Source organism: Lemur catta, chromosome 14 (assembly GCF_020740605.2).
Source record: "Lemur catta isolate mLemCat1 chromosome 14, mLemCat1.pri, whole genome shotgun sequence".
Classification (NCBI taxonomy): domain Eukaryota; kingdom Metazoa; phylum Chordata; class Mammalia; order Primates; family Lemuridae; genus Lemur; species Lemur catta.
Genome location: NC_059141.1, coordinates 23,969,191 through 24,257,548, shown reverse-complemented (window position 1 = coordinate 24,257,548; position 288,358 = coordinate 23,969,191). Strand labels below are relative to the sequence as shown.

The 288,358-nt window shown below is 41.7% G+C and overlaps 5 protein-coding genes and 2 pseudogenes across 18 annotated transcripts; 2 read left to right on the top strand and 5 right to left on the bottom strand.

Annotated features, from left to right (window-relative positions):
* The first annotated feature begins 4,964 nt into the window (after positions 1 to 4,964).
* On the top strand, positions 4,965 to 60,200 carry ABCC2 (ATP binding cassette subfamily C member 2). 2 transcript variants are annotated; one of them, XM_045568657.1, is made up of 32 exons: positions 4,965 to 5,137; positions 6,889 to 7,062; positions 15,448 to 15,573; positions 17,016 to 17,150; positions 17,355 to 17,462; positions 17,866 to 17,921; positions 19,573 to 19,807; positions 21,704 to 21,864; positions 22,622 to 22,799; positions 26,428 to 26,682; positions 27,788 to 27,853; positions 29,412 to 29,549; positions 30,113 to 30,259; positions 31,877 to 31,961; positions 32,681 to 32,747; positions 34,275 to 34,401; positions 36,301 to 36,477; positions 37,566 to 37,733; positions 40,288 to 40,468; positions 43,445 to 43,571; positions 43,860 to 43,995; positions 44,804 to 45,023; positions 45,174 to 45,328; positions 47,727 to 47,882; positions 49,422 to 49,621; positions 51,758 to 51,884; positions 53,516 to 53,617; positions 54,058 to 54,201; positions 55,047 to 55,205; positions 56,240 to 56,406; positions 58,881 to 59,075; positions 59,767 to 60,200. In XM_045568657.1, the coding sequence occupies exons 1-32, from the start codon at positions 5,105 to 5,107 to the stop codon at positions 59,894 to 59,896; spliced, it is 4,635 nt and encodes a 1,544-aa protein (XP_045424613.1). In that variant the 5' UTR covers positions 4,965 to 5,104; the 3' UTR covers positions 59,897 to 60,200. The 2 variants fall into 2 exon arrangements, with proteins under 2 accessions (XP_045424613.1, XP_045424614.1); XM_045568658.1 differs by lacking the exon at positions 17,355 to 17,462.
* A 16,663-nt stretch (positions 60,201 to 76,863) lies between these two features.
* LOC123650139 (dynamin binding protein) lies at positions 76,864 to 181,840 on the bottom strand. 7 transcript variants are annotated; one of them, XM_045568648.1, is made up of 17 exons: positions 181,806 to 181,840; positions 143,576 to 143,730; positions 140,313 to 140,435; positions 131,011 to 133,023; positions 100,764 to 100,957; positions 99,890 to 99,989; positions 95,058 to 95,205; positions 94,466 to 94,483; positions 93,890 to 94,089; positions 91,994 to 92,124; positions 90,907 to 91,011; positions 86,119 to 86,247; positions 84,484 to 84,816; positions 83,906 to 84,085; positions 82,209 to 82,407; positions 79,778 to 80,328; positions 76,864 to 78,427 (listed from the first exon to the last, which is right to left on the bottom strand). In XM_045568648.1, exons 2-17 carry the CDS (start codon positions 143,718 to 143,720, stop codon positions 78,242 to 78,244), a joined length of 4,755 nt encoding a protein of 1,584 aa, XP_045424604.1. In that variant the 5' UTR covers positions 143,721 to 143,730; positions 181,806 to 181,840; the 3' UTR covers positions 76,864 to 78,241. The 7 variants fall into 7 exon arrangements, with proteins under 7 accessions (XP_045424604.1, XP_045424607.1, XP_045424602.1 ...); XM_045568651.1 differs by having other exon boundaries at positions 100,785 to 100,957; XM_045568646.1 differs by lacking the exon at positions 181,806 to 181,840 and adding an exon at positions 172,390 to 172,504.
* Positions 88,242 to 89,416, bottom strand: LOC123650142 (annotated as a pseudogene).
* LOC123650143 lies at positions 129,429 to 129,972 on the top strand (annotated as a pseudogene).
* CPN1 (carboxypeptidase N subunit 1) lies at positions 181,824 to 221,092 on the bottom strand. Of its 4 annotated transcripts, none has more exons than XM_045568656.1 (10): positions 214,716 to 215,463; positions 210,732 to 210,928; positions 206,435 to 206,590; positions 203,423 to 203,605; positions 202,115 to 202,226; positions 196,916 to 197,055; positions 195,198 to 195,297; positions 192,454 to 192,572; positions 189,396 to 189,578; positions 181,824 to 182,584 (listed from the first exon to the last, which is right to left on the bottom strand). In XM_045568656.1, exons 1-9 carry the CDS (start codon positions 214,933 to 214,935, stop codon positions 189,429 to 189,431), a joined length of 1,377 nt encoding a protein of 458 aa, XP_045424612.1. In that variant the 5' UTR covers positions 214,936 to 215,463; the 3' UTR covers positions 181,824 to 182,584; positions 189,396 to 189,428. The 4 variants fall into 4 exon arrangements, with proteins under 4 accessions (XP_045424612.1, XP_045424611.1, XP_045424609.1 ...); XM_045568653.1 differs by lacking the exons at positions 181,824 to 182,584; positions 189,396 to 189,578 and adding exons at positions 189,585 to 190,212; positions 219,472 to 221,092 and having other exon boundaries at positions 214,716 to 215,077; XM_045568654.1 differs by lacking the exons at positions 181,824 to 182,584; positions 189,396 to 189,578 and adding exons at positions 189,585 to 190,212; positions 217,051 to 217,856 and having other exon boundaries at positions 214,716 to 215,077.
* A 4,194-nt stretch (positions 221,093 to 225,286) lies between these two features.
* Positions 225,287 to 245,751, bottom strand: LOC123650138 (cytochrome P450 2C23-like). Its single transcript, XM_045568645.1, has 9 exons — positions 244,996 to 245,751; positions 242,532 to 242,694; positions 238,327 to 238,476; positions 237,481 to 237,641; positions 236,803 to 236,979; positions 232,249 to 232,390; positions 231,105 to 231,292; positions 227,078 to 227,219; positions 225,287 to 225,841 (listed from the first exon to the last, which is right to left on the bottom strand). The coding sequence occupies exons 1-9, from the start codon at positions 245,173 to 245,175 to the stop codon at positions 225,660 to 225,662; spliced, it is 1,485 nt and encodes a 494-aa protein (XP_045424601.1). The 5' UTR covers positions 245,176 to 245,751; the 3' UTR covers positions 225,287 to 225,659.
* A 6,255-nt stretch (positions 245,752 to 252,006) lies between these two features.
* On the bottom strand, positions 252,007 to 286,322 carry ERLIN1 (ER lipid raft associated 1). 4 transcript variants are annotated; one of them, XM_045568641.1, is made up of 12 exons: positions 286,234 to 286,322; positions 285,782 to 285,905; positions 284,240 to 284,321; positions 280,325 to 280,371; positions 279,254 to 279,315; positions 277,330 to 277,455; positions 275,495 to 275,568; positions 268,745 to 268,803; positions 266,082 to 266,173; positions 257,527 to 257,616; positions 256,542 to 256,621; positions 252,007 to 254,296 (listed from the first exon to the last, which is right to left on the bottom strand). In XM_045568641.1, exons 2-12 carry the CDS (start codon positions 285,892 to 285,894, stop codon positions 254,075 to 254,077), a joined length of 1,047 nt encoding a protein of 348 aa, XP_045424597.1. In that variant the 5' UTR covers positions 285,895 to 285,905; positions 286,234 to 286,322; the 3' UTR covers positions 252,007 to 254,074. The 4 variants fall into 4 exon arrangements, with proteins under 4 accessions (XP_045424597.1, XP_045424596.1, XP_045424599.1 ...); XM_045568640.1 differs by having other exon boundaries at positions 286,176 to 286,294; XM_045568643.1 differs by lacking the exon at positions 286,234 to 286,322 and adding an exon at positions 286,079 to 286,098.
* Positions 286,323 to 288,358: the final 2,036 nt, after the last annotated feature.

Here is a 288,358-nt window from a genome sequence, read left to right as displayed (position 1 = left end):
TGCAACCTCAAACTCCTGGGCTAAAGTGATCCTCCTGCCTCAGCCTCCCATGTGGCTGGAACTACAGGCACATGCCACCACACCCAGCTGAGAAATTTTTAAATTTCCTTCTTTATCCCTTCATTGACCCACTGGTCATTCAGGAGCATACTGTTTAATTTCAATATGTTTGTATATTTTCCAGTGTTCCTCTTGTTACTGATGTCAAGTTTTATTCCATTGTGGTCAGAGAAAATATTAATACTTGATATTATTTCAATTTGGGTTTTTTTCTGAGACTTGCTTTGTGGCCTAACATATGGTCTATCCTTGAGAATGATTGATCCATGAGCTAAGGAGAATAATGTGAAATCTGCAGCTGTTGGATGAAATGTTCTGTAAATATCTATTAGGTCCATTTGGTCCATAGTGAAGACTAAGTCCAATGTTTCATCGTTGATTTTCTGTCTGGATGATCTGTCCAATGCTTAAAGTGGAGCGTTGAGGTCTCCAACAATTATTGTATTGGGGTCTATCTCTTTCTTTAGCTCTGATAATATTTGCTTTATATATCTGGGTGTTCCAGTGTTGGGTGAATATATATTTAGAATTGTTATATCCTTTTGCTGAACTGACCCCTTCATCATTATATCATGACCTTCTTTGTCTCTTTTTACGGTTTTTGTCTTGAAATCTATTTTATCTGATACAAGTATAGTCATTCTTGTTGTCTTGAAGTTCATTGAGCTTCTTTAGGACAGCTATTTTGAATTCTTTGTCTGAAATGTCACCTATCTCCATCACTCTGGGATTAGTCACTGGTACCTTATTTAGTTTGTTTAGTGAGGTCACATCTTCCTGGATGTTCTTGATGCTTGTGGACATTCATCAATGTCTGGACATTGAAGAGTTAGGTATTTATTTTACTCTTCATAGTCCAGGTTTGTTTGAACCCATCTTTCTTGAGAAGGCTTAACAGATAATCAAACAGAATTGAATGTTGTGGTCTAAGTCTCTGGTTGCAACAGCCATATCAGCACTGCGGGTGCCCCAAGCTCAGTAATGCTGTGACTCTTGTAGACTCCTGGTGGTACCGCCTTGATGAGCTTGGATTACCAGGCAAAGTCTCCCTTCCCTCAGTCTCTGTGCTGGGCTGCTGGAATTGGGGGAGGAGTGACATGGGTACTCCTTATGTCCACCAGCACCAGGCCACACCTGAAACCAGCCCATTCTCATCCAAAGTCAGTGGTGACTGTTGCCTGGCTACCTCTGATGTTTATTCAAAGCCCAAGGGCTCTTTAGTCAGCAATTGGTGAATCCTGCCAGGACTAGATCCTTTCCTTTAGGGCAGTGTGTTTCCTTCTGGCCCAGGGTGGGTCCAGAAATGCCAGGACAGAGAGCACCCTAAAGCTTTTATTGAGAGGTTTATACAAATTTTTCAGAGGCTTACTGCATTAGATCCTGCAGCACCAGAGCACAGAGATCTTTTAACTTCTGCCCTAGTTGGAAATCTACTTCCAAATATTAAAAAAAAAAAAATTCAAAACAGTATAGTTGGCTGGGCTGGTTAGCCTCTAAGTGTTATAATGGAAGCAGCTACACAGTTTTTTGAAAATGGCTTTCAGGAGAAAAAAAAAGAAAGAAAAGAAAGAAAGACTTGAAATTTGCAGTCCTTTGCAGGTTGAATCTCTGCAGAAGCAAAAACAAACCTCTGAAAATAGATTAAAATCCTCTTGTTTTTCTGATCAGTCACAGTCTATTCCTCTGAGATGTCTACAGATACTGCAAAAACCTGGACATTGGAAAAATGCTTGTCTGGCCCTTAAAAGAAAGGGAAACTCAAAAAAAAAAGCCCCCCCCAAACCCAGCAGGTTCATTTTTCTCCTCTTATGGGACAAGATGCTGTTGATTGATGGGGTCAGCTGATCCTCAGTTGCACCCCAGACTCCACCATTCATCTTAACATAGAGGATCGGAACTAGGTTTTCTAATTGATACTGATTCTACTGATACTTCTGTCAGAGGAATTATCTCTACCTTTCACCCTCTAATTCTGTTCAAGCTATTGGAGTCTCTGGGCAACCTATTTCATTATCTGTCTGTCAGGTCACCCCATATCCCGAGGCCCCCTGGACACCCACCTTGCCTTTCTAATGTCTGACTGCTCACCTGTAAACCTTTTCAGTAGAGACCTGTTATGTAAATTTAATGCCACCATACAATGTAATGAAAAAAGTGTTTTTATTTCTCTGCCCTCAGACCCAACACCAAACTTCTTGCTCTCCTTAGTGGAGACCTAGTCTGATTTAAATTCCTCTAAAGATACAGTCTTATAGGACAGATATCCTTTGGGCAAATCATGCAAAGGAGGTCAGACTGCTGCTGAGTGTACAACACATATGCCTTTCCTGGAAAAGAAATAAACCCTTCCTTTAGGTAGCCCAATACCCCCTCTCATGAGATGCGGAACAGGGAATTGAACCTGTAATAGACTCTCTCTTACAACAAGGAGTACTTGTCTTTATCACCTCTATAATATCCAACCTATAATATCCCAATTCTAGCAGTAAAAAAAAGAAGGAAAATTTGATTCAGATGGGAATAAAATCTATCAATTTGTACAGGATCTGAGAGTCATAAACTCCTTTGTAATCCCTCAACGCCCCGTGTGCCTAATCCTGCTGCTATCCTTACCTCAATTCCTACTGACGCAGGCTGGTTCACAGTAACTGATCTCTGCTCAGCTTTCTTTTCAGTTCCCTTGCACCCTTTCTCACATTGCTCTTTGCATTTACCTTCAGAGGGAGACAATTAACATGGACCCGAATACAAGGATACTATGGTATTCTTTGATATTCTCTCAAATCATCAAAGCTGAGTTAGACTGTATAACCTTTACCCAGGGATTCAGTCTTGTTCAATATACTGATGATCTTTCGCTCTGTCACCAGACTAAGCAGGGCGCCCTCTTAGACTCTTTCATTCTTTTAAAGGCTGTAGCTGAGAGAGGCCATAAGGCCTCCAAGTCTAAACTCCAGTGGGCACGGACAACTGTTACTTACTTAGGACATGAAATATCTCAGGCCACTCAAAAGCTCACCCGAAAATGCTTTTGAGTCAATCCTGTCCATCCCTCTTCCTCAAACTAAGAAGCAACTACGTAAATTTCTAGGAGCCCCTGGCTACTGCTGCCAATGGATGCCTAATTCAGCTGGTCTCACGAATTCATTATATTCCCTCCTCCTGGACAGTATTCAAGAGCCTATTCTCTGGCTCTCACAGGCATTAAACTCCTTTAAAGCCCTAAAATTAGCATTATCCACACCTCCTGCTCTGGGCTTACCTAATTTTGATAAACCTTTCTGGCTATATTGCCATGAAAATAGGGGGATTGCTGCTGGTACTGTAAGATAGCCCTTTTCCTCTCAGATCCGTCCTATAGCATATTTTTCATGCCAGTTGGATCCTGTGTCAGCCCACGCAGCAGCTGCCATCCTGATTGACAAAGCCAGCACCTTACATTAGGCTCCCCTGTTCACCTCCCTGTTCCCCAGGCTGTGTCTGCTCTCCTAAAGTTCATAAAACATAGCACCTCTCTACCGGATGACAGACCACCAATGAGCAAGCCTCCTTAACCAATCCCTCCATTATTATACATCATTGCAACACTTTGAACCCAGCTACCCTCCTACCTCTCCCCTGATGATGGAGACCCCCACTCCATTTCACATGATTGCCTTACAGCTATTGATATGGTTTCAAAGCCAAGAGAGGATCCCTCGCACATTCCTTTAGACAACCCGGACTTACTCCTCTTTTGTGACAGCTCTTGTAAACGGGATTTCAGAGGAAGTATAATAACTGGCTACGCTATAGTTTCCCCACTTGAAGCATATTCTCTGCCTGCTATAAAGTCAGCATAAGCTGCTGAACTTTATAGTTCTCACTAGAGCTTGCACACTGGCAAAAGGAAAAACTGCCAGAATTCACAGACTCCACATGTGCTTTTGGAGTCGGTCATGCAGTCAGCACAATTTGGAAATCCCATGATTTCTTAACTTCTGCTGGCACTTCTATTGCCAGTGGGCCTACAAGTGCTGCCCTATTACAAGCTATTCACCTTCCTTCTAAGATTGCTATTATTCATTGCCCAGCCCACACTAAGGAAATGGATACTGTATCCCTAGAAGAAGATAGAACAGACAGTGCTGCTAAATATGCAGCCAAAATGGCCCTCCCTATCCTTTTCTACTCAATTTATTACTCTGCTCTTATCCCTGTCTGATATTATTGATTATTAGGCTAATGCCCTCCAATCTGAAAAGGAAAGGTGGATACAAAATGGTGCTAAACAATTATCAAATGGATAATTCCATATGTATGTGGGCCAAATGGGATTGCCCGTGGCCCCTTTTCTTTTAACTTTTTGGTTTGCACTTAACTCCCATCAGATGGGACATATGTGCAAGGAATTAAAAAATAGTTGGTACCACCCTGGGGTCTACTAAATTTCTAACCAAATTATTTCCCAGTACACTATTTGAAAATCTCACCCAATCTCTAGAGGAAACCAGCACTCTCCAGGAAGCCCTCAAAGGCCCAGACTGTCCCTTGTGGCATTCCACATTGATTTTATAGATTTACCTCCAGCTTTAGGCTTTTCTCACTGTTTGGTTATTGTTTGCATGTTTAGTGGATGGACTGAATGCTGTCCAACTAGGTGTGCTGACACTGCCACAGTGGTAATGAAATTAGTAACTGAGATTATTCCTCATTTTGGTATTCCTTTATGGATTGCTCTCCTGATTTGTCAGCCAGCTCTGATGACATCTTTCATGCTTCCTGATAAAGGCTTGTGATATTTGGCAACTGGTGAGTCTACCTGGCCTTGGGGCTCTTTAGTCACGTGTATATCCACTGGGATGATATCAGATGTAACTAGGCAAAGTTAACTATTAAATTGTTGAGATGAAAGGTCAGGCGATCTGCTTTTAGTTGGAACATCAGGACGTCAGAATGGGAGATAACACATTGCTACTCATCTTCCACCTTCTTCACGGAAAAGAGTAGAGAAGAAACAACACAGTCATAGAAGAGTCTTCATTCCAGAAGTGCTCCAGGAATCATGCTGGAGAAGTTCTGCAACTCTACTTTTTGGGTGAGACATTATATTTATCTTAACTGTTGACTCTTCTCAGACTCAGAACAAGTGGTAGATTAGTAGAGAGGCCACCAACAAGAACCAGAAAAGTTAGATGTGCAGTTGGTCTAAGGCTCAGGCTTTTTCAGAAAGGGTAATTCATAGTATCTCCAGGGGATATAGTATCTGGGAAAGGTAATATAATTTATTCTCTAATACATATTTATTGTATCCCAAACGCTTTTCTTTGACTAGCTAGCTGCAAAATTGCCTTCTCTAAAGAGAAATAGGGGAAAAGCTTCTAATCTCATCAGTGTTAAGAAGGGAAATTGTTGTTGTATAGTTTATGGGGTAGGAGGAAGAGAAGGTCCATTACTGAGTCCTGTCGAGATATGTTGATGTTGAAATGATAGTGATGTGTTCTAGAAGAACTGGCAGCTAATGACATGGACTAGAAGTTGAGGCCAGGATGTAAATTTGGGCACCATGAGTATTGAGATAATTTTTGAACCACTAGCACTAGGCAATACTGTTTTTAGAGGAAAATGAATGGAAGAGGCACTACTTAGAGGGTGAACATGCATAGTATAGCATCATGGAGTCACAGACAGCAGAGAATTTCAAGAAAGAGGGCAATCAACAGTATCAAATGGTTGAGTGGAATAGAAAATGAGAAAGGACTTTGGATTTAGTGATTTTTAATGAGATGTTAGTGCAAAAGTGTCCTCTGCAAACTCCTAGCATCAGCATCAGAATCACATGGGATAATTAACATGTTTAAATATCTTAGGTAATTCTTCTGAATTCTGAAGTTTGATAATTTTATGTAGAGATAAAAGGAGCAGGAATGAGATAGCATAGCACGTGGGTAGCACATCATACGTGAGAAAGAACCTGGGCCCCCTGGCACATAAGGCCAGGGCATGTGTTCCACAGGAAGGTGAGGCTTGCCTGGCCCCAGTATCTTGACAGGCCATCTCTTGGGAATTCTTTCCAAGAATTATCTGACAAATTATCTTGGGCAGTGTATCGCAACCATTTCTTTAAAGAGTCTGTACAAATAGCCATACAAAATAGTTTAAAAATATTTATAGGAAGAGAGAAATCTACCCTCACGTGAAACTAAGATGTAAGAACTGGTATCCCGCCTCCCAGCAAGATACTTCCACTTACTGCAGAATGCAATGACTGGGGCAAAACTTGCTGGCAGTAAAGCCTTCTGTCTGACAGTGCCATTGTTACTGCTGTGCCGAAACTGCCCAGGCCGCTTTGGTTCTGATGTAAGCCCTCTGGGCCATAGGAAGCTAAAAGTCTAAGCATGACTAAGCATTTCTACCTGTCTGGTGCCTGCACATTTAAACATCTGCCAGGGAGTCCAATTGGTGATAGAAACTGGAACAAAAACAAATTTTTATATCCCAGGAAACTATTCTCCCCTTTGGATTAAAGAATAGTTCCTCTTCTTCCTACAATTTGGCAAATGCAGTGATGAGGTTTACTCAGAACAACTGGTACAGAAATTCACTTAGAACACAGGAAGACAAGTTTTCAGAAGTTGAGTTGGCCAGAAAAGTCACTAAATGCCATTAAATGATGAATCTGTATCAATGGGGTTGTATAGGAAAATACAGATAGTTAAAAGGGTAAGTAAGGCTGGGTATGGGTATGCAGCTAAGTTAAAATTGTTGGGAGCAGTGGGGTGTGCTGGGGGATGGTCTTCTGTCTTCAAAACTGCATGTATCCAACAATCTTTCCCTTTTGGTCCCCAGAATTCCTCATTCCTGGACAGCCAGGAGGCAGACCTGCCGCTTTGTTTTGAGCAAACCGTTCTGGTGTGGATCCCCTTGGGCTTCCTTTGGCTCCTGGCCCCTTGGCAGCTCCTCCATGTGTACAGATCCAGGACAAAGAGATCGGCTATAACCAAATTCTACCTTGCCAAACAGGTATTCCTTGGTGCACAACGGAGACATTTTCTTGGTGGTTAGTGTCCTCTTCCCTGTCTTTAACCAGCTTTCCCAAGGCCACTACGTCAGGCAGAGCCACGCGCTAGGTGTCCCTCTCTCCACCTACCCCGAGCTCAATGGCTCTTTGCCATATTTCTCAGTCAAAGTAGCTTTGATTTTTGCATAAGAATAGTGACTCTTAATTCTTGTGGATATTGGGCTCCCTGAACACAAATGATAAGTAATTGATCAGTCAAATTGTTATCTTTTCAGTATTTGAGAATTGAACACTGGATCGCCTGTCTTTAGGCTATTCTAATAAATCAGGAGACTAATTCAGTTGGCACCTACTCTGGGGTGAAAATGGACTATATAATGTATCTTCTGCACCCCTGAGGCAATCTAGCCATCACTTATCTTCTAAAACTTTGATCTGAAATAGGGTTGTCCAGAGAATTCCATGAGTCAGAAAGATAACCCACAGTGGAAGGAGGAAGGATGAGTGTGCACAGTGACAAGCCTGAGTCAGGAGATAATGAAAATGACATGGGGGGTGCGGAGTACAGGAGCGGCCCGGGAGGGGTGAGGAGGGGAGGAGCCCTCGGCCAGCTGTACTAACCCACTCAGAGAGGGGGCTTGTGGGAGCCCAAGACCCTCAGTCAAAGTTGTAAAGTTACCTCATAAAATCTATCATCTGCTTGTCTGTTCTGATCTTTAAATAGGTTTTTAGAAAGGTAGTAACAATGACCTCAGAGTGCCTAGAACCAAAGAGGGGAGGAAAGAGCTTGGCCAAAGGAAGTAGAATTCACTTTAACATTCTGAAGTGGGAGCTGGTGGTGGGTTTTGTCAGACTCTGGATAGGAAAAAGAACAGTCTCTGAGAGCTCAGGGCAGGATCACTGTCCCCCTTGTTGACCTGAGTCCCCACCACAGGACCTAGCATGCATGGATCAAGCGCTCAGGTTGAATTCAACATTTGTTGAATGTTGGTGTTAAATGCATTCCAGGAATATGGGCTGAATCAAGAGTCTGTTAGAGAGTTCAAGGGAGTTCAAGACCAGCCTGGGCAACATAGCAGAGACTCACCTTGTGTCTCTCTGTATAAAAAACAAAGTGTGTTGGACTCTGCACGTTGAACAACATGCTCAGTGCCCTTGGAAATGAGTCAGAGCTCGAGGTTAAAGTCAATCAAGGCAGGGCTGGAGCTTTCAAAAAGAGGCTGGGTGATGAGCAAACCCATATCCTGTCCTAACACAAGCTACTGGGTAATTTTTAAAAAATACTTTATTGAGATATAATTCACATACCATACAATTCTCCCATTTAAATACAATTCAGGGTTTTTTTTTAGTATATTCATAGATAGGTACAACCATCATCACAGTCAATTATAGAACATTTTCCTTCCCTCTAAAAGAAACTTTAACATCCCTATCTCCTCAACTCCTCTCGCCCTAAGCAACCACTAATCTCTGTCCTGTCTCTATTCTACACATTTCATATGAATGGACTCATACAATATGTGGTCTTTTTTGGTTGGTTTCTTTCACTTAGCATATTTTCAGGGTTTATCCACGGTATAGCATGTATCAGTACTTCATTCCTTTTTATGGCTAAATATTATTAATATTATTCCATTGTGGCTGAATATGCCACATTCTATTTAACTTTTATAAACACCGATCTCATTGAGGAAAATAAAAGCAACGTATCAGCTTCTTCTTCTTTTTTTCTGTAGTTAATAATTTACCCACCTTTACTCACATTCTCAGGAGTTCTATTCATATATTTCATTTTTTTGCCCAGGGCCAATAAGACCCTCTGACTCCTTTATTATTACTATTATTATCATTATCATTAGTAGTAGTAGTAGCAGCAGTAGCAAAATACATGGAGAAGAAGCCTGACGACTCACACAGAAATGTTAGCAATTTGTGGAAAAGGTGGTTGGAAGCTGTAGTTCTGAATACTTTTCCTTTATTCAGTAGTGCTTTGACACTTAGTGTAAAGAATTGCTCCAGTAAGCTCTTTATATTTGTTAGAAATAGAAAAAGACAGGATGCTGGGCACAGTGGTATGTGCCTGTAGTCCCAGCTACTTTGGAGGCTGAGGCAGGAGGATCATTTGAGGCCAGGAGTTCAAGACCTGGGCAACATAGTGAGACCATGTCTCTTCAAAACAAAACAAAACAAATTTAGCTAAAATTGAAACCTGGGAATCTATTTAAGAATTCCATTCCTTTCAAGGATGTGACTAGATTCTTTGTTGGTTTTGCAAATTTCTGGAGTTCTGATTCTTAGAGGCTTGCAGAAGTTGTTCCCAAGTGCCAGCAGTGACATACCTCCACCCCAGGATAGTGAAAGAGACACAAAGAGAACAATGTAGGAAAAGCAACTGGGCTGACTTGAAGGGTCCTTCCCACAAAGTCTTTCCTGCAGTCTAGGTTTCCAACTTCTTTAAAAACCTATACTCCTAATGCTGGGGCTCAGAAAATGATACACCAATATATGGTGCTTTGGCTCACTGAGTGCTCTGAACTAAAAGAGATTAAAAGGCCTCAGAAAATAGCCTTAAAACCAAGGTCTTGGCCAGGTGCAGTGGCTCACGCCTGTAATCCTAGCACTCTGGATGGCCGTGGCGGGAGCATGGCTTGAGGTCAGGAGTTCGAGACCACCCTGAGCAAGAGCAAGACCCCATCTCTACTAATAATAGAAAAATTAGCCGGGCATCATGGTGCACACCTGTAGTCCCAGCTACTCGGGAGGCTGAGGCAGGAGGATCACTTGAGCCCAGGAGTCTGAGGTTGCTGTGAGCTATGATGACACCACTGTACTCTACCTGGGGAGACAGAGTAAGACTCTGTCTCAAAAAAAAAAAAAAACAAGGTCTCTCTGACCTTCTCCTGTACATTTTCCCTCCCTCCCAAAGTGCTCCATTTACCATTTATAATTTATATGTTACTTTTTTGGCTCTCTTCTCTGAGAGTGACAGGCATGGATTAATTTCTTCTTAGAAATTTCAAAATAGTTGGTTTCTCTCTGCACTATTCATAAGCATTCAGGACATTTCATATGCATAGAATTGTACAATATGTGGCTTTAGTGTCTGACTTATTTCACTTAGCATAATGTTTTCAAGGTTTATCCGTCTTGCAGCATGAATCAGTACTTATTCCTTTTTTAAAAAATTATATTGTGGTAAAATACACATAACATGAAATTCACCATTTTAACCATTTTACAGGGTACAATTCAGTGGCATTAAGTACATTCATAATGTTGTACAATCATCGCCACTACCTAGTTCCAGCACTTTTTTGTTACCCTAAGAGGTTGTATTTACAAAGGATAAAGGGACCTGAGGCTTAGTAGCAATAAGCTGTTACCACTCTAGGCTTAAAGAAACAAGGATGGAGAGTGAATCTGGTGGGGCAGAGAGAAGATAACCGCACAGTGACCAGGGATGGCTACTGCAGGCTCCCCTTTCTCTGCTGCTTTTTTCCTTCCCTCCCTTCCTTCCTTCCTTCCTTCCTTCCCTCTCCCTCCTTCTCTCTTTCTCTCTTTCTCTCTTTCTTTTTTCTTTTCTTTACTTTTTTATTTTTTTTTTTGAGACAAGGTCTCACTCTGTCTGTCACCCAGGCTGGAGTGCAGTGGCATGATCATAGCTCATTGCAACCTCAAACTCTTGGGCTCAAGGGATCCTCCTGCCTCAGCCTTCTGAGTAGTTGGGACCACAGGTGTACATCATCACTGCCTGCAAATTTAAAATTTTTTTTTAGAGAGACAAGGCCTTGCTATGTTGCCCAGTCTGGTCTCAAACAATCCTCCTGCCTCAGCCTCCCAAAGTGCTGGGATGACAGGCATGAGCCACTGCACCCAGTGGACCACTGCATTTTCTCGTGTGTGTTTTGAGCCATGGTTTTCTCTGTTTTATCTGATAAGTTTGCTTTTTGTCATCTAAATTTTTATTCATCTGTCTACTGAGCTCACCTTTCTTCATGCATATTCTCAAGTGCCATTATGGATTTCTTTCTTTTTTTTTCTCAGAATATTATGGGGGTACAAATGTTTTGGTTACACAGATTGCTTTTGTACTGCTTGAGTCAGAGTTATAAGTGTGCCCATCACCCAGATAGCATCATTGTACCCATTAGGTTTGATTTCACCCATCCCCTCCTCCCTGTCCCCTGCTTGATTTCCATTGAGTTTTACTTCCATTTGTGCACAGGAATGGAAGTGCACATGGAGTGCTGATTTATTAGTTCTAATTTAATAGTGAGTACATGTAGTGTTTGTTTTTCCATTCCTGTGATACTTCACTTTGAAGAATGGACTCCAGTTCCATCCAGATTGTGACAAAAGATATTAGTTCATTTTTTTCTTATGGCTGGGTAGTATTCCATGATACACATATACCACATTTTATTATTCACTCATGAATTTATGGGCACTCGGGTTGATTCCACATCTTTGCAATTGTGAATTGTGCTGCAATAAACATTCGAGTGCGGGTGTCTTTTTGATAAAATGACTTATTTTCCTCTGGGTAAATACCCAGTGGCGGGATTGTTGGATCAAATGGTAGATCTACTTTTAGTTTTTTGAGGAATCTCCATATTGTTTTCCATAGAGGTTGTACTAATTTACAGTCTCATCAACAGTGTATAAGCATTTCTTTTTCTCTGCAACCATGCCAGAATCTGTTGTTTTTGGACTTTTTAATAAAGGCCATTCTGACTGGGGTAAGGTGATATCTCACTGTGGTTGTAATTTGCATTTCCCTGATGATTAGTAATACCAGGCATTTTTTCATATGTTTATTGGCCATTAGTCTATCTTCTTTTGAAAAGCTTCTGTTCATGTCTTTTGCCCACTTTTTAATGGGGTTGTTTGATTTTTTTTCTTGCAGATTTGCTTGAGTTCTTTGTGGATTCTGGTTATTAGCCCTTTATCAGATGTATAGCATGCAAATATTTTCTCCCATTCTAAAGGTTGTCTATTTTCTCTGTTGATTATTTCCTTGACTGTGCAGAAGCTTTTTAATTAACCAAGTCCCATTTATTTATTTTTGTTGTTACTGTGATTGCCATTGGGGTCCTCTTCATAAATTCTTTGCCTAGGCTGATATCTAGAAGAGCTTTTTAAACATTTTCTTCTAGAATTCTTATGGTTCCGTGTCTTAGATTTAAGTGTGTGATCCATCTTGAATTAATTTTTGTAAATGGTGAGAGATATAGATCCTGTTTCAATCTTCTACATATGGCTATCCAATTTTCCCAGCAATATTTATTAAATAGAGACTCTTTTCCCCAGTGTATATTACTGTCTGCTTTGTCAAAGATCAGACGGCAATGTGTGGATGGTTTTATATCTGGGTTCTCTGTTCTGTTCCATTGGTCCATGTCTCTGTTTTTGTGCTAACACCATGCTGTTTTATTTACAATAGCCTTGTAGTACAACTTGAAGTCTGGTAATGTGATGCCTCCAGATTTGTTCCTTTTGCTTAAGGCTGCTATGGCTATTCGGGCTCTTTTCTGGTTCCAAATGAAGCATAAAATTATTTTTTCTAAATCTGCCAAAAATGACATTGGTATTTTAATGGGGATTGCATTGAATCTGTAAATCACTTTGGGTAGTGTGGACATTTTAACAGTGTTGATTCTGCTGATCCATGAGTATGATATGTTTTTCCACTTGTTTATGTCATCTGCAATTTCCTTCCTCAGTTATTCATAGTTCTCTTTGCATAGATATTTCACCTCGTTGGTTAAATATATTCCTAGGTATTTTATTTTCTTTGTAGCTATTGTGAAAGATACTGTATCTTTGATTTGATTCTCAGCTTGACTGTTGTTGGTGTATAGGAATGCTACTGATTTGTGTCTATTAATTTTGTAACCTGAGACTTTGCTGAATTTATTTATCAATTCCAGGAGTCTTTTGGCAGACTCTTTGGGGTTTTCTAGATATAAGATCATATCATCAGCAAAGAGTGATAGTTTGACCTGCTCCTTCCCCATTTGGATATCCTTAATTTCCTTCTTTTGCCTGATTGCTCTGGCTAGGACTTCCGGCACTACGTTGAATAGAAGTGGTGACAGTGGACATCCTTGTCTTGTTCCAGTTCTGTGTGGGAATGCTTTCAATTTTTTCCCGTTCAGTAAGATGTTGGCTGTGGGTTTGTTATATATGGCTTTTATAATTTTGAGATATGGTCCATCTATGTCTACTTTGTTAAAGAGTTTTTTTAATCATAAAAGTGTACTGAATTTTATCTAATGCTTTTTCTGCACCTATTAAGATGATCATATGATCTTTGTTTTTGCTTCTGTTTATGTGGTGAATCCCATTTATGGAATTTTAAAATTGACAAGGAGGGGAAAAAATGACAGAGTTAAACTGTAAAAAAGGCTAAGGCTTTAAGACTTATGTATCTAGGTGGAAGATCTTAGAGAAAAATGATTTCCAGATGTAAAAGTATCAAAAAAGTGGGGATGAAGTGAGTCCCCTCCACAATAACAGGAGGCAACCAGCTCAATCCAGCAAAAGGTCTGCTTCTTTTTTTAAAATGATGCCATTGTTTGGGTATACCATAATTTATGTGCCTTATATGATAGGAATCTAGGTAGTTTCTAATCTTCTGCCACCATAAGTAATGCTGCAATAAGTAGCTTTGTACATATGAGTGTGCCTGTAGGACAAATTCCCAGAAATGAAATTACTGAGTTAAGGGTAAGTGAACTAAAAAAAAAATTTTTTTTTCTTTTTTTTTGGAGACGGAGTCTCACTCTGTTGCCCTGGCTGCTAGAGTGCCATGGCATCATCATAGATCACTGCAACCTCAAACTCCTGGGCTCAAGCAATCTTTCTGCCTCAGCCTCCCAAAGAGCTGGGGCTATAGGTATGAGCCACCACACCCAACCAGAGGTTTTTTAAAAAATTACTTTGCAGAAGTTCCTTATAAAGTTAACTGGTCCTTTTTGATATGATATGCTCAGTATACTTCTAATCAATTATATGAGTTTAATATACGTAAGCTTGTGGCAAGATCCCCTCCTTTTCTTTGGCTTGGGGAGTGCTCTGCTGGTTAATATTCCCTAGTCATACTCCAGGGTGGGTGCTTTAGCTCCAACTTACACTGTTTTACCTCCTAATTTACCTAAAGTTGAATGTACCTTACCACTTCTAAAGCTATTATGTTTTTTTCCAAAACCTGTAGTCTCTTGTGAGGAAAGCACCATGTAGTATATTATATACTTGAGAAAACTGCATTCCTGTCTTTGACTCTACTCCTTTATAAATAATAGCATTGTTCCTATAGTTAAAGGTGCATTCATCTCCTTCCTTGGCTGGTTTTCATTACAAAGGGCTCAATATCTCTGCATGAACCATTCTGGATCAATGAAACTTAAGAGAATGAGTAGGGGTAGATGGATGGGAACAAAAATGGATGAGGGGATGGGAGATGGTACTAGATAAAGACCTTCATTTTGGAGGCTAAGACACTGGTGTACCTCCTCAGTGACGGCAGTAATTTTCCCTCCTGATGGGTAGCGGGGTGGGCCTTTAGAAGAGTACAGTCTGTATCATGTCTTATGAGCTCATAGGACAAATATTGATTGGTTTTCTATGGGATAAAGACTGGGACAAATGGCCAAAGAAAGGGAGATTTAGGGACATATTAACTTTCTATTGCTGTGTAACAAATTACCCCCAAAATTAGCAGCTTAAAAAAAGAAACTTTTTTTTTTTTTTTTAATCTTACAGTTTCTGTGGATCAGGCATTCGGGAACAGCTTACCTGGGTTCTGTTTTAGGGTCTCTCATGAGGTTGCAGTTAATACATGCTGGCTGGGGCTACATCTGAGGATTTGACTGGGGCTAAAGGATCTGCTTCTGAGATGACTCTCTCACATGGCTGTTGCAGAAGGTCTCAGTACCTTACCAAGTGGACCTCTCCCTAAAGCTGGTAGCTTTCCCCAGAGTGAGTGATCTGAGAGAGAGAACAAAGAGAAATAACCTAGTTTTGGAAGTCACACACTGTCATTTCCACCATTTTCTATCCATTAGAAATGAGTCACTAAGTCCAGTCCACATTCAAGGGATGGGGAACTAAGCTCTACTTTTTGAAGGGAGGATTATCAAAAAATTTGTGAGTATATCTTAAAACATCACACTAAGCATTCCTCAAAAACCATTATTATGGCATACTTTTAACATTATTCCATTACTTGAACTATATGTATCCATTCACTCCAGAAATATTTATTAAGTGTGTTATCTGAATCACCAGATACCAGTTTTCTTACCCATCATTGGAAATCATTTTGTTCTAAGAGCCTTATAAAGAAAGATATCCTCCTAACAATGGTCTTTTTCCTTTCTCAGGTGTTCGTTGGGTTTCTTCTTATTCTAGCTGCCATAGAGCTAGCCCTTGTACTCATAGAAGACTCTGGACAAGGCACAGTCCCTGCTATTAGATATACCAACCCAAGCCTCTACCTAGGCACATGGGTAAGGCCTGCCACCACCTCCGCGCTATTTATCTTCTCTCTACCCATAGACATCTAGCTGAAATTTACTCTTGGGGATGAAATTAAGTACAATTTCACCTATCTTTTTTCACGGGACCTACAGTAAGGCAAAGCTGGGTTGTAATGGGGTGAAACAAAGTTTAGCTTTTCATTTTCTTTTGAACATTAATTTATAGTGTTTTCTCCCTAGGTTAAGTATTAGCTTTAATAAATAAGATATATGTCTTATGCTCTCATATCTTGTCATCAAAGGATCACAGGTGAGATCTAGATTTCTTGATGTAAACAGCTTTAAAATGCTATAAATACTATTTTTAAATTGATTGGTGACTCTAATCAATGGATCACTGAGTCTAGAGTTGTTTGTTTAAACTTGATATCAAAAACTGGTATCTCTCCTGCAGGCATGTTTTTTTTTTTTGTTGGGGGTGGGGTGCTGTATAGTGTTTAAAGAACAATTGAATTAGTTGCCATCGTTTTAAAAGAGGAATATGACACACAATTATTTGGATTTCCAAACTTTATTGAAAAATTAAAATGTCTGGCAACCATAAACCTACAATCCTGTGGGGCAATGTCACCTGGGCCTGCGTAGCAGTTGCCCTCTTTAGACCAAGTGCTCAGCACAGTCCCCTTGGCTCCCTTGCCCTGCCTTCACTCAATAACATGATCTGCCTGGCCTCTGTAGGCATTTTTATTTGCTACCACTGTTATAGAACAAAGAAAGGTCTAGAACCTAGACTCTAGGCAATGCCAAGCTGGATCTGGCTCACACAGAGCAATTGTGTATAAATCTTCCCAACCCTGCATTCCATGACATCATGTTGGTGTTTGAAACCTGTAGCAGTGGGAGTATTTACACCATGAAAATTGGTAAATGCTACAGATCAGAAAATGTGTTTCCCCCCCAGAATGTGTATTTACTAGCACAGAACTAGGTCTATGAAATCAACATTTAATTTATTATATCCAAGTGAGATGATACAAGGCAAGATTTGTTTGTATTTTAATTAATTGCTTGGTCTGATATTAGAAAATCAAGATACAGACACCTTTTACCTAATTTATCAGAACCTGCCTTCCCAACCTTACTACTGTAGTGCCTGAAATTAATTTCCTTGGATCTTGAAAAGGTTTTTCTAGTTCCCAAAGTAATTCCACTAAAATGCAGTTAGTCACCTTCTGCTTTCTGGCCTAACTTCCCACTCAAGTGTGGTGAACAGAGATAAGGCACTGAAAGAGGGAGCTGGATGGCACAGGGAGGGAATGTACAGTTAGCATTTGTGTGCTCCCTGCCTGGCCAGATTACTTACCATCTCCTCCTTCAGCCCTCCTTTCTTCCCATGTGCCCTGATATCCTTCTCCCCTCTGTCCTTAGTTAGTGACAATGTTCTTCAGGACTTCATGTGCATTTCTCTTTAGCTCCTGGTTTTGGTGATCCAACATAGCAGGCAATGGTGTGTACAGAAAAACGCTTGGTTCCTGTCCATATTCTGGATTCTCTCAATTCTCTGCAACACTTTCCAGTTTCAGACTCTGATCCGGACACTCTTACAGGTAAGGAGAAAGGAGTGGTGACATGAGGAGGTACCGCTGGGCAACTCTGAGTCAGAGTAAGTGGCATCAAGTACGCTAAGCTTCAGGATAGAGTTTGATCAGGGGGATTTGATGATAGGCTTTAAGCATAAGCATTGATATATATGAGCCATTTAAACTTAATTTGGACAAAAGTCTCATTTTCTCTGTTTTTTCCCCCCATAGGGTGACAATTCTAATCTGGCCTACTCCTGCCTGTTCTTTATCTCCTATGGATTCCAGATCCTGATCCTGATCTTTTCAGCATTTTCAGAAAAAAATGACTCATCAAATGTGAGATTCTAAATATGCCTGTCTCATATGTTACTTGGATGATATCTTAACAAATATAACTTTGAGATGTCTAGATTTCCTGGGAGGCTCCACAAGCCCAGAATAAGATAGTAGAGGCTGTTTTATGACATAAGGAAACAATGAGGAGATTATTAAATATTGACTTTTACTTTCACCTGCCAATCTTCAGCACAGGCAGTTAACTCATACATCTATGCCAGAAAATCTGGTTGTCATTCTACCAGTGACCTTAGGGTCTCCAAATAACCGTACATTGACCAACGGACTTAAGCCTCATATCTAGTTTCTAACGCATCATATCTTTAAAAATCAGTTTCTGATTTTAGAGCCCTGTAGAGTTCCTGTCTCCAACTGATGTACTTTAAATTTTTGTGTCTTTCAGAATCCATTGACCACGGCTTCATTTCTGAGTAGCATTACCTTCAGTTGGTATGACAGGTAGGAAATACCTAGGGTATGGGTTGTCGTGTCCCTATGCCTTCATTCTTCTGAAAGTGACAGAAATCTTAATTTTTAAAAATGCCTCCTGTGGCCTCCCTTTTCCTTCTACTTAGAGTCAGAGAGTATTAAAACTTACAGGTGAGGCCGGGTGCGGTAGCTCACGCCTGTAATCCTAGCACTCTGGGAGGCCGAGGCGGGAGGATTGCTCGAGGTCAGGAGTTCGAGACCAGCCTAAGCAAGAGCGAGACCCCGTCTCTACTAAAAATAGAAAGAAATTATCTGGCCAACTAAAAATATATAGAAAAAATTAGCCGGGCATGGTGGCGCATACCTGTAGTCCCAGCTACTCGGGAGGCTGAGGCAGTAGGATCGCTTGAGCCCAGTAGTTTAAGGTTGCTGTGAGCTAGGCTGATGCCACGGCACTCACTCTAGCCCGGGCAACGAAGTGAAACTCTGTCTCAAAAAAAAATAATAATAAAATAAAAATAAATAAAAAACAAAAAACTTACAGGTGAATTTAATTCAGCCCCTCCACTGGGCATATTGGGACGCTGAGGAGAGGATGGAGGGGGATTTGTTTTTGGCAGCCTGGGGGTTGCCCAGGGGAAGAGCAAGGAGGTGGCAGGACAGGAAAGGGGGAATTTGGAGGCAGGCAGTCAGGCACAGATTTGGAGGGTAAAGGATGAATAACTGGCCTGAGCTACCTGAGGATCTGGAGCAAGCATCCTTGGCCTTCATAGTGAAGGCCATGAACCCATTTAGCAGGCTGGGGAAGCCCATAAATCCCTTCTCGGAGGGATTAATTAAACACATGAAATAAAAGACATAGAGTTATAAAGAAAACCAAATACAAGAAAATATATTTATCAAAATATTTTAAAAACATTAGTCGGGCATGGTGGTGGCAGGTGCCTATAGTCCCAGCTGCTGGGGAGGCTGAGGCAGGAGGATCACCTGAGCCCAGTTTGAGGCTGCTGTGAGCTATGATGATATCACTGCACCCTAGCCTGGGCAACAGAATGAGACCCTGTCTAAAAAAAAAACTTTTTTAAACAAATTTGTGGTCTAGTAATACATGTACTTCTTTATTAATGCATTAAATAACAAAATGTGGTGATGACTCTAATTATGACCATAATTTCAAAGTAGTGATGAGCATAAGTGAGCCATGAAAACCTCTGGGATTTCTAAAGGCTAGATTAGAATAGAATAGAAGCTATTACAAATAAAGATATAACTTATTTTCCATCCACATTCTCAAACCCCAGTTTGAGGAGCCCTGATCTAGACAGTCTGGAGGCAGCCACAGGGTCTGCTCCATTTCCTAAGGGCATTAGGGAGATGCCAGAGTGGCAGAGGCAGCCAGTATTTGAGGAGGAGGGAGCAGGGCAGGGAGATGCTCTTTTGGCTCTTCCTTCAGCAGTGCCCCTCCCCTTCCCCTTCTCTTGTCTTTGAACACATTCTGTGACCCCCACCTCTTCCTTTTTCTTCTCTCCCCACTCCTCTGTCAAGTTCAAAGGGCCAGGGGATGAGGATAGTGGGGCAAGAGAGAAGTCCCATCCTTCTGTCCCTCCATCCCAGAACCAGGAGGCAGGTTCTGATACAGGCGGCCTGGAGGGTCTCAGCCTGTGGGTCTCTCTCGTTCCAGCATTGTTCTGAAGGGTTACAGGCAACCTCTGACACTCAACGATGTCTGGGAAGTTGATGAAGAGATCAAAACCAAGTCATTATTGAGCAAGTTTGAACCGCACATGGCGAGAGAGCTGCAGAAAGCCAAGCGGGCATTCCAGAGACGGCAGCAGAAGAACTCCCAGCAGAACTCAGGAGCCAGGCTGCATGGCTTGAACAAGAACCAGAGTCAAAGCCAAGACGTCCTTGTCCTGGTAACTATTCCCTGAGTGTCTGAGTGAGCGTGCTGTGTATCTCAGGCAAGAGGACATCAGTGTTGTGGCGATTCTGTTCTTACATTTTCATAGCACTTCATATTTTTGGGTACATTTTATACTATTAGTGGTATTTACAATACTAAGAATACTCAGTGATGGATACATGAGGGTATGATGTACTATTCTTTCTCCTTTGGGGTATATTTGAAATTTTCCATAATAAAATGGTTTTTTAAAAAATAATAGCACTATTAGAATTTGCAACTTGGTGGGGGTTGGCATTAGCAGCCAGTTTCTCAATTTGTTCACTTGAAAATATTTACTGAGCACAAATGTGTGTTAGTGACCACTCTGGGCACTGAAAGGGTGCCCATCTTTAGAGCACTAGGAAATATACAATAAGCCCATACATATGTCACTCTTTGAGAGCAATAAGCACCATTGGGAAAATAAGACACATCAGTGTATTTGGAGTGAAGCGCTACTCTAGGCAGGGTAAAGGGAGGCTCCTCAGAGGAGGTGACGTTTGAACAGACACCAAGTGATGAGAACCGTCCATCTGCGGGACAATCACAAGGAAGCATACTCCAGCCAGAGGGGGTGGGAGTGCGAGGCTGAGGCAGGAGCACGTTTGGCTCATTCAGGGAACAGGAGGAAGATCCAGGAGCATCTAGAGAAAAGCTGGGCAGGGGGTGAGATAAGCCCAGGAAGGGGGACAGGGACTGAGCTGTGTAGACCCTTGTGGGCCATAATAAGGAATCTGGACTTTGAAGTCTGATGGAAAGCCGGTGGAAGGTTTTAAACAGAGGAGTAATGTGATTGGATTTATGTTTTTAAAGCTTACGTGGGCCACTGTGTGGAAATGGATCTCTGTGGGGCAGGGGTGGGACCTGGAAGAAAGGCCGGGGGATCGTCCAGGCCAGAGAGGCTGAGTGGATGGGACCTCGGTGAAAGAGACTCTGAGAGGTTATCCCTGGTAGAAAACCCTGGAAACCAAGGCTGAGGAGCAGGGCATGGTGAGAATGCAGGGCATGGTGAGACGCCGAGGGTTTATCACAGAGGCCCAAACAGAACAAAGAGGCTGGTGACTGAGTCGCCCTGGTGTGAGTTCCCTATTGCGCATAACAAAGTGCCGCAGACTGGATAGCTTAAAACACAGAACTGCACTGTCTCACAGCTCAGGAGGCCAAAGTCTGAAATCAAGATGTCAGCAGGGCCTCGCTCCCTATGAAACCTGCAGGGGAGACTCCTTCTTTGCCTCTCTTCCACCTTTGGGTTTTGCCAGCCGTCCTCGGTGGTCCTTAACTTGTAGCTGCATCACTCTGATCTCTGTCTCTGTCATCACTTGGCCGTCTTCCCACTGTGTCTGCCTCTTCTCTTCTCAGAAGGCCACTAGTCATATTGGATTAGGGTCCACCCCGATGGCCTCATCCTAACGTGATTACATCTGCAAAGACCCTATTTCCAAATAAGGGTTCATGTTAAGGTACTGGGGGTTAGGACTTCAACATATCTTTTGGGGGGACACAATTCAACCCATAACGTGTCACAACAACCACAGACAAGAAAAGAACAGAAAGAGCCTCTCGCCCTCAGGATCACCCACAGGCCCCCACTTGGAGTTCCTTCTCTGTTTCCACGTGGGATTTTTACCAGGGCAGTTGCCTGGTTTTCTAAACCAAAATAGGTTAAGGTATCCAATTAGGAGGGGGAGAGAGGAACAGTGAAGCCTGGTAGAAAGAGTGGAAACAACTGGGCAATGAGGAGAAGATAAAAACCGGTATAAGGAAGCCAACAGAGCTCACAGACTGAACACACTGGAGCTGTTGGGGCCAGAACAAAGTCTCACACTGCATGACTCTGTGGACAACTGTTGTTTGGTTTTGAATGTAGGAAGAAGCTAAAAAGAAAAAGAAGTCTGGGACCACAACAGATGGTCCGAAGTCCTGGTTGGTCAAGGCCCTCTTCAGAACTTTCTACATCGTGCTCCTGAAGTCAATCCTACTGAAGCTAGTGCATGACATCATACTATTTCTGAATCCTCAGCTGCTGAAGTGAGTCCCCAGGGCCTTCGGTTGTCCTTTCAGGGCTGCCTCTGCCACCTTCCTTTTTGCTCCTCATGTATGCAGGCAGGAGCTTTTATTAAATTCCCATTTTAAAAAATGCTCGTAATTTTCTTTCACCTCATGGCATTGAATTCATGAAGAGCACAGGCAGTTTTCAAGATCTAAGATAATATATCCTTTAGCCGCTCTCTTTCCCACGTCCCTCTCTTCAAGGGACCAGGTACTTGTTAAACAGAACTGCTCTGGGTGGAGCCATGTCCAAGAAGTGAGCACACACCCCAGGAGAGTGACTAATGTCCCCTCTCCACAGTCACAGCCTTCTGTGGAAGGGTCATGTTAATCATGACGTGATCTGCTGTGGTCTGTGGAATGATCCACCTGCTCACTTATGCTTTTCAGGCTGGTTTTGTCCAGAAATGAATCAGTTTGTCCCACACAGCCTCTTTTACCAGGGAGTAGGGGAAGACAGGGCCAAAGCATTGCAGTGGCAGCCAAGTGGAGCATTTGTTTCATTATCCAATTCTCACAGCCGTTGGTTAGCAACCCTAAGCTGTTGCTGCATGTCTCCAAGTGAAAGCAAGACCACTGGCAAGACTGTGGAGCTTAGGTCTTCCAACAGTGTTGGACAATTCTGGCCACTTTTGTTCACCTCCACTGTTAGGGTAGAGTAGCCAGCTGTGCACAAGGAGAGGGAGGAGTCCTTGGAGGCTTCCTGGGTATAACTTACTTGGTTTTGCTCTGGCAGATTGGTCATCTCCTTCGCAAGTGACCGTGACGCATATGTGTGGACTGGATATGTCTATGCAATCCTCTTATTTGTTGTGGCTCTCCTTCAGTCTCTCTGCCTTCAGAATTATTTTCATTTCTGCTTTGAGCTGGGTGTTAACATACGGACAACCATCATAGCATCTGTATATAAGAAGGTAAGTAGAATATGTCAGGTATCACCAACAAAATCTCCTTAGTCAACATGAACATTTATTTCAAGATTGAGAAAAATTTGATGAAAATTACAACTAGTCTCAACACTTAATTTTCGCTAGCCTTACAGCCTCCTCTAAGTGTTTCTTTGGAAATTAAAATGTGAAAAGTGTCTTTACAGACATACAGTATGAGAGGCTGAGGAGGGAGAAGTACACCCCAGGGAGAAGCTGGCAAGCTCCTCTGATGCTCAGGGTCTGCCTTTCAGCCTTGACAACTTGGATATCCATTCATCTCTTCCTGCCTCTGTTGACCAGGTGAAAATGCCTTGAGAAAGAATGTAAAGTCAGAAAAAAAAAACCACCAACATTTAGCCCAAATACTTTATGAAACCCAGCTCAGAGAGCTGGTGTATACATCTCAAATTACAATTTTGCCAGGGCTCCATCTCCTCAGACCAGCTTTTTCCTAGCAACTTATTTTTCTAATCTTTAACAGCTACCCAAACCCTCCTCTGCCTGACTTCTTTTTTTGATTTATAAATACATTCATTCTGATTACTGAGTTCTGCTGATGTGGGAGATTTTCCATTTCCTTAAGATGATTTTGCTCATCTTCCCTCTGATATATTGTGTTCTTGTTTTTGTTTGAGACAGGCTCTGTCACCCCAGCTAGAGTGCAGTTCATAGCTCACTGCAACCTCAAATTCCTGGGCTCAAGCTATACTCCTGCAACAGCCTCCCAAGTAGCTGGAACTACAGGCATGCATCACCATGCCTAGCTAATTTTTCTATTTTTGTAGAGATGGGGTCTCACTATGTTGCCCAGACTACTCTCAAGCTCCTGGGCTCAAGTGATCCTCCTGCCTCAGCCCCCAAAGTGCTGGGATTATAGGTGTGAACCACCGCACCTGGACTTGTTATATTGTTTTTAAGGTTTAACTTTCTCAGGGCAACTCTATTTTCCTTGTGTCCCTAATGCCGAAATAAAGTCTCATTGTGTCCTTTAAGAAATGAAAATACAGTAGTTATAATCGGTGACTACAAGCTTGAGAGGAAGCTTCATACATGAGGAGATAGGACTTTTCATGGGTCAGAACATCAGTTGCCTTTCTTCCTCTTTTTCTTCCATTCACTGGAAAGTTCTATCATAGTGCCTTCCCTATTATAGTTCCTACTTTTCTCCTTTGCTTTCCACTCTTGAAATACTAATGTATCTTTGTATTCCTTGAGTAGATGTTGACTTATCAAGAGACACTGGCAGGTAATCCAAGTGTCTTTAGATTAGAAGTCTGGTGAAGTCTTTTGAAGTCTCAGATATACCCACACTGGAATTTGTCTTCCTCAAAATTGATTATTTTGATCTCCTTATTCCTTCTGGAGATATCGGATTTCTGCTAGTTACAGTTACAATCAATAAGGAGATTTGTAAAATAAAGCCCTTAATGATACTTTTATTCAAATATATATTGCTATTAAGAGTGAAAGAGGCCATGCGACGTGGCTCACGCCTGTAATCCTAGCCCTCTGGGAGGCCGAGGCGGGTGGATCACTTGAGGTCAGGAGTTCGAGACCAGCCTGAGTGAGACCCCGTCTCTACTAAAAATAGAAATAAATTATCTGGACAACTAAAAATATATATAGAAAAAATTAGCCGGGCATAGTGGCGCATGCCTGTAGTCCCAGCTACTCGGGAGGCTGAGGCAGTAGGATCGCTTAAGCCCAGGAGTTTGAGGTTGCTGTGAGCTGGGCTGACGCCACAGCACTCACTCTAGCCTGGGCAACAAAGTGAGACTCTGTCTCAAAAAAAAAAAAAAAAAAAAGAGTGAAAGAAAATTACAAATGTCATATGTTTAAACAATGCTTCACTGTTTATGAAACATTTTTTACATTCATTATCAATTCATAGCCCTGTGAAATAAATACATTATCCCTTTTTTATAACGAAAAAGAAGTCTTAGATAATTCCAATGCCTACAATCACATAGCCAGGACTTGCCCCCAGACAAGAGGTATTGGGACTAAATCAATGACCTTTCTACATAATTGAAATTTATTGAAAAAAGAAATGCATAGTAATTACCTTGAAGGGTAATTAGATATTGTTGGGGTGGTTTTTTTGTTTGTTTCTTTGTTTGTTTTTCTGTACCAAAGGGGAGGCATAGCAGTAGGTTGATTCCTCTAGAACCTTGGTGGCCAAACATTTCAGAAAATTTTCTTCTTTTTACTGTATAACCAAGAATCGTGGTATGTTCCAAAGAATGTATTGATGGATTAAGATGACAGTAGAACTTCTAGGAGGAGGATTAAGTTAGGTATCTAGGCCACTTGTAGTCCATACACTGTCTTTGTGGAAATTAGAAGGCAGATCCCCTTGTCTGGGAAGATGTAGGCCACACCAGATGGTGCCTTGGTGAGCATAATATAAGCTGGTTTCAGTCTTCTAGAGCATTTGTGCAAGGCATTGTTGTAAGTGACCGATCTGTGGGTATCAGCCTTCTGATCTCCCTAACATGAGAACAGGAAGCCCATACTACAAGACCAGGCGTCTGCAAAATCCTGACAACAGATAAATCATTTTGCTCAAATGTATGAACTGTGAAGTTTTCCTCTCCATTCTAAAATCTCTGTGCTTCTTGGGAATGTTTGGTACCTCCTCATAAGAGTATGATTCCAAATAACATTGCCACATCAAAAGTCTCCAAGGTCAAAATCAATACATTTTCCCTCTCTCCCTCCATCCCTCCTTTTCTTCCATTCTTCAGTATTTGATTCTCTGTGTGCCCACATAATACAATAGTGAAACTGGCTGAGTGTGGTGGTTCACACCTATGATCCTAGCACTTTGGGAGGCCAAGGTGGGAGGATTGTTTGAGGTCAGGAATTTGAGACCAGCCTGAGCAACAGTGAGACCCCATCCCTACAAAAAATAGAAAAATTAGCTGGGCATGATGGTGCATGCCTGTAGTCTCAGCTGTTTGGGAGACTGAGGCAGGAGGATTGCTTGAGCCCAGGAGTTGGAGATTGCAGTGAGCTATGATGATGCCACTGCACTCTAGCCCAGGCAACATAGCAAGACTCTGTCTCAGAAAAAAGAAACAACAAAAAACAAACAAACAAAAAAAAAAACCCTGAAAAAAACAAAGATAAAAGAAAAAACATATAGTAGTGAAGTAGGCAGATGTAGCACTTGTCCTCAGAGTTCACATCAGGTGCAGAAATAGACAGACAAAATAATTATGGTTTATTTTGGTGAATGTAATGACAGAGGTAAGCACGGGATATTACGAGAGTGCACAGGAGGAGCATCTAACCCCAACTTGGGAGTCAGTGTAGTTTTCTCAGAAGAAGTTCCATCTCAGCTGACACCAAAGGAAAAACAGGAGTCTTCTGGGCAAAGAAGTGTGTGGATGGGTAGGGTTGGAGGACGGTGGGAATAGGAGGAAAGAGTGGTCAAGAATAAGAGAACACTGTGTGTAAGATTTGGAGGCAGGAAGTCACAGTCCTGTGGAGAAGTTGTGTCCGGATGGAGCCCATCCTTCCCTTATGTTCTCATCTCTTGAGTTTCCCCTTCTGCTCCTTAGTGTCCTTGGCACTGTCTGTGAGTCCTAATTCCAATCTTTACCTTTAGGCGCTGACCCTATCCAACTTGGCCAGGAAGCAGTATACCATTGGAGAGACAGTGAACCTGATGTCTGTGGATGCCCAGAAGCTCATGGACGTGACAAATTTCATCCACATGGTGTGGTCAAGTCTTCTACAGATTGTCTTATCCATCTACTTCCTATGGGCAGAGTTGGGACCCTCAGTTTTAGCAGGTGTTGCAGTGATGGTGCTCCTAATCCCAGTTAATGGGATACTGACTACCAAGAACAGGAATATTCAGGTAAAGAAACAGAGTCACCTGGGGAATATATGCCCTCTTTAAAATCTAAACTCTTTTGCTTACTCTGCTGTAATTCTTGGTGGGAGTTTGGGCAGGGCAAAGCTGGTGGAAGACTTTCCACCATCTCAGATGTACTTGCCTTTCCCTACCCCTTTTTATCTTCTGACCACTTTTAGAGTTTATATACCCTCCTCTGCATCCATGTTAGAGGAAAGAGACTGGAGAGGGAAGGGATACCCTGGAGACCCTGCACATCTTTCTTCCATCCTGCTCGGCCAGGCTGCCCGGAGAACAGTGAATTTTGACCCTGCTTCTCCATCATAGCAATGCAAACCAACCACACAGAGCAGTCACATGAGTGACCCAGACTTTAAGCCCGAGTCCTGGCAATCACCCTGCCACCACCAGCTGGGAGAGCTCCACGTGGACGGGCCTCAGGCCTGCCAGAGTCATAGGTTGTGTGGGTGAAGTTGCTGGTGTGTGTAACCTATTCATTCATTTGTTTTGTATTCATTTAGTTACAAAGAATTGTTTTAAAAATATCCATTGCATGTCTTACTTGTATGACAACATAGCAGTAAATTGGCCAATGTTCCTGCTCTCATGGATCTTACATTCTACTTAGGGGAGGGGTGGAGAGACAGGCAATAAACAAAGAAGAAAAACAGAGCATAATAAGTACTACTCTGAGAATTAAATGGGGCGATGTGATAGCAAGGAGTGGGTGGTTATTGTCGACAAGGAGGTCAAGGAAGGGCTCTGTGCAGAGGGGATGTTTAAGCTGAGCGCGGGATGACACAAGCCTGACTATGAAGGAGAAATCCTTGGGAAGAGCAGGGGAAGGACAGCCTGGGAAGAGAGTAGGTCAGGCAAAGGCCTTGGGGCAGAAGCAAGGTTGGCGTGTTCAAGGATGGGACAGAAGACAGGTGTGGCAGGAGCAGAGTGGGCAACGAGGAGGGTGGAGAGAGATGAAAGCCAGCACCGGGCACCTCAAGTTCTTACTAAGTGTCAGCCACAAGTACCACCGAGGCCTGGCGTCTGCTGCAAACCTGGACCCTCTCTTGTGGAAGTGTGTCTTGATTTTGTTTTGCTCTTTTCCTGGCAGGTAAAAAATATGAAGAATAAAGACAAACGTTTAAAGATCATGAATGAGATTCTCAGTGGAATCAAGGTGAGAAGCTGAGCGTAGGTGGCCCCTGTGTGCAATGACAGAAGTGGCAGATTTCTCGGCCTTAGCGAGCGCTGGACGAAGTCATGAATTCCTGCTTCTGGGCCTCTTGTGTCTCACAGGACTCCTGCTTCATCTTCTACTCCCCCTCCCAGGCCCTCTTTTGAACCTTGATTTCTATTTATTTACCCTAAGTGCAGGGTTTTTGGGGTTTTTTACATTTTACAGTAGAAATTTTTAACCATACACAAAAGTAGAGAGAATGATAGAACGAACCCCTGTGGACTTATCACCCAGCTCCAGCAATTATCAGCATGACCTAACTAGTTTCATCTATAAACCCTCTTCCCACTTCACACTTGGTAGAGTATTTTAAAGCAAATTGCAGATATCCTGTCATTTCATTCATAAATACTTTGTATGTATCTCTAAAAGAAGAACTTCTTTTATTAATATAACCACAATATCATTATCACACCTAAAAACAATTAACAATCATTCTTTGATAACATCAAATTTCCCCAGTTGCCTTATACGTGCCTTTTTTGTTTTTACCATTGGTTAGTTTAAATAAGGACCCCCAAAACTGTCCATGCATGGCATTTAGTTGATAGTGTTTTTAATCTATCCCTACATCTCTCTCTCAGTCATATCGAAGAAACCAGGTTTTCTTGTTTCCTGTATTTTCTTGTAAGTTGATAGTTAGATCTAAAGGCTTGATTATATTTACATTTGGGTTTTTTAGGTGGGGGAGGGGCACAAGGTAACTTTCAGATGGTGCTGTGTGCTTCCAGTCAGCAGCGATGATGACTATTCAGTGGGTCTGGGTGTTCTCAGCCTCATTTTCCCTTGTAAAGTTTCCTGCCATTCTTTCACCTATGCTTTAACTGTGGACATGAGACTAGCAACAAAGAGATGATGGAGGGTGGTAGGCTAGCGAGCGAAGCTTCATCTGTGTTTACAGCCTTACAGCCACTCCCCATCTAATGCATCACCAGCTGAGCTCTGCCTCCTCCACATCCCCACCCTCCCACTCCCCACCATCCCTGGAAAAATTATCTTCCATGAAACTGGTCCCTGATGCCAAAAAGATTGGAGACCACTGACCTAGAGCAGTGGTTTGTGACCCTAGCACAACAGGTTCACCTGAGAAGCTTGTAAAGCCCACTGGGGCTGAGGCCCTAGTCCAGACCATTTAAACTGGACTTTCAGGGGGCAAGGCCCGGACATCTGTATTTTTGAAAATCTTCCTCGGTGATTCTAAGATGCGCTAAGGTTGAAAACCACTGTCATATAATCATGCCACTGCACTCTAGCCTGGGCAACAAGAGGAAAATCCTGTTTGGAAAAAAAAAAGTAAAAAAGTGAGATAATGTATCTAAAATGCTTTGTACTTAGAAGATTGTCAACAAATGTAAGCTACCTTTCTGTAATCATACTTTACAATCTGGATTTCCCACCCCACACTTTGGGGAGCATATCCTGAAACACAGGTGGATCAGATGCACCTGGAACCCTTCTGGGGCACCAATGTGAGCTGTGTTCTTTTCTGACTTATTAGATTCTGAAGTATTTTGCCTGGGAACCTTCATTCAAAGACCAAGTCCACAAACTTCGGAAGAAGGAGCTCAAGAACTTGCTGGTCTTTGGTCGAATACAGGCTGTGATAACATTCCTCTTATACTTAGCTCCGGTCCTGGTGAGTAGCCAAGGAGTCAGCGGGCTGCATATCCTTTTGGACAGGAGTCAGCCTCCTGAAGAGGAAGTTCTATTTTTGATAGACTACGTAGCACCTCTAGGCCTGACCCCCAAATGCAGGGAACTTAGTCTCCCTCCTCAACTCCCTGTGCTGCTATTCCTACTTAGTACCCACTAACTGTAGTCTCACCCTTGCTTACTGTTTGGTGGTCTAGCAGCCCAGAGCAAGTTTTAGGATGTACAGCATGAATGTAGCATCCAGGAATGATTTGCATAGGGGGGCTTCTTGTCTTACTGTGGGAGATGGTATGGATCCATAGTGGAAAGAACACTGATATAGGAGCCAGGATACCCAAGCTGTGGTCCTAATAATTCATTAATTGACTTTGTGACCTTGGGTAAGATATTTCTTCCTCTTCTGGGCTCAGTTTTCTCATCTGTAACATGAGGAGATTGGGATAATCCTCAAGCTCCTGCAACTCTGATAGATTGTGTTCCTAAAACTTAGCACAGGCTGCTTGGTCCCTTTTAGGCATACATTACTCACGACCTTGCTCTTTCCAGGTGTCTGTGATCACGTTTTCCGTTTACGTCCTGGTGGATAGCAACAATGTGTTGGATGCAGAGAAGGCTTTCACCTCCATCACCCTCTTCAACATCCTGCGCTTTCCCCTGACCGCCCTTCCCATGGTGATCTCCTCTATGCTCCAGGTAGGTTAGGACTCTTACTGCCAACTGTCTCTCTCTGGTCAAAAGCCTTACAGTCCAGAATGACTGGCCTATCACATCCCGTGTCTAGCTTCTGCTGGTGAACTTTCAATTAGAGAGCTCCATTTGGTCTCTGGAGACCAGTGGTTTGATTTTAGTAAAATCATGAGCTCTCTGAGCCCCAGCTTATCTGACCATAAAATGAGGATAATCACACCAACCAATCTCATCTACTTCACAGGGAGACAGTCTTGTAAATGCATTTAGTGAGATGATTATGATTGGCCTTGGTGCTGGGAACATTTCTAAGCCCTTTTCCCAGCTCAGTTTCTCCTATATTTTTCCAAAGTTCTTGAAGTGTTGATATAACATCAGGCAAATATGGCACAAAGGGAAAGAAAGAGCTTTCATTTGCATGAACCCATGTGGTGGTCAAACCAAACACAAACTGGGGGGCTTAAGCTGTCAGAAAATGAGTTTGGAGTTTAGGGCACCTTGGATTGGCCAGAGGGAACGTCTGGGTTCTGAACACTGTCACTGAGATGGGCCAAGTACCAGATCTCAGGAGGGAGTTCACAGGGCAGGTGGCAGACTGATGACAGGGCCAGAATGACAGGGGTGGAGTGTAGTGACCTGCATTCATCCCAGAGATGTCTGGCTTTAGACAGCTCAGGCCACAGGAAGGACTAGAGTTGAGGAGAAGGCCCTCCTGTCCTGGAGGGTTTGAAGAAAAACTGACATATTTGGTGGCAAGTAAGGAAAAAAACATGCTCTTTTTAGGCACAGCTTATTATATAGATAGCAAAAGCAAGACTGGCAAAGGTGTCAGCTCCCAGAATTCCTTGCAACTCAGGATGACACTGAACCAAAAGGGGTCAGATAATGCAGAATGGGCAGTGGGGCCCTCTGTTTCTGAGGAGCTTATCCATGTAGCAGCTAAGCAGCGTCATAGCCTGCAGTTATACCCTAAGGAGGGAACAGGCAGAAACCCTAACACTTCGTCAGAGCATGGGTGGCAATGAGAAATCGTCTCATGACAGCCTTCCTAGCATATAGAGAGGCAGGTGAGAAGCACCCCTTGTAGAAGCTCCTCAAAATCCTCCCAAGTTCTCATGTTCCAGGGGCACCATGGAACATGAGAACATTTAGGCCAGCTGCAATTTAAGCTATGTAGCCTTGGTGGAAATGTGCAAGGTCACCATGATGCCATGGTTAATTCCTGTCCAGAGGGTCCTAGTGAGATATTGGATGTGTCATCAAGGCATAGACTCTGTCAAATAAGAACAAGCCAGGGGCCCACTTACCAGAACCAAACAGAAGTTGGGGGGATTTTTGGTCTTAGAAGGCAGGAGACAGTTTCTGGAACTGGGGCCAAAGCTTGGAGAGAGATAGAAGCATAATAGAATTGAAGGCCGTGAGTCTCCTGAAGGGCTGAAATGGAGCATCTGTTTCCATCTGTTCATGGTGGGACGGCTCCCAGGGCTGAGTCTGTGGTGGGGGTTAGGAGGTTGCAACTGTGGCCAATGGCAAATTGTGGGCTAATGACAAAGCCAAACTCTTCTCCTTACTTGTGGTTGTTACTGAGTTTTTAAACTTGAGATCCTTTGTGTCCTTCTCTAGGCCGTTGTTTCCATAGATCGGCTAGAGAAGTACTTGGGAGGGGATGACTTGGACACATCTGCCATTCGACATGACTGCAATTTCGGTAAATGAATTTGGATGTTCCTTCCCAAGCTTATTAACAGTGTCAGCATGAGAATCTTGACATATAAGGGCATAGTGGCAGCAAACTGATTGAAAGGGAGAGCTGGGGGATTTGTCTTCAGCCTGTGCTTGCATAATAAGCATACTGTTTGTACTTATGTTTATGCTTAGAGAAGATTGCTCAACTAGATTGCTAAGCAAAGCTGGGCCGGCTATTCTGAGGATAAGCAGGGAATCCTGCAAAGGATCCAGAAAAAACAAGTCAGGAGGGAGCCAAGTGTGTGGGATTGGGAAGGCAGCCGGAGTGAAAGAATACACAGGTTCTGAAGGTTTAAGGATTGGGGCCATCCATGGCCAAATTGAGCAGTGAGTCTGGAATCCATGGTGGGAGGATTTATAAGGATACATAAGGAGGTGGAATTCCTACAAGCGACTAGGTAACAGAGGTCCTAAGAATGTACCCAGAGTTTCTGTAGGTCAGGAAGCTGGGCCACCAACAGGCTTGGGACTCCTGAATCAAAAAGGACTTTGTATGAAGGCCGCTTCTGGTCTCATCCGGGGAGCTTTCGTTTGCCTCCTGTTAGTGTAGGAGCCAGCGCCTGACAGAGGCAATCCCAGGAGCTGATGGTGGAAACAGAGAGGCACGCGAGGGCTGAGAAAGGGCAGACAGACACGCGGAGACCTTCACCTGATTAAAAGAGGGGGCCTTTTTCTCAACAGACAAAGCTATACAGTTTTCTGAGGCCACCTTTACCTGGGAACATGATTTGGAAGCCACAGTCCGAGAGTGAGTTGCCTTCCCTTCACCCTGCTGTTCTTTATCCTCCTTGTCCTGTTCTCAGAAAATTCCACATAATGGAATACGTGGGGAAATGAGCTATGTACACGTGTTCAGTTAGGTACAAGTACAGGCTGAACCTCTGGAGAGATGGGCTGAGAACCAAGATCCTGAACTTCTTTCCACATAACTGCATATGTCTCCCTGCTTTCCTACTGTGGGACTATGAATGTCCAGCTGGGGACCCACAAAGACATTTGTTCTCCAGAGTGTGGATGGAGGCAGTGCAGGGTTGGCAGGTGGCCAAGGTCTCTGGGTATGGTAAAGGATACACACACAAGAACCTGAACTCAATGTTAAGTTCATTGATTCATTTAAGAATAGTAAGCAGGGACATTGCACTCTGATTTCTTTCCCCAGACTGGACAATGGGAGCTGCCATTATAAGATTCAACTTCAGATCTGGAATTTCACATCAAAATACCCATGCCCACAGCCCATCCTGAGGGCCCACCCACCTCCTCTGCCACGCAGGTGTGCTGCCCTAAGCCAGCCCCTCTTGCCATGCAGCTGCATGTAGTGTGTCTCTTAAGCCTTATGTGTAACACTACACCCAGCTCATCCACTGAGCACAGCACGGAGGGCACCAGGAGCCCCAGCAGGCCATTATCTTTCTTTCTTCACAACTGAGCACACCTTATTGTCTCCCTGCTATACCCATGACTTCTCACCCTTCTCTCCTGTTTTCACAGCCTTTAACATGGACTCTGGAGCTAGCCTTGGGATGAGCCAGGGCAGGAGCCCCTGCTCTGAGCACTCCTAACCCAAAAGCTTCCCTTTTCAGAGAAGGAACTGGACAGAGCTTCCGCTTTACTTCTATACGTCTGCAAGAAGTTCAGCTCAATGGGCAGGGTCAGAAAGGCTACAAACAAGTTCCTGATGTTCCTAATGTTCTGTGGACTCAAAAAACAGGGCTGGCACACAGAGCTCTCAGGAATCTAGCCCACTGTGGGCCCCTCCCCAGCCAGACACAGTCAAATCTTCAGGGGAGGGGCAGGGAACCTGCTTTCAGCAAGTGTTACAGTTGACCCATTAAGTAGCTAAATTTGGAAATCATTGATCTAGTCTAACCTCATTAGTTTAGAAACAAGAGTCCTTAGTCCAAATGAAATGACATTCTAAGATCACATAGCCCAGCAGTGGCAGAGTGGGGCCTTGAACCAAGTCAGATCTCCAGGCTCGCACTAGGGTCTTGTTCAATGGTACCACATTGATTCTAGGAGAATTTCACCATTGGAAACCCACATTTGGCACAACAGCCTGTAGAAGAGTTGGATAAATTAGGGCTCTCTCTCTTAGCCTCTTTTTAAAAAAATCATAAGAGAAGCACATTTGGGTCTTGTATATCTGAGGCAAATCTTCTAATCTTGAAGGAAAATCTAATACCAGGCTTCATGGAGAGTCAAAGAAGAGCCTTAAACTACTCTTGAATACCCACCCGCTGCCATCACCTTCAAATACATTTCTCTCTTTCAGTGTGAACCTGGACGTGATGCCAGGCCAACTGGTGGCTGTGGTGGGCACTGTGGGCTCTGGGAAATCCTCCTTGATGTCAGCCATGCTGGGAGAAATGGAAAATGTCCACGGGAACATTACCATCAAGGTGAGAGGAAATGCCGGTGGAGAAGGCTTCTGACCCTCCAATGTGGGCCACTTAGTGCTTTTTCCTCATTTGGGAGTAGGCACTGAGGACAAGTAAATGAGGCCTTGGAAACATCTGGTAGATTTGTGAACTGTAGATTCTCTGCCCCTTCCCAGGCTTAAATAGTGAGACCCTGGGGTTAGGGTCTGGGAATCTGCATTTTTCATGATCTCTCCAGGTGGTTCTCATATAAAGTGTGAAAACTGTTGACTGCAGATACCTTCCTGCAAAGTATAGGCATTTCTGCCACATCTATGCATGTGTTTCTGAAAACCTCACATTCTGCAAAACTGTGCAATAAAAATAACAGGATCTAGGGAAGAAGAGTTGTGACAGATCGCTAAAAGCTTATATAACTTGTAACCAAAGTACCAACAAAAGCAATACTAACAGTAACAACATCAAGAACAATAAAAACAGTAGCAATGTAAAATCAACCCTGTCCTTTGCACCCAACCATCACAGTTAGTCTTGGACCTCTCACTTTTTCCTTCCAGAGCTAGATCTTTGATAGCATTTGCTTCCAATATAAAAATCTGATGTAGTATTGATTTTATCAATAATGATTTTTTTTTAACACAGAGGAAAATATTTTCATGACATCTTCATCAGCACTCTGAACTTTTCCAGAGAGCCAAATTTAGGGAAAATTATAGTTATTTTTGAATCGTTGAACCAGCTACTACTTGTATCAAAAAGAAGCATGTCTATAGATCTTCAGCTTTTTTTCTTAAGATCTTCATATATTACTAAAGGTTTCTTTTTAATTATGAGGAAGCTTCCCCTGATTGCTATATATTGACCCACTTGGAAAATTTTTTTTTTTTTTTTTTTTTTTGAGACAGAGTCTCACTTTGTTGCCCGGGCTAGAGTGAGTGCCGTGGCATCAGCCTAGCTCACAGCAACCTCAGACTCCCGGGCTTAAGCGATCCTACTGCCTCAGCCTCCCGAGTAGCTGGGACTACAGGCATGAGCCACCATGCCCAGCTAATTTTTTTGTATATATATTTTTAGTTGGCCAGATAATTTATTTCTATTTTTGGTAGAGACGGGGGTCTCACTCTTGCTCAGGCTGGTCTCGAACTCCTGACCTCGAGCGATCCACCCGCCTCGGCCTCCCAGAGCTAGGATTACAGGCGTGAGCCACCGCACCCGGCCTCCACTTGGAAAATTTTTAAGAACCGTCTTCTCTCCCACAATATATTGACTTCATTCCCTGATTTACCATCACTAATGGGCTAAGTTGCATTTTAAAAAAACATGCATATAGCAAAACAGAGCTATAAATTTATCTCTGTCTCTTAATTCCTCTGGGGAAGGTTTTTCTGGCTACTTATAACTGAGTTCTTCCTCAAGCACAGGCATTTGTCAGTCTCCATCTTTCTTTGGCTATGATCTGCTTCATGCATTACCCTGGAATTCTAATTTTAACCTCTTAATTCTTGCTTCCTAGTATGTCATCTACACCATTCCCCTTGTCAGTGTTAGCGCTCTGTTGTTCCTAGTAAACTCATTGGGTGTGACTGAAACCTTGTTCTAGAGGCAGCACATGCATTCATCTTCTGATTTTTAGGATCATGGCTAGAAAGCGATAGTCAAAAAAAAAAAAAAAGAGGACTTTAAATGGTGAAGAGGACATTAGCTCTTTTTCCCTGGTCAATGCAACATTTTAATGTGCTTGTAAAGTGCTTATAATGTACAAATACAAGCACATTAATAAATATCAGATCCTCAGTTATCCTGACATACAGTTCTTCAAATCTAAGATCCATTTGTTCCTCCTCCCTCCAGCCACCCCACCCTTCAATCCTGCATTTCTGGAGATACAGCTGTAACGTGGTCTGATCCTTTTCCTTCCAGGGTTCTATTGCCTATGTCCCACAGCAGGCTTGGATTCAGAATGGCACCATAAAGGACAACATCCTTTTTGGATCAGAGTTGAATGAAAAGAGGTACCAGCAAGTTCTGGAGGCCTGTGCTCTCCTCCCAGACTTGGAAATGTTGCCTGGAGGAGACCTGGCTGAGATTGGAGAGAAGGTACTTGGGATAACAAGAGATCTTGAAGGGTAAAGAAATAGTGAAGAGAAAAAGTGAGGACGATGGTGCACAAGTACAAGGGAGTGAAATAGATGACCAATTTAGGTAGTCATATTTGGAACAAACACCAGAAAATCTGTGTTTGCACTAACTGGCCACAGTGTTCTGTGCAAATAACTCAGAATTTTATTTATTTATTTTTTTTGAGACAGAGTCTCACTTTGTTGCCTGGGCTAGAGTGAGTGCCGTGGCATCAGCCTAGCTCAGAGTAACCTCAAACTCCTGGGCTCAGGCGATCCTTCTGCCTCAGCCTCCCGAGTAGCTGGGACTACAGGCATGCGCCACCATGCCCAGCTAATTTTTTCTGTATATTCTTCTCCCTGGGCAGAAGTGGGACCAAAGCCTAGGTGTCCTGATACAACTTCTGTAGGTCAGTGCGGCCAGAGGAGGATTCTACTACTCTGCTTCAAACACTCATAAATTTATTGTGAATTGTTTTCTCATGTTTTTAAATGCCTTTCTTAAAAAAGACTTCTAATGACTATATTGTATTTATTATATAGATATAATATAACTTATTTAGAGATCTCTAAATAAAGATCCTACATATTTAGACTGCTTTCATCCTTCCTCCCCATTACTAAAAATGAATATAACAATCTTTTGGGGACAAGGATCTTGACATGTTAGAAGATTAGTGTAGATACAGCCCCTGAGTGATTTTGTCCATTAATTCAGCATGTATTTATTGAGTACCTATTACGTGTCAGACACTATTTTAAGTGCTGAGGTTATAACCATAAACAAAAGAGAGAAAACCTCTGCCCTGGTACAGCTTTACATTCTTATGGAGTAAGAAACAACAAACATATTAAATAAGTAAACTATATGATAAGAAATGGTAAGTTGGTCATATCTTTAATTATGGAGCCTTAAGTTATTTATTTGAATGTAAGTTATTTATTTGTAAGAGTTTTAAGCCTTTGACAACTTATCGAGGCAAATTTCTTCCTTTTACCCCTCTTTATTAGAGTCTGTAAAGGTGGGACTAGGTAGCAGTGCCTAATAGAAATTATTTTCTTCTTCAGGGTATAAATCTCAGTGGGGGCCAGAAGCAGCGGATCAGCCTGGCCAGAGCTACCTATCAAAATTCAGACATCTATCTTCTAGATGATCCCCTGTCTGCTGTGGATGCTCATGTGGGAAAACATATTTTTAACAAGGTCTTGGGCCCCAATGGCCTGTTGAAAGGCAAGGTGAGAGATCATTTAAAGTGATGAAGATATGACAGTGGAGGTGGGAGGGAGGGGTGGGGACCACACACATCACTCAGGACAACTGTTGTGCTGAAGCAGAGCCCCTTATTTACATGCCCCCTGGGCTCCTAGGAGATTCCACGTCAGACTAGTCTCCCAGGAGACCACCCCACGGAGGCTCCCATCATGAGGGCGTGGCTCATGCAGGAACTGGCCAATTTGACACCTATTCTCTAGCTCTGACATTGAGCTTCTTAGGATGATGGCTTATGATAAAAAGTACTTTGGGACCTGTGGTTATAATAAGAAATATACTTGGTTTTTGTCTCCGGTTCCTGGCGCAGGCTCCTAAAACTCTTGGAATTTTCTGAGTGATAGGAGTGTCTTTTGTTCTCCATAATGAGCCCCTTTGGATCATAACTGAGTTTATGCTAATGAGATGACTTATGGTAGGGCCCCTAGACAGTCTCAGTCTGGGGCTGAAAGACTAATTGATTACAGGGTTGGAGCCTTCAGCCCTATCTAACCTATCTCCAGGTAAGGAAGGGGACTGGAGGCTGAGTTATAAAAGCTCTTGAACGATGAGATTTGGCAAGCTTCCAGGTTGGTGAAAACATCAAGGTACTGGGAGGTGGTGCAAGTGGAGAGGGCATGAAACCTCCCTACTTCCCCCCACTTACCCTGTGCATCTCTTCCACTTGGCTATTCCTGAGCCGTGTCCTTTACAGTAACCTGTAGACACAAGTAAAGTGTTTTCCTGAGATCTGTGAGCCATTCTAGCAAATTATGGAACCTGGCAGGGGGTCATGGAAACCCCCAATTTGTAGCCAGCTGGTCAGAAGTATGGGTGGCCCAAGACTTGCTACTGGCATCTCAAGTGGGGGCAGTCTGATGGGACTGAGCCCTTAAGGTGTGGGGTCTGTGGTAACTTGTGGTAGTTAGTTTCAGAATTAAATTGAATTGTTGGACACCTAAGTGGTGTCACAGAATTGGTTGGTGTCAGAAAACACTCCAGAGGACCCAACAATTCACCTTGCTGGTGGGACACAGGTCATCTTGCAGATATTAGAGCTATGCTCTAAGAAGATGCTTTCCTTGGAACCCTTGCAGGATATGAGAAAACTAGGCCTGGAAAGGGTGATTCAATCTGAACATAGAGATAATAGCTAATACTTACTGAGTATTCAGTATGTCCCAGGCCTGTGCTAAGCACTTTAACTGCATGGTCCCATTTGATTCTCACAGTGCCTCTGTCAGATGGTATAGGTAAAGTGGCCAGAGCAAGTCACTAGAACTGGTTGTAGGTGGAGAATAAGCTTTCCTTACCGTGGGCAACTTGTCATGTTTGTCCTGATACAGCGGGCTGAGTCAGAGAGGGGCTGATAGAGCCCCCCGTCAATAACAGCATCTCTCTTGGCACTGGGCAGTGAGACTCCAACTGAATTTGGCCTGTTCCCTTCAATATTTCTTGAATGCTGGTAATCAGGGGATGGCACAGTGGATGAGACCTGGGCTGCTGTTCCCCTGAAGCCGTTTGCCTGATCAGTGAGTCAGCAGGAACTCACTCTCCCTCCTGTTCCTGGTCCTGGCTTTGGTCCTTAAGGCCTTTTTAGTTTCACTTGTTCATGAACTGAATACCCACCCTGTTCCGGGTTCATTGCAAAAAATGGGCATGCATAGGTAGAAAAGTCTAGTTCTTGCTGTCAAGTAACTTAAAGTCTAATAGGAAGACATACAGAAAAGCAAATAATAACATTAGAATACAGGAGCTGTTTTAATAGTAGTCTATACACACTATGGTGGAAACATTGGAGGAATGCCCAAGTCTTGCCTGGGCCTGAGGAAAGACACCAGGAGAGTTGGCTTTGAGCTGACACTTAAGAGATGAACATCTCCTAGATATTCCAGATGAGAGGGGCCTAGTCTCTCTGGGGCTGTGAGCAGTGGGCTTAGATTCTCTCTCCAGAAGCCCATCTCAAACCCGTAGTCCCTAATTGAACCTCATTACTGACCCCAGGTGTTTGTCTTTCTTTGAGTGGAGCTCCCGTCTCAGGAGTCAGTAGACAAGAATACAGGGGATGACAAGTTTCTGACACCAGGGAGAAACATTCTCATCCCACAATGTTTCTAACATGAGGAAAGAATCTGGATGGGTCATGTTCGTTCAATTAAGTGAAAGGAGCAGTTAGTTAGCTATTTAGTTAGTTTTGTATACATTCTTCATATTTATAGGCTTTGATCTCAGATAATATTCCTAAGCCCAATCATTGGCTACCCAGGAATGTGGAGGAGAATGTGTGTAGGGCAAACCTCGTTGTCACTATAGGAAAATAACTGAGTGGATCTGCAATGATGAGAGTCTCATCTCACACATAGAGTTGGGTTTTAAGATGAGGTTCTGGGAAGGAAAGGAAGTAAAATAGACCAAGTGCTCAGGGCCACATTTTGAAGCAAAGCCCCAGAGTGAATTGACATGCCTGTTCTTCCCTTTTGAGTAAGCCAGGGAAGAGGGTGGACATAGGGCAGTTAACACAACTTAATGTTATTTTTACAGACTCGACTCTTGGTTACACATAGCATTCACTTTCTTCCCCAAGTGGATGAGATTGTGGTTCTGGGGAATGGCACCATGTTGGAGAAAGGATCCTACAGTGCTCTGTTGGCAAAGAAAGGAGTGTTTGCTAAGAATCTAAAGACATTCCTAAAACTTGGGAGTCCTGAAGGGGAAGCCACAGGTATGTAAGGAGGATTGGAACAGGATAGAACTTGGGGCATGGGTGGAAATGGTAAACCCACATCTGCCTCCTGAACTGTTCAGTATCCAATGAACTTGACTCGGAAGTGAATAACTCAGAGATTCAAACTCTGCCTTCTGTGTTCTGTGTCTCTGTAAAGAAACAAAAATAGAAACTCTCTGCCTGGGCCAACCTGGTGGCTCATCCTGTTCATCTGGTGTCTGACATGCAATCAAAGAACACTTTTTAGAGGGGTGCACCTGAAGGTTTGGGCTAGGAACCCTGTGGGAGGAGCACCAGAGACACTGGTCCCTCTTTTAGGAATGCCATGCTTCTGTTGACTCTAATCACCCATGACACCCCAACTACTTCAAATCCATTAAAACCAGTTCCTGGAAAGTTGGCACTAATAGTGTACTTCTAAATTCTTGATAAGTCCTAACAAAGGGATCTTGATGAATACACCAAAAACCACTGGGTGTTTGAACCAGAAAAAAATCATATCAGTTGCATAGTCTCACAGTATACCATAGGAATAGATCTTAATGTCACCACCTTGGATTCACCAATTAGCTCCAGCCAGCCATGGAGCCCTGTTTACTGTGACCCTTCCCAAGGACCTGCCAGTAGGAGTCCTGTGCATAGGTGTGGTTAGCAGCTTCAGGTGGTGGTCACCAGCAGGAGGTCAGGACATTCAGGAGAGTGCAGGGATATTCCAGAAATAGAGTGGAAGCATACTTAAAAGCACACTGGGGAGCACAAGAGTGTGAACGAAAAGTCTGCACCAGGAAGTCTGCAAGCTTTGGCAGGACAGGGCAGGAATGAAAAACAGGACGATGTGAGTGATAGAGGCCAGGAGTCAGGCCCAGGAGGGTGGGGCAGGGGGATCAGGGACTGGCAGAAGGAAAGGAGTCAAAGCTTTTTACCAGCCTTTATTTGCTCTAGGTACTGACCTGGAAAAAACAATAAGCACCTTCCTGGAGTGGGACATGAAGTTCCCAAGCAAGGGGCAATGTCTAATGCTAGATTTCCTGAGTCATTGCTCAGCCAAATACGTCACCATACCTGGGCAGTTTTCTTATGTTAATTCTAAAACACTTTTTCTCTGATTTGCCTGGATCTGAGTTTCAGGATTCTGTTATAAAACCCCATGGGTTGATGGCCCCTTTCAAAGAATCCTATCTTTTGTGTACAAAGGATAGTTTGCAACCCAGCCCAGTAAGCCCTTGTTCTGGTGAACATCGAGAGGACATTTCTGAGAAGTTTTGTAAGTCCCAGAGCCGAGCTCTGTGTTGTGTTGTGTTGTGGGACTTGGACCTTGGTAGAATGAAGAGAAGGGCAGGAGGGCGAGGTGAGCTGCCTTGACATTGGTTCCGTGTATTAGCTGCTGTAACAGCACCCAAACTGGATGGCTTCAACAACAGAAATTTATTGTCTCACACTTCTGGAGGCCAGAAGGGCAAGACGAAGGTGTCAGAAGGATTGGTTCCTTTCTAAGGTGGTAGGCCAGAATCTGTTCAAGGCCTCTCTGCTAGTTGCTGGTGTTTTCTGGCAGTCTTTGTTGCTGCTATTTGTGGTTGTTCCTCCTGTTTGTTTAGTTTTTTGAACTAATTCTGTGAAGTCTCTATTCTTTGTCACGTATGGCTACTGCAGTCTCTGCTTGGTTGGCTTAGTGGTCGGCTAATGATTGGATAGACATGTCCTTAAGTGCTTGGAACCAGTAAGTCTCTCTGTCTTTGCTGAGAGGCTCTGTGGCAGGGATGAGGGGATGAGGGGGTAAGGGGGTGAAGGGGGGCAGATTATGTCTTCAACAATCCAGAAATTTACGTCCCTGCCTTTGCTTTTGCTTCTGGCTTACACAGAGCCACATGGTCCGCCAGAAGTGAGGGATTAGGGCTTTCTCTGGTCTTTTCTGGACTCGTGCCTAGCCCTACCCATGTGTGTGGCATTCTAGATTTCCAGGAATGTATCAGAGTTATTGAAGCCTCCTGTGGACATCTTATTTCCCAGCTTGTCCTTTGAAGTGTCTGGTCGTCTTATGATTTGCCCCAAGTGTCATCACCACCTCAGGCAGCTGTGATGTTACATAATGGCTGCCGATGGTTGGCGCTAGTCCAGGTTAGGTCAAATAAAGACAGGCCCTGTGGATGGGGGTTTTCCAGGGAATTCCAGACAGCTGAGGTTATAGCAATTCTCTAGGAATGGTGCTTTTGGGGGAATTGCAAACCCACTCTCCCTACTCCAGTGGCTTCTAGGCTGCTGGTTTTCCTGGCTACAGCCGCTAAGGAGAAGGGGAGGAAAACAGTGTAAGTTAAACCACCACCAGCCTTGCTGTTCTTACCAAATTTCAGCAATTTTTTAAAAAATAAATGCTCCTGGGATTGTTACAAGCCTTTGGTTCATTTCATCATTCTAAAAAAGCTGGTTTTGGCAATTTTTTGCCAGTATTCTCATTACTGTTATGGAGAAGTGGATCTCTGGGGGTCCCTATTCTGCCATTCCCACTGATGCCCCACCTCGTTTTGCATTTTATTATTTTATTTTCAAGAGATGTCTTACAAATGCTTTTAATTAATATAAATTCATTAAATTATTTGAATTTTATGATGAGCATTTTCTATTTACAATCACCCCTTTAGTCAATTCTGGGAATGGTGACCCTTCTGTTTATCTACCGTAATCCTTAACAGTTCTTTCATGTTCCAAAGGAACTTAGAAGTTTCCAGGAGTTTTCTTCTCCTTTTTGACCATTTTATCTTCCCATGGACTAGTAACCCGTCTCTTCTTTCTCCTGGTATTTCTCAATAAGAAGATGTACTCATAGCTAGTATTTATGGAGCAAAATAGCCCAGCCTGTGTGTACATCCGGCGTCCCTTGCCGAAGCTAGTGAGATCAGAGAAGGCTTCTCTCTCCTTGTTCTTGGGCCGTACATGCCCCATGCAGCTGTTTCCCTGACCTCTCCTGTGCCCCCCTAGTTAATGATGGCAGCGAAGAAGAAGATGATGACTGTGGGCTAATCTCCAGTGTGGAAGAAATCCCTGAAGATGCGGCCTCCTTGACCATGAAAAGAGAGAACAGCTTTCGTCGAACCCTTAGCCGCAGGTTGGTCATCTGTGCAGCTGGTTGCCCTCATCACCTCCACATTTCCACTTGATCTTTATCTGTTTCACCGTAGGCTCTTCCTGAGAGAGTGGACATCTTGGACACTCCCAGCTGCTCCTTTGGTTCCTTGTATGGATGGGGGGAAGGTTGGGGTTGTGTCAGTTTCCCAGGGCCATCGGCCCCAAAATGTGCTTTGATGCCAGCTGAGTGATTGTGACATGTGCTTATAAGAAGACCCTCCACCGGTATCTACATGCTCAGGGAAGCTTCCCTCTCTCCATCTCTCAGTTCTAGGTCCAGTGGCAGGCATCTGAAGTCCCTGAGAAACTCCTTGAAAATTCAGAATGGTAACGTCCCGAAGGAGGAAGAAGAACTAGTGAAAGGACAAAAACTGATTAAGAAGGAATTCATGGAAACTGGAAAGGTGAATGCCACCAAGAAAAGTAGCATTTGAGGTGCTATAAGACTTGGAATCCAAAAATTTTTAAATTAGATGAAACTTGAATGCATATCTATAGGAGCACTATGTCCTATAACCTTTGCAAATCTTCAAATTCATTATTAAAATGTTAGCAGAAGCTGTGAGCTTTCTATCAAATCATATTTCCCTGAAGTATGACATGTTTCCTGTGAATACCATCCCACACTCCATGAGTGTTTGACTCCATTCCGATGTGTGGAGAACAACAAAACTGCTTTGAGGTGCAATTCTGGGCACCAGGGAGCATTATTATATCAGACCCAGAGCTCATGATTCAAATTAACTAAACTTAAAACCACAAATTCCAAGGTCTCCAATATAACCTCATCATCTATCCCATGCTGGTTTTTTGTTTGTTTGTTTGTTTGTTTTGTTTTAGAGACAGGGTCTCACTATGTTGCCCAGACTGATCTTGAACTCCTGGGCTCAAACGATCCTCTCACCTTGGTCTCCCAAGTAGCTAATTACAGGCACCCACCACTGCACCCGGCTTGCCCCACTCTGTTTTTATACATTCCCCTCTTAATTGCCTCCAGAAGCTCATTAATAACCTCACTAATTACCCTGCATTGTATTTCAGCATTAATCTATTATCTATCCTGGCCCAAGGCAGACTACCACAGACTATCAAATTCTGCTATAGGAAACCCACATGTCCAGGGCACTCCACTCCTCCTTGTGATTGGCATTCTAGGTAATTCCTCATCAAAAGCCATTAGGGAGTGCTAATATTGAGGTGGGGGCTTTGCAGGTGAAGTTGTCTGTCTACCTGAAGTACCTACGAGCAATGGGATGGTGTTCAATATTCTTCATCATCTTGGCCTTTGTGATGAATTCTGTGGCTTTTATTGGATCCAACCTCTGGCTCAGTGCTTGGACTAGTGACTCTCAAATCTTCAACAGTACCAACTACCCAGCCTCTCAGAGAGACATGAGAATTGGAGTCTATGGAGCTCTAGGAGCAATGCAAGGTATGCCTGATAGCCATGGCAGGCATCTCATAGAATCTTTCTAGACCCTGTACTTTTCCGGGACTCAGGAAAACATTTGCCATAATATCCTGGACACAAGCCTTCAGGTATCTCTATGCGTGGTGCTGACAAAACTGGTTTCATTTCTAGGGATATGTGTGTTCCTAGCAACTCTCTGGAGTGTCCATAGTTGCACCCATGCATCAAACATCTTGCACAAGCAACTGCTAAACAATATCCTTCGAGCACCCATGAGATTTTTTGACACGACACCCACAGGCCGGATTGTGAACAGGTTTGCTGGCGTAAGTATCTCAAGGGCTGTAAGGTGGTGTATTCATACACTGAGGATATTTCTATTTCTGACATGGGAGGGATTCTCATGTCTCCTTGGACAACACTGTTCAATTCTAGTTCTTTTGTCTGGTCAGCATGCAAATGTCTCGAGTACCTCCTGTGGGGTCCCAACGATTCTGGGGATACAGGGATGAACAGCTCTGGCCCTTCGAGTAGCTTGCCATCTAGTGAAGAAGACACCCAAAGAAATGAAGGATTATAATAGAACATGGTAAAATCAATAACAGCAGTGTGTTCAGAGGTGTTCTGGGAGTACAAAGGAATGATAGAAAAGAGGTACTAGCTCAGCCTGGGTGCCTGAGGGTAGGAATTGTCAGAAAAGGTGGGACTTGAACTAAGTCATAGAAGTAAGCCAGGTTGATGGTAAGGGGTGGGGGTGGGGGCAGTAGAGCAGGGTGCGAAGGATTATTCTGCAGAGGGAAGAACATAGATAAAAGCACTGTCACTGTCCGTGACAGGGAATACAAACAACAGTAGGATAACCCTTTGCTTGGTCTCTGCCTCCATTCCTGAAACTTCCAGCTTTGATGCTTTAAGAATCAGTGAATTAGGTCTGGATTACAGAAGAGAGCCATCTGTGATTTTAACCAGGTTCTCAAACATTGTTTCCATCCTGGAACTGTTGGCATTCATTCAACATTTATTGAGTACTTTCCATGAGCCAAGAACTATACTAGGCACTGGGGCACTCAATGAATGCAAAAATCATAGATGGTTCTTTTCCATGGGCCAGACCAAAGTTTCAGGCACAGAAGCAGAGACCAGGCAATTCTGAATGATATTCAACTATTATCAGCACAGTGTATAGTCCTTTGCTTGTGGAGAGCACATCTTTAAAAAAAAAAAGGTTTGAGCAGCTGTGGACCCTTACTTGTTTGGTCTCAGGGCAAACACAGAAAGTGTAGCTTACAGCCCACAGCCAGGTTCCAGGGCCACAGTAACTGCTTCAAAAGTAGGCAGGTTACGGGTCCCTATTTGTCACCTTCCTCTGGGGCAGAAATGGTGGGCACAATGTCACTGAGGATGACTTCACTGGGTTCTTGACTCTTTAGTGGAACCTAAGAGAGCACACAATTTTGGATGGGGAAATTTCCCACAGGAATTTTGCAAAGATTGCACAGTCTTTCCCCATGTTATAATATATATAATCTTCTGGAAAAGAGAACACAGAGGTTCTCCTGTGAGTTAGTTAGGCAATAGTCATACTTTACTGACTATTTTGCATGAAAAAAGGAACTGCCATTAATTATATATAATCAGTTTCATGTGAGAGGTGGCTCAGACCTATCAAGGGGAGTTAGATCTAAGGGGTCAATGGCTGAGTCCTTAAGAGGAGGCGGAGGGGAGGAAAGGAAGATGGAGAATCTGTGCCAGATAAGGGTTACAAGTAACCTGTAGAGAACTGATAACTGGTAAGGATTTCTTTTCTCTGCCAATTCTGGACATAGTTATTTGCATTCTGATGTAACTTTGGGAAAGGTAGATTAGAGTCAGGAGTCCTGTATGATTTGGAGCTCTCTCTTGGAAGACTATGATCCCTGACCTAGTTTGGGAAACTCCAAAGATAATTTGGACTCACATATTGCTAACCCTAGAAGAGGCAAAGGTGACCCAAAATATAAGCCAGACTTCCTGAGTGTGCCCCAAACCATCCATTCCTTCATTCATTTTCTCATTTATTCCACATTATGTGAAGACAATATGGCAGGAAGACCTGTCTGGCACCTCTGGATTCCTTGGTTGAAACACTGCCCAGGCATGGCTCACATTCATTACCACCCCCCTTCCCCTTGAAGCTCTGTGCTTGGCAGAGGAAACAACTTCCTGGGTATAGGATGGCGCTTCAGTCAAGGTTGGGTGACAGGGCTTGTTGACTAGAGCCTTCAAACAAATGTTTCTTGAATGCCTTTATATGCCAGGTTCCGTCCAGGTATTCGATGGAATTTAGGACCAGTGTTAAGTTAAAATAACTGGCCTAGCTTGGTTATGAGAGAAGGGTTTACCTGTAAGGCTCTATTAGCTTACAGTGATTATGAATGATTTAGTAAATTTGACAAATGGGACTTTCACAGAGAGGAGTGACAACCTTTACCAAATCTATTGAAAATGGTGAAAGATGACTGCCATATCTGTTTGGAGGGATTTTAAAAAAATGAAGAAATTACGGAAATGCGATTGGTTATTGGAGTGAGCAGCACAGTCTGTTGCAAATGAATGTCATGAAATAATGAAATGCAGGAGTTACTGGGAACACACAGAATAGAACAGCTTCCCTGCTGGAACCAGAAAGAGGTAAAGTATCTTAGGAAGACCCCGGCTCATCATCTCTCCTGCTTGTATTCCCAGGATATTTCCACAGTGGATGACAGCCTCCCTATGTCCTTTCGCAGCTGGATGTTATCCTTCCTGGGGATAATTGGCACCCTTGTCATGATCTGCTTGGCCACCCCTATCTTCGCTGTTGTCATCATTCCTCTTGGTATTATTTATGTGGGTGTCCAGGTAGGTTTGGAAATGGCTAGGTCTTCCTTCCTCTCTGCTTATAAAAGCCTAGGCTCCTTCCTGAGAATCTTCCCTTTTGTTTACTGCAAGTCACTCCCTCCTCTCCAGCGTCTTTGCCATGTAGTCATGTGTTGATATACCAAGGAGCCCACGGGCCACTGTCTGAAGCTGAAGTGTCAGCACCAATTGGTGTAATGTTCACAGCAAACCTCACCTTAACCACTGCCCACCCAGAAGGTTAAGTGGGACAGATTTATGTTTAGATCTAAGACTGCTTTGAGATTGGCTCTGAACAAAGTCTGGCAGCTCCATGGGAACCCCCACAATGGTTAGGTCCATTCTAGAAGAGGGTTGCTATGGCTTCTTCCTCAGTTGACCTTGACTCAGCATATCTACCTGGGGAGGTCTCTCAGCGGGAAAGACACTTCACTTTCTTTTCATGTCAGGGCAGTTCTAGTTTCACTGGGGTGTCTGTGGGTGGTTTAGGCTCAATTCCAATGTATTTTCTGAGGGAACATGTGGGTTGAGAGCCATGCCTCACAGAGAAACTGAACTAGTGGAAGGAACCCCATGCCCATAATCAAAATCATGAGGGAGGAGAAGCTGTGGAGAGAACCCTTGTCCCACAAGTTGCTTTCATGAGGAACTGCTCACGTAAGGGGAACAATCTCAAAGACCCCACGGTCAGGGCCTCGTGGCCTTCGTGGCCTGTGGTAAAGTGGCTCCCCTGGTGTGCATGTGGAGTTTCTCAGGTCCCATGGGCTCTCCCTAAAAGCCTTTTGGCTGTTACTAACAAACCAACAAATAAGAAGCAGGATTATTTGAGGAAACTTCTGTGTATAACATTTTGCATTCTGACTCTCAAGTGCCCAGCTCATCCGCGGTTCCAGCAAGCCCTACAGAATCTATTAGCACTCCTAACCTGCTCCTAAGCCTTGCCCTAGACCGCAGGGGTTCTGCCTGGCCTCTGCTCCAGCCAGTTCCCATTATCACACCCTCCAGAAGCATCTTTACCTTCACACACCACTGAGGCACAGTTCTGGTCACTTAACTGACTACTCTGTTCTCCAGTTTTTACCCACCCCTCAGCATGCTGGCTCTTGCCATTTCCTCCCCACTCTACTTCACACCTCACCCCTGCAGGCCCAGCTGTCTTTACAAGATCCCTTTGGAGACCATTTCCCTAGCCAGCACAGAAACTGTCCTATGGGAATCATGCAGATTTGGGGGATGGGGATGGGTTAGGCTGACAAAACTCCTCACGTGGTTTGGAAATTCAAATCTCTAAGTGGTTTGTGCTATAGTGTCCTCACTTTCATCCTCTTCTGTTCCCCACCAACCCCAGTCTTCCCATTGGTCTCTTCCTCTGGCCTTGCCCATCATTCTTCTAGCCAGATGTGACACTGCAGGCTTTTGTCCTGTTCAGACGTGGGCTGTGGCCATCAAGGTGAAGAACGTTGGGTCACGGCCAGGAAGGAGGAGATACGGCGTATGCAGGGTGATTGTGTGACTAACTGGCTTGTTACTTTTTGTGTCCAGATGTTTTATGTGGCCACTTCCCGCCAGCTGAGACGTCTGGACTCTGTCACCAGGTCCCCAATCTACTCTCACTTCAGTGAGACCGTGTCAGGTTTGCCGGTTATCCGCGCCTTTGAGCACCAGCAGCGATTTCTAGATCACAATCAGGCAGGAACTGACACCAACCAGAAATGTGTCTTTTCCTGGATTGTCTCCAACAGGTGAGACTTCTGCATGTTTGACATTAGCCATGGAGGGCAGGCATGGCCAGTGGTATGGAATTCACTCTGGCCACATACGCTTGTCATGCTGTGTAAGTAGAGAGAAGAGAGCATGAGCTGTGGAGTCAGAGACTGGCTCCCTGGGCCAGCTCTGCCATTGACCAGGCTGGGTGATTTGGCTTGACCTCTGTTTCTTTGTTTCTACAATGGCCACAACACAGCCTATCTCACAGGGCTGTGGTGGAAGTTGGACGACACTTGGGAGCATTTTTGTGACCCACACAAATGCAGAGTGAAATGAACAGTCTGTGTGCTTCCCTGGGAACGGACGTGAGATTCTCCACAGACATGATACTCTTTTTAGGGTGGTGAAAGAAGTGGAGGCTGGGGAGAGAGGAGAGTTGGGAATTTTTAGGTAAAACCACTGATGACAGAAATGGAAGCTCACATCCTGTGAGGTGAATCCCTGAATAGGGTGAGTGTTATTCTCCAGCCTCATCAGACCCTGGCAAGCAGTGCTATGTCCTGGAGAAGGAAGATCTTTTCTAGGAAAGGAAAATGCTTGAGTGGTTTCCAAAGTGTCTTGAGGTGTTAAGGCAAGCTAAAGATTCTCAGAGTTACTTAGAATGTGGAGAGATCAGGAATTTGTCTGTAAAGATATTTTGTTTCTTAGAGACTTTCTAGGAAGGAAAATGCATATAAGTAAATCTTATTAGACCCCCATTATAAAGTATGTACCATATTTATTTGTACACATGCTAGACTTATTGATGCAAACTTATTTAAATACATTTTCTTTGGAAAAGTCCATTTTTATAAATTTTATCTAGGTACATGTACTGTTCAGTTCTCTATAAAACCCCAATATAATTCCCTGTGATCAATATATACCTAACTTCCCTGCACCCCCAGCTTCTTCTCCACCTTTTAAAAATACTGAAATCACACAGGGTCCGTTGCACCTTGCTGTAGTGTTTACTTTTTAACACTACATATGGATTTGCTACGGCATTGCTTCCCCAGCCTGATCAAAAGAAATCACTTGGACCATTCATTAGAAATTCAGATTCTTGGCCAGGCACTGTGGCTCACACCTGTAATCTCAGCACTTTGGGAGGCCAAGGTGGGAGGATCACTTGAGGCCAGGAGTTTGAGACCAACCTGGGCAATATAGGAAGAACTCATCTGTAAAAAAAAAATACAAAAATTATCTCAGTGTTGTGGGGCACACCTGTAGTCCCAGCTATTTGAGAGGCTGAGGCAGGAGAATCGCTTGAGTCCAGGAGTTCCAGGCTGCAGTGAGCTATGATCGCACAACTGCATTCCAGTCTGGGTGTCAGAGTGCCTGTCTCTAATAAATAAATAAAAATAAAAACACAGATTCTTGAACCCCATTCTAGGCCCCCTGAGTCAGAATCTCCTGGGGAAGGGTCCAGGAATTTTTCGCATGAATTCGTAACATTGTATTTTTCACAATTGCCCTAGATGATCTTTATGACGTGGCAAGTTTGGGAGACACTGCATCGTAAAATTCCCTTAGTTTAGTAAACTCCTTTAGGATCTTTAAAATACAGATTGTTTTCTTTTTTCTTTTTTTTTTGTTTTTTTTTTGAGACAGAGTCTCACTTTGTTGCCTGGGCTAGAGTGAGTGCCATGGCATCAGCCTAGCTCACAGCAACCTCAAACTCCTGGGCTTAAGCGATCCTACTGCCTCAGCCTCCCCAGTAGCTGCGACTACAGGCATGCGCCACCATGCCCGGCTAATTTTTCCTATATTTGTTTTTAGATGTCCATATAATTTCTTTCTATTTTTAGTAGAGACAGCGTCTCGCTCTTGCTCAGGCTGGTCTCGAACTCCTGAGCTCAAACAATCCTCCCTCCTCGGCTTCCCAGAGTGTTAGGATTACAGGTGTGAGCCACCGTGCCTGGCCAAAATACAGATTATTTTCAACAAAAACCAATTTAATAGACTTTTAGGAATACATGGTATTCCTAAATCAAATTGAGGTTCCTCCTAAGAGCACAGTTCTACCAACTCAAACCCTCTGAGATGTTCTAGGAGTGCCAAGGTTACTGGTTAAGGTGAAGAAGGGACCGGTGACATCTCTCTCCCTCTCTGCTTCTGTTGCCCCACAGGTGGCTTGCAATTCGCCTAGAGCTGATTGGGAACCTGATTGTCTTCTTTTCAGCCTTGATGATGGTTATTTACAGAGATACCCTAAGTGGGGACACCGTGGGCTTTGTTCTGTCCAATGCACTCAATGTGAGTCTGAAGGTTGGGGGTTTGGCTACATTAATGCATTTATTTTTAAATTGAGTCTGGAGTATACTGTGCAGTCTGTGCTCTTGATTCCTTTTTAAATCCAGAGGGACTAGAGGAGACTGAGATTCAAACCTTGGCTCCATCTTTCATTCACGGACACACTTCCTTACTCTAAGTGGGCACCAGAAATAAAAGAAAAAGAAAGAAGAAAAAATAAGTGGGCACCAGTGCCATCTAGAAAAATGGACATAGATGTTGACCTTAGAGCTTAAGATGACAATTTCATATGTTTTGATCTAATAGTTCCCTGTCTCTTTGCTTGGTTCTAGTCAAAAGAGAGAATAAGCAAGTTTCTTCTCCAGAATATAGCACTAATCAGAAAGCCTTTTGAACAAATAACTCCTCCTGTTTATTTTTCTCAGGTCACAGAATAATTGATAAGTCTATAGAATGTATCTCACTGCGGCACTGCGGCCTGACTAGGGCATAAATGATTATTTCCTAGCACCTAAGAAAGTGCCTGCCACTATAGTGACTGTTCAATAAATATTTGTTCAGTAAATGAGTCATTTGACCATCTTTCATGGTATCTTTTTGAACTAATTTTTTGGAGGTTTGCATAGCCACAGGTGGGCTTTATACAGTGCTGTCTTCATTAGAAGTTAATAAGGCCCAATAAGATCCTGCCAGGGCACCTAAAAGGACTCTGTTAATCACCAGAGTCACATGGTTTCTTGTGTTCCTGCCTCTTACTTCCCACCATTTCTAGGCTTTTTAACCTGGGGCAGGCAAGCAAAAGAAATCAGGAAACTATTAGATTGAACCAAAACAAAACCACTCAAACATCAGCAATTACATCTGGTTCAGCCTACATATGTGGTTACTCTAAGTCCCCGTTATCCTGTTCTCTGCAGTCTGTGGCTCCCTTTCTCTAACCACCGTTTGCTCAACAAAAACTCCCCGTGCATATGTACAAACTCTCAAGTCTTTGCCTGAAAGAAGCTTGCATCTGAGTAATCCACAGATTCCCTATCCTCTAGACTGGCCTAGACCATGACAATCCCTTTACTGGTGGTTGGATGTATCTTGCAAAGGCAGGGAGGCACCTGGAGTTTATTGGTCTAAAGGAGGACAAGGGTCCACGTGGATGCCCCCACCTTATTGCTATGGGGGCTGATGTTGAGTGAGAGCAGAGAGGAAGCAGCTTTTGGGAAGGCCTTTTCCTATCCTGTGTTATTTCTTGTGCTTTTCCCTGTTTGCAGAATGTCATTCACAATCCCCTCCCCAAAGGGCTCTAGGCTTTCAGGTAGGGAGACCTGAGTTTTGGTCCCATTCCACCAATCGCCAGTCTCTCCAATCCCAGTTTTAGCTCTAAACACTCCAAGCTCACATGGCCTTTCATGTGAGCACCATGCTGCCAAGCACCTAATTGCTTTCCAGCCATTCAGCACACGGGTCTTATTTCTTTCCCAAGAGAGGCAAAGATTGTCTTTCTTCCACTTTTCCTTACTCTCCCATAGAGCCCAGCACTGTGCTAGGTACAAAGTAGGCACTGGATTGCCCTTGTGTTTTGACTAATTGAGTTGGTTTCTGAGCCTGAGATGATTTTCAGTCTTCTGGTTTTTCTGCAGATCACACAAACCCTGAACTGGCTGGTGAGGATGACATCAGAAATAGAGACCAACATTGTGGCTGTTGAGCGAATAAATGAGTACATAAAAGTGGAAAATGAGGTAAGGAGGAATTAGAGAAACCCAGGGACAAGGAAAAAAAAAAGTAACTCCTTCAAGAGTTCATCTGCATAATTTCTCAATGTTTCACATGGGTTCATAGTGGTTCTCCTAAAGTTTTCTTTGCTCTAACTCAAAGGACCTAATTTCTTCAAACTTGGAATAGGAAATGGTTTGGAGGAAGTCAGGTCTTGGAATACACCAAGTTAAATGGTGGCTTCATTCTGGAGATCTACAGAGCAACCTCCTGGGATGGGGTTTCTCTAACTGAATGGGATAGGAACCTTCCAGAAGTATAAGTCCGGTTCAGTCTATGAAATGCAGATGCCATTAGGTAGCCGGGACACTACTACCTTTCTCCTGTTCTGTGACGTGAGTCCTGTGAGGACTGTTTGGCTGAGTTGCCACTGTATAAAGGACTTCTCATCCTGTGTCCTTGCCAGGCACCCTGGGTGACCGAGAAGAGGCCCCCACCAGATTGGCCCAGCAAAGGCCACATCCAGTTTAGCAACTACCAAGTGCGGTACCGGCCTGAGCTGGATCTGGTACTGAAAGGGATCACTTGTGACATCAGGAGCACGGAGAAGGTAGGTGGAGTGAAGGAAGGCCTGAGGCCTTGTGATCAGAGAAGAGCTGGGCACAGTGGAGAGCAGCGGGACCCTCAGCCTTCAGCACTGGGATGGAGGGAGAGGGTCAGGGTACCTCCTCTGCCCTGGGGAGGTGTAGGCACACAGCACCACCACCAGAGGGCAGGATACCCACCAGGGATCAAACAGACTGCAGCTGTCAGGGCTTCCTGCTTGCTCCTCCCTGCGTCCCTGCCCGCTGACCAGGGCTCATTTCCTGTAAGGTCCACAGCATTCAGAGAGGAAGGAAATGAGGGAGCACCAGGCCTGGGGAAGGAACTGTTGAGAATAGCAGTGTGGAGGGTTGTCCCTGAAGAAAGAATGCCCTAGTTCTCCTGGTCTGCAAAGTCAGGCACCCTCCTATGGTGCTTTTGTTCTCCGAAGACTTGCGGTAGGGTAGGATCGAAAAATCAGGATCGAAAAATCAGGGACCTGAGGTCCAGCTCAGGGTCTGGCTCTCAGCTGGTGGCAAGCCAGATCCTTCCCTTCTCCTCATTTCTAAACAAGGATTAAAAACACAACACAACACAACACAACACTGTAACTCCCAATAATATCTTGCAACAACAGCTGCTGAGAGGGTCCATGTAGTTCTCAGCAAGCAACGATTTAGGAGGTAGGATGGGAAAGCCATCTTTTTCTGACATCTGGACACTTTTTTCCCCCACCAAAACCAAAATCAGTTTAATATCTTGGAGATGAAGCAGCCAATCACTGCCTCTTACCACCTGTGATTATCAATGCTCAGGCTAAATAATTTTTTCCCCTAGAATTATGTTGAATTAATGTGCAACCTACATTCACAGATTGGCGTGGTTGGCAGGACGGGAGCTGGAAAGTCATCCCTCACAAACTGCCTCTTCAGAATCTTGGAGGCTGCAGGTGGCCAGATCACCATCGATGGAGTAGATATCGCTTCCATTGGGCTCCACGACCTTCGAGGGAAACTGACCATCATCCCCCAGGTGAACTCTAGAACTTGCCTGGGCACCTGCAGTGGGGGCCAGCTTGTTCTGCAGGAAACATGCGTCTTCTTCTTGATGTCTGTTCAGTTAGCACTGCCACTTTTGCAGTCTACTCAGGATACCTGAGCTAGTTCCCTAAGACACATTGTTTCCAGAACTTAAGTTTTGAAATTTTTTGTAGTATGCACGTGTGACTGCCAGTATCTGACCAGTAGGTGGCAGCAACACAACAGAAGTCAAACAGACCAGATGATTATTTAGCATTTCTATAGCCCATCCTGGTTTGCAAGACTTTTGCAATCAGCATTAGTTGTTTTGCTGCTGAAGCTTGAAGCCATTAAGCTTTATACTCCCCATTTGATATGGTTAAAAGATAGAGGAGGGAATTTGCTGCAGGTTTCTGCCAACATGTGGAACGCTTAGTGCATCAGCAAGAAAGATTTCCCTTGGGCTTCCTCCCTGGACCCTTCCAAATAAGGACTGCCATGGGCTCCTGTCTGCTCCCTGGCAGCACGTGGCTCCTCACTGGAACCATTCCTCCTCCACTCACTGCGGCCATGTCTCTCTCAGGGGAGTTTTGGTTTGTCTGATGTTTGCTCAGTTTGATACACTCTTTTCTCCAGCCTTCTCAAAGGCATAAATAAATTCTTCTCTTGAGGCTGTAATGTCCCTTCCTCTACTCTCCTCTGATCCCTTGAGCTCTAACCCATGAGTTTTCATTTGGGGGTGTGGGACATTCCTCTCACCTTCTTAGGAGACGCTGTGGCAATTTGGAAATCCATAAATGAATCTAGAATGAAAAAAAAACAAACCAAAAGACAAACCAAGGATTCCTGTTGCTCTTATGCTTAGTCCCTGGCTGGTGGCCACTCTGAGCCTTCAGAGGGCAAACCTTGCAGCCTCTACCACCAGCCAGCTTCCTGCCTAAGGAGTCCATCTCAGGCCGGTCCCATCCGCTTTCTCCTGGCCACAAGGAACTACTAGGTCCTTTTCTGACATTTACCCTAACAGTCCCCTCATCTCTTGACTTGCAGGACCCCATCCTGTTCTCTGGAAGCCTGAGGATGAACCTAGACCCTTTCAACACCTACTCAGACGAGGAGATTTGGAAGGCCCTGGAGCTGGCTCACCTCAAATCGTTTGTGGCCGGCCTGCAGCTTGGATTGTCCCATGAAGTGACAGAGGCTGGTGGCAATCTCAGGTAATGTTTCATAACCTACTTTCCCCACAGGCAGTGAGAAGATGTGAGGGGACCACTCTTCGTGTCCCTTATGTTAAGTGATGCCTGGCATTGTGGAATTGTCACTACCCAGCTCTAGTTGCTAATGTGTAAAATGAACCTGTTGTGAAGGTCTCATGATAAAACAGATGCGGAAACGCTTTGACACTCTTGAGAACCTTTGCCATTAAATGCACCCCTCATGTGACATTACACAATGTGAGCTTACAGATCCCACTATTATGGAGAAGCTCAGCAAGCACAGGCTCTCAGCTGTGCACAATCAGGATTAAAACAGTCCCAGTGCTTGGTCCAATCCTAGAGTCTGATTTAATTGATATGAGGCTCCGCTGGACATGGGGAGTTTTAAAGGAGCCCGACCGGGCTGCTCAGGAATCCAATTTGAGAACCAGTGATCTAAAGGGCAGGCAGCTGAGGGGGATGCGGTGTCTGCAAAGTCCTTGGGCACTTTTGAAACACCTTAAATCAATATAAAGACTCCCTGGGCTTTCACAGTTCTTTTTACCTCTTCAACTTACTTTTACATGTGTTGACACTTCACTTCTGGTCTTCACTATGTGTTTACCTGTCCATTAAGCATTTTTCCTGTACTAATTTGGTTTTCCCATCCACACACTGAAATTCAGCCTTCAGCCAAAGCCTGCTGCTCGTGGACAGGTCTTGCTCCTGCCTCAGGTGCCTCAGTAATGGCAGGGAAGGGACCATTAGCAAACTGAATCTCAGGGAGGAAGGGAGAGTTCAGTAGCTAATTCATGGACCAGAAGCTCTGGCTTCACCTGCGAGCTTGTCATAAATGCAAAAATCTCAGGCTCTAGACCTATTAGAATCTGTAGCTTAGCAAGATTCCCAGGTGATTTTTGTGCATGTCACACTTGAGAAGCACTACCTAGAGCACCAGGATTCGTAACTAGGCTGCAACCGAAAATCACCCAGGAAGCTTTAAAATTCTCAATGCCCGGACTACAGTCCAGACCGATTGAATCAGGGACCCAGGGAACACTTGCAAGCCCTGGTAGAGAACACCACCAGCTTTGCTTTCCCTCCACAACAAATGTAGGAACTAGCAGGGTTTCTACATCTTCAGGCCGATGTAGAAGAACTTTCCAACATTAAGTCAACAAATGTGTAGTAGCACCTGCTGTGTGCCAGGCACTGGAGACACAGGCAAACAACGTGGACACAGCCCCTGACTTCCTGGCTCTTACAGCATAATGGAGAAGGCGGACCTGTGGGAGTAGGTGCAGTGCAGTCCGTGCTGTATGCGACGTATGGGACATTATGGTGGGATCTGATGGGGGCCTGACACTTCTGGTTTGTAAGAACAAAAATCATCCTTCTCTTGTCCATGCTGGAGACACTTAATGGTATTACCGATGCCTTGATTTCAGACCTGAGTTTCAGACCTGGGGTGAGGGATTAAAACTTAAATTTCTCTGGTGAACGATGGATAAATCAGCTTGCTAAAAGCCTGTTACTATAAAGTCCACCTGAACCAGGCAGGAGCTTGGTACAAGCTAAGTAGTTTTGCAGTGTCTCTGATCTTACATTACAGAGAAAAACTGGAAGCTCATCTTGGGTGACTTCTCATCTCCTGCAGAAATTTTCTTACAGAGAATTACAGAACTTTAGTCTAGCCACCTCCTGTTTAATATGTTCCCTAATGGCCACAGCAGGAAAGAGCAATTAGCAAATTCCTGAATATTTCCTTCACATCATTTCCCCAAGCTTCTTTATGTAAGTAAGTAAGAGGTCCAGCCTTCATTACAGGCTTTTAGCAAATTAAAGCTATTTGCATTTTACAAGCATATTCGAATGCCACATACATTGCATCTCACACCAAGACATCATGTTCATTAGATAGCTTCCCCTCTAATCAAAGCAGAAGGCCTTGAACAAATAATTAGCGTTGAGACTAGAATTACACATTAAAATAATAAATGGATTTGCTAAGTCCACAAAGAAATGCCACTGGGGTGTTCTAGTGCAGTGTCACCCAGTACTAATGGTGTCAGGTCAAATACTGCTGAAGTGAACTTAGTGGCATTCATGTTGGTTTGAAATTGTAGATGTCACTGTAGCCAAATGCAAAGCACTGTTCCTGTGCCAGTGTCTCCCAAACTTTTATAAACATGAAAATTGTCTATGGTGCTTATTAAAAATGCACATTCCTACGCTCCTCCTCATTCTGACTGAGTAGAGTGGGGCACAGAAATACGTACTTTTGATTAAGTACCTGGGGTGGGTCTTCCACTTGGGAAAGTTGGAAAAACGTCACCCACAACAACAATGAACACCTGGTTGAAGAGGCGAAGCCTTTTCGGGGAATTTTGGAGTGGGAGTTTTGAAAGTCTGATCTGGAGCATTGAAACTGTCCCCCTGCCCCAGTTTTCCTCGGTCCTTGGGAGGTAATGCGCAGTCTCTGCTATCGCCCGCAGCATAGGGCAGAGGCAGCTGCTGTGCCTGGGCAGGGCTCTGCTTCGGAAATCCAAGATTCTGGTCCTGGACGAGGCCACCGCTGCCGTGGACCTCGAGACAGACCGGCTCATTCAGACGACCATCCAGAGCTCGTTCTCCCACTGCACGGTCATCACCATCGCCCACAGGCTGCACACCATCATGGACAGCGACAAGTGAGTGGAGCTTGATAGACGTGGCTTAGCCCTGGGGCAGCGGTGACAGCGTCAGGGGTGAGATGCCACCTTCATTTTACTGATAAAGAAGCCGAGACTTAGAGGTTTCAAGTAATTTGGCCAATGTTTTACATCAAGCTAATGAAAGCTAACAGGGTTAAGGTAACTATCTTGAGAGTAAAATAGGAAATTGTGTGTTGTAACTATTAACTGGGTATGGGGAGATGGTGGCCCAAGCTGTTAGCCGTAGACCTTCCCAGCTATGCTGGGCCCCAGCTGCTGCCCCGGTGGCGTGACGAGAAGCTTCCTGTTCCTTCCAACTCTGGCATATTTAGCATCCAAAGGTCAGTAATCTTAGAAAGCCGTTTGGAGAGGATAGGCCTCCTTTTTTTTTTTTTTTTTTTTACCAAGGGAAGGCTCCCATTTTAAACCAATCTATCCTCAAACAATGTGTACTTAAAAAAATTTATATAAATGCACTCATACTGCCTGTGTTCTATTGCTTGATTTTTTTGGTTCAGTATTACATGTGGAATTCATCCATGTTGGTGCATATGGCTGTGGTTCATTCATTTTCACTGCTTTGTAGCCTTGTATGACGATACACCCACTTAGTCCTGGTTATTCTTACAAGTGCCCAGATGTGAGATGTTACTTTCTAAGATTTTTATCTCTCTATTCCTTGTTTCAGGATAATGGTTCTAGACAATGGGAAGATTGTAGAGTATGGCAGCCCTGAAGAACTGCTGAAAAACCCTGGACCCTTTTATTCTATGGCCAAGGAAGCTGGCATTGAGAATGTGAATGACACAACATTCTAGCAGCAGGTCCCACGGGTTAGAGAAGGACTATGAGCATCATTCCTTATTTAATTTTATTTCTTGTGAAATATACAATCAAAAGTGTATATAAAATGTATACTTTAAAGAAGGCTAAGTGAACACTCACTGCCCAGATTTAAAAAGTGTATTAGAAACCCCGTGATCAACCCACCTTGATCACACCTCCCTGCTCCCCACCCCTCCCAGAGACAACCACTGTCCTGAATTTCATAATTATTCCCTTGCCTTTCATTTTAGTTTTACTACCTTTGTATGTATCATTAAACAAAGTTTACATTTTTAACTTGTATAAATACACTGACTCATACTTTATATATTCTTCTATGACTCGATTCTTTGTTGAATATTTGAGATTCATCCATGTTGATGCAAATAGTTCATTAATTTTCACTGCTGTGTAGTCTGGCATTGTATAAATACATTACAATTTATCCATTTTAATATTGGTGAGCATTAGGGTTATTTCTAGGCTTTTTTTTTATGAACAATACTGCTATGAACATTCTGGTACACATCTTGTGGGCTACGCGTGTCAGAGCTTCTCTAGAGTACAATCTAGGAATGGGGGGTGTGCACATGTTTACATGCACGTACCAGCTGATGCCAAACTGGTAACCCCAATTTAAAACACTTTTATCAATCTGATGAGCATGAGTTGGTATCATATTGAGGGTTTCATTTCATTTCTCTGGTTATTATTGAGGTTGAATATCCTTTCATATGTTTCCGGGGCATTTGAATTTTTAATAGTTTTAAAAAATATTGTGTCTGATAATTCCAACACCTGGATTCTTTGCCACTGTCATTTCTGTTGGTTTTCATCCATGGTGTCTTATTTCCTTGTATGTCTTGCAAATTTTTACTATAAGCTCATTCTGCTCAGAATTTTGTCTGTGGACATTCTTTCAGGCCTGAGTTGAAAGTGAGTTCTTCCCAAGAGGAATTGTGAAAACTTCTGCCCATTGTTTGGGGGGATTACCCAGAACCTCTTCAAATTAAATTCTCCACTAAAGGGTTTCCAACCAAACAGTGCAACTTCAGACCACAGTCCTGTACAAGAGCCAGCCTGTGACTGACATTTCTCCAGGAGCGTCTTCCTCTTGACACAGCGACAGGTTGAAGACAAGTGTGGGGTTTTTTTGTTGTTGTTGACTCCTTCTCTATTCTGCACCATGGGATTTAGCACCCATTTGCCTGTACACTGCAGGTGTAGCTCTTTCAGGACACAGGTTTATCAAGGGGTCTTCTGTTGTAGACTCCATCTTGGCAGATCTTGGGCTCTACCTCTTGCCCTGACACCCTGTGTTGTCCACAAAACCAGAATTCAAGATCTCCAGGTTTCAGAAGCCAGCCGAAGCTTTGGACCTTCCTTACCTCCCAGAACTTTTTGTGTCATGTTATTTCAGGTTTATCATATTCCTTACTTCAATTTCAGTGATATAATTATAAAGATTTTGATTTATCCAGCATTTCACTGTTTGTTTAGTCAGGTGCTCAGAGCATTAAATTTCCTAAAGGAAGCGTATATAGTGAGAGTAACCATATATCTGGTTTGTCCTGAACAGTTACAGATTACATCTGTTGTCCCAGCATAAGAATAGTTCCCCCTTTCACTCTAAAAATTGTCTAGTTTTTTTTGTGGTTTTTTGTTTGTTTGTTTGTTTGTTTTGAGACAGAGTCTTGCTCTGTTGCCCGGGCTAAAGTGAGTGCCGTGGCATCAGCCTAGCTCACAGCAACTTCAAACTCCTGGGCTTAAGCGATTCTACTGCCTCAGCCTCCCCAGTAGCTGGGACTACAGGCATGCGCCACCATGCCCGGCTAATTTTTTCTATATATATTTTTAGTTGGCCAGATAATTTCTTTCTATTTTTTAGTAGAGACGGGGTCTCACTCTTGCTCAGGCTGGTCTCGAACTCCTGACCTGGAGCGATCCACCCACCTCGGCCTCCCAGAGTGCTAGGATTACAGGCATGAGCCACCGCGCCCAGCCTAAAAATTGTCTAGTTTTGAGGATAAAATTGTGTGGTTCTCTTTCATGTAGCCCCATGAGTTAGATTTTCAATCAGCGTGGATGGGGATCAACAAAGTTGTATACATATTGACGTGTTGGCTAGGGAAGCTCTTCATGGAGAATCTCCTCCCTAATTCTGCAAAGTGCATCTGGCACATTGTGAGTATTCTATAAGTGCTGGCTACTTTTCAAAGCTAACTTTTAAAATCTGTACCTGCATATCTACGTGAATGTGGTTCCTGTAAGCTGCAGATGAGTGTATATTGATCAAAGATGCCATCAAGTGTAAAATACCCATTATTTTATATGCCACTAAGGAAGAACACTGCCAATTGAACTCTGGCACGCCCTGTTGGTAAGATGCATCCTATGTGTGCAAACAAAAATAGCATTTTAGAATTGAAACAATTTAGTACCTCTAAAGCTCTGTAAGAACTAAGTTATGTCCTTTATGTCTATTGATCTTTATTCTTTTTTCCTGATTTTTCCAGTCTATAGCTCTTTTCGTCTAATGTCATCAGTATCTCCCTTATCTCCCTTTCTCAACTCTATTTCTATTTCTTTTTTGCTACCAGATAACTATTGTTTTCACCATCTATTCTTTCTGATCATTAGAATTTTAAATAATGCTTCTTTCTTTCTTTTTTTTTTTCAGTGTTTCTTTTTTAGGCACATTCCATACACAAAACTTTCCAATTTTCTTCTTAAAACAAGTCTCTAGACTTACAGCATTTGGAGAGGGAAGAGGAACTCTGGAAAACAGGAATAGTTGACACCTGTTGAGAGCTAACTGCAAAAGCCAGAAATGCAACATAGATAAAGAACCAGGGTTACAAGTGGAACTCAAAAAGAAGTGGCCTGATGCTTTCTCAACTTGTTTACCAAACTAAGTGGTTCAGGCTGGTATCTGTGTATTTGTCACCAGAGAATTTTGAAAATTAAGAACAGGCTGGGTGCAGTGGTTTGTGCCTGTAATACCAGTACTTTGGGAGACCAAGGTAGGAGGATCGCTTGAGGCCAGGAATTTGAGACCAGCCTGAGCAATATAGCGAGACCCTGTCTCTACAAAAAGAAAAAGAAAAATTATCTGGGTGTGGTGGTGCATGCCTGTAGTCCCAGCTACTCAGGAGGCTGAGACAGGAGGTTCACTTGAGCCCAGAAGTTTGAGGTCACAGTGAGCTATGATGACACCACTGCACTCTAGCTGGAGGAACAGAGTGAGACCCTGTCTCCAAAAAAAAAAAAAAAAAAACAAGGAACCATCACTATTTATTTAGCATGTTCTACATGTCTGACACTGTGCCAAAATTTTTTAAAAAGCTATTTAATATAAACTCAATAAAAATCACATTCCATTGTGGCCTAAGTTAATATTCCTTTCACAGTGATTTAATTTCAGGGACAATTTTAGATAACTACCTAGAACTGTACATTCCCCCCACATTCCACCATATCTTCCCTGTTGTTCACTGATCTTTTGGGCAATTTCTGTGTCCCTTCTGATTCTTCTGGGTGCATGTGTATTTTAGAAGTGAAGGAGCCTATGTCCATTATTAAGCTACTATCAGTTTCAAGCTGGTAGATTCTGCATTGTGGTGCTGGCGCTTGGATTTACAAATCCCATTTCTGCTTTTCCAGCTACTCCTGTGAGGTTCTGGCAGTAGCAGGTGCTGGAGGGAGGCTGGATTCAAAGCTGGATGAGGAAGGGACTTGTTCCTTCCTGCTGGGTCTCTCCCCATCAACATCACTCGAACAGTGTTCTCTGCACAGCAGTCCCCACAAGCAGCAACACTGATTTTAGTTTGCAGTTTTTCTAACACTCACAAAACCAGTGTCATCGGGCCCCTCAGAGACACCAACACCAGCTGAACCGCAGCCCCCTTTTTGGAAGCAATAGAGTTGAAGGAAACAAAATAATTCTAACATCGATACACTGGCACAAACAGGAAGAATAAATGTACCCACTGTACCTAAATTTTTTGCAGGCTAATTTTGTATAAGCCCTTTTTGAAACATCCTCTGAAGAAATCTGTTCCATTTAGGTAATAGAATGAGAACACATTCAATCACAAATGCATACTGATCATAAATTTATTTTAAAGTTAGCAAACATTGTGCAAACATTGTTCTTTAAATCTCTAAACTGCTACAACTTAGATTTAGTTAGCAAAGACAATATTCTATAAGCACAAGTTTAGTCTTCCACATAGACACTAAATTGTTTTTTTGAAAGGTTTCATATTGTTTGAAAATACCATAGGTAAAAGACTATAAAAATGCATAAAATAATTTGCTATAAAAAGCACTTCATTTTCATACCCTTCCTTTTTACTTTGAATGTAAGTAATTAGCTATGCTATAGAATTTAGCTCTTATGTATAAAAAGTAACTAGGGATGAAGCAGAATAAAAGGGGAAAAAGGAGTGTATGTAAGGTAGTATTTCTTTTAGGTAAAAGGAACATTAAATAAAGTCTTAGGAAAAAAAAATTAGGCTAGTGTGGTTCATACTGAATTAGAAAGTGGACTGGTATAGAGCTCCTTCTGCAATTTTAACAGTCAAGGTCTTAGCCACCATATTGGTAATCCTTTGGCTATCCTCTTGGTCCTCACTATGATGTCCATCTGGCTATTACAGCTGATAAACACCATTGGTGACTTCAGATCCATCTGCCCTGTTCCTTGGCTTTCATTGTGAATGACAGGCTCTGTTGAAACAGCTGCTCAAGCCTACATACATTTGTTCTTTGGGAAACAACTTGGTTGGTTGGTATCTACGTGTAAAGAGATTGGTGACTTGTCCACTGGTTTTACGATTAGCTCTGGTCACAGGTGTCTCTCCTGATACCTGGTGCTAAATAACATCCATACCTGGGGGCATCTTTGTTAGTGCCCATCCATAGGTGAACTGTGGTCTGGTTTGTTAGTGCTTGGATTTCAGTATCATAAAGACACCTCCTGGCCCCTCAAATACCTTGGCACGCTTCTTAGTTCAAATCTGTAAGCTAATGCCTCCCTGGGTAGCTTTTCATTTTCCTTCATCAGACAATCTAATCTCTCTGCATACTTGACTCTAGTGTTAATGGTTGACTAGAATCCCTTTGTTTTAGGTGGACCTCGAGTAAGGGGTGTGGCTCAAGGGCCAAATTTGGCCTGCTACCTGTTTTTATAAATAAAGTTTATTTATTTACAAACTCCTTTGTGTCTGTGTTAGCTATGCCTGCTTTCACATTGCAATACAGAGTTGAGGCGTTATAACAGACTGCATGGCCCACAAAGCCTAAAATATTTACTATCAGGCCCTTTACAGAAAAGTTTTGCTGACCATTGCTCTAGAGCCACCAATGTAGTCTGGACTAGGTCACATTCCATTCTCAAAAAGATCCTGTGCCTCTAAAGTGTCATGTGGCTTCACATCTGTGACAGAGAGAACAATGGTCCTCAAAGATGTCCATGTCCTAATGCTGAGAACCTGTGAATGCGTTACCTTCCGTGGCAAAAAGGACTTTGCAGATGTAGTTAATTTAAGGATCTTGAGATGAGGAGAGCAGCGTGGATTATCCAGGTGGGCCCAATGTCATCACAGAGCTTTTATAAGAGAGAGAGGCAAGTGTCAGAGCTAGAGAGAGGGTGATGTGATGGTTGACGTAGAGGGACAGACGAGGATACTACGCTGCTGGCTGTGAAGACGGAGGGAGTGGATCCGAGCCAGGCATGCAGGCAGCAGTTGGAAGAGGTAAGGAAACAGGTTCTCCCCTGGAGCCTCTACAAGGAGCCAGCCCTGCCAACACCTTGACTGTAGCCCCGTGAGGTTGATCTAGAACTTCTGATCTCCAGAACTGTAAGATAGTAAATTTTAAGCCACTGAATTTGTGGTAATTTGTTATATCAGCAATAGGAAACTAATAATAATTATTAGTAGTTATAATATTATTTCTAAGTAGCTCTGATAAAATTGACAATGTTCTTCAACTAAAGTTAGTTTAATGACAATGCACTGACCTTCTTTAAATTCCTCTGTAGTTTGAATTTGTAGAGAATTATGCCTTTTAAGCCCAGGTAAAAGTTGGTTATGATACTCAAGCCTGGCACCCCTTGTATGAAATTGCAAAGATCTTATTCAGCTTGATCATATTTGGAGGTAATCTTCTCTTGATCTCAGCTGAAAGCCTATAGTAAGGGTCTTGTCAAATTGAGCTGGGTTGATTTCAATGGCAGCAGAGTGAGAGTCTCTCACTCTCTGCTTCCCTAATCCTGGGCCTTAGGGCTGGGTGCCATGGGACATGGTTGGAGTGTGACTCCTCTTGGGTGTCCCAGAGATACGTAGGCATAGTGGTGCCCAGGCATTGCTTTGTGACATGGTCCTGCTCAGTCTGCAGACGTGCCTGGGCTCAGCGGGGTCCCGTGTATCTGCCTGTTCCCAATAAATGTTTCCTGAACGAACATGTTGCTGCTACTCTAACCAGAGGCTCTGCGCCTTCCCACCACCACCCCACAACTGACCTCTGGGAAAACACTAAATCTGCTTGCCTCCTTGAGGGCCATCTCTTGAATGGCATTAAGGCACAGATACCCAGATGTATCATGCAAAATCTACAATCTACTGTGGAAGACCCCCTTTTGAAATATGTAAAACACTTGATCTTCACCAACAATCACAGAAAACTTCCAGCGGGCAGTGTGAAATAAGCCAGGGGCTCAGACAGATTGGAGACTACTAGCTCTGCTCTGCGGCACACCTAGCAAAAGCAAGACAACAGAACTTTCATCAATATGATATATTAGTAGGTGGGAGAGTTTAAAATCCTGTGGGTTTTGTGGTGACTAGATAGCATTTAGGATGAAGTACTTAAAGCTCGAGGTTTCTTGGTCCGCAGGTGTAAGGTTCTGCAAGTGAAACACAATTCAGAGCACAACTGTTTTCTTCTAGGGCCTGTTCATGTCCCTGACTCTGAAATAAAACCCTCATAAACAGAATCCCAGCTTCACAATTAATTAAAATAGAATGCAACAAAATCCAATCCTTATTGAAACTATGTGCTCCTAGAGCTCACGTTTCACAAAAGTTTGCAGACCATCTCATCTGATTCTCAGTCTTGAGGGGAAGGGAGGCCAGGTGTCTACATTTTACCCGTGAGAGATTTCCACCGTCAGTCGCTGTTCTAGGACTGGTGAATGACAGCACAAATGAAGAGCTGCTTCCAGACAGAAGCGGAGAAAAGTAGTGAGAGCAAGTAAGTGGGCAAACTGGACTTGGAAATTTTCTTCAATGATGTTTCCTTTTATTGTGTCTGAAATGTCTGACAGGCTATCCTTCCTTGGTTTTTGTAAATTCTGTTTTTCTCATAATAAAAAATTCCACTTAAAAAAAATTGCCTAGGCCAGGCGCAGTGGTTCACGCCTGTAATCCTAACACTGTGGGAGGCCGAGGAGGGTTGCTTGAGCTCAGGAATTTGAGACAAGTCTGAGCAAAAGTGAGACCCTGTTTCTACAAAAAAAAAAAAAAATTATGTGGGCATGGTGGCACATGCCTATAGTCCCAGCTACTAGGGAGGCTGAGGCAGGAGGATTACTTGAGCCCAGGAATTTGAGGCTGCAGTGAGCTATGATCATGCCACTGCACTCCAGCCTGGGTGACAGAGGGAGATAGTGTCTCTTAAAAAAAAAAAAAAAAAAATGGGCCAGGCACGGTGGCTCACGCCTGTAGTCCTAGCACTCTGGGAGGCCGAGGCGGGCAGATTGTTTGAGCTCAGGAGTTTGACACCAGCCTGAGCAAGAGCGAGACCCCATCTCTACTTAAAATAGAAAGATTTATATGGACAGCTAAAATATATATAGAAAAATTAGCTGAGCATGGTGGCGCATGCCTGTAATCCCAGCTACTCGGGAGGCTGAGGCAGAAGGATTGCTTGAGCTCAGGAGTTTGAGGTTGCTGTGAGCTAAGCTGATGCCACGGCACTCTAGCCTGGGCAACAGAATGAGACTCTGTCTCAAAAAAAAAAAAAAAAAAAAAGGCAAGAGCCTAGAAGTTGTCTAGTATTTAAAACAAAATCCAAAACTCATCTTTTCAGAACTTGCTCCCATCCCAACTATCTTGTTTGCCATCATTCCATTATTTCTTCAATGTCATGTTCTTTGTAAGATGCTTTTTTCCATTCTCAAGCAATCTTAGGCCCAAATCAGCTGATCTTATTTTTCCCAGTAATTGGCTTTTCTTGCCTTTGTCTGTTCTCCCTCCAAACCACCCTGTTGCCATTTAGCTTTCCCAACACAGGTGGTTCTCATCACCTGACTCATCAAATCTAAATCCCTTGATTTGGATTTCAAGTCTTTCCAATTTGTTTGCGTCAGGCAATGCTCTGGCATTCTACTTTTTAATTGACAAAAAAGTATATGTTGTGTACACGTCTTAAAAATATATATAAATTGTGGAGTGGCTAAATTGAGCTAATTAACATGTGTTACCTCATACTTGGATAATTGAGTCCATTTATATTCAGTGTTATTGATAAGTAAGGACTTACTATTGCCATTTTGTGGCTTGTCTGGTTCTGTAACTCTTTTCTACTGTCTTTGTGGTGAAATGATTTTCTCTGGTGGTATGTTTTAATTCATTGCTTCTTATTTTTAGTGAATCTATTATAGGTTTTTACATTGTGGTTACCATGAGGCTTATAAATAATGTCATATAGATCTGACAAGTTACTTTAAGGAAATGACAACTTACCTTATATCATAAACAATAGAAACCAAAAAAAAATGAAAAGACTCCATACTTTAACTCCACTCCCTCCCATTTTCACTTTGTGTCTCAATTTACATATTTTTATATGACCTATCTCTTAACAGGTTGTTGTAGCTAATATTGTTTTGGATTTGTCTTTTGGCCTTCGTACTATAGTTATGAGTGTATTACACATCACAATTACAGAATTAGAACATGCTGGGTTTATGTATTTAATTTCACCAGTGAGTTTTATACCTTCAAATGTTTTCTTCTTACATGTTAGTGTTCTTTATTTTCTTTGAGATCGAAGAACTCCCTTCAGCATATCTTATAAAATGAATCTGGTGGTGAATTCTCTCATCTTTTGCTTGTCTGGGAAAGACTTTCTCTCTCCTTTTTATTTAAGAATAGCTTTGCTGGATAAAGTTTCTTGGATGGCAGTATTTTTACATATAGCACTTTGAAAATGTCCCACTCCCTCTTGACCTGTATGGTTTCCATTGAGAAGTCTGTTGCCAGATGAATAAAGCCCCTTTATATGTTCACTTCTTTTCTCTTGCTGCTTTAGTATCCTCTTTGTCCTTGACCTTTGAGAGTTTTATTATATGCCTTGTGGTAGTCTTATTTGGATCGACTCTGTTTGGCATTCTTGGTCCTTGGTGTAGCAGGATATTTATCTATTTTTCAAATTTTAGAAAGTTCTCTGTTATTTCTCTGAATAAGCTTTCTACCCCTTGCTCTTATTCAACTCCCTCTTAAACACCAATAATTCTCAAATTTGGTCTTTTGAGGTAACGATATTTATTCTTTTCCATTCTTGTCTTTTTTTCTCCTCTGTGTTTTCCAAGGGCCTGTATCTGAGCTCATTGTTTCCTCTGCTTGAACCATTCTGTTGTTGAGACCCTCTAATGACCTTTTCAATTCATCAAATGTATTTCTCAGTTTCAAGATTTCTAGATTTTTATTATTTTAATCTCTTTGTTAAATTTTAACTTTGTTAAATTTCTCTGATAAACTTCTGAATTGCTTTTTGGTGTTTTCTTGGAGATGACTGAGTTTCCTTAAAACTGCTCTTTTGAATCTTGCCATCTTGTTAGCGACTGGTTTCTTGCTGTGTCTTTTTGGGGAGGTCATGGTTCCCTGTTTGCTGCTGTTTCTTGTGGATGTACATATGTCTATATCTTTTCATTGAAGGGTTAGTTATTTATTCCAGTCTTCTCTGTCTGGCTTGTTTTTGCTTCCATTGGAAATGTTTGCTATGAGAGTCTGTAATTGACCTGTTTTTCTTTCTCTGCCTGGTCACTGGCTCCTTTTTGGCACTAGATGGCACCTTAAGCCCAGATTTGCCTTGGTTCTAGTAAACAAGAGTTCCACCCATTCCAAATAGGGGAGGTCCCAAAGAGGATATCCCAGTACTGTGGGAAGGCTGACTAAGGGGGTTGTGCCCAGGGAACCCGTGGAACGAGCCTCTTACGGTGTGGTGCTGTTGAACAGCCACGCTGATTTAGTGTCTCCTTTGGTTGAGTTATATATCAGAGTTTTTAGGACTGAGGATGGTAGTTCCCCCACCTGCCGCCTTTGGCTCTGGCTGTCCTCAGTGTTATTTCTCCCTTTGGGCACTCCTGATGCTTCCCGTGCATTGAGGCAGGGACAGGTCTCCTGCCAGGGAACCCTTGATGGTGGCGAAGCTGATTTTCCACTTTGATATTACTTTTTTCCAGTGTAGAGACCATGAGTTGGGGGAAATTTTCTGCATACTTGGTGCCAGGCAGATTGGGAGAAGTGGCATTGTAGTTGTGGAAGTCAGATTCTCTTACCATCTGTTCAGAGTTTTTTCACTTTAGAAAGCTTTCTGCTATTTCTTTTAAGAAGCTTTCTATCCCTTTGTTTCTCTTTTTGAACTATGTCTCAAATATTTGCTCTTTGGATGATGTCCCATAAAATCTCATAAGCTTTCTTCATTCCTTTTTATTCTTTTCTCTTTTTTTCCCTCTGACTGTATATTTCCAATCGACCTGTCTTCAAGTTCAGATTCTTTCTTCTGCCTAATCAATTCCGCTATTGATGTTCTCTATTGCATTTTTATCTCAGCCATTGTATTGTTTAGCTCCAGAATAAATAAATATATACATACACATACATATATATATATATATAAAATATTTTAATCTGTTAAATTTATCATTTTGGTCACTTACTGTTTTCCTCATTTAATTGAATTCTCTATATTCTTGAATTTCACTGAACTTTCCTAAAGGTCCACTACAACAGGCCTGGAAGCTGGCACTAGGACATGCCTAGAGCCTGTGGTGGGGGGCAGTCCTGGGCACACAGATATGGGCTCTAGACCTGTGGTGGTGGGCTTGGGCCCCACTGGGTCCATTGGGGTTGGTGCTGGGTTCTGAAAAAAGTCTGGTGCTCACTTCTCTCTCCTTCCCCTACAAAGAGGGTATCTCTCTCCATACTGTGCTGCCTGGGGTTGGTGGAGGCGGTGATCCAGGTAATGCAAAACTGACCTTCCTGCCTTCTTCAGTGTGTCTTATTTCTGTGCTATACCCAAATGCTATAATCTCTCACCTGGTTTCTTTAGCTCTTATGAAGGTATCTTTGCATATAGATAGTTGTTCAAATTGATGTTTCTATTGTGGGGGGATGAGTGCTGGAAAATCCTATCTCACCATCTTAGACATCATCTTTTTCTAAATTTCAAAATTTTAAGGAGGGTACAAATGTTTTTGTTACATAGATACCTTTTATAATGCTTAAGTCAGGGCTGTTAGTGGTGCCCATCATATTAAGTAGTGTTCATTATACCCGATAAGTAGGTTTTTGCCCCCTCCTCCTCTTCCCCTTCTTGATTTCCAATGACCTTTACATCTCTCTGTGCCCATGTGTGCCCATCTATTAGTTGCCAATTATTAGAGAGTACATGTAATGTTTGTTTTTCCATTCCTGAGATACTTCACTTAGGATAATAGTCTCCAGTTCCATCCAAGTTGCTGCAAAAGGCATTATTTAGTTCCTTTTTATGGCTGAGAAGTACTCCATAGGGGGTGTGTGTGTGCGTGTGTGTGTGTGTGTGTGTGTGTGTAATTATGTATAATCACATTTTGTGAGCTTGTTTGGAGGTTGTAGGAGGGAACACAGCTACTCGTATACCCTTGACCAAAGAACAGTTCTCTATCGGGGAAGGGCGTCCTCAACCGAGTGTACAGCTTTGGGAGGGATGCACATGGAACAGTGAAGGAGGAGGGGGACACCCACCTAGCCAGCCAGATCAGTTGAATCAACCCTAGCGATCAAGGAGGTGACAGTTATCGCAGCCAGATCGCCCCCACATCCTGTGATCACGTTTTGTTAATCCACTCATAAATTGATGGGCACTTAGGTTGATTCCACATTGTTGTGATTTTGAATTGTGCTGCAATAAACATTTGAGTGCAGGTGTCTTTTTGATAAAACGACTTCTCTTCCTTTGCATAGATACCATTTAACCTAGCAATCCCACTACTGGGTAGGTCTATCTTTATTTCTTTGAGGACTCTCTATATTATTTTCCATAGAGATTGTACTAATTTCCAGTCCCACCAACAGGGGGACTGCAATAGTGGCCGTTCTGAACAGGGGTAAAGTGGTGGTATCTTATTGTGGTTTTCATTTGCATTTCCCTGATCTTAGTGATGTTGAGCATTTCTTAATTTATTGGCCACTTGTCTTCTTTTGATAAACTTCTGTTCATGTCTTTTGCCCACTTTTCAATGTTTTTTTTCTTGCTGTTTTGAGTATTTTGTAAATTCTGGATATTAGCCCTTTATCAGATGGCTAGTTTGTGAATATATTTACTCCTATTCTGTAGGTTGTCTATTCTGTTGATTATTCTTCTGCTGTACAGAAGCTTTTTAATTTAATCAGGTCCCATTTGTTGTTTTTGTTGCTGTATTTGCCTTTGGGATCTTAGTCATAAATTCTTTGTGTAGGCCTATGCCTAAAAGAGTTTTTCCTACATTTTCATCTAGAATTTTTATGGTTTCTGTGCCTTACATTTAAAAGTCTTTTATCCATCTTGAATTAATTTTTGTAAGTGGTGAGAGTCAGGGGTCCTGTTTCATTCTGCATCTAGCTACCCATTTAGTGAATAGGGCTTCCCTTCCCCAGTGTATGTTGTTGTCTGCTCTGTTGAATACAAGGCCACAGTAACCAAAACAATGTGATACTGATATAAAAGTAGAGACGTACACCAATGGAGCCAAATAGGGAACCCTGATAAAAAACCATCTATCTACAATATGCAACTTCTTAAAAATTTTATCTTAACCATACTAGTGGATGTGAATTCATATCATTGTGGTTTTGATTTGCATTTCCCTGATGACTAGATGATCTTGAGAATCTTTTCATGTGTTTATTGGCCATTTGTCTATCTTTTTTGGGAAATTTGTTTAAATCTTTTATGCATTTTTAAATTTTTTTGTCTTTTTTTATTGCTGAGTTATAAGATTATATATTCTGGATACAAGTCCCTTATTAGATTTATGACTTGCAATTTTTTTGTTTTTTTTTTTTTTGAGACAGGGTCTCACTCTGCTTCCCGGGCTAGAGTATAGTGGCATTGTTATAGCTTACCACAACCTCGAACTCCTGGGCTCAAGCAATCCTCCAGCCTCAGCTGCCAAAATACCTGTGACTATAAGCCCATGCCACCATGCCCCAATAATTTTTCTATTTTTTTATAGAGATGAGGTCTCACTGTGTTGCTCAGGCTGGTCTTGAATTCCTGGCCTCAAGTGATCCTCCCACCTTGGCCTTCTAAAGTGCTGGGATTATAGGCTTGAGCCCCTGTGCCTGGCTGTTTTACTTTGGTGTTCTTTTAAGCACAAAACTTTTCAATTTTGATCAAGTCCAATTTATCCAGTTTTTTTCCAATTACTGTAGTTTTATAGTTTTTTTAAGATTGTTTTGGCTATTCTGGGTACCTTGCATTGCCATATACATTTTAGGATCAGGGCCAGGTGCGGTGGCTCACGCCTGTAATCCTATCACTTTGGGAGGCAGAGGTGGGAGGATTGCTCGAGGTCAGGAGTTCAAGATCAGCCTAAGCAAGAATGAGACCCTGTCTCTATTAAAAAATAGAAAGAAATTATCTGGACAACTAAAACTATATAGAAAAAATTAGCCAGGCATGGTGGTGCATGCCTGTAGTCCCAGCTACTCAGGAGGTTGAGGCAGGAGGATCACTTGAGCCCAGGAGTTTGATGCGTTGCTGTGAGCTAGGCTGATGCCAGGGCAAAAGATCGAGACTCTGTCTCCAAAAAAAAAAAGAAAGGAAAAAAAAAAAGGATCATCTTCTTAACTTGGAGTAGATGCTACAGAAGACTCCCAGGAGTGAACTGAAGGCTAACTAGGTAGCCTTTACATGGTTGAGAGACAGATTAGGGAACCAGGCAGGTCGTTTATTGGTAGTAGGCACATTTTGGAAATTTCCTAAAAAAGTTACTACCTCCTGCGGGGCTGGGAGGGAGAGAACTCCCTACTGGCATGCAGGCCTCAGTCAGTCAAAAGACTGGATTTAGGGGATTAAAGTTCCAAGAAAACCAAAGGTTCAGGAACAGCCAGCAGGGTCAGGTCTCCACCCAGCTCTATGTAGACCAGGGCCTGAAGGAGAGCTGGAGGTTGCATGTTGCTTCCACGTGACCTAAGGCAATGGAGACTGGCTTAGTCTCTTATTTCTATTCAATCCTTCAAGATTCAAAGGACCAGTGTCTTCTGCTTTAGATGAGGGCTCCCATGGAACCAAGCTAGGGAGGATCATTCAGTGGCTTAGGGCCAGAGTCCTTTTGGTTGTACACACGAACTGGTGTGTTCCACTGGGTCGTACAGCAGACGGGTTAAATGCGTGGGTTTGCTGTTGGACACTAGGATTTAAATCTGAACTGTACTATTTCTATCTGGGCAAATTTGGTGATGTTTTCAGCCTCTGTGTTGTTTGGGGGATGGAAATAAGATAATACAATGTAACACTCAGCATAGTACCTAGCTAAGTGAGTGGAAAACGATATTTTTGACAGACCCTGAGCTTCCCTGACATAGAAACCTTTCTGAATCTCCTGAAGACTTGACATTGTGTACCATGGCACAGTCCTTGGAACCAAGGCACTCATATTAGCATCATAAAATACACAAAACCCAGTAAAAATAAATGAGCATCCCCTCTCATATCCTGAGGGTCTTCTGTTTGCACTGCTTGGCCATTAGGCCTCTGTTCTGCTGTGATGTTGTTAGTAGGCAATTGGGGTAGATGCCAATGCAAGAAACTCAATTGTTTGACCTAAAGTGAGAGGGAGACAAGGGAGGAGGAGAAGGAAAGCTTGGCAGCAGGGAGGTGGTGAGAGGGAATTTGAGTCAGAGAAAGGAGTGGGACTGGAACTGATGCTGGAGGAAGTTGAAGTTTTGGGTCAAGAAAGGAAGTTTTGCTTTGTGATATGTAGAGTTATCTTCTCCTTCTATATACTTAAGACATCTTCAGGAAAGTTCTCTACTACTCTTGAATGCTTTGAAGTAGGTTTTGTCCTCTGTTTTGGATGCATGGAGGTGTTGAGATAGGACAAAAGGCAAGAGGAGGGTGGCTTGCTAAGGCCTTGATCTCTTTTGCTTACCTGTGCCTAATTGGATTCCTTTACACTAATCTCCTGCCAGATCTGCAGGGCTGGACAAGGAATCTGATGGTGGCTGCTTTGGGTGCAGAGGCCGCTGTGGGAGCAGCAGCGACTGGCTAGAAATAACCAGCTCCTGGGTGGTGCATTCTCCACCCACGACTCCATTTCGGGGTTTCTCTTCCCTGTGGTTTGAATTAAGAGTAGAACATAAGAAGGATCAAAGAGTTGACTCACATAACACAGTACTAAGCACAAGGCCATGTTTAGGCCCTTTTCATACTTAATTTCTTTCTACTTTCCAATAAGCTGGTCTGTTGGCACGTATCATTTTCCTGTTCTCTTCTATGCTTTTCCCAAGCTAGAAACCCGAGAACTATATATGCCAGAACTTCTGGCCAGCAGGACCAAAAGGGATGCAGAAGCCATTGTATTCATCTAGCAAGGGTGGGCAGGTGTGTGGTCTTGAGCAAAGCAAGTGCTTGCGGTGGTCTCTAGACATTACCCCATGAGCCACTCGTGTATGCTGCATAGGCCTGGAGTGTGGGGCTCACGTCTCTCCCTGTGTTGTGCTGCTTAAGGCTGGGGCCGGGGTGATGCATGCAATGTCAAACTGTCTTTCCTGTCCTTTTCAATGTGTCATTTCTGATTTGTGCTATACCAGGTTCTGTACTCTCTCACCTGGTTTCCTTAGCTCTTATGAAGTTATTTTCATGTGTGGATAGTTGTTCAAAATGTTTCTGTGGGAGGATGAGTGCTAGAAAGTCCTACTCCACCACCTTGCTGACACACTGTCTTGCACTCTGCACGTACTAACTCACTGAATCCTTACAACTCCTCTGCGGTGGACAGTATTACCATCTCTGCTGCAGATGAGGAAAACTGCAGTGTAGGTTAGGCAAGTTGCCACGGTCACAAAGTTAAGTATTGGAAACAGCCAGTCTGGCTTCAGAGCAAGGGGTACAGGCTCAGACAGCCTGCAGGCCCGAGTTTAAATTCACAATCCATCAGAAACTTGATGTACAACTTGGGCAAGTCAGAATGTCTTTGGATCTCACTTTCCTAGTCCATAAAATGGAAGAGTTGGCCTGGATGACCTATAAGCTTCTTCCCCACAGCCCACCTACTCAACTGTTTTCCATTGCTCAATAATGCTGGGCAATGGCTTCACTGCCATGTACTGTCCTCAATCCCACCTCTGCCACTAGTCCTGCCATTCCCTGCCCTCAACCTGCCTGAACTGCAGCCAAGTGACCCTTTTAGTTAATCTCTAGTGTTTCCACGTCTGCAATATTGGGAAAATTCTTGTCCCTTAGAGATTCCAGCTTTTCTGTTCTGCTAGAATTTTATAGTGCGAGATGGCTTAAAATAGTGCTATTTTTATAGTACAAGAGACAACCACCTGCAGCATGGACATGTTTTGAGAATACAGAAATTATGTCAATATATTTGACAAGATGAATTCTGACTTGTGTCTCTTCAGTTGGCTTCTCCCATTTCCCCAGAATCTGGGTGTCACAATGGTCTGGGCAGACATGGAGGGAAATCAAGACACTCTTGGCCATTAGAAATGCTTTTATTTATAAAATAACTACTTAAATATAAACATCTCTAAATATAAACACTCTCACAAGACTCTTGCACTGCTGCCTTCTGACCACGATCAGCAGACACTGGATGAGGAGCCCTCGGGCGTCTCCCCAACTTGCCAGGAATTTAAGGCCAAACGCGCACTTGGAGGAGCAGGGCCTGTATCTTAAAGACAACATTCATAGTTTCCTGTTCCCAGGTGGGCTTCGTATCTGGGGAAGGTCTTAAAAATAAGAACCCCGCTAAAACAGAACTTCCAGGGGGAGAGTCTCAGTGTAAGGGGTTAGCAACTACCTTCCTGAGACTGGCAGGAGCTGTGACGAGGCACTTTGGAATCTATTTGGCCTTGAATGTGGTCTCTGAAGTGTGGAGGTTGTGGTAAAATAGAAAAATTTTTTTCCAAGTCTAGGATAAACTATAATACTTCTGGAACGGCTTATCCAAATTCAAATAAGTCACGTGTTGTATCTTCTGCATCTGTGGCTGTGACTGAGACCTCCATCTGCTCGCTGCAGAGCGGATACTTTTCGTGGACCGGCTGGAGCACAGTCAGTTACTGAGTCCAGGGGGCGAGGGCTACGCGACATCACCCACAGACTATAGAGAGGAGAGATGATTGTCAGAAAAGTGTATGATGACCGTGCCTAACTAAGGAAGAGAGCCGAGCCTTTAAAGACCCTAACCACTTCTGAAAAGAAGAAAGCGGCTGAATTTTGTATAACCAATCTGGGAATGCAGTGAAAGAAACAAAGATTACAGAAGGTAGGATTTTAGGGACCCTAGAAACCGGGGAGCATGTGTGTGACTGTGCTGGACACCGGAGGTGGCCCAGAAGCTCTGCTGCACTGGGTTTGGCACAGCCCTGGCAGACTCCTTGCCACGTGCAGAAGCACAGCCCAGAGGGCTCCCAGAGCCGTAACTCTTCTCTTCATCCAAGTCGGTGTCCGGTCAGCTGATCGTGGAGCACGGGGCCACCCCGAACTCAGTGTGGTGTAACCAATACCCACGTGTTCTAATGCTATAGCACGGCTTCCTGCAAACATAGGACACTGGGCTCCTGACTGGAAAGTTCTCACTTCCAAAGGCTGACCGCAGGGCTTGCCTCTCTTCTCATGGTCACTACGTCATGTGCAAAGCCCCAGGGCCCATTTCAGATTCTAGGAATTCTAGTGAACATCAAGGTTGACAACCCGATCGGGGAGAGAAGGCTCGTCCTGTGCCCCGCCATGCCGTGGTAAGCGATGCGGACAGGGCCTCTGTCTCGGGAGCAGGCGCCCTCTCAGGGGACCGTTGGGCCCCTTCAGACCGAAAGCAAAGGCAGCGAGGTCGGGTGGAAGGCAGAACTGGCTCAGGTGTACTCAGTTTTGCAGATATAACTGGAGGGAACATAGCCCTTCTTCCCGTTCACTTCGGCCAGCCACCACTCTGTATTTCCTGTAACGTCTTTGAACTCGAGGATCTTGAGTTTCTGATTGGCTGCCACACTCAGCTCGTTGGGGTTTCGTGCCTTGAAGGTATAGACGGCAAAATAGACCTGTACGAGGGACAGAAAGTGAGTTAGGAACCAGGAAGCCATTGCGAGCGACGCTGTCCAACAGAACTTCTGCATCTGCCCACGCATGGCTATGGAGCCCCTGAAATTCAGCTAGCGAGACGGAGGAACTGAGTTTTTAATCTTAGTTAATTTTAACTAACTTAATTTTAAATAGCTACCTATAGATGGTGGCTACCACAACGGACAGGGCAGATTCAAAGAAAGAAAATTCACCCCTTTTCAGTCTTTCAGATTTGTCTAAAGGGTGGAAGAAAGACTCTTCAGTTAACACACAGAAGTTATGAATTTAAAAAAACTAAAAAACAAACAAACAAACCCACAACTAACTTCAAAGCAAGAAGGGAGGCGCTGCTGGTGCCACAAAGATATGACGGCAAGCGAGGGGTGCCCAGTGATGGAGAAGCCAGGAGGCCCCTGGGGGCAGGAGAAGGGACACGTACTCGAGGACTGGGGCTTTCGGACCCGGGCAGGGACAGGAGGTGATGAGGCTAAGCTGCATTCCCTGCTCAAAGTCAGAATCTAAGAAAGGTCCATTTTTCTCCCTCAACATGTCTATACACTTGCTGGCTGGCAGGTGCAGAACGGGGAAGCCTGCCCTGGGCGGTAAGAGAAGCAAGTGTGCGCCAAGCTCCGCTGTGGCGCTGAGCTGAGGAACGTCGTGTGGGAAGTCAGAGCTGAGAAACTGGGGGAAAACCGGCTTCTGGAATCCAGACCTCAGCTGAGGCGACACCTCCACAACCCAAGATGTGACTGAGTCTTTCAACGAAGGTAACTCCTCTGGAGAGGAGCTCGGACAAATCTGATAACAAAACACACAAGGAAACTCACTGCTGTAAGAGCAACAAGTGGGTGAAGCAGAGATGCCTCAGCTGTGAATCTGAAAGTGGCTTTAAAATACGTAGGTTTCCAATGTTCAAGATAGAAAGGCATCTCCAAATTCACAAGACAGGAATAGGCCATTACAAAAAGAATGGGCAAAACTGAAACAGGCAGAATTTCATTTCTAAATTCTAGAAATAAAAATATGATTATGTGAATAAAACTAGGTTAAATAGCAGACTGAAGAATCAGTGAATTGGAAGAACGGGAAAAGTTTTCATCATGACACTTTAAATGTCCAATGACAAAACAGAAAGGGTCCAGGAATAGCTGTGCAGTGTCAGTCGTAGAAGGTGCTCACTCGTACAGCAGGAGTTTCCTTGTGTGCTTGATGACATCTGTCTGTGTTCTCATCTCCAGATCACCCCCAGGTCCCGGGCAAGCCTCTGCCCCGCCCACAGCATGCCTCCAGCCACCTGTGCCAGGGTGGCAAGTCAGGGATGCACTCACCTGGTTGCCTTCTGCCTCACTGCTTTGAGGCTCTTCATTTTTGTCTTCCAGAGGCTGGGGTGCTCTTGCACAGCCTTTTACGAGGTCTTTACCTTGCCCGTTTCGCCCCAGTATGGGGTAACCAACCGTTTCTGGATGCCTGGAGTTTCGGTAGCTCCTCAGGGTGGCAGCGGGTTGGTTTAGTTGGTTTGCATCTCTGGCTGGATCGGCAGAGTCCCCTGGCACAGGCTGAGAGGCGGAGTCTGGCTCTGAAGGGCATCTGGAAGGACCACTCTCTGAATTACTCAGGTTCAAGGATGCGCTGAGAGTTCCTTGGTCGCATTCCTTCAGTGAGGATGCATCTTGAGGCTGCTTCTGACAAGGCCCCGAGGTAAAGGACACGGCCATGCTGCCGGGGTTGAAGGTCAAGGTGCTGTTGCTGTTCTGCCGCAGGAACCTGGGGGATGAGCCGCTGTGCTCTGACTCGGTAGAGGAGTGGCTGCCCACGGAGGCGTCCGAGCGGCGAGGGTTGTAGGGCTTTAGGAAGGAGCTGTACACGAAGCCTTTGGTGACTACAGGAAGGAAAAGCAAACATCAAGAACTCTTAGCAGAAGGATGGGGCGAGTAAAGAATCAAAGCTCAGTCACTAGTGAAACACAGTATGAGATGCCTTGTGATGAAATGGCTTTAAACATCCAATCTCTGTCTCCCTTGATCTCTGATATATCTCCTCCCTCCCCCTCCCCCGCCCCACCAAAAAAGCCAGCACACAGTAGCCCCTGCACAAATATCTGCTGAATGAATGGGGGGAACCCCATGGGCACGTGGGGAGGGGAGATGGTCTAACTGCTGATCCTAACACTACGGGCTTCTTGCTACCACTTTACTTCTCAGGATCGAGCAGATAAAAACCCCAAGGACAAAGCAGCTTCTTGAACAGCTTGGAACTTTACAGAGGATGTGTCTGACCCCATCGGTGGCCGTCACCTGCTATCACCCTGGGAAGCTCCATCCCTTGCCCTTCCCATTTCCAACCTGTATTATTCTGTGTAAGCAGAAGTGGGGAGAGGAGGAAAAAAATCCACAAGATGCTTTTAAAAGAAACCAAGAAATGCTAAAATCTTTAGTACCGAGTGGTGTGTACGAAGTTATCTGTTGTACAGACCCACAATTCTTATCTAAACTCTTGGGGTCAGATGTGTTTTGGAATTCAGATTTTTTTGGATTTGGGGAGGGTAGTGAAGTACATATATACGCCCCATAGGGTCAGCACCCTATAAACAAATGTTTCTGTAGCAAAACAGATGACTATTCAGAAAGAAATCCTGTGATCTGCCCCAACCTGGATGAACCCGGAGGACATTATGTTAAGTGAAATAAGCCCGGCACAGGGAAACAAATACTGCATGACCTCACTCATGTGGAATCTGAAAAGGGTGATCTCATACAAGTACAGCAGAATAGCAGTTAGCAGAGGCTGAGGGAGGGGGAGAGGTTAGTCAACGGGTACAAAGTTACAGTTGGCTAGGAGGAACAAGTTCTAGTGTTCTATTACACAATAGCATGACTATAGCTAGTGATAAAGTATTATGTATTTCAAGATAGCTAGAAGAGATGATTCTGAATGTTAGCACCACAAAGAAATGATAAATATTTAAAGGAAGGATGATTATCATACAACATATGCATATATTGGGCCATCCTACTATACATGCCCCACAAATATGTATAATTATGTGTCAATTACAAATATTTCACATCACTGACAAACTAGGAAAGTTCTGATATCTTTGTATCATTCCTGCTTCTTTGACTCAGATTATAATCAAGCACTTAAAATATATGACTATTAACACCAGAAAGGAGAAGCTACAATTATAGTCTTAATGCATTTTCATCCAGGTTTTGACAAACAGGTTCTAAATTTTTGGAGCTGTGGAAAAAAGGATTATACTGGGTCTTTTAAAACACATCTCAGTTTTTTTTTTTTTAAGTGATTCCATAAATAGTCATGAGATATACTATTGTGGGGAGAAAACTCAAAAAGCAAACAAAGACCTATAGGTTTTTAATTCTCTCACACATGAATAATTTATAGAGGCTGGGAGAAGGCAGCTTATTCTATGGTTTACTCAGAACAGGCTGAGAAGGACCAGGGTCCCAGCAGGCAGGATTTACTGCCTGTAAGAGCTATAAAACACAGCAAGATCCATAATGAAAGCTCCTCTGGAATTTGTCAAAACAAAAACATAACCCCAAACAGGTTTTGTTTCAGTAATGACCTGGGCATTACATTCACCAGAGACAGATAAACTGTTAAGGTTACCTTTCCCTTTAATCAAAGACTCTTATGTTTTTTTCTGGCCTGGACAGGATTCCAGTATGGCCTGGACAGGATTCCAGTATAGCCAAAACCATTTAGTTACATTCACCTGACAATTAAAATTCTTACCTCCATTGTCAATCAGCCAGCGGTTCTGACTGCCCATGGGGTCCTTCTTTTTGATGACACCCACCAGGTCACCTTCCAACAGTGACACATCCAGGTCTTGAGCAGCATTGAAGTTCCGCTCTGCCTGGAAGAGCTTCTCAGGGGGATACCTTGCCAGGAGGGAGGCCCGGAGTTCTTCTGACTGTAGCATGTAACTCGGCTGAAAGGAAACCAGAGAGGTGCCACCAACAAAAAGCCTGCCCTGGCCATTACCCCAGTGGCTGTATCTAAACCCAACATGCACTCAGAGCCTCAGAAACAAGGCAATGACAATTAGCCACTTGCTACCCCCATTAGATGTTTCGTGACTGAGTCAGCCCACGGGGCTAGGTAAAAATCATCGTCTCTTAGGCAATGTTTTAGTGCCTTTGCAGCTATGAGAAAATTTAACAGTCTTATATCTGTTATCTTGTGACAAAAAATATAACTAAAATGTTATATAAATAATCAAAACATCTAAGTAATATTATTAGGTTAGTCTTATATTTTGCTACACGAATCTAAACAATTGAGATGTTCCCTATCTTGACCCATCTACAAAAACAATCAAAAAAAAAAAAAATAAAGGTGGTAACATAAATGTCTATGTGATTATATGGGGCAAAAATATAAACAAAGACATCAGCGGTCTTATAGATTATGAGCCCATGTAATCTGGTGCATCTTACCCTAATTTTTAAAATATAAGAAGAATTGAGCTCAAAAAATATAACTTCAGGTAAAAAAGCAGTCAGCCATTAACTGTTTGGCTGTATTACTTTTTTTAATACATGATCAAAAATAGAGGCCTGGCAAAACCAATATACCCTTAAATCAGTTCCCTTCACTAACTGATCACTGTATTAATATTAACTGTGTGGGACTAAGATCCAAGAATACTTTTCAGAGGGCAGCTTGGAGTACGTACGTATCAAGTGTGAGAAAAACTACAGGTGGTCGCCATCACAGGCTAGTAGGCACGTCAGTGATACTCAGTAAATGAGCATCTCCTTTTATTATGAAACACTTAAACTCCTGTGAAATCGTTAATCTGTAGAGACAGAGCCAGGTCTATCAATGTTGATGATGCTAGGTTACTTGTATAGTGCCTCCTACATGCCAGGTAATTTTTAAGTGCCTTTTATATATTACCTCATTTAAACCTCATAATAACCCTATGATATAGGTACAATTACCATCTGTGTCTTAGAGATGGAGGAACCAAGGCACAGATATAAGGAAGTTGTTCAAGGATATGCAATAAGTGTCAGATGCCGGGTGCAGTGGCTCATGCCTGTAATCCTAGCACTCAGAGGCCGAGGCAGGAGGATCACTTGAGCTCAGGAGTTCAAGACCAGCCTGAGCAAGAATGAGACCCCGTCTCTACTAAAAAAAAACAGAAAAAAATTAGCTGGGTGTGGTGGCACATGCCTGTAGTCCCAGCTACTCAGGAGGCCAGAGGATCGCTTGAGCCCAGGAGTTTGAGGTTACAGTGAGCTAGGCTGACACCACAGCACTCTAGCCCAGGTGACAGAGCAAGACTCTGTCTCAAAAAAAAAAAAAAAAAAACAAAAACAACCCAGTAAGTGTCAGTACCAGACTCTGAAGCCAGGGTTCTGGCTCCAGGGTGCCCACTCATAGCCACTAGGCTGTACTGCCCCCTCTAATTCCCTACTCACCAGGCCCAGGAGCGGCTTTCGAGCAGACTGGCGGTCAACGGTTTTCCTCTCAAATGGCTTCTTGGTAGCTGGAAGGGACTCTGGGAAGAAGGTGAAAACCTGGAGCTGCTGCAGCACTCTGCTGTGCTCCTCGTGGAAGATGGCAATGAGGTTCCCCTCCCTGCCGGCCTCTTTAAGTAACTGGAGTCCGTGGGAAGAGCAGAGATAGAGGAAAGAAGAGAACACAGGTGAGCGATGCCCAGGACTGACAAAGTCTCTTAGAACTACTGGAAGTTACAGCTCAGCTGCAGTTCGCTGTGAGCTACCCACACTGCAGCAAAGGACAAAGCTCCCTGGGGCGCTGCCAGGGCCAAGTTGGCTGGCTCTTCTTGGATTTGCTCCAGAGGGAAAGAGATGTTTAAAAGCCACAGATTTCATGGCACCATCAAGGGACCAAGAATTCCTGATGGACTTGTCCTAAGGACACATTTAATCTATCTAGTTTGGATAATTTCTCAAACAGCACTACTCTGCATTCCCAGAGAAATGGCAGGAGAGCTTCAGCGATGGCTTTCCCCCAGGAGGAGTAAGGAACTCACTGAAAGCAGGGGCTTCAACTGCTCCAGAGCCTGGTGCACGAAGTCGCAGTGGGCCTCGGCGTAGCCGTGGACGCAGCTGGTGAAGAGGCCCTGGGCGTACTGGTGGAACTTGGGCAGCTCGTCCAGCAGCTGCGCGTTCAGGGCCTCGTAGTTGTTCCGGGCAGACTGCAGCTCCTCCAGGGTCTTCTTGTCCTTCAACTTCTCTGCCCGCTCTGTGCAGTTGTAGAAGTCCAGGAGCTTGTCAAAGCGCTTCTGAACCAGCTTGTGGGGCCCTGTAAACATGCTCAGTAACTGATTTAAGGGAGAGATGACAAGCCGCTCTGTCCTCTCCTTCTGTAGGGACGAGAAAGGCATGTTGCTCAGTGTCCCGTATTTGTGATTCTCCAAAACACTCCTAAGGCTGACTTTATTGTGCCCGGTATAGCTGCTTTGCTCCTAGTGTACAAGCTAAGCCCATGCCTTTCCACGATGGTGTTCTACTGACTCAGCACTAGACTCGATGCTACTTACGTATTCCACAAAACTTTCCGACTGATACTTCATCCAACAATTCCCACACACCAAAGAGTTTACAAAATATGCTAACCCCAGTTTAACTCCTTAATTAGTAAATGCTAAACTGCACATTGATATGATGTGTGCATAACATACCAGATATGACAATTTATCTGGTAATATTTGTTATATGTAATAGCTGTCTATATTGGGTGAATTTAACATAAACCTGGGGTACAGTAACTTTCACACACCCATAAAACATTTTCTAATCATAACTACTTGGTAATACCTGTTTTCACTTTTCAAAAATCTTTTTTTTTTTTTAAGAGACAGAGTCTTGCTCTGTCACCCAGGCCGGAGTGCAGTGGCACGATCATAGTTCACTGCAACCTCAAACTTCTGGGCTCAAGTGATCCTCCTGCCTCAGCCTCCCAAAGTGCTGGGATTACAGGCATGAGCCACCATGCCTGGCTGAATTTTTCTCTTTAATTCTTTCTATAGGAACAGATATTGAGGGTACGGTATTGAATATATAAAGAACATAAATAGGTACCTAGTAGCATCTCATTAAAAATAATTTACTGTTAGAACACCCGTGAGCTCCCCAAGTATGCAAGTCTTCAGCCTCAAGCCATTCAGAGATCTCTAAAACTGTCAAACCCTACCCATTTTTTTCAACTAGCAATTAAACAATCCCATATGTATTTATCTAGAATTTCCCAAGCAATGTGGCCCTTAATACTTTCTTTGCAGTTCGTACCATCTCAAAGATTTGGTAACATCTTAACTGCATTCCCAAATATTCCTTTTCAAGTTCTTATTCCTATGTTTGCTTTCTTTTGATCAGAGTTATCAATACTGATGCTGGATTGAACTTGCTCGTTTTCCTGTATCCTCTGAATACAAAAAAATGCATCTGAATAATACAGGTCCTACCTGTCCCTTTAATTGAAAGTGTAGATGAAAGTTTAATTGAAAGGTTTGATATGTTCTGAATATGAAACCTGGATACGAATATAGCTAAAACACAACTATACGGGTACACAGGGCATGTGTCTGTGGAACTGACTTTTGCAGGAGCTGGTATCTAAGATGACCTCAGGAAGGGGGGCCAACCTTTGAGGAAAAGTCACTTACAAAATTTGTGAAGAGCTGGTCGCTGATGTAGCGATGCACCTTCTCAAACTGCTCCAGGTCTCGGTGGCCCCTCTCCATGCACACGTCCCACATGCTCACGGCAGCCACCACTTTGACACACGCCGACTCCTGAAGCCAGTTAGAACAGACACGAGTAAGAACAAAGAGAACATTCCAGCCTCTAACGTTTACCCTGTATAGCAGTCTGGGTCCCATAACTCAACATTTTCTCTCCAGTACAGTATTTTCATTTTGAAACAAGCACACTCTTGTAAACTATGATTTATGGGGGCACAGAAAAGTCCAGGACTTTAAATCACAGAAAAACTGGTGAGAACTTTTACCATCTCTTTAGCATTTCCCTATGTGTCTAATGTGAGGGTTTCTTAATTCACCAAAAAGTAAATGATCAAATTAGAACCAAGATGAATCCTACAGGATTATGACCGATCACCTCTCCTCGCTCAAGTCTTGGCTCATGCCGTCACATCACCTTCTCAAAGACAATGGCCCCAGCACCCTCTGAGAATCACACCCTTGATGGGTCCCCTGACGCTGGGACTCCCGAGGGCTCTTTCCTCTCTGCTTTTGCTGAATACGTGAGTGGCTACACAGTCAGCCCCTTCTGACCGATCACGACAGTTTGAATCCCAACCTGGGCTTCTTTTTTTTTTTTTTTTGAGACAGTCTCTCTCTGTTGCCCAGGCTAGAGTGAGTGCCGTGGCGTCAGCCTAGCTCACAGCAACCTCAAACTCCTGGGCTTAAGCGATCCTACTGCCTCAGCCTCCCCAGTAGCTGGGACTACAGGCATGCGCCACCATGCCCGGCTAATTTTTTCTATATATATTTTAGTTGCCCAGATAATTTCTTTCTATTTTTAGTAGAGATGGGGTCTCACTCTTGCTCAGGCTGGTCTCGAACTCCTGACCTTGAGGGATCCACCCGCCTCAGCCTCCCAGAGTGCTAGGATTACAGGCATGAGCCACCGCGCCCGGCTCAACCTGGGCTTCTTGGGATTTTCTTTGGCTACCTCACACAATGCTGGGCTTTTGCCATTTTTAGTTTAAATTTAGGGAATGTCCATTATTTTGATATTAACACAAATAAAATCTAAATAGACTAAATAGTACATTAGTATATCTCAAGGGTAAACAAAGTCCCTGAGCTAAAACTATCAGTGTCTCATACATTGGTGTGATGTTTTATTTTCATAACATTTTTAGACTTTTGTCCTTAAGTCTTGTATCTGTACATTTAAAGCCAGTGCTTTGTCAGAAAGGTAAACTGGGGAATGTTCCTAGTTCCTCTCAAGAGGGTGACCTAACGTGAAACATGATGTCCTCTTAATTTCTTTTACAGGAATGTTGTAAAGTCCCAAAACAGCCCCTATGCCAATGTAGATACCAGATTATGTAGTCAATGTTCCTCAACTTATGGTCTTGCTGGTACTGTATTAGTCAATCTATCTAACTATTATTTGGCAGGGCTTTCCATTTTATGTCAGTGACAAAACTGTTCAACATACTCTCTTAATTTTTAACGTCAGCAGTCAGAACCAAACTGACCCATCCATCAGATGGCTGTCAATGTTACGTAAGTCCTACCTCAAAATGCTATCCGCCATTGCTACAGAGATGAGCCTTTTAAGGGCTGGAAGCTCAGGTACAAACTTGCTATGCATTGAGAAACACACAGAGAAAATAGCCAACAGAGGTTATCAGAATTAGAGGGCTTGTAGGAGAAAGTCTTAAGTGGCAAGACAAAGGCATATACTTGATAGTTGCCCCAATATTGGATTTTTTGTTTGTTTTTAGAGATGCGGTCTTGCTACATTGCCCAGGCTGACCTTAAACTCCTGGGCTCAGACAATCCTCCTGCGTCTGCCTCCTATGTAGCTGGGACTACAGGTGCATGTCACCACACCTGGCTCATGCCCCAATTTTTTTTTTTAATTATTAAAAACCTTTATTAACAGGTGCTTATAGTCAGTAGACTTTCTTTTAGAAAAATCAAGTTGTAAACTTTTATTACCAATTACAAATGAAGTTCTTAAAAATCTCAATTTGACTAGATAGGAAACAATTTAAAAACCCTTAAAGGCGTATTGAGAAAAACTGGGCTTTTTAAAAAACACATTAGTTATTACCGAAAAAGATGTATTTAGGTAAAAATAATAAAAACTCCATGCTGCACAGATAATGCAGATAGTTCTAGTTATGCGGTCAACGCGCAAACAGCAAGCACTTAAGGTCTTCAGCTCCAATCTTCTGTCCATTTCTTATTGCTGGAATTTCATATTCATTTCTTCTTGTTGGATGACTAAACCAGATGGCATAGGGATGGCAAGCTGGCATTTGCTCAGCCCCGCCTGCTCAGCCTTGGGAGCAGACAAATTCTTAACTAGTGGGTCGGCTGCTTTTGTCTCTGCCATCTTGTGCTTTAGGGTTTTCTGGGCATCTGCATTGGTAACTGAAGTTGTGGCGGTACCACACTGAGGCAGCTGCTGACCTTGGGTCTCGTCTCCTTGATTCTCTTTATCCTCTTCATTGCCGTGCTCTCTGCATTGTCTTTGGCGAGGGCCCCTGCGGAATCGTGGTCTGTAACCCGATACATGTTCTGTCTTACTGGTCTACCTTGTTCTCCTGCACCCTGGTTGTCAGGACTCTACATCACTTCTCCCTGCACAGGAGGGCTGGAAGACTGTGGTCAATGCCCACAGAGTCTCCGCACTTAGTAAGGTGGGAACCTTCGCCTGCAGTAGGGCCAGCGTTGTTGGGTCTGGCCTTCAGCATTCTCTGATCCCTCATTCTTTTCCCCACTCTCACTATTCTGGTAATTCTTCTGGCAATCGCATGGAGGATCCCTGCAACATGGATAGCATCCAAAATGGTTATGGTCTACCACATATTTACTGCCCTGAACTTGAACTCCACCAGTGCCTGTGATATTTCCTGTCTACACACCGTTTTCTCCTTCAACAACATCAAACTCCACAGTCTGTCCATCTCCTACCCTGAGAAGGTACTTCCTGGGGTTATTCTTCTTGTGTGACATGTGGTTGAATGTTGCCTTGCAAGAGGAGTGGCCTGTCTCTAGTGACCAATCTCAGCTGCTTAATCACAAGCATCCTCATCATTTCATCCAATTGCTTGCAGTAGACATCCACTGTAATCCATTGACCAGGTTTCATGAAGCTGTAAGGGATAATACTGGTGCTGGATCACCAGACACCACTAGCTTTTTTTTTGATGAATATCTGGTTTTAGACTGTGTTTTGGCACTTCATCTTTATCCAACCCCTGTGCCAAATGCTTGTGATTGCAAAAAGAATCCATTTTTCATCACATAACAATACACTGTAGAAATGGTTTGCCTTTATGTCATGACAGCAAAGAAAGGCAAGCTTCAAGACAATTTCTCTCTTCTGATGCTCATTTAATTCAAGCGGTACCCATCTGTCCAGCTTTTTTTTTTTTTTTGGAGACAGAGTCTTGCTCCGTACCCTGGGCCAGAGTGCTGTGGCGTTAGCCTAGCTCACAGCAACCTCAAACTCCTAGGCTTAAGCAATCCTACTGCCTCAGCCTCACAAGTAGCTGGGACTACAGGCATGCGCCATCATTCCTGGCTAATTTTTTCTATACATTTTTAATCGTCCAGCTAATTTCTTTCTATTTTTAGTAGAGATGGGGTCTCGCTCTTGCTAAGGCTGTTCTCGAACTCCTGACCTCGAGTGATCCTCCTGCTTTGGCCTCCCAGAATGCTAGGATTATAGGCATGAGCCACTGCACCCAGCCCAAAGGATCTTTTTTAAAGGAAGTTATTTATTTTGTAAGATCATATTTTCATGTGTAAGGGACAGGGGAATAGCATATACTTAAATCCATAGAGAAATCAGAGATAAGAACGGAAACGATTCTAGTCCTGGTTCTGACTTCATGAAGACAGCACTGCCTGAGGCCAGGAAAGACCCTGGCCTGCCTCATCTTGGCTTCTCAAGTTCTCCAAAGCTACCTACAGTTCTAACAACTTTAGAGGCCTCCTGTAGCAACTTAATAAATTAGGAGCTAAGACGATCAGAAAGCACACTTCCACTGGAATATTCTCTTACTCTTACCATTTCATCTACTGCTTCTTACTCTTTTGTCTTTCCTGCTGTATTCAATATTCAATCTTCAAACTGGTTTTGACAAAACAAACTGTAACAAGTGGTTCTTACATCATTGGGTAGAGTAGACTTAAGAAAAGGTGTGTAGGGAGAAGAGTGATGAAGACTGAAAGGAGGGAGGAAAGAGCTGCGCCACTGTAAAATTAACACCACGGCGTTGATCTTCTAAATGTTGTTTAACACACTGACTGTCATGTGAGTTGTATTTAACTCAGGTTAGTTTTGAGCCCAGGGCCTCATGAAGAAAAACCCTGCAGTTGGTTCATGAAATCTTACTTGCTGATGTTCTTATTGTTACAATTAATAATGACAATTTAATTCTAAAAATGTAGATTGCCTTACATATAACTCATGCACAGAAAACAATACAAAATAACAAATTAGAAAGGATCATTTTGTTTTAATAAAACACCATGACCCCAGGGACAAATTATTTTTCTAGCGTGGCAGTCAATGTGTTAACTTTTATATAACCTAATATAAATCCCAATAAAAAGTATGTGGTGGCATGATGGTTCTGAGTCAGGATTACTCAGCACTAATTAAACAACATGATAGATGAACAGGACAGGGGACAGAATTACACCATATGTGATTCTAACGAGGGTGACGTCGACTCTCACCCGGATATGCTGGAGGTAGAGAGACAGGTCTCGGATAAAAGACTTAATCAATCTTTCTTGCATTCGGAAGTTCTTTTCTGTTTCTTCGAACGCTTCATCTTTTATCTGTTCAAAATAAACAAATGCTGTTAGCAAATTTGGACTCTCCCTCAATCTATCTTATTGGCAAAAGTAGCTCTCTTAAAAGCATCTTCAATTTCAATTTTAAACTTCTGATGTTTCCCTGGATCATACTGAATTGAATTGAGTTCAAACACCGCTAGGTGGCTTTGAAACACCTCCAAAATACACACAGGCCTTCCTACCTTCAAACCTTCTTTCCCTCTGCTCCTGATGCAGACCTCTGCTCTGGCCGCACTGCCCTCCTTCACCATTCCTGGCACCGCCACGTCTGTTGACCTCAGGAACATCCCTTGAGAGGTTCCCCTGCCTGGCAGGCCCTCCCCTCTCCCTGTGCCAAACCTGTCCTCTTCCTGGAAGGCTCCGATTAAATCTCAGGCCAACATGAGCTCACTCTCATGGAGCTCTTGTTTTTCTAAATACAACAGCATTTAGAGAACAAAGTGCAAAACTTAGCAACTAACTATTTTGTGGCTCATATTTTCCATCAGTTGTATCATGTAGGCATGGTATAGTAGAATGATGTCTAGAGACTTCAGGTCAACTCTCAGCATTGTTGATAAACTATCTGTTTTTTAAATCAATCTCTTACACTTATTTGTAACAGAAGGTATCCAACTAGGTGATCTCTTAAATCCCTTCTAGCTTACTATGTCTACAATTTTAGTTCTGTCTTCCCAAATAGATTTTAAGCTCCTCAGGTGTGTTGGAAACCACAATATTATATGTTGACTAACATGGCCTCCTAATTTGCCTTTGTACACATTATAAGCAGCTCACCAAGGCCCAAACGCAGGGCTGGGGGTGGAGTCACACTGTCAGTAGCTGCAGGCCCCAAGTCTACCGGCTGAGCAAAACCAGAGGAGGCCTACAAGGGAACCACACCCATGGACGCCAGGCGGGCTGCCCCGTGGAGCCCCAAGAAGCTGTCAAACACGTGCTGAGCCTTCCAGCGCGGGGATCTCACCTGGGGTGCAAAGCCAGTGAGGTGCTTCAGGTGACTGCTAACTCGGTTGGATTTCTTGATGATGGAGTGGATGTTCAGTTTGGAAATCTTCTCCATAAGGCTATCTTCATCACCCTTCCGGTACTTGAGGACTAGGGAGTGAATGGAAAAAGCACTTTCCTGAGCATGGATCTATTATAAAGTGAGCATGAAATGAGACTAACAACCCACACTGGGGCTGGTGCTCATCGTCAATGAGCTTACGATTGAGCAGACAAAACATTAATCCAAATAATAATATGGTATGATATCTGAGGCACAGCGGAGAGACACCGTGAGCAGTTGGGAGGAGGGCTAAGGTCGAGGAGGGAAGGTGGCAGAGGTGCGAGGGAAAGAACATAAGATCTGGAGTCAAGGACCTCTCAGTCCAGAGCCTGGGTCTGCTGCTTCTTCAAGGTCTGGCCTTAAATAAGCCATTTTACTTCTTTGAGCCTCATTTTCCTCTTCAGTAAAAAGCAGAAAGTAATACTTGCCTCATAAGACCATCTTAAAAGGTTTCATATAGAAATAAGATACTCATATCCAATGGTCTCTGTCACACAGTAAAGTGCTGTACAGCAGTATTTGATTAACTTCCATGCCACCCATTAGACACCCCCTGCAGAACAGTCCAGAGAGCAAAGTAGAAGGGCACCAAGCGGAAGACCGGGTGGCAGCAAAAAGGCCCTGCTGCAGAAGAGCCAACGGAAGGGGCTGGATGGCCAGAGAGCTTTAGGAGCCACAGGCAACATCCCATACTGATGTGGGTATGTGGCTGAAGTAAAAGACAAAGATAACGGTTTTAGATAACGGTTTTAGATAACTGTAGATGAAAAGTGTGGAAAGGAGCAGAACGACAAAGAGGTTATACTATACTACAGATTCTTGAGGATATGAATAAGTCAGTTGAGCACAGTCTCCATGCTGTAACTCACTGAGTGCTCAAATTAGGGCCTCGGAGAGATTTGATGAAAGAGAAAAAAGGGTCAGTTTATTCTGTGTTGTAAAGAAGGAGGGGTGGATGGACCGTACGGCGTTGGGAGGGCACATGAGGAAGCAGTCGTGCCAGGGAGGCAGGTCACTGGGGTAGGCAGGAATGGTGGGACCCACAGAGATGGGCAAACTGGGGTTTTCTAAAAAAAAAAAAAAAAACACACAAAAAGTCCTAACTCTAGTGGAGGCAGTAAGACACATGGAGAAAACAAATCTGAGCATGGATTGGAAAGAAGTGCCCTAAATAACTTGACAAGGGAATCTCCCAAGCTTGAACTCTTCTGAGCGATCAACCATTCTCAAATCTGGCTTCGTATGTGTTGGGCAAGGCTCTGATTGCTACAAGCTTTATTACAGATGCCTATTTCCAATAGTGCACAGTTGTGCTTTTGTTATTATTTCTGCCCTTTTTTTCATATCACATTTCCCCCAAATTCTACTACCATTTCTTCATCTCAGCCCTAGTCTACCTACCATCTTGTCTAAATCTTGAGAATTCTTTTATTTATTTATATATTTTTTTGAGACAGGGTCTCACTGTCACCCTGGGTAGAGTGCAGTGGTGTGATCACAGCTTACTGCAACCTCAAATTCCTGGGTTCAAGTGATCCTCCTGCCTCAGCCTCCCAAGAAGGTAGGACTACAGGAGTGTGCTACCACACCCAGCTTATTTTTTGATTATGTTTTTGTAGAGACGGGGTCTTGCTGTGTTGCCCAGGTTAGTCTTGAACTCCTGGGCTCAAGTGACCATTCTGCCTTGGCCTCCCAAAGTGCTGGGATTACAGGTGTGAGCCACTATGCCCAGCCTAATTATTAATAATTCTTTTGAGAAGGAAACCAATCTCAAAGGGCATACCATCTTTTCTGCAGTTATGCTTTTCTTACCCAGATCCTTTCGACGTTTATATTCGTTAATGTTAACATTGATTTCCTTGACTGCTAGGACTGCATTGGTTAAAGGCACTTTATCTGGGTGGGATTCTGGGGTGGAATTCAGCAGCTCCATCAGCAACAGTGGGTAACGCATTACCCTCTGCACTGGTTTGATGAGGAAGGAGCCCAGGTTAATATAATTTGTGCATCCCCTATAAAAGAAGGAAAAAAAGACTCCAGTCAGCTCTCAATAATACAGTGCCTATGTGTTTGTTCTTCTTAGGTATAGCTCTGTTCTTTTACCCTACTTTCTAATTTCATTCATTCAACAAATATTTACTAAGCATTTAGTAAACATGAGGTACTATTCTAGGTGCTGGGGCTCTAACAGTGACCACAAAGGCCCTGCTGTGGTGGAAGAAGACAGGCAACAAACAAACACGGTGGTAAGTGCTATGAAAAAAACACAGCAAAGTGAGCCTACTTCTAGGTTTATCTACAAAGGAAGAAGATATAGTCAGTCTTTTAAAGGTCAGGAAAAATCCACTGAAGAAACAAGTTGCTACATCAAGTAGCAACGGAACTTACCATTCGTTGTACAGGCTCCTACAGCGCAGTGGGCAGGGAAAGAAAAGAGACAGCTTATTAGAGACATGCTGATTTTCACATTCTTCTCAGAACATACCTGTTAGTTAAGCAAACAAAAATCACATGCAATAAAAAGGAAATTATATCAATGGTGGCATATCTAAAAAAAGTTAGTAAGCCCCAAACTTTACTTTGATCTACTTATCCATACATTATACCTTTAGAACTTGCCTCCCTGAGACCAGGAGAATCACACCCCATGTCAAGAATGGTTTGTACTTGGTCTTCTCACCTGTGCTCTTATTCATTTGGCCTAGACTATCTTCCTGGCTGCTGCTTACCTGAAAATGCTAACCTAATCCTTTGTATATATACATAAAAGTGATTTAAATAGACAAAAATATAAGCAGGAAGCACTTAAGATTTCCATGATACATAATGGGAAAAGGACAAGTTACAGAACAGGACATATATCATTTATGTTTAAAATAAGGCAGATAGATGTCATAGAAGGTCCACATGTACACACAGGGTAACTTCTAAAAGGCAGAACTAAAGAGCTACGGTGGAAATGAAGTGTTGGAACGCCTACTTAAGATCTGCCAAGGAGTCCTGAAGATGCTTCTGGATCTTCTCATCCTTCTCATAGATCTCCAGCAGTGAAATGGCCTCGTCGTGATTCTGGCAATAAACCTTGTACGTGCCCTCAAGCTCATCCCGGTGATCAAGAAACACAGGTCCTTTGGAATGTATACAGACATACAGTGTTCTGAGTAACTTTCTTCTCAGTAGCCTAAATACAAGGTACGTAGCCAAAATTTAGTAGCAACTAAATCCTATTTATTATAAGAAATAAGGGTATCCATCAAATTAATAAGAAACTTCCAGGTAATAGCTTAAAGTTGTAATCATATAAAGCAAAATTTAGGGAACCATGTCATCCATGTGTTTATTTTTTAGAACACAAACACACACACACAGCTGGCCCCTGAAACAGAGCCTCCTGTCCCTTTCTAGTTAGGCAGAGCAAGGCATCTGCAAGCGCTGTCCCTGTAGGCATGTGGTCAGGAGCCCACAGGGATCACCTCACTTTCTCATCTCCAGGGAAAATTAAAGAAGGCTCCTTCTACAGCAGCGGTTTCTAACTTTTTCTTTATGCATAAATGAAATACATATGTCTACAAATAACATGTATTATATTCAAATATCTATAATATAAAAAAATCCCAAATCTGTGATTTAATAACATGTACTTCCTTATAAGTCACTAAGTCACCAAATGCAGCAATGAATCCAATACTCCCCACACTTTCACAGTATGATGAGTGACATACACTGGTAACACTGTTTGCTTCTGGTTGGGTATTATTGAAATTTCATGATATCTGCAACAGCCTAACGTGATAGGAACATGTGACTTCAGCTGGTGACGGTCACAGGTACTGCTAATACTATGTGGTTTAGTCCCGATAATAAATGTTAAGTTTTAGTTAGAAATAGTAAAAATAGGCCAGGTGTGGTGGCTCATTCCTGTAAACCCAGCACTTTGGGAAGCCAAGGCAGGAGAATCACTTGAGGCCAGGAGTTCAAGACCAGCCTGAGTAACCTAGAAAGACCCCATCTCTACCAAAAATAAATTAGCTGGGCATGGTAGCACATGCCTGTAGTCCCAGTTACTGGGGAGACTGTGGCGGAAGCATTGCTTGAGCCCAGCCTAGGCAACAGAGTGAGACCCTATCTCACACAAACAATTGGTTCTTCCTCTTGCCCTTCCTTCCTTCTCTCAGTAAACTCAATCCTTCCTTCTTCATCTTGTGGTGCTCCACAGAAAAGTCCTCTCATCCTGGTTCTCCCTCAAATACGATCCTGCTCACGGCTTCCTCTCCAACTGCTCCCACCAGCTGCGCAGCTCATAGCCCCGCACATAGCCCCGCACGGAACCCCACCCCTTTCTCTATGGTGTCGCCTGTTCTCTCTGCTGTGTCCTACAGAGACCCCTATTCTTGCGCAAATCTGTTTCTACTTAATTTCCTTAATTACGGTTTCTTTCTGTAAGAAAAACTTCATTTTTTCCATAAACATCACCTCACGCCACCTTGTCTGCTCCTGCAGCCTGACAGCACGGTGGCAGGAGTGGGGCTGCCTCCTTTTTGATCTTCACAGCCACTCTGGAATCCCTGAGCCACCAATGTCTTTGGTTTTTTTTTTGAAGACAGAGTCTCACTGTTGCCCAGGCTAGAGTGCTATGGCATCAGCCTAGCTCACGGCAACCTCAAACTCCTGGGCTCAAGTGATCCTCCCGCCTCGGCCTCCCAGAGTGCTAGGATTACAGGCGTGAGCCACCACACCTGGCCTCACCGATGTCTTCTTTACCTCGTCTCACCATCCTACATTTGCCTGCCTTGTTCTCTTGCGTTTTCCTGTTCCTTACCTGCATTCTTAGAACGTTCTCTATCAGACAGATGATTATTCACGCTCCTCAATTCGCTGCTCTTCACCCACCCTGATGGTGACTAGTCCATGTCAACTACAAGCTAGCCAAGCTACACCTTAATCTCCAGTGTTTTCAAACTGTAGGTCATGAAATTTACTTAATGGGCCATGATCTGAATTTTTTGATGAAATAAAATGGAATAGAAAACAAAATATCAGAAAACACTGGACACAATAAAACTAAGCACAGACATACATACAAAAACATGTATCCTGGGTCATTATGTACAACACTTCTTTCTGTGGGACGTGCTTATAATAACGTAAAAGCCAGCCCTTTCCACCTTACTACTGCATACCCGGAGCCCCTGGTGCTTCCTGCTCATCCTCTAACTCAGTGGTTCCACAAAGCTTTAACTTGCCTTTCTCTAACTTCTCAGAACCTTATCAGATGTCCAAAATTTTGTCCTTTATTAATTCCCCACTGAACGCACTGCCTGGCCTTCTGGGGGAGACTGGGCCATCCCACACCGTGTGCTCGAGTGGCCTCGGCTTCCCCCACGCACTCACTGCACCGCCCGCCTCCCTCCTCTGCCGCGCTAGTCCTCTGCCTCAGTTCTGGGCCTTTCCGTTCTTAGAACTCTCCACCACTTTCCCATAAGTGTTTTCAACATGCCTAAGTCTGCTGCCCAATTCCTTGTTTCATGTAGGACAAGAAGAGAAGAAAAAAATATAAACACAGATCTTACGGGGGTGGGATTACGGATATAAGATTAATGGCAGCCAGGAGGCCCACTGCAAGGCCTTGCAAGGCCAATGCTATGTGTCGCTTAGCAGTGTGTAACCCGGCTGGGGCTTTCCAGGAGACAAGACCACCTCAGCACTGATGCAACTCTCACAAACCTTAACACAAAGCTGACTTTCACAAGACTAGCTCGAACTCCCTTTGTGAAACAGGTACTTGATAGCTGACCCAGACTGAATGCTGGTATAAAAAAGGGGGAAGGATCTCCCCAAACTCTGAGGATGGTCTCTGGACGGACAGGCAGGTGGTCATCTGACCCCTGACAGTATCCGGCCCATGCCGCCAGCCTGTTCCTGCCATCCGCCTTCTAAGAGTACTACGAGAATAAACCGCTTGAACATCAGATGGCGTCTAAGACTCATCTCTGACAGGAACTTGACTGAAGAGACATCACCCCTGGGGAAACTGAGGGCCCTGAACATAATAATAGGTAATAAAATAAATTGGAAGAAAAATGAGTAATTGCTTATAATTAACCCCTTTTAGATGCCAGCCAAATTCCTACCATTTCTTTCATAATTCAAAGACCTACACATACTTATCTCAAATGGCTTATAAAATCTTATAAATTGGCTTTTATGCTTTATCATTACATTAAAACTGGGTCATCATGACTTCCTTCAGCTCAACTCAATGTGTGCTTCTCCTTCCTCAACCTCCCTGACCCCTCTAGTTAGGCCGAGAGCAAGGACTCCAGGCTTCGCTTTCTCTAGCCATCCCAGAAAGTGCGAGACACACAGCTCTACTCTGTATAGAGGCTCATAACATGAGCCTGGATGACAGAAAGACCTGAGTTTGAATGCAGTCCCGTTGATTACTAGCCACAAGACCTTGGGCAAATTACCTTCTAAGTCTCAGCTACCTCATCTGCAAAATAAGACTAAGGGCAGCTAGACCTCAGAGGGCTGTTGTAGGGAACAACTGAGACCCAGCTTGGCGTATCTCGAGAGGGTGTGTAGAAACATTGCCGTGTTGCACTCCTATAGAGTGCAGAGGGCAGTGCCCTGGTTTTGTTGCTCTGTCTACTCTTCTCCCAGATGAGCCAGGTAAACACTGCCTAGTCTAAACCAACATCTCAACCCCATTCCCTCTTCTAGCCATCCATGTAGGCTATGTGACCTACAGAATCTATGTGACCAGTTCTGGCCAATGAGACATAAGGAGAAATCTGATGGAGGAGCTCTGGAAAAGGTTTGCAAACTCTTAAAATGACACTGCGGTCACTTTTTCCTTTGGCTGCACGTGTAGTGGGATGGCTGGAACTGTGGCAGCATCTTGTAACTATGATTCCAATAAAATAGCAAAATAATGGGCTGCCCCCTCCCATGCTGTACCAGGGCTGGGTCTCTATGACAGCAGAATATGGCAGAAGTGACGCTCTGTCATTTCTGACATCAGATTGTAGAAGATGTTGCAGCTCCTGTCTCAGGCAGCTCACTCTGGGTGTCTCAGGACTCATGTCATGTTCTGAGGAGAGTCCACAGAGAGGCTCACATGATAAGGTGCTGAGGCCTGAAGAGCTGAGTGAGCTTTCTTGGAAGCGGATCCCTGAGCCCAGGCCAACAGCCTGACTCCAGCCTCATGAGAGCCCTGGAGCCAGAACCACCCAGCTAAGGCGCTTCCAGATTCCTGACCAAAAGAATCCGTGACGTAATGCGTGTTTAACATTTTAAGCTGCTAAGTTTCAGTGTAATTCATTACTCAGCAATAGACAGCTAATAAGTTTCCTTGTGTATAAGAACTAGATGAATGTTTTAAAAATATTTTTGACAATGACCCACATAAATACATTTTAAATCATGACTTGGCATATATATATATATATATATGTGTATGTGTGTGTGTGTGTGCATATATATATATATATGTGGAATGGAAATAAACGTTTCAAAAAACTTATTGCTTACAATGCATTCTGATATTTTCTATTTTATTTTATTGAAAAATATGTAGTGGGTGCAAACCACTGAAATGATCTCATGACTTAGGAACAGATTGCAACCATCAATCTGAAAAACATCATACTATTGCTAACATACTATATCATCTCAAAGCAATGCAAGATACAAGAAGCAGGGGGTCAAATAACCTCTGAACTAAGTAAAACTGCATTTTCCTAGCATAACTACTCAGTATCAGGAAGGCCCCTTCCCCCTACCCTTCTGAAACAATAGCAGGGCTCATACCTACAGCATCGCTGACTTCCAGAGCAGCCAATAATTGCTTTGAGACTTTAATCACCATCTGCATATTTCCAAAAAGTCCTTCAAAGTCAATATTTGGTAGCTGAGAGAGGGAAATAAAACATAAAAATGCATGGAAATGAAATCAATGGCATATTATTCATATTAGGAATATCTCAAGGATTGTATAAAAATTGCTCAAGGTCATTTTCTTCACTCACTTTCTCAAAGTTTCTAGAATAGAAACATCCAACATTATCTTTAGTGTCACCCTTTCATCTTAGTAAAGTGACTATGGAACCAGTTTGGTTTATAAATACACTGGGAGACAAACTGCCACCAGCACCCGTCTGATGGCACTGGCCACTGGCTACAGAAGTACTTGGGCGTGAGGGCTCCAAGAGCATAACTGAAGTCAAGCCCAGGTGGTCAAGTAACAAGCAATAAAGGCTATAAATCCCTGGGATACTGTTACCCTCTTTACTATCCAGCACCTAGAAAAGCCCATGCACATGTTAGTAAGGGTTTCCCAAATAAACTCTGTATGATCAGATACCAGAGCCAGGGAACCCTTACCCCAAGACTTTGTTGTATTATCACACAACCTCCCCAGTAGAGCCACAGAGATAGGAAATGTCTTGAGAATTACTGCAGTAAGTCTGGTAGTTAAAAGAAGACTCAACAAGTGACAGGATGCTGAAGGCTTAAGCTGATGACACACATATGCTGGGGCCCTTGATTAAGAGCAGCAGCCGCCACAGTCACAGCCTTTATTTCAAACCCCATAAATCTCGGTGGTGAAAGCTCCCACATCCTAGTGCTTCTGGCTTGGAGGACCACATTCCAAGTCAAGCTAACTGTCTCCCATAGCTCCTACTTGTGCCTGCTGCAGGGGTACCATGATCCGCTCAATACACATTTCCAGATCCCGAATGTAGTCTCTTTCCGTCTGAAGAAGTTCTTCTGCCACCTTGGCTCTCTTCTCCAGCATCCTCTGCTCTGGGTTTTCAGTGGACACAGACCCGGGAGGGGTCACCAGTGATGAAGACTGGGAGGAGAGGAGCGTCATTTCTAGAAGGGAAGCGAGAACTGGTCAGCAGCTCTGGGTGTGAAAGCAGGAGTTTCCAACAGTTTGAGTCAAAAGAACACATTCCTTGAGAACCAAAGATCTCACTATTGCTGACCACCAGGAAATCTGATCGCATGTGTCAGTTCTAAACAGGGACAGCGCTTAGGAAACTATCCCTACAGAGAGAACTTTCCCCACCTGTGCAATACCATTTCGAGAGTTTGTCCTAAAAAGGAGTAGCTGGCCCGTTTTAAGAGGACAAATCAGTGTTTACAAGCTCCTTACAAGAGAGGTTGAAAGGGGTCTGGCCTTACCAAGACTTGCTTTCACATCATACAGATATAAAGCCTGTTCCATGATCTCAAATAGCAGAAATACCAAGCTGAAAACTAAAAATATAGATATAGCACTTAAACAAAATATTATGGACAACACAAAATAATGCCAACTAAGGGTAAAGCAAGACTTAGGAATTATCTGAGAACTAGGTAACTGTAGGGCCTATCATTTTCCAGTCACTCTGATGGTGGATTAACATTAGTATATAAAGAAACAGGTAATCGTTTACATTCTCCCTATGAAAACCTTAATCAAGGCCAGGTGCGGTGGCGCATGCCTGCAATTCTAGAGGAGCTCAGGAGTTCGAGACCAGCCTGAGCAAGAGAGAGACCCCATCTCTACTAAAAATAGGAAAATTAGCCAGGCAGTCCCAGCTACTTTGGAGACTGAGGCAGGAAGATAGTTTGAGCCCAGGAGTTTGAGGTTGCAATGAGCTATGATGATGCCACTGCACTCTACCCAGAGTGACCGAGTGAGACTCTGTTTAAAAAAAAAAAAAAATCCTTAAGACTCACATACAGGTTTTGCTACTTAAAATGTCCTAGAAGATAGATACAAACTTACTATACACATGACATTTTTAATGGTATTTTCAATTAAAAGTACCTCTAAGAACTAGACTGCATGATTCTAAAAATGAAAACAAATATGTATCTTGTCATTAGCTTTTCCAATTACTTAGATACATAGGATGAGAGTTATTTATAAACATGGGACAGATTTTGTTCATTTAACATGAACATTAAACACTAAAAAAATCAGAAAAAAATCAACACTGAAGCAATCTCTGCTTAGTTTCTATCAAATTCCTTAAGATCCACTTAAACAATTACAAATTTGGTAAGTAAATACACTAGTAAGTCTGAGTACAATTACAAGAACATTTTTCCCCAGATTCAAGCAAAAATACAAATGTCTAAACTACTTATGGAAAGTTACACTTTCACAGATTTTATTCTCCAAAAATCTTTTCCACTGCCCCTTCCCTCAGAATGTGGGAATTCCAGTGAAACCCAAATTCTGATTTCTAAAAACCATTCTCCACCAAAAGGAAGCAGGGTTCTTTGCAGCAATGGCTAATTCCATGGCTGGGGGAGGGAACGGCTGGGGCACGGAACGTATAGATGGGCTTGGAGGGGCAGAAAGTAAAGAAGTGCTCAACAACATGATGGGGACATGTCAAAAAGACAAGGGAGGCAGCCTGAAGGCTCCCACTGGCCAAATCTGAGTATTGAAATTAAAAATTGTTATTTTTATTCAATGGAAATATTTGATTCTACTGAATAAAATAAGAATCTGTAAGTACATAAATAAATGTAGTGAAGAGAAACCTCTTTCTTATGGAAGAATGTCAACTCACAAATAATAGAAGAAATGATAGAGTTAGAACATCACTATTTTGCAACCATCAGAATAGAATTTGGTTCAGGCATGAATCATCAATGGATGATTCCGGTGCTGGTGGGGGTCTGATAATGATGAGAATATCTGCATAGTTTTGAATTACATATTACAAATTACTTATTAATTACAAAAATAAAAAAATAGTGACTATGTATCAGAGAAGTGGACAACACTATAACTGAGTAATTGAAATTAACCACAACAGTAAGGGACAAACAGACTTTTAACCACAACAATAAGGGGCAAACAGACGTCATGTGTTTCCAAATGTCATGTCTGGAAACAACATAATATCCCTTATGTAGTATCGCAGTCAAAAATGTATAATCTGAAACGAATCTTGAGGCAACATCAGACAGACTCAGGATTTGTGCTCTTCAAAATGTCAATGTCACGAAAGACAAAGAAGGCCTGAGGAACAGTTCCCAATTAAAGATAACTAAAGAGATGACAACTAAATGCAATGTGTGATTCGGAACTGGATCCTGATTTGGGGAGGGGGGAATGACACAAAGGACATTACTAGGTCAATTGATAAAACTGGAATATAGACTATAAGTTAGATAAATGAGTAAATCAATTTTAAATTTCTCAAAATGGCAAATCTATTGTGGTCATGTAAGAGAATACCCATGGTCATACAAAATACACACCAAAGCTTACTAAGGGGCATGATATGTACAATATACTCTTAGATAGTTCAGGAAAAAAAAACAAAAAAGAAAAACTATACATGGGGAGGTTTGGGGGAGAAAAAAGAGAATGAAATTAAAAACATGGCAAAATGTTAAATACTGGTGCATATGAGTAAAATGTATATAGGAGGTTCTTTGTCCTACTGCAATTTTCTGTGTATTCGACATTATTCAAAATAAAGGTTTTTTGTTTTTCGATTTTTTTTAAGACAAGGTCTCTCACTCTGTTGTCCAGGCTGGAGTGCAGTGGCATCATCATAGCTCACTGCAGCCTCCAACTCCTGGGCTCAAGCAATCCTCCAGCCTCAGCCTCCCAAAGTGCTAGGATTACAGGCATGAGCCACTGTACCCGGCCCAAAATAAAGTTTAAAAAGATATAATGGGAAAAATATCTTGAGTTTTTTGGTAGAATGAATGGCAAAATTTCAAGCATAACCCTCATTTCACCACAGTGTTAAATTATAATTCTAATTGTAATATATGTAAAATTTATTTTTAATGGCCTTGTTTTAAATTTTCTTTGTGATTTCAAAATAGACTTTCAGCCCTAAATATGGTCTCATTAGTGGCAAGTTGAGAAAAGAAACTCATTTTAAATACAAGATTAAAAAGCTCTGGAAAGGGAAAACATTTATTGAATTCCAATCGCTTGCCAGATGCTTTACAGATTATATCCCTGAACTTATTTAATACTCACATCAAAATTTTAAAGCAGGTATTACTGTCATTTAATAGATAAGAAAACAGCCCTTGAGGTTGACCAACTTGTCTCAGGTTCTGTAGGAGTAAATGGCAGTTCTGGAATTAGAACCTAAATATATTTAAATCCAAATCCTATGTACTTAATCCTGCACCATTTTGTTACCCTAGCCTGGAATCTCAACTAGAAAAGGTCAGGGGCTTGTTTGCTTCAAATCTTAAAAACTCCCTGGAAATGACTGCATTCTCTCCTGGGAATGCAAGTTCTATTAATTATAGCAGCTGAAAGCATAAAGTACCAGCAAGCACTTACTCATCAATTGGAAGCCAGATTGAGAGACTGAAAAATAAATGGTAACAATTATTTTAAACTATCAGCGTGTCTTTTTTTTTTTTTTTTTTGCAGATGGGGTTTAGAAGCCCTTGAACAGCCTTTAAAAAACAAAATCCAAAACACTTTAGTGTGATTAAAAACCCCTGTGGGATGTTTTTCACTAAATTCCAGTTTCCAGGGCACCAATCCTGAGATTCTGATTCAGCGAACCTGGGTGGGACCTGGGTATCTGCAATTTTAACAAAACCTGAGATGTTTCTGAAGATACCAGGTGAACTTCAGGTTTTACAAACATATTAATACTCAAAAAGAGTTTTCAAAGATTAAGTCAACAAAAAATATCTGGCTTGAAATTACTCCAAGTGTAAAACTGTTTTTCCCTTATTCCACATATATTCTAAGAAAAAAGTTTGCTCTAAAATTTTAGGCAGCCTTCAGCCTCAGCCAGCTGTAGTGGAAGCATGTTTTGAATCTTGCACTTCCCCGCCACGTAGCTGAGGAGCCCTGGAAAAGTCCATTTTTACCTCTGGGCCTCAATTTCCTCATCTGTGAAATAAGGATAATAATACCTGCTTTGCAGAGGAGTTGAGTGAATTAAACAAGGTTAACGACCCAACAGAAGTTAGTTCTTTTCCCACCTTGGGCCAGAAAATGCCGGCTGCACCAGATTGAGGTAAAATGCACCAAGTAGAAAATGCCCTTTGGAGACTCTAAAATTCTACTTTTCTCTAAGAACAATAAAACCTGGGGATGAGCAAGCACATGGAGGAAACTGAGGCCCGGTATTGACCAATCAATAGACAAGCTCTCACTTTCAGCCTAAGAAGGCCCTGCAGGTGTTAAGCGCTGGGGCTATTGCACAAATTTACTTTCCGTGCAAAACACAATTAGCTGTGGACTTTTTTTTTTTTGCGGTGGTTGCTCCTCTTCCCCACCTCCCCCTCCCCCAGTCCCGATTGCATCCTTCTCCAGACTCCCCCGCCCCTTTCTGGTTAGTGCATCATCGCCGGGCCCACTCCCCGAAGTTCTAAGACGGGAGGCACCAAGCCACGGCTTCCCACAACTCCAAAGCCACCCACGCTTCCCTTGCCCCGGAGAGCTGGCTCTGTCGCCGGCGGGGAAAATCCCTGAGCTCGCACCTAGTCGCAAGCGCCTCGGAGCGGGGACAAGGGGGCCGCGTGTTCCGCCCCCGGGACGTACCTGCAGCGCGCGGGGTGCCGGCGTGCGGGTCCGGGTGTGAGCAGAAGGCGTGGAACCTTCCCAGGGCTCTGGAATGCTTCTCAACCCCCTAAATCCTTTGTAAGGGGCGAGCATTTCCCCCGGCTTCCCATATTTACATATGAATCGCCCGAGTCCCCCGGGCTATCTCCGCAGGGCGCGTCCTAAAGGACGGAGCTGGAGCCCTCGGCTCGCGGACCGCGGTGCGCTCTACTCGGCCCCACACCTTCCCTGCCGTTTACGTCCCTCTCCTCGTCCTGCACCCCGAAATTCCACCTCAGGAGCTTTAATCCAAGATCACTATCTTTTCCCTCTTCTACCCCCTGCTAAACCTTGTGTGGGTTTTTGTTTGGGGACGAGGGGGGGGAAGCCCTTTTCAGGGATGAATTCCAAAGGCCCATCCCTGTCTACTGATGAAAGCCAACTGTAAGGTGGCAGCAGTTGCCCACCTTGTCCGCCCCAGGGCCCCTCTTTCCGCAGTCCCTCTCCCTGGGGCTTTGCCGAGGGCCCCCAGACCTCCTCCTCTGGGCACCGGAGCGGATCTCAGCCGGGCGGGTCGCAGGCCAGCTGGCACAAGGACGGCAAGAGTGACTCACACGGGCCGGGAGCCCCGCTCACGTCTTGCACACATCTACGCTTTTAAGGGACTCGAGGAGAAGAAAGTTGCACAATATGCCATTTTTGTAAGAAAATGAAGAGAAGGAAAGAGAAAAGAGAGGAAAAAAGTAAGGAAAACCTACAAAACCCTATACATATTTCTATATAAATGTGTAATAGGTAAGTGCACAGAAAGAGGTCCGGAAGGAGAACACACCAAATTGGTCACAAAGTTTGCTTCAGGGGAGGACCTGGGATTTGGGGTAAAAGTGCCCATCAATGGGGACTTGAGCCTAACCAGTACTTTTTAATCTCACAAGAGCATATTAATTTTTTTTAAAAAACCTGTCCGGCTAACTCAGATACCTCTCTACTGGCGGAACATTAAGCAACCTGAGAGTAATAAGCCCTTCCCACTGCTTCTAAAATCCCACCACTAAATGGTGAGGCTTTATTGGATGGCAGCCTCCAGGGTTATGGCCTCCCTCCATGACCTAATGGCGATACTTTTAAATTTATTTTAACAAGTGTTTATATGGCACTTACTGTGTATGTCATGCATTTTTCTAAGCACCTTATGAATCCTCAAAATATCCCCATTTTACTGATGAGAAAGAGTAACTGGCCCAGTTAAGCAGAAGAGCTGCGATTTGAGCCTCCCCTGGCTCCAGAGTCTATGCTCTTGACCAATGGCTATTCTGCCTCCAGTTCTTTTCCCAGGCAGCAAATCATGAGAGTTATGATTCCACCTAGAATTCCACTTCTGGGTTTCTGTAGCTATCTGGTAGCTAATGACAAATTGGTGCAATTTTAAAGCACAATTTAAGCTAATCTTCAGAGCCACAGTTCACACACAAGAAGACTGAACAATGACGCACATGAGCACATGTGCACATATATTCATATGATTCTGTCTATAAAACCCCACTCAGTATAACATAAATTATAAATCCTTGGACAGAATAGAATCTAGTCATGTCACACATAGTCAATATTCAGCAGTATTCCAAATAATTCATGGCAGAAATTATGTGAAATGAAGGGAAAGGGCTATTTTATCATGTCCTTTGAATTTAAAAATTCAAATAGAGGGACAAGAGGCATAAGGGAGTAGATAAAAACTTTAATACTTCCTCTACTTCCCCCCAAAATCAAAACTTTTAATCCAGAATCCCAATTTTAGGAATTTATTCTAAGTAAATAATTGGACAAGTGCACAAATATGTTCATATATGTTCACTAATGGTTTTAAAAGTGAAAAACAGAAACAACCAAAATTTCCTCAAAAGGGCCTGGGTAAATAAATTATGGCATGTCTATAGAATAAAATACTATTATAACCATTAAGCTGGAGATTTATGTTTATTAATGGAAAGAGATCTAATAGGTGTGTTGCTGAAAAAAACCAGGTTACAAAACAATTTATCAAAGAATTGTAGTTCTGTTAAAAAGGGAAAAATATTTTAAATGCAAATTTTTGAAAAGGAAAAAGTGTTGAGGGGATAGAAACTCTGATATTTTTTCCTTTTCTTTTCACTTATTTTCTTTTCTAGTATTTCTATGGTGAACATGTAACATTAATATGACAAAATAGTAAGGTCGAAAAAATAACATTTGCTATAAAATGATGTTCTGATACTAACAGTCAGCTCCCAATTACCCTGTTAATCCATTTCAAACTCTTTCTTCACTTTTTAATAACCTGAGGTTTCTTTCCTGACCTATCAATCCCTTTAAATGGGTGAAGAAAATAGGTAATAAAATACTGTTGAAATACAAATTTGTGAAAGAAAGACCACAATCACTGGCTAGCAGTCTCTCTAATAGCAGCCCTTTTGTAGCAAACCCTGGGAGGAAGCAATCTTCCTGTAAATTTGCTCATCCTCCCTCTCCCCCAGCCCTGCCTGGAGGAATCCTAAGCCTGGTTTTCCGTGTCACCACATCAGCCAGCCCACCCAGCCCCCTTTGCTTTTCCCTTTATCACCTACTTCAAGTCTTATTTAGAGAAATTTCATCCTGCTCTGTGTAAAACTTCCAGTGCTGTGGCCACTCTCTTTTCTGCAGGCTCATAGGAGACTCTTCCTGGACCCCCAAACTTCAGAGGTGAATGTATTTAGGTCCTAAATCTCAACAGCAACCAAAAAAACTTTCCTGGCAGCTTTTGCTCAGTAATGCCTGTCTATTTTGGCAAGCAGCCTCCAGTAAAATCCCTGCTGGAAGGGATGCCACCTCCGGAGACCTAGCTCAAAGCCTCCCATTTTCCGTCTCTTTTCCAGGTCCCCGTCTAGGCAGTCAGAACCACAAACAGGAGTCAAGGGCCCACATTACCAGAGCCCACAACTTATCCTCCAGGATAGTGAGTTTAATCCCAGGAGCAACTGAAACACCATTTTTGAACACTCTCCAAATATGTAAAACTCCTGGAGAGGTATGCTTAAAACTGTGAGATTATTTTTTTATCTTCAGGTAGCACAAGTAAATTAATCAACAGGGCAAAGATAGTTTTTGTAAAACAGTAAGAAATGAATTATTACTGTTTAACAAGCAAATTTTGAGTATAATGTCAGCCAACAAAACTTTACATGAAAAGTGTTTTCTTTTCTCCTTTTATTTATTTTTCTATTGATTGATTGAAACAGGGTCTCACTCTGTCACCCAGGCTGGAGTGCAGTGCAAGTGGAATGATCATAGCTCACTGCAGCTTCCAACTCCTGGGCTCAAGCAATCCTCCTGCCTCAGCCTCCTGAGTAGCTAGGACTACAGGCGCATGCCAACAGCACCCAGCTAATTTTTAAATGTTTTGGTAGAGATGGGGTCTCACTATCTTGCCCAGGCTGGTTTTGAACTCCTGGACTCAAGCAATCCTTCCGCCTTAGCCTCCCAAAGTGACTTCCATTCAGTATCAAGGCCAGTTCTAGGTTGTATGTCTTCTCCAGATGAGTGTGGCCGTTTCCATTCTTAATAATAACATGACAGTGATGTTTCAAAATTCACTCATCTACACGACACTGGCTATTTTTCTATCCTACTCTAAAATCAGACTTTCTTCAGTTTATATGAGGCGGTTTACTTTTTATTCTGTCCACTTGCTCTCATAACATTTTATGTATCCTTTATAACTGTTCACCCTCCCCCCAAAAATTGGTTGATCTAAGTTATAATCATTTAAAGTTTTAATTACAAAAATGTAAGAATATTTAATAGAAAGCTACCAACCAAAGGGCTGGGAGATGGGGCAAGGGTACAGAAAGGTGAAATGCCCTGCAAAGCTTTCTTTAGTTTCAGGCAAGTCACTTCATCTGTCTAAACTTCAGGGAACAGCAAGACAAGTGGAGTTAAACCAGATGGTTTTTAAAGTTATTTCCATTTGAATGAATGAATCTAGTGGAACAGGCAAGACATAAATTCATGAAACAAAAGAATAATATGAAATAGAATAAACTTAAGTGTTTAGGTTATATTTATTTAAAAGGGTGAATTCAATCTCTCAACATAAAGATTACCAATATTTTGATGGTAAAATCTAATTAAACCTAAGAGAGGGGTGAAGTCACTTCATTGCCCTCTCTCCCCCCTGGTTTTGATTTCTGGGAAATAACTGCAGCTGCTACTAGATCTGGAGAGGGCAGCAGGTGCAGTGGACAAAGCACTCAGATGTAAGTCAGAAGACTCAGCTCTGGCCCTGCCTTCCCCTCCCACCTGCGTGAACTTGGATGTGTCACATCACAACCTCGCGAGGCTGTTGTTTTCGCGTGTGGATGACTTCCCACTCCTTACATTTTACTCCTTTCAGCTTGGTATCAGCACAGTAGCCTCTAACTAGTTCCACAAGGAACATCACTTGCTATATGAGGCCTCTTTGGACTCCCCCAGTTAGTCATTTCCTCTCAGAGAGCCGAGAACTGGCCACTTGCTGCTATTATGAAACCTATAACAAGGTTTAATTATTTGTTTCCTTATCATTCCTTGAACGTGACAAGCCCAGCTTGCCTCTGAGCCTTTTCCATCCTTCCTTTCTACCCACTGTCTTCTAAGGCTCAAGTCCCAGCTTCTCCATGAAGGCTTCTCTACTCCTTGGATTACTCTCTGCTCTAAACTTCACCTCTCAGTGGCAATACAAAATAACCCTTGCTAGTTATCTTTTGGTATACGAGTTCTGGTACCCCAAGTAGAATATCTCACTTGACAACAAATATTTACTGAGCACCTATTAGATGCCAAGTACTATGTTAGATTCTGGAAACACCATCTTCATTCACTGCCATGATGGAGCTTAGACTCTACTGGACTGTCCCACAGACCTAAGATATACCTAATCTACAGCACATAGCACAGTGACTGGCACTTAATACATGGCAGCAATTAGTATTACTTAGCAGAGTGCCCCAAGCATTGCTTTGCTATGATTGTGATGTTTCAGATTCAATGAAATGCAACATATTTCATCTGTTAGTCTCCGCTCAGCTTACAATGACAAGAAAATGGTTTCTTGATACTGTGGAACAAGGTCTGCTGTAGAGCCATACCACAAACATATATCCTCCTACTAGAGATGACTACAGCACTGTCACACCCCTGTGGCTTGGCAGCCTGATGTTTATGCACAGCTGTGGGCACTTCCTGGTGTCCCAAGAAACAGCAAATTGGAAAACAGGTATCAGGATGGAGGTGTCAGGGTTCTGAGCTGCTCTGATTCACCTCCTCTCCCCCTGCACCTCTCAAAATCCTGAGGTCCATATGAAAGAAGATAAATTGCATCTTCTTATCCTACCTCAATTTATTGCCTTTCCTTGATATCTCTTGCTTTTACAGAGACCTGGGATCTCCCCAGACCAATACTCCTTCATTGTTGATGGAACATTATACAAAAATAATATAGGTAATGGCTTTGGAAGAAAACAGACAGCCTAGCTTCTTGAGAATACAATTCATGCTCCAAAGAAGCAAGATCTTTGAGTTGGATGGGAGTCAGCCAGACTGGAGCATTCTAATCTCAGGAGAGGAGTAACTTATTTTCTCTAAAGCTTCAACTCTTTCCCAACTCTTGAAGAAATATGGCCCTACATTTATTTCCTCTTGACTCCACATACTTACTCTTTCCCTCTCCTTTGCCTCCTACCCACTTGTTATCTTCGAACAGACATTCATACCCTGATTTTTTAAAAGTAAATAAACACATGGAAACTTTGTTCAACTCTGTGCCCCTGCAGTTACAATCACATTTTTTTCATACCTTCTGCAAAAGGTCTTCAAAGAGTGGTCTATATGCCCTCCCTCTGCGACTCACTCCCCGTGTTTCCTCCTCAATCCTTTGAATCAATTCTGTATTTTCACTCTTCTAGTGAAATTGTCTTCTCGGTCAACCAATAACCTCCTCAACAAATCCAATGGAATTCTCCTTGATTTCCCAGAGGGCAACTGAAAGTGTTGGCCACTGTCTCTTTAAATTCTCTGATTTTCTCCGGACCTCCTCAAATGCTCTTGCCCCATTCTTCTTACTGGCCTCCCCTCTCCTCCTGCCCGGGCATCTCCTAGGCTCAGTTCTCAGATGCCTGCTCCTTTGCCCAGGTGTTCTTTTCCTCTGAGAACACATCTACTCAGTTTCACTGATACATCTACAGAGGTGACTCACCATGTACAGGTCCAGCTCTGACTTCTTCCTCAAGCTCCCATCCAAACTCCCATATGGCTTTTAAGATTTCAATACTCTAGTTCTTTCCCCCACTGTGTTCCTCACCACCTTCCACAGACATGTTTGTGGCACAACTCTGTATCCTTTATTTTTTGAGACAGGCTCTCGCTTTGTCACCCAGACTGGAGTGAAGTGGTGTGATCATAGCTCACTACAGCCTCAAACTCCTGGCTTCAAGCCATCCTCCCACCTTAGCCTCCCAATTACCTGGGACTACAAATGCACATCACCACGCCCAGCTAATTTTTTACATTTTTTGTAGATACGGGGTATCGCTATGTTGCTCAGGCTGGTCTCAAACTCCTGGTCTCAAGCAATCCTTCTGCCTCAGACTCCCAAAGTGCTGGGATTACAGGCATGAGCCACCACGCCCAGCACATAACTGTATCTTTGCTCATAAAGTTTCCCCAACCAGGAAAGTTCTCCCTACTTCTCTCTGCCTATCTCAACTCTGTTATTCCTTTAAGTTTTAGCCAAGTTCAGACATTTCCCAAAAGTCTTTTCCAATAACTCAAGCAAAAACTGGTCTTTCTCCCTTCTGATTGTCCATAGCATTACTGTCTATACTATACACTTCTGTATTGTATTTAATTGTTCATGTTTTTATCTTTTGTCTCTTAAAATGATCTGCAAACACCTGCATGGTAGAGATGCCTTCTCTGGATATCCCCAATTCGTGGATCACTGCAAATTACAGACACTAGTTAATAAATACCTGTTGAACTGCATTCAAAGGGGGTGTGGATCTATGTGCTGGTATGGTAATAATAGGCCTGAATATAGACTATTGCTGCAGAGACATCATGTTCACATATTTGCAATGAAAAGAAACCTTGAATATCAGAGTTCTAAAAACTGAACTGTCTGTATAATACTAGCAAAAGTGCCTTCAAATCTATGCAGGTTTTTCTTATCTCAGGAGAAAAACAGAGGATTTTCTCACTCCACTGTAATTACTATCCAAACTTTTAAGAAATTGCTTCTATTTCCTTATCATTTCCCTACTAAACTCCCTGTGATATGCTCTGCCTGTGCCTCTATTCCCCACCCATCTGCCACAGGCAAAAGTCTTTCCCCCACCCGTATCTTCTCTTGTATCTCTGCAGTGTATAACACAGTTGCACCCTCCTTTCCCAGTGCCTCTCCTCCATTGAGTGGACTCCGCTAACACAACACTTTTCTGCTCTTCTAAGTTCATTTATGCAGAACGAATCTGTGGCTGTGCTTCTGGCTTCAACTGTGACGATGTAGGAAAACGCTGGCCTGGGCATCAAGAGACCCAGAGTCTGTCCCTGATCTAAGGCCTGGCTGAGTTACCTTGGACACACATTTCAATTCTCTGAGCTCTGTCTCATTTCAAACATTGTTTACTGTGACCCACACTTTACATTGTGACTCGGTATATACACACATACACTTACACAATACATGTATATATGTCTATACACATGTGTAAGTATTAAAGTATTACATGCTTACTTTTACTACATAAGATGTACTATGAAAGTTTTTTTTCTTTTTTTTTTTTGAGACAGGGTCTCACTCTGTTGCCCAGGCTGGACCACGATGGCACAATCACAGCTCATTGCAGCCTCTAACTCCTGGGCTCAAGGGATCCTCCTGCCTTCGCCTACTGAGCAGCTGGGACTACAGGTGCATGTCACGACGTCTGGCTAGTTTTTAAAAATTGTTTTAGAGATGGGGGTCTCACTATGTTGCCCAGGCTAGTCTAGAACTCCTGGCCTCAAGCGATCCTCTGGCCTTGGACTCCTGAGTAGCTGGGATTACAGGTGTGTGCCACTGTGCCTGGCTCTGGAGCTGAGTTTTGAACTCAAGGCAGACCAACTCCCATGCCTGTTCCCTTTCTGTAATTTCTGTCCTTACTGTGTAATGTTCAGGAGGGGTGACGGTGTGTGCTGTGAGACAGCCAGCAAATAATGTTAGAAAGCAGAAAGAGTTCTAACAAAGACTAAGCTTTTGTTATAGGTTGAGGATGATACTAGGGGTATAAAATGGGGTGCCAATTAAGCTAAATATGAATATACTTTCAAAAGTTAAGTCCTCAAATAAAAATAAAGAGCTGTAAAAGTGGAGATGATAAGAGGTGGAACTGAGCTGGTTTCAGAGAGATCAGAGGGCACATTACAACACTGCAGAGACAAGGGTTTGACTCCTATTAAGTGAAACAGAATAAGCTGTGATGACAGTTTGGAGGCTTGCTACAATAAGGAACTAAAGACAGGAAACAAAGTTCATAAAAGGAATAGATGTGGGGGAAGGGAATAGGAGCAATACAAAAAGCAATATAAGGAACTTATTATTTATTTTTTTTTAGCTGGAAGGAATTTAGAAGTCATCCAATCCCTATCATTTCAGAGAGAAAAAGCACCTAGAAAAAAAATGACTAGCTGCTAAATACCTTAGCAACTAAAGCCGGGTTTGGTTTCACTTTTATCTTTATAAATGCAGGTTGAGAGCCTGCTTTGTCCCTGGAAATTCAAGTTAAATCAAGCCTCCGCTGGAAGACCACCAGATGAACTGCTGGCAGTTCCAGGATCACAGAAGGGCTTATCTTTTCAGTCTTTGAGGGCCTCCCAAGTACAAACCTAACCAGCCAGCCTGTTCTGAAGGAGACCTACACCAGAAACTTTCCACTTAGGTGGAGGGTATGAGGTGGAATTTCCTGATTGTTCACATTCTCTGACTCTAACCCTTATCCTCTGATCACAACCTGGACTCCCCCAAATTGGGCAGAACCAGAAAGGCTGCTTGGTATGAGGACGACACACAACATGAAAAAAAGAAAAGGTTTACCAGGGAGTCCAGTAATTATAAAAACCACACAGCAAAAATAAAGTTCATTTCAGAGAACTGAAGAAGAAAAGATACAATGGCAAGAAAGAAATAATCTCTATGTGATGAAAGACTCCTACTTTTCCCATTTTACAGATGGCTTAGTTAAGGTCTGGTGAGATGAAGTGATTTGAATTCCTAACATGTACACAGCACATTGTGCTTTGAAGCATTTTCCGAATTCCACAAGAGCTTTAGTGCTCATCATTCACTTAGGATTCCTGGAAATCAAGGAATGAATAATCTATAAAATGAGACAAGTCTTCTTTTCCACTAAAGTAGTTTGGGGATTAAGAGAAAAAAAAAATATGCCAGGAAAATAAATTTTAGCTTGGTGCCCCCACAAGAGGAACACAAACATTAAAGAATGGAGAGATACTAGAGAGAGATTAAGGCACCTGACAAAACCAAGAATGAATGAAATTTCCATGGGAATGACGTGTGCCATGTTACATATTCACAACACTGTATTTCATCTTGCTCTGTACAAGGCCTTCCAAAGGAACTGAATCTCTAAGGTTGCCCTCACTCAAGATACATGTGATAAGAACTCCAGGGCACAGGTTCTCCTGGTACCTGCTCTGACCACCCTTTTAATCTATTTTCATGCTTTAACCTTCTAAGAAGGGTGAGTTCATACCTTGGGTTTTCTTCCTGTTCTGTACAAACTCTGAGCGCCTCAGGGTGCTGGGTGCTGTGCGGCGGAAATAACTATTCCTTCTCCAAGTCTCTGGGCCGTTTAATTCTCTCTCTTCCTCTAAATGCCAGGTGTTCGTCTCCAATAAAGGGCTTTCAGGAGTCCTAAAATGACTTCTTCCTTGCCCTCCCCTAGTGCACTGATCCTGCAGACCATCTGGGATGATGCCGCCACCCCCCAGTGCCATCCGTCCTGGTTTGTCGATGCCATTATACTCCACATTCCCCATGTGACGGAAAAAATCTGTTCCTCTGTAATTATGGGATTCATACTCAATGTCTGCAAATAAAGTATCATAGCCTTTATTTTCTGTATCAAAATCACCCTGATCCATGGTATGAGTCTTTGCTTTGGGATAAATTTTATCACTGCAATAAACATTCCTGTCCCTTTTATAATATCTGACAAATTCTTTACCTTCATTGATACCATTCAGATCTAAAAAGTCTACAGACTGACCATTAGTATAATTCTCAGGAACATGATATAAATTGTCGAGGTCTCTATAATAAAAATTAGTTTCTGGACAATCCTCAAGATTATAATTAAAATTCCTGTGGTCCATATAACACATTTGAGGTTGACCTAAATTCCCCAAAGAATCATCCAAACTCCTAGAGCTCATCCATTGTTCAGCTTTTGTAGATTCCTTAGGATACTTATGATCTGCAAAGCCATTTGTCCTTCTGAATCCTCCAGCTTTCCGAGTCACATCTGGGCTTCCCATAAGCCAATTATCCTTCGTCCCAAGGCTGAGAGTCCCATAAGCTACATTTTCTGGTCTCCTGTAACCATCACAGCCTCCGTGGTACAGACGGTCCTTTCCACTTCCATTTGCTTCCCTGTAGTTCATGTAGCTTGGTTTACTCTGCTCAAAATCCCAGTATCCACAATCCCTTTTTCTGTAGGGCCGATTCTGCCCCTTGGCCCGGTACCTAGGATCCAAGTCATTTTCTCTGTGAAGTTCATCCAGCTCCACGGTATAGTTCCTTTCCTGTGGACGCCTGCAGGCTTTGTACTCCCAGCCGGAGCCCCAGTGCCTTTTCTTCTCCACTTTTCTTTCTTTGCTAGTCTCATGGGTTTCACACATATTCATTGTGCTTAAAGACACAGGTTTTACTTCTCCTTTCCATGGGCTGGGTTGGGCTGTGGACAGGTGCAGTCTAGCCTAAGGCTGGATCTATCCTGCTTAAAATGTCTCCCAAAGCACTGAGAGACGCTTCCTGTTGGCTGGAGCACCGGAGAGATGTGGAGTTATTTAGACCTCAGGATCCAATCAGTGAGCTACTCTATCTTTTCCCTGGGAGGCCAGGAGATAATTAGTAACTAGTTCATGTGATTGGAGTTGGCAGTTTTGTTTGGCGTTTCCCTCAAGCTGGTCAAACTGGCTTGACTGCTTTACTTGCTAAAGACAGAAACATTCTGCTACTCTAAACGCTTTGCAGAAAAAGGAAGGTGAAGGAGAAACAGCCCCCTTTAAGAGCCCCAGATGAGGTCACATATCGGTCTCATCTGCCTCTTTGATCCTTTAGGATGCCACCAGGAGTACAAATGAATGCTCTCATGTGCAGCTCAAACCAGACTTCCATTCCCCGTCCTCTAAGTCCACCCTCCTAATCTGTGGACATCTGAAACCCTTCAGGACTCCCTTCCCTTTACCTAGAGGCAGAATTCTTCCTCCTTTGAGTGCTTTGCTATTATAGGGTTCAAGTTACCAGTGAGTGTACACTCAAATCACAAGCAATTTAAGCTCTCATCTGGCAGACACATTCCCACTGAAGGAAGAAAAAGCATTTCCTTTTACTCCAGTCTGGTATATGGGTAATTTGACAGGGTAAAAACTCTTCTCCAGAAGAACAGCGTTGTGTACACTTTCATATTTTCCCAGATACATGTCATGCCAGAGAAGCATCCAAAACATTCATTTCCTAAATCTCTTTTCTAGCTATTATAATTCATATAACATATTTAGGAAGTAGAGGATGAGGCCAGAAATCAGAAAGGCAGGTATAAAATGCCTGTTTGCATTCAACAAACATGAGACAGATACCTATTATATACGCAGCATTGCAGAAGACAAAAAGATGAACACGTTCTTCCCTGCCTTATAATGCAGGAGCAACACACTATAAAGTAAGATCGAGTGTGGTAAGTGCTGTATAACAAACACAAACAGCAATGGCAACAAAGCATTGGTGTGGCCACTGGAGGCTTTGTGGACATGGTGGCATTTGAACAGCGCCTTCAGAGATGAGCAGAATCTCTGCAGACTTTCCACACGTGGAGGACTAAGAAATGGGGCATAGTTTGAAGGATACAACATGTGGGAAAAGTAATAAAAGGCTGGAGGGGTGGGTTGGCGCGGATCCCAAACGTTGTGAGTGCTGTTTATTTTATTCAATGGACAGTGAAGGGTTTTGAGTAGGGGAGGAACATGCTAAGAGACAGGCCTTAATGAGATTACTCTTTTAGCTGTCTAGTCATTTATTAGATGTCCGGGAATGATTCCTTGAACTGTTATCTAATCCTTATTTGTGAAATAATATAAGGGACCCTCAGGACACCAGGGTTATATGCTTTGTTAATAATTAGATGTTTACTCTTGGGTAAACTAGTTATGCTCTCTGGGACTCAATTTACCCACCTATAAAATGAGGCCGTCGTCCTCAGTGACTCCCGATTCCTCCGGCTTTAATAATCTACGGTTCTATTTTCCCTCACAACTTCTTTTTCCTTTCCTCAAATACCTGATGTGCTATTAGGTACCTTTTGGATTCTTTACTGATAGTTACTGGAGGAATCTCCACACTGTCCAATCTTCTGATGCTCATGGGAGGTTTTCTGTTCACTTGCTCTGTTCCCTGGTACCTTCCCGACCAACAGCAGCGGCAACAGCCCTGGTAGCTCCGTGTTTTCAGTGTGTACCGCGTGCTATGATCAGCCCTAGGGAGTTGATTTAAGTTTTCATTTCCATTTTTACCACCCTGCAAGGAGGGTGCGTATTATCCTTATTTCACCACAGATAAAGAAATAGTGTGAGAGTTTGAATAACCTGCTCAAGATCACATAAGCTAGTACATAAAAGGGCTGTGGTTTGAACACAGATCTGTTTGCCTTCATGGCACTAGACTAGGAAGACTATCTTAAAATGTAGTCAACCCTTAATTTCCCTCACACCAAGTGAATAAACAAGTAAACCCTGTCCTGGTCTAATTCAGAAACTGACCACTACTGAGGCAAGTCATACACCTTCCCCCACCCCCCACCTTTCCCTCTTTGTCTCCAGTCCTGGCCGACCTACCCTGCCCAGAGCTGGGCGTCCCCACCTGACCACGGGACGCATAGACACTGGCACAGTAACACACAAGGCGGCCCCCAGTGACTCACTCTGGGATCTATAACCTACTGCCTAAACCCAATAAAGATTGTGCTCTGATTCACCAAACCAATAGGAAAGCAGCATCATTTGGAACAACAGCCTTCACCATGAGTTGTAACAGAGTGACAGTGCAATATGGACACAACACAGAGAGGAGGAAACAGGACACCCAGAAGTTCAATTTCTGCTAATAACCAGTTTGTAGAGATGCTTAATCTCTGTGGCTGTCGGTTTTCTTATGTGGGAAATGAGGAAGCTAATGGTTTCTTTGTCACTTTAAATCTAAAATTCTATGATCTTTCTTATTTCTAAACCACTTAAAAGTAAAGATTAATCTTTCCCTAACTGTTACGAAAACAAAGTTCTCTGTAGCAACTTGTTATCTTTGATAAAGCCGGTGTAAGAAAAACACACCTAGTAAATTAACCAAGAGAAGAGATAAAAGAAAGGACTAAACCATAGGGAAGACAGATACTAGTTATTATCCTTGGGTAAGTGGACAGTGAATAGTTGGTTATAACAGGGGGCCCCCACGCCTCCTTTTCTAAGTCCTATGGCCTTTAGGGTATGAAAGACAGTTTGCAAAAAGGTGTCAACTGCCCCAACTTTACCTCCACATTACTATGGCCCAAATCTAATCAAAGGCTGTGAATGGGTTGCTGTTTTTGAGTGAAAAATCTGTGTACAAAGAAATGCAGCTGAGGGAAAGGAGAGAATAACTTTCTACTTTTATCAAGGCGAGGACTGCTGTTGAAATAGTAATACAACCCTGTAGATGGTCCCCCCTCCCTTGGCGCTCCCCTTGACTTTACCTGACAGCAACACTCCACTGGCCCTTTTCTGCAGCCCTAAAGAGAGGGCAGGTCATCACGCGCATGTGTGTGACGCCCAGGATGGGCAGAGATGCTGCCACCTATTCTAGAAGTGAGGCTGGGCCAGCAGGATTTGGGAGGAGAGAGAAAGAGGGAGAAGCCAGAGGAAAGGTAAAGGGAGAAAACTGTAAAACAAACAAAAAAACCAAACAAGAACATATAATTCCCTAAACTGTTAATGCCCCTGTAACTGTCCATGCCGTCCCTGCGGTCTGATGGTCAACCCCTCCTCACTTTCTAGGACTGTGCCCCAGGGACAGTCGGATTCCTACAGTTCTTGCTATTTTCCAGAGCAGCTTACAAATCTCTCTCTCATCTAACCTATGTACTTCATAGTACTTGCTTATCTCCTTTTATTATACTGAAGGTTCCTTGCGGGCAAGAACCATGTCAATCTTTTCTTCCTTTCCCCAGCGCAGCTCTGTAGATGGGGTACACAGTAGGTACTTAAATGTTTAATGATGATGCGTGCAGCATTTATTTGGCACATGCTAGATGCTAATAGAGGGCAGTCTAGCTTAGAAGTTAAGAGCACAGGATTTGATAGCCCTGGCTTTGAATCCCGGCTGCCACTTACTAGCTGTATAATCTTGGGAAAGTTATTTAATCTCTCTAAGTCTATTTCTTCATCTTTTCACTACCAAACCTGCCATGCTTCTGCCTATGAACCCATACGCTCTGCCTCCCTCCCAGTACAGTGGAGGAACTGTCCCTGCTCAGGGACACTCAGGCCACTCTCTCTGTTGGTCACTGGATCCCACCCCTCCTGACGGCTCACTTGGTTCTGGCAGTCAGACCCTCTCTCCTGTTTCTTCAACACGCCCACTCGAGCAGATCAGTCCTGTGAGCTTGTGAACACGTGCTGATGTTTCCCATCTTCTGAACAACTTCCTCTGGCCTCATCCATGTCCACTCCATCTACCATCCTGTTTCTTTGCTTTCTTTTATAGCAAAACTCTTTGACAGGCTTTTGAGCACGTCAAATGCTCAATGCCTCTCCTTCCTTACCTCTCATTCTCTCTTTAACCCACTGCAATGGAGCTTTTTGTTTCTTTTAGAAACAGGACTTTGCTCTGTTATCTAGGCTGGAGTACAGAGAGATGATCATAGCTCACTGTAACCTCAAACTCCCAGGCTCAAGCAATCCTCCTCCCTCAGCTACCAGAGTAGCTGGGACTACAAGTGTGTGCCACCACACCGAGCTAATTTTTTTACTTTTTTATAGAGACAGAGTCTTGTTATGTTGCCAAGGCTGGGCTGAACTCCTGGGCTCAAGCGACCCTCCTCCGTCAGCCTCCCAAAGTGCTGGGAATACAGGCGTGAACCACCACGCCTGGCCTCCAATAGGGCTTTTGTTCCATCATCACCACGTGAGTGCTCTTGACAAGGGCACCAAATCCAATGGTCATTTCTGAGACTTCACCATACTTGGCTTCTCAGTAGCTTCTGCAACCCAGTCACTTTCCCTTTCTTGCAACTGTTTCTTCCCTTGGCTTTCCTTCTGCTTCATTGCCTGCTCTTCTTTGCTGGCTCATCTCCCTTGTCCCCCGCGCCCCCCCCCCCCATGCTCCTAAACACTGGAGTGCCCCAGGGCTAAGTTCTGGATCATCTTCTCCTATATTCTCAATTACCCTGCACGCAGTAGGAATTCAGAAATACTGACACGACCAGGAACATGGTTTCAACTCCTATGGTGCAGCTGCCTCTCAGGCTAAGGGCTAATTGGGAGGAGTTGTAAAGCAGACTCCATTGCTATAGCCAAAGAGGCTGCTTGGAGAGGGGGTCTGGAAACTCAAGAAGAGGGTACCTGTGACAGAAAGGTAAGTTCCCCAACTGAGGAAGAAACAAGCACTGGTGAGAAGAGACGACTGACTGGGAGAAGTGGGGCAAAAACAGGAAAAAGAATCTGGGGGCTCTGTAAAAGTAAATAAAAAGACTGGGATATAGTAAAATATGAGGTGCTTTGGGTAATTCTGATATACTCTGAAGGGTGTGAATGTTCCAGATGGAACAGGTTCAGGCTGAGCCTCTTCTCTTTCCATGTATCTGTGCTCTCTCTTTGGAAGTCTCACTAAATGCCACGGCTTTAAATAATGTTTACGTGCTCTCAATTCCCAGATTTATGTCTCCAGCCCTGACCTCCCCCCTGAACTCTGGGCCTGTATATCAGGCTGCCTAATCAATACTTCTACCTGGATGTCTTGTGGGCAACTCAACTCGACATAAGCAAAGCTGAGCTCCTGAGCTCTGGCCCTGTCCCCCTTCCCCACCAACCAGCTCCCCCGGCAGCCTTCAATGAATGACAACTCTGATCCTTCCAGGTGCTCACCTCACCTCCTTGACTCTTCTCACTCTCTTACACCTCACATGCAATCCACCAGCAAGTCCTACTGGCTCCAACTCAAAATATGCCTAGAGCTGAGCACGTATCACCATCACCACTGCTGCTGTCCTGGTCCAGGCTCAGCATCCCTTGCCTGGGTCACTGCAGCAGCCTCCTGAGTGGTCTCTCGGCCTCTACCTGTGTCTCTTCTGTCTATTCGCAAGACTACAGCCAGAGTGCCTCCATTAAGTTTTAAGTCAGGTCATATTACTTCCAAGCTCAAAACCTTCTGGTGGCTTCTTTTTTTACTCTGAATGATGGACTACAAGGCCTGTGCTGTTGCTCTAGCCGAACTGGCCTTCTTGCTATTCCTCAAACACCAGACATACTCTTACACTTGCTGTCCTACCTGCCTGGAACAATTCCCACACCCCCCAAAATGGCTTGGCTGGGTCCCTACAATCTCACTTTTCAGGAGGTCGTCTCTGATTTCTTTTCTCCATAGATTGTTTTGCCTTCTAACATACTATATATTTGTAGTTTTACTTATGTACTGTCTCTCCCCATGAGGGCAGAGATTACTGCTGTAACTCCAGAACACTGCCTAGAGTCTAGCAGGCTCTCAATAATATTGGTTGAATGACTGTCCTGTCTTTTGGGTCTTGCTACATCTGGTAAATGGTAAAGGGAGGCAGCATACTCAGGGAGGGGTATGATGACAGGAATGCTCATGACTGAAGGTCTCCGGAGTTCTTTTACAGTATAGTACTGCAATGCCTCAGTGAAATCTGAAACCTATACTTACAGTACTTGGATCTATTCCAGCTTCTCCACCCTTCTGCCTGGAGCTGAGAGTGAGGAAATGTTTGCAGAGCTATAGTACAAACTGCTATGCACAGTGACTCACAGGTCAGTTATGATGCAGTTAACCTTTTTAAGCCACATTTCTTGACATACATTAAACCATCTATCCTAAAAGGAAAAACTATTTTCTGTCCTGAATTAACATAGACTATTAATGGGTTCTGACTATGGTTGCTGTTTAATACCAGGATGAAATCCTTTAGAAATAACACCCTGCAACAGATGCTATGCAAGTTGGAGATATTTGCTTTTCTCTTATGTATGAGAAACTAGAAAGATTGTTATTTCCTTTACATAAACTTTTATCATCTTAAAAGACTACAAACTGATTTGGCTAGTTCACTCTATTATCTTTCCCTAGTTTGAGAAATAATTATTTTTTTAGGTTTTTTTTTTCCCTAGGCACAAGATCAGTGCAAGAGAAAGAATTCTTACATCTGAAGTATTCCAAGGAGTCTTCAGAATGACAAATTGCTTCTTTATATAGAAAAACTATACTTTCAAATTTTAAAAATCTGTCTAGAATATTATATATCACTTTAGTGTAAAAATGTTATTGTTCCTTATCAGTAATTCTCTAACTTGTTAATCTATTGTCTCTCTTTAGCGGACCTTAGATCCCACCTAATATCTTGCTGAAAATATTACTTTCCTGAAAAACATATTCTGATTTAATTTGCAACAGTCATCATTAAAAATTACTCTTAGAGTTTCTGGTCAACCTTCCCCTTGGCATTACCTTAAAGGCTGGGAAGAGGGAGGTTTAGGAGCAAGGTTCCTGATGTGGAGGAGGGAGGCTGACTCACTCTGCACTTAATCATCCACTGCACTCGTTTAGAACAACCGGGTCCTGGCTGTGACCAACACCAAAAGTAAATCTACAGTCATGATTCCAAGGCAGCAAGTCAGACGGGATGATTAACTACAGAAGTCAATATCAGTATGCTAACTAGGGTTTCAAAGACACACAAATATGAATGATACTATAACTATGTCTTTTTTATTAATCAATATGTAGCCAGTATCTGGATCATAGTATGTGCTCAAGAAATATTTGCTGAGTAAGGAAATGAATGCACACCCTACTCATCAAATTCAGGCATGTGAACCTCACCTAGAGGTAGATAAAGACAATAATATGCTAAAATGAGACTCTCTCAGGGTGACACTATGTAGTTCTAATTATGGCTTCTAAAAGTAACATGTGTGGGACACCTGCAAGTCTGAGGACTAACCCTTACTGTTCCTACTGCTTCAGAAGTCAGACAACCTATTCATCAGATTTGAAGGTACTGTGTTTTAGATATGAACCTTAACTTGTTAATTAGCAACTCATTTGACTGGAAGCTCCTTGAGGGCAGAGAGCACACCTATAATGTTCATCACCGTATACCCTGCCCTTAGCAAAATGCCTGGCACATGGTAAAATATAAACACGTACACATTTCCTGGATGCGTGGGTGACTGACCCGAATACCATACTAAAGCCCATAAAATGACAATTTCACTTCCCAAAACACAATAGTCACAAATACCATCTAGTGTTCTACCCTGACTGCACATGGAAATTCCAAATTTAAAACTCCTAACACCCAGTCAGAGCCAAACACTGGCTTACCCAGAACTATTCATACTAATAACTGGGCTTTTTATTTTCAATAATTAAAGTCTAGGTTATTTGGACTAGCCCTCTCACAGGAAAAAAGCTTAAAAAGTTAGCAGAAATATAAAAACATCTTCTTAAAACCATCAATATTCTGACAAGATGGTTAAAAAAAAGTACAGGCCAAAACCAAAGGGAAAGCTGGAACCCAGAGAGGTAACTGACCACAGGAATGTCCTGCCTTCAGGCATTTGCCAGCCTCAGGAAACCTGACCTTTTGTTTGACTAGCCCACTGGGAGAAGGGTCAAAAACTCAAAGCTGGCTGCACGCCTGTAATCCTAGCACTCTGGGAGGCTGAGGCAGGAGGATCACTTGAGGTCAGGAGTTTGAGACCAGCCTCATCAAGAGTGAGACCCCATATCTACTAAAAATAGAAATAAATTAGCTGGGCAACTAAAAATTAAAAAAAAATTAGCCGGGTGTGGTGGCACATGCCTGTAGTCCCAGCTACTTGGGAGGCTGAGGCAGGAGGATTGCTTGAGCCCGGGAGTTTGAGGTTGCTGTGAGCTAGGCTGACGCCACGGCACTCCAGCCTGGGCAACAAAGCGAGACTCTGTTTCAAAAACAAACAAACAAAAAAACAAAACAAAACAAACAAAAAACCCTCAAAGCCCAGGCTTTTGCAAGGTGAGGAGTCTAAAAGGAGACCTTTTCCATAATATGGTAAGATTCCAAAGAACTCCTGAGGGTGAACTGGAATTGGACCAGCCCTCTTGTGAAATTACAGCTGGGGTTCCAACACCTTGGTCATCCAAGGTATAGGGTATATCAAGCCTTGAAATTGGTTTAAGTTGAACCTGGGCTAAGAACAACTGTGTTTCCATGTAGAAATTCCTTCTTGGCATTTCCTGGGAAATGTACATGTCTTTCTAAATCCTAAGAAGAATCAGTTGAGAAATCTGGAAAACAAGAGGAAGTACTAGATTTCTCCTGTGAGAATAAAGCCTAACAATAAATGTAGAGACATTATCGGTTTGAAAGAATCCACCAATGTTAGCTTGAAAGCAAGAGCATGGAATACTCTAAAGTTGACATTTACAGGAACTAGGAAATGTTTCCAGTTCAGGGTCAGGATCTGAACAGTTAGTTTTGCTAGTAGTTGCTGTGTATACATGTGTTTATAAGTGTGTGTGCTCATAGCCCTGTGTGCTGCTGCTACCGTAAATCATTCTTGCAAATAAAATAAATATTAATAAGCTTATTTGTTTTAGTTTTTGTTTTTTTTGAGACAGAGTCTCGCTCTGTTGCCCAGGCTAGAGTGAGTGCCGTGGCGTCAGCCTAGCTCACAGCAACCTCAAACTCCTGGGCTCAAGCAATCCTTCTGCCTCAGCCTCCCAAGTAGCTGGGACTATAGGCATGCGCCACCATGCCCGGCTAATTTTTTCTATATATATTTTTAGTTGGCCAGATAATTTCTTTCCATTTTTAGTAGAGACGGGGTCTCACTCTTGCTCAGGCTGGTCTCGAAGTCCTGACCTCGAGGGATCCACCCACCTCGGCCTCCCAGAGTGCTAGGATTATAGGCGTGAGCCACCGCGCCCGGCCTAATAAGCTTATTTGTATGGTATGCTTTATAAAAATCTTGTGATCATCCTAGAAATATCAAGTTTTGGAAGCAAAGTAAGTCCTTAAATTGGCAATTCTGGCACCTAATTCTGTGTGGTGTCAAATCTTTCTCAGAGAGGCAAATGTTCCATTATTTGGATACTACCCAACAATGTTTGCCCAGTGTTTTCCAGTGCTTAATATTTTCTATAGGTTACAGTTCTCTGTAAATATTTTAACAGAAGAAATGCAAAGATAAGATGTGAATACTGTTGTGAAATCCTCCTACACAAAATCAGAAACTCATCCAAAATTTGAATTGGCAAAAGCAATGTCAATTTCAACGGCAAAGTGAAAATCAGAACAAGACAAAATATTTTCATCCTTAAAAAAGAAAATGAGCTTACACGAGCCCTGCCTGGAGATACTTTTGGATACACCCTTAACAATTCAACCAACGTCAACATAAAATAAAAAACTTTTTTTCTAAGTCTGGGATAGTAGTCACAAAACAAAGATCAGTACTACTAAATAGGGTAACTCATGCTTTGTGTATTTAAAATTCTAAGAATAACTTTTAAATACTAAATATTTGTGGTATTATCTTTCAATTTTTAAATGATTTTTATTTGACATTTATTTTGTGCTAATGTTCCCTTCTTTTAATGTTTTATATTATTAAATGACTATTATCATGTTTTCTGATTCTATAAATATTTTATAGTTATGTAAGGTGTTAAGCTTAGGGAGAGGTGAGTGAAGGGTATATGGGAGCTCTGTATTATTTTTGCAACTTTTCTATAAATCTAAAATTATTTTAATAAAAGTTAAAAATGCTTTGAAAATGTTGATAATGGGGAAGGCTATGTATGTGTGGGGGCAAGGGGTATATGGGAAATCTTTGTACCTTCCTCCCAATTTTGCTGTGAATCTAAAACTGCTCTAGAAAAGTCGAGTCTTTTAAAAAAAAAAGTCTATCAGGTAGAGAACATTTTTACATGCTATGAAAATATATAATCATATCACATTTGGATTCATAATAACATTATACTGTGCATTTATTTCATATATAAATACGTGACCTCTGAAAATTTTAGTATAAGCCTATCACAAGAAAAGTATTTATTATTGATTATGGTCACTACTGTTATTTAAGAATGTATAAACAAAGAGTTTTAATAAAATACAGAGTAAGTTATAATTTAGGATTCATCAGGAATTTCAATTTCTTGTCTCTGAATTCCAAAGATTACTAACTTTCAGGAATTTGGAAACATCAGCTGACCACAAACGAGTGACAGAAACAAATGCAAATCCCCTCTGGAGTCAGGTGCCTTAATCTCTTCATCTCAGGTCCTGAAATTTTCCAAATACTATGACCAGGACAGTAAAAGATACCCAGACACACAAAGAGTCTAGACCACGTGAACCAGGCCCATGTGACTTTAAAAATAGTCCCACTAAGACTGCATATTTTAGACTCATACACAGACTATAAAACAACTATGCTTGCCATGTGTAAAGAAAATAGAAAACGAGTTGAAAGATACCTTCAGGACACAGGAAACTATAAAAGGTTAACATATCACATATGAAAAAAAAATAGAACTTCTAGAAAATCAGTGCTCATGACTTCATAATTGCAGGGTCTTCAAAAGGAGCAAGAGCTACAATGAAGAACCTCACTGTGGGTCTGGCCCAGCACTGGAGTATTTTGCTACATTAACGGATCTAAGGGGGGTGGCATCTCTGTGCTGGCAGTGCCAGCTCCCCAGGAGGCCAACTCAAAGTAACAACAGAGGGAGGAGATCTTGGAAAGCTCTGGGAGATGGAGCAAGCAATTCAATTCAATTTCATCCAGTTAAACGAAATTCCATTGATCAGGTATTTAACGAATCCCTCTCCTGTACAACGTGTAGAACGGCACACCAGGTATGGGGGAAATTACACACTAACAGGTAGTATTTCTCTTCTCAGTAGGCAAATAAACAACCAAGTACAATACTGATCAGATTAAATAAATGCTGTATTGAAAGTTCTTTAAATCTCAGCCCTTAAATTTCAAGATTAGAGATTGTACAGAACTAGATTAGAGGAGTAAAGTCTAGTTAATCAAACTGATTAACTTCTACCACTCTTGAAGGACTGCTTATATTGTTACATACACCTTTTATGAAGACAGAAAAAGATAACCTTAAGAGGAATTGTCCGTGATTACAAGGAATAAATAATTTCATCACGTTAGCAATAGATATAAACAATACATCTACTGAAAAATCAATCAAGTCAATATTAACATACCCAGAGCTGTATTTGGTGGATTCAGATTTTACAAAGTTTTCCTGATTGAGACTCTACCCACCTACTGTAGGTTTTTCACAGTATTAAACATTTAGCAGTTTAAAAAAATAGTAAGCGCCCAGGCTGAATTATTAAACTAGCCTGAAAAAGAAGGTCAGGTAAATTAAAAAGACACACCAGCCTCATCACATAGCACCAGTCCATTAATCCATTGAAAGACACTGCACAGTGTTCTTAAGCACAGAAGACATAACATTTCTGTGGAACACTATTAATTCTAAAAAGTGTCATTACTGGGAATATTGGAAAATTCCTGCCACCTGGAATTTGGGAGACTTTTGTTCTCCCACCCATATATCTAATGCAAGAACAGTTTACAGGTATATCTTGAAACTTGTAGGTATGGGAAGTGATGGATAATGCTGGAGTTTGCTGTGGCTCTTGGGGATGTAACACCCAGCCAGCCAAGGGTCCCTGAGCATTCCTTTCCAGGCGCTCTGAAACCAAGGTATCTGGTATTTCCCCAAGGGCTCAGATACTCATACTGAATGAACACCTTTTTGGGGACATGTTTAAGCATCTATCTTTGTTCTGTAGCTTGAGGGTAAATGTTGCTGCTGCCCTTTTCAGCACAGTGACCAGGGCCCAGCTGCCTGGCTGTCACCTAATCAATCACACAGAGTTTGCTCTAGGACCCTCCTGTCGCCACATCTCCGAGTCTGTAGTAGTTCCCTTAGAACTGTGCCCACGTGCACAGCAGTCCTTTCCTGAGCATATTCTGGACAGAGGTTTCCTCTCTTTCTGCAATACCATCTGCTTTCCATCTTCAGAAAATAACTCAAAATTTTATTATATGTATAACAATTATATAATCCATAAAATTATCTATATTATTATATACAAAATTATATTATTCCAATAATACTCTTTCTTGCTGGAATTTTTTTATTAAATATTTTTCACTGGTGGGCCGTTCGGGTCGGTGAAGGATCCCAAGATGGCTGGGCAAAAACTTGGCCTAAAAGCCATTGACTGGGTAGCTTTTGGAGAGATCACACCCCCAAACCAAAAGGCTATTGCTAATTCCCTGAAATCTTGGAATGAGACTCTCACCCCCAGGTTGCTGCTCTACCTGAGAATCCACCAGCTATAGACTGGGCTTACTACAGGGCCAACATGGCCAAGGCAGCCTTGGTGGATGACTTTGAGAAGAAGTTTAATGCCCTGAAGTTTCCTGTACCAGAGGATAAATATACTGCCCAAGTGGATGCTGAGAAGATGTGAAAACTTGTGCTGAGTTGGTGTCTCTCTCAAAGGCCAGGATTGAGGAATATGAGAAACAGCTGGAGAAAATGAGGAACATAATTCCATTTGATCAGATGATCATTGAGGACTTGAATGAAGGCTTCCTGGAAAACAAGTTAGACAAGGAGAAGTATCCCTAGTGGCCTCACCAGCCAATGGAGAATTTATAAAATTGAGTCTGGGAGGAAGTTCTGGCCCTTATATTACACACTGTGGACATTAAAAATAAAAATAATTGTGTAGTTAAAAAATATTTTTCATTTACTCTTAGAGACCTAAGGTGGAAGGGGAGGCAGCTGTGTGTGCTCAGTATCCCATCCTGCTCCAGGCTCTCTCGACCGCGATCCTTTCACTCTTATTTCCTACTGGAGTCCTGCTAGTCCTAGATCCCCAGATTACTCTTTATTATTTACCTTCCTGATGACATCTCAGCTCAGAGGCCTCTGGTACTTAGGCCAAAAGTGACATGCAGTCCCGTTCTCCCTGGGCCCTAGACCACTTGCAGTTTGTTGCCTCCCTCTCCTACTCTTCCTACTTTATGAATTATTTCTGAGTCTGGTGAATATGAATGAAGTCTTCTTCAGAGGCTGATCATCCCCAAATTAAGGGACAGAATTTGAATTTCTGAATGTGCAAGGTAGGAAGCAGTGAACTGTAGTAGTTAAAAACGTAAGCTTAAATCCCAGTTCCCTTGGCAAATTACTTAATCTCTGTAAGCCTTAGTTTCCTTATCTATGAAGTTGCCATATGGATAATCCCTGTACCTTTAGGCTGGCTATGAAGATTCTTTGTGTAAACAAAGGGAGCGGGGTTAATATGCTAATAAACATTAGCTATTATTATTGTTGATGAAATCTAGTCCCTGGACCACAAAGATACATGACCCAGTTTTCTCATGAGTCTTAGCCTGGAAGTCTAGTCCTTAATAAAGCCTAGTTAAAGAAAATTATATTTAGGGACCTCCCATATGCACAACTGCTGTGATGCTACAGCAGTACAGGAGATATAAATGTCAACAAGGGTATAATGTCTCTGAGGGTTGAGATTCCTTATCTGAGCAGCAAATGAAGTCAGGAGGCTACCGTGGTCATAGGATATATCAAGACAGAGCAATCTATTAATAATTGTGGTGACAGAATAGAAAATTAGGTAGTAAAAATGTAAATCATTCTTTGCTGATCAAAGATGGTAACATACCCCTAAAACACATGGGTAGGCTGTTACCTGCACTTACAAGTATCAAGAAACCAGTATGTTATTCCCAGATCACTTACCTCTAAGTTGCTGGAGTTCCACATTCAAACTTTCAATGTTGCTCTCACAGAACTCGAGATTCTCAAGGGTCTCTGCCCTTAATGATTCATCTTGCTTCTCCTCCAGCAGTAAGTTTAGCTCCTCTTGAGCCCTGTTGTACATATCCAAGTCCTGCTCCATCTCCTGAATCTTCACCAACACTAGGGGACAGGGGGAAGTTTGGTCCAGACTCTTTTCCGTGTGCTCAGGACCCTCCTTTTCTAGGGTCTCGCAGCCAGGAGAGTGACGGGTCAGGAGCTTGGGGGACGCTGCGTTCATTCTCTGCTGTGCCGAGGGAGGCAGGGGAGCTGGGCGAGAGGGTCGCATGGCCAAGGGTGGCGCAGGTTTCAGGTTCTGGTCAACCAGCAGATGGGGAGAAGTGGATGCCGGAGTACAGGGACGGGGTGGTGGTGGCCTTAGGGCCTTTCTCCTCTCGGGCAGCTCCTGCTGGGTGATTAACTTTGAGGAACCTCGGACAATATCCTTCTCGGAGTTAAAGTCCATGATGGAAAAGTGGCGTAAAATTTTATCTGGCTCTGTGCCAGGCCCTGCCAGGCTCAGGCTCTTCTCAAACTCTATCAGTTGTTGTGTCAACTTAGTATCCAGGTCAACGCCACCATCTCCCTGTGAGAGCGTCGTTGCCTCCACAGTGAGCTCCTTGCCTTGCAGACCAGGCTTCATCTCCAATCTCTCTGATGCCGAGTAAAAGCTGGACACATTTTCTTTGGGTATAAGGTGCTTTTTAGCACATCTTGCTATGCTCTGGAGCTGAGAGCTCAACTGGCTGGGTTTGACCACCCTTGAGGCTGAAAGTGAGGAGCCCCTGTGAAGAGGGGGCACCGGCCTCTGAAGAGTGTTCGGCTGGGAATACGCTCTTTTGGGAGGTAGGCTGGTGTAGTCTCTAGTCCTTGCTTCCAGAGGAAGAAGGTCAGAGTACTGTTCTGAGTGTGGGTGGCTCCCTCTGGCTGTAGAGTAATACTGGCTTTTCTGCAGTCTGGGATGAGAAGGTACCTGAGGTTGGGAGGAAATACCGTTGGCCACCCCCAAAGGGTCCGTCGTGGAAGAGTCTTTGGCAAGAGGCTTTTCGTGCTCCACGCCTGGGCTTCTCGGGGGCCCTCCTGAGGTGCCTTCATCCTGATAAGAGTTTATGTTTGCTTCATACTCAGAAGTCAGATGACCGAGGGGAGAGGTGGATGTTTCAGAAATAACATAGCTGGACTTCTCTGCCTCATACTCACAAGCTTCATGTCTTTGTTCCTCTACTACTAAGGAGTCCTCCAAACAGTCCAGAGATGTTTCAGGGATCTTGGCAAGGTTGCCTTCCTGAGGCAGGACCATGTTTTCCTCCATCTGTGTGCCAGGACATAATTTCACAAACCGGTAAGGAAAGACTCCTGTCCTGCCCTTCAGCGAGCCTTCTAGCCAGCCATCTTCCAAGGTCGCCAGAATTCGGATTTTATCTCCAACCTCAAAATCCAGTTCATTCGGCTCCAGGGCTTGGAATCTGTAGAGGGCGATGCCGTAAGTCCCCGGCTGCCCGTCATCCTCGTCTGGCCCCCTCTCTTCTTCTTCTGTAGGGGTGTCTACTTCACCATTAACAAGGCCATCACCTTGGTTTCCAGAACTTACCAACTCATCCACAGTCCGCAGGGGCCCCAAAAGCTCTACAAAACCTTCCGGAAAAATGCCTCTTCGGCCCTCTAACTCCCCCTCAAACCAGCCTGGTTCGGGAACTCCAATAATGGTAATCACATCCCCTTCCCTGAAGTCCAACTCTTCATCCAGCTGGGCAGAAAGCCCCATCAGGGCCCGGGCTTGTCCCATGGAATATTCAGGAATCTCAAGCAGGGCACTCTGGGAGTGCCACTGCTGGCTCTGTGAGGAGAGGTAGAGCTCGCGGACACACGACGATGGGAAGAAGCCCCGGGCACCCCAGCAGCTTCGGCCCTGCAGCCAGCCTGCAGCAGGACTGCCATCGAGAATCACGAGGTCACCTGAAGAAAGAGAAACAAAGAGAATGACCTCAGTCATCACCCCAGCAGGACGTTATTATAATAGTACAACTCATCATTTTAAACAGCTACCAAATTCAAGAAAATATACACCTAGGGTTTTAAGAGCATGACCACTTGTGACAATTTAATAAATGGAACATTCCTATAAAGCTGTGGTTCTCAAAGAGTGACCCATGGGGAACCCAAGGGATGAGACCCTGAAATCCTTTCAGGGGATCTGTGAGCTCAAAACCATTTTCACAATAACATTAAGACTTTATCTACATTTTTCATTGTGTTGACATCTGCAGTGATTGTGCAAATGCAATGGTGGGTAAAAATGCTGGCAATGTATAAACCAAGGGAGTGGCAACAAATTACAGGAATTGTCACTGAATGGTCACTGTATTCTTTACCACCCTGCATTCATGGTTTTAAAAAAAGACAGGATCAGTTAAAAACATCCTTGATAAAACAATACAAATAATTCATTGTGACAATACGGGGATATACATAAAACACTTTTACTGGCTGTCTCGAGGAGAAGTGCTTGAGCAACTGAGTTACAAGCTTGACCAACTGCTCATTTTCAGAGAACACCATTTTATGTCCAAGAATGATTGACAGACAACTGTGGTTATTCAGGCTTGACTATCTGGCAGACATTTCCTCCAGAATGAAAGAAGTGGTCTGTAACATTAAGGAAAACAAGTGACAATACTTGTTGCCAATGATAAAATTCCAACCTCCAAGCAAAAATTAGAATTTTGGAAAACTTGTACCTCCTACCATAAGTGTGACATTTTTCCTATACTTAAAAGATGTTTCTGATGATATCACTATAAATATTAACAGACAATTTTTTGATATTGTATAATGAAATGGTCAACATTTGGAAAAACTGAATAACTCACCGAATCAATATTTTCCAATGTATGACATTATAAAATCATTCAGGGCTAAAGATTCATTCCAAAATCAAGATAAATTAATGGATTTTAGTATAATAGTAGGAAAGGTTCACTGATATAGTGATATAGATCCCACACTGCAATTATCCCTTAAGAAACTACCACTTGTTGCATTTTGGTGCAGTATCAAAGATGAATATTCATAATCATCTGAAAAAACTACTAAAATACCCCCTTTTGCCTCTCCTTACATAATATGTGTGTGAGGCTGGATATTCTTTATATACTTCAACCAAAACAACATATTGCAACATACTGAATACAGATGTAAATATGAGAATACAGTTTTCTTCTATTTAGTCAAACAATTTAAAAGATTCACAATCGGGTACAGTGGCACATGCCTGTAGTCCCAGCTACTTGGGAGACTGAGACCGAGGATCGCTTGAGCCCAGTTCAAGTCCAGCCTGGGCAACATAGCAGGTACCTTGTTTCTAAAAAACAATAAATGATTTTTAAAAAAATAAAAAGATTTACAAAAATGTAAACCAATATCACTCCTTAGTAAATTTTTTTGTTTGGAAAACTAGTTATTTTTCATAAAATGTTATTTAAATTAATATGCAATGGGTTTTTTAATGAATAATTTTTTAAGTTCTTAATTCTAATAACTAATATGATAAATATCAATAGACAAAGCCCAAATAACCAAAAGCTCTTTGGAAGGTCTCAATAACTTTTAAGAGTGTGCAGTGATCCTAAAACCCAAAAGTTTTGTAATCAGCTTAAAAGAAAACTAAAAAAAATAAAAACACAAAAACCAAAAGTTTGAAAAACACTGCTATAAACAATGTTACTGTAACCCACACCACTGGATCAGTTTATAAGTGACAAAAGAATAACATATAGCCCTTTGGATAGGGTTCATCATTAACTGAATTTCTCACACTAAATTTTATTCATTATCAAATGTGTAACAGTTAAAGAAGTTTTCAGGAATGGGTTCTTTGTCTGAGGTAAAGGTCATGAGCAGTAAGCTCTTCATTCATTTTCTCCATAGTTCTTGAGCTGTCCCTATCCTGAAAATACACTATGAGATCTTAAAAGAAGGTTCTAGTAAATTGTCACTTTTGTTTTTGAAGATAACCAATTTTCAGGCTATCTTCACAAAATATAAGCTTAGAATAGTTAGCATCTGTCTTATTGAAAAACTTGAGGTAAAGAAAGGATAACAGCTCAGTATTTGTTTCTGGAAAAACTCTAAAATTCAGTCATATGATTTACCTCAGTTTTTTAAAAAAATGACTCTATAATTTGATAATCAATTGTTTTATAACAAACTCTTAATTATCTGATTACAACCTGTTCATTTGTGGATTATCAATTTTAATCTTACGTTAAGATTAAAGTTAATCTTAACCATAATCTTATAGTTGAAACCTTCCTCTCATCTGTCACCTAATTCAACTTTCCTTCCATGAGCAGAGGTGCTCAAGAAAACCTACTGGCCCAGGTAGAATAAAACCGGCGTAGCAAAGCATCTAGCAAAATCATACGGGTCATTTCATAGTCAACCATGTTGGAAAACTAGGTTATCTTTCAGCCTCTTCATTTTCATGTGCTCTTGATTTTTTTAACCTAGCAAAGAAATTATCACTTGTACCACTAATTCTGACACTTGTATTTCTATATACTACACAGCACCTAACATAAGGTTTTAGACTTAGTAGGAGATGCCCAATGTATTTTCATGGATTTGGTATTATTTTGCTTAGATGTTCCCGAGAAATAGGGTCCTATATTTCTATGTTCCTTTAACTTACGATTCCATATCCATTGGTCAGAGCTTGGGGTCCTGAGAATTATAAGTGATTTTTTTCCCCCATGGCCCTAAAGCCATCCACTGGGGCCACAGAGGGAACTCACTGGAGACTGCTTTTCAGACACAATGGGCCTCTTGGTGAACAGGAAGAATAAAAGCGTGCCATAACTCCCACTCTTCTGGCTTTGAAATGGACTAGCTTTCTTAAAGCTGTAGAATTGCAATATTTTCGTAGTTTTGTTAGATCTCCACGAACCCATATAATAGGGCTTGTTTTCCTATCTATTTTCAGCAGGGTAACTTTTGATAAGGTTTATTACCTAGCAGACTGTCATTGTGTTGGTTATTTCTCCATAATAAAGGTGAATTTTCAAACAAATCAGAACTTATACCCTGGAAAGCACTTTAGAGATCATTTAGCTCAAGGACCTTTTTCTTTTTTGAGACAGAGCCTCACTCTGTTGCCGAGGCTAGAGTGCCGTGGCGTCAGCCTGGCTCACAGCAACCTCAAACTCCTGGGCTCAAGCGATCCTACTGCCTCAGCCTCCCGAGTAGCTGGGACTACAGGCATGCACCACCATGCCTGGGTAATTTTTTCTGTATATATTTTTAGTTGTCCATATAATTTCTTTCTATTTTTAGTAGAGACAGGGTCTCGTTCTTGCTCAACCTGGTCTCGAACTCCTGAGCTCAAACGATCCACCAGCTTCAGCCTCCCAGAGTGCTAGGATTACAGGCGTGACCCACCACGCCCGGCCTCAAGGACCTTTTTTATAGCCCTGTTACTGAGTTTGTCTGCATGAGTCTCATTTTCATCAGAAAGAGTCATACAAGCTATGCCCCTGGGGTCCTAGGTGATTCCTTAGGAATGCCGGCTGCCTGGTGGTCATTTTCAGACTTCTGAAACGTTAACATGAGGAGCTCCTGGAATAGCTTGCCCAGATTTTGAGAACAGAAAAATAGGATGTGTGGTGACCCTTAGAGTCAGCCTGAGCCTTTGGTTTACGCACAATTAATCCCAGCCACACTGCTTGTTTCCTCTGGTTGGATTTCTTATTTGAACAGGAAATGTGTTAGTCATAAAATGATAAGAACAAATGCAGGTCTTCTTAGGATCCAACATAAGCAGTCTGACTGCAATAGTAGGATCCTCCCTGACCCCACCATGGCTCTCTCTGAATGCCCAGGGAACTGCGGGCTTCAGGCAGACTGACCACATAAGGGTCTTATTTAGGATTCCAATTCAGCCATGTCAGAACTTTAATCCTGATATCGCAAACTCATGGCATCCCAAATTTACAACACATGCTTTGACTGATTATCAGTTTATTTTTTTATTGGCCTTTTGTTTTGGGGGAGGAGATGGCCTAGAAACATGAGGTTATAGGCAAGGGATAAGCATTCTTATCCCTTGTGAGGCAATTATTAGGGATATTCTATCACTCCCCACAATACTTACTAATTTTTTTTCTCTCCTCTTTCTCTGGTTTCTCTGTCTTTTCCTTGTTATACTCTCTTGTTTTCGTTTCGTTTCTTTTTTTTTTTTTTTAACTTTTACTTCTTTTCCTCTTTCTCTTTTTCCCTCTCTTTACTTACTGTGTTGACCCTTCCTCTAAAAAACAGTCTTGTTTTTCAGTTTAACTGTAATTCAAAATACAAGTCCAAACCAACTGGATCGCTTATGGAAAAGGAGGAAGGGTGACACCTGCTGGAAGAAACCACTGGTGGTTCTGATTCCAGACAGAATCTCCCTGGAAGAATGTACATCCCCATGAAACTTCACAGAATTATCTGCGAAACCCAAGAACCCAGGTTAAGCCAATGAGAACAGCTAATACTTATCAAGTGCTTACCTATTGCCAGATGCTTTATATGTATAACCTCATTTAATCCCCACAATTACCCTGAGGTGGGTATTATCATCTTCATTTTATAGACAAGAAAACTGAGGCTTCATAACTAGCCCAAGTTTACAGCTATTAAGTGGTAAACTTGGATATAAACCTAGGGCCTCAGAATTCTTATCTCTTAAGCTATATTGCCTGTTCTAAATACATATATACATATATAAATTATATATATTCGTATATATAATTTTCTTTCATTAATCCTAATGATACTTCTTAAAGGTAAATAAATAACAATTAACTAAAAGGCACATGGTAGAACACGATGGTACTCTCACATATTCTTAAGGTTTCCAAGTCCCCTCCTGACACATTCCATCGCCAATGTTTTGTTTACACAGAAGAGAAGCTACACTACACTGAGGGTTACTAAGGAAAGATAAAGCTACAACAGCGATCAGGATTAACAGTACCAGAGCACAGAGCGAAAGGAATGTACACTACTCATGAGCTGAAACATCGATCTAATGGCAAAAACAGTTTTCAGTCTAGGGAGTAGAAGGGTCATCCCACTAGACTTGAAAATCAGGAAGCCTAGACTCAAGTCTGATAAACTATATGTGGTATAAAACAATACATGCATTTTTTCAGTCATTTTGTTTCCGACTATCAAAATTAATACCTGATAACATGACCTGTAATGTATAGAAAACAAGAGGAATCAAAATTGCTGTGTCTTAAGCTAAGTTTCCCAGAAAAATACCGATTGCATAGGTACACCTAACTTCCCCAACCTCAAAGGCTGGTGTTTTCCAATAGGAAGAGACATACAGAGCTGAAACAGACGTGAAAGGCATAGAAGGAAAGCTGTCTGGCCAGTGATTATTGGCACTAGAATATCACAGAGGAGAGAACGAGATAGATTAGTACATCTCTTTCTCTTCCCTCCTTCCCAACCTGTCCCCCTGCCCTGCATCCTCCTCCTCTGGAGTTCACTTACAATTTTAAGCTTATTAGGCTTAATTAGTTAAAAGGTAGTCAAGATAAGATCTACAGATTCCAGGACCTGCTCTGACCTTGAATCAGTCCTAGTACAGGTGACTCACGGTGCTTGGGTCTTCCTGAGAACCTCTCAGACGGCCATGCTATCTGATTAAAATCCAGGCTACCCACACCCTCTGCACAGCTGTGGCGGGAGCCACTATGCTCTTGCCTTCTCTGTTCTATCTGGGGCTGGTCTGACATGGACTACAGACCTCCACTGGGAGAGCTATGAGTAAGGGCAGATCAGGTCCTTGCGATAATCTCTTGATTTATTTCTTCCCAATCTTCATTAAGCAAGGAAGTATACAGAATAGAGGTGGAGGCTGAGTATAAAGTGAAGCACAAGAAACTCTCAAAATAGATTTTGAGGATTAAGGTCAAAATCCAATATTCTTTTCTTCTCACTAAGTGTTAGAGAAGTTTGCTAGGTTTTTCTGAATATGTGTGAGTGTGTGTGGGACGGGGGTGGGGGAGTAAGAAATTAAGCCCATCCCTTTTGTGCCATACTTCAAAAGAGTAAGTAACAATATTAGTAACAAACCTACCATTTTGGTGACCGAGTTTCACAAAATTGGATTGATCATAACACTCAGTCTACAGAACACTACTGGTTTCTCTCTTTACACACAAATGTATGGACTTAAGTACACTTTTGAAATGGTATATAGTTTATAGTTCATATATCTATCTGAATGCAAGAAGTGAGAAATACTTGGAATACCACCGAGAGATGACTATGACTATTTTAACACATTAATGCCATGTGAGTTGTATTTAACTCATGCTAGGTTTGAGCCCGCGGCCTCATGAAGCACATGAAGACTCAATTCTCTGAAACAAATTGAATAACTATATTGCGAGTCACATACAACTCAATCGGCATGCAGTGAAAAAACTGATTCTAGCGCTGCGTGAGTTGCGTATAAACTCACGCACAGAAAACAATAAACAAATTTTTCATTAAATTAGAAAGGATCATTTTGTTTTCAAAGCTTTTATTCTATTTTTGTAATAAAACACTGTGGCCCCAGGGAAAAAAAAATTTTTTCTAGTGTGGCAATGTGTTAAATCACTTTCTTTTAAACTGGCTCTCAGGGGCACTTTTATAACATTATTTAACGATGGGGTGGTAAAATGGGGCTGGTTTGCATCTGTCTCCTAATTTATATATCAAAATTCTGCTTTACCATAGGCATTAATAAATAGTAATATTGTAGTAAAGCCATACAAATTTTTATGGGGAAAAAGATAAATACATAGTCTGAGGTGTGGCTACAGTATAGGGGCAGTGGGAAGATCGTGGTGGACTTAGAATATGTTACGACTTCACATTCTGAGGCCACAACTTCTCACCTGCAGCTAGCAGTCTTTGAATCTCACCCTCATTATTTATAAAATACAGTTAATAATGCCCACTTTGCAACCTCCCAGCTGTGCTGAGGATCAAATGAGAATGTGTTTGTGAGAAAATACTGTGAAAACTGTAAAATCCTACTAAAATATAAGGCATTATTATTGTCCATACTATTTTAGTATTACTGAGGACTCTCTAGAGGTTAGCCACTTATAAAAATTCAACAGTTTTTATAGTTGATCTAGTTGTCAAAATGGGCAGACTCCACCAATCTAATTTTCCAACAGTCTACTCTTTGATGAGCAGCTTACCTCGATGGAGGGGAAGACTGTTCAATTCTTGAGATGTAAATTCACAGATGCAGACATACAGTCTCTCTCCCTCTTTTAGACTGGGAATGGTCACAATTTCCACAAAACTGCTGGGGAACTGTCCTGAAAATAAAAGGAAACATACCGAATACTGAAATTCAATACCGAATACTGAATTTTCTTTTAATATTGAAATTTCTTTTTCTATCTGTGTACAAGAACACTTTTTTCTGAGTCCATTTATAGACCCCGACTTGAAAACTCATTGAATACTCATGACTGGAGATCTACTGTAGAAAAAAGACAGTGCACAATATTAATATTAGATGCATGCAGAACACAGAGAACACAATTCAATCCAATAAGCATTTATCAGATACAGCTGTATATGCAAAGTACACTGCAGAGGGAAACATAAGACAGTCTTTGTCTTCAAAGATCTGAAAATCTAGTTTAGATGTAAGGTCTAATTTAGACATAAATAATAATTCAGAGTCACAACATAGGTATACAAATTGCTATGGAAGTTCAGAGAGGGTAGAGAATGGGTCAGGAAGAACATGAAAAATTTTAAGAAAAACATAGCATTCGAGTCTGAAGATGGGCAGGGTTTTAATAGGTGGTGGCAGAAAGACAGGGCCTGCTAGCTGGAAAGAATAAGACAGTTTGATGGATTCTACTTTCTAAACATCTCCTGTGTCTGTCCACTATCTCCAGACCCAACCCCTTGGTCCGGGCTGTCACCACCTCTCACCTGGATTACTCCCACAACCTCCCGACTGCCCTCCCTGCCTCCAGTTTTGCCCCTTCATATCCCTCTTCGATCTACAGCAGTGAGCTTTCCAAAGTTCAAATCTGACCATGCTCACAGCACTTTTCACGGCTTCCCATTTCCTTCAGTCCTTACCATGGCATACTTTACCCTCCACAACCCAGCTTCTGCTCCTCTCTCCGGCCCATCCTCCTCTGCTCAGCCACTCAGACTCCAGTCTGTACTGAACGTCCCTCCGTCCCTCCGTGTTCTCTCTCACTCCAGGGACTTCAACAAGCACTACCCTCTGCCTATCCTCTTTGCCCTGCTAACTCCTACTCATCATTTTTGTCTCAGCTGAGGTATCATTTCTACTGGGAAATAATCTGTTCATCTGCCAAATGTGAGTTAAATGTCAAGAGTCTACTCTAAGGTCTGTTTAACATATTCCAACCCAGACTTAGATAAATATAAGGGGTCTTCTAAAAGTCCATGAAAAATTTGTACTATGAAAAAATTATGCATGGATTTCGTTTTTTTTGGCACCAAAATAAACTCATACTAACTTGTTATAACATGTCTGAACAGGATCTAGTTTGCGGCACTAAGAAGGATAAGACATCAGTTTGAAAAGAGCCCCTGTCAGAGCAACATGATTTCTGCTAAAACTGAAGCCAGAGCAAACAAATTTATGGTGGAAAAATGGTGAAACCACTGACACTTTATGAAAAGTGCATGAGGAAAATGTCCCAAAGAAATCAGCGTTTACAAATAGATAACTCATCTTAAGAAGGGACAAGAGGATGCTAAAGATGAAGCCCAAAGCAGCAAACTATCCACATCAATTTGTGAGGAAAAAATTAACCATGTTTGTGCTCTAATTGAAGAGGACCAATGATTAATAGCAGAAACAACAGCCAACACCATAGACATCTCAATTGGTTCAGCTTATACAATTCTGACTCAAAACTGAAGTTAAGCAAACTTTCCACCCGATAGGTGCCAAAACCATTACACCCAGATCAGCTGCAGCCCAGACCAGAGCTTTCAATGGAAATTTTACACAAGCAGGATCAAGATCCTGAAGGGTTTCTTCAAAGAATTGTAAAAGGAGATGCAACATGGCTTTACCAGTACGACTCTGAAGACAAAGCACAATCAAAACAGTGGCTACCAAGAGGTGAAAGCGGTCCCGTCAAAGCAAAAGTGAACTGGTCAAGAGCAAAGGTTGTGGCAACAGTTTTTTGAGATGCTCAAGGCATTTTGCTTGTTGACTTTCTGGAGGGCCAAAGAACAATAACAATCTGCTCATAATGAGAGTGTTTTGAGAAAATCAGCCAAAGCTTTAGCAGAAAAACACCCGGGAAAGCTGCACCAGAGAGCCCTTCTGCACAACAATTCTCCTGCTCATTCCTCCCATCAAACAAGGGCAATTTTGTGAGATGTTCAATGGGAAATCATTAGGTCCACCTTACAGTCCTGATTTGGCTCCTTCTGACTTCTTTTTGTTTCCTAATCTTAAGAAATCTTTAAATGGCACCTATTTTTCTTCAGTTAATAATATAAAGAAGACTGTATTGACATAGTTATTTAATAAATTCCCAGGACCCTCAGTTCTTTAGGGTTGGACCAAATGTCTGCTATCATCACTTACATAGATGTCTTAATTTCATGGAGCTTATGTTGAGAAATAAACTTATATTTTCTACTTTTATCTTTTAATTCCATTTTTCCATGAAGTTTTTGAAGTCCCCTCATACATGCAAGTTAAGGATTGGATGAACACAAGTGTGTGTCATGCAGGGAAAGCTTCCACCCTTTCTTAGGCTAATTAATGAAAAAAATTGATGTAAACATATATTTTAAAGAAAAGAAAAAACTAACCAGGTGTATGGAATGTGGGAGGTAGGTAGCACCCAGGGTAGAGGGTAGTTTTAATAAATTTGGGCCAACCATGGATCTAAGGAGGAGTGAACAGGATGAATCACATTCCCTTGAAAAGAATGAGAGAAAGATTGCTTCTTGGCCTTTTGGCTAAGATCAAGTGAAGAATGAAAGAAAGGCTGGAAAAAGGTAAAAGAATAATGGCTAGAGGAAACAAAGTGGAGAGAGTGTTACGTTCCATTGATCTGAGATAAAGCTGATTGTGAAAATGGTAAACAATGGGGTTCTGAAGAAAGGAATAATGCATATTTTGAGAAGACAAATAATAACACTGAACAAAAGAATAAAGACCTGGGAAGGGAGAAGGAAGGAAAGGGAAAGAATTAGATAGACAAATGCCGTGGCAGCTGGTGTCGAACCATTCAGCCTCTTGAAGGAATCACTAAGGAGCAATGGAAAGACAGAAATTTCCCCCTCCCAGGTGGAGACCACAGCAGGAAACAGAAGGCAAACACAAAAGGATTCTGAAGTTTATTAATTTAGGCTTCCCATTTAGTCTTTATTTTTAATTTGGACGGAAGGCAAGGCCTGGGGTGCATTGTGTACATGAGGAATGGGGGTCTCTTACCTGTAACATCCTCCTTCTTTCCTAGAAGCCAAAACTCATCCACAACTGCCAACACCTCAATAATATCTCCCACAAAAAGTGGCAGCTCTTCTGATACACTAGGGCAGAAGTCAAAAATGGCTCGAACAACCGAGCCAGTCTCCATGTTTTATAACCTGGAGAGAGATCAAAAGAAACAGAAAAGTGTAAATATTTAAGACATTGTAATATAGATCTGTTTCGTGAAAATCGTAAAGCTTAAGAAAGAGATACTTATACCGAAGTCAAAGCTGAGCAAATAAGTTTGTACTTTATATTTTTTAAAAAATCAAAGTACTTTTTTATTTATTTCTCTAAAAATATTAATTTCCTCATATATTTTTCATTTGAATCCCAAAGGAATTCTAGAATTTAAAAAAACATGACCTATACCCCTGAGTGACAGAATAGATTCAAGTCAGCAAATGTAGGCTTTTCAGAGTGCCAGAAGAGGGCAGTAAGGAAATTAACATTTTTAAAGCACCAGACAACATGATACTTTTTAAATACAGCATCTAAAAAGTAGGGATTTTAGATATGACATTTCATTTATTTCCCATAACCATCTTAAAGATTAAGATACTATAAGGCTCAGCAAGGTTAGAAAACATAACTTATTCAAGAGCACAGCGCTCATAGCAGCAGGGCCACGACACAAACTGAGGGACTGAGGGGCATTCTAGCTCCTACCTACTGGGATGTTTCTACAGAAAAATATAACGCGGTCTAAAGAACTGCAGCAAGACCACGCCTCAAAGGCTGAGATTTAAAACATAATGAAAAGTAAAACTTCATAAAAGGAAGAAGGAAGTGCTATGTAGATGGTGCCTCCAGACAAGACTTAGTACATTATTCCAGATCCAGTGTGTTTTTAGTTCAAAGAAGTCTGTAGCCCAAACTTGGAGCATATCCTTGCACTGTTCTAGTGTCTATGCTGTAATAACATGATGTGTCCATTACCTTGACACGTGTGGCTGGGGAACCTACGTATGTGCTGCAGCAGTAGAAAGAGAGGGCATAAGTAGAAGACATAGTCCACCTGTAAACAGTCAGCCCCGATTAGAGCTACATTTCTCCCCAGGTCTTTTACAAGGAGCAGCTAAAGCTCTCCGGAGTGTCCATGTCTATTTCTCTTTATTCACCTTGAGTGCTCACTTGGTGTTAGTAGAGATAAGGATTCTAACTTTCATCTCACATTCAACTATAATCACATCAAAAAGCATTAAGTGCCTGATTACAAAAAAAGAAAAGATGGTTGTAGCTCTGTTAATGTATAACCTAAGAAAACACTGATGTGATCAAACATACTAGGCATAGAATAAACAGTTCAGCATATTAATGAGGAATACATATAAGATTTTAATAAACCATGCAACACAATTAAACATTACCTATTTAATTTGTACTGTTGAGTAAAAGTAGCTTATCTTTGTGTTACTGGAACTCTTTTCTCTTTATTTTTATTTTTAATTTCAGAATGGTATGGGGGTACAAATATTTTGGTTACATAAATTGCTTTTGTACCGTTTGAGTCAAAGTTACAAGTGTGCCCGTCACCCAGATAGTGTGCATTGTAACTGTTAGGTGTGAATTTACCCACCCCCTCCTCCTCCCTCCCACCTGGAACTTTTTTCTAAAATGAGATGACTTGGGTCCACAGTGGAAAAAAGAAGTGGTTAGTAGCATTTCCCACATCCTCTGTCTTCTCCTACCACAGATTTTCTTTAAGTATTAAAAGAAATCTAATTATAATACATGCTAAGGAGGCAGCATGTGTGAATGTAAAACACTAGGCTTCTGGAGTCAGAGACCCAAGCCCAAATCCCAGCTCCATTATTTATTAGTTATTTCACCTTGGACATATTATTTAAACTCTCTGGGCTTCAGTTTCCTTGTCCCAAAAAATTGGAGATAATGATACTTTCATAATAATTAAGAGGATGATTACAATGATAAAAGTAGTTATAATAGTGCCTAATATCTACTGAGTACTTACTAGGTACCATGCATTGTACTGTGTACTTCCCTCATGGAGTCCTCAGAACAATCCTTTGTATAGTATTGGTTCACATTTGGCAAGTGAGGACACAGGCTCAGAGAGGGGATGTAATCTGCCCAAGGTCACACAGTAAGTCAGAGGTGGAATGAGAACCCCCATGTGTCTTTCTCCAAAGTTTACCCAGTATGCTAATTGTGTGAAAGCACCTAGGACAGGGCTGGTATAGTAGCTGCTCGATGTTAGTGGCCTATTACAAAACATCATTTCCATAATCAACTACAAACTCAAATCTGTGTCACTGATATAGCATCACCAGAGAACGTGCTATTTCAAGTACATAATCTCTGTAAACACTACAGCACTTAACATTTCAACACATCGAAACTTGGTTAATTTTGAACATGTTTAAAAATAGACATATATTTCTCTGACTTCTTCAATATACTTCTTCAAGAGACTGAACATGATTTGCTCTTTGGCTGATGGATGCAAGTTCATTATTAAGATTATGCATTACAGTATTGTGTTGTGATATATAATACCGGGACTGTGCAACTTTGAGGCCTTTCTCTGTTAATGTCAGCCTATACTTTGCTCTCAATTTAGTGCCTCTGTCCATTCTCCCACCCTCTTTCTACATTGCTGTTTATAATCTGCTGGGGAGGGGGGGACCACACGTACACCATCAAAATTATTAAAGTTCCCAGATAAATAAAAGTAAACAAGCTCTAAATGGGAGGCTAACAAACTCTTTGGTGGTGGTAAAGGACATGTGTTAGCGCCAGAGTTTTTCAACAGTGACTTTTTATGTGGGGCTCTGAGGGCCCTTTCTAATTTTCTGGCTGTCTTCCAGAGGACTGAAGTTGCCAGATGTCAGATTTCCGCATAAGGGTGGTGTCCCAAGTATTTTTTTTAAAAAACCAAACAGAATATTTTGCAAACCTCTTAGCCATCTATATGTTATTAAAACAATGCCTCAAGGTTGGGACAAGGTAGATATTATTTTCCTTCTTATACTATGTTTTCTCAAATTTCATCTCACTATCAGACTAAATATGTACCTCGTTATCTAAAATATAAGGTAAAGAATTAGCATAAACCCCACAGGATTACTTAAGAGCTACTCTGTTCTATTACAGAGTAATCCTTGTGACCTGAAAGAGTTAAAGCTTCTCCCTGAGAACCTTTTCACTCCACCAGAAAATGACTCAGAAGCAGAGGAGAATCTGGCTCAATAAATACTTTTGCCGACTGACCTCCTACTCGATTGGAATGAGTGCGTAATTCCCGAGGAACACACACCCTAGAAGGGTACTGAAGTCAGAGCCTCGCTAAATTACATGATTCATGTGTGAGACCAGAAAGTAGGTCTTGATGTCCTCTGTTTTACGTATTATATGATGAATTTCATCTGTCTTCTCTGCTCTATACACACTATGAAAAGCAACTATTATTATCCATGCCAGGGCCATTTTAGAGGCTTGAGCATGTATTTTGAAACTTAATCATAAATTGCTTCTATAAGCTGTTCCACCAACTCCAGATGGAAGTAAAAAGAACTTCAGAGGAAATCAGAACACAGATGGGCTTGAGAGAAAACAGAGGAAATTGCTGCCTGCATGGCACGATTTCAGGGACATCAGAAAAGTTTGCTGTGAAAACAAGACCTTCTTCCCTCCCTGCTGAATGCCTGCACTTCTACCTCTGGAGGGTCATTCTGCATTTGAAACATAAATATCCTCAGAAAGAAAATTCTTCAAACCCTTTTAGAATGTAAACTCTGTGAGGGAAGAGATTTTTTGTTTGTTTTGTTCAGTGGGCTACAGCAGTGCCCCGCACATAAAACATTTGCAAATTTTTGGTGAACAAATAATTTATTGAACTTTCAGAAAATATATGAAACTATTTATATCAAAATCTCGAGTTCCACTTATCTAAAACCAAAATAACCATCTCTTCCCCACAGTTTTACTTTTCAGCTTGCCTATCTATGTATGACACTGGGGTGTCACATAAATCTTCCAAATTGAGCATTAAAACCTCGGACTTCTCCTTCATCCTCTACAGCTGACAGTACACTAATAACAGCAGCTTCCATGTGAGTATCTACCAGGTGGTAGGAGCTTGAATCATCACACCACTGCAGGGTAGACAGCCAGGCTCTAATCCCAGCACCGCTGCTCAGTAACCTACTCAACCTTAACAGTTAACAAATAGCTAAGCCAGACCAGAATTCAGGTCTGTTTGTTGTGTTGTTTGTGTTCTTTTTACTACAAACATCGCTTCTTTTAAATCTCATTGGTTCTTCCTTCCAAATGTTCTAGACTTCCATTTTTCTGTTTCTCCAACATCGTATTATGAAATTTTTCAAACAGGAAAGTTGAAAGAATTGTATACCCACCTCTTAGATTCTATTATTAACATCTTGCTCCAGTTACTTTATCACATATCATCCATCACTTTATTCCTTTATCAATTCATGTTATTTTTTTATGCATTTCAAATATACATATATATTTTTTGATGCATTTCAGAATAAACCACATTTTCCCCCAAACTTCAGCATACATATCTTAATTAGAGTTCAATATTTGCTTAGAATTCTTTTAAGTATCTTTCTCCTCTCCTCTTAGCCAATGTTAAAATTCTTTTCTCCCCACTAAAATGTCAGTTCATCTGATTAATCTTAATAAAATGTCAATTTTTACATATTACTCAGTTGCTTAAAAATTTAAAAGGTCAGCCAGCTGCAGTGGCTGACACCTGTAATCCTACCACTCTGGGAGGCCAAGGCAGGAGGACTGCTTGAGCTCAGGAGTTCAAGACCAGCCTGAGCAACAGCGAGACCCGTCTCTACTAAAAACAGAAAAATTAGCTGGGCATCATGACGTGCTGAGTGGTCAAATTTATGGAGACACAAAGTAGAATGGTTGTTGCCAGGCACTGGGGGAAGAGGAGATGAGGAGTTAGTGTTTAATGGGTATAGCATTTCATTGTGGGAAAATGAAAAAGTTCTGGAGATGGATGGTGATGGATGGTTGCAAAGTAATGTGAATACTAACGCTATAGAACTATATACTTAAAAACAGTTAAAATAGTAAACTTCATAAACTTCATGTTATGTATATTTACCACAATAAAAATATTTTTTAAAAATGTATTTCATAAAATGTGAGAGAATGTGAAAGAAGGCCTGGGAGACTTTGCAAATTTTTTATAAGCAATATATCTACAAGTCTGGACATATTTTATTAAAAATCTCCTGAGATCACAAACTATAAACTTTTATCCTGATAGATACTGCTATCAAATGGCTTAATAAGTAATTTCCAACACAGCCGTTGCAGTCAAGGTCTGCACTTGGTACAGACTGAGGATACTGAACATCTGCCCTTCGAGTCTGTCCCTCCCACCTGCTCTATGCTGCAGAGGCCCTCAGGCACCACATCAAGGCCTCCTTGGCCTCTGGCTTCCAGCTGGGTTCAAGCCTATGGGTGGCACCCGCAGCAGCTCTGAGGGCAGAGGGGTATTTATTCCCCTGACTCCCTCCCTGCTGAGCTGTGAGGTGGCTGCATAGCTCTATTAAAGGCCTCGGCTACCATCAGAAGGCCCCCTCAAAACAGCTCTTTCTCTTACATCAGACAATCGCCTCGTCCCCTGCCCCTTTAGGAGTGGGGTGGGTCTCCTGCTAGCCTTGGTATACACTACCATCCTTTGTTATTTTCCCTAAACTTGTCCATTCTGTTTTAAATTGGTCCTCCACAAATTACCCAATTTCATGGTGCCTTTTTGTTTTCTGCTGGGCCCCTGACTGTTACATGTCCAAAAGGATTTATGAGGATTTATAAGAACTATACATGAAAAGAATGAGGACAGAGTATAGAAAACTATAAAAATAGTTTCCTAAGTCTACCATTCTAAATCCAGGTGAGAGATAAGCGCTAGAGATATAAATTTTGAAGTCTTTAAAAAAATATTTAGAAAACTTAATGCCTGAGTTTCCTGCAACCCCCAAAATTAACCAGTATACTCTTTCAAAAAGCACTGGTATTACCTTCTACATTCTTCCTAATATTGCCCAATCTATAATATAAATATAAATTCTGAGCCAGGTACAGTGGCTCACACCTAATCCCAGCAACTTGGGAGGCCGAGGTGGGAGGATTGCATGAGGCCAGGAGTTCGAGACCAGCCTGAACAACATAGTGAGACTCTGTCTCTACAAAAAAAATAAAAAAATTAGCTGGGTGTGGTGTCATGAGCCTGCACTCCCAGGGACTCAGGAAGCTGAGGCAGGAGGATTGCTTGAGCCCAGGAGTTCAAGGTTGCAGTAAGCTATGATCTTGTGCTATTGCACTCCAGCCTGGGCAAGAGAGCAAGAAAAATTTCTGAAAGGGCTTCCTTAACTAAAAGTCAACAGATGCCATTTCTCCTTGTTTGGTCCTACCAAGGAGCTCACTGGGGCAGCACAGGCACATCTCTGCCTACCTGGGACAAGCTGGGACAGAGGTTCCTCTTTGCAGGGGTTCTCCAGTACAGGTTCCTTCAAAAGAATATGCTTTCATAAGCACCTGGAAATTTCCTTATGCCTTGGAGCTAAACTCTCCAGAAAACACTACCCTTTGGGAATGAGAATCCATTTAAAAAATTTCAAGTCCCAGCAATGAGAAGGAATATTTAACCTCAAAAGCAACTGCACGTTTCTCTTGTACGTGACAATACAGGGCTAAATGAACAGTTTCTTTCCTTTGTGTAAAAGGATAAGAGGTGTCAGAAAATGAAATCTAAATCTGCTTCAGGAAGGAAGGAAATGAGAGAAGCTAGGAAAACAGCATTTCCTCCTCTGGTTTATGTCACTGGAGTTCACACTGGACAAAAGGTGGCAGTGACGGCCAGGTGATTCCTTAGAGAACTAGCAACAGACGAATCGGAAAAGTACAGCCCATCCTGACCACAGCGTCTTCTTAGGGCTGAGTGGCACCACCTGGGCCATCTGCTCTCCTTCAGCTGCAAGGCCACCCTGCCTAGCGTGCTTCTGAGGACTGCAGCACTCACTAAGCGAACTCTGGTTCAGCAGGTTGTGCGATGTTGGGCTGTAAGAACAAACCTACTCTGGCTTAGGTGAAATGATCAGAGAAACTAGGGCAGAAAGGTAAAGAAATCTGTCGTCATAAACTGTCTCACAATCTGTACTGCAACACTCTGCTTATTTCCAACCGGTCCCAAGTTGGAAGACAACAGCCCTAGGTGGAACAAGATACATGTCAGCGTTTCCACCAGTCATGGGCCTCTCAGTTCTTCTCAGGATTTAACCTGAAAAACTCTTGCTTAAAACAACCAAACACTTCTATCAATTTTTTTTTGACAAAAGACAGAATTTAAATTAAGAAAGCTTCAGGATTGACTCTCATGGTACAGCAGTTTTAATTAACTTAGGGCTTCCACACCATTCCCAGTAAGCTGATGTTTCCCCCTTTTTTAGTTTTTTGACAAAACTGCCTATATCTCTACATCAGATTTGTCTTCTTGACACAATTGCACTGGTGGAGGGAGGTCCCACGATTGATATTTCAAGACCTACAAAGTTTGAGGAAATTTACGTTAAAGAAATATTTTCAGATGGGTTAACCTAGGAGGCACTTAAGGAACATTTCTTAAATCATGCATGAATCTCAATTATGGGTGGAAATTTAAGAACCACTGACTCATAACTAAATAAATTGGACATGTCTGAGCTAAGTAGCTTAGTGACACATTAAAATTAACAGCTCCACCATGGTGTATATGTAACAAATGCCCAGATAATACATATGTGAGCAGTTGCAGAACTGCAGATTAAGGAGAAACTATCAAGTGAAACTTTAGGGTGTGGCTGCAGATAACAAGAAGCACGATACACATGTAAAAACATGCAGTTTTTAAAGCAGTTTCCAGGAGAGGCTGAGAAAATTTATTAGCCCAGTGTTCCAAGTTATGAGGACAAATGTTACACAGATCTGCAAAGTAGGCATCTTGTTTCTCCTCCTTATCTGTTCCAAGTACAAGCTAGTGTTTCTGCTACAGAAGATTAAAAAAGACATGAGGAATTTCTCTACCCTTCAAGCTATTTTAACACGTAAAATATTGTTGATATTTCGGAAAGAATTAGGAAAAGAATTCAGAAAACTCTCTGAGGAAGAAAAATCGAGAGAAAACAAACTGTCCAATTGGAGCTAAAAATATCTGAGATCATTCTCAGGGTGGGTGATTTTAGATCATTTTAAGGAACACCAACGTCCAAGCACCATGGAAAGCAGGGACTAGCAGGTTTACACAAACAACAAAACTACAATATCACTTGCCTTTTATAGAAACTAGAGCCACTAAACTTGAAAAGAAAATGTATATATGGAATGTTCTAGTAGTTTCTATTCAAGATGAACCAGATAATGTGCCAAGACACAGCAAACCCAATGAATAGCACATTCCTTAGATGGTGTCAGTGAGAACAATTTAATGTCCTAAAACAGGAAGTTCAAACCTTTCCCTCCTCACAGACATAGAGGACACATACCTTTCTTATTTATTCAAAAAAGCACATGTAAATGCCGGTGAGTAAAGCTGATGCTATTTCCAGAAAAATCTTAACCCACATTAATTATTAAAGTTCTGATTTCAAATTTTAGTTATCAATTATTAGTAATAACTGAACACAACACACCAGGCACTAAAAGTATCTCAATGATATGCTCTGGTAAAGGATGGCTGCTCCTCACAAAAGCTAGGAAGAATATATTTGGTGGGAAATGCACTAAAATGATTACAATGACTTTAAGCTGAATTTTGAGAAGGAGAAAAGAAAAAGTATGTAGCCCCAGATGCAAAACTGCAAGATAGGATAATATGCAGGATAACATTTGATGAAGAAAAAGGAAAATAAACTGCAAGTGAGTCTGATAGGATATCCATATAGTGTATCAAGGCCTGGAGTATGAGCAACAAAGCGTGTCTGAAATTGTAATACAAGAAAGTGAAAACAGTCTGTCACTCTTGTGGCATGTTGGATCTCATCTCTAAAATTCAACAATGGGAAGGTTCGTTCACCTCATATAAAAGAAATCTCTGGCAGGAGACGAGGAGCAATATCATATGTAAAGAAAATAATATATCCACATGGAAACCTGTGAATCTGGGGGTGAAACACTGCAAATAGTAGCCAGTTTAAGATTAAGGGAGAAAGAAACAGGTGAGAGATTTATATCACTGACTGCCATGATAGAGAACAAAGATGTTTTAATACTACAAATTTGATACAGAAACTAACAGTAGCATCTGGTAGTTGCCATAGCTGGAATAACAATTTCCTAAATTGCAAATATGCAAATAGCAAATGCATACACTCACAGGTCACCTAATTCACTATGTCCCAGGGATTCCTCAGAGTCTTTTGCTGGGCTATCTAGGCAGCTAGCTTGTCTGATCATTGCAATTCCTGCTTGGAGAGGTGCGGGGCATAGTTGATGACTTTGCTCCAGTTCTGCATACTGTTTTGTTTAGTTTTGTTGTTGTTGTTAAATCATGCAGAGTTACTGAATTTTATCAAATGTGTTTTCTGCATCTATTGAGATGATCGCTTTTCCCTCTTTATTCTGTAATGTGGTAAATGACATTGATTTTCAAATGTTAAATCAACCTTCCATTCCTATTCACTTATGATGTAGTATCCTTTCTATATATTGCATATTTTGACTTGCTACTATTTTGTTAAAGATTTTTACACCTATGCTACCAAGGGATATTAGTCTATAACCCTCTTTTCTTTAAATGTCCTTGTCGGATTTGCAAATAAAGATTAGGCTAGTCTTATAAAATGAATTAGGAAGTGTTCCTTCCTCTATTTTCTGCAAAAATCTGAATATTTGATAGAATTCAACAGTGAAATAATCTGGGCCTGGAGAACTACAAGGAAAGTCTTTTAATTAAAAATTGAATACCTTTATCAAACATAGGACTATCCAAAATTTCCTTTTCTTCTTGTCTCAGTTCTGGTAAGATGTGTTTTTTGAAAAATTTGTCCAGTTAATAGAAGCTGCCAATTTATTGGCATAAAATTGTTAAAAATATTTCTTTATTGCCCTTTAATATCTGTATGATCTATGATAATATTGGAAATTTGTGTTTCTCTCTTTTTTCTTAGTCTTGCTAGGGGGTTATCAATTTTGTTAATCTTTTCAAAGAACTAACTTTTGGCTTTGTTAAATTTCTCTACTGTCTGTTTTCTATTTCATTGATTTCTTCTATTATCTTTATTTCCTTCCTTTGACTTTAGGCTTAATTTGTTTTCCTTTTTCTAGTTCCTTAATGTAGAAGCTTAGATAACAGATTTTAAACCCTTCTTCCTTTCTAACATAAGCAGCTAAAGCCATGAATTTTCCTCTAAACACTACTTTAGCTGCATCCCACAAATTCTGATATGGTGCTTTCACTTTCATTGACTAAATATTTTCAAATTTCCCATATGATTTCTTTTATGAACTATTGGTTATTTAGAAGCATGTTGTTTAATTTCCAAATATCCCAAAATTTTTCTGTTATTGGTTTCCAACTTAATTATGTTGTGGTCAGAAAACATACATTGTATTATTTTAGTTATTTTAAATTTATTGAGATTTTTTTTTTTTTTTTTTTTGAGACAGAGTCTCACTCTGTTGCCCGGGCTAGAGTGAGTGCCGTGGCATTAGCCTAGCTCACAGCAACCTCAAACTCCTGGGCTCAAGCAATCCTTCCGCCTCAACCTCCCGAGTAGCTGGGACTACAGGCATGCGCCACCATGCCTAGCTGATTTTTTTCTATATAGATTTTTAGCTATCCAAATCATTTCTTTCTATTTTTAGTAGAGACGGGGTCTCCCTCTTCCTCAGGCTGCTCTCGAACTCCTGAGCTCAAACAATCCGCCCGCCTCGGCCTCCCAGAGTGCTAGGATTACAGGCGTGAGCCACCGTGCCCAGCTGTTATTGAGATTTTTATGGGACAGCATATGGCCTATCTTGGTGAGTTCTCTATGTGCACTTGAAAAGAATATATATTCTGCAGTTGTTGAGAATGGTGTAAATGTCAGTTAGGGTAAGGTGACTGATAGCATCATTCAGATCATATATATCCTTGCTGATTTTTTGTTTTTGAGACAAGGTCTCACTCTGTCACCCAAGCTGGAATGCAGTGACACAATAATAGCTCACTATAGCCTTGAACTCCTGGACTCAAGCTATCCTCCTGCCTCATCCTCCCAAGTAGCTAGGACTACAGGCACACACCACCATGACAGGCTAATTTTTTAAATTTTTTGTAGACACACTATGTTGCCCAGGCTGGTCTTGAACTCCTAGGCTCAAGCAATCCTCCCTCCTTGGCCTCCCAAAGGGCTGGGATTATAGGCATGAGGCACTGTGCCCGGCCTTCTTGCTGATTTTTTATTTACTTTCTCAGTCAATTCTGAGAAAAGGGTGTTAAATCTCTAACTCTTATTGTGGATTTGTTTGTTTCTTTAATTGTGTCAGTTTTTGCTTCATGTATTTTGAAGCCCTGTTATTAAGTAACTACACATTTAGAATTTTTATATCATTCTGATGAGTTGACCCTTATATCATTATAAAACATTCCTCTTTACCTCTGATAATATTCCTGACCCTGAAGTCTACTTTGTCTAACATTACCATAACCATGTCAGCTTTTTATGCTTACTGATTGCATGGTATATCTTTTTCTTTTTTTTTTTTTTTAACTTTCTACATATCTATGCCTTTACATTTAAAGTGTACCTCTTTTAGATAGCTTATTGTTAAGTCTGGTAATTTATGCCTTGAAATTGAAATATTTAAACCATTTACATTTAATGTAATTACTAGTATGGTATTTGTTTTCTATTTGTCCCATTTGTTTGTTCTTTCTTTCTTGCCTTCTGTTGGGCTAATCAAATATTTGTAGTGTTCCATTTCATTTTCTCTTTTGGCTTTTTAGCTATACCTCTGGATTTTTCAAGTGGTTGTTCTAGGGATTACAATATGCATCCTTAACTTATCACATTCTTCTTAGAATTAATATTATACCACTTCACGTACAATGTATGAACTATACAATAATAAAATTTCATCTACCACCCCATCTGTCCTGTCTGTCACTGTTGTCATATATGTTACTTCTACATATTTGCAGTGGTTTTAAACTATCTCCACAATTATTTTTGAGACTCTTCTCTTCAAAGCGGGGAGCCTAATTCCTCTCCTGAGTGTGGGCTTTAGTTAGTAGCCACTTCTAACCTACTGAATGTGGTAGTAGCGACAGTGTGTGATTTCCAAGACCAGGTCATGAGAACACTCAGACAGCTTTATGGAAAGGTTCATGTGGTGAGGAACTGAGGCCTCCTGCCAACAGCCATGTTCAGTGAGCATCTTGGAAGATCCTGTAGCCCCATCAAAGCCTTCAGATGACGGCCAACATCTTGGTGGCAACCTCATGAGAGACTCTGAGCCTGAACCATCCAGCTAAGCCACTCCTGGATTTCCAACCCACAGAAACTGTAATAAACTCAGTTTTAGGCCACTAAGTTTTGGGGTAATTTGTTACATAGCAGTAAATAATCAATACAATTGCTTTAAGTTCCTTGTGTGTTAAATCCATCATCCGGGTCATCACATGGTCTGTTATATCTTTTTCTCTATAGCATAGATCACATTTTTGCTTGTTACATTTTCATTTCGTTGTATTCTAGTAATTTTTATTGTATGCTAAATTTGTGGGTAGTATGTTATAGATGATCTGGATTATTTGTCTTCCTTTAATGAGTATTGAATTTTGGTTTGACAGTAGTTATTATAATTACTGGATGATTCCCTTGGTCCCATTAGGCTTGCTTTTATGCCATGTAGCGTGGGTCTACTTTGATTTGTCCTTAAGGAAGGCCTTTATTATAGGGTGTTGTTCTCACTCCTAAAGTTGTCCTTTCTGAGGCCTCAAAAGAATGCCTCAAGTACTCATCAAGGTCTCTCTGTTCTGGCTTTTTGTCACTCTACTCTGCACAGTGCTCATAAATTCCAACATTTCTGAACACTGTGTATCCCTGAGTGTCTTTGTTCAACTCACAGCCCCACAGCGGCCACTCTCTGTTAGGTCTCACAGAGTCTTGCCCTGTGCATGCCTCGCCCACTGGGTATGGGAAGGAAGAAGAGCTCCAGTGATGCCTAAAATGAAGTCTTCCAACATCCAGGTGGAGGAGAGCTTAGAATAGGTAAAATATGGTTTAGGTAAACAAAGAAATACTTAATGTCTTTACAACACAGTGTGGTGAATTACAATTCTACTAGCAACTCTGAACTAAAACAAGCCAAGGATCACTGAATCATTTGAATGCCATAATTCAAAATTTGTTCCCACTCCTCTAACAGTATCTTGACATGCCAAACAACTTCTAGACATTTCTATATCTATGTCCATTCACCTCTGCATTCAAGCTTTGTTCAGCTATTTCTTGTGCTTATAATATATACTCTAGTAGATGGAATGGCTATTCAGAAATCTTCATCCTCCTAAGAACTACACATCCTTATAAGATATGTAATTATACATGTATAATAATGTATATCATTATATAGGATTATATATCCCGACCCTTTACTGTGTACTTGTGCAGTGCCTTGCTCTGTGGCAGAGCATATTTCCCTGTTATATTTCCGTTAGACTTGATCAAGTGACTTGCTTTGATCAATGGGGTATCCCTGGAAACATTAGCAGAGGCTTTCAGCCATATGTTATGGTTTGGCCTGTCCTCTGGTGCTCCTGTCATCTGCCGTGAGAAGAGCAGGCCCTGGGAAGCCCCTGACCCTTTAGCCCGGGCCCCAGAATGAAGACAAGGAAAAACAGACTTGAACCCAAATGGAAGCCTATAGGGTTCAGCCTGGCTCAGCCAAACTGATGTGTACCCCACTCTTCCATCAAACAGACACATAACTCTTATTATCTGTGTTAACTATCATCTTTTGGATCCAACTTAAATGATAGCTCCTCTATGAAGCCTATAGGACTAGTCTCTATCTCCTGCATGCTAAAGAGGGCGGGGATTCTTTTTATCTGTTATATTCACGGATGTCTACAAAGCATCAAGAGCACTGCCCAATACATAGTACACCCTCCATAAATATCTGCAGAATGAATGATTTAACACACTGAACTACTTTAACTTATACATCAAAATACATATTCATATTCCCAATGATCACACTACGCTTTCCCACAGAACTGCATAGGGTCTCACAAGCTTCACTTCCAGATTAGGAAGGTTGGGCTTTGTATTTTAGGTGATTGGAAGGACCTGAAGATTTTGGAGTAGGAAAATATAATGGTTAGAATTAGGATGAGTTGCAAATAACCAAACATCCCAAATAAAAGAAAAAGGAAAAAAGTGTGTGCGTTTCTATGTATATATATGTAAAGAAAGATTTTTTCCAGATGAAGACAAAACATTCTAAGGGACATCATTATTCTGGTTGTTTCTCTTCATATTGTTAAAAACAGGTTTATTGGGACATAATTCACATACCATACAATTCACCCATTTAAAGTGTACAGTGGGTTTTTAGCATATTCACAGAGTCATGTGACCATTATTACTCTCAATTTTAGAAGATTTCAACACCTCATAAAGAAATTCCATACCCATTAGCAGTCTCGTCCCTTCCTCCCCCCAACAACCCCGCTCCTCTCTAGCTCTAGGCAAACGCTAATCTATTCTCTGTATAGATTTGCCTATTCTAAACATGTCACATAAATGGAATCATACAACGTGTAGTCTTTTGTGATTGGCTTCTTTCACTTAGCTTGTTTTCAAGGTCTTCATATCATTTTCAGATAGAAATAGGATCAGCATAAAACATACGTAAATAGTTAAGAGTATAGACTGCAGGGCCACACTGCTGGATCTTCATCCTGGCCCATCCCTGATTAGAATTACAGGACTTGGAGCAAGTTACTTAATTTCTCTGTGCTTTAATTTCCTCATCTGTAAAACAGGTTTCATAATGGAACCACTCATAGGATTGCAGTGAAATTTAAATGAGTTACTAATGTATGTCAGCACGAAGAATAGTACCTCACGTACAGTAAGCATTACACAGATGTTAGCTATAATTATAATGATTATTATCTTCATTAAAAAGAGGAGAGTTGTGAATAGACATCCTCAAAATCTTTTTCATAGTACTGGCACGTGTTTTGGTATTCAACAGGTTTTGAAAAGAAGTGTCTTAGAAGGGGAAAATGAAGAATGACTGCTAATGACTACAGGTTTCTTTTTTCTTTTTGTTTTGTTTTATTTTGTTTTATTTTTGAGACAGGGTCTTGCTCTGTTGCCCAGGCTAGAGTGCAGTGGCATTGTCATAGCTCACTGCAACCTCAAACTCCTGGGCTCAAGCAATCCTCCTGACTCAACCTCCCGAGTAGCTGGGACTACAGGGACTCACCATCGCACCTGGCTAATTTTTTTTCTTTTAATTTTTTGTAGAGACAGGGGTCTCAACACTATGTTGCTCAGTCTGGTCTTGAACTCCTGGCCTCAAGCAATTCTCCCACCTCAACCTCCCAAAGGGCTAAGATTATAGGCATAAGCCAATGCACCTGGCCAATATAGGGTTTCTTTTGGGGATGATGAAAATGTTCTGGAATTAGTGGTGATGGTTGCACAACTTTGTCAATATACTAAAAACCACCAAATGGTATACTTTAAAAGGATGAATTTTATGGTATGTGAAACATCTCAATTTTTAAAAATTTATTTCAGAAATCTCTATACTTCAAGCAAAATAGTGAAGGCACATGAATACTCTGCCTTGGAAAAAGCTGGAAACTTAAATAGCTTCCTTATTCTGCTACCCACACCCACTCCCGCCCCTGAAGTTTTTCCTGCACTTCATGTGTTTTATGCCTCCTCTAGGTGGGCATGGAGGGTAGGTAACACAGGGTTTGATTAAATGAACATTCACTGGGTGGCTGATGCTACATAAAAGAGCAAATTTTAAAAAAGAAAGCATATTTGCTACTTAATTATTAAGTAATAACTACATTCATAACAGTTAAGAGTTCAGACTCTAAAGGCAGAGAGAATTAGTTTCAATTTCTGGCTCTGCCGTTTGTCAAGCTTTGTGACTTGGCAAGTCCCTTAAACCTCTCTGAACCTTAAGCTGTAAACTCATCTGTAAACTAAAGATAATAATAGTAATTTACTTCATACAGTATTATGAAGATTAAATTTGATAATGTAGGTAAAATATTTAATACATTTCCTGGCAAATAAGTACTCAGTAAACGTCAGCTACGAGAACAGTGACGGAGGAGGAGGAGGAGCCAGACTGTCATCATCACCCAGACTGACTGTAACATAAATAATGCAAATGAGGCAGCAGGTTCGGTGCAGCTAACTTCTCAAAACTGCTGCTGTCTTCTTGACAGGAAGGGGGAGTAATGTGATTCTTTGTGGTTACTGGTCAGCAGACAAAGCAATTGACATCCCTCTCTCCTCGAAGCTCTAAATGAGCTGTGCATTCGCAGCAGACCCACAAAGATTTGGCAGCAGTTTACAAATGAAATCCCTGCATATGGATCCAAGAAAGCCTTTGCCAAATGCCTTCCAGTAATAGGAGAGGGATATGAAATTAATTTATTTACTATTCTACAAAAGATCCTGTACTTCTAGGAAAAACATCGGCACTATCGTTAAATCTTTTAAACACATCAAGCTATGACTCTCACCATCTTTTCTTTGGGGCTACTGCAATAGCTTCCTAAATGGCTACCTATCAGTCTCCTCTCCCTTTATCGTATTTTCCATACTACAACTAGGATTATCTTTTTTAAAACTTTTTTTTTTTTAAGAGATGGGGGTCTTGCTATGTTGCCCAGGCTGAACTCAAACTCCCAGGCTCAAGCGATCCTCCTGCTTTGGCCTCCCAAGTAGCTGGAACTACAGGCATGTGCCATGGCACCCAGCCTGAAAACAAAATCTCATACTTCTCTACTGCTTGAAGTTCCTCAAAGATTCCCCATCCATCACTTGTAGGAAGTGTCTAAAACTCCTTTGCAAATCATTAACAAAGCTCATCATGACCTGGTCCCTGCCCACAAGTTTGGTCTCATTTCCTTATTCTCTCCACCTACTAAATACCCTAAGCTCTCGCCTGAAGAATACTGGCAGTTCTTTGCAAGGCCACGTGTACTTTTGCAACTATATTTCCTTCTGCCCACAAGAAAAACACCATATTCAAATACAGAATTGAAACATACCAGAGTAGTTGTTCTCATTAAATATAAAGTATAATACAGCGTTAAAACACACATTATTGCAATACAATTACATCTACAGATGGTTTTTCAAATACATTCTCTCTTATATGTAGTGTTGCTACCTGTGATCAGGTGTGAACATGAAGTGCTTGTTATTGTTCACTGACCACTGCATGGAAGAATAATCAGTTACCTAGCAAATCACTTCTGATTAACACTTCCATTGTGAATAATAATTATATTTTTTAAGCATCTGAAGTCACAAGAAGAGAATATTAACCAAGCCTGAATCCCATCTATGGAATATAAGAATAAAGTTTGAACATACTGGTAAAATTCAACCCAAAGATTTTCATTAATTTACTCATATCAATGTCTTCAATCAAGGCAAATCTCTTATAATAAATTTATTGAATATCTTTTTCTTTATACATTAGTTTTTAGTTTGGTTTATTAACCATGTGACTATAAAACTAAATAAAATATTGACACTGAGATACTTTATTCTTACAACCTTCAAGTCACTAAATAACTAAATACAAACATACCTTCATTCTTCAGCAATTTTCATTCTTTTTACTTTTAATATTGGTTAACTGCCCTGCAAAGCTATCACAGTTGACTAGCAGGTTAAGGCAGCAAAACTAAAAGAAAAATAAAACTGGATTTCTTCCTGTCTACAGTGGTCCAGATATTGTAATTACTGAACAACATCTAGACAGGCAGCAAAAAGAACAAGTGATGAAAACTATGGGTCTGAAAAACATATATATTTTTGCTCATAGCCCTGCTAGCTGCTCATGAATAAAGGACTCCAACAGGCACTAACAAAGTCTGGTTTTAATGTAAACTCATTCTCCTCTTACCTGACTCTAGGGATTCTCAGACGTTTCCTGATAAGCAGATCTAAACCGTAAGACAATAATATCCCAAGGAGGTTCTGGCACTGAGCCCCAGAAATCCTTAAAGCAACAGCCACTGTCTAAAAGAAGAAAACCAGAGCACTTATTCTCTTCACAGTTCTCTCCCCGAACTCTAGGGAACATGCACATGCCTTGCCAAAGAGAAGTTAGAAAATTCCTTCTGAGGCAGAATGTTTTTAAACAGAGATGGTCTGCTGTTGATAATGTCATTCCCTGACACCTGGGACATTTTGGAAGACTCTTCAGAAATGACCTTAGCGCTGGACCAAACTATAATATGTGGGCCAGTGAATCCTTTCTATTTCTGGACGCCTGAATAACTTGGAAACTCCTGCAGTGACTGACAGATTCAAGGGTGAGGTAACTCACTACAGAGACAACACGCCCTTAAAAAAATCCAGGATGTGAAAAACTCTTAATAAAACAAACCCATTTTTTTAACAAATAAATTACAAGCAAAAATTTTAAATTTAAAAAGGGAAACTTACAAATTAAGAGCCACTTAAACACTTTAAGCAAGCCAGGCATGGTGGCATGTGCCTGTAGTCCCAGCTACTTGAGAGGGTGAGGCAGGAGGATCGCTTGAGCCCAGGAGTTCAAGGCTGCAGTGAACTATGATGTCGCCACTACACTCCAGCCTGGGCAACATAGCGAGACCTTGTCTCTAAAAAAAAAAAAAAAAAAAGAAAGAAGAACATTAACTAAATGCAACATGCATACTTTTCTTGGTTCCTGATTCAAACAAATCAATTATTTAAAAAAAATGAGACAAATGGGAAATTTTGAACAATGACTAGATTCTTCATTATATTAATGAATTACTGCAATTTGTTTTAGGTGACAATAATGGTATTGTTGTCATATGTTAATAAAAGGGAATCCTATTTTTTTTGTCATTAGAACCAGAAGGTCTACAAAACAGCAAAAGAAGGTGGAATATGGAAACCAACTCAGCTTTAATTTTTTTTTTTCCTGAGACAGGGTCTCGCTCTGTTGCCCAGGCTGGAGTGCCATGGCATTAGCCTAGTTCTCAGCAAGCTCAAACTCCTGGTCTCAAGTGATCCTCCTGCCTCACCCTCCCAAGTAGCTGGGACTACAGGCATGTGCCACCACACCCAGCTGATTTTTTCTATTTTTACTAGAGACAGGGTCTCACTCTTGCTCAGGCTGGTCTCGAACTCCTGACCTCAAGCGATCCTCCCGCCTTGGCCTCCCAGAGTGCTATGTCTTAAATGGAGTGTTGGATACATGGGTGTTGGTTGTATTATTCTTTATTCATTTTGTAAATCTTAAATACTTTGTTATGAAAAGGGCTGAAAAGTTGAAGAATGCTACCTGGACGGATAGTTTCTGAGCTTTGCCCTTTGTTGAGAAGCCCCGTGGTTTCTGTCTGCAGCTGTCAGCGCGGAGTCCAGAGAGAAGCTCCCTGAGCAGGTCCAGCTCCAGGCAAAATCCTCCATCCCTCCTAACTCAGAGTGCCAGCGAGTTAGCCCAGCACACCCCAAAAAAGACAAACCTCAATAACTGTTGCACCATCCAGGTCACTCATTGTCTTTGGGCACTTTTTTTGCCTGAGGCCCACTATGGCAAGGTGGTTAAGAACATGAGCTTTGGAGAGAAACAGACATGATTTTGAATTTCAGTTCTATTATTTAATAGCAGTGTAACTTCAGGGCAAGTTTCTTATCAACCTGTACCTTAGTTTCTCCAGCTGTAAAATAAGGATTCTAACAGCACCTTCCTCAGAAAATCATTGATACAATTAAATGAGACAATGCATTTACTACGGTAACTGGCTAAAATATTAGCTGCTACTATTACGTTACTGTTGTTGTGTTATATTCAGTAGTCCCCCCTTATCCACAGTTTTGCTTTCCATGGTTTCAGTTACCCATGGTCAACCGTGGTCTGAAAATAGGTCAGTATAGTACAGTAAGATATTTTAGAGTGAGAGAGAAAAAGATCATATTCACATAACTCTTATTATAGTATACTGTTATAATTATTCTATTTTATTAGTAGTTATTGTTAATCTCTTACTGCACATAATCTAAACTATAACTTTAATTAAACTTTATCATGAGTGTGTATATATAAGAAGAAACATAGCACATATAAGATTCAGTACTATCTTTGGTTTCAGGTATCCACTGGGGTCTTGGAATATATCCCCTGCAGATAAGGGGACTACTGTATATTAGTAGATTTGGCCCAGACTTGAGGGCCAGGCAGCAAAGTTTAAGCCTTCTTGGGGGAGTTGGTGGGTAACAACAGTAAGTGCCCAGTAGCAGAGCAATAAACTGAAGCAGTATTTCAGGAATATGAGCCAAGCAATGATCTCAGAGACCGGGTCCGTGGCACTGGCCTTGAGGACAGCATTATGGTGTATTTTTTAGCATTCCGTATAGTGCTGTTAATCGACTTCTGACCTTATTGTAGAATAAACTGACCAGGTACACGACGCATGACTGTTCATCATGAGACTCTGAACCAGATCCAGAACACTTATTGTTTGGAAATGACAAAAGCCAAAAAGTTTCTGCATTGCTGGGGATGGGAGGAGAGAATGAACCAGAAAGGGGTGTGAGGTTGGGGAGTTAAGCACAACTCGGCACATCCATTGCAACTTTTTCTGCTGATGGGGCAGGCTCATTTATCCTAAGAGAATCACCTCTTGAAAACAATGCAGAGTGTGTGCTGGGCCCAGATCCAGGCTAGAATGTCAGCACTGATTATTCTACCCCTGTCTCTCCTCCCACCATGTGTTCGTCAGCAACACAGATGCTCACTTCTACTTTCGGGAAAATGTAGAGTCCCCCAGAGGGGCTAGAACAGACGTAGAGAAATGAGCTCTGTGTCTGGGTTGTTGGTGGTGCTTACAATGTCAAAGAGGAACCAGGCATCGAAACGAGGCTAAGAGAACTTTCTTTCCTCACCCGTGCCTTAGACGTCCTTCCAGTGGATCACAGTGCTGCTTCTTTATGGGTTGACTCACTCATGGATTCATTTCTCGAGGGCACACTACGCGCCAAGCACTGTTCGAGGGCTTGGGACATTATCGGAGCAACAAAACAAAGACTCCTGCCCTTTAAGAACTTTCTCCTTGAGGGATGGGGAAGGCAGCCTGCAGCATTTTAGAAAGTGACAAATGTTACTGCAAAATAAAAATGGAAAATTTAAGCAGAGCAGGGCAAAGGGATGAGAGTGAGGAGGGAAGGCAGCTGCACATTGAACCCACCTGCTGATAGGAATGTTCACCCAGGATCTGTCACTTTCTGCTATTTGTCAGCACACCCCTGCACCACACAGCACACTAGCAAAAGGTGATCAGGGAAACAAAACAACTGCATTGGGTTTTATTTCAGAGTCAAAAGAAAATACATTCCTATTTTCTCCATTGTATTTATTTTCTGAAAGTGTGGTCTGAAGGAGGAGGGTGAAACTGGGGGACTGGACCGAAGCAAAGTGACACCAAATGTCCTTCCAGGCCCCCAGGCTAGTCTTTGGTCTACTGGTATTTGGGCTGTGACCGCTCCACATTCTGACAATGACTCTGGGCTGTTTGTGCACAGAGGCTCCCTCAGGCACAGCCTGCTCCAAATAGCAAGCGAGCTATCACCCACAGCTACAAATTGACTATATCTTTCTTACTGGGGTTTCCCCCCAGAGGACCAATCAAAGCAAAAAGAACAGGAGTCGATGGCCTACCCCCTCAAAAGGAAGGATGACACAAAATCACACAGTGCAGTTTTAAATCCTCTCCCCTCCTCCACAAACCTCTCTTTTCTCCCAAAAAAGACCAGAGAAAGAGACAAATAACCAACATTTTAACAGGGGTTGGTGCTAAAAGGCAGGATTACAGATTTGCTTTTCTACATTTTACAAATTTTCTACAATGAAGAGGAACAATTTTTATAATTAGGAAAAAACAGCTGGGCTTTAAAAAAATAAAGAGGAAGAGATGGCCATGAGAATTCCCTGCCCAGCACCCTCACGGTTACGTTGCTGCAAGACTACCTATGGCTCTACCTGCCGAACTCCCTCAATGTTTCTTGAGGTTTACTTAAGTAAGATTTATACCTGGAATAAAGACTGATCCAGAGTAAGGAAACTGTAATTTTACATATCTTATGTTTACAATCATGCTGACGGCTAAAGTTGTGATCCTGAGTATGGCTCTGTCTCTCATTCTTCACGCCAGCTATTTACATTCTGACTCTCAATGGCAGGAGGAAAAAGCTGACCTAATCATGAAATAAGCTTACCCTGGGTTGTTTACCATAAATCTATACAGGCAGCATTCAGAAATACTGGGGACTCTAATTTATCTTTTCTCTGAAACAACCTCAGCATAGGCTTAGGATTTTGATGTGCGGCTTGCCTGATGCCATCTTGTTTCCCGGAGGGCAGATCCTGAAAAACTATTTCATAAGGCTTACCACCTAATTATGATGAAGACCCTCAGTAAACTAGGAATAGAGGAAAATACCTTAACTTGATAAAGGTTACATACAAAACCTAAAACAAATATATGAAACGTGAAATCTTTAGACTCTTTTTAAGACTGAGGATGAGACAAAGATGCCCAGTAGAACAGCAACTGTTATGACATAGTCTTGGAAGTCCTGGCCAAGGCTATAAAGAAAGAAAAAGAAATAAGAGGTATAAGGATGGGAAAGAAACAATCAAACTATCACTGGTTTCAAAGGATATGATTAACCAGCAGAAAAAGCAAAAAAAAAAAAACACCCAGAAATCAACAGACTGAATAAGACAGTGACACAAGACTGCTGGATACAAGATCTGCTTACAGTAATCAATATACTCTTTCTCTTAAACTACCAATAACCAACTAGAAAATAATAATAAAAAAAAAGAAACATGATTCACAACAGCAACAAAACTAGGAAGTATTTATAAATTAATTTAGCCAAGAATACCCTCCTAGACCTTTATGGAGACAACGTTTATGTTCTAGTAAAGGACTTAAAAATGAGCTGATGAAGTACATATTTAGGAATAAAGGGGCATGATATCCACAATTAACTCAAAGGGGTCAGGGAAAAAAGTACACAGAAATGCAGGGAGAGAGTAATAAAGAAAATATGGCAAAATCCTAACATTTGGTGAATCTGGGTAAGGAATATATAAGGGTTCTTTGTACTATTCTTAGAACTCTTCTGTTAGTTTTAAATTATTTCCAAATTTTAAAAAAATGCTAAGAAAAACAATCTGAATACATGGAAAGACACATTACAAGCTCTTGGATGGAATGAGTTACCATCAAAAAGATGTCAAGCCTCCTCCAAAAATTTATAAATTCAATATAATCCCAATAAAAATCCCTCAAAAATATAACTTTTGAGTAACATGATAAACTTATTCCAAATTTTTAAGGAAAAATAAATTTTGGCTTGGGAAGAGCTAAATAAACTTTAAAATGAATGACTTGCTATGCCAGTAATCAGGACATACCACAAAAGTCACTGTATATGTTGTCAAACTCTATGGGAAAAAAAAAAGTCACCACAATAAAATCAGAGCAATAAAATATGAAGCAAGAACTGACAGACTAATGGAACAAAATAGGACCTTAGAGATAGACAAGTGTACCCATGGAAACCATATATGAAAAAGGGGTACCACAATTCAAGGGAGTAAAGCATGGATTTTTTTCTGAGATGTTATTAGAAAAATTCATTAAATGGAAAAAATAGGACTGGATCCTTAACATTACATGCAAATGTGGGCTCTAGAAATACTAAAGTCACAGCTATTACCTAGGGATTGGGAAGGGCTTCTTAATCAAAACTCCAAAAACATAAACCATAAGTCTAAGAGTTTATCTATTTGATTACATCAAAATTAAGAATTTTTCTTGATCAAAGAACGGCAAAGACAAAATTAACAGATGGCCAAATAAGAAGATATCTGCAAAGTCTAAACATAATAAGGAGTAAATATCTATACTATAAAATGACTTCTGCAAGTCAACAGCAACAACAAAACAGATATCAACTCCAACAGAAAGTGGCAAAGATAGGAATAAGCAATTTACAGAAGAAGCTATATGTATAAGAGATACTCAAAATCATTAGTAATCCATGAAATACAAGTTAAAACAACAAGATATCACTTTGCACTTAGGAGACTAGAAAACATGGAAGAGCTGGTGGACTGTGAGGATATAGTAGCCTTCACACAAGAAAGATTATACTGCTTCATAAGTGCACATGTATGAAGATGTTCACTGCAGCAATATTTGAGGTGTTAGGGAGTAGGGACAGCCTGGGTATCCACCCAGTACACAGAGAGCAGGTAGGTAAAGACTGTGGTAGATGTACAAGATGTACACAGCACGGAGTGGAGTGCAGCCTTCAGAAGCAGAGAACTAGACATACACATAGCAACATAGATCTTAAAAAAACAGTACTTACAGGAAAAAGAAGGAAAATGAATTAAAGCATTACAAATTAAAATACATGCATATAAAACAAACACTCCCAGTTTGTGTGATCCTAGATGGACAAAAAAAGAAACACATTCAGTGCATTAGAATGAGCACCTATGAGGCATGAGGTGACTGGGAATGGGATAAGAGAATTAAAAACAAAAGCAATCTTTCAGACTCCTTGCATGTTACAAAAGAATAATTCAAATGACCTAGGATAAACACAAAATTAGAATTGTTTCCTTCCCCAAAGTTCCCAATTTTCCAAACAACAAAAGCTACTCTGGTTGCCAGCTCTGTTGATGAGTAACAGCTTTTCATCCTTTTTTCAATCAGGAAGGGAAAATTCAGGGATCAGCAAAGTCCGGAAAGGATCAGCAGAGAATATTTACGAAACAGTGTTTTTGTTCTCATGACCTGACAACCTGACTGAAAAGACCTGACTACCTCTTGATTTGGGATGATTCAGCTAAGGGCAGGCTGGTGTTAAGTTTTCAGGTCATCTGAACCTATTTACTTTTAGAACCTCTTCCTGCGTCTCTTGCCTCCCTGTAGAAATACCTTGCACCACTTGGAATCTTAAAATTGTTGAGCTAGAGGGGGTCCAGTTATTCTACAGAGGAGGAAACAAAAGCCCAGAGAAGAATTATGGTTTGGGGTCACACAGGTAGTATGAAAAGGAAGGTGTCCCTGATTCAGCCTTTGTCCCATTTCTGTTGATTCTCAACCCAGTAGCTGGGGTGATCCTTTCAACACATAAGTCATCAAGAGCTTCACTGTGCGAAACCGTCCAATGCCTTCCCCTCACTCAGAGTAAAGGCCAAAGTCCATACAATGGCCTGCACTGATGTGCCCCTCCCCTCTCCCACTGCCTCTCATCTGTGGTCACTTCCCCCTCACCCACACCACACCGCCCGGCCTCCATGACCTTGCTGTCCCTCACACATGCCACACATGCTCCTGCATCAGGGCTTAGCACCTGCTCATCCTCTGCCGCCTGCTCACTCCAAGGTTCCTTCAAGTCTCAGATCAAAAATGACCTCAGTAGAGGCCTTCTCTGACCCCTCTGTATGAAAAGTAAACCCCCCACCATATACACACACTTACCATCTCCTACTGACGCTGCTTTAAACTTCTCCATCGCATTATGGTCCTCTGACCTTCTATCCATTCACGTATTTATTTATCGTCTGCCTCCACCCCACTACAATGTCTGTTCCACAAGGGCTGTGTCTATTTTGCTCACCACCTCATCCTCAGCACCTACAACAGTGCCCAGCACATACAGTGAGTATCTGTTGAATGAATGGAGTCAGGACCAAAATCCATGGCTTCAGACCCCTAGCACAATGTCCTGCCTGCCCTGCTGTGCTGGTTCAGTTCTTGATGGTCACATCCTTCAGTCAGAAGAAAACACCTACAAATCTGAAAACGAATACACGTTAGCTACTCTATGTGTATTTTACCTCCCATGGCTGCCTTTTATAGCACTGAGGATAAAGTGCCTAACCAAAAGTTAACATCTCCTTTGTTTAACAGCTGTTTCATTATAGAGCCTCTCTCCATATATGATTTTATGGCTGCTATCAATACTTTAGACCCTTTTGCCTTTCTAGGCAAGAGACTGATACGTCATGATTAACTCCTGACCAACAAAGACTAAGTTAACCAATCTTGAAAATTAGCTTATTCAAATGTTTTCCTGAGCTGGGTATAATAAGGAACTACTTCATATTAATTGAACTAATGTTGTAAAACTTTTCAGAAGTATTCTGAATGAATTTTAAGGATGCTTTGGCAAAGGACCAAGCGCACTTGAGAATCTCACAGGAGATAACCTTGTAATAATGCCATGTTGTAGGTAATACATTAACTGACTTCAGAAATGACAGAATAATAAACCTAGACAATAAGTCAATCTTTATAGCTGGCAATAAGTATGCAAGCCTCATTTGCATTCATTCTATCATAATTGCTTTTATTTATCCATTAAAAAAATTCCCCCCAACAAATTTAACACTGAAGTATTCACAGTTTGAAATATCACTTTTTTAGCCCAACACTGATAAAAGTGATTCGGAGGGTTGGGAATAAGAATGAATCTGCAGCTTCACCATGCATCATGCACATAGGATTTCCTTCTGAGACGAAGGCTTCCTATGCTGCAGTCTCCAAGCATAGAGAAGATAAAAACCTCAACCTGGTGCACTTGACCCTTTTTCAGAACCAGAGTCTCATGGAGTCTTTATTCTAAAAATGAGTATCTACCCTTTGTTTTTAGGAGATCTTAAATGCTGATTCAAGAATCATGATTTATCTTGTTCTCTAAGAGAAAAAGTAATCTAGGTTCAATCACTGCTTGAAGGAGGCTCTGCGGTGCAATGTGGATGAAAGAGAAATGTGAAGAGGGTCTCTGCAGCTAAGGGGGACCCTCAGAGAAGAAAGGAGCCGGGAAAGAGACAAAGATCAATGGAAACTAGAAGAGGGAGAGGCTCTGCCTGGGACTGCAAGACAAATAAATAACTGGTACTTATTTGGACAGAGTGTCCATAAAAATTATCACTAATCTCAGCCCCAAATATGCACAATATGAACACTGTATAAAAGTCATCTTATCGCATTCTCTGAGTCAGAACGTTCTTGCTTATTGAAAAAGTTATCGGTGGCACTACAGGGACCCCATTCCCAGGCCAGACTTGAGCTGTTCTCCACCATACACAAAGCACTCCATTTTAGTCTCTGAATTTAAGTTAATGAAACACTGAAGTATCTTTAATTTGAAAAATCAGTTTTCACTTATTTTAGCCCAACACTGACAAAGTGACTGAGAGAGTTGAGAATAATAATGAATTTGAAGATTTGCTATGCATCCTGCAGAATCTTTTAAAAACTTTTTTTCTTAAATGTTTTTGTTGCCACAATGAGCACCATGTGTTTCAAGTTAACGTGCAAAATCAGAGAACTCTAGAGATGGAAGGGGACCTTACAGGATCCTTTAATTCAGAGAAAAATAGGTGCCGAGGGGTCAACTAACTTGCTCATCACCTTGATTCTATTCATGCGGTGAGGGTAATAAAGACAGGACTAACTGACAAATGATGCCTGTATGCTGTCAGGTACTTCGGTCTTGCAAAATACTACTACAGAGTAATCAGTCCTACTCACCCCCTGTAACTCAGCTATGTATATAAGCACAGCTAAACTATGCTCAAACCCTAAATAGTATTACCACTAGCTTGACACATACCACAGCACTATTAATTATGAAAAGGAAGTGCTTCAGTGCAAGATACTCATATCTTATGCAGTAAAAGAATTACTGTAAAACAGACCTAAAGGCAAGTTACCAATATTATGAATACCGTGAGCGCCAAAAATAGGTACCCTTCATTATTGTATAAATGGGACAGCAAAGAATGAGACTGCATTTTAAGTTGTTTTGTTTTTGCACTTAAAATTTAACTCTACACCCCAAGCATTCTTCACAGCTCCTCATTTGCATCGGACCCTGGCCTGTTTGGTAACCCCAACAGTCCTTTATTCCAGTGACATTATCATTAGTCTTTGAGACACTGATACTTGGTGGACGTCAGTACCTGCAACAGGAATGCAGGTGTCCGTGGGTATCTGCAAAACCCCACCATAACCAAAGTTTCATCTCCAGCTAAACAGGTCTAACTTGCTTGGGAAACGCTGCCTCCCTTACTCGGGATCACAGGCTCCCATACCCGCTAGATGTGCGGCTTTGAGCATCAGTAAGATAAGGGGGCTGGGCTAATGCTGAATTCCTTTTCCAGCTCTCAAATCCCGCCTCACTGCCCGAGTGGCAGGGCGGTGCGGAGAAAAGAGCCCGGGGCTTGACACCATTTTAAAAGCCCACGTCCGCGTCCCTCTGCTCCCCCTCCAGCTCCCGGAGACCCACAGGGGCCCGCCCCGGCTGCGGGCGAGACGGGGGCGAGGAGGGCCCACGGCGCCCACCGCCGCTCTCGGGCTCCGGGCTGACCGAGCGCAGCGCCGCCTCAGGCCCAGCCGGGCGGCGCGTCCTTCGGGGCTCGGGGACCCTCCGCCCGCGGCCCCGGACAGCGACCCCGCTCCCCGCCCGGCCCCGGCCTCTGACCTGCTCTCCACCGCCCGGAGGTCCCTTGGCGCGGCGGGCAGCTGCGGCCGCCCGTCCCGGGCCGCTGTCACCTCTGTCCCTGGAAGCGGCGGGCGGGTAGATCCCGTGTGACTCAGCGCGCTGCCCCGCCTCCCGTTCGGGCTTCCGCCCCGGCCGGCCGCACGGCCCCGGGGGCGCCTCGCTCGGCTCCCAGCGCGCCCACCCCCGGCGCCCGCCCCGCGCTCGCCCCCTGGCGGCCAGCCCGGCCGCGCCCCCCCGCCCCGCGACGTCAGAGGGCGGCGCTCGGAGCACCTCCACCCGGGAAACTGAGGCACGAGGGCCCGCCCCCGCCTCGCCCCCAGACGCGGCCAGCGCAGCTCTGCCTCAGTCCTACGTGCAGCCCCGGCTAGGGGCGAGTTCCTTTTCCCCTTGCTGTTCCCTCAGCGCCCACACCACCCTCCAACCTAGAAAAAAGTCAAAATTCCATTTGGAGAAGTGCAATTCGATTCCTGTGTGTCTGTGATGCTGTCGTCTTTGCTACCCTGAGGCAGTTTCCTTTATCATGTCACACAGTACTCGCTGGTGCTCGCTTCTGTCTGTCCTATCCGTCCTCCGCCCCCGCCCCGAGGAAAGTCTCTTGGGACATCTTTGAGATTTTAAAAGCCAGAAATGGTAGAAAGCAAGAACTGGGCAGAGCTGAGAGAATACTTCCATCTCATTCGTGCATTACTCCCAGGCCCCCGGTAGGACTCCCTCTGTGTATTAAAGATCACAAAGTTCACTGCTTGGCTAAGTCGCTTGAGTCGCTGTGCAAGTTTCTGGGATCTGCTAGGAGATGCTGAAGAATGCAGCGAGTCTGTCACTGCATGTACAACAGAGATAATCCTTGATTGCAAAAATTTCATTGGGATACAGTATAGCATTTCTTCTTTCCTCTGCCTTTTAAAAACTGTGGTTAAATATACACAACATAAAAATTACCATTTTAACCATTTTTAACTGCAGTTTCAGTGGCGTTAAGTACATCCACATTGTTGTGCAACATCACCATCATCCATCACCAGAACTTTTTCATCTTTCCAAACCGCAACTCTGTACCCATTAAATTACTAACTCCTCATTCCCCAGCCCCTGGCAACCACCATTCTACTTTCTGTCTCTATGAATGTGACTGCTCTGGGTACCTCAGATAAGTGGGATCATACAATATTTGTCCTTTTGTGACTGGCTTATTCCACCTAGCATAATGTCCTCAAGGTTCGTCCATGGTGCAGTATGTGTCAGAATTTATTTCCTTCCTTTTTAAGGCTGAATAATATTCAATTGGATGTATATACCATATGTGGTTTATCCTTTCATCTTTTGATGGACATTTGGATTGTACCTTTTAGCTATTGTGTATAATGCTGCTATGCACAAGGGTGCCATGAAAGTGCATCAATAAGAATCCGTCCTTGGCCAGGCGCGGTGGCTCACGCCTGTAATCCTAGCACTCTGGGAGGCCTAGGCAGGTGGATTGCTCAAGGTCAGGAGTTCAAGACCAGCCTGAGCAAGAGCGAGACCCCGTCTTTACTAAAAATAGAAAGAAATTATCGGGCCAACTAAAAATATATATAGAAAAAATTAGCCAGGCATGGTGGCGCATGCCTGTAGTCCCAGCTACAGGGGAGGCTGAGGCAGGAGGATCGCTTAAGCCCAGGAGTTTGAGGTTGCTGTGAGCTAGGCTGATGCCACGGCACTCACTCTAGCCCGGGCAACAAAGCGAGACTCTGTCTCAATCAATCAATCAATCAATAAAACAAAACATCAAGATGTCTTAACATCCAACCTGTCAACAGAAAAGAACCCAAACTCTGTAAAATAATTTAAAGTGGTTTATTCTGAGCTGAGTATGTGTGACCATGGAGAGCCATGCCCAAGAAGCCTTGAGCAAGTGGTCTCGCTGTGGGTTGTGTCACAGTTTGGTTTTAATACATTTCAAGGAGACAGGAATTACATGTAAAGTCATAAATCACTACATGGAAGGTGTATGTTGGTTTGGCTGGAAGAGGGAGGACATCTGGAAGGGGAGACATTACAGGTTACAGGTGGGTTTAAACATTCTTTGATTTGTAATTGGTTAAAGAAATAAAGCTTTGTCTAAAGGCTTGGAATGTTTTAAGTTAAGGACTCAAGTGATCTATTAAGTAAATTGATGACTTGCAGGTGTGGTTTAAGCTTTGTCTTGCATGAGCTTAGGCCTGTTAATGAGTTACAAAGGATGTGTCCAAGAAGGGAGGGGGACAGATGAGGCATGTGTGACCTCCCTTTCTCTTGGCCAGCAGCTCAGCTTTAGGGTATTTCTGTGGTCCCCTTGACCAAGAGAGGGTCCATTCAGTCAGCTGGGGTGGCTTAAAATTTTATTTTAGTTCACAGACCCAATCTAAACTTATTTTCTTTCACCTAAGAGAGTCAATTTCGGAATGATCTGATGACTGAATCTCAGTCTTTGGAGGTGGGTCCTTTAGCAGGTAGACTAAAGTTCAAGAATTACTGTCCTAGGGTATTGCAAAGATTCTAAATCATCAAAGGCAAAATCACATTTTTTCACTCATCAACACAGACAAGACGGACTGTGCTTCTGTGATGCAACAGGTACTGTGCTGAGTGTTTGGGATTCAGCCTGACCAAGACTGACAAGCCTCCTGCCCTCTTAGAGCTCACATTTTAGAATGGGGTGTCAGACAATAAATAAATCAACAAATGATAAACCAGATAATCACGGGGTGTGGTGAGTGCTATGAAGGAAACAATCCAGATGATATGATAGATTAGATCATAGAGAATTAAACCCTAATGCCCTCGGCATCCATTGTTTGTAATGAATTAACTTCTATGCAACAAGAATGGTACAAGTTATATACAGGCCTTCAGAAAACTGAAAAAATAATCCATGTTCTGTGGTTTACGTGAGGAATCTAGGTTGATAAGGGCCAAAGTAACGGGTGGGAAGCTTCTCTGAATTAGAGAAGTCACCTCTGGGGATGTAAGATTTGCCTGAAACCTGAATAAGAAAGAATCAGCCAAGGAAAGAGGCAGGCTTTTCAAGCAGGAGAAACTGCAGGTGCAAGGTCTGAAGTGGAAAGCAAGTTGGTAAGTTGAAGGGACTGAAATGAAAATGATCAAAAGTGATAAGTGTGTGTGGAACTACCTTGTTAGCAATAAGGACAATATCTGCATTATAATATTAAAACTAACAAACATAATGGGTTTTTCCCCTAGATAATCCTCAGTAACCTAAAACACAGATTGGCTCAATTCTCATATATTTTGATTAATCTAATTGATTAAAACCATTTGGGTGTGTCATCCTTTGATCTCGTGTCTGAACAGAAATCCAACCCATCAGGATGTACTGCATCTGAAGTTCCATCATTGATATCATGAACTGCATCACCAACAGCATGGCTTGGCCCCAGATCAAAGCCACCTCCCTCTGGCTTCCCCCTGCAATGTACCACATTACAGCTGTGAACTGTTGTTAGCAATGGCAAGCTGATGAGAGTAGCAAGCTGCTGAAACTCATCAAAGCTGGCCTTGCTCATGGTGTGTCAGCCAGCTGTTAATCCTGGACTAGCCAGGGGCCTGGCTCCAGACGGGAAAGCAGTGCAGATAAAATAGTTAATATATTGTTATTACTATTATTAAAGAAGATGTCCAGCAACTTAGTGGTAGAATATAGAAGACACAGGTGTGCATCTTAAAATATTAGGCATCACACGGAAATACTATTAACTATTCATCAAAATGGTACCAGAATGCACCTGGAAGTCTCATGGCCGAGATTCAGAAAGGTGATAACTCAGTTGGACAGAGGTGGGCAGAGGAAGTCCAGTGCCCTCACAGGGAAGGGAGGAGTCCAGGATGGTTTTAACAGAGGGTATCTCTCTGGTGGACTTGTGCTAGGGCAAGGTCAACTCCTAGAAGAAGAAAACCGGCCATTTTGTTCCATTTAGAAATAGATCCTGGTTTGCGAGAGGAAAGCCAATTCCTGTTCTGTTCTTCCTAGAAGAGGAGGGACCCTGTGGGAAGCTTCTGAGTTCTTAAAAAAGAAAAATGACTATTATGTTTATCTTCAGGGCTGTTCTTACGTATTGATGTACTGCTGCCTTCTCCTCCTATCTACTTGCAGAAGCCTGAATTGGTTTAATGGAGAACAGGGAATTCTTTCACACTCAGAAGGAAAAACCAAACAGGCGACCAAATAAACAAATCTACCTTAAAATGCAAATGCCTAGTTGAGACAATACTTTGGGAAAAACTCATTATCTTTGTATGTCCATCAAGATATATCTAAATGACACTATCAGATCTTTTCCTATTTCCATACAGAGTCAAAAGAGAGAGAAAGGATTTGGGGATATGAATGGAGATGGGGAAGGAAGGACTGGAAAAACTGAAATACTAAAGACAATTTTACAGTAAATGTTTGTTAGGACCTGGCCTTATGTAAAGATTTTAGCTATCTTTTCTCTCTCTCTTTTTTTCTTTTTTGCAGAAAAAAATATTTATTACTCAAAGAAACAGAAGGATTCCCCATTTGAATAGAGTCAATAATTTTTAAAAAAAATAATTGATAAGTCATTTTTATTTTCTTTTCCTGGTTGTCCGTATTAATGAAACAAGATAAGTTTATCTTTTCCTTCTCTAAATAACATTGCTTGTTTTTTCTTAGCACATCTTTTTTACTTTATTTTATTTTTGTAAAGACAGGGCCTTGCAATGTTGCCCAAACTGGTCTCGAGTGATTCTCTCACCTCAGCCTCCCAAGTATCTGGGTTTACAGGTGAGAGCCACGGCACCTGGGTCCTTAGCATATACCCTGACGACAACCCAGCAAGGCAGTTACTGTTATCCTTTGCTTATAAAGGAGGAAACTGAGGCTCCATGAGGTTAAGTTGCTTCTGTAGTCCTTCCCACACTTCCCACACTTTAGTCGTTCCTATACCACTTTTTGTCATAATCTTTTACTCTCAGAAAACCATCATAATAATTCTTTTGGTTTGTTTGTTTTTGAGACAGGGTCTCACTCTGTTGCCCAGGCTAACCTCAAACTCCTGTGCTAAATAGATCCTCCCACCTCAGCCTCCTGAGTATCTGGGATTACATGCGTGTGCCACTGCAACCAGCTCTATTATAATAATTCTTGACTAAAGGGCATACCACCTTTCTGTTTTTTTAGTATTTTTATTTACATTTACTTACTTTAGGGGTGGGTAGGAAGGGGTAGATGATGTGTGTTGCTGCAGTGACGGATGCACTGAAGGCCCTCACTTCATCACAATGCAATGTAGCAATGTAGCAAAACTGCTCTTGTACCCCCCAGGAATATATACAAATAAAAAACAAAAAAATAAATTTACTCACTTTGTTTTTTAAGGGAAATACTGTACCACATCTATAAATGCAAGCAGAGATTGCAATTCAGATGAGGTAATCTTTAAAATAAATACAAGGGAAACAAAACTGTTATTAAGTTCTACTTCTGAGCCTGAGGCCTACTCTTTAGTTGTTAGAAAGTGAAACTAGCCAGTGTTAGTAAGTTAGGACCAAAAGAAATGTTTTCCTTGATATATCCAGAAAGATCTAAAGAAATTGAGAAAAGAATAACTTTTTAACTAAGAAATATATTGCCCAGGCAGTGCATCACCCAAAATTGGCTCTGGGCCGGGCGAAGTGGCTCACGCCTGTAATCCTAGCACTCTGGGAGGCCAAGGCGGGAGGATCGTTTGAGCTCAGGAGTTCGAGACCAGCCTAAGCAAGAGTGAGACCTCGTCTCTTCTAAAAATAGAAAGAAATTATATGGACAACTAAAAATATATACAGAAAAAATCAGCCAGGCATGGTGGCGCATGCCTGTAGTCCCAGCTACTGGGGAGGCTGAGGCAGGAGGATGGCTTGAGCCCAGGAGTTTGAGGTTGCTGTGAGCTAGGCTGATGCCATGGCACTCTAGCCCGGGCAACAGAGTGAGACTCTGTCACAAGAAAAAAAAAATTGGCTCTGTACTACCTGAATTGTCCCAAGAAACATCTTGAGTACCGCTTGTGATTCTGAACCACCCATATTTTGGGAAGTACCTCATTTGTCCAAGATATCCCAGTGTGTAAAGGGCAAAGCTAGGATTCGAACCACCACCTGCCAGATTTCAAAGTCTTTCCATTGTGCTCTTTGCATTGTGCAATGTGGGCTCCCCACTCAGCTAGTTGTGAAATTTTGCTCCAAATTGACCGTGTTTGCCTTCCCTCTGCAATGTTTTACCCTGGTCTATCTACAAGGCTTAGTAATGTGAACTTTAATGTCCCCCGCTGAAAATGTGTCAACATTTATCCCACACTCTGGAGGAAGCCAGAGTCCTGCAGGACTGTGCTGACTGGAATGTGACTCTGTGCTTCTTTCAGTCCCTGGATGCGTGACCTGTGTGAGCAGCTGGGCCACGTTGCTGTCTCTTGTCCACCTTGTGGCCAAGTTCATGCTCCCATCCCCGCCCTCTGTATGACAATGATCTGTTTGAAATTAATGTGCCACGTTTCACAGAAATGAGTCATCAACTTCACACCGTACACATAGTTCCTTAGCTGAGCAAAAGAGAGCACTGAACCCTATGTGGATTAGAATTCTCTGGTCTCCAACAGGGCTGGTCTCGACCACCACACACACTGTGGTGAGGAGGTGTCTGCCTCTCACTCTCCTTACAGATGCTGAGCTCACTGAACGCAGACTATTGGATTTATCTTTTATCCCTAGTGTCTAGCAAAGTGCCTGGCACATACGTGTGCCTAATAAATGTTTATTGAACGGTCGAGTTCACTTAAGAGTCACAGTAAAGGTTGTGAAATCAGTAGGTCAAAGAGCTATCCGAACCCCCATATTTATTGCAGCATTAGTCACAATAGCCAAGATACGGGATCAACCTACGTGTTGGTTGGTGGACAAATGGATGAAGGAAACGTGGTATATGTACACAATGCAATATTATTCAGCCATAAAAAAGAATGAACTCCTGTCCTTTGCGACAATATGGATGTACCTGGGGGACATAATGTTAGGTGAAATAAGCCAGACACTGAGAGACAAATACCACATGATCTTACTCACATGTGAAATCTAAAAAAGTTGAACTTACAGAAGTAGAGAGAAGAAAAGTGCTTACCAGAGGCTGGGAGGGGAAAGAGGAGGGGGAGATTGGGGGAGGTTGGTCAATGGGTATTAATTTGTAGTTAGATAGGAGAAATAAGCTCTGGTGTTCTATTGCACAGTAGGGTGACTGCAGTTAACAATACTGTATTGTATTATATATTTCAGAATAGCTAGAAGAGAGGATTCTGAATGTTTTCACCACAAAGAAATAAATGTCTGAGGTGACAGATTTGCTAATTACCCTGATTTGATAGTTACACAATGTATATATGTATCAAAATATCTCATTGTATCCTGTAACTACGTACAATTATTATATGTAAATTAAAAATAAAATGAAACAGGTGGGATGTGGTGGCTCACGCCTGTAATCTTAGCACTTTGGGAGGCCAAGGCAGAAGGATAGCTTGAGGCCAGGAGTTCAAGACCAGCCTGCACAAGAGTGAGACCCCATATCTACAAAAAAATAGAAAAATTAGCTGGGTGCAGTGGTGCACACCTGTAGTCCCAGCTACTTGGGAGGCTGAGACGGGAGGATCACCTGAGCCCAAGAGTGTGAGGTTGCAGTGAGCTATGATGACATCACTGTACTCTATCCCAGAGTGAGACCTTGTCTCCAAAAAAATTAAATAAATGAAATAAAAGAGAAAAAAGAGTCACAGTAAAATTAAAATGGTGCTTGAATTTAATAAAATTGTAATTCCCTTTTGTTGTTTTGTCTACAACCATCATTCTTCTTTATTTGGTAACAATATTTTGATTTTCTTTTTTAATGGGAACCACCAAAACTATCAGTCCACCCTCTTCCCCTTCCATCTTCCAGGAGTGGGCATATGACCCCAGAATGACAAATCAGTCACTGTGATAGTTTTAGGGATAGGCACAAAATCCAATTTGTGCTATTGAGAGTCAGGCTCAAGAATCAATATGGAGTGGGTGTGGTGGCTCACACCTGTAATCCCAGCACTTTGGGAGGCTGAGGTGGGAAGATCATTTGAGCCCAGGAGTTTGAGACCAGCCTGAGCAACATAGTGAGACCTGTCTCTACAAAAAGTAAAATAAATTTTCTGAGCACGGTGGTGCATGCCTATAGTCCAGGCCACTTGGGAGGCTGAGGCAGGAGGATAGCTCGAGCCCAGGACTTCGAGGCTGCAGTGAGCTATGATCCAGCCACTGTACTCCAGCCTGGGCAACGGAGTGAGACTCCATGTCTTAAAAAAAAAAAAAAAAAAGAATCAATACCTTGTTGCTGGGCTGTGTTAAGTAAAGGTTACAGGAGGCCATTGGTTGGGAGTGAGCTCTGCACTATCTGCACCAGGCCCATCAGATCAAACCAAAATGTAGTTACTCCTGCTGAAGTTCCACCAAGCTGAAACGAAGTTGTTTATCTGACCTCGCAAGAAAGCAGGAGATAGATAGTAGCCAAATCCCCAAACAGGCCAGTTTTAAGTCCCCTCTGCTTTAACCTTTACAAGGCGAGTAAGTTTAAAATGACCAATCTGCTTTTTGTTCTCTATTTCTGCTTTCTTCAGCCCTTAGCTGCCCATAAAGTCAACTTCTTTCTACTCACCCATGTTACAGAATGAGATGTTGTCCAATTCTAGAATTGCCAGTAAAAGCCAATTAAGATCTTTACATTTGCGGTAATTTTGTCTTTCGACAGCTGGGAGAATTTAAGCTTAAAGGAGCTGTTGGTCATCTCACCTCATGGGAAGAGACTGTGAGAGTGAAGATGATGAACTCAAGAAATGGAGAGAGATTCCAGACCACATAACCGGGGCACCTGGACCCAGCTGTCTGGAATCTCCACTTATAAATTTTAAATCATATGCTGCTAAAGTTCTCATTTTTAAACTACTGGCTCACAGATGCCAGTCTGAGATGAAACAGTTACCATTCCTTAGCAAAATAAGAAAAACAATTTAATTTACAAGACATTTTTATTCTGAGATTATAACTCTCCTAATTTTTGGCATTAAAGTGTGAATTGATGGTGAGAGTAGATAGCAATTTTTAAAAATGTTCTTAATAGAAAATTAGAAAGTTAGTGGGAACTTTGTCATCCCTCCATTTAAAAAAATTTATTTTTTAAAATAAAAGTCTTCCATAAACTATGTGAAATAAAGGCCTACTATAAACTATATGTGTAAAATACTATATTTGGATATACCAAAAAAAAAAAAGGAATAAAATTGTGGTCATTTTATTTCTTAGTTTATTTACACTTCAGCTGATTCCAGAAAGGATTTAAGGAAACTTACTTGACTCCTTTGATCTGGTGCCCAGGATGGACTCTTCATTCCTAAGGCCTCACATGGGACAATCTAAAAGGAAGTCAAAGAGGCCTCTTCTCCCTCCTGTGGGGTGAACCCGAATCCAAGAGACGGCTTTATCTGCCTGGTCCCTGAGCCGTGCTGTAGGGTGCAGAGGCACATCAGCAGAAACAAGCACCACCCTGAGGGCTTTTTCTGGGCTGCTGCCACCTACCCCTCACTGGCTCCAGGCTCCTGCTTCTCAGGTGAGGCAGCTACATCCCACCTGCGGCAGGGCCTGATGGGGTGGGGTGAAGGGCTGCAGGGAGGGTGTGGGAAGGGAAGAGAATGAAGGGAGGAGAAAAAAAGACCCACGAATGGAAGGGTCATGGGGCAGATCATTAAGTGGTGAGGGGAGGAATGAGAGAAAGTGGGGGGGAGAGCCTTTATAAATAGTGGAATTTAACTTCTGGGAGGAGGGAGAGGATTGATGTTTGTTCAGGCATCTGCCCAGGGGGAATGTGTCCTCATGGTTTAATAGCCAGAATGAGTTAGTGTTCAAGCAGACGGCCCATTCCAGGCAGAGGTGGGCGTGATGGATGCCGGGTGTGTGCAGGGACGGTGTGAGTGAGACAGAGGGTGGTATCCCATGTGCGAAGATAACACTCACGATACAGGAACTTTGACTTCTCCGGTTCTGATGGCTGACTCGTCCCAAGCCGTGCTGTCCCACTTTTTAGATCCTTGCTTTCGAGATGGCTGCTTGGGTTTAGGGGTGTTTTCTGTGGCTATGGAAAAAGTGAATCTCATTGGCTTACTCATGACTAGACTCAATGTGGTTTGGATGCTGCGCTGTCTTGGGCCTGTGCTGAGTTCGACCTCTAGCATGTTGAGATCATAAAATTGGGAAACTAAGGGCGCACACACACACACACACACACACACACACACACACATACACACACACACCCTTAGATCCAGGAGATGCAGCCACTAGAACCAGCCAGGCTCTTTCCTGCCGCACAGCTCTTGGGCTTGCTTTTCTGGAACTTTCACTCCTACTCGTTATAAGCCTTCCTTCTCAGGAATTACCCTTCACATCTCAGCCCAAATATCACCTCTCAGATAAATCTTCCCTAATAGTCCTATCCCAAAATTCTCCTAGCATTTCCTATCTCAGCACCTCTTCTCAGATATTAATTTTTTAAAATGTATTTGTGTATTATATTAACTTGTTTATTCTCTGTCTCTCCCTCCAAAACCCTCCAACTACAAAAAGGTAGGACCCATGTCTCTCTGGTTCCCCCACTTTCTCCCCTACTCTCCACACGGGGCTGATTCATAAGTGGGACTCAACTATTGGTCGGATGAATAAATGAATTCACTGCTCTGTGCTACTGCTATGATCCCTTTCTACCCACAGAGCACTCCCGACACCAAATGTGTGTGCTTTTCCACACCAATAACCAATTCTCCAACTTTCCAGACACCGAGTGTCCAGCAATTCAATTCAATTCTGACGCCACCTACTTGGACTTACGGTCAGACCCTACAGGGTATAGGGCTCGGTCCCACAACTGCCCCCACCTCAGACAACAATCACAAGCCCAAGCCTCCCAGAATTCTGACCCACCAGCTATAAATTGGGGTTTATAGGCCTCCTTGGGTTTGATAATTTGCTACCATGGCTCACAAAACTCAGGGAAGTGCTTCACCGTTACCAACTAGTCTATTATAGTGAAATTAAGTAATTCAAAATCTAAGCGATTGGAACTCTAAATTATTTTGAGCCTTAAAGAAATGTGATTATGGGGCCGGAGTCTTGGGACAGACAGCTGTATTCAGGCAGCTGTAACCTTTGTTTCTCTGATTATAGATTGGCCTTGTTCCTTGTCTGCATTGTTTTGTAAAAGGTTGTAAACAACTGAAGGGCACCAGGGAAGACCCCTTCCCTATCCAATGTTGATCTTTAGAGATTAACCTTCCTCTTAACTTTCTCGCACAGACTTCATGGTGATAGATCACGTTGTCTTAAGATGGAATGTTAAATACACTCTTCTAAATTGGAAAGGAAATGAAAACCAGCTATGAAGAAAAGAAAACAAACTAATTTGTTGTAACTCTTAAACCAGCTTTGTCTTGAAGATGTTGTAATCCTGTTAAATTTCTTTGTCTTTTTCCTCTATAAACAAGAATTTAACAAGAATTTAACCCAATTCTCTGAAGTCTGTATACCCTCGAATGGCCATTCCCAGCTTTTTGCTTAAATAAACTCTTTAAAACAGGATTCTGATTCTTTTTGATTATTTCAGGTTGACGTTATAAAGGATGCAAATGAACAGCCAGAGGAAAAGGCACATGGGGTGGGGTCCAGAAGGGTTCAGAGCACAGGGGTGTCTGTCCCTGTAGAGTCGAGTGTGCCACTCTCCACGCATGTGGCCAAATTCACCAACCTGGAGGGTCCCCCAACCCCTTCTTTTAGGACTTTTTATGGAGGTTCCATTATGTAGGCATGATTGAATAAATCATTGGCCATTGGTGATTAAGTCAATCTCCAGCCCTTCTCCCCTCCCTAGAGGTAGTGGGGAGAGTGAAATACCCAACCTTCTAATCATAGGGTTGGATCCTCGGGCAAGCAGCCCCATCCTGCAGCTATCTAGGGGCTTACAGCATGTGTGATTGAAATTCAGGGGCTTGCTATGAGCAACAAAAGATGATCCTATCGCCCCATCACGCAGGGATTTAGGAGGGTTTTAGAAGCTCTATGCCAGAAGGACAACCAAATATATATTTCTTATTAGGTCACAATATCACACTCTGAATTCATTTCCTGTAGGACCACAGTCATACAGGCTCACGGAACTGAACTCTGCCAACAATCTGAGTGAGTTTGGGCCAACACTTTGAGGGGAGCTGTGTGAGACCTAAGCAGAGGATCCAGAGTCCTGAACAATGGAAATGATGAGATGACACATTCATGTGGTTTCAAGCCTCTAAATGTGTGCTAATTTGTTGCACTGCAATAGAAAACTGTTTATAAACTATCTCAATTTTTTGGGTAAATTAGATAGAATATCAATAAGTAAAATGCAAATTATCAATTGTGATCACCATACTGAGTGGCATAGCTGCCATGTTCCTGTGTTCTGTTTTTTAACAGAAACAAGCTTGATACCATTCTATTGAGATTTTGTTTTAAAATAAATTTTCAAATTGTGGGAGACTGTGTTTGGCTATTTGAGAGGGCTCCTGCTCTACTTTTTCTTCAAAGTGTCCTAAAGGTGGATAGAAGAGGTTAGGACGTTACATGTTGCTTGTTGATTTGAATCCTTTGGGAAAGGGATTAGATGCCCGGCTTGAAGAAGAGCACTCCTGTCTAGAGAGGCTCTGGACACTCTTCACTGTTTATTTTCCTTTAGGATGTGTGCCAATCCTGCCTGTCTGCTGGGGGAGCACAGGAACCTCAGCCCAGGATGTGGCTCCCTGGTACAATGAGTACTTTAAGTTAAAGCCCCCTAGAGATCAACAGATGCTGGAAGAGTCACCTACTGGATAAAGTTGACTACACCTGTCCTCTTATTTAAAAAGTGTTGTACGTTTTGTTTTTTCCCGTGTTTTGTTTTATAAATATTCACTCAAGACAGGAACGTGGCAGCTATGCCACTCAGTATGGTGATCACAATTGATAATTTGCATTTTACTTATTGATATTCTATCTAATTTACCCAAAAAATTGAGATAGTTTATAAACAGTTTTCTATTGCAGTGTAACAAATTAGCACACATTTAGAGGCTTGAAACCACATGAATGTGTCATCTCATCATTTCCATTGTTCAGGACTCTGGATCCTCTGCCTAGGTCTCACACAGCTCCCCTCAAGGTGTTGGCCCAAACTCACTCAGATTGTTGGCAGAGTTCAGTTCCGTGTGGCTGTATGACTGTGGTCCTTGTGTCCTTGCTAGCTGTTGATCGGGGACCTCTCTCAGCTCCTAGAGGCTGCTCCTCTTCATAGGCAGTTCACACCCCAGCTATCCGCTTTCCTCCTCCAGGCCAGCCCGAGAAAACGCTCTGCTTCTAAAGGGCTCACCGGATTAGGCCAGGCCCACCTGAGATCATCTGTCTTTAGATTAGCTCAGAATCAACTGGGTTGAGGCTTTAATTATATCTACAAAACCCTTTTGCCTTATAACATAATTATAAGAGTGATATCTCATCATATTTACGGATTTCACCCACATGCCAGGGAAAAGGATTATACAAGTCCCCTGAGAATTCTATCATGGTTTCTAAGAAAAAAATAGATGTGAAAAATTATTAACACTAGATAAAAGAAGAAAAATAATGAAAGAGGCAAGAAGGATAAAAAATGTGAAAATGATCTTGGAGATGATTCACTTAGCAAACACGCATGATGTGATTATATACGCCAGCCACTATTGCGAGGGCGGGGCAGACAAAGGTGAGAAGACGGCATGGTCACAACTTACCAGAGCAGAAACCCACTGGCAGAAACCTCTGTGGGAACCAGCACCAGGTCCAGAAGTCAGCAGGTGTCATCCTGTCTGAAAACTGGAAATTCTCCTATCTCAAGTGAGGAGGGGAATTACTGGGTCATGAAATCTTCAACTTGGAAGGAAAAATGCCAGGAAGAACAAGGAACTAATAAAGCTCTTCCAGTACATGAGGTAGAAAAAAAAAAAAAAAAGAAAACAAATGGAAAAGACAGGGAGGGGGGGCTTGGTTCAGCCTCTCAGGAGACTGCCTCACTCCCAAATGCCTGTTTACACCCCTGAGTCCTCGATGTCAGACTCCCTGGCTTGCGGTGGGCCAGCCTGAGGGATGATCCTCTGGGAGAGTGTGGGCCAGGAGCTGCCTTCCCCACTCCTGACTGATTTATAAAGGTGTCACCTTTAATCCCCACAAACTCCAAGTGAGGTAGATATTATTTCTATTTTGTTTCCCAGGTAAGTAACTGACTCAGAGAAGGTAATATATTTGCTCAAGGTCACACACCAAATGAGGAACAGAATCAGGGTCTAAAACCTGTGCCCTTAATGATGGTGTTCTACCCCTTCAGCATGGCATTCTCTGCAGAAGATTTCCTCCTTAAAATGAAATTCCAGATATAAAATAGAAAGGGTACCAGCCAGGAAAATGCTGAGCCCGTAGTCGGAGGACTTTTTTCTTATCTTGTTATCCCTGCCCACCCTGCCACCACCACCCTGTTAGTTTTGATTTCACATCCCTCCTCAGTATGTAGTGAGAAATTTTCATATGGTCACGACCAGACCCTGTATATTCTGTCTGATATTCCATCTGTATAATTAATCGCCTCCAGCTTGAGTGAATTGTACTCAGGATAATCTTTAGGATTTGGTTTGCAAACCTCATTTCCTTTGGTGCTTAAAACCCTCAGATGGCGGGCAGGGGGGATCTGACCTAGAGCACTGGAGTCTCAAAGAAGGCAGAGGAGCCGCAGGGAGCTGATGGGAGTCACTCTGGGGTTGCCTGGTGTCTCCCCACCGCTGTCGCCCTGCCTGGGCTCAGGCCCCCTTCTCACCTGGCTGTCAGCAGTCTCCTCACTGACTGTCCAGCCTCAGTCTCCCCCTGCCCCAGCCAGCTCTGCAGGCAGCAGCCTGGGCAATCATTCCAAATCCGATCTGCACTCCCCCAAGAAGAACCTTTCACTGGCTTTGTTTTCCTCAGGATAAAGTCCAAACTCTGCGATATGGTTCAAAGGTCTTTCACGATTTGGTCCCTCCCTACCGGCCGGCCTTGGCTTCTGGCACCTCACTTGGCTACCACCACACTGAGTTTCTTGCAGCTCCCTCAGAAAGCCACAGAGCTTCCACGAGCCCCAATACTTGCAGTATCCTCAGCCTGACTATTGTTTACCAGTTTCTTTCCGCCTGACCAATGCCTCTATCTGACTTCATTATTTCTCACCTTAGACTCCACCAGTTCTGGGATCCCTTTCCTGACCTTGCCAAGATTGGAGGACAGCCCTTCCCACTGGCTCTGCCCCCCTACCCCAGAGTGCTGGGATTACAGGTGTCAGCCACACTGCCTGGCCTACACCTCTTGTTTTCTGACAGGTGTGAGAATACAGTTAGCCCTCCGTATCTGTGGGTTCCCATTCAACCAACAGCAGACCAAAAATATTTGGAAAAAATACAATTAAAAAAAATATAGATTTTAAAATATCATACGACAACATAGTTATTACATAGTTTTTATGCTGAATTAGGTGTGATAAGTAATTTGGAGATGATTTGAAGTATATGGGAGGATATGTATAGGTTATATGCAAATACTATTCCATTTTATAAAAGGAACTTGAGCAACCTCAGATTTTGGTATCCATGTGGTATTCGAGGGGGGTCCTGGAACCAATCTCCCGTGGATACCAAGGGATGGCTACACAGTCCTGAAGCACTTAACGACGGGGATATGTTCTGAGAAATGCATTGTTAGGCGATTTTGTTGTGCGAGCATCTGAGAGTGCACTCACACCAACCTAGATGGTGTAGCCTCCGACACACCTAGGCTCTGTGGTGTAGCCTATTGCTCCTAGGCTACAAACCTGTACTGCACATTACTGTTCTGAATCCTGTAGGCGATTGTAACACCATGGTAAGTTTGTGTGGATCTAAACATAGAAGAGGTACGGTAAAAATGCAGTACTATAATCTTACGGGACCACCATCATACATGCAGTCTGTCGTTGACTGAAACGTCATTATGCAGTGCACGGCTGTACTTATTTAGAGGAGCTAAATTGCTCAGTGGCAAGAAAGGGCTGTGCTAATTAGAGGTCCTGGTGGGAGGGGTGGGGGAGACTGGAGCCTGCCCTGTCTAACAGAGGCTGAGCCCTGAAATGGGGTGCATGGTAAAGAACCCCCACCATGCCCTGGGGAGAAGGGACTCAGGAACCTCCATGTGCCCAGTGAGGTTTATGAACTTGTGTGCTGCGAACTGTGTGATGAAAGACTACACATCCCTTTAAAATCTTTAGTAACATCTACTTTGCTCAATAACGCTTCTCACACAAATGGGTTCTTTCTGGGCAGCTCAGCGAGGTGGAGAGTGCCATTCCACACAGGCGTCTGCAGCATACTTACACATCCAGAAAATGTTTTGAAAGACGCATATTGTTTAAAGTGCCCGTGTGCAAAGATGGGTAGCCACGGGACTAGGTATTTGCGGGTCAAGTCTTTCTCTCATTGAGATGCTATTGGCTACTGCTGCCACGATCCCGGAGGGCGGATCCCTTCAGCATTTCAGTCGGCATTCAGAAATCTGCCCTAAGCACATGTTGCAAGCTCTGCGCCCTCCCGGACAAGGAGGGGCCCACCAGCCAGAGCCCGTCCCTGGATGCGCTGCGGCCCGGCACGCGCCCCCACCGCGCCCCGGCATGGGAAAACCTGCCCGAACGCTGCGGGACGCAGGCACCCCGCACCGGCTTCCATAGACTCTGAGTTCCTAACGATGGCCCAGAGAGGGCTCACCCCTGGAACAGACGGAGACCATTCCGGATTGTTCTGAATACGTTTATATTTAAATACGTCCCAGATAATAAAATAGAAAGGATGCTCCACCTGATCCGCGGGCAGGAGCGAAGGTTTTGGGCTTCAGGCGGGGCCTCTGGGGGGCTGCTGCGCCTCCGTTTCTTTCTTCCTGGCCGCCCGGGGCTGCGCTTTGGGCCTGAGCCTGCGCCCTCCGCCGGGCGCTCTCCTCGCGGGGCTCGCTGGGGCGACGCTTCTCCTGAGGTGGAAGTTAACCTGGGAGGGGGAAGCAGAAGCGAGGAGACCAGTCTGGCCCCTCTTTCGCCACAGTTCTGGGTTCTGAGGGCAGGAAGCTAGGGAGACTTATTACAGCAATGACCCGGAGCGGTGCCAGTGGTGTCATAGAGACCTGGCTAATATTCCCCCCAAATCGGTACGTGATCGCAGGTGATACACGGCGTGTGGCTGGATGAACTTAATCTACATTAATTTCATATGTATTTGAAAAAAGTTATATCTACACATCAAGTCATGATTTCACCAATATTACTGCTTGGGACAAGAGCTGTGGCTGATGGTGCTGTAATAACCCCCTTTATGCCGCCGGGGTGACTCACAGGTGCCGTGCTCAGGCATGTCAATGGGTGTCTCAGCCCTTCAGAACCAAACCTTCTGCCATAATTGTTTGGCAATATAGATAGTAGAAATGATAGAGTTAGTATGGATTCTCAAACTCCAAATTTCCACGTGCATTAATGCGTCCTCTCTCTCTCTGACTGTCCTCTCCCCAGTGAATCCTTTCGGCTCTGCATTGCAACTTCTTCCCTTCTGGCCATGGCACGCAGATGGAAGGATGCTTGTGACTGACAAGTGCGGGAGATTCTGGGCGTGGAGGAGCTGCAGAACCGTCCTGGCAGTGAAAGGAGAGGGAGCAGCAGTGTCCCAACCTCACTCCCCTGGGGCAGCCCTGGCTTTCCCCGCCCTTGGAGCAGCTTGAGCCGCGGAAGCCAGCTGGGAGTTAGAAATCATGCCACTGCCTGAGAGGCCTCTCTGTGGGGTTGTTTCCTGCCCCTTCCACAAAAAACCACCAGCCAGTTAGTTTTTCTGCTAGCTCCCCAAAGCAGGGAGGGGAGAATCAGAGACAACTGCACTGTGTTGTTTACTGTTTCCTATTTAGTAATACAGGAACCTAGGAAAGGAAAAAAAAAAAAGAGAGAGAGAGAGAGAAAGAAGAGAGACAAGAAACTGAGGCAAGGACAGATGAAAATGGAAGGAGCAGCAGCATCTAGAAGGCCATGGGAAAAGCAAGAACACTGGGCCCTGGGAGACATTTTAAAGCATCTTAATTGTAACATGAAACCCTGTGGTAAACGATCCTTTTTCTTTTTTGCTTCCCCCAGCCAGATGGATATCTGCTTTAGAATGGGAAGAGCATAGACTCCTCTATGATCCATAAACAGATTCTTAGTTGTTACTGTATCTGGGAATTGTATCCAAATGACAGATTTTTTTCCCCTCTGAGCTATATTTGACATAATGATGGGTTATGTTAATTTATTTAAAGGATATGTGAAAAAGGAGGTAAAATTCTTTGAAAAAGAGTGTGTTTGTTACTCAAGAGGATGTGCAGTTGATTGAATTTGGCATTGACTAGACTTGCTCGCAATGCAAGACTTATGTATACAGCTGCTTATGGGTCATTTGATTTTAGGGTATAACAAGCAAAAAGGGGAACAGGATACCTCAGTTGGGAAATTAGGGTCAGCTAGCAGGCTACAATGGAAGCTTTACTTTTTGCTTTCTGCATCTGCAAGTAGAAGTAATTTACAATATTCAGGAGTTGGGAGTAGAGGGACTGGGGGAGAGGGAGGGGAGCAGGAACCATCTAGAAATTTCAGAGAAATTTTCAAAGGACTTAAAGAATAACTCTTTACCCTGATCCGTGTGTTACAATAAGGAATTATGAACATGGGTTGTGAGCTTAGCATGAGGCCCCGTAACACCCTGGCTAAGGAGGCAGCCCAAGAGCCTGACGCAGGTTCTAATCCTGGCTGCCACCACTCACTGAGTGACACTGTGCAAGTTTCTCATCTTCTCTAAATTTCAGTTTCTGCAGCCACAAATGGGGATACTTACTACCACCTTACAGGGTTGTTGTGAAGGTTAAATAATTCCGGAAAGCTCTCATATAGTGTCTGATACATAGTAATTATTTAATAAGTAGTGCCTATTACCATATTTAAAAAGACAAGCCACATGAATGCATTATACGTTAGCTTTAAGGACTGTGTAGAGAAGGATCTAGACAGAGTGGAGAGGCCCTAGGAAAGAGCTGACTTGTGGGAAATAAGATCTGCACATGCTCATTAAATAGACTACCTCATTATTTTGTTCTCATTTGAGAAATCTGAGGATTAGTGTCCATAGTCTCTGAGCCCCTTTGTCTCTGAGATCCCAATCTAATATGACCCAAACCGGAAAGGTCCAGGCTGTAAATTAAAGTTCTTTGCTTCTTATCCCATCTTTAAAAGAAAACCACGGAGAGTTGAATATGAGAGAGCAGCTGCCTCCTTGCGGTGACGTGTGGACAGCAAGGCTGTCTGGGCACACTGGGCGCCAGAAGGGGTGGCAAAGCGCCCCCTGGTGGCAGCCCTTGCTGATGGCACAGAAAAGTGCAAGCCGTGGGCACTGAGCCCGTTTATCTGGGCAAGGTCTCTGGGATTTATAAACTAACGTTTGTTGAACACTTTCTATGTGGCGGTTACTGTACTAAACGCTTCATGTGCACTTTATCATTTCAACCTCTTGTGAAGGAGGCACAATTATCACCAATTTACAGCAGAAGAAACCAAGGATGAGAGAGATTAGGTCATTTGTCCAAGGTCTGTGGGCAAATGAGCTGGATTTAGAACCAGACAGTGCTTTAAATCACATGCTATGTTAAACAGGAGAAAGAGGAAAAGCCAAAAGGCAGTGGGGAAGGATATAATAGGAGAGTGACAGAAGAAAAATTAGGATATGAGAGCAATGATTTTTTTTTTAAAAAATAGTCGAAGGGGAAGCTGGGCGAAGATTAGAAGTGCGCAGTCAGTTGTTTAAGACATCATACAAGAGATCATTACAGTGCTCTGTAACGCTCAGCCTCACTCACCAGTACTGGTTCCCCAGGACCCACGGTCACACTCACTGTCTCTGGGTCAAACCCTGGTGCTGTGACAGTGACAATGTAGGTACCTGGAAGCAGCAGCCGGAAGTAATCGCCGTGGTCACCTAAAAGTCACAGGGATTTTTAACTCAGTTTTATGATTTAAAACTTACCCCAAAAGGAAACTTGATTTTAAAAATCATCTGGGGGTTTTAGCTGAGCACAGCCTTGGTTTTTCTTCATAGTGTAACGAAACTGGAAAAGGTCTAAGGCTGTTTTGATAGAAGTATGGGAGGGCCTCAGTTCCTAGGAAGTAAGGGTTTTACTGCACTGTGCACTGAAAGTATTGGGTTTCATTCTAGACCCTGTATTTTAATGCAAACTCACATCCAGTAAAGGATCACTAGGAGAGAAGAAAGGTTGAAAGATCTGTGAGTGTTTTGCCTGACAAACTACATGAGATCTCTGTTTTGATGTCTGAAAGGCCACTGTGAAGAAATGATGTCTCTCTAAAGAAATAAGAATGAGAGTTATGGGTTTAAGGTGCAGGGAGGCATATTTTGCTAGACAAAAGTAAAAACTATTGTGATAAACAGGGCTGTAAAGAAAAAGAAAAGGACTGCTTTATGAAATTGTGAGCACTCAAGCAGAAACTGACTGAATCAGGGTCTCTGGAAAAGCTATACAGTTGTGCAGTGCACAACCTGCACTAATGGACATGGAGGCCTTGGGTTGGACAAATAGCTGTTAGTGGTGCTGTATGTGTATAATCCTATATCCAGAGGGAAGGCTGGACTAAATAATCTGATCCCGAGAATCCTATTTTTATTTTTATTTTTTTAGCTTTTTGAGACAGTTTTTCTCTGTTGCCCAGGCTAGAGTGCAGTGGTGTCATCATAGCTCACTGCAGGTTCAAACTCCTGGGCTCAAGTGATCCTACTGCCTCAGTCCCCAAGTAGCTGGGACTACAGGCACGTGCCACCATGCTCAGATAATTTTTTAATTTTTTTGTAGAGATGGAGTCTGGCTATTGCCTTGGCTTGTCTTGAACTCTGGGCCTCAAGCAATCCTCCTACCTTGGCCTTCCAAAGTGCTAGGATTACAGGCATGAGCCACTGTGCCCAGCCTAAGAATCCTATTTTTAATATTTCTTCTACCACCTTCAAAAGTATGCCAAGGGAAAAATAAAATTCAAAAGAAACTTGTTTTTCTACGGCAGGGGTTTAGCATTTTGGCTAATGACTTTCCATCCCTTTAGAATCAATCATGACAGTGCGTTTAAAATTTAAGTATATAGCAATGAATAATTGAAATAATAAATGCAATGAAGAATGAGACAGACAATAATGTGGAAGTCTTTTTTCTGTCTCCTATTAAATGTCTGTAATTATTTTACAGTACTTCAGCAAAGGTGGTGTGTTACTATGCATATGGGGGATGGTTTAAGCTATACTCCAGGAGATGTCATTTTCTTAGCTGGGAGTGCACACCCAGGAACGGGTAGCTAGTGTTGTGTCAGAAAGGCCCCACTCCAGATGCAGCTATGAGGGGTTCAGCTATCTTTATCTCTATGCCCTGATAAAGAACGTAACGAATGTTAACAATGGGTTTTTTCACTGGTGAAATGAGTAGTTTGTTAATTTAGCATAATGGGCTGTGGAAGGGGGCACTTATTGGTGAAATTAGTGGTATTCAATATATGTTGCTTGGCTAGGATGTTTTGGAGACATTCCTCACCCTTGCATGAACAGGGTACAACCTAGCAAGCCCAGAAGCCTGTGCTCTTTAGGGATGGTGCCTAAGGCTCGATCCCTAAACAGTCCTGGGTCCAGCCATGGGGCCGGAGGATTCTGTCTGATGCCTGTGAGGTTACAGAGTTCTGCCTTTAGCATATTGCCTTTGCCTTGAATGAGTCTTTCACATAAGATGCATTCAGATCACTTTAAAGAACAGAAAGCTGAGAGTTCATCCAGCTTAAACAGATTGTATGAACTGTAAGATGCCTGCTTGGTAATAAATGCTTGTGTAGTAAAATTTGGTTGAGCCTTGCTGGTATCGAGGTTGTGGGGAGTTACGCAAATCTCACCTACCCTTAACCATCTGTAGCTACTGTTATACATTAAAAACAAAATGAACAAAAACCCCTAAGAGTTGTGCATGATTAAATTGGGCTGGGTCAGTTTGCAATACCATTCTGCCATGAGATAATTCTGTGCCCTTCTAGGCAGTTCTAGGTAGCTCCAAGAAGATCTGCCTCCACCATCAATCTTGCACTGCAGTAAGCTGATATTAATAGAAAGAATCTTGCTAACTTTTCCCCAGTGGGGGTGTAGCAAAATGCTCGAGTCAGGGACAAGGCTAAACATCAGTTTTATAGTCCTCTTTCTATCCCATTTCACAGCAATATGTGAATAGCCTCAAGCTGAGAAAATACCCCAAACAAAGCTGTATATGGCAGTGACTCTTTAAGGCTGATGAGAAGCTACATTTACATTGGTTTTTCCTGGTTCTTGCCTCTCAGGATTGCTTGCTTCAGAAGCAAAAGATTTTCCATTTCAACATTGCGGTTGTTTGATCTAGCCTCCTAATTTACTCTCCCCATTCCTATTATCTTTCTTTCCTCCAATCCCCCACCCCCAGTGTCCCTGATGCCCTGCTAGTCTTGCTGGGTTAAAAACTGGCCCCCTGATTATGCTGAAGAAGGAGGGAGTGAAAGATTTCTTCCCATCCCCTAAAAAGCAGCCACCTACCTGAAGTGACATCATGGTTAATCCCACTGACAGAAATGACAGCCCCGGCAAGATTATTATAATTCTCATCAAGCACCATTCCCTTGATGCCATGGTGAACCTGTAGGAAAACGTTTATAGCATACAGTGACGATCATAGCACACTTGTACACTGGGTTTGAGTCACAGAGCCCTGTCTCATATGTTTTTGCATTTGGTCTTCACAAGATCATGGACTGGCCACTTCACTGGTCTCTTTGCCCCTCCTCCCACTCCAATAATCTCTTCTCAATAGAGCAGCCAGACTGATCCTGCTAAAGCCTGAGCCAAATCATGGCACCACTCTACTCAACACCCAACTCACTCAGAGCAAAAGCTAAAGTTCTTGTGATGATCTGTCTGTAAAGCTACGTATTAGCTCTCCAATCTCCTCTCTTACTACTCTCTCTCTCCCTTATTTCTGAGATTGTTCCAGCCACACTGGTGTCTTGGTTTTGTATTTTTTTTAAGTTAAAATACACATAACATAAAATTTAGCATTTTGACCATTTTAACTGTATGCTGCAGTGTTATTAAACACATCTGTAATGTTGTGCAACCATCACCACCGTCCATCTCCATCACTCTTCATCTTGAAACGCTGAAACCTTATACCCATTAAACACTAACTCCCCATTTCCCCTCCCTCCAGTCCCTGGCAATATCATTCTACTTTCCATCTCTGTGAATGTGACTACTCTAGTAACCTCATATCAGTGGAATCAGACAGTATTTGTCTTTTTATAAGTGGCTTATTTCACTTAGCACAGGGTCCTCAAAGTTTATGCATGTTGTAGCACGTGTCAGAATTTCCTTCTTTGTTAAGGCTGAATAATATTCCCTTGTGTGTATATGCCACATTTGTTTATGCATTCGTCTGCCTATGGACACTGGTTGCTTCCACTTTTTGGCTATTGTAAATAATGTTGCTATGAACATGGCTACGCAAATATCTCTTTGAGACCCTGCTTTGGGTTCTCTTGGATATATACTGAAAGTGGTAATGCTAGATCCTACGGTAATTCTATTTTTAATTTTTTCGAAACTGCCATACTGCTTTCCATAGCAGCTGCACCATTTTACATTCTCACCAACAGTGCACAAGGGTTCCGTTTTCTCCATCCTCATAGACACTTGTTAATTTCTGAGGTTTTTTTCATAGCAGCCATCCTGACGGATGTGAGGTGGTATCTCATTGTGGTTTTGATTTGCATTTCGCTAATGATTAGTGATGCTGAGCATCTTTTCATGTGCTTATTGTTGGCTTTATATTTGGTGTGGTGTCTCTTTCAGGGAATGCTTCCCCCCAGATATCTGCATAGTTCTCTCCCTCACCTCCTTGAAGTCTTTGATAAATGTCACCTTCTCTGTAAGAGTTTTTTCATAGCATTTCTCCTTTCACATGTTATAACTTGTACTTTATTATTTTGTGTATTATCTGTCTCTCCTCACTTGAATGTAAGTTCCATATGGACAGGGATATTTGTTTGTTTACTCATAATTCCCAGCATGTAGTACAGTTTCTGACAGACAGCTGTGCTCGATAATGTTGAAAGACTGAATCTCATTGGTAGAAGAAGCCCAGATCTATTGCACTGAGTCAGAGCAAAAGTCAGACCTGAGCCACACAAAACACTTTACCTGCCATTGGGAAACACTTCTCTTTTTGTAACCATGAAAGTTAAAAAATATGATTTTACCTGTTCCAAGAATTGGATTAGGGCTTCCCGGTTACCCAGCCACTCCCTCTGTAATTCCTCTTGGCCAGGAAACTTGTTGCAACTCAGTTCCAGCGTGATCTCAAAGCAGTTGGTATGGAGATAATTAAAGTCTTGCATTCCTAGGGGAAAGGCGGCAGTGGAGAATTGTATCACCAGGCTCTTGCCCAGCGCCCCATCTCATGTCTCTTTAATCACAAGTCCTCCACCCCGCATCACCTTCTCTTCTACTGCTTGACCTCATTTCATTCTCTCCTCCAGAAAATCTTTCCCCAAGTTCCCAGTTCACATGCCTTTCTCTCTTTCCAGTTTTCTCTCTTCATAAATGCCCATTTGCCATCTCCATCTTCTATGTTTTTTCCATTTCATGATTTAATTTCACTTCTTGTCCCTTTTATCATTTCCAAAGTCTGCTTATCAGCTGTGCCTTAATAGTGGACTATGCACATGTACTGCTTTCAGGAGAACAGATTTTCTCTTTGAACTACAATGCTCTTCAGACCTGGGAGGTTAGAGAGGAAACGAATATCTTGCTTTCACATCCCTCCTCCTACCTGAGAACACAACATTAATCTGAAAATAGTTATCCCAGAAAAATAAATTCTTGAAAAAGCAGAAGGCAGCCATATTTTATTTTTTCTTCACAAAATCTTGCCTGCTCTGATCTTCTATATCATTCAATTATTCAGTTGAACCAATTACCCTTTTTTTTTTTTTGAGAGGGTCTCGCTCTGTTGCCCAGGCTAGAGTGCAGTGGTGTCATCACAGCTCACTGCAACCTCCAATTCCTGGGCTCAAGCAATCCTCCTACCTCAGCCTTCCGAGTAGCTGGAACTACAGGAGCGTGCCACCATGCTTGGCTAATTTTTTCTATTTTTTGTAGACATGGGGTCTCATTCTTGCTCGGGCTGGTCTCGAACTCCTGGCCTCAAGCAATCCTTGAGCCTCAGCCTCCCAGAGTGCTAGAATTACAGGCGTGAGCCATCGCACCGAGCCTGAATCAATTGCTTTTTAATATGTTTTTGATTATTAGGATCATGTTTACATTATAAATTCATTTGGGTTAAAAATTATCCATTTAAAGATTCTACATTACCCAAGGTGATATACAGATTCAATGCAATCGCTATCAAAATCCCAGTGAGGCCAGGTTTGGTGGTTTACGCCTGTAATCCCAGCAATTTGGGAGCCTGAGGTGCAAGAATCACTTGAGGCCAAGAGTTTGAGACCAGCCTAGGCAATATAATGAGACCTTTTCTCTACAAAAAATTAAAAAATTAGCTGGGCATAGTGACATGCATCTGTAGTCCCAGCTACTTGGGAGGCTGAAGCAGGAGGATCACTTGAGCCCTTCAAGGTTACAGTGAGCTATGATTGGGCCACTGCACTCCAGCCTGGGTGACAGTGACTCTGTCTTAAAAAAAAAAATCCAATGACTTTTTGTAGAAATAGAAAACTCATGTGGGCCGGGTGCGGTGGCTCACACCTGTAATCCTAGCACTCTGGGAGGCCGAGGCGGGTGGATCTCTGGAGGTCAGGAGTTCGAGACCAGCCTGAGCAAGAGTGAGACCCTGTCTCTATTAAAAATAGAAAGAAATTATCTGGCCAACTAAAAATATATATAGAAAAAATTAGCTGGGCATGTTGGCGTATGCCTGTAGTCCCAGCTACTCGGGAGGCTGAGGCAGTAGGATCGCTTAAGCCCAGGAGTTGGAGGTTGCTGTGAGTTAGGCTGACGCCATGGCACTCACTCTAGCCCGGGCAACAAAGCGAGACTCTGTCTCAAAAAAAAAAAAAAAGAAAAGAAAAGAAAACTCATGTGGAATTTCAAGTGACCCCAAATAGCCAAAACAGTCTTGAAAAAGAAGAACAAAGCTAGAGGACTCACATTTCCTGATTTCAAAACTTACTATAAAACTACAGTCATGAAAACACTGTGGTACTCACATAAAGACAGACATATGGAGCAGTAGAACAGAAAAGAGCCCAGAAACCCTTGCAGATATGGTCAAATGACCTTTGACAAAGGTGCCAAGATCAATCAATGGGGAAAAGACAGTGTTTTCAACAGATAGTGCTGGGAAAACTGAATAACCACATGAGAATAGAATGAAATTGGACCCTTATCTAACACCACATGCAAAAATTAACTCAAGATGGATCAGAGACCTAAAGACCCAAAACTATAAAACTCTTAGAAGAAAACATAGGGCAAAAGCTCATGGCATTGGATTTGGCAATTACTTCTTGAATATGATACCAAGTCACAGGCAACAAAAGAAAAAATAGCGGATTGGACTTCATGTAAATTCAAAAATTTCATGTATCAAGAGGCCATATTGGCCAGGCGCAGTAGCTCACTCCTATAATCCTAGCACTCTGGGAAGCCAAGGCAGAAGGATTGCTTGAGTTCAGGAGTTTGAGACCAGCCTGAGCAAGAGCAAGACCCCCATCTCTACTAAAAATAGAAAAATTAGCAGGGTATCGTGGCATGTACCTATAGTCCCAGCTACTTGGGAGGCTGAGGCAAGAGTATTGCTTGAGCCCATGTGTTGGAGGTTGCAGTGAGCTATGATGATGCCACTGCACTCTACCCAGGGTGACACAGTGAGACTCTGTCTCAAAAAAAGAGCCACATCAACAGAGTAAAAAGGTAACCTACAAATGGAAGAAAATAGTTGTGAATCATATGTCGGATAAGGGGTTAATATCTAGAATATATACAGAGAACTCCTAAAACTCAACAACAACCATGAAAAAACAACTTTATTTAAAAAATGGGCAAAAGACTTGAATAGACACTTCTCCAAAGAAGATATACAAATGGCCAAGAAGCACATGAAAAGATGCTCAGCATCACTAATCATTAGGGAAATGCAAATCAAAACCACAATGAGATACCACCTCACATCCATCAGGATAGCTCCTATCAAAAAACCCCCAGAAATTAGCAAGTGTATGTGAGGATGGAGAAATTGGAACCCTTGTGCACCGTTGGTGGGAATGTAAAATGGTGCAGCTGCTGTGGAAAACAGTATGGCAGTTTCTCAAAAAGCTAAAAATAGAATTACCATAGGATCTAGCAATACCACTTTGGGTATATGTCCAAGAGAACCCAAAGCAGGGTCTCAAAGAGATATTTGCGTAGCCATGTTCATAGCAACATTATTTACAATAGCCAAAAAGTGGAAGCAACGGATGTCCATTGGCAGATGAATGTATAAACAAATGTGGTGTATACACACAAGGGAATATTATTCAGCCTTAGCAAAGAAGGAAATTCTGACACATGCTACAACATGGATAAACCTTGAAGACCTTATCCTAAATGAAATAAGCCATTCACAAAAAGACAAATACTGTATGATTCCACTTATATGAGATAATTTACAGCAGTCAAAACCATAAAGACAGAAGACAGAATGGAAGTTGCCAGGGGGTGGGGAGGAGAAAGGAATGGAGAGTTATTATTTAGTGGGTATAGAATTCGTGGTTTTCAAGATGAAAAGACTTATGGAGATGGATCGTGGTGATCATTGCACAACATTACAAATGTATTAATAATAACAGTGAACCACACACTTAAAATGGTTAAGATGGTGATCTTTTATGTGTATTTTTACCACAATAAAAATTGAAAAAAAATTATCCATTTCATCAACTTTCATTTGCCTTTAAGCTGATGAGTGCAAGCAGCTGTTACAGAAAGAATAGGGAAAGTTGAAGAACAATAACTACAGCCTATTATATTGGTTCTCTCTCTGAGTTAGAATCATCTGGAAGGCTGAGCCTTCCATTAAAAGACGGATTTCTGGGGCTTATCCCCAAAGTTTCTGATTCAGTAGGTATTGGGTGGGACCCCAAAACGTGCATTTCTAATAAGTTCCCAGGTGATGCTCATGATGCTGGTCAAGAGACCACATTGCTGGAACAATCATTGTGCTTGGTTCAATGACCTTGGAGTTGTACCAGCTTAATTTAGGGCAATGATTCTCAGGGGAGGCATGGGGCAGGCTGCCTCAGGGGATGAGAAGGGTAAGGGAGGACAGAGAAAAAAAAGAACAGTTATAACTTGAAAAAGTATATTTGATACTTTCAATTTGGGGGACAAAAAAATCTATTGCTTTCCTAATATTATACAAACTAAAAAAGGGAAAGTTCAACAAAATCTTCTTGCCTTGTGTTCAAATGAGTTTTTGGCCACAACAAACCTACCTTCCCAGCACCTGGTGACTCTTTAACCTTGTTCCTCTCCACTCTCCACAGGACCAACCAGCAACTCAGCTCTCACCAATCTGCTACCTGGGCTGTGGCCAGGTCAGATTTGAGAGGATGGGGAAAGACAGATGCTAGAAGATGACTCCTAAAAGAACCTGGCTTCCTGCTTCAGCCTCTTCTCTTGCCTTAGGTTCCCTGTGCATTGAAGGTTCATAAACAAAGGTCCTGCCTTGACCCTTGGTTGTGGCAAAGGCCCAGGGACTAGAGAGAGAAGCCTCTTGCTGGAGGTTTCTGCTCTTTGAGGCTACATTATTAGTGCCACAAGACACAACATCCATGGCAAACTCTTGCTTATAGGGGATGGGCAGTCAGGCTACAGACAGCACGTCTCAGGTGAGCTGGTTGTGCCCAGCCCAGCCCCTCTGCTCACCTGTCGCTATGTGGGGGATAGTTTTTTAAAAAAATCTAACATTTATACCCAAGCATTTCTATGTACTTTATGTGTAGTATTTTATGTAATACTTCCATCAAAATTACGAGGCAAGTATTATTGTTCTTTTTTCCCCCTTTTATTAGTGACTTGAAAAGGTACTTTATTCTGAACTACAGACAAAGAAACTAAAGCACAGAGAGGTTAAGTCATTACCCTGAAGCCACATGACTGGCAAGTGGGCAAGCCCGGTTTCAATCCAATTTACTCTCAGATCTCACTCCCTGAACCGCTTGGCTACACTGTTTTCCTCCTATGCCCTGATCTATTGTGTAAACCACCAGTTTTACAGGACCACAAGTTGTCTCTATCTTAGTTTTAAAGAATCACAAACAGGACACTAAATGCCAACCTGAGATCTCTACTTCAGTGAAAAATTCTATAGTATTCCACCATTTCCCTGAGAAAATTGGGGATTTAGGAAAATGAGCACTATTCTACTTCAGCTTGAGCAGTCCCAAGACTGTCCTTACCCTTGCTGAGAGAATACCAAGAAGCCCCATTGGTGATGCCGTCTGGGAAGTAATCCCCACAGTTCCAGCCCTGGTGCATCCATCCATGTGCATAGGAGTAGACCTTGGCCAGCTAGAGGAAGAGCAGGCAGAAAATGACCTCTAGTCTTTCCAACTCCTAGGGCAAAGCTCCCACTCAGAACTCTGGTAAAATCAAGAAACCCTGCTAGGTACAAACAGCTGGTTATTTGCTTTAGTGAAAGAGAATATGATCAGGGATAGAGAGATGGTGTGTGTGTGTGCATGTGTGTAACAGTGTGTGTGGTGTGTATATGTGTGTGTGTGTGTGTTAGACTGGAGTCAGGAGATCTGTACTCTGATTTTTTTCACTATTTTGGGGCTAAGTTTTTTCCTGTGCAATGTGAGGGGTGGCAGTAGATGATATAGAAGGTCCTTCTAGTTGTACCACTTTCTAGCCAAATTTGTAAAATCAAGGAGCAAGTAAGGCAGGACTTCTCCAGGAAAAGTACTGTGTTGGGCGGTGCGAGGTGTGTGCTGGAAGGCCTCCCTATAATTCTCCTTCATTACTATTTTATAACAGTGGACAAAATGAGATTAATGGAGAATAAAATATAATAATATCCCTGCTTTGCAAAGCAACAACTACTGTTAGTCTCTATGTAGTTCATTAATTGATGAATTAATAATAATTATTTATATTATATCAATATATTACTATTAATATGTCACTATATGTTAATATGTTAATATATGACATATTTATAATTTAGCTTGTATATTTTATTATAGAATAATTATAAATTTATTGTATTATAAAATATATGGTATCTATTTTATATTATTAATATAAAATTAATAATATATTAATTTTATTCTATTGTTTTGAACTATTATTTAAACCTTTTTAATATGCCTAGCCTATTTGTCATTAATACGAACATATTATAAAATTGTAAATTAGAGCCCCCCAAAATTCACACTTAATGCCACTAGTTGTTTGGTATATTTCATTGTTTTTTTTATTGGATGGAGGCAGCTTATAATTTTGGTATATTTCTTGCTTGTCATTAGCTTAAGTATTTTCTACACTGTGGTAATTATACTATAAAGCTTTCCTTTTTATTTACTTTTTCATGAATTTATGGCTTATCACTCAAAACAAAACGTAATTTACTAGCCCGTAAGCTCCTCGCAGCAGTGTGTTCAATTTTTGTGGACTTGTCCTCACGGGGTCCCATGCTACTGACCTGAAGCTCATCTCCTGAGCCCCAGGATCCCCTCGGCGGGACAAGCTGCCAGTCTGCATACCTTCTGGAAAAGCTTGTCGTCAGGCGTGGGGGAGTTGGCAGTGCTGCGGAAGCCTCGGACCCGATGCTCAAGGGACTTGTCGTATGGGTAATTGGCCACCACCGCCCCTCCGTGGAGATTGGCTGAAAGGACAAAGTTGAAGGAGCGCATCCACTGGATCACCGCCTGCGTCTCGGGTTCCACCTGCGAGGAGAGGAGAGGCTGGCGGTGAAGGTGCAGCTGGAGGTGCCACATGGCCGTTGGAAGAAGTCTTTGAGGAAGTAGCCTGCGGAGACAGCATGTCTGCCTGAAACGGAGTCCTCCTAGATATGACGAGTGTAGGTGGGCAAATTTTGATCTTTAGCTTCAACAGTTGAGTGTACAGAACCTTTTATTACTTCCTTATGTGGAATTCCAGTATACAAAAAGGGTCAAAAGAGAGCATTTAGGGCAGTGAAGCTTTTCTTACGATAGTGGATACATAATCATCACATTTGCCCAAACCCATAGAGTATAATGCCGAGAAAGTGCCAATGCAAACTATGGACACTGAGTGTTAATGATGAGCCCAGGTAGGCTCACTGACGGTAACAAATGTACCACTCTGGTGCAGGATGTTGGTGGTAGGGTGGGTGAAGGAGGGCAGGGCATATATGGGAACTCTCTGTACTTCTTGTGCAGTTTTGCTGTGAACCTAAAACTACTCTAAAAAAATAAAGTCTATTGAGAGAGAGAGAGAAAGAGAAGTCTGTATGGAGAGGGGTGTCATGATTGGAGAGCTCAGAGCCCCAGCTTGGGCTTTCTCTGGTCCCTAGGAAAGAATTTCCCAATTTGCTCACTGCTCCAGTGCCTTATAAGGCATCTCTGCAGAAATTTAGGGCTGCAGTAAATAAATCTGGAAAATGCTGGTTTACAGTAATGGTTTTCAACCTCCCTCTCTCCCTCAACACATCTGCTGCAATGTTGACATGTGGAACACACTCCTGTGGTCATATCCAAATGTCATAGTTTAGACGTACCATCAAATGCAGCAGTCTTGGCTAAGTAGTGAAATTCCTCCCTTTGCCTTGCATATGAGTGAAAGTATTCTAAAGAAAGCCTTGAATCTGCGTGGACTTGTAGTATAAGTAAATAATTTAAGGTCTCATGATTGGGAGGTGGGGGGAAAAAAAAGAAAAAAAGAGTAAATAATTTACAAACTTCAGCGTTTCTCCTCCTCTTAGGATGGACATGCTTAGAGATTATATGGTGTTCATGTGTCAATGGCTCCTCCTGGACTGAGGTCAGCTCGGAAGGCCCCATCTTTTCCATCCCAGGGGAACTCAAATAGGGTTGAGTCTCACTTAATCGGAATGGACGTAATACCAAGGGCACCAGTCCTGGTCTGTGACCAGGGCTCAGACGTTTTGAAGCAGCCCTTTCTTCATGTCCTATCAGAATAATGTCTATCAGAACAATGGCAGCTTCTCACTGCTCCTCTTTCTCAAGGCTGTTCCATTAAGGGCAAGAGAAACTTCTCAATGTCTTTTTTCTTGTGATTTAGAGATAGGACTGAATGGGAGCCTAATTATGATTGACTCAATTACCTTATTTTACTTAGAGAAATACATTTAATAAATGAGAACATTCTTTGGACTGGATATGCTGATTTGTACCAAGTTATTTTTGATTTATTATTTACTTGAGCCAAGAGGACAGCTGTTATCAGAAATCTAACATGTCAGCATGACTTTTACATCATTTTCAAGGGAAAAAAAAAAACCAGAATATTTTGTCTGGGAAACTCCCAATTAAAAGGCTTACACTGCTTTACATTTTTTGTCCCCAGTCTCTAAGTTTAGATATTCACAGATAGAACATTTAGAATCATCCCACACAGTGGAGAAACCAGGGGTGGCCGGGTGCTCCGAGGATGCCAGCAGCTATGCCCAGGAGCAGGCCCACCAGCAAGATGAAACCATTCCCATTCCCCAGGAGTCAGGCCTTGGGGAGAAAGAGGCTGGGGTCCTGTGAGAGAGTAAGGGAACCAAGGGAGGGTCTGGCAAAGTAGTCCAGGGTCATATAGGAAGGGAAGAGGAACAACTGTATGGGTTAGACGCCCTGAACCTCTTTCTGCAGTGCAATGCCCTACCCTGCGCTACACCCCCTGGCTGAACTGCCTTTTGTAGCCGACTGTTGATGAGCACACAGTCCATCACATGTAAGAGAGACTTCTCTACAGAGTGCTAGAGTTCTCTGTCCACAGCCTACCGTAGCAGAAAGAAATGCTGCAATGAGAATCAGAAGGCCTGAGTTTTAATCCTGATTCCACCAATTACTAGCCATGTGAACTCACATTATTTTAAGTGTAAAAGCTATAAAACAGAGATGGATGACACTGCTTGATGCCTTCATGCATTCACCACACAGTATTATGATGATTGACTGAAATTGGCTATGAAAGAATTTTATTGGGCTGGCACAGTGGCTCATGTTTGTAATTCCAGCACTTTGGCTGAGGTGGGAGGATTGCTTGAGGCCAGGAGTTCAAGACCAGCCTGGGCAACATAGTTAGACCTCATCTCTAAAAAAAGTTTAAAAATTAGTCAGGCATGGTGGCATGAGTCTATAGTCCTAGCTACTCAGGAGGCTAAAATGTAGGGATCACTCGGGTCCAGGAGTTTGAGGTTACAGTGAGCTATGATTGTGCCACTGCACTCCAGCCTGGGTGACAGAGTGAGACCCTGCCTCTAAAAAAAAAATTGTTAAATACCATGCAACTGTATGATACCGCTTGCACCTCCTTTGCCACCATCACCACTAACAACAAACATTTAGTGAGCATGTGCCCCCGGGAGGGCTATACCCTGGGGGAAGAAATAAATACAAAGAAACTTAAGATACAATTACCATTGCTCTAGACAGATTAACATGGAGTACAGTTGATGCTTAATTCTTGCTTGTTTAGTTGATGTGAGGATTGCTTAGCAATCTCTCTGCAAGAAATTCCACATGCTGATTTACCTGTTTCTGTTTGCAAATTTTGTCTCCTACCTGACTCTTCCAGTTGTCTGGAAGGGGCAAGTGGTGGTTGGGACCGCCGTACTTCTCATTGTAGTAGATGTAGGTATTGAGGTCAGGGAAGTTTCGGTTCAGGTCCACTCCATTTGCATTGTTCCTGCCAACCAGATACCCGGACGAATTTGGGCCCTAGGAGGGAAATGAAGAGATGAAAGATGAAGGTTTCAGACCAAATTCTATATCTGAAGAGCATTATATAGTTCTTTTTAGATATTAGCTTAATCTATCAAATGATTTAGCATTTTCTTATTTAACTTGTCCAAAGTCCCAGTGGTGCAGTTCAAGCTTCCCTGCCGGAGGTGGAGATCCCAGAAGAAGCCCTAACAAGAGTGGGGTGTTTCAGGTTAATGGGATCCCCAATTTTTTTATGAACAGCTTCACTGAGATATAATTTATATACCATAAAATTCACTCATTTTAAGTTTATACTTTAAAGAATTTTAGTGTGCTTACAGAGTTGTATAACCATCATCACAATCTAATTTTAGAACATTTTTCTCACCCTAAATAGAAACCTCATTTCTATTTACAGTCGCTCCTCCTTTTCACCCCAGCCCTAGGCAGTCATTTCTGTCTCCATTGCTTTGCCTTTTCTGGACGTGTCACGTAAGTGGGATCACACATTATGTGTTCTTTGTGTTTTTTCTTTTCACTGGGCATAATGTTTTCGAGGTTCATCCATGTTGTACCATGTATCAGTATTGTATTCCTTTTGCTTGCTGAATAGTTCCATTACATGGATTTACCACCTTTTGTTTACCCATTTACCAGTTGACTGACTGTGTTTGCTTCCAATGGCTGCTGTAACATTTACCACAAACCAGGTGGCTTATAATAACAGAAATTTATTCTCACACAGTTGTGGAGGCTAGAAATCTGAAATCAAGGTGTCAGCAGGGCCGTGCTCTCTGAAGTCTCCCTCTTTGTCTCTTTCAGCTTCTGGTGGCTGGAGGCAATCCTTGGCATTCTCCGGCTTATAGATGCATCACTCTAATTTCTGCTTCCATTTTCACACGAACTTCTCCCCAGTATACATGTCTCGGTTTACGAATTTCTTTCTTTTTATAAGGACACCAGTCATATTGGATTCAGAGCCTACCCTAATCCAGTTTGACATCATCTTAATCACATCTGCAAAAACCCTCAGTTGGCCCTCTGTATCCATGGGTTCCACATCTATGGGTGCAACTAACTGCAGAGAAAAAATGTAGTTAGGCTTACTATGGTTGCATCTGTATTGAACATGTATACTTTTTTCTTGTCATTCTTCCCTAAACAATACAACCTAACAACTATTTCCATAGCATTTACATTGTATTAGGTATATTAAGTAATCTAGAGATGATTTAAAGTAGAGGGGAGGATGTGTATAGGTTATATGCAAACACTACACCATTTTACATAAAGGACTTGAGCATCCACGGATGTTGGTATCAATGTGGGGGCCTGGGGAGAAGTCCTGTAACCAATTCCCTAAGCATCCCGAGGGATGACTACATATTTCCGAATAAGGTCACATGCACAGGTTTCAGGTGAATATGAATCTGGGGGAGGATACTATTCAACCCACTGTTCAATGTGGACATTTGGGTTGTTTCCACTTTTTGGCTATGGTGAAGAATGTTGCTCTAAACATTCACATACAAGTTTTTGTGTGGACGTATGTTTCATTTCCCTTGGGTAGACCCTTATATGTAGAGCTGCTGGGTCATAAGTTAAATCTATGTTTAACTTTTTAAGAAACTGCTGAACTGTTTTCCAAAGTGGTTGCACCACGGAAACCCACCCCTCCCATTTTTAAAAAGAATTTAGGATCCTTACTTATCTTTCTTCTGAGCAGGATCAACTTTCTGGATCCCTTAATTTCTCTGCTCATACTTCAAATTTTATCATTTATTTGCTCATGTATTCATTCACTCATTCGGTCATCCATTTAGTCAACCAGCATTTACTTAAGTCCTTTTCTATTCAAAGCTCTCTGATAGACACTGTGGAAAGAGATAAATAACACATTATTCTAGCCTTCTAGGAATTCATGGTATACATGGGGCGATAGATATATACATGAAAATTAAATATATAAAGTGATCTAGATATGTTAAGAGGCTCATGCAAAATCGAAATTCCATTTAATGTTTTGTGCGGCACTGGAGAAAGCAAATAGTGTCCACTGGGGCCCTGTGGATTGAGACAGTAGAGCCCAAATTGTTGGCTTTTCCTGGAAGTGAACGAATTGATGCTGGGTAGCTAAAACTCACAGATGTACTACTGCTCTCATATTTTTCCTTTTCTTTTTTTTTCTAACCAATAAGACGTGGCAGATCATATTTTTTTCTGACGAATTCATTATTGTTCTAAGATTTTTTCTTTTTTATGGCATCCCACTTGTATTTTATTTTTAGATTGTGTTGAAAACATATATTTTTTTGAAGTTCTTTGAAGTTGTCTACATCAATTCTGTTCCAGTGGAAAACATTCACATGATTTTTCAGTTTGGTATACACTTCTGTGACATAATAACTTTTTTTATGCTTCTGGGTTTTTTTCACTGCCTGTTCATTCATATCAAGGTAGCTCTTGAACATTAACCGCTATGGGCTTCATCAGTTGATTTACCAGGCATGCTGGGCAATGGTTAGGCTGGCAGGAAGGGGCTTCCCCTAACAGAAGGTTCCCATAAATAGGGTTGGTGATGTACTGGTTTCCTATTACTGCTTGAACAAACACAAACTTAGTGGCTTAAAACAGCATGAGTTTATTATCTTATAGTTCTGAAGGTCAGAAGACTGAAATAGGTCTCAGGGACTAAAAGCAAGGTGTCCATGGGGTTCTATTCCTTTCAAGGGCTCCAGGGGAATACGTTTCCCGATTTTTCCAGCTTCTAGAGGCCATCCACATTCCTTGGCTTGAGGTCCCTTCTTCCATCTTGAAAGCCAGCAATGTAACATCTTCAATCTTGCTAACTCTGACCTTTGGCCTCCCTCTTCCACATTTAAAGGACCCTTGTGATTGATCGCATTGGAACTGCCCAAATAACCAAGGATATTTTAAGGTCAACTGATTAGCAACATTAACTCCATCTGCAACCTTAATTTCCCCTGGACAAGTAATATAACATATTCATAAGTTCTGGAGACTAGTACATGGTCATAGTTGGGGGGCCATTATTCTGCCTACCTACAAGTGGCTTTAAAGTCTGGTGGTCAGGCAGGTGTCCCCTGCACAGCCATGCAGATATGTTTCTTCTGGGCATGGCAAGTAGCTCTGGGAGTCTAAGAACCGGATGGGTCCTCTCTTGGGTTCAGTTCAAGATCTGGTCCCTCTGAATAAGAGCACAGCGGGTGAATAGAGGTGACCAGCTTCCCAGAGATGGTCCTAAGGTTTGGCGGGTGGGCTGGGCTTCCTCCACTCTCCACAACTCCACCTATTGCCAAGGATGTGGGCAGGACTGAGCCGGTTCTCAGCTTCCCACTGCAATACAGGAAAAAGCTAACAGAAGCCAAGCGGCCAGGCTGGGATTCTCCCCTCAACCTCTTTCCAAACTTCCTGCTCTTTGAAAACCTGTGATTCTGATCACACTCACAAAGGAGAACCATTGATTTAAAGTTAGGGACATTGAAATTTTGAATTTATGTTAAGAAATAAAGTAAAAAGCCCACAGACGTTTTTCCTTATCTGTCCCATTGCAAATCTAACTCTAGAATAAAGAATGGAAAGACTGAGTACTATGCCAGTGGAGGAAAAACCCTACAGAAATATGGTAAAGTATGAAGAATCTGGAACTAGCCCCCTGCGCCCTGATTCTGTGGAAAGCTGTTCTCCCAGATATTTTCCCCACAAATGCAAATGGAAACGTAGAGTGGAGGGGAGGAAGGTGTTTAGGGTATGAAGCTAAAAGCTCAGGAAAGGAGGTATATTTTGCAATATCCGTTGCAATATCACATCTGGTTAGTATTTTCCAGTTTACACAGTGTGTCACAGATATTGCCACATTGATCCTCACAATAAAACCGTGAGGTCAGCTGGAAAGCTGTTGCAGGAACAGCGGCTCAGAGACAGCCCACTTTATTGCCTGAGGTGCTACAGGACTGAACCCCAGTCTTTACCCTTTCTTTTATTTCTGTTGGCATTTGTTTTCCTCTCTCTGCCATTTTATCTTTTATTTTTGATACATTTTTCGGACAGAGAGGGCATCTTGTCTACTGGCTTTTACTTTATTTCCTGAGATGGCCTTGTTCCCTCCACGGGACATGTTCCCAGGACCCCGTACCTGGGCGGCCGCCACCTCGTAGCCGTCGGGGTTCATGGACGGCATGATGTGGATGCGCGTGTCCTGCACGAGCCGCGCGACGCGCTGGTTCCCGTTGCGGAACTCCTCGCACAGGAACTCGGACAGCTGCAGCAGCAGCTCACGGCCCAGCACCTCGTTGCCGTGCATGTTTCCCACGTACTTGACTTCCGGTTCCACTGCAAGCGAGAGATACACGTGCAGCAAGAGAAAAGATGGGAAAGCTTGCAAGCGCCACTGACACCCAACCTCGCAAAGGGACCTTTTTCCTCTTTTTCGGTAAAGAGTATAAGAAAATTTCACTGGGTCTTTTCGAAAAATCCCTGAGCCCCTTCCTAGCCAATTGCAATTATAAAAGTTACAAAAATTCACACCAGGCATAATAATACCATTTATTGAACCCCCACGATGTACTAGGCATTTATGTACATTACTGTTAATCATCACAGAAACCTGTAAAGTGGGCATGATTAGCCTCCAGGTGAGGGTAGGAGGGACAGAAGAGGCTAAGTAACCCCCCTGAGGCTGCCTAGCTAATGACTGATGTGGACCCACACCTAGGCGGCATGTTCAGTCCATTTGCAGCGCAGGCTGCTTCTCAGAGACAAGCCTTCCAGGAGAAGGATGGTTTCCCCCCAAACCTGCTATCATCATGTGCTCTAGGCTATGGCATAACAGTTGCTAATCATCCAGTTGAAAACTTAACTTTCTTGGCACTTAGAAAACTAAAATCTGTCCTTCACCTCTGAAGAGGACAAGTCTCGAAGCACAGAACAGGGAGGCCACTGTGTCTGACGCCTTGGACTTCCCTCTGGCCATGTTAACTGGCCACTCGAGGTGAGAGCTGAGGATCTTAAAAGAGCCTCTGGAACCACTTAAAGAAAATCATTCTTGCCCCCCTTTAAAAGCTCTTGCCAAGTGATTTCTTTTCCACCCAACACTTTCCTCTCTACCCTTCATCTCACCTCCACCCTTCTAGGCCCAGTTCAAATGTCACTTACTCTGTGAAGCCATCTTGGGTTCTCCTTGCCAGGGGTGAGCTTGCTTTCAACTCCCCAGGTTTTACCTCCCTATTTTTGCACATGTTCTATTTCCTTCACTGGACCTGGCATTAGCAATGCATATAATTTTTAATCTTATTTAGGACACACTCCATTGTTACATATTTTAGTCTACCTACAGCAGTCTTTCCCAAACGAATGCCTGTAACCCACAACAATCATGTGGGGAATTTTCCATAATGTGTATTCTTTAATCTTAGAGTACTTCTTTAGAGTATGTCTTTCTTACTTTTCTTGGTGTTAAAAATTTCCTTTCTTTTAGGAAAGGATGGGGATGGTAGATGGCAGATAGTTCTAGTTCTTCATATCCTTATTCAGTAAAACAAAATCTGGAAAATCTGTTTTAGTTTCCTCCAGTCTTTCTTAGTTATTAAATTAAAAAAAATCTTCTCTATGAAATCCAAAAGTCTGGGAACCGCTGCCCCATAGAACCTAGCACAGTGTTACTCACTTAGTAGGTGTTCGGTATCAAATTCTTTGGCTCTATTTTCAATATATCCAGAACACAACCACTTCTTGTAGCAATCACTGCTATCATTTTGGTTCAAGCCCCCACACCCTCATGCCTGGATTACTGCAATAAATCTTCCACTTGCTATTCCTGCATCTGCCCAGCCTCATTAAAGTCTATTCTCCTGAGTCAGGGCTTGGCAAAAAATTTTCTGTAAAGGGCTAGATAGTAAATCCTTCAGGCTTTGTGGGCTATATTGTCTCTGTCACGGCTACTCAACTCTTCCAGCAAAAGCAGTCATAGGCAAGACAAAAGTGAATACACACCACTACATTCCAATAAAACTTCATCTACCAAAACAGGTGGCTGGCCCATGGGCTGTAGTCTGCTAACCCCTGTTCTAAATGATCTTTTAGAAATTTAAGTCAGATCATGTCCCTCTTCTGCTTAAAACTCTCCAATGGCTTCTCACTTTACTCAAAGTAAAAGCCCAGCTCTTTACCAAGGCCTATAGGGCCCTGCAGGATCTACTGTTCCCAGGGTCCCCAGCCACACGGCTCTGACCTTGTCTCTGGCTCTCCCATCGTTCACTCTGCTGGATCCACTGTGGCCCCTCGCTGCTCCTCACACGTGCCAAGCACACTCCACCTCCTGGAGCTCTGCATTTGCTCTTCCCTCTGCCTGCCATCTTTTCCTCCCCTACATCAGCACAGCATGCGACCCGCTCAGAAACCACCTCAGTGGAGAAGCGTTTCCTGAGCATTAACGCCTGCCTGTCCCCGGCCTCCACGTATTCCCTATGGCATCTCTATTTTGTTGTCCTAATTTAGTTTTCTCTATGGTACTTATTTCCATCTGACATAATGTGTATTCACTTAGTTATCCATTTATTGCCAGTCTTACTCCACTAGAATTCAGGCCCATGAGGGCAGGGTTTTTGTTTTATTCTCTGTTGTACTTCCAGAGTCTACAGAAGTGCTTACATATTGTGTAAGTGATGAGTATTTGTGGAATGAATGAATGAAAGGAATGAATGGATGAACAGGTAGAGTTATAGGGCTTCAGAGAAAAGAGGGCTTCAGAGAAAAGTGAGGGCTACAGTTATATGAAAAAGCTTCAAGGAAGACCTTGAATGCTAGAAAGTACAGGGGCACCAAGCAGGGGAATGGAGTTGGGGGCTAACCCCATAATCTCCATTAACAATGGCATACGATCTCATTAGAAACAGACTTTTTGCTGTGCAAGGGCAGCTTCAAAGCAAGGCAATTATCCCCGTTAACCACATAACCTTCCTTGAGCCTCCCCTTTGTAATTTTCTGAAGCTGCCATGGCCAGTCCATTGGGTGTGAGGTTTTTAAAGCAGGAGAGTGAGATTGTATCAGTACTTAGGAAAATTATTCTGGCATCTGTGTGCCAAATGGAAGGTTCAGAGAGTGGCGGTTAGGAGTCAGGAGACCAGGTAGGAGTTCAGTGCAATAATCTGGGTGGGGTGTGATGGAGTCTAGGCCAGGGTTGGGGGTGTGGAAGTGGAGAGGTAAAGAGAGATTTGAAGTTGACAGTTTGAGGGAGAAACTGACATAACTTGAATATCAGTTCAGTTGTTATAAGTAAAGCAGTGAAAAAGTAGGCACAGCTTAGATGTCCATCAATACATGAATAGTTAAATGCAATCACGCAGTGAGATAGTATGCAGCCAAACAAATGAAGATATAGATCTGCATTTACAGACACAGATGCTATTCAAAACAGACTATGAAGTGAGAAGAGCAGCTACAGTATGATCCCATTTTTATAAAAACAATTATATGTGTTTATGTGAGGGGGTTTAAACATGCATAGAAAAAAGTCTGGAAGGACATACATCAATATGCTAACAATGGTTATCTGTGAGTGTTGGGATTATGAGTGAGTTTTATTATTATTATCTAATTTCTAACTTTTAATCCAAACATGGATTGCTTTTATAATAGAAACAAACTAACCAAAAAGAATCCAGTAAATAATACCCCAGCCTTCCACCTTTCTCTAGGATACCACACTGTCACTCCCCGAAGAGATATCTCAAACACTTCTAAGTTTCCTGGCACAACTAGAAGGGCTAATTGTTTCTGCTTATGTCTCCGGAGCCATCAGATCATGAAAGAACTAACATTAAAGGAAAAAGAAGAGAAACAGGAGGGAAAGAAGGGGGATGGGACCTGAGCAGAGAAGAAGACTCACCTTTTACTATTAAGGTTTGAGCAAAGAGAACCTGGCGCCTGAATTGGGGTTGCAGCTGCTCCGCAGAGGCAGGGGCAGTTTGAGAGCTAAGAGGGAAATACTCAGCTCAGGTCAGGAAAGAGGTAAACTTTATAGGTGGAAGGTTGCTCAGACCTCCCCAGAAACCACCCCAATAACTGGATTTGTAAGGGAGGAGTCCCGCCCCACACACCCCAGGGGCCGCTCAGGACTCACAGGGCTCATGGATTCCAGGGTAGTCACTGATTTCCAGCACGTAGAGGTGTCTCCCCTGCACGCTGCGCCCGACGCTGTAGACCCGCGTGATCTGGGGGCATTCGTTGTGCACCTTGTACAGCGTCCGCACAAGGTCATCATAGCGGTGGTGGCGAAAGGTTACCGGGGCAACCAACTTGAAGAGAAGGAGGTGGAGGAAGACTGAGAACAGCTCCGACATCTTGCTGGGCTTTTTCAAAGAGAGCCACTGAAATGCGCTGCACCTCTTCAGACAGCCTGGCCTCTTCACCAGCCCGGCAATCCCAGGGGCCGAGAACCAGCTCTGCCTAGTCTCCCGCCAGTAAACACCGGTGTGACAGCGCCTGGAAGGAAGTTCACAACTGTCCGTCCAACGCTGGAAATTATTTATGTAGCTCTGGAATACTCATTCGTTTCTCCTCTCTCATTTCTCTTCCTCTCCTAACCAAGGAAAACCTTTGGAAAGGTTTTTGCATTTCCCCAGATTGGTAGTTTCACGGATTCTGGTTTACTGGTTAACTGAACTGTAAACAGGCTTCAATAAATAGCTTATTTTAACCCTTTGATTACCAGGGAGTTTTAAGCAAATTGGCCTGCATCTGTTCCCTTTATTACAACTTATGAAAAGAGCTCCCTGGCCCTTTTGATCCATCCCACGTGCTGCGGCCAGACTGTCTTTCTGAAGCATGGCTCTGTCTTGACCTTTTTTCCCTCAAAAATCTTTCAACAGATACTATCAAGAAAATTTAAAAAAATGCCTCAGACTGGGAGGAAACAATTGTAAATCATATATCAGATAATATATCCATAATACATAATGAACCCATACAACATGATAAGAAGACAACCTGATTAAAAAATGGGCAAAAGATTTGAATAGACATTTAAAAATGGGTGAAAGATATGAATAGACATTTCACCAAAGTAGATATAGAAATGGCTAATAAAGCACATTTAAAGATGTTCAACATCATTAGTCATGAAGGAAATGCAAATTAAAAACATGAGATATCACTTCACCTCCATTAGCATGGCTATAATCAAAAAGACCAACAATAACAAGTGTTGATGAGAACAGGGAGAAACCGGAACACTCATATATTGCTTATGGGAATGTAAAATGGTGCAACGACTTTGGAAAAAAGTTTGGCAGTTTCTTAAAAGGTTAAATATATACTTACTATATAACATAGCAATGTCACTCCTAGGTATCTACCCAAGAGAAATAAAACATACATCCACACACAAAACTTGTACATGAATGTCCACAGCAGTATCATTCACAAGAGACAAAAAGTGGAAACAACTCAAACATCCATTAACTGCTGAATGGATAAATAAAATATGGCATATCCATATAATGGAATATTATTTGACAACAAAAAGGAGCTAAGTACTGATACATTGTACATGGATGAAGCTTGAACTTACTATGTCCAGTAAAAGAAGCCAAACCTAAAGGCTACATATTGTATAACTTAATTCATACAAACTGTTTAGAAAACACAAATATATAGAGGTAGAAAGTAGATTAAAGGTTGCCTAGGGCTGGGAGTGGGAAGCTGGAGCAACTATAAATGGACACAAGATTTCTTTTTGGGGTGATAGAAATGTTCTAAAATTAGAAGTGGTGATGGTGATGGTTATCCAACTCTGTAAATATACTAAAATTCATTGAATTCCATGCTTCAAACAGGTGAATTTTATGGTATGCAAATTATATCTCAATAAAGCCCTTTCAAAAAGGAAATAAAAGCAATTAAGTATAGCCCCCAAAGAATTACACATAAATTTACCATACAACCCAACCATTTCATTCCTGAGTACCTACCCAAGAAAACAAAGACTTGCACACAAGAATGTTCATAGTACATTATTCATAGTAGCCAAAAAATGGAAACTATCCAAATGTCTATCAACTGGTGAAGAGATAAATGAAACGTGGCATATCCACACAAGTGGTGCTATCCAGCAATAAAGAGGAATAAATATTAACACGTGCTACAATGTGGATGGATTTCAAAAACACCATGCTAAGTGAAAGGAGCCAGACATGGAAAAAACCAAAGATTATATCTGATTCCATTTATATGAAATGAACTACAAAGGTAAATCTACAGAGACAGAAACTAAGTGTTTGCCTGGGTTTGGTGATAGGAATTAACTGTAAACGGGCATGAGGGATCGCACTAGAGTGATGGAGATGTTCTAACACTAGATGATGGCTATGGCTGCACAACTCGGGTAATTTACTATTAATAAAAATAATTTAATTGTAAACTTTAACAGGGTGAATTTTGTGGCATGTAAATTATACCTCAAAAAAGTTGTTTTTAAAAGAACCAAAGCTTCAATGGATCTTTAACGCACTATAGTATAAAATTCAAATGACTTGGATGGCCTTCACGTCCTTCCTCGAGGTCCATTTGTGTCTTGTCATCCTGGCCCTCACTCCAGTGCAGCCCTGTCGCTCCGTCTACTGTCTTCAGAGCATGCACTCAGTGCCTGCCTTCCTGCTTTCGTCCATGGTATTTCTCTAAGCAGCTCAACCCAGCTCCGAGTCTTGGGTCTTCTTCACTGCCCCTTGTAGTTGCTGCGACAGTCTTTGCATCTGCAGTTCTTCTCCCAGTGCCTCTTGTGCCGGGTGTCAGGTGTCTGGATGGAGTGCAGCCCTGCTGGCACCCTGCTCCTGCCCTCCAGGATGGTCTTCAGCTTCTAGTGCAGAGCTGGACACAGGTGCTCAACATTTGTTGAGTGAATGAATGAATAAGTCAATGAACCCATTATTGACTTCCCCCTTGCGTGCTGCTGCTCTGTCTTTAGCAAATGTTCCCAGGAAAATCCTGTGCTTTTTACAACCAGTCAGTAAAGACAGTCATTCCCTCTTGCATATATTGGGCAAGCATTATAAGCCAGGCCAGTCTGGCTCACAGTCAGGGGGGTTGGCCCAAGATAAGTACTAAATTGGCAGTACTGATAGAACCGTCACCTATACCCACTACCAAAATCCCATAATTTTCTGAGGACATCCTGTCACCCCAGGTGGTGAAGGCAGGAATCAAGAGAGAAGGCTAAGAGGGCATCACTAAGGCTGTCGTACATTAAGCCCTTGACCTAGGACAATATCTACTGTCACTACTGAGAGCTTGGCTTGTGACCTCTGGATAACCCCCAACTGTTTCTCTGCAGAATGCCCATTTTTCTGGCAAATGTGCCTATAGTTCTTTACGGGGACCTTGCTCATGCTAAGCAGACGGATCCCATTCTCTAGGCCAGGGATGCCCCTCCCTACTTTTTTGTACTGTGGGTTTTTGTAAACAGAGAAAACCCTCCATAAACAAGAAATATCAGGGCTGAGGTTGGGAAGCCTTCCCTGGAATTCCAGAGTACTGGAGCGAATGCCCTGAAGCCAGAAGGCATACAACACCCCTCAAAGCAACTAGGAGTAAAAGGTGCATGGGCTTGAGTGTCTGAGGGATATTTTTAATCCAAGTACAACCTTTCTTAGGCCATTTGACCTTGGGCAAGTGACTTAACTTCTCTAAACTTCAGTTACAGGAAATACAGCTCCTCCCTCAGGGGTTGTTGTGTGGATCAAATGAGATGATGCATGTAAGGCCTTTGCACAGAGCCTGGCACATAGTAAGGGCTCAGTAAATATTACTTGTAGTAGCAATTGTAGCAGCAACATCATTAAGCATCTACTCTGTGCTAGAGACCATGCTAGGTGATGGGAATTCAATTCATTCATTCAACAACTACATATAAAACCTTTACTCCTAAAGGCCAGAGGCTTTACATATAATATCCTTTTTGATCTAGAACAAAACCAACAAAGATCCTGTGCATGTATGTGGTGCTTATATTCTAGCGAAGACACAGGCACCATTAAGAGTGAAAAAGGCAGTCTCTCTCCTCAAAGACACAGAGAAAGACTTGAGCAGCCACTGCTGGCCGTGAAGATGCAGGAAAAGGGGTCACTGCTGAGGACCGTGAGCACCCTCTAAACGCTGTGAAAGGCCTCAGAAAGGAGCACAGTTTTGCCAGCACCTAGATTTCAGTCCAGTGACAACCATCCAGTGACAAATATCTCTAAAACTGTAAGATAATAAATTTATGTAGCTTTAAGCCACACCTTTGTACTCATTTTTTTACCATAGCAATTGGAAAGGAATACACTCCCAAATACCTTAAGTGCGGGGCTCTCCGAGAGAGGCTTGAGCCAAAGCTTAATTGCCTGATGTCCTCCCAGGGTCTCCACTCCAGCCTTGGGAAGCCAGCCCTGCAGAGGGCTGTGTAGGTCTAGACCAAAGGGCACTTCTAGAGTTCTCATGGTTTCTTTTCTTTGCCCTGATTTTAGGCATTTCCTTCTTTGTAGGTTCTCAGTGTCCTCACAGCTGTCCCTGCCTGGACAAACACCTCTGTGCTGTGCCTTAGGCAAATATCAATAATACTTTACAATTCTACGTTGCCTTATAGGGTACAACGACTTCTTTATTTATCCCTCACAACAGCCCAGGGAGGAAGGAACTGTAATTCCATTTTAGAAGAGACATTTCACAGAGTCACATAACTAGTCAATGGTGGAGTCTGGACTCTATGCCCTCTGGCACAGTTAGCCCCATACCCTACTCGACTCATTCCAGTGAATACAGATACGGAACAAACCAGAGAAATGTGAGCAAAGAGAGTATGGTAAAAACTGGACAGTGCTGGGAGGAGGGAGAAGGATACTTACCCTCAAGTGGAGAGGTGGGGGGCAATCATCCTTTTTCCTTCTGTCACCGTTCCCTAGACAAAAGAGAAAGGAGGATGGGGAAGGGAGAGGGTGAGACTGAGCACAGCCCTGTGTTGGCAAATGACCCAACTTGCCCAACCCAGACCTCCAGTCATCCTAGTTCTAAAATTTCTTTCTTTGTATCCTCCAGCAGTAACTTTGCAGAGCAGTCTTGCTGTAATTTAATCCTGCTCAGGAAATGTTAGTTGACTGGACCTATAACCAAATCAAGAGTTCAGCTCAATTCAAATCACCAGTCACTCTGAGTGTGATGAGAGTGTAGAGCAAAGGGAACCTGGCCAAGCCTGGGAGTCAGGAAAGTCAGTCCTCAAGCAGACCAAGCCCTTTCCAATTCTCTTTCCCACACATCTCATACTTCCGAGCTCAGCACGGTGATCAATGACGCTGAGAGATCTTCCCTGATCATCCCGTCTAAAGAGACCTCCTCTGGTTCTGCCCAGTCTCCTCTTCCCGCTTGTTTCCCTCGGGATGTTAGACGATCAGTCTGTAAGTACCTGTTTATTTGCCTCCTTGTTTCCTTGTTTATCGGCTGTCTGGCCCAATAGAAGATAAGCTCAAGGAAGGCCAAGACTAAATATCTGTTCACCACTTAATCCCAGTACAGTATGCTGAATAAATTAAAATACAAGCGATATTACGTATAAACTGAGATCTGAATGAGTAGATGCTAAGCAGATGAAGGTGTAGGGAGGAGGAGTGTGGGGTGGAGTGGGGGCAGTCTGTGAGAGGGAAGAGTGTGTTGGTCCCTCCTGATTTCACCCTGACCTGTTAGAGTCGGCCCAGGTCTGTCCTTGAATTTCTTCTCTTTTCCTGCACCTACTCCCTGATGATCTCATCTACAAATCCTGCTATAAGCTGATAACTCTCGAAAGCATCTCTCTTGCTTCTACTTCTCTGAACTCCAGAACTGTACGGCCCACTGCCTACCTCCCATCCCTGCTAGGATCTCCAGCAGGCATCCACGCCTAACACCGCACACCCGCCTCCAGTCCCCGGGTCGGCAGAGCCCGACAGGGACAAACTGCGTCCAACTTTCTTGAGAGACTAGTATATCCTATTTACGTATGTGAGAACCACTCAAATTTAAGTGATTTATCCAGACCACATAGTTTATGTTTGGCAAATCTGGAGGTTAAACTGGCTTTCTGACTCCAAAGTCTGGGAGCTTTCTACAGCACGGTAATGCCTCCCTCATCTTGGTCTGTAGACATCTCGAAAACTGCCTCCAACTCGTTCCCATTCTTCATGCTATCTGAAAAATAGTTGTTCTTAAAAAATGAATTCATATGCTTATGTCAAAATGAAATGCCTTTGTTGTAAAAATGCAGATAACATAGATAAGTACAAAGAGAAACACAAAATATTACCCCCTACTCTGTCATCTGGGAATAACCACTGGTATCAACTGGTGAACATTAATCTTATAGGGATACTGTTAACATTTGCTGCTTCCCTCCTTTGCTTCCCCAAATTGGCAAATATTGCCACGATTAATGTAATTGCTTAGGCCAAAACCTAGGACCCATCCACAATCCTTTTCTCTATTCTCTCTTTTTTTTTTTTTTTGAGAGAGAGTCTCACTCTCTCATCCTGGCTACAGTGTAGTGACGTCATCATAGTTCACTGCAACCCCAAACTCCTGGGCCCAAGCAATCCTCCTGCTTCGGCCTCTTGAGTAGCTGGGACTACAGGTGTGCACCACCAAGCTCAGTTAATTTTTCTATTTTTTGTAGAGACAGGGTCTCGCTATGTTGCCCAGGCTGGCCTCAAACTCCTGGCCTCAAGCGACACTCTCACCTCAGCTTCCCAAACTACTAGGATTACAGGTATGACTGATGGGGCCTGGCCCACAATCCTTCTCTTTATCTCACTCTGCATATCAGCAAGTTATACTGACTCTGCTTGGAAATATATTGGAATCTGACAACTTCTCCCAGCTCAACCACTGTCATCATAGTCCATGTCACTGTGTATTTCTTGTTTGGATAATGACCACAGCCTTCTGAATATTCTCCCTGTTTCCATTTTTGTCCCATCAGTTTTATTCTCTGCACAGTAGCCCGAGCGTTTAAAAACACATAAATCAGGCCTGGCACGGTGGCTCACACCTCTAATCCTAGCACTCTGGGAGGCTGAGGCAGGAGGGTCGCTTGAAGTCAGGAGTTTGAGACCAGCCTGAACAAGAGTGAGACCCCGTCTCTACTAAAAACAGATAAAATTAGCTGGGCCTGGTGGTATGCGCCTGTAGTCCTAGCTACTCACGAGGCTGAAGCAGGAGAATTGCTTGAGCCCAGGAGTTTGAGGTTTCCGGGAGCTGTGATGATGCCACTGCACTCTAGCCAGGGTGACAAAGTGAGAGTCTGTTTCAAGAAAAAAAAAAATGATGAAAAAGAAAAAGACCAAAAAACAAATCAAATTCTTTTCCTACTCAGAATATTTCAGTGAGTTCTCACCATACTTAGAATAAAAAATTCTTATGATGACATAAAGGTCCAGTAAACAGCAGTCACAATGTCCTTCTTTCTATTCCTTGAACATATCAAGCTCATTTCTGCCCCAGACTCTTTACACTTGCTATTTCTCTGCCAGAAATGCTCTTCTAAATTTTTTCATGGCTTTTCCATTCCCATCACTTATGTTCATGCTCAAATACCACCACCTTCGAGTGGCTGGCCCTGACCTCCCTCTCAAAACCAGTCCCCAAATGCTACTCCTTATCATTCTCTACCCATTGACCTAATTCTTCTTCATAATACTTACCATTACCAGAAAGCATACTATATAATTATTTGTTTCTCTTTTTTCTGTGTCCCCCACTAAAAAGTAAGTTGCATGAAAGCAAGGATTACTGTTTGTTTTATCCACCCCTCTGACCCAGCGCTTAGAACAATGCCTTGCCCATAGTAGGTCCTCAATAAATGCTTTAAAATATTTAATGATACATGCCACAACATGGATGAACCTCAAAAACATTATACTAAGTGAAAGAAGCCACTTAGTATATGATATTACTTATATGAAATGCTCAGCACAGGCAAATCTATAGAGACAGAAAGTAGATTAGTGGTTGCCTAGGGCTGGGGCACTGGGGGGGTTGGGGAGTGATGGATAAGGGGCACAGAGTTTCTTTTTTGGGGTGATAAAATTATTTAAAATTGTGGTGATAGTTGCATAACTGTGAATATACTAAAAGCCATCAAGTGGTACACTTTAAATGGGTGAATTTTGTGGCATGTGAATTACATTGCAATAAAGCTGTTTAAAAAAAGGGCAAACTTCCCACAGTTTCACATACCACTTCCACTCACATCCCATAGGCTAGAACTTACAGTCTTGCCTATGTGCGAGGGAAGCAGACAAATACAGTTCTTTATCCAAGACAACCATGTGCCCAGCTAAAAATCAAGGTTTTCTTACGCTAGAATGATATTGCAGAACACTGGCATCTCTGCCCACCCTTAGTCAGCCCTCAGACCGTGTCAGTCCACCCAGAGAGGGTCACTGGATGGACTTCCCAGGAACATGACAATCCTAGGGAAACTGATCTCTTTCCCAGGGATGTGTTGGCTCTATGTCCTTACATATTTTGGATCAAAATTCACTTCATTTGGCAGTCATTCTTCATAGTTTTGTTTTTATAACTTTTTTCCTTGTTCGATTGAAAGTGGAAGTCTTTTTTATTTTTTGCTCTCTTATTTTGCTCTCAGTTGGTTTCAAGAGTTGGAAGTGGATTCAAAATGCCCTTTTCCCACTATCTTTAACTCGAATTTGCCAGAATAAGTATTCTTAAACATATTTTCTTCTAAACTCAGCCCTGTACAATCCTTTGGGAGTTTCCCCTACTTGTTGCATCTAGCCCAACGTCCAGGGCTGGGTGTTCAATGCTATCTACAAACGGCTCGCTCCTCCCCAGATGAACTTCCCCCAGCACCCCCTACCCCCCTACTGTCTGCTCCAGTTACATCTCACTTTCAATAGAAGTTTCACATAAACTGTAGAGTGCTGTGCATCTGTTGGTTGTATTTCTTACCTTCTTACTGCTTTGGCTTTACACCTTTGCCTGTCTGTCAGGGACTGCAAATGCAACCTGAGTCTAAATGCAGCGTCTCTTCTTCCCACCCCCATAGCTGCTCCTCTTGGGAAATGGCACCACCTGTCGCCCAAGTCAAAAAAACACGGGAGCCATTCTAAGTGCTTCCTTCTCACTCGTGTCCCACGTTCCTTATTCAGATCCTCACAGCTGGCCCTCGCCTGTCCCGTCTGCTCACAGCTGGCCCTCGCCTGTCCCGTCTGCTCACAGCTGGCCCTCGCCTGTCCCGTCTGCTGCTGCCGCCTCTGCTCTGCTCCGTTCGTCCTTGCCTGGATCACACGCCACACAGCCACCACCGCGATCTTTCTTCAGTGCAAATCCCGTCTTGTCTCCTCTTGCCTCTCCCTTCTCTGTTTAGCTCATTTAACTGGTTCTCCCTTCTCCTCAGCTAAGTCCAAACTTCTTCACCCGGCAGAGGCCCTCCAGGCCCCTAAGTCTCCTGTCTCTGCAGTCAGAGCCCCTCCTCACCAGCGCCCTCCCTCCTTCCTGGTCACACCCAGCCACCTGCCACGTTTCAAAAGCCTCTGAGTTTTTGAAAATCTTCTCTCCCTCCATTTGGAAAAGTTAGCTGATTCACAGTTGTGTTTCAAACGTAAGTTCAAGCATCATTGTCTCTAAACCTTTCCTATCACTTTCCCCTGGGCTGATTTCAGTGTCCTTCCTTTGTGTTTCTGTAAAATTCTGTGCATACTTCTCCACAAACATTCCATTACGCTGTAATCGTTGGCTTGTCTTCCCTGATTAAAATATAAGTTACTGAAAGACAGGGATCCTATCTTATTTGTTTCTGGATTCCCCCAGCCCCTAGCGTAGATGTGGCATGTAATAGGTATTCTTGTTGAAAAGCAATAACAAATAATAAACTATCTCCTCTGCATTTACATTTTGTTGACTTTAAAAAAGGGCAGGAAATGACTACGTGGAATTCCAGAAACCTAGGCTCTGCCATATGCCCCGCTAACCCTGCTTCCAACAGGGCAATCATTGGTTTGGTGGCATGTTGACTCAGGTTGCCCCTGGCCAATGGAAAGCATGATGGCATGGACTCTGAGCCCAGTCTGTACCAGTGTTGCCTAATTTGTAAATAGCCTGTACCTGTGTAATCCTCCTCGGGAGTAAAGTGGTTCTTCCTGAGTTTGGAAAAACTAATGTGATGTGTGTTTACTGACATGACATGAATGAGGACATCAGGGTATCAGGCAGAAGGTTAACTGGGAAGAGGAGCCTGCCTCTAAATGATCTGGTCATTTAGCATGAAGGGACTACCACACATCACACTTTAAGTAGCCCATTAACTGGGCCAGTAATGGGCTATGGGTCTAAATGTAGTAGGAGAAACCATATTTCATTGATTCTAAGATGCTCTTTATTTCACAATTTAATGCCTCTGAAACTGGAATGTACCTTAGAACAGATGGCATTTTAAAGTTAGAGAAATATAGCATTATAAGAAAGTATAAGAGAAATCCGGCCAGGCACGGTGGCTCATACCTGTAATCCTAGCACTTTGGAAGGCCCAGGTGGGAGGACTGATTAAGACCAGCCTGAGCAAGAGTGAGACCTGATTTTTACAAAAAATAGAAAAATTAGCCCAGTGTGGTGGTGTGTGCCTGCAGTCCCAGCTATAGGCATAGCTGCAGCCTCGAACTCCTGGGCTCAAGCGATCCTCCTGCCTCAGTCTCCCGAATAGCTGGGGCTACAGATGCATGCCACCACCCCAGCTAATTTTTCTAAATTTTGTAAAGATGTCCCTGGTAAAGGCCTTTTGTGGGCCTGGTCTTGGTTCTGCTGTAGCACAGTTTATAAAGAACTGTAACGTGTGTAAAAATATTGTTTGTGCCTTAGAGTTTTCAAGGCCCAGCTCCTTTTTGTGAAGGGATTTGTAGAAATAAACAAATGTCCTTCCGTTTTGAGTGAGTAGTGTTTCTGCTCTAGGCAGTATCTAAAATGAAGAAGTAGACTATTTCTAGGGAAGTGGAGGGGGTGGCAGGAAAACAGTTACTTTGATTTGAATGGTTAAAAGAGAAAAGTTCTTCTTTTATCTGGGAATAAGGCGCAGCTCATAGGGTGGTGGGATATTGATAAACCCAGTAGCAATGGGCTTGGTATCTAGTTCCTTTGGATCCACCAGGGGCTCGAGGGAAAAGTTTTGCAGAATGGTGGTGAAGAACAGGAACAGCTCCATGAGGGCCAGGCTCTCTCCAACACAGGCCCGTTTTCCTAGAAGGAGGAAACACTTCAGTTAGTTCTCTTTACGTTCAAATTCAATATGCCTCTAAAAGCCATTGAAAACACTGATCAGAAGGGACTATCATAAACTGCTAGAGGTTATCAATCTGTATAGTCTTTCTAGTGGAATATTTTGTCAATACATAATCAAAACACTCCAAAGAAATTTTCACTCTTCAGTAATTCTCTTTCTGGGGACCTATTTACATGAAATAGAGATTCACCTATGATAATGTCACTTGCGTCATTATTTATGCATTGATGAATTAGATGAAACCTAGACATCATCTGTGATAGATTGGCTGAATAAATCATTATGCCTCTATCATACAATGCAAAACCAGATATGTTTATATGAAAGATTAATACCACAGACTTTTATCACAGTATATACTAAGTAAGAGCCGGTTATCAAATGGATTGTACAGAATGAACCAAATTTTATTCTAAAAAATGCATTATATATATTTAGACCTTTTTTTAAGTATATACAGTAAAATAATAACAGTGATTATCTCTGTAGGGTGAAATTGCAGATAATTTTTATTTCCTTCTCTTTTTGGCTTTTCTGTATTTTCCATTTTTTATATTTAACATTTATTATCATTGCAATTAGAAAATATAATGAATATTATTTTTGAAAATACTAATCAAATGAATGCATAAGATAACAAGGAAAAATTACGCGTGCTGGCCAATCCTAAATCACATTTGCGTCCTGAGACATTGTGACTGGGAGCCAAGCAGCTCTTGTATTGAGGAGAGATGTCTGTGGGGCTTCAAATTTCACAGAGGAAGAAGGAAGTAGCGGAGGCTTTGATGGCCTCTGGCTCTAAGAATCAGCAACTTAGTAACAGTTAAGAAAGAAACCTGAACACTTTGTTTTGGAAAAGTCAATATTAAAACAGGAAGATCAACACAGAAAAGTTTGCAAAAGCAGGTCCCTTTGTCATCTGGTAACATGTGATATCTGAATTGGATTGACTGGCGTTGGTTTCTTTAAAAACTGGCATTATACTCAATTATCAAACAACCGGACAGTCCCTGGATGACTTACCTATTGGTGAACAGACTTAAAGGGCTCCACCCAGAATTGGGAGGTTTAAGTTTGATCAACTGACTTTGCTATTATCAGTGGATTACTTACTTACACCATAAATTCAGTGATGCTAAAAAGTGGGTCAAAATATGCATGTGTGTGGTATGGATTGATTTATTTGTATTTACCAAGGGAAAAAGGCACAAAGTAGTCTGTTTTCTTGAAGCAGCCATTTTTATCCAGAAAGTGTCCTGGGTCAAACCTCTCTGGGTTGGGAAACTCTTTGCAATCCAGCAAGATGGAAGACAATGATGGCAATACAGTAGTGCCCTGGAACAAGAAATGGAGAGTGCAGTGGCACTTTATTGTGCTTATTTTTGGTTCATAAACAAGTCGAACATGCTTATTTATAGTGGATTTCAGAGCACTCTTAAGCTTGCCTGATGAGTGATTTTTTTTCAAGTTATGGCTATTTTATACACACCATTGTACAATAGCTTTTATCTAGTAGTAAGATGGTTCTCTGTGGGAAGAGTGATAATTTGGTCAATGTACAATAACTTATGATTGTTGAAAACTTGGGGTTTGCAACCCATAGTGTCTAGATATAAGCTTTACTGGAATTGCTGCCCCAAATCAGAAGAGCTTGCTTTTTCACTTTTTCTTTCTAGATTCAGGTGTGAATGAAAGAAAATGAGATCTGGAAACTTGGATTTATTGACTCAAACCCTCGGCTATAAAATGGGGCAGGGTAGCAATGAAAACAACAACAATAAGCTTTCCTCCTTGCCTCATAAGATTTTTGTGAGGCTTAAATGACAAAATAATAATGATAACTACCATTTATACTGGATGCTTCACATTTGCCTAACACTGAGCTTGGTTGTTTATAAATCTCATTTAATTCTCATACCAACTATAGCAAATAGGCGCAGTTTTTGTTCACATTACATAAATGAGAAAATTGAGGTTCAGAAAGAATAAATAGGCTGGGCACGGTAGCTCACACCTATAACCCTAGCACTTTGGAAGGCTGAGAAGGATCACTTGAGGCCTGAGGAAGAGTGAGACCCCATCTCTACAAAAAAACAGAAAAATTAGCTGGGCACGGTGGTATGCACCTATAGTCCCAGCTATTTGGGAGGCTGAGGCAGGAGGATCACTTGAGCTCAGGAATTTGAGGTTGCAGTGAGCTATGATGACACCACTGCACTCTAGCCTGGACAACAGAGCAAGACTCCGTTTCTAAAAAAAAAAAAAAAAGGAGGGGGAGGGGGAGGGGTGAGGGAAGGGGGGGAGGGGGAATAACTTGCCTGAGATTATACTTTTGGCAAATGGCATAGTTAGAATTTGAACCAAATTCTATCTGATCATAAAGCGTCCCTGTTTAAGTGAAAGTTTCCTTTTTCCATTTTTACTTTATTTTATATTTTCTTAAACATTATTTGTATGATTACTGGAGCTGGTAATACATGCACATGGTATACAATACCAAAAAGTATACACAAGGGTAAAAATTGAAAATAAGTCTCCTTAGACAGTGTACTCATCACCTTGTTACCTTCTTGATATAATCACTGTTACCAATTTATGATGTATCATCTGGGAATTATCTCATGTATTAAAACACACACACTCACATGCACACATAAAGGCTCCACTGTTTTCACAGAAATGGTAGCATTCTATAATGTTCTATAGCTTAGTATTCTACTTTATATAAATATCGATTTTTTAACAGTCCCTTTTTAATGGACATTCAGGGATTTTCCAGTCTTTCAATATTAAAAATATTGGTGTAATAAATATTCGTATTTTGGGGAAAATACACACAAGGGATAAATTCCTAGTAGTGAAACGACTCTTCAAGTTCTATGTGTGTTTTGAATTTTGATAGATATTGCTACATTGCTTTCCATACAGGTTACACCAATTTACACTATTAGAAAGAATATGGGTTTTTTTTAACATTCTGCCAACATATTAAATGATAAATAAAAACATGTTTCTTTATAATTTTTATTTTCAGTATATTTTATTTTGTGAGTATATTTTTACACATTTAAAGAAATCTGCAATTACTTTTACTCAAATTTTAATTTTGTTTCCCTTGTACTGTATCTGTTGGTTTTGGGGTTTGTTACTGACTGTAGGAATTCATTTTATTTTTCAGAAATTAATCTTTTACTCCTATGTGCTACGCAAAATTTTCTCTCAGTTTGTCATTTGTCTTTTTCATTTGTTTCCTTTTCTAGGCAGAGTTTTATTATTTGCTTGTATCCAAATTCATCCATTTTTAAATTTATGGCCCTCTTGTTCCCCTTTTCTTTGGTCAATGTTAGAAAATCTTTTGTCACTCTGAAATTCTCAAAAAAAAATTGCTTTTATCCCTAGTGCTTTTACAGTTTAATATTCTATGTGCCCATATTTAAGCCACAAAGAATAAATTTTCTTGTCAGATGTGAGGCAGGAATCTGTTATGTTTTTCTATTTCCCCTGGGAGTTTTTCAACCTCTATTAAATAATCCATATTTTCTCTCTAGGTTAAAGACAAAAGGTCACCTTTATCATGTAGCCAGTTTCCATATATAATAAAGTTTATTTCTAGAGTTTATTTGATCAATCTGTCTGCTTATTCAAAAAGCTACAACATATTGCTTTAATAATTGTGGCTTTATATTATGTTTTAATATTTGGAAGGACCTGTCCTTGATTATTCTCTATTTTTAAATTTTCCATATTGAATTTGGGATCTGTTAGTTTAGTCCGGAAAAATATCTGGTTGTTATTTTCATTTAGATCTTTAAAGTCTTGCAAATTTCTCTTGGCATTGTCTTCTGAAAGTGAAAAAAATTAAATTAAATCTTGCAAATTTCTTGTTATGTTTATTCCCAAGTATTCTATCATTGTCATTTTTTATTAATGAAAACTTTATTATATTTTTTAAAATAGTTTTTATTTTCTACAGGGTGAAGATTGATTTCTTTTTACTAATAAATTTGTACCTGACCACTGTATATTTCTTCTGTTTTGCAATGGTGTTGTAGTTAATTTTCTTGTGTTTTCCAGGTACAATTATATCATCTACAAATTTTGCTTTCATCTTTTAAATTTTTTATATCTTCCTACTTTTTTCTAATTCTAGTTGAATAATATTGGTAATGGTGGATAGTCTTATCTTATTCCTGATACTAATGGGAATGCTTCCAGCCTTTCATCAATAAGCATTATTTGGGAGATATGCTTTCTTTGGCCAAAGAGGTATTCATCTATTCCTACTTTACTACAGATTAAAAAAATCAAGAATGGATGTTGAATATTATCAAAAGCTTTCTGTACATGTGAGATTATCCTGTGATTTCTTCTCCGCCCAAATTCTATTTATACGGTGAATTTTCTTAAGGTAGATTTCCTAGGGTTGGATCATTCCTGTGTCCCTGATTATCTTTCTGTGTTAGTGGTGAAGTATTTTTAATATGATGTTGGCCCAATGTGTTAATAAACTTTTGCATTGACACTTGTAAGTAAGATTAGGAGTTGTTCCTGCTTTGCAGTAATTTGGTCAGATTTGGCCCCTTTTCATCCTCCTCTATGCTCTGGAGCTGTTTAAATGTAAAGCCCAAACACTTAATCACTCTGTAAGACTGACTACATCCTAGTGTGCATCTGTCAGGGGTAGCAATGTCCCAAATGTCCTAGAAAAACTCATCCTGGGAGGAGAGGATTAAGATTAAACGAGGTTACTGGGAATAGCAAGGGCCACAAACAAACAAACAAAACAAAAACCAGGAGATGAGACTTGGCTTGATTACCCTAGAGCTGTAAGTACATTTTCCATCTCTTCCCCTCCCCCTCTTTTTAAAAATCCATTCTGAAAAATCAGATTTTCATCCCCATGAGATTCTTATTAATGGAAATCACTGCTCACTCAAAACATTTGATATGAAATTAGGCAGGGGCTTTGGAAGCCCCAGGTCAGCCTCTCCCATTCTAGGAAGGCCCAGATAGGGCCCCAGAAGTGACAGTATGGCCTGCAGGTGCACTGCATGGCTGTGACAGATTTCAAACTCTAGGTGTGTGACTCTGGCCTCATGTTCTTTCTTTGACTCTCAATGTCCCTCTTGCACCGCAGAACTGAGAAGCCCCTCACAGCCCCCGCCCCAAGGTACCATGATGGCCCTTCTATCCCAGGCAGCGTTCCCAGACACATCTTACCTTGGGGATGATGTACTGTCTGAATTTCGTGTCCTGGGTCACAGCATGGGGCATATTAGAAGGAAGGAGGGTGATGTATCTTTGTATCTCGTGCAACGTGGCCTCTGTATAGGGCAGCTTCCCCCTGTCCTTCATAGAGGGGCTCAGGTTGCGTCCAATCACACGATCAATTTCTTCATGAACTTTGGCTGCAGAGACATGAATCATGAATGTGACCTGGAAATGCTCTAGAAATGCTTGTAATGTGCAACAGACAGTGGCCTAGAAAAGGCTCCCAAGGTCAAAGGCATGTTGCTAAGCAGGCCATTGCTCTGCTCCTGATGGGGTTTCTATTCTCTGTTTTGCTGTAAACACCAAGGACTTTGCTGCAGGAAACAAAGGCTGGGTCAGGTGTGTCCTCAGCCTCTTGCCTTAGCTGGTTTGTTCTCCAATACAGGTGAAGAGAGGATCTATGTGGCAGGGCTTACGGCTTATTCCCTGATTCCTGGCAATGCAGCTGTAGAAGGAAAATGTTTAATCTTCACTCTAGTGAGAGCATCTTCCTCGTCCACTTCACCGACTCTCCTACAAGTTTTGTGGGAATGGCAAACACCATTTTGTTGAGCAATGTAAACACTGACTTTTTACAGACTATGCTCTGAGAATGTGCTTGAGATTATCCAGCTACTACAATTTTGTTTTTGAATTCCAATTCAAAACTATATCAGAGCTAAAAATCCCCTTTGGGGAGTTGGGTTCATTTTCAGGGTGGGAAAACAGAAATCTGCAAGATGAGATAGCTTGTTTGAGGTCATGCAGTCAGGCCCAGGATGAGAACCCCATGTGGAATCCATGTGCCCCTCATCCAATCAGGTCTTACTCCTGGGTATAGCATCTCACGTATAATATTTGGCATTTAGAAGCTCCTGTCTGTTTTTAAACTGAAACGAAAGCTTTTGAGTTCTTAAAGGTCTCTTTTCCTCATCAGCACCATTAGACATAATTCTGATCTACAAAAGCAAAGCCACAACCAGTGGTCCTTTGCATGGTGCTCTACGAAGCAGCCCAGAGAAAGCGAAGCATCACGGACGGCAGCGTCACAGACCCCACCCTCCTCCAGGCCAAGATCTCATCTTTTATTTGGTAACTAGCAAATGTGCTGTACCTTCCACCTCTGGGTGTTTCAGTAGGAGCAGGAGCCCAAATCTCAGGGTGATACTTGTTGTCTCTGTTCCTGCTGAAAACAAACCAGTTCCACAGGTTGCCAGGTTCTCCAAGTTGAACTCAGACTCTGGGTTGAGTTTCTCCTGAGTAGGGTAAAGTTAATGGCTATGTGAGTTAAAGAGAAGGCAGTGGCTTATCAGAACTCCACAAGCACACCCCTTCACTATAAATAAGATTCATTTTGCACACTGTAGTGTAGTGAATAAAAAAATCAGCCATGGAGTCAAATGGGTTCAAATCCCAGGTTAGCCAGTGCACAGATGTGTGCACAGGGCAAGTTACTTGACTTCGTTTCTCAGTTTCATCATTGGTGAAACTGGGACCAAAACCAGAATATATCCATAGGGTTATTACAAATATTCAAAGAGTTAATGGAGGGGAAGCTCTTAGAACAAGGCCTCACGTATACAAATACTTGATGAGTGGTATCTTCTCTTATTCTATTTAAGGAAAAAAACTAGATGATCAGCTTTGTGTGACACAATGTAGAGAAGCTCACTGGTTCATGACTGTTCTGTTTCCATCGTGTACACAGATGTTAACACTCCCAGCCCCACCCACTCTAATATAACATTCACCATTATTAATGGCATTTCTGATGTGAAGACCGTACTTATAGAGTGACATTTTGATTCAATTTTTTACATGGGATCTACCACGCATGTAGAAAATAAATTGATCCAGGACTTAAAAATGGTGAGTTAGCTTTCTATTTTAAAATGACTTTATCAAAGAATAGGGATTGTCTTCTTTGTTGTATCCCCAGCCTTCAAAACAGTAAATGTGCTTAGAATTTGTTGAATAAATGAATGTTTAATGATATAAAATGAATCAAGTTAATAACAGCTCCCATATTTCACTATATTTAAATACTTTCTATTACTGATTGTTTTTTGGTGGGCTTTTAATACCATTGATTTTTAAATCTGAGGAAAGTATGAGGCTACTTGTATTAAAAATTTAAAAATAAATATTTTTAAAGCTCTGAATTAAGTTCTTCTTCACTCTATTTCTTTATGCCAGGTTCCTCCTGCTCATTTCAAAATGGGATGATTTCTGCATATGAAAGTCCAAATTCTTAAGCACATTATCACTTCCTACCTATAGTCCTTCCGGCCTTTATCTAGAGTAAAGAATATTGAGCATTTAAAATAACTGCCTCATGGCCAGGCACAGTGGCTCATACCTGTAATCCTAGCACTCTGAGAGGCCAAGGCGGGAGGATTGCTTGAGATAGGGAGTTTGAGACCAGCCTGAGCAAGAGCGAGATCCTGTCTCTACTAAAAACAGAAAAAATTAGTTAGGCGTGGTGGCGCACACCTATAGTCCCAGCTACTTGGGAGGCTGAGGCAAGAGGATTGCCTGAGCCCAGGAGTTTGAGGTTGCTGTGAGCTAGGCTGATGCCACAACACTCTAGCCTGGGCAACAGAGCGAGACTCTGCTCCCAAAAATCAATGAATTAATTAAATAAAATAAAATAACTTTCTCACAACAAAAAGTCCAACTGGGTATTATAAAAATCTTTGATGGTGAAGAGAGTTGAGGAGAAAATGGAAGTGTCAATATATATTTTATTTATGTTCTAACTGTGTAATTTAAATAGGTTAGACTCTACCATTCTATTTAATTCTTAAATTGCATAGAATTTAATTCTTAACACAACCCAGATCTCTTACATAATAAGGTAATAGATATTTAATATTAAAATAGAGTAGAACAAAATTTGCAGGGAAGTAGGGACACTTCAGAAGTTTCTACCCATCTTCTACTGATAGTTATCTTATAGGAAAGGAGAAGTAGGAATGGTTTGAAATCCAGACAGTTGCATATCAACTTTCTATTTGTTCCTTCCTCCAGCCTAGTTCAGTGGATCTCAAGGCTTTGTTATGCATGATAACAACTGTCCAGGGTCCCCTCTCAGTGTCCCCTGCATTGGTGAATGGCACTGACCTCTGTCCAGTTGGGCAAGCCAGGAATGTAGCCCTCATCTCTCAAATTTCCCAACTTACCACCAACACTGTTAATTTTGCCTCCTAAATCTCTCTCTCATACCTATTCCCTTCTCTTCACTTCTCCCACCAGCGCTGATGGCCAGCATCTCTGCCTTGGACACTCAATAGCCTCATGTGGAAGATGCTGGGTGTCCTGCCCGGGTCCTCTTACTGGCTCAGGTCACCTGTCTCCCAGTTGCTGTGGTTCACACCTACAACTTGCTCTGGAAGAGTTCCTTGGGCACTGGTGCCACATTGCCAGGAGGTGCCTGAGAGTTAGTGGCCCTCACCACCTCCACCACTGGGGTGCCTGTAGCCAGTGGCTAATGGGTGCAGGGGACAAAAGCCCAGCTCCCTTGCCTCAGGGCATGGCAAACTCTGCGGTGCAATTTATACTCTAGAGCCTCTTGTAGAATCAGGTGGAGACTACATTACATGAACCCACATCTGTGTTTATCTTTTCCTCCTTCCCTATCCTGTTTCTCTCATTCACATATGTACAAGTTTCTCCTGACGGTGCTACCTTCATAACTCACTTTCATATGAATGCCTGTTTTAGGCTTTGCAACTAGGAAACTTGCTCTAAGACAACTCCTAGCTGCTCTCTGTGAATCCATTATTGACCTCTCCAATCTGTCTTCCACATCACAAATATGATCATTCTTTACACAATGCTTAGACCCTACAAATAATTTCCACTGATGTTAGGATAGAAAGGAAGCTGAGTGCCGTGGCCTCCCAGGTCCTTCCTGCTGCCCCAGTTTTCCTCCCAGGCTCACCTCTCACTCACGCTGCCTTCCTTTCTCTCCCTCTTATTCCCAAGGCTCCTTCTGCCTCAGGGCTTTTGCACACATCTCGTTCTCCTGCTTGGTTTACTTTTCTCTACCATCTTCACATTGATAATCCCTACTCGCCCTTCAGTTCTTAGCTCCATTATTTTTCATGCCGGGATGAACCCCATGGGCCTCAGGTTAGAAGTCCCTCCCTGGCTCACATTAGTTCCTGCCACATTCTCCCAGAGCAGCTTGTACTTCTCCTCTTAGCACATCATTGTTATTGCTTGTTTTAATGATCTTTGCACTAAACTATAAGCTCCATTAAGACAAGGATTATATTGCTATTAATTAGTAAATTTATTCAAAAACTTTTTATGTGCACCCTTAATAGTCCAGGCCTTGTCCTAGTTGCTGGTAAATACAAGGTATGGAAAATGCACAGTGCCTCAGCCCTCTGGGAGTACACAGTATAGTAGAAAATATAGAAATAAATATTTCGGGGGCTGGGGGGGGCATGGGCAATATACATAACCTAAACTTTTGTACCCCCATTATATGCTGAAATAAAAAAAAATAAAAAAAATAAATATTTCATTCAGCAGTGACAAGTGCTATGAAAGAAAATTGTTGGGTATTATCTGACTCAGCATTTTATCCCCAAGCAAGTCTGATACACAACAGTGGGTGCTAAATAAAAATTTTGAATGATTGAATTAATAACCTGGCTATGTTTTTTTTTCTCTTTTCCAGGGAAACATATAGTCCTCTAAGAGTCCATCAGAATGAATAGGACGTTTTGATGTACCTCCTTAGTAAGTGGTATGATTTTTAAATGCCTCTACTGATTCCAGGGAAATGTGTGAGAAGTAAAAGGAACATCAACATGCTGGCCTTAGACATGCTTTCTAAGGGAACCAGGCCTCAGAGAGCTTAAGAAGACTAACCAGGTTACTAATAATTAAGTGCTTGCTATAATTTGCATATGTATGATGAAGTTGAATGGTATTTTTCTTTCACTTATATATATTTGGGGACCTTTACATAAACAGTGTCAATTTTAAAGGGCTCAAAGAAGTATTTTCAGATTTTGAGTTGTTACCTGTGTTTAAACATTTAAATATTTGTTTCCTCTCCTCCTGGAGTTCTTTGTTCAGCAGCATTCTGAGGACTGGTGGCTGTGCTGTAGTTGTTATTCAGTACGTTCAATACCACCCACAGTCAATGCTTTAGAATCCTGTACCCAGTACCAATTTCAAAAGCCAAAATGGTTTCTATGTGAAGACACAATCAGTGTTTTATAATGTATTGGTCTATGACATGTTATTTGGGAAGGCATTGTGGCAAAAATGACTGGCTATGTAAGTGTAAATGGTCTGCAGAAGAAATTCATCTGTTTTATCCACCTCCAGATAAATACATGTTCAGAAACATACCACGTGTATATATATATGTGTATGTGTGTGTGTATATATATATAATATATTACATAGCTCATCTTAAATATGTACTGAGAAATTTAAATACTAATGTTCAAGGGTGGGAAGTAATAGAAATGCAAAGGAAAAAGAGCCTTTGGACTATTTCTGAATTTCCATTATTAATGATAGTAACATACTCCACTGTCATAAACTGCCAAAGCACCGAGAATTACCTACATGGTGTGATTCTGCTTTCACGCACCCCCACGGAGTGATAAAACATCGTATCAGGAAGACCCGCGCATGGTACCTGCTCCATCTTGCTGAGGAAGCAGTCGATGAAGTCCCGAGGGTTATTAGGGTCCCAGGACTCTTGATGCTCCTTCACTTTTTCCAGAATGAAATATTTAAGATCATTAAGTCTTTTTGAGAATACTCTGTGCTTTCCAGGCAGATACCTTATGAGCGTTGGCCACAAATTATAAGTCTAAAAATGAAAACAAAACAAAACAAAAATACACCAGAAATTCAGTTTGTGAGGAGAGACCGGAGTTTCTGGGTAGAGTGCCTAAGCTCTGTGCCGTGTGGCTAGGCAGAATCCCTGCCTCCAGCCTGCAAGCGAAGAGAGAATGATTGTCACATGGAGAAGGGCAGCCCCTTCCATCCCCTTGCTGGTCCCCCCTCAGCCATCTCCAGCATCGCAGAGGGGACATTGCGCTTAGGGCCTTACAAGAAACATAAGCAACTGGGAATGCTCTGGCTTCTTCCTTTGAGAGTAAATCCATAGGGGCGAACCGAGGGCAAACTTCCACGGATGCTGGGCAGAGTGACAGTGCACTCATTCACTCAACGTACAGGGAGGGGAGTGCTCACGTTGGCACTTGGGTCATAGAGCGGGTCAGGGCAGCTCACAGCCCTTTACTTTGCCTGCAGGTGACCAGTGGGCCGATGAGATCAACCACAAATGCAGATGCCGCTGTGCCCTCACCTGGATCCAACGAGAGTTTACTTCCTTAAAATTTTCATTTAACAAATCCATCAGAAAGAGGAATGTCTCACTCTTGTACTGGAACCGCTCATTGAAGAGGATGGAGCAGATCACATTGCAGGGAGCGCAGGCAAGGATGAACTTGGGGTCAAAGGGCTGCGCTGATGTGAGAAAAGAACAGCTCTACTGTTGACGGTTTTAATCATCCGGCATTAGGATTTCAAGACCTGGGCTTCCCTCCCATCAGATTTATACATATAGTTTGTTTTCCTCTAAACTTCCCCAGATTACGACATAAGCATCTTATAATAATACTATTAATAATCATATGTATACATATATAACACTATTATAATTAGTAACATGTATAAATATTATATTATAGCATATGATACTGTATGCTATATAGTATTATACTATACTACTAATAATATATATTATTATATGAATGCTATTAATATAATAGTATTAATAGCAGCAAGTAATATTATGGAGCATTTAGGATATGTTGGATACTACGTAAATGTCCATACTATACCATTTCATCTTCACTCTAAGGTTTGGTTTTTAGCCCCACTTTTCAGATGAGGAAAATGCATCTTAGAACTAAGTTAAGTAATTTGTCCAAATTTACACATCTAGTTAGTACTGAAGTTGGGAAATGAATGCAGACAGAGGATTTCTGTGTCCTGACAGAGCTTCGGAGATCATTTTCTTCCCATCGCTTTCCTCCTAGCTCCCTCCCTGATGAAGAGGGCAGATGATGGGTCACAGTGATCCCAAGGGAGGGGCAGGGATTGGGCCTGTGTGCAGGAAGTCCCCAGGGGCACGGTCGAGGGAATTCACATTCTGTTTTCCTGAACTCCTCCATCAGGCACCGGGCTTCTTCCTGCACCTTCTCCTCCATGCTTCTCTTCCCCATCCCAAAGTTTCTCAGGACCATGAGGGAGAAGCGTCGCATTTGCTCCCACCTCTCTCCATTACTGAAAAGGAGCCCTAGAAAAGAAGCAAAGAACAGGACAGTATTTGTATCATACAGTCCAGCTTTCCCTACAGCTGTTCTTCTGCATCCACCCTGAATGGTTTCCAGTGCCCCTTCCTTATCAGTGATTAAGAGCTTACAGTCTGAAAGCACATGTTCTGTGGTTTGGGTTGAAATTTTTGTCATTAAAAAATAAAACCCAAGCTCTGGTCAATAGAAGGCAGAAATGGTATATAATTGGACAAGGGGAATTGTTGGCAGGTAGAGAATATTCTCAAGTATGGAAGGGTCCTCTGTCTGGTTTTGTTAAAGATAGTCAAAACAGGCCGGGCACAGTGGCTCACACCTGTAATCCTAGCACTCTGGGAGGCCAAGGCAGGAGGATCACTTGAGCCCAAGAGTTCAAAGTTGCAGTGAGACATGATTCTACCACTGCACTCCAGCCTGGGTGATAGAGCAAGACCCTGTCTCTAAAAAAAATAAATAAGGTTTTAGTTTTCATTTAGTTAAAAATATGTTTTAATTTCCTTGAGCTTTCCTCTTTAACCCAGGGTTATTTAGAAGTATGTTGTTTAACTTCTAAATACTTAGGGATTTTCCTGAAAGCTTTCCGTTACTGATTTCTACTTTTACTCAGTTACGATCTGATAACATAGTTTATATGAAATCTATTCTTTAAAATTTGTTAAGGTTTCTTGTGACCCAGAGTATGATCTGTCCTTGTGAATTTTCCATTTACACTTGAGAAGAATGTGTATTCTGCCTTTGCTTCTGTTGGGCCTTTAGTATGGAGGTTTAGCTAATCTAGTCTGAGTTTGCCTGGTTTGAAGTTTGTTACCTGTGGTTCCTCTCAGTGTATCTCAGACTGGGGTTTCCTGTAGTGAAACCTTGCTTTTGTGCCCCTACTTGGCTTTGGGTCTTCCCTTTGCACTGTTTCCTGGAGAGAGACTGTCTTTTGCATCTCTTCCAGCTGTATTCCATTATTATTTTTAATGGAGGCTTTTTAGAGTAATGGAGAGGTAGTAAGAAGAAGGAGGGTGCTCTCTGACTTTCTGATTAACCCTCAAACTCAGGCAGGTAATGTGAACCAGGCCTCAGGGGATGTGGTCTTCCCAAGTGTTCCTGCCCCTCTGTTCCCGGAGAACAGAGGTAATGCTGGACCCCATCGCCTGTCACTGCCTCTCCCCTAGTGCTGCAGATTTCCACCCAAACCTCAGGCTAGAGTTTTTATGTCCTTTGTCCTGCAGAGTAAGCCTTTTGCACCTTAGGGCAGGTGGGGGAGATGGCTCTGTGTGGACTTAGGGGAGTCCTGGCCATGGCCGCTATTTCCTGCAATAAGCAGCACCATAAGCTTCCTCAGGACTGTGCCTGACTGTCCCGTAAAGCCTGCAAGAGGGGGTAAACCTCCTCATGTTCCCTCACGTTTGTGGCCCTCCCCGGAGCTTCACTGCACTTGCTAGCCCCCACTTGGCCGTTAGCAGTTCATTAAACATTTCTGGTCTAATCACCTTCTAAGGTGCTGGGGTGGTATTTGTCCCAGGTAAGCAAATGTTCCAGCCCTCTATCTCTCTGTGGGCTCTTGTCTTTCCTGGCTTCCAGGTTACATGCTTGCTCTGAAACCTCAGGTCTCTGATGAGGTCAGGAAAATTAGTTAATTAACTGGTTTTTTTTTTTTAACAGGCGGACAAAGCTCTTCTAGCTTTTTTCTTCTCCAAGCTCAAACTGGAAGTCCTCAAATTGTATTTATTTTAACACTCATAAATATTAAAGATTTTCTGCCAGTGGAAAGAATATTTTATCCAAATGTAATAGCAGTTGGGTACAGAGACAGACACACACACAGGGAGGATGTCATATGAACATGAAGGCAGAGTTCACAGTGATGCACCTACAAGCCAAGGGACCCCCAAGATTGCCAGCAAAGCACCAGAAGCCAGGGCAGAAGCACGGAATGTGTTCTCCCTCACAGCCTCAGAAAGAACCAACCCTGCAGACACATTGATCTCAGACTTCTAGCCTCCCCAGCTGCGAGGCAGTAAGTTCTGCTGTGCTAAGCCACGCGATGGCAGCCCTCGGGAACTAACACAGAAGGAAAACCAAACTAGCAATGAATAGTTCTTCTCTTTGTTATTTTCCAGAGTAGAAAGGTTAGCAGAAGGAAGAGCTGAATTATCTGTTCCTATAACGTGCAAGTAAGGAGCAGTAAGAATTTTATAGAAAGTTTAGAAACCAATTTTCTCAGAGTCACAAAAATTACAAGTTTTAGACCAATAATTTTTTTCCCTCTTCAGCTCAATCCAGCCCAGCAGCCTCTCCAGGTTAAAAATTAATTTAAAAGTTCACACAGAGACAATGTAATCAAACTGTTTAGCAAAAAGGGAGGTAGTAGAAGGAAGGCTTGGTTAGTTGCTGCTTCTTTTAAAATTCATTTTTATTTTTATTTCTTTTTCCTAAACTCAGTGGTAAGAATTGGTTGCTTCCTTAGTTGAACAAATGTACCTTGATCTTATGAGACAGACCAAAAATCACTTCTCTTGTAGCACTTGGCACACTGCATTGTATTTAATTAATGATTCATAAATATGCTTTGAAAGAATTTAGTTTCTATTTCCCTGCAATTTGCAATTTTATTATTTTAATTGGTTTGGAGGAGACTTTCAGGCTATCCTAAATTTTTAATTTTGTGATAGTCAATACATATAAAGCAATATATGTAACACATATCTAGGTTTTGAAATATAACAATAAAATGAATTATCTGTAAACCTGTTATCCAACAAAAGAGCTAGAACATGACTAGTACCATTGTCGCTCCCTGTGCATCACCTCCCTGATCCTACCCTCTCTTCCCCATCCCCCCAACAACCAGGCTGTCATTGAAAAGTCTTTTTTTTTTTTTTTTTTTGAGACAGGGTCTTGCTCTGTCACCCAGGCTAGAGTGCAGTGGTGTGGTCATAGCTCACTGCAACCTGAATTCCTGAGCTCAAGCAATCCTCCTGCCTCAGCCTCCCGAGTTGCTGAGACTACAGGTGTGTGCCATTGTGCCTGGCTGAAAACATAGTCATTTCTATATGTAGTGGCTGCCACTATGTCACTGTCTCCTGTGTACACTGGGAAACTACACCCCAACCATGGCTTTTCCAGCTCCCTAAACCCTAAGATCTCTAGGTAACAACTCCTACTTCAAAAGCTTCTCAGATTGTTTTTAGCTCAATTATATTCACAGAATTGACTTTCAGGGAACTTGGAGTCTGGTTTTGATGTTCATCTCAATGGAGCTATCAGAGCATCTGTCGTATAGTAAAAGAATTTGTATGATCTTTGTCCATAGTTCATGGGAGCTTTTAAATCCTTGGAATTTCCTGAGTGTTAGAAGTTCCTTTGGATCATAGCGGACCACACCTGAGTTTATGCTAACAAGGTGACTTGTGGGGGTCCATAGATAGTTTTACAATAGGGGTAGCCATGCTGGAAAAACCAACTATGTGTTGAGAGGGTTGGGGCTTTGAGCCAGGTGATATCGGCCTGAGCTCTTGGTCTTCAGGGAGTAGAGGGGGCTGGAGATCAAGTTCCATCACATGGCCAATGAGTTACTCAATCAAAAACTGGGTACCGAGGCTCAGGCGAGCTCATTGATGTGCCAAGAGGGTAACACATTCCAATTCCTAGGCAAAATATATAGAAACTCTGCATTTGGGAGTCTCCCAGACCTCACCCTATGTGTTTTTTCATTTGTATCCCTTATGTAATAAAACTTTATTTGTAAGTATAGCACTTGCTTAAGTTCTGGGCGTTGTTCTAACAAATTATGGGACCTGAGGAGTCATGGGAAACCCTGACTTTTAGTCAGGTAGACAGAAGTGTGGATGACCCGGGAATAGTCTCATTGGGTACTGTGTCCTTAACCTATGGAGTCTGTGCTAACTCTGGGCAGTTAGTGTCAGAATTGCATTGCAGTATTACAGTTGCTTCGTGCAGAACAGACACTCATTAAGTTAGTTAACTAGAATTTTTTGCTAAATATTCAGGTGCCAAAGAAAATTAACCTGTATTTTGATTCAAAACATACCATATCCTTTCTGGATATCATCAATAATTGGAAAACATCCTCTGCCAAGGAATTTATCACCCTGATTGATCAGAGCTTCCTTCACCACCTCATATCCATGTAAGATCACAGCAGGCCGGGGTCCAAAGTATACGGTGTAAACAGGGCCGTACTCTTTGGCCAACTGGAAGAGATGAAAGCACCCATGTAAGTGCTATTGTGAAATCTGCTGGAGACTTGGAGAGAGATTAAGTCATAATTTTACACATGGCTTAGCCTTTGCTCCATCATTCCATTTTAAGAATTCAATCTGAGGTGTCGTCATGGACCATTCTTTCCTTCATTTATATATGCAATCATTCAAATATTTACTGAGCACCTTTGCAGTATCTTTGTGTCAGACCCCGTGCACGGCCCAGGATCCCTCATGGGACTTAAAGGACGTGGGGCAACAGAAACTCTCATTCACTGCTGGTGAGAATATGAAAAATGATACACTTGGAAGCATATCACTTCCAAATGAACCATTTTGGAAGATAGTTGGGCAGTTTCTTATAGAACTAAGCATACTTCCACCATATGATCCAGCAATTACACTCCTTTGTGCGTGTACCCAAAGGAGTTGCAACTTATGTTCACACAAAAACCTGCACATGGATATTTATAGCAGATTTATAATTTCCAAAATTTGGAAGCAACCAAGACATCCTTTAGTAGGTAAATGGACGAACTATTGTTTTAGATCCAAACAATAGCATATTATTCACTGCTAAAAAAATGAGCTAATAAATCATGAAAAGACATGGAGGAAACGTAAATGTATATTACTAAATGAAAGAAGTTAATCTGAAAGAGCTATATACTGTGTGATTCCAGCTATATAAAATTCTGGAATAGACAAAACTATGAAGACAGCAAAAAGATCAGTGGTTTCCAGGGACTAGGAGGAGGGAGAAATGAATAAACAGAGTACAGGGGATTTTCAGGGCAGTGAAGCCATTCTGTTTGATAATATAGTGGTAGACACAACAGTGGTAGATACATTTTTCCAAACCCACAGAATGTACAACACCATGAGCGAACCCTAATGTAAACTATGGACTCTGGGTGATGCTGATGTGTCAGTCAGTGTAGGTTCATCAGTTGTAACAAATGTACCACCGTGGTGTGGGACCTCAATAGTGGGGTAGGATTACATATGTGGGGGCAGGAGGTTTACGAGAACTCTGTATTTTCTGCTCATATTCGCTGTGCCTAATGCTGCTCTTAAAAAGTTTATTTTTAAAAATTTACTTCTAATCCCCTGGTTTGCATTATTTTTCTCATAGCATTTATAATAGTAAGGTGCCAATATATATATATTTTACAGGTTGAGCACCCTTACTCTCAAAATCTGAAATCTGAAATGCTACAAAATTCAAAACTTTGAGTGCTGACATGATGCCACAAGTGGAAAATTCCACACCTGACCTCATGTGACAACTCACACTCAAAATGCAGTCAAAACTTCATTCCATGCACAAAATTGTTAAAAATATTGTATAAAATTACCTTCAGGATATATGTATAAGGTGCATATGAAACATGAATAAATTTTGTGTTTATACTTGGGACCCATTCCTCACATATGTCAGTACATATATGCAAATATTCCAAATATGAAAAAAATCCAAAATCAGAAATACTTCTGGTCTCCAACAATTTGGATAAGGGATAGACAACCTGCACTGACTTGTTTCGGTTTTGTCTGACTCTCCTTACTAGAATTGTATAAGTTATGTAAGGGCAGGGTTCTTTTTTTTTTTCCTCTTCTGTTCATTGCAGTATTTCCAGAGTCTAAAAGACATCTTGTCAAAAAGTATGGCCTCACTGAATGTTTATCTAATAAATTAGTGCTAAGGCTTATCATCAGACAAATGTCCTGTACGGTTTCTTATGTCCTGGAGAATATGTTTTTGTACAGTGAATTCATGGAGACAGTATCTTTTCCTGAAAGAGTATTTCCAAAGGTGTGACCGTCAGCCAGGGCCGCTGAGCTGGGCTGCATGAGAGCAGGTGTTGGGGAAGGGAGTAGGGACCACTCTCTAGGAGGGTCACAAAGCTTCCCATGGATCACTTAGTGTAAAATAATAGTAATAATATAAAAGGACTTTTATTACATTTTCACATTTCCTGGGCTTGCCTTTTAGTGTTATACACTGGGGGAACTGGAAACCTTTCAATTAAAATGTGTTCTGATCCCAGAATTTTCTCATTCACTAGAGTACAACCAATAACGCAAGGTGGGTCAATATCCCTCACTACCTGCCCTAAAATGCTCCCATCTGGAAAGGAAGAGGATATCTGTCTAGTAATGCAGAAATAAACACCCACACGTGTCTCCAAGATGAGCAGAACCAAGAAAGATTGAGGTGAGACTGCCGGCCCACAGTGGTCTGAGATACAGAGCCTGGAGATGACCAGCCCCGGAACCAAAGCCCCTTACCTTGGAGAGAGACGCAGGGATGTCCTTGGGGTTTAGTTGCAGCATATTCCCAATGATGGGAAGCGGAGTTGGGCCAGGAGGAAGCCTTCCCGCTGTGTGACTTTTCTTCCACAGCAAAAGGAAAATCAGGCAAGTGACACAAATCACAAGAGCAAGAGTAATGATTTCTAGCAACTCCATTTCAGTCCCAGATGTTAGCAACTATCTGGATTGCTTGCTAGAATGCAAAGGCTTGTGCAGGGTGTGTACCCTGCTGGGCAAAGGCTGGTTTGAGTTCTTGGACTTGGAAAAAAAAATTGGAAGAGGTTTTGAGTTTGTTTACTTTGCTGAAGCTTGAAATTAAGAAGGGTTTATCTTTCCTACCTCTTATTCAGATAATCTGCAAATTTCTGTCTTTGATTTTCCAAGCATCTTCATTACATGTACTTTGTCTCAGCACATATAAACCTTCATTTTATTTTTCACAGCTTTCTGAAACTGTTCACATAACTTCACAAATTAGAAAAAATAGAACGTATATTCTGAAATCTAATTTGGAAAAACATGGCTGTCAGAGTTATCCTCCTCAAACATCATTTTTATCATGTCTCTCATCAGTTAAAAGTCTACTGTGCCGATCAACAGATGAATGGATAAACAAAATGTAATGTATACCTACAATGGAATATTATTCACCCCTAAGAAGGGATGAAATCCCAGTCCATGCTAAAGCATGGATGAACCTTGAAAACACTTGCTATGTGAAATAAGCCAGACCAAAAAAGGACAAATATTATATGATTCCACTTATATGAGGAATAGGCAAATTCATAGACACAGAAAGTAGAATTTTAGAGGTAGGTTACTAGGGGTTGGGAGGAGGAGGGGATGGGAAGTTATTGTTTAATAGGTACAGAGTTTCTGTTTGGGATGTTGAAAAAATTCTGGAAATGGTTAATGGTGATGGTTACACAACACTGTGAATATACTTTTTGCCACTCAATTGTACACATTAAGTACGGTTAAAATGGTAAATTGTATGTTGTATATATTTTACCACAATAAAGAAAAAGAAACATTTACTAACTTGTAGTTGACAGCTGTTATTTCATTTTGTTTGCATTTAAAATAATTAATGCTCTGATTTATTCTTTGAGACAAATCTTACCATCTTATGGTTTATACACTATTTCATGGGGACTTTAATTGGTATTATAGTCAATCTTTTTAAAAATCTAAAAAAAAAGAAAAGAAAAGTACACTGTGGTTTCCTATTACTTATTGCAGCAAACATGAAAAATCTATGTGGCACTAAAATTGTTGGTTTCAACTTTGTTATTTTTCTCTCATTTCAGAGCCATCTCTCCATACTTCTCACAGCAGACTGCTCACTTCCACTAAACAAACTTGCTTACTAGCTTGCATTCATGTTATCTATTAGCACAATGACCAGGACGGTTTTTACATAAAGGGCTTTAGGGCCCGTGAGCTGGGATGCGGCCCCAGTTGATGATTGATTTGTGTGTCAGGAAGAACCAAGCTAGAGGGGAATCAGCTGAGGGATGGGAATCAGCTTAGGGAACTCAATTATATTTCTGTAATCCTTCCAGTACCTTCTGTGAAACCAGTGTCCACTGGTGTTTTTGCTGAGTTTCTGCAAGTAAGACATCTCAATGAGGTAAATTATTGACCCTCAGATACTGTGAAAAGTTAGAACTTTAATGTTGATTTGGATGTTGAAAGTAGGTGAGTAGACTGGTAAACATGTGGCAAAGGGCACTTTTTAAACTACCTAATCAGATCCATCTCCTGCTTAAAACTCTAACCTTTGGAAAAAGTCACAAGACTTAGAAGGCCACCACCATCTACCTCACCCGTTCCCTCTGACACCTGCCTCTCCAGTCACATCCTCGGGTGTGCCCACACTCACTAATAATGTTATGCCTATGTTGAATTTTTTCCCATTTCTGGAAGGTTCCTGAACTGAGGTCTTCACACTATCACTTGATCCTTTATTTTTTTTTAATAACAGCTTGAGATATAACTCACATACAATTTATCCTTTTAAAGTATACAGTTCAGTAGTTTTTAGCATATTCAGAATTGTGCAGCCAACATCAAAAGCAAATTCTGGAATCATTGCCACAGAAAGACACCCCATACCAATGAGCAGCCACCCATTTCCCTCTCCTCCCAGCCCCTGGCAACCACCAATCTACTTTTTGCCTATTTTCAACATTTCATATAAACAGAATCACATAATATGTAGCCATTTGTGACTGACTTCTTTTACCTAGCATAATGTTTTCAAGGTTCATCCATGTTATTGCACACATCAGCACCTCATTCCTTTTTTTTCTTTCTTTTTTTTTTTTTTTGAGACAGGGTCTCACTGTGTTGCCCAGGCTAGAGTGCAGTGGTGTCAGCCTAGCTCACAGCAACCTCAAACTCCTGGTCTCAAGCAATGCTCCTGCCTCAGCCTCCCAGAGTGCTAGGATTACAGGTGTGAGCCACCGTGTCTGGCCTTCATTCCTTTTTTATGGAATAATATTCCATTGTATGGGTACACCCTACATTTTATTTATCCATTCATCAGATGATGGACATTTGGGTTGTTCACACTTTCTGGCTACTATGAATAATGTTGCTATGAACATCCTTATACAAGTCTTTGTGTGGACAAGTTTCAGTTCTTTTGGGTAGATACCTAGAAGACGAATCGCTGGATCATGTAGTAACTGATAGTTTGGACATTTGGCCCCTCCAAATCTCATGTTGAAACTTGATCCCCAGTGTTGAAGGTAGGGCCAGGTGGGAGGTGTTTCAGTCATGGGGGGCAGATCCCTCATGAATGGCTTGGTGTCCTCCCCATGATGAGTCAGTTCTTGCTTTATTAGTTCACACGAGAGCTGGTTGTTTAAAAGAGTGTGGGCTCTCTCTTGCTTTTCTTTTTCTTTTGTTTCCAAAGTCCATGAAATTGGTCCTTGTCTTGCCATGTGACGTGCTCCTTCCTCTTTGCCTTCCATCTTGCTTGGAAGCTCCCTGAAGCCCTCACTAGAAGCAGATGCTGGTGCCATACTTCTTGTACAGCCTGCAGAACTGTGGGCCGAATAAACCTCTTTTCTTTATAAATTACCCAGCCTCATATTTATTTCCTTTATATTTAACACCAACACAAAATAGACTATCACAGTAAATGTTCAATTTTTTGAAAAACTGTCAAAATGTATTCCAGAGTGACGGCATCATTTTACATTCTGATTAGCAATGTATGAGGATTCCAGTTTCTTCACATCATTGTCAACACTTGTTATTGTCTTTTTTATTTTAGCAATCCTAGTGGGTGTGAAGTAGTACTTTGTTGCATTTCCCTAATGACTAAAAATGTTAAACATCTTTCATGTTCTTACTGGCCATTTGTATATCTTCTCTGAATTGTCACCTATTGAGATCCTTTGCCCATTTTAAAATTGGGTTGTTTTTATTAAATTATCACCTAATCTTTAACTGGCTAGTACTCTTTCTCATTATCTTCTCTCTCTCTTTTCTTACGCTCTCCTGGCACATTTCTCCCAGTGAGATAGTCTTATCATACTTGGAATTGTCTGATTAAGGTCTCCCTTCCCTGAGACTGTTGATTCTAAGGGAGCAGAGACTCTGTCTCACTCACTGTTGTGTTGTTCACTGTTGGTCCATTACTTTGCACATTTTGGTTTCCTGGCACATACCAGGTACTCAACAAACATTGGTTGAATTGTATTTAATGTGATGGTCACATTGTTTTCTCCCGTTCTATTAGGAGGGTTGCTGTCTTCATTGAAAAAGTGTTTGGAGTCACCTCCTCTCTACCCATTTATGCTCTTGTCTCCTGCTAGTTGAGGGTTGTCCCAGGGTTATTAATGCTTGTGCCTATCTAGTTTAAGCATATGTATGGAGCGACCGCAGCTTTCATAGTGCTGGAGGATCCCTGGGGTGAAAAACAACATGAGAAGTGCACGTGTGAGGTAAGTCCAGTACAGCTACAGCTGGAATTAGGGGTGAGGTTGAGCAGAATTGTGACACGGTGCCAGAGGAATTGGATATACCATTTGTCAGAACTCTCCTTATGTGCCTGAATTCCAGTTATGGTTACCGTTTAAGATGCAAATCCTGACATACTTGCAAATGGAGAAAAGTAATGCAAATTTTGGGGGACAAATTGCCTGGTTCAAGTCACTCTACCAGCCTCTCTACCCCTCCATCAACCACTTATTGAATGTACTGTTCCCAGACAGGGGGTGTGACCTTGGGCAGGAGGGCTTTCTTCAGCCAAGGGAAATGTTTGCAGGGCAACTAAGCTGAGAGCTGTCCGTATGAACACTCTGAAACTATGCCACAGCATACCTCGTCCATTCTTGTGCTATTCAGCAACACTTGCTTCCTGTAGTGAGGGGAGTTGCTCCTCCAGGATGCGAACGGCTAATCTTTCTGGAATTAGCTGTCACACTGTCCAGCTCATCTAGAGCACTTCTTCCAAACCCTGCAGAGGGCAGAGAAAGTCAGCTCCTGGGTCACCACTTCACATCACCCGTTAGCCATGCACTTATCCCTTTTCCTGACCCCTATTGCAGCCCACACACCCTCTGAAACCCCCCTAAATTTAGAGCTTCCATTGCCCTAAATGTAATTGCTTCAAGGGCAAATGTAAAGGGCTGTGGTAAAGAACTTGCATCTGGAGTATGGCTAGTTCAAATCTTTACTTTGCCACTCATTATTCATGTGAACCTGGACGAAGGAACCCCTCTAAATCTCAGCTATATGAAGATAACAGTAGAACCTCATAAGCTTTGCCATGGAAAGCCTCTCATTGTTGAGGAAAGGGGACTCCGTTAATCGCATTTTAAAAGGCAATGGCATGTGGTTCTCCCACTGCCTGGAAAATATTCCACCACAGCCCTCTTCAGCTGGCTGGCTGCCTCCTGTCTATCCTAAAAAATTTAGCTCAGATCAGACACTGCTTTCTAGACACCACCAGGCTGGGCTGATCTTTACTGGGGCTAGGACACCACTAGAACCCAGCGTTCACCTTGCCGTGGTACTTACCACACTACTAAACCTAGTTCCTTGCTGCACTGCCACATCCCCCACAGATGGCTATATGCCTTTTTGTTGCCTCAGCAATCAGTATATAGTAGATACCCAATAAATATTTACAGGAAGAAAGGAAGGAGACATTTTTTCAGATAAAAAATAGAAATAACAGAAACTAGAAAAATGGATAGAAAAAGATAATAGGGAAAAAAATTGGAATGATAGGTACTAATTCCAAAGAAACACGGTAAGGGAAAGGAGTCATTCTGAGTTATGGTCTATGTAATAATAGACACTAGGAGTGAGCGATGAATTAACAGTCAGTTAGTTCAAAATGCTTATACAAAGAAAAGAGACCAGGAGAAAGCCGAAAAGCTGGTCCAGCTTGCTGAGATGTTTCTGGAGGGCTGTGGCTGAGGTTTAAAATCCTGCTAGCTTAGTTCTTAGCTGCTAAAGACATAAATCAAGGTATTTTATTATGCACTTGTGTGTATCAGGCACTGTGTTCACCCTCTCCACTATGGGAACTTAGTCTATTCAGAGACAGAAACATATATTGACTTCTATTGACTAGGTGTCCTCTTGTATCCTAGCGATTACCATGTGTAAAACACTATGCTAGATGCATCAACGTATCTTGTTGAATCCAGTGAAGAACTGCCCTGCGAGGATGAGTCAACAGGTTCAGAGATGTTAGGTAACTTCCCATGGTTATATATTAAGCCCTGACATGGACACTAGCCTAACTTCTATTAGTAAGTCCTTTTTCCCATTACTCACCTGCCTGCACTGACCCACATTTCACATTCAACATTTTGTTCTTTCATGCAACAAAACTGACCAACTCCTACGGGCCAGACACCATGTCAGGCATTAGCAATAGAGACAACCCCCGGGGACAGCACAGTCACACTCCCCGCCCTCACAGAGCTTGGCATATGTGAAAACAGACATTAAGCAGGTAATAAGAGGTATGAAGTGTTACAGAGGGGCAAATGCAGGATGCCAACCCCAGCCAAGCAGTTCAGGGTGAAATCTCTGAAGAAGTGATGAAGACTCATCAAGAGGTAGCAAAGGAAAGCTGGCACCAGGGAAGGAAAGTGAGCTAGGCAGATGGAACAACATACGCAAAGGGACAGAGATAAGGTACCTTCAAGGACCTTAGAGAAGAGTACCTGGAGAGGTCAGCAGGAGCCAAATCATGGAGAGCTTTGTGTGCACACATTTGGGACTTAATCCTAAAACAATCAGAAGTCACAGCTCTAATTCACACAATTCCTCCCCCAAAGAAGCAGAAATCACTTCATTTTAATACTTACCAAAAGCCTATAGGATTTTGGTAGTTTGAATTAGGTAAAGTTCCCTGGTCTGCAGCAGCTGGATGTAGGATACTATGGGGTTGGATCCCAGAAGAACCAGAGTAGAGCTGCATGCCCCCAAACTCCCAATTACCACTCCCTGCTGGCCCAACATCACCATGAAATTGTCCCCAGGAGGGAATGTAGAACATTTGGGAAGAGCAAGTCCAACCCCAGCTCTTGAAATAACATCTGAGTTAGGGAAGTTCATTTTATCATACCACCAGTTACCGTTTACACAAATTGTCCTTCCTCCACCACGGATGACCTCCTCCCTTCCTCAGTGTAACAGCATTTTAGTTCTCAGGGAAGGCTCCCAGGGCCACTGTACCCAATCCTCCCTCTTTGCTCGTCTACCACTGGCCCTGTCCCACAAGGCTAGAATATGCCTTGTTAAATTCCAGGAGTCAGGAAAGAATGGAAACCCTGTTTTTAAATTTTTATACCAGCTAGGCAGTATTCTGGAAAAGGTATTTAAAAAAGCCTCTATAATTAAGTTAAACCAGCAAATAAATTAGCCATGTATTATAATGAGCAAGACAGCCTTCGGAGCATGGTAAGACAACCAAAAGAATGGAGACATATGGGAAAGAATACAAATCACTGATAGTAAAATAATTTTATTTAGTTTCTTATTTTAAAAAATGTAGCATTTCACATATAAATTTAGACTTCAAGATTACAGTGTATATCTTGCCAAAGGAACATCCCTGAAGGATAGCCAGAGCGCACTGAGTGGGCACAGGGAAGCACACTCCATGGGGAGTGGAAGCGGAAGTGCTTTCTTCAGAACCTCCCAACAGTACTTCCCTGCTCCTCAGCCTTGCCACCAGGGCTTGTGGCTAGTAAGAAAACCCATAGCCATCACTCTGGGGCAACAGCTTTTTGCTCATAAGAACAGAAAACATCTCTAGGAATGAAAGCAGAGATCAATGATCCAGATTTCCTACAACAATCATTATTTATCTGTAGCAACAATAACAGGTTAAGAGTTTATTTTTATAATTCAAAAGTTCTTTTAAGGAGGGCTAAAAAACCCAAAATTCACTCATAAAGAGAACTTATAGAATTAAATGAGCAAAAACAAAATTTTTTTTCTCCATATTACAAATGCCTCTATATAACATAAGGCCCAGGGAAAAGACCCATTCAAATCTGGGCTTTCCTTTCCCAATAAAGTGTTTGGCACAACCCATGAGCTGTCATGAGACCAACAGGACTGACAGCTGAAAGGTTTCTGGAAGTGGTCCCATGACTTTTTTGTCTAGCTCCAAAAGAATGTACAAAAGAGGTGTTTCAACAAGTCGCATAAACTCGGGCCTAACTACGCAGCACACTGTTCCAGGAAAGTCAATCTGAGGGAAAAAAAGGTCCAGATGAACTAGGTCTCCTGTAGCCACAGGTTAACTATGTCATCCTCTCATGAAAAATTAAATTCACTGGCTGCCCAGGTCAGGAGTCATGATCTCCTAGTAAGGTGAAAGGTGGAGAAACAACTTTGATTTAAGCATCTCAGGGCTGGGAGAGTAGGAGACAAAGATGGCAAAGATGCTTTCTAGGTTACTCTTTGTTCCATCCACACTATATGGGGCTCCTGACGAACAGTATTAAGGAGAATCAATGTGCTAGTGCCGTGGCTGCCCTAGGATTTGGCCTTTAGACAGAAGTGCTGAGGTCAATGAATATACCCCAAATCCAGTTTTAAAAACAAAAAACTTCCTGCAATTATGATAAAACACTGTGCAGTGAATGGCTAGGAATTGTATGCTGCTTCTGTTTCCGGTTAAAGCCCTGTCCCACTCTTAGCCAGCCATAGCTGAAAGGAGTTCGCTGTGGCTTAAAACCAGGCACCTTAGTCACCCATGGCCTAGGGCAGTGACGCTGACAGTCATCACCCAGTGGAGCGAACGCAGGGCCCCAGAGCTTTGGTTCAGAGCAAAGGTTTCATCTTATCCAAAACTTCAAACCAAGCCCTCTTTATCTCTGAGCATACTAATGCAATAAAGTAGTGATTAGGAATCTCTATGAGGAATCTCTGGTTGGGTGGCCAATCACAGGTCTCTGTAGGCCACCAACTTCACTGTAGGAAAACAGAAAGGTGCAAATTGTATCAAGTTAATGGTTGCTCAAGTGGAAGATCATTTCCTGGGGAACTTCAGTGGCCTCGACGTTAATCACATGGATGAATGCTGAGACTGGACCCCAAAGAGAGAGCCTGGGTCCCAGGTGCAATCAGTCTTCATTAACTTACCGTATCTTTGCCGCCTTCTCTCAGGCCTCCCAACTCTTGATTGGCTGAGCATATATTTCCCCGGGGACCAATGTAAACATTATTCAATAGATTTCAGCTTAGAAAAACACAGCTTGTTATATATTTAGTGTTTAACATTCCAGTGCAGGCAGTATCTTAGCATCAGACTTTCCCTTGTTCATGAGTACCAGTTTGGAAAGGAACACATACAGGATGCTTAAAACTGTGGCTGAAAAGACCATTTGAGTGCCAGACAGCTGGTTCTATCCTGCAATCAGCTGACAAACGAAGACTATCACAGGAGAGGCAGAACAGAGGAAGCCCAAGTTCTCTGTAAATCTGAAGAGTTCGTACAACCATTGTTCCCACTTAACCCCTTGGGCCACATATCTTGATATGGAGAATATTTCCACCTCTTGCATCAACCTGTGCTCTCCTTGTTTTGGATGAGGCTCTCTCCAGAGGGTTCAAGAGCCTCCTTAGAGGGGAGGGAGCCTTCTCTTCCAGTCCTAACATCTGAATATTTCAAAGCACAAGAGGAGTCAACAAACATGCTAGGGATGTTGCTGCCAAAGTAGATCTTACTGTTAGAAGCAATTGCCTGGTACTTCTTGAGCTCCAGATATTCCGGGGTCAATTTGTGCTGTGTGGGAGCAAACAAGAGCAAAGACATCAGCATACTTTGGTGCAATAATCACCTCTCTCTTTCCCTACATCTATTTCTCCTACTGCTCTCCTGAGTATCATGACTCAACTCTGAATGATTGCCAACAACCCTCTCTCATTTTGGAGAGTGGCTATCACATTAACAGGTATGTTCCCAACTTTAAATTGCTTCAACAAGCTCCTGTCTTGTATTAATGCAGGAAAAGTTATTTACTTTTTAGCAAAAGGATTGGTGAGGGGGGTTTTGGAGAACAATTAATGATAACTAATGATAATAACTAGTATTTCCACAGTGACTTTCTATAAGGCCTATAAAGTACTTTCACACACATTTTCTCATTTCATCTAGCCGAATTCAACCTGGAACCAGTCTGGAATTTCTGCTGATTCTCTTGAGAGAGGTACATAGGACAATGGATGAGAATGGCAGAGCTTCAAAGAAGGGATTGGGCTCATAATCTTATAATCAGCCACCTGTAATTCTGCTTTTCTTGACCAAATTCCAGAACTGGAAAAAAATCTCGAGAAGTCACCTGAATCTGGCCACTTGCTTTTCCCAGAAGCTGGATGTTGAAGCTGTCTGTGACAGACAAATGTTTGCTAATCACCAGATCTCTCTCTCTGTCACAGTGTTTTGTTTAAATCATGGTGTCAAGATATATCCAACCAAAACCTCTCGGGGGTTTGACTAAAACTCACTTCCACTGTTTCCCTAGAATATGCCTCCCAAAGCCCTTCAAACCCTTCCCTGTGATCTTTTCCTCATCTTCAGTCCCAGCCCATGCCCCAGGCAAAAGCCACTGTTGTCCTTCATAGTCCCACAAAATCTATTTTCTGCACCCCAGCATCTTCTACTCTGTGGATCTCTACCCTCTCCAGTTGATTCATATCCTCTGTCAAAATACTGCAATCAAATCTGGTCATAGTGTATGACCAAATTACTTCCTAAACCCTTTTTAATACAGGTTAGTATCTGGGTAGCATTTGTCAACATTGCTTAAAACTACTGTCCCTTTCAGAATAAGGGTGACCTCAAAGGCAAGGTCTTGATACTTGTGCCTGACCAGCTTCTCCCATTACAGGTTTAGACTGCGAGTTTTCTAAACTGAAGTTTCCTATCTTGCCTTCATTTTGACCAAATTCCATTCTGTTTCTACAGAGGTGTGTTCTCCAATGTTAAGTTTATATTGGTTTTCAAAGACTGACAACTCTCATTCTGTCATATCTTATCATTTCTTCTAAATGCAGATTATATTGTTCCTTTCTAAACTGAAAGTTTAAGCCCTGTCTGTAACTTAAATCTTGACTCTAATCTTTCAAACTGCATCATACTGCTTAGCAATCTCTATCGGAACCCTTTATTTGTTCCAATCTACTCTACAATTATAAATCTTGGACATCTACCTTATAAATCTTGGACATATCCTTCCCTTTTCAGATTACTATGGTGGTTCTAGCTGCCTCTTACTGAAATAACGCCTGCTCACTAGGCCTGTACTCTCTAGCCAGCTTACCCCAGTCCATACATAAAATCATTCACCCAATATCACCCAACCACCCCTTTTCAAGTTATCTCACATGAAATTCCTCATTACTGAAACATAAGTTTTTCAAAATCCAATAAACAAGGAGTACTCAACTGGGGGCATTTGGAAATATGTGTGTGTGTGGTTGCTAAAACAACTGCTGAGCACTACTGACATTTAAGCAAGGGCCAGAAATGCAAAATATCCTACACAATGAATAAGATAGTCTTTAATAATGAAAAAGTATCTCACCCTTCAAATGCCAAGAATGTCTTTGATAAGAAATATTGCTCCAAACTAGCTTAGCATGTACACAAAAAAGCTATCTTGTTATTCTAAATAAACTTTATTCTTCTCCTGTCACTCTTGTCATTTTAGGAGACGACCTTCAACTTTACTGATTACTGAGACTTTATACAGCAGTGCAAATGAATGGATTTATGGTATTTGACATGTGTTTATGTCTTTTTGCCTGTGTCCTAACTCCCCATTTTCATAAGGAACTATACAAAGTTCACTACTCAATGAGTGTGCAATATGTCTTGCTAAGTGACTGGTTGACTCTGGAGGATGTATTGGTCACTACGCTTCCTTGACAATGGATAAAATCACCTCTACCATATTAGAGCCCCTGAAAAAGGGAAAGCAAACCCCCTTAACCATATCACTAGGAAAGTGGCATGGAGAGCCAGTCACCTTGTTTGAGGTGGCATATTTGTGTGCCGCATAATACTCAGCATCTGCTTTTGCCTTTTCTCGGGCCAGGAATGCAGCATCTAGCAAGTAAAACAGAGTCAGGGTATTTAAAACAAAAGAAAATATCCAATCCATTTCCCCAGCTAGGTAAGAGTCCCTTTCTCCACTGCTTAATACTTGCATTGCTTACTTTGGTTTGAAAGTTTATAATATTAGCAGTTTTCAAATCCCAGTCCCTAGATAGCTCCTTCTCAAAGGGGAATACTCTTGTTACTGTTGAATAACTTTCAGCTCATCTGAGTCCACTCGTTTTTCTACCCTAAGGTGCTCCTTCTTTCCTCCACTCCCTCTCCCTCCTATCACCCAAAGCCTCACCCCACCCAGGATCTAGCATTCAAGTAAAATAACTAAGTCCACACATGAAAGCTCTGCTCTATTTACTGCATTATCCCACTCCCTCCAAATCTGATTCAGAATCGGTTAACAGAGAAAAATACGAAGCAGTAATATATAAGCCAAAGTGTTTTCAAGACCACGAGCTTAGAACATCAACATCTCATTATGTGAACTCAAGGACTTGGAGACCCTCCATGAAAACTGGAGTTTCTTTTTTTCCCAACTAATTTTTTTTTTTAACAGGTAGAAAAGAAACTGGTAGTGATGGGGTTTATTATTTTGTACATTCTTTATAACTGATTATGGGTAATATTCACATTTTATCTGCCTGAGAATAAAGTGGCAGGTAATATGCCCTAATTTAAGGAAGGAAATGAAAGGGTGAGCTACCCACACTCACAAACCAAACCAAGAGCTAGATATGTAATAGTCATGTTTTTTAAATTTTTCTGGAATATCAGACCAGCTACTTCCTCCAGACCAGATTATTCTGCCTATGGCTTTCCCACCCAGCACAATCAAGAGCCCAATCCCTGAAGCAGAGAGGCAGTTCAGGAGAATCAGAGCCTCATACTCTTCCCCAATGTACCTTCAATTTCAGAAATGCGCTTTTCAGTTTCTTTCTCCATCACCTTCTGCTGAAACTGAATTTTTGCCACTTGTGCAATCTTCTCTGCTTCTATAATGATAAAACAAAAGAATACACATTCAAAAACATTTCTATAGTACCTGAGGCACTTAGAATCAGTAGAGCACACAGTCTAACATTTAATTATACAAGGTTTTATGGGCTAATTGTTTCATTAAGTTTTCTCTATCAAGACTGTAAACAACTCAAAGGAAACAAAGAATTTATCTCCTACTTCACTGTTCTCCTTTGACAGTGCTAGTTTTGTGGGAAGGAGTAAAAAAAGTTAACAGTTCCAATCCTTCATGGGACTATACAGCAATGGTCCACAAGCTAATGGGAAAGAAAACATACTTTATGAAAGTACCAGAGAACAAAAACAGAGTAACACAAATGCATGGCAACATAGGACAATTATATAATGTGGCAAGAAAGGAGAGGTCAAGCATGGTGGATCATGCCTATAATCCTAGCACTTTGGGAGGATGGGGTAGGAGGATCACTTGAGGCCAGGAGTTCAAGCCAGCCTGGGCAACATAGTGAGACTCCATCTCTACAAAAAAATACATAGCCAGGCATGGTGGCACACGCCTGCTTAAGCCCAGGAGTTTGAGGCTACAGTGAGCTATGATGATGTCACTGCACTCCAGCCTGGAGGACAGAGTGAGACCTTGTCTCAAAAAAATAAAAAAATTAAAAGAATAAAGGAGAGAAGTTAAACCAAGGAAGTTCTTCTAGAAGGAATCTTAAAGGAAATAATGGACATGCCCTAGCAGGATATGTCAAGAAGCATAAAGAAAAACAAGAAGAAATGAATAAACAAGTCATAATGAAGAGATGATACAAAGCCAGTGGACAAGACAACAAAAAATAAAAATAAAAACAGGGCTAGGAGACCTCTGTCTCAACTAACAGGCTAAGGAGCTTAGTTTTATATCCTCGGGATCTACTGCTAAGTTAGCATCAGGGAAATGACATGGCGAAAACACTGTCAGAGAAGGAGCATTATAATTGTTATGTAAGATAATGCAGAAAGCAGGATAATTCATCTGAGAATGGGAAAACAAGTGCTGGGAGTGAACATGTGGAAGGCAGGAGGCAAGTACATGCAGAAGAAACTAAACACTCGTAGCAAACTTCTGGCCAACCAAAGCACCCACGACCAGGAAAGAAAGACTCTAATTATACTTTAAATTCAATCACTGCAATTCTTAAAGAACATTCTTAATTCTCCTCTTCAGTCAAATAAGGTGGGCATTTTAACACATCTTATCTCTGGCCCCTGGGGAAAGTATGTAACAGAAAGAAAATTTCCAAGTGGTTTCTTCTTACCAGGAGAGAGTACCCTTTACCAACTACTCTAGGGGATACTTCTCTATTTCCCCATCAGAGTAAAATCAATCTATATTATACCACCCTAAAACTAAACTACTATGTTGAACTGGGCTAGAAATTTAAGTACAAGCAAAAAGTCAAGATAAAACTTTCTATTTCCCCATCAGTGTAAAATCAGTCTGTATTATTCCATCTTAAAACTAAACTACTATGTTCAACTAGGCTAGGAATTTAAGTACAAGCAAAAAGTCAAGATAAAAAAATAAAAGGTCAGGGATCTGGAGCCTGCACTTAGAACCCAGGGAATGTCATCTCACACGGGGGGACTGTTGTGGTAATCCCATTCAACAAAGCTCTCTGTCATGAGGGAATAAACCAATAAAGAGCATGACCAGACTTCTAGTTCTAGAAAAATGGTGGAATAGGCTAGTGAGAAAACTCTTCCCTTCAGCCACTGCCACCTTAACATGCTATATAAAATATAACAAATTTGTTTTTTAACATATGCCTGAGTTCATAAGAAAGAATGGGAGATCCTCAAGTGATTAAGCAAAGGGAGAGGCAAAAGCCTATATGGTGGTGGCCCTGGGGGTGGTTATTAGGCAAGGAAGGAAGAGGGACTTGGGTTTTTGCCCATGCAGGGCCAGGAGATGAGGCCTTGTGATGTTAGAACTAAGACTCCTGCATAACCCTATACCTCTAGAGGGCTGCAACTCCACTGAAAGAGAGACTAAAAACCTCTACCCACCAGCCCAGTGAGAAGTAAGCTTTTCTCTACCTGGACACATCACAGTGAAGCTGGAGAACACCCAAATATGGAAAGAAAAATCGTAAAAGCAAAAAGAGAAGACTGATTACTTAAAAGGAACAATTAGACTGACAGCATCCTTGTAAACAGGTACAAGAGGCCAAACAAAATTGAAATAATGTTGCTAAATGATAAGGAAAAGTTAGTTTGGTTTAGAATTGTAGGCTAAATTACCATTCAAGAATGACATAAAAGCATTTTCAGACCAAGGACAACTGAAGAAGTTTTTCACTTCGTAGCCTTCACAGAAAAAAGCCTAGCAAGAAAAAAAGAATACAGGGGGGGTTGATGATGGGAGGTTCTTTGGTGGGTACAACGTGTGTTGCTTCAGTGATGTGTGCATTGAAGGCCCTGACTTCACCACAATGCAATATTATCAATGTAACAAAAATTAAAAAAGAAAAAAGAAACAAATTGCCAGAAACAATGGAGAGGAAAAAAATTACTCAACACATGTAAATTGAAACAATGTTTACTGTAAGAATTAATGATGATGATGATAATAATCAATGGGAGGATAAAGACAACATGAAACTACAATACTAGGCAATAATAATATGTAAGCTTGGAAGACAGTGATTAGAGTTAAAGCATTCTAAGGTATTGCTCAAGAAGAGGACAAAGAGAATGATTAACTTTTAGACTTTGTCAAGTTAGGTATACTTGTTAACATTTTATAGGTAATGAATAGTTATCCATTCCAGAAATAGAATATAAAACTTCCAATCAAGTAAAAGGAAGAAAAGAATAAAGAAAATTCAATCAATTCAATACCAATTAGAAAAGAGGGGAAAAGAAGCAGAGAAAAAAATACATGGTATATAGCACATAATTAAATGATACAAACAAATTCAAATATAGCAGTAACCACAATAAATATAAAAAGACTAAACTCACCAGTTAAAAGACAGATTCTCACATTGGATAAGATAACAAAATCCAGCTATATGCTGTTTACAAGAGACACACCTAAAACATAATGACATAGAAAAGTTGAAAGTAAAAGGATGCGAAAAGATACACCAAGAAATAACTAACCAAGAGAAATCTGGCATAGCTGTATTATCATCAGGCAAAATAGATCTTAAGGCAAAAAATATGTGTAGGGATAATGAAGTATTACCAAACAGGAGCAATTCTCCAGGGAGATGTAGCAATCCCGAACCTGAATGCTCTTAACAATACAGCCCCAAAATATAAAGAAAAAAATTACAAGTCAACAAATCCATGGTCATAGTGGGAGATTTTAAACCCATCTTTCTCAGTAATTGATAGCTCAAATAGGCAAAAATTAGAAGAATACAAAAGATGTGAATAATAAACACAATTCATAAGGCTGATGAAATGGATATATAAAGAAACCTGTATCCAACAACTGGAGACTATATATTCAATCATTTCAAGCACACATAAGACATTTAGAAAAAAGGACCACACGTAGGTAGGCCACAAAGCAAATTTCAACAAACGTTTAAGAATTCATATAACAGATCTTATTTTCTGACTACAATGCAGTAACATTGAAAATCAACAATTAAAAGGTAGCCCCTCAAAACCCATTGAACCAGAAATTTAAAAATATGCTTTTAAAATTCATGAGTGGAAAAAATTACAACAAAAATGTTTTTAAAAGAATTAAACCTGAACATCAATAAACATATCAAAATTTGTGAGACATAGCTAAAGCAGTACTTAGAAGAAAATTTATAATCTTTCATGTTTCCATTGGAAAAGACTGAAAGTTAGTGAATTAAATATCTAACTCAAGAAGTTAGAAAAGAGTCAGTGAGTAAACTCAAAAAGAGTAGCTGGATGTGGTGGTGTGCGCCTGTCATCCCAGCTACTCAGGAGGCTGAGGCAGAAGGATCACTTGAGCCTAGGAGTTCAGAGCTGCAGTGAGCTATGATGATGCCACTGCACTCTAGCCCTGGCAACAGAGTGAGACCCTGTCTCCAAAAAACAACAACAAAAAAAGTAGAAAGAAGGAAGTAATAAACTGTAAATAAGACAGATCTCCGGCAAAACTGATCCAACAAAAGAGAAGGCACAAACAGTTTTAGAAATGAGAATGGGGCATACAGATTTGGTAGAGGTTTTAAAAATCATAAGAGAATTCTACAAAAAAGCTTATGCCCCCAAATTTGAAATATTAGATAAAATGGACAATTTCTATAAAAATATAATTACCAAAACTGACTTAAAAGGAAACAAATACCTGGCTAGACCTATATTCAATATAGAAATTAAATCAGTAGGTTAAATCTTACCACAAAAACGAGCAAACGAGAAAAGCACACACCCCACCAGACCAAGATGGTTTTTACAAGTGAGTTCCACCAGATCTACAATGATGAGATAATTTGTATCTTACACAAAATGTTCCAGAACACAGGAAATGGAAATGCTCTTCAACTCATTTTGAGGCTAGTATAACTGTGATACAAAAAAAAAAAAGAAAAGAAAAGAAAGAAAAAAACTGACAGTAAGAATATAAGAAAAGAAAATTATAAGCTGATCTCATTTATGGATATAGAAGTAAAAATTCTGAAGAAATTACCAGCAAACTATATTGAGACATGTACTGAGGTGAACCTCGTCCATCATCACCAAGAGGATTTTTATCCCAGGCATGCAAAGATAACTCAGTAGTAGAAAATCCATTAATATAATTTATTATTATTAATAGCTTTGAAAAGAAAAATCATATGCTCATCTCAAGATATGTAGAAAAAAATTCTGAAAGTGTTAAAAGCCATTCACAATAAAAGCTCTTGGCAAGTGAAGTACAGAATGAAACTTCATTAACCAATAAATGTTAAGTACAGCAAACATAATTGGTACTATTTAAAGTTAGGGACAAGAATGCTTGCCATCATCTTTCTTTTCTACACCATACTGTAAGTCATAGCCTAAAGTAGTAAGATAAGAAGAAGAAGCAGAAGCAGAAGCAGAAGAAGAAGAAATAAAAGATGTGGGACTATAAAGAAAAAAAAATAGAATTGTCCTTATCTGAAGATAATATGATTGCTCCAGTGGGAAATCCAAGAGACTATTAGAAATAAAAGCATTTTCAGCAAGGTTGCTAAATAAAAAATAAACAGCATATCTCTACAAAACCAACTAGAAAAATATGCCTTTAAAAAAGAGTCTATTTATAATACTGAAAACCTTAAAGGATATATAGGAATAAATCTCTAACAAATGTTCAAGAACTTTAAGAAGAAAATCATGACACCTTTTGAGAGACATTTCTCATAAATGTAAAAATATAGATTTGTAAGACTCAGTATCGTAAAATATTATAATTCTCTCCAAATTGATGTATACAACATTCAATGCAATACCAATCAAATCCCAACACAGTATTTTACAAACCTTGAGCTGGTTCTAAAATTTATATGGAAGAATAAAGGGCCCAGAATATTCCAGAACAATTTTAGAAATAGGAACAGTTAATAGTTAAGAGGAATAGTTAAGGAGAAACTCACTCTCCCAGATAGCAAGACTTAACATAAAAGCTACAATAATTAAAACAAGGTAATATTGGGGAAGGATAGACCAAAAATTTGGAACAAAATAGAGATCCTAGCATTAGAACAAATTATATACAGTATCTTGTTACGTGACAGATTTGGCATTAGAAATAAGTAGAGGAAATAATGAACTAGTTCAATAAGTACTTTGTCTAAGACAACTGGCTTGCCATTTGGAAAAAATAAAACTGAATTTCTATGTCACACTAAACACTAAAATTCCAGCTGGATTAAAGACCTAAATATGAAAATCAAAACTTTTAGAATAAAATTATTACTTTGAGGTAGGGGGAAAAATTCTTAAACAAGATAGAAAAGGCACAAATCATAAAGGAAAAGATTAATGAATTTGACTACATGAAAATTAAATGTACACGTATGTCAAAGAAATCATAAAGTTCAAAGAAAAGCCACAAATTGAAAGATGTTTGAAAAGGATCAGTTATCCAGGAGAGATATAAAGAACTCCTACAAACCAATTAAAAAAAGCAATCCAAGAATGGGCAAAGAACATGAAAGGCAATTCATATACCAAAAAAAGGAAATTTGAACAAATAAGCAATATTCAACTTTACTAATAATTAGGAAAATTCAAATAGAAATTATGTGATACCATGTCTACCACTGAACTGACATACATTTTTAAGTCTGATAACTCGAAGGGCTGAGGAGGATGTGCAGAAAATGAGAAGTCAATTATGGCAGCATAGAAACTGGAACTCAAACATTGTTGAAGAGAGAGTAAAATGGAAGAATCACTTTAGAGAGTAATTTAGCAGTATGGTCAATGTGAAGACATGCACACATATGACCCAACAATTCTACTTTGAGATATGTATTCTAGACCAATGCTTCTCAAACTATCTGTGGGAAAACATCTTTTCTTTCTTTCTTTCTTCTTTTCTTTTTTTGTATTTCAATCTGTTAGGAACCAATAAATAGTAAAATATAATAAAAATGAATTACAGTCCTAGAAAAAAATTTTAAAATATTACTGTGTTCAAATGCTATAAGAACTTAAAAACATCCATTCTCAATTTCTGTGCTCATCTCATCGGGGCAAAGAAACAAAAAGCTGGTGACAGGGCCCACTGATTCATTGAGTAATGTTGCTCTAGGAAAACTCTTGCACATGTGCACAAGGAGACATGGATAAGAACATTACTGCAGCAGTGTTTGTAATAAGGAAAAACTAGAAACTACCTAACTCTTCATTTATTCATCAGAATAAAATGAGGTCCACTCACAGAATAAAACATACAGCAGTTAAAAATAAACTAGATCGGCCAGGAGTGGTGGCTCACACCTGTAATCCCAGCACTCTGGGAGGCCAAGGGGGGAAGCATTGCTTGAGGCAAGGAGTTCAAGATCAGTCTGGGCAACATAGCGAGACCCCATCTCTACAAAAAATTTTTAAAAATTAGCCATCTGTGGTGGCGCACGCCTGTAGTCCTAGCTACTTTCAAGGCTGAGGCGGGAGGATCACTTGCACCCAGAAGTTTGAGGTTACAGTGAGCTACAATTGATCCTGCCACTGCACTCCGGCCTGGGTGACAGAGCAACCCCCCATCTAAACAAAACCAAACCAAAAAAACCTAGATATACACACATCAGTATGAAAAAAACTCAAACAATGTTAGTAAAAAAGGGCAAGTTTTAAAATAAAAGGTAGAGTTTGATAGGATTTTTGTAGTTTCAAATAGGTAAAAGAATCCTATAGGCTGGGTGCAGTGGCTCACGCCTGTAATCCTAGCACTCTGGGAGGCTGAGGCAGGTGGATTGTTTGCGCTCAGGAGTTCGAGAACAGCCTGAGAAGGAACGAGACCCCGTCTCCACTAAAAATAGAAGGAAATTAGCTAGACAACTACAAATATATAGAAAAAATTAGCTGGGCATGGTGGCACATGCCTGTAGTCCCAGCTATTCGGGAGGCTGAGGCAGTAGGATCACTTGAGCCCAGGAGTTTGAGGTTGCTGTGAGCTAGGCTGACGCCACAGCACTTTAGACAGGGCAACAGAGGGAGACTCTGTCTCAAAAAAAAAAAAAAAAAAAATCCTATAAACTGTTACATATTCACAGTAAAAGTATACAAATATGGACAGAAAGGTTATACTTCAACTTCAGAATAGAAGCTATACTCTAAGAAGGTCAAGAAATATGACAGTGAAGGAAGGGTACAAAGGAGGCTTCAAACATATAATTTTTTTCCTTAAAAGAAAATATGACCTGAAGGAAATACGGCAAAATCTTAAGACTTCATTATATCATTCTCTGTACTTTCCTGTATATTTGAATTATTCAATAAAAAAAAGTCTTAAACTTTCAGCATCAACTTATGGCAGTCTAATATACAGTATCCCAGAGTGTAAGGGAAGCCACTGTAATTCAAAATGAGCTGTAAGCAATCCTGCCATATTTTCATAGATGGCAGTATCTATCCAGATAAAACTAAGTGCATGTCAATACCAAGGATGCATACTATAATCCTGAGCTTTGGCCAAAAAGCTTTCCTATTCTTAATCTGTATAAATGAAAACCCCACTCCACAGAGACTAACGCTCCCATAAACCCTATCCATTCTCTCTGTTCTTGAAAAAGACAGTAATGGCAGCTGACCACAGGATGGAAAGCCAAAGCACTTCATTAAGTACTGGTCTCACACCTACTTTTAAAGGCTTTAGGACATCTGGAAGTACAGGGGAGTTTCCAGAGTTCTCCACCACATATGATACAATCTTATTTGAAACCCATCAATACCCAATACGAAACTGACAAAGAACAGAACAAACTCATTAACACATGTCCACAGAGACATTCATTTCAGAAAGAAATCCAAGTACCTATAACAGCCTTTTTCCTCTCTGTCTCAGCTTCTTTCTCCACAACCTTTTGTTTCTGTGCAGCTATAAGTAGTTTTGTCTTCTCAGCCTCCCTGTGAAGCAAAACATTATAAAAATTAGAAATTATTGTCTTATGTGGAGTCACAGCCAGTAATTCTGACCCTGTAGTGCATCAGAGAATCGTTTTTCAATAAGAATTTTTTGACCCATTAACAGAGGTGCTATCTTATTTTACTTATAATGAATCTGAGGTTGAAAGATTAAATGATTTGCCCAAAGTCACCCAGAGATAGAAAAAAGATTACATATGTTTGAATTTTAGTTTAATTTTTTCCTTTTAATTGTTATCACGTAAAGGCCTGTATATGGAAAGGGATATAGAAACACTTCCTTTGCTGTTAGGCCTCCGGCTAACCTACACACCACCACTGTGCCAATCAGAAAAAGGCACCAGGGCCAGGTGTGGTAGCTCACATCTGTAATCCTAGCACTCTGGGAGGCTGAGGCGGGAGTATCACTTGAGGTCAGGAGTTTAAGACCAGCCTCAGCAAGAGCAAGACCCTGTCTCTACTAAAAATAGAAAGAAATTAGCTGGGCAACTAACAGTAGAAAAAAAATTAGCCAGGCTTGGTGGCGCATGCCTGTAGTCCCAGCTACTCGGGAGGCTGAGGCAGGAGGATTGCTTGAGCCCAGGAGTTTGAGGTTGCTGTGAGCTAGGCTGACGCCATGGCACTCTAGCCCGGGGAACAGAGCAAGACTCTGTCTCAAAAAAAAAGAAAAGAAAAGACAAGACACCAGCCTCTGGGCAGATGCAGTCCCTCAGGTGCACAGGTCTGGCAAGCAGAATGGAGCTGGATTTCAGCCCCTGCCCTCCTCAAGTGAATACTGATGTGCAGTGGCCCTAATTTTTGTATAGAAGATGTAACTAGGTGGCAGTTATTAGGTAGTGAACTGGGATTTGATATAAGGAGAATTTTCTAAGAATGTGAGCTTGTAATATAGTTTGAACATCCCTAGTCTGAAGATTCAGAATCTGAAATGCTCCAAGATCTGAAACTTTTTGAGTGCTGACATGATGCTACAACTGGAAAATTCCATATATAAGTACTTAACACAAATTTTGTTTCATGCACAAAATTATTAAAAATACTGCATAAAATTACCTTCAGGCTATACAGTGTTTATGGAACATAAATGAATTATGTGTTTAGACTTGGGTCCTGTCCCCAAGATATCTTATTATATTACAAGTATTCCAAAAATCTGAAAAAAGTAAAAAATCCAAAACACTTCTGGTCTGAAGCATTTCAGATAAGGGACATTCCACCTGTAACCGAAATGCTGGCTTATTACCAAGCATGTATAAGTGGCTATTGGATGACCACATGGCAGAAATGGTATTTAAAAAGATTACTATTATTAGTGAGAAATTAGACTGGATAATCCCAAAGTGGCTCTTAATTCTAAAATCCCAAGAGTCTACAAAATGAAGAAAGATCCAGAATTAACTGAAAAGTAACTCCAATGGTTTCCCGAAAACATTTCTTCTCAAAGTTCCCCTTCTGCCAACATTGATAAAAGACATGAAACAACATTCTGAATACTGAGTTGTTTGAGGGCAAGAGAACACACAGTATTTATCTTTCCATCACCAGAAATAATCATATTTAAAGCCTAAGGCATCCTGAGCCTTTAATAAATATTTTTTTCTATAAGTGGATCACACCCATGATCTACCCTGGCACTCTATGCTTTATAGTTTTAAAAAAAGTATTCCTTCTCTACAACAAAAAAGAAAAAATAAAACTCCACATGATAGAAGATACAGACTTGGGAACAAAAAGGACTCAGAAGCATATCACCCCATAAAGCAATTATTACTACTCCTTGGGCCCCCTGTGTTTATACATCTATTGTATTCTTGCCTTTTGCAAATTTATTTTCTAGCACCTTGTATTTTTCCCTCTTATCAGCCAAATTTCCTAAAGACTTTTGTTTCTTTTTGCCAGTACCTGTCACACAAAAATAATGTTGTCATTTCAAATGCAGTATTTCCCTAAATGGGACTCTCTAAAACACTTAGAAACTAATTTCACATTAAACAACTAACTTCTCATTCACAGCCAGCCCTGGACACACACACAAAAACGACTGTAGCAATCAACTCAAACAAGGTTTCCCCAGAGGCAAATTATAAAGATTCAGGTCCAATTGTGGATACACAGTCGCACACAATGGAAAACCAAACTTTACATCAACAAGGTGTCTATTCTTATCATTATAACATAGTAATAAAATACAGGCACTCTATTCAACTTTCACAGCTAGGACTGGTTCCTCTATTAGTATTTAATTCAAGGTACTATTCATATAAAATTATAGCTCTTTGGCTTCCAGCAATAGTTTTACAGCAACTGCAATTTTAGCCACTGAAACTGCTCCTGAAAAGTTCATACATAAAGAGAAAACTAATAAAGAGTCTAGTGGGAATTAAGACATGAAAATAAGCAATATTACTATAATAAGAGTATAGAAGATAGACATATACTCTCCATCCCAGAGTGTATTATCGCTCATGTTTCCTTTAAACTGGTGATTATTATTAATCTGTATTAATAAACAGCCCTAAATAGAAATATTAGGAGTCCATGCATATTACTCACATTAACTCAAAATTTCTTCTTATGGCTTCTGGGATTTTGGGTTTTGTGACACGCACAGCCTAAAAAAATAAAAGTGAAAAAGCCAAAGTATATTTGAAAAATAAATCTTCAAAGTAAAGCTTCTACAGAAGAGTGCCTCAAATGATACTAACACACGTGGGGATCCCATGAGACAATTTACTTTTCATGCCATTGCACCAGGAATCAAAGATAAGTTGCTTCATATTTCCTTAAAAAATGCAGGACTACAGGGAAAGCACCCTACCCATTGAGGAAATAATTCCCTTAGAGAAAAGGTTCTCCCTTAAAAGATGTTTTTACAAAGCTCTTTAAAGTTGGACCCTTTTGCTTTCCTTTTCAAACTTGCAACCAAAAAAACAGACAGAAGGCAAAGTTCCAAGACTGAAATTCTAAAGTTAGAAACAATTAGTCAAAACCAAAAACAAACAAAAAACCCAGGTCACTATATGCAATTTAATACAGCGCATAGTAAGTAAATTACTTTATTACTTCCTAAACCTAAAATCACTTAGTACTCACTGTAAATAAATAGCCCAGTGGCTGAAAGAAAACAAATACCAATTATTGGCTTATATTCTTTCTTCCTGGAATCTTAGTACTATCCACCTGTCTCTGTAGACATTGTTTACTAGACACTTTGTTTCCCTAATCACAGTGTACTTTGAAATAATTAAGATTATCTAATTAGAAAGTGCTGTTTTTTGAAGGCCGAATTTTCTGCCTAAAGGACTTGATCTCTCAAAAGCTTCTGATTTTACTAAACATCCTGTACCACCCCCCCACACACACACACCACAAACACACACACAAAATACTTTGCTGATCTGAAGAAAGTTTTAATTTCCTCTGGAAACTGACTAAACTTTTAAGCCTTTAAGGTTTTCGTTCTTTTAAGGTTTTTTAAAAAAAGCTTGGCTAAGCATGGTGGCTCACCCCTGTAATCCTAGCACTTAGGAAGGCTGAGGTGGGAGGATCACCTGAGGTCAGGAGTTTGAGACCAGCCTGAGCAAGAGTGAGACCCCGTCTCCATAAAAAATCAAAAAATTAGCCAGGAGTGGCACATGCCTTCAGTCTCAGCTACTCAGGAAGCTCGGTCAGGAGGATCGCCTGAGTCCAGGAGTTTGAGGTTGCAGTGAGCTATGGTGACTCCACCACACTCCAGCCCTGGAGACAGAGCAAGACCCTGTCTCTAACTAATGAACGAACAAACAAATGAACTAAGTAACTAAAATAAAGCTTAAAAATTTATTTTTTTATTTTTTTTTGAGACAGGGTCTCACTCTATTGCCTGGGTTAGAGTGCAGTGGCATCATCATAGCTCACTGCAACCTCAAACTCCTGGCTTCAAGCGATCCTCCTGACTCAGCTATCCCCACAAGTAGCTGGGACTACTGGCGCATGCTACCATGCCTGGCTAATTTTTAAAATTTTTTGTAAAGACAGGGTCTTGTTATGTTGCTGAGGCTGGTCTCAAACTACTGGGCTCAAGAGACCCTCCCACCTTTGGCTTCCCAAAGTGCTAGAATTACAGGGGTGAGCCACCACACCCAGGAGATAAAAACTTTTAAGCAACATTACATTCTCTACAGGAAAGAGAAGAGTCAAATTTGTAGGTAATTTTGAGGACTATCATAACTAAATGTAAAGATTGCAGGGAAATGGAATAAGCAGCTGGGGGCTGTGTGGAAAGAACTTATGACATGAAGGTGAAGGCATGTGAGGCCATAAGGAACAACTCAGTGGAGATATCCAGAATATAAAAATTCAGAACCAGAAGCTGTGAGAGATGCCAGATTTCACTATGTGACTACCAGACATAAAATGACTTCCAATACGGATTAACAGGATTCAAAGGGAAGTACTGTCATAGTGCATTTAATTAAGAGACTGCCTACATATCTTCTTAGCCTTATAAAAAGAAGTGAAAATTACGACTGTCTTTTGGAGACTCCCATTTTCCTACATGAAGCTGAAGAACATATCACATGTTTACCAGTCTTGAGAAACCTCACAGATTTTCAAATTTGTGAAAATATAAACACTTGCTGTAACAGGTATCATGAGTAAGTTGTACCATAAGAGACTGAAGAAATAACAACATATCCAAAAATAAAATAATGGCCCAAATACGTACACACACACACACACACACACATACACACACACACACAGTGAGTGGACAAGCTGGGGGAGACGGCTGATGGGATGAATATACTTGTTCAAACTGGCCCCTGGGTTATAAGCATATATTTTAAATCAAAAGCCAGCACATAATATAGTCACTTCCTTAAACAACATAGGAAAAAAAATATCAGCGATGACCATTTTCACCATTCTAATTTGCCAGAGCAGTTTTTCAAGAAGAAAAGTGGGGTATGAATAAGGGAAAGGAAAAATTTAATAACTGACTTACAGAGAATGTTCGTTAACAACAAGTATTTATCAGGTGCCCACTCTGTACCAAGTGCTGCTTGTTCTAGGCACTGTGGACACAGCAGTGAAGAAGGCAAGACTGCCCTCACATAATTTAAAATTTGAAGAGAGAAAAGAGACAATAATAACAAAAACCAAGTAAATGAATAAGAGAATTTCAGATAATTATGAGTGCTATGTAAAGAATTAAAATAGGATGATTTGGAGACTGGGAAGTACTAGGTTGTCGAGGGGGAAATCAAGATTTTATTTTTGACGTAACTCTATAACTCAAAAATCTAAGGAAATTAACCCAAAAAAATTACTAGAATGAATTTAACAAATTTGCATACACATGATAAATCCACCAAGAATAAATTGCGTTCCTCAATGCCTAAAAAAAGACTACATATTGAGCAGCATTAAAACTCATTAAATGCTTGAGTATTAATTTAACTTAGGATTCAAGTTTTTCCAAGTTGGAAATGCTGAAAGAAACAAAAAGTATGATATGATTAAGTAATGTCAAATTAAGTTCTTATTTTTTAACTTACATGCTTATTTAGGTACTTGATATAACTTGAAAATACCAATAATGAAAACTCATCTGGAAGAATAAACTTGCAGACATATCAAAGGCCATTATTTTTGAAACAACAATGTACCTTGCCAGATTCTAAAACTGAATTAAAAGTTGAATTATCACAACCATATGGTAATGTGTTAAAAATAGGAAGGCTCAAAAACAGATCTAAACTCTAAAAATACATTCCAACTACTGTAAAAACTTTTTTATAACAAGACAAAAGCAACTAAAACAATGGAGATCTACCACTTTAAGAATGTATTATGACACTACATTTTTTCATTCAATGACTTAATAGAAACAATAAATAAATTCAAAAGATCTTTCTTGCTGCTGTGCAGAAAATGAAGCAGAGAAAGGTAAAAGTGAAAATGGAGAAAGAAGACAGGAGGCTACTGGGGAAGTACAGGCAAGAGATGGTGGTTTGGCTTGAGGAGGTGGCAGTGAAGATGGAGGCATGGATGCTTTTACATGGGTTTTGGTGGTGAAATTAGCAGGACATGGGGAGTGATTAGATGTTGAAGGTGAAGGGATTGTCAAAGATGCCTCCCACACCTCTACATTGGTCTGGGGGAAGGAGTTGCCATTTACTGACATGAAGGAAAAAACAGGAGAGAAGTAGATTTGATGAGAAAAGCTCAAGGGCTCAATAACTAATGAAAGAGTAGGAATAGAAAGATCAGTGGAACAGAACAAAGTTCGGAAAAAGACTCTAGTATATTATAGAATATATTTAATACAATACAAATACCATTTCAAAGGAGGTGGAAGACAGAGAAAGAAATTATTCAGTAATTACTGTTGCTACCCAATTTGGGGTAGGGGGAAGGAATTAAAGCCCTACGTCACAATTGACATCAAAATTGTTCCAGAGGAATTAATGATTTAAATCTAAGACTACAACTGTAAAAGTAGAGAAAAATTTTGTAATTTCTGATCTGATTTAAATTTCTATACTTTTGAAGTAGTGAAAGGATCTTGAGCATATAGCTCAGCAACACACCATGAAGAAAATACCAGTGCAATTACTATGTAGAAGTATAAAACTCCAAAATTGTCAGGGGGAAAAACAAAATTAAATGGCAAAGAAACAAATTAAAAGAAAATGTTTCCTATACATTTTAAAAAGAGCTGTAATAACCAACATTTAAAACATAACTTAAATCAATTAGAAAAACCATACACTAAAAAAATGAGGAAACCCAACGAACAAGCCATAAATGAAATACAAATGGCCAATAAAATATCCTAGGGCACTCAACCTCAATAATTAATACAAAATACCAGATTAATTTTCTCCAAAAGGATTAAAAGAGGAAGAGAGAGCTTGCACTTGCTAATTATTTGGGTACAATTATACAATCAAATGTGTAGGAACTACAGCTCACCAATCCTGTTGATGAGAGAGTGGGAGGCTACTAAAATTTTTCTGAAAGGCAATTTGGTAGTATGTACCAGAAAGCCCCCAAATAGAATATGCACTTTGACTCCTCAATCCTACTTTAAAAAATTTATACTAAGGGAAGGATTTTAAAAGATGTACAGTATATATATAAGCATGCTCATTGCAACATGTATGTAACAGTAAAAATTTTGAAACCACAGAGATTCACTAAATATAACCATTAAAAGTGATGATGCAATAAATCTATATTTTTGACTTAGAAAGATGTTGATACCATTAGTGATAAAAGCAGGTATGGTATGATTCCACTTTAGTTTAGCATGTATTTATTTATATTTATAAACATATGTTCATATATATTAAGAAGAGTCCGGAAACATACAACAAACTGTTATCTCTGCACAGTAAGATTACTGGTGAATTTCATTTTGTTCTTTATCCTTTTCCTAATATCTAACTTTTTTCTATAACATGCAGGTTTAAAACTTTTTTCTATAACATGCATGTATAAAAATATCCAGAATATATACAGAACTACTCCAAATGTAGTAGTTCTGTAAGAAGAAAAAAACAATCCAACAGGAAAATGAGCAAAGGATATAAATAGGCAATTGACAGAAGAGAGTCTAAATACCCAATAAAAACACCAAAAGATGCTCAACCTTATTAATAACCAAGAGATGCAAATCAAAGATAGATATAACTTCACACCACCCATACAGCAAAAATTATCATGTCTGATTTCTTCCAATGCTGGTGAGTTTGTGGGGACACAAGTATTTACATACTGCTGGTAAGAATGTAGATTTGTACAAGCAGTATGAAAGACAATCTATACATACAAGGACACGTGCCACGAATGTTCATTACACTATTGTTTAATAGCAAAAAACTGGGAATAGAAAAGTGACTAAGAATATAAGAAAAGGAATTGTAGGCAGCTGTTAAAAGGAATGACCTAAATCTCTGACTAATAATCTGAGCAGCATCTAAGAATATCTGACCTTCAGGTTCACTATCTTTAAAATTAAAAAGCTACTCCAGCTACAAATGACTAGATAACCAAGAGGATTTTATAAAGTTCTCCCTGGTCATTTCAAACAACCCCTTAACTTTGCTGGTCACTCTCAGGCACCTGTCTGAGATAATGGCAGAGTATGAGGCCATGGGAAAAACCTGATCTATCTTTCCAGTCTCATTTATGAGAAGCACACACACACTTGATACTTATAGTGAACACACTCTCAGTAGCAGTGCCACAGAGCAAAAAGAATTGAGACACATGTGACATTTAAGAAAGCTTTATGTTTAGCTGCAGTAACATTCATCACAGCCATCAATTGATCTCCTTTCTACAGCCTCTGAGAAAGGACACTAGAGAAGCCACACTACCATTTCTTGGGTAATCCAGATCCAGAGAAGTGGTTTTCAAATGTTATTGACCACAGACACAGTGAGGAACACATTTTGCATTTACACCCAATATAAACAGCCACCCCTACACACTTACATAAAACAAACAAAAGTTTCACTGAATACTTAAACTTACTACCTGCCATTTCTTTTCATATTCTATTCCATCTTATTTAAAATGCTGGTCAAGACCCACTAAAATAGATTTTACAACCTCCTGGATTTCAACGCACAATCTGAAAACAGTGACCCAGAAAAGCAGGGGTATAACCAACTTCTTACCATTCTAACTCCCAGTGCTGCTACCACACTAAATCCACCTGCTACCTTGCTTTTACTCAGGCCATCCTGTGCACTTGAAATACCTTTCTCATTCCTCTCCCCCATATAAATCCAATTAATTTTTCCAGACCAACCTAAAATCTCAACTCAGTCACAGCTCTCCCCCAGTCACATAGGCACACTCTTCAAAAGTTCTTCCTCTTAAGGCAATAATCATCCAATGAATTCATCTGTAAATTAATATTTTGTGACATCTATTTTGTGTAGAATTATTACTTAAATCTTACACTTGAACTCCTTTTTCATAATCTTACTGAGGGCAAAGATTACTTTTATACTGATTTATAACCATTACTATATCTTAATAATGCCTTATACATAGCGGAAATATGAATTTTATTTGCTTGTAAGAGCATCAGCTTATCAGTTCCCTTGCAGAGTTCACAATGCCACCCATGGTAGACTACAAGAGTATTTTATTTTGGTAGAGAACTAAGGTCAAGTTGAGAAAGGTATTCTATAAATCACCACAGCACTTCAATCATGTAATTGCTGAATAAGAAATATGATGAAAGTATTACACTCAAAGCTCTCACAATTCCCAGAGAACTTCCCTAGAAAAAAGACTTACCTGTATAGTGAGTCCTGGGGCCATGACGTTTAAATCTTTCTGCAGAGCTTGCTTCAGGTTTTCATCTATTTGATCTGTTTTTTAAGCCAAAAACAACAGATCTCATGATACTTAATTTTTTTACATTGTATTAATATTGAAACAAAACCAATCATTACTACACTTAATACTGAAACAAAACCAATCATTACTACACCTAAAGTTTCTACAGTACTATTCTTTCACAGAGCATAAACTGCTTCTTCCTGCCTTTTGTGTGGGTCTTTGTGGGCAATTATCCAATAAATTAAGGAAGGAAGATGACAACCAGCTAGTCAAAGTTTATCCAATAAAATAAGTTCATCCAATAAACTTATTATTTGACTTTGGATAAACTTATTTGTTGAAAAAATAAGTTTTTCTAATAAATGGATAATCTGAGTCTCTAATATATTAATTCAGGGATCTTATTTAACATGTATCCTGATTCTCATAAAAAAGCAAATTCCTATTTTCAGTCAATCTTTACACAAATTCCCACATTACTAAACTTGATTTACATGGGCCTCAGCTTTCTTTATTCTTATTTTAGATTTAAAAAGAGAGAGAGAGAAAAGTTCATCAAAAAGTCTTTGAAGCACACACAGAATGGATAATAAAGATGCTGTCACATCACTTGCTTTGTAACTCATGAATTTTCTACCCACCAAGCTCACAGAATAGTAATGGTACTTTCACCATTATTAAAATGACAGGTGATGTGACAAAGCAGGACCTATCAGTTCCCTCATATGTCACTGCAATGGTTGTCAATCGTCAAATAGGAATCAATTGGTAGATTTTAAATTGATTAACCATTCCTACACCTCTTCAAAGAAATTCACTACAAATTTCAGAAAGGAGAAGTGAGCAACTAACAGCAACAACCCATTCCCAGGTCAGAACTTTCACTATCACAAATGAAAAGTAACTTGTGCAGAAGAGAGTTAACATAGCAGGCCTGAGACTGTGATCCTTAGAAAGGCTTGGTTGTCAATTGGCCCTTGGCTGGCATCTGAGAACTTGGATTTACAGAGAGTTCTTATCATTCCCAGAACTGATACAAGTGGCTTACTGTGCCTGAACTATTTATGTAAACAATATGGTTATGCCGAACACCTCCTTTCCTTCTGGGAGTTGGTAATTTTGGTATGTGGTAGGCAGAGGGTACCTACATGACCAGCCCCCAATAAAAACCCTCGGCACTGAGTCTCTAATGAGCCTCCCTGGTAGACAATATTTCACATGTGTTGTCACAGCTTGTTACTGGGGGAATTAAGTACATCCTGTGTGACTCTACTGTGGGAAGACTCTTAGACTCTAGAAGCCTCATTTCTGTTGGACTTCACCAATGGGCCTTTTCCTTTTGCTGATTTTGCTTTGTATTTTTTGACTGTAATAAATCTTATTTTAGCTGTGAATACAACTATATACTGAGTCCTATCAGTCCTCCTATCAAATCATTAAGCATGAGGGTGAGTCTCAGGGAGCTCCAAGACATAGACTTTTAAATTTCTTCAAAGTATCTGTTAAAATAGCAATGAAGCTAATTTTCAGTTACATTATCACAGTAAAAACAGAATATAGCCTGTGAGTAAATAAATTTTTCCAATCTCTACCAAGTTACATAAAAAATTTTAAACTTAAAAAACAAATATTTTAAAGACAACTGCTCTATTATAAATTCAGAAGAAATGCTCAAACAGCATAAGGTTTACTAAGCATCAATAAATGAGTTGAAAAAAAAAATAAATAAATGAGTTGAATGAGATTTCCAATGGGCTATTTACATATATTTACATAAGTAAGACACTTACCAAACAACTCTATATAAACTTCTTGAAGTGTGTGGGCACTGCAAAACTGGTTCAGCTCATGGTGGATTTTATTGAAGATTAAGGTCTTGTCATAATCTGCAGTGTAGTTCCTCACAATATCAAACACTGAAGAAGAGGTACAACCCATGTTTGTTTTAACCAACAATGACTCAGCTATCTTCAAATTCAACCAGGGTAAAATTAAGAGTGATATATTACACACGAGGAAATGTGCCAACAAAATAGTGAAAATATAAAACATGACTCACAAACCTTGATGTGTTCCTTGTGCTCAATTTTCCAGATATCCTTGCATTTGCAATACTAACAGGCAAACTTTGAAGTCCATACTAAGGAGAGTATATATTTTTTTGGAGGTAATAAGTAACTATCAAAGTTTTCAAGCAAGGGCATGACACAGCCAGATTTGTACTTTGGCAGCAATGTAAAGAATTGAGAGGCATAGAGATCAAAGGCAGGAAAAGCGTAAGGCAATTACTGTAAAGCAAAAGTTGAGTGAAGAGGTAAAGAGGGACTAAACCAACTGAGGAATGGTGGGAATAAAACAAGGAAGCAGTTGCAAAAGACCATTTTAAAAAAGGCAATTTTAAGGGCTGTAAAAAAGACACAAGGCTAGAAGGGAAAGGAGCTAACATTTACTGGGCTAGGCTTTGTATCAGGCAATTTAAGTAGATTAGCACTGAATCTTCCTAATTTTGCATATTAGGAAACTAAGAACCAGAGAATTTTAGAAATGTCCCCAAAGGTACATGTTAGACCATGTCAACCTGTGCTCTACTTATGAAAACATGCTGCTTTGTGCTCTGTCTTTAGATCCAAGGACTTGCTCCTCTGGCCTTCCCATATGGGATGTTAGCAGCAAATGGATTCCAGATCAAAATCAATAAACAGACCATCAATAAATATTTTGCTAACTAATTTGCTTTATCATTTCCCAAATGAATTGGTGATATAATAGTTTCCTATTTATCTCTGGCTACAGAATCAATCTCTTCTCTTTTTCTACTTTCAATCACAATCCATTCCAATGATTGGTGACCCAGGAAAGGAGAGAGATGGAAAAAATAGACAAGGAAAATATTTAATCTCTGAAAAATATGATCCAAATCCGTATATCAGTAATACATCTGCTCTCTGCTCTGAAATCTTTTCACTATTTGTGCCTGTACCAGAGATGGGAAACTTAGCACGATCTTACGTTCCAATATTCCTTCTCAAGTAAAATAAAACCCCCTTAAAGGCAAAGGCTATAACTTCTTTTTTAATTATTCTTGCCAAACACACCATTCTGTACATAGTAGATATGCCAATTTTATCAGCAAGGATAAAGATAAAACTGTATAGCTTTTTTTCTTTTTTTCTTCTACTTTTATCTGGTTTTGAGTAATTAAGTTTTTGATTTGAATATCACCTACTCCATCTCTGTGGGTTTTCAGCCTTTACCAAGAAAATGCTTTCCCCACATTGAAGACTTTTAGATTGTTCTGCAAGCTATAGCAATCTCAACTGGAAAAGATTTCTCTATGATGGCAAACCAGTGTGGCCCAAGGAATTGATCAGTTACAGACTTTTAGCACACAAGGATACTATTTCTCCCCTTGACTAGATGAAATGTTGTTTTCCTGTTCTAGAAATAATCAATGACCATCTCGTTCTTAAAAACACTAAGTGCACAGAAGAGTAACTCATATAGTTGCAGAAAGTCAACCCTGCCCAGAACTTCTGACCTATTTCTGCCTCTATTCCCTAAAAATGGAAAATATTTCAGTGATTATTCTCTTATATTTATCAGTAATCAATGAGGCTGTAAAACAAAAAGTATCTTTCTATTCCTCAGGGACTCACTCAGTTATAAACACTCTGAATATAACTATAAAAACAACAAAATAGAGGGATAACATACCTGCATAAGGTGCCAACATGTTAACCACTTCTATTCGGTCAATATAGATCATGACTCCACCACTAAAAACAAAGACATGGAAAAAGTGTAAACTACTAAAGAGAATCCATAAAATAGATTTATAGATAGTCCTAGGGAGAACTAGATAATCAAATATATTAACTTAAAACACAGAGAGAGTTTGCTCCCTTTAAAAAAGTACTTCAGTCCCTCTATAGATGTCAAAGTCTCTTTTGTACGCTTTTAATAGTAATTGTTTTAGGTCACTTAAAATAGGTAACTTAAAAAATACCTTGAATTTCACCTTCTTCTTTTGAAACAATTCAATAAAGTGATTATATTTTAGAAATAATTTGGGCCTTGCTTGCCTTTCTTTCCCTAAACCTCTTTAGGGCAGCAATTCTCAAAGTGAGGTCTTCAGACCAGCAGCATCAGCATCACCCAGGAACTTTTGTTAGAAATGCAAATTCTCGGGCCTCACTCCAGACCTACTGAATCAGAAACTCTAAATTAGACAGCATTTAATACTACAGATGAGAAGAGAGTGGAATGATTTAATTTTAAACTATGTTTTACTGAGCACCTACTCTGGGCTGAGTGCTAGGTTAGGCACTTCATATACACTAATTCTAATCCTTAAAACAATTTGCAAGATAGGTTTTATTACCTGACTTTTACAAATGAGGAAAGTAAGCTTAGAAAAGTCAAAGTAATGTATGGGGGCAAGAGATATATGGGGACTCCCTGTACTTTCTGTTCAATTTTGCTATGGACCTAAAACGGTGATAAAAAATAAACTCTATTAAAAAATAGTCAATAAAGTAGATATGGCAGTGCTGATACACAAAGTTAAGTCTATTGGCTCTAAAACTACTTTTTTCAGTAACGCCAAAGGCTCCTAAGATGGAAAGTTCCTATTTGGAGATAGAGTTTAGCTCAAGTAATGCTCAGATCAAAAATGCCCTTGGGTTATTATCTTGTCTACTTGAAAGATGTATAAATGAGCACAGCTTTAGGAACAGAAACTTTATATGAACTAAAGGGAGGCTGGTAAGCAAGGAGAAAGCTTACCTTGTTCCACAAGGCACATTTTTAACTTCATCAGTTTGTAGTGTCGTCTAGAGAAGAAAAAATATCTCATCAATACTCAAGACACATACTGTCAAGGAACTACTAGTCTCAGAGGCAAACCTCTGGAAAGCTGCTGACAGTAAGTACAGGAGAGCTCTGTCACAATTTCAGTCCCCAAAGACTAGCTCTTGGAATAGTCATTTCTTTTTTTATCTTAGAAGAAATGCATGGCTTGAGACAGCACATATTTTCTTAGAAAGGTTCAATGTTCAATCTTCTAGTAAGTAGAAAACTCTTGCAGAGCCCCTTATTTGTCTGGAGCTGGCCTGGACTGTAAACTACACAGCTTACCCACAAAGATACTGTGGCTAGGACTTGTGCTCTGAACTTTGATTCCACTGCCAATATTACTGTTTACACTGAAGATAAAAGATAACTATTACATGCCTTCAAGTACTCTGACTCAAAGCTGCCCTTCAACTCAACAGCAACCTTTCTTCTCTAAGGCTCATATATATTCCTTTCAATTGCCAAGTTTGTCAAACCATTTGTTCATACAGGGCTTTCTGTCTTCTAATGTGTTCCAGAAATTCCTAAAAATAAATTTATGTCTTACTCTTATAAGAATAATTTCTTAAAAGGGTTTTATTAAAGTCAGTATTTTACTTTAGGACCTAGTGATCTCTCACATGTTCTACTCAGTTTCCTTTTTAATAGAAGGGCCACCACCATACTGCTTCCTCCTAGTGAACCAACAATCCAGCACTTAATTGCTTTCTCTATGTCATACCTTTGTTCATACCCAGAATGACTTCTTATTACACTCTAAGGCCTCATATAGATCAGCACCTAATAAGCACGTTCCGGACACACCGTACTTTATTAAGCACACAGCACATACTATTTTATGGAACACAAAAGAAAAAAGAAGCACGGTTCCTGTTTCCAAACAGCTCACAATCCAGCAAAGGAGACTAAAACCTTACAAAGCAAGCCATGAACAGATACAAAATAACAGAGTATAAAATAAACTGTAAGAAGCTAAATTACAGAGAGTAAAATAATAGTTTGAAAAGATCTCTGAGGTGAAGTATTTATAAGCCAGGTCTAGAGGGGAAGAAATAAGAACAGATGAGACAGAAGAACATCTTAAGTTCAATAAAGATCCTATTCAAATACACAAAGTTGAAGACAAATAGCGTCTAGGTGGCAGGAAGTAGACCGGCTTGCCTGGAGCAGAAGGGGCAATTGAGATGAGAGTTGAAATTCTGGGAAAAGAACATGGTGATATTAGGTAGAGGGCCCTGAATGCTGGCTGGGGAGTTTGGGCTCTCTCGTCCATCTTACACACAGTCACAAAATTAACCTTTCAAAAATACGGTTTTCACTTAATTCCTTTGCTCATAGGCGATGTGCTTCTCATTATCCATCTTATCTGGAGGCAAGAAGACCAGCTGGGGAGCTAAAAAATCAGTTTAATTAGGTTAATTCAGGAAAGGCCATGAAATTGAAAGCTGTCAATCCAGGAGACATAATAGGGGAAGGATGTGATATTTGGTTGAATATACAATTCCAGGAGGGAAAAGAATTAAAAATAATTCTTGAGTTAAGAGGTCAGGGTGATGGTAAACATTAATGATGGTGAAGAGGACTGATGAAGAGATGAGTTCAGTTTATTTTATTTCCTTCAAAACATGAAATTAATTCATTTCCTTAATCCACACCAACTTTAAATACATATTCCTATTTAAACCTAAGGGATATTCTCCAGCCAATTTTTAAACCAAGAACTAGGAAAGAGTTCAAATGCTAAATCTTCAATTTAACATCCTATCTTTATGTATTTTTATACTTCTTTTATATTCTCTTAAACATTATTTTTCCAGTATGACAGAATATTTATTTTAAAAGTGAGTCTATGGTCACTTCACATATACTTAAAAGAATGAAGGTTTTTATATAATTTCTCTAAGCATTGTTTTTTCTTCTTTTATCATATATGGGATTTCACACTCATATATATTCCTTTCAATTGCCAAGTTTGTCAAACCATTTGTTCATACAGGGCTTTTTGTCTTCTAATGTGTTCCAAAAATTCCTAAAAATAAGTTTATGTCTTACTCTTATAAGAATAATTTCTTAAAAGGGTTTTATTAATATAATTCTTTCTTAGAGTGTTACTGTTTCACATATAAAGAACATTCCTATTCAGTCACTCTGGCTCCAGCATTTAAGTTTTTTGTAGATGCAAAGTATATTAGTTTACACTGAAATTTTTTTACCTATTTCATTTGCATCTCTTATGATCATTACTAAATATATATACACACACCATGTATTTGTTACATATACAATTAAACTCCAAGATCTGTTTAATGTTACTGTCTGTATCTCCTTTATGTATCTCTGCATAACAATGTCTTAACACACAAAGCTTCAAAAAGGCAGAGACAGATATCTGACTTTGAACAAGATCTAAAAAAAAAAAGCCTTTGATCTCTAAGAGTCTGATGATGCCATTGCTAACATAATTCTAGACTGGGCTGTTGGTGAGGTCATATAATTAAAATTCCTTCTTTCACAGAAGAATAACTGAAGTCTACAACAGTTAAATGATTTCCCTAAAGTCATGCAACCAGTTAGTGGCAGAGCCAGGTCCCCATGTTCGCTACACCATAACATTGCTTCTTGAGAAATCAGCTCAATTTAATAACTTCCACCATAAGTAGAAAGTCAGAAATATAACTGTGTTATAACTCCTGCCTTCAAGAAGCTTGGAGACTTTCTGGAAAGAAAATACACACAAAAACTTAAGAGAACGATACAAAACAACATGATTAAAGAAAATAAGATGAAGGGCCAAAATTTATAATGCAAACTTTAAGAGCTATAGATTAGAAGAGGAAGAATCTGGGATGAGCCTTAAAAAGGCTGGCAAGAGTTAGGAGAGAAGGAATGGAGAGCAATCTGGTGAATGAAGAGGTAACAGCATGAACCAAGAAAAGAATGAATAAAATAAATATGGGAAAATAATATGGAAATCAGTTTGACTAGGGGAAAAATCTCACATTTCACTTTGACAGACACAATTCTTTTCCTAAACCATCTAAAAGGAGACAGGAAGGAAACCTGAGGGATTTAAGTATTCATAATTAAACTCTCACTTAGCAGGAAGACTAGACTTAAAATTACAAGATTAAATAACACTGAATTTTCCTGAGTCCTGAAAAATAAGTAGCAGATGGTATACAAACTTCTGAATCCAAAGATTTACAATTTATGATCACACTGAGCTTGCAAAAGTGGTCACAGCCTAATCCTGTTTTGTCATCTTGTTATATAAATATATTTATTGTCCCTCATGGCCAAGTCACTTTTTTTTCCAATGACCAGACACTTATTTCAAATATTCTGGGATGCTGTCAAAATATAACATTCACTAAGGTTCCACATAAAATTGTGCTTGATGTACCAGGCAAAAAAATGTGAGCCAGAAAAGCTGTGTATAAAAATTCAGATGCTCCGTGTTAACAGTAGCCCAGGAGCCTGCCTCTATGGAAACCAAACACTGTTCTAAACCAAATGATCACTGGTTTGTATTTCCAGTTGTGTTCCCAAGTCTTGCTTTTGACAGCAGCAACAGAAAACCTGCTACATACCACTATACAGATGGTAGAAGTCAGTCCTTCCAAGCTGCCTGGCTCATACCTCTAATTCATTGCAAGAGTGAGGTGGTTCAAAATCATAACTTGTGCTATGACAACTGTACTCTGAACTTGTACTCTAACTCCTCCATTTAAGTAAATACCACCATCTGCTTAAGCAATAAGGAAATTCATCTCCACCCACGAGTGTGGTAACTCCTCCTGTCATACCTGTCTATCTGGTGTGGGGGCTTCCCCAGGAATTACTCACCTGCACAGATCTGAACGTAGTAATGAAAGGCAACATGATATGATAGCCTGGTCCACTGGGGCTAGTTAGTAAAGCTCCTCCCCTGCAAAAAGATGTTTCAATTTGACAAAATTATAAAGAGAAAAATTCTCTTTCCAAATCTAAAATGCTATAATAAATACTCTTACTCATGCTACTGACCTATTCAAGCCTCACTAATATGAGTTACTCATAATGAACGACTGCTGCTTAAAATACCTGCCATACCTAAAAAGGTGAAAAGAGCAAATTAAACTGTCGATGTTACACCTTGTTTCATAAGCTAGACCAACCATACCTCTGGGTCTCCAGCACTGCTCTCAAGTTCAAAGGATTCTCTTTGGTATTTAACCTTCTGAGAAATATTTGTTTAAAAAATTCTAATGGCTCTCAGTTGAGGTATTTTTAACTGTTCATAACAAGAGCAAAATACATTTAATCACCAGGTTGAAAAAAAGAAAACAACACAAACTTTCAAGGAAGGAAAAAATTTCTGAGGCTCATGGTTCTTTTAATCTATCTGCAAAGCAATTAAAATACTGGGAACATAAAGTTTCTGTATAAAAACAACAAAAAATTAACATGAAAAGATGAGCTGTTTGGGGTTTATCATTAATTCCTTGAGAGCCATACCTTGAAATGTGCTTTCTCTGGTTTTAATGCCAGAAAGACAATGCTAACCTGGATGGAACTCTGGAAATTTGTCATTTCTTACGCTAGAGTTCCATCTGCTAAGATACACCATTAAAACTGTACTTTTTCTAACATTCACGATGGATCTAAAAGTAGAAACATCAGTTTTGAGAGATGATGGAAACAAGCAAAAAGTTGAAGCTCTTTGTGAATACACCACTATCTCAATTACACCACAAATTGGTCTCTCTCTTACTAATCTATATCAAAAGGAATTGGTAGTAATTATGTTGAAGGAAAAGTTATGTGAGCTCAACACCTCCCATACCATTCCTCTCCTCAACCTGAAAAGGAACGGTAAGGAAGGAGGAAGGTGGCCCATCTGTATTGTGCTTATGATGTCCCTTGAGGTCCAGGGATATAACTGTCATGGTCATCATGGTGTTATAAGACATAACCAGACACTGGGAGTTTTTCAAATGAAATAATCGAAGTAACAACCATAAACAGGACCAAATTTTCTAACTAGCATCGATGGCAGCAAACTATTACAAAACCCTGTACAGTTTGTACGTACTATAAATAATTTATCTATCTTTTCAATTACAGGTAGAGCGACTACTTCCTTTCTCCTGTCATTTTTCTAGAGTTTGCTGTGTACTAGGAATCACTGTAAAGGACTCTTAACCTCTGCACAAAAAGAACATAGCACTATAACTGTCCAACACCTAGAGGGTGCCCCGCAAAAGCCTGCTTAGGCCCCCATCTCTCCCTAGGGCTGGGACGTGCGCCCCCGGACGCTGCAGAGGTAACAACTTCCCAGACTCCACTCTAACGGGAAGACCCTTTCTATCTGCTCCAGAGCCTGAGGTGACTGCACTTGCCGCTCACCTGTAGTACACAGCCAGGTGCCCTTCCTCAATCTTGTGGATGGAGGCGTAGAGCAGGACAACCACCAGCCCCACCACTGCAGCCACCAGAACCCGGGCTTGAGTCATATTCATCCTTGTTCCTCCTGGGTGAGGGAGGAAAGGACCCTCAGTCCCGGGAGTGACAGGCCCACCCCCTCCAGGTTCCACCATCTCCTCTCGGAGACCTGGTGCCCACTCTCCAGGCTGATCCAGGGAGTCCCGTGCCCAGCTCCCCTTATTCTTCCCTCCTCGCAGACCCCTCTTTCCCCACGCCAACCCCTCCGCCCCAGGCGGCCCGCGTGCCGCCCCTGCACGGGGAGCTTCGTGACATCCCCTCCCACTCCCAACGGCCGCTCCCGGCGTGAGGCACTAACTGAGACGGGGCCCAGCCGAAGGCTCGGGAGGGAAGCCGACCCCTCCGCCGCGCCTCACCGATCTGTGACGCATCGCCCCCGCCCGCACGTGCACCCGCCTCCCGGCCGAGCCAACCGCCGCCAACGGCCGGCCCCGCCCACTCGCCCAGCACTGCGGCTGCGCGGGGACGCACCCGACGCAGCGGTCCCCCACCCGCGGCTGGTGAGACGGGGAGCGGACGGGACAAAATTCTCCCAGCCGCGCGGCCGCGCACTCTTTCAAAGGTGTGCGGCTGCCTCTCTGTGCACGGCTGGTTAGCTGCTCCGGAAGAGAAGGAAAGTCCGTATTCTGGAGGAAGCAGGGAAGCAGAGGAAAGGAGAAGGCCTCTCGGACAAGGGACTGGTCAGCTTGTTCTTGTCCAAAGTACCCACGCCCTCACTCTCAGTGGTGGCGGTTCCGTTTATTTGTCCTTTTGTGGTTTATGCCGGGGCCACTTGTGTGGCAAGCACGTGCTTCAGGCACAGATCCTGCACTTCAGGAGCAACCAGACTTGTTGCAAGTAAAGTGCTGTAGAAGTTCAGAAGAGCAAGATACTCAATATATTATTAATAATAACTGCATCATTCACTCATCAAGTTTTGTTTTTGGTTTTTTGGGGCACTTATTGCCAGAATGCTGATCTAGTGAGGGCTTTATGAAGGCCATCCAGGCAATAGGAACAGAATGAGCTAAGCACGTAAGAGTGTGTGTGTGTGTGGGGGGGGCGGTCCTCCAAGGAGATCAAAGGGAATTGTAAGCACTTAAGTTTCCTTGAAGGCTTGCGTGATGGAAAGGAGTGGTACGGTTAGCTAGGCTAGGACCAGATTTTTAAAGACTGGAATAAACTTTTTCTACTATTAGGGAAACTATATGGCTAGAGGACCGAAAGAGATAGACCTTTTCACTACGTAGTCTTGTTCTTTTTAAATTCTGCACGATGTGCATATATTACCAAAAATAAAAAAGGCAAAGGAAAAAAGTAGAGGTGGGAGTGAGATGGATGACTGCAAGGGAAATAAGGGCAGCATATTAGAGTAGGTTGGGCAGTAATGTAAGCCTTGAAAAGCTAGTGGTGAAACCACAACCCAACAATGTAGACTAGGATTGGGAAGGTCCTCTAACCTCTTGAGAAGGGAAATATGGAAAAGCAGTGAATCTGGAAAATCGCTGAGAGTGGACACAGGCTGTAGGCAAGGAAGCCAAGTGGTTAGGAAAACGGAGGCCCAAGGTTACCTAGTAGTGGAAATGGGAAGAGGTAAATAGAACCAATTCAAGTCTTCATTAAAGCCAGTCTTCCCAGACCACTCTACCCACTCCCTTCAATAAATGCACTTACCTATATCATTCGATTCTTTATTACCTGGTAATGTCTGGGACTTTGTTCCAGATAAATGATATTTGCAGAGCTTAGCTATTTCAACTTCAAGCAAAAACAAGAACTTAATTCCAGCCCCTATGTTTTCTGGATACATTCTTTTAGTTTTTCTTGATATCGTTTAGCCTGGAGAATGAAATGTGTATAATTCACAACCACCACTCCACTCTGAAAAGTTGTTACCCAACAAAAAATAGAGTGGTCCACTTAGGCATCAAAAGTAAGTTTGGGAATCTCACTATGAAAGTCTGACTCACACCAGCTGCTCAAATTATGTGGGTCAGTCTGCCCTGACTTCACCTCAGCCACGCAACTGTCAATGGCCCCCACCCTATACCGAATCTTTTACCAATTATTAGAATGATATTTAGAAAATGCATGATCACTGAACAAAAAATCCTTTAACAAAAATTTCAATGCTTGGATGCCTGCAATGTTCAGACTCCCAGATAAGCACTTTTATTGTACTGCCCTTTGTTAACTTTCTGATCTTGCCATCTAGCTTAATACCTTCCAAGCAACAGGTACCCCCAAAATAAAAATGTTTATTATCAAAATCGTCTAGAATTAGGGAAGCAAGAAAGACTGCCTATTGTAACAGCTGACAGGGATGGAATTACCATCTTTAGAGAGAAAGTGGCACCTGATGACTACAAAAGACAATCCCAATATTTTAAACTTAGGTGACTGGGAAAATTACACCACTAGCAGAAATGGGGATGGTGGGACTGGCATCAATTTATAGGGCAAGGTATGAGCGTGTTTTTTAGCCATGGATACTGGTGATAG

What these genes read in the sequence shown, in the direction of transcription:
- LOC123650139 (XM_045568648.1), bottom strand. Translation starts at nt 143,720, where the DNA reads ATGGAGACTGGCTCGGTTGTTCGAGCCATTTTTGACTTCTGCCCTAGT. An exon ending in GGAACTCCAGCAACTTAGAG is followed by an intron (nt 100,958 to 131,010) that starts GTAAGTGATCTG and finishes CTTCCCTTCTAG; the next exon opens with AAATGACGCTCCTCTCCTCC. An exon ending in TAAACGTCGAAAGGATCTGG is followed by an intron (nt 92,125 to 93,889) that starts GTAAGAAAAGCA and finishes TTCACTCCCTAG; the next exon opens with TCCTCAAGTACCGGAAGGGT.
- ERLIN1 (XM_045568640.1), bottom strand. Translation starts at nt 286,248, where the DNA reads ATGCGTCACAGATCGGTGAGGCGCGGCGGAGGGGTCGGCTTCCCTCCC. An exon ending in CTACGTTCAGATCTGTGCAG is followed by an intron (nt 280,372 to 284,239) that starts GTGAGTAATTCC and finishes TTTCTTCTCTAG; the next exon opens with ACGACACTACAAACTGATGA. An exon ending in CCCCAGGACTCACTATACAG is followed by an intron (nt 268,804 to 275,494) that starts GTAAGTCTTTTT and finishes TTATTTTTTTAG; the next exon opens with GCTGTGCGTGTCACAAAACC.
- CPN1 (XM_045568653.1), bottom strand. Translation starts at nt 214,935, where the DNA reads ATGTCGGAGCTGTTCTCAGTCTTCCTCCACCTCCTTCTCTTCAAGTTG. An exon ending in CAGACAACTGGAAGAGTCAG is followed by an intron (nt 203,606 to 206,434) that starts GTAGGAGACAAA and finishes CTCTCCTCGCAG; the next exon opens with GTGGAACCCGAGACGCAGGC. An exon ending in TAATCCAATTCTTGGAACAG is followed by an intron (nt 195,298 to 196,915) that starts GTAAAATCATAT and finishes GTTTTCCTACAG; the next exon opens with GTTCACCATGGCATCAAGGG.
- LOC123650138 (XM_045568645.1), bottom strand. Translation starts at nt 245,175, where the DNA reads ATGGAGTTGCTAGAAATCATTACTCTTGCTCTTGTGATTTGTGTCACT. An exon ending in TCCTCAGCAAGATGGAGCAG is followed by an intron (nt 232,391 to 236,802) that starts GTACCATGCGCG and finishes TACCCTACTCAG; the next exon opens with GAGAAACTCAACCCAGAGTC. An exon ending in GACAGTACATCATCCCCAAG is followed by an intron (nt 227,220 to 231,104) that starts GTAAGATGTGTC and finishes TTCTTGTTCCAG; the next exon opens with GGCACTACTGTATTGCCATC.
- ABCC2 (XM_045568657.1), top strand. Translation starts at nt 5,105, where the DNA reads ATGCTGGAGAAGTTCTGCAACTCTACTTTTTGG. An exon ending in TCCTGAAGGGGAAGCCACAG is followed by an intron (nt 40,469 to 43,444) that starts GTATGTAAGGAG and finishes GTGCCCCCCTAG; the next exon opens with TTAATGATGGCAGCGAAGAA. An exon ending in TTATTTATGTGGGTGTCCAG is followed by an intron (nt 47,883 to 49,421) that starts GTAGGTTTGGAA and finishes TTTTGTGTCCAG; the next exon opens with ATGTTTTATGTGGCCACTTC.